Raw genomic sequence first — 248,382 nt, 5'->3', positions numbered from 1 at the left:
AAAGGTACATACAGGTTTTGGAACAACATATGCTGCCATCTGAGCGCCGTTTTTTTCATGGACGCCCCTGCTTATTTAAGCAAGACAATGCCAAGCCACATTCAGCACATGTTACAACAGGGTGGCTTCGTAAAAAAAAGAGTGCGGGTACTTTCCTGGCCCGCCTGCAGTCCAGACCTGTCTCCCATCGAAAACGTGTGGCGCATTATGAAGCGTAAAATACGACAGCGGAGACCCCCGGACTGTTGAAAGACTGAAGCTCTACATAAAACAAGAATGGGAAAGAATTCCACTTTCAAAGCTTCAACAATTAGTTTCCTCAGTTACCAATCGTTAATTGAGTGTAGTTAAAAGGAAAGGCCATGTAACACAGTGGTGAACATGCCCTTTCCCAACTACTTTGGCACGTGTTGCAGCCATGAAATTCTAAGTTAATTATTATTTGCACAAAAAAAAAAAAAGTTTATGAGTTTGAACATCAAATATGTTGTCTTTGTAGTGCATTCAACTGAATATGGGTTGAAAAGGATTTGCAAATCATTGTATTCCGTTTATATTTACATCTAACACAATTTCCCAACTCATATGGAAACGGGGTTTGTATATAGTGTGACTGTGAGTGTGAATGTTGTCTGTCTGTCTGTGTTGGCCCTGTGATGAGGTGGCGACTTGTCCAGGGTGTACCCGGCCTTCCACCCGAATGCAGCTGAGATAGGCTCCAGCACCCCCCGTGACCCCCAAAAAGGGACAAGCTGTAGAAAATGCATGGATGGATGATTAGTTTGACACCTGTGCTGTAGAGCAGTGGTCCCCAACACCTGGGTCACGGCCGGTACCGGACTGTGGATCGATTGGTACCGGGCCGCGCAAGAAAGAATTAGTTATTTTTGTTTTATTTATTACCTGAGCCCGAACGATGTTTTATTTTGAAAAATGACTGGATTCTCTCGGTTATATCTTGATCACTTGAGCGGCAAAATTTAACCCAGCTAGCAAAATGAGTAAAAAACAGACGTCTTTGGAAAGTTTCTTTGTGAAGGGGAAACGGCACATCGAAGAGAGAGAAGAACAGCCTACGGCTTCTAACAAAAAGAAAGCTTTTAATAGACAATACCAGGAGCCATACTTGAAATATGGATTTATCGCAACAAGTGATTCCCATGCACTAAGCCCGCTCAGCATAATATGCGGCGACTGGCTCTCAAACATTAGCGGGGATTTTGTGTGAGACTGAGCCTGCGCCTTCGTTTACCAAGCAGCCTTAAAAGTGTGTTTGAGACAACAATATTCTGGATTAGAATCATGGCAGAATACCCCGAGATCGCCACCACAGCACTGAAAAACCCTGTTGCCATTTCCGACATCCTATCTGTGTGAAGCGGGATTTTCTGCAGTGACTGCCACCAAAACAAAACAACTGAGCAGACTGGACATAAGCAACACACTCGGGGTGTCTTTGTCTCCCATCACCCCCAGTTGGGACCGTCTTGTTGCAGAGAAACAAGCTGGGCTCCAGGGGCATCACTAGCTTTTAAGGACAGGGGGGGCTTAGCCCCCTGGAGATGCACAGGATCCTAGCGAACGTAGCGCACGAGCACAAAACTTCACAAACGGCTAACAAAGACTTGGAAAATATTCATTGTTATTATTATTATTTCAGTCGGTTTCTTTTCAATCTGTGTTCAGTACAACAACAAACATGGGTTTGCACAGTGACATTTTGTTTACAGCATCAACAAGAAACAATGACTTGCATGATCCTTCAAGATACACTGAAACACAATGAAAGTCATGGCATTAGCCTCTATTATTCATTCACAACATAGAGGCTAATGCCACCACTTTAGGTCACAATACAATAATTGTTTGTTCCCAAATATTTTGAAGTTGCACAGATTACATTTTGGGCACATATGTGACTAAAATGGTTGTAAATTCAAGCCCTGGAAATATTACTTAATACTTGAATTAAAGTAATATCTGGACCGGGATAATTTGGCTTTTATATAATATATATATATATATATATATATATATATATATATATATATATATATATATATATATATATATATATATATATATATATATATATATATATATATATATATATATATATATATTATGGCAAGCCGTTAAGGAAATTAAATATATATGGAAGTCTGAATAGAAATGAGAAACTTTTATATATACTGTAAATAAGAAAGACTGCTGATTTGAAAAAGAGCCAAAACTGTCAAAGAGCTGAGGGACCATCTTCAAAGTGCAATGCTGAAACAAATAATGCAAACAATAAAATGTAACTTCCAGGGTTTGAGATTAACGTAGTCCCGTCGTCCCGGGGATGGTAAAAAAAAATGCACGGGACGAAATTAAATGCTCCCCGGGACGATGGCTTTTAACCATTTTTTTTCTTTTTCTTTTTATGTATTTATTCATTTTCCATTTTATATTAAATATCTTGGTTTTTCCACCCTCTGAAAATCCTATGAAATGTTTAACAAGCCATCCTATAATAATACAACAGCTATTAATGTAACAATACAATAAAAAATATATACTTAATGATGTTTTTTTCATTATTTTAACAATAGGCTAATGTATATTACTTTATATAGATTCTACAAGAAACACAAAACTTAAAAACTAAATTATTTACAATTGCAGACACAAGGTTCTTGTTCTGCAGTGCTGTGTGCTAATGTGCTTCGTACACCTGCAGGACCGCAAGCAAGGTCGCAGAGAAAATGCGGACTGGATTTTGAGTGATGTGGGCATTTTCTATATGAACAAGTGGAATGGATTGGATACCGACGCACTAAAGGGGCTCACTAACTTACGCTATGAAGTGAGGGGAAACTGAGTGAATAATGACAGGTTATATGATTATTTATTTAAACTCATATTCGGGCTACTTTATAATGAATATGTCGGCATGTATTTGTAAAAAAAAAAAGAAATAAAAAATTATTAACACCAAATTATTTAGGGGGGCTTAAGAACATTTTAGGGGGGCTTGAGCCCCCCTAAAATAGGCCTAACAACGCCAATACTGGGCTCCCATTGATTTAGCGTTATGGTGAGTTAAACTTCTCATGCACTTTATATTAGTTTTTAATGTTGTATCTGTATCTTATTTTGAAGGCATGTAAACGTTACCATAGCAACCAAAATTAGAGAGCGTTACAGTGGTCGCCAACAGAGGGAGGTGAGGGAGGTGAGGGAGAGGAGAGCTTGAGAGTCTGGGGCACACCTACATGCAGGAGGTTTATCTGACCATTCAAACGGGCAACTTTATTTCAGCTGTTGTAAAATAACATTCATAAAGAAAGTAGTGTGGAATTGCTGGTTCTTGTCATTTAAATATTTTTCCACGTGATTTTTTATGTATGTAATGGGCTGAGTACACAGTGGATTCACGTTTATTATTATTTCATAACAATCAACGACCGCCTCGCCGTGGCCCATCACCGCCCCCCGGTCCGTGGTAAAATTGTCAGGAGTTGACCGGTCCGCAGTTACAAAAAGGTTGGGGACCACTGCTGTAGAGGAATTAAAAATAAATGTTTTACTTTAAAAAAAAAAAAACTTTTACTACTTCTATTAGTATAACCATTTACTATTTTTATTAGCTTAATCCCTTCGGGGTTGCGGGGGGCGCTGGAGCCTATCTTAGCTACAATCGGGCGGAAGGCGGGGTACACCCTGGACAAGTCGCCACCTCATCACAGGGCCAACACAGATAGACAGACAACATTCACACTCACATTCACACACGTTAAATGAAAATACAAAAAAGTATGACATCCGGCCATTTTAAACATAGCATATTATAGTATCTGTAGTAGTGTATATATATATATATATATATATATATATATATATATATATATATATATATATATATATATATATATATATATATATATTGGTTTACATGACATGACTCTGGATATGTAAATATGGAATTTTTCGAGTAGACATAACAGTTTGACAGCATTCTCCAATGGAACATTCTGGAGAAACATCCTGGATGAATTTGGATAGAAGTGAGTTACAAAGGTAAACTTTTTGAATGATTTCACTTCATTTGTGATGATTTATCTCTTATGCTCAGTCCAGTATTTTCCTAATTAATTTGAGGGAAGTTGTCACAGCCTGTTTCCACCTTGTGGTTTGTATTGTCAGTTTTCCTCTTTTGGTGCAGTTGACATTGTTCTTACATTTCTCCTTCCTCCTAGAGTTCCTATGTTGCCCTTGTGGGCGGAGTTGTGGGACGTGCACAGCTGCTTCCAATTGACCCTGGTGCTACTTAAGCAGCACCTTGACAGCTGGATGGCACTCGGCGATTCCACTCCACGCCAGTTGATTCTATGCTTCGAGTATTTTGCTACCTTGGCCATTCCAAGTGCAATCCATCTTGGTGTTGTTTTGTAGTGTGCACGTCTTGTAATTCCAAACCAAGTTGAGTTTATTTTTGTATATAAGTAGCTTTTGTTCTTTTTTCCACGATGCACATTTTGTCTTCTCTTTTTCGCACCGTCGCTTTTTGTTACCTCCTGTTTGGATTGTTTTTGTGAGTATATTTCCACAGTAAAATAAGTGTTTTACTCAGCGTCCTGCGCATCCTTGGGTTCCTCTACTGTGTTGAACAGCACTCTGATAGAAGGAGTTTCTACAAAACGCAACACCCTTTGGCGGACAAGTTTGTGATTAAAGGCTATACATACATATAAAATAAAAGGGACAAGTGGAAGAAAAAATGGATGGATGTACAATAAAGCTCTGTGGGATGATGTACATTATTGACTTGTCCCTAACATTCCAAACTTTCTCATGTTTTCTGAAATTGTTATTGTTTGAGGGATTCTAAGAAAGGGTCAAACAAATCATGTACAACTTTAAAAAACAATTTTCATGTGTAGTTATTTAATTAGAAATGTAGATTAAAAACAAAACTATCCTTCATAACTTTCCACATTTAATGTTGCCATTTTCTCTAACCTACATATTGCATAAAGGGGACATACATATAAACCCATATTCATATTACAAAAGAGAGTAATAAAGATAATTAATAGAATGGATTATTGAGACCCAACCAATAATTCATAAAGTCACACATTTTAAAAGTAAATGATCTCGTATAAAACACAACTGCTCAAATGATGTATGAAGTAAATAATAATATGCTTCCAGAAGTGGTCCAGAAGATGTTTCAGATGTGAACCAGTAAATATGAAATAAGAGGGATTTATGTGTATTCAAAAGCAAAAGTATAAACAAATGTAAAACACATATGTACATAATATAAAGGAGTTCATCTATAACATCATTAAAAATTAAAAATTATTTCTGAATATCTCTATACACATAAAAAAGTATTTGTATCATGTTTTGTCCTGTTTATTCTCACCTTTACAGTCAAAGTGTTGTGTTAATTTGTAAATAAAAGTACACAATAGTGTATATTAAAACATGTACTTGACTGAAAAAAAACAATAATCTAAACTATCTAATCTATAAATGTTAGAATCTATGTGAAGGTCAAAGTTAAAGTTTTGACAGTTTATTTCAAATCCTGCATCTTCATTTGCTGCTGCTGTTCTCACCAGCACACTTGTGTTTCTTACACTGGTACTTAGAAGAGAATCTTTCACCACACACACTGCAACTCAACACTTTCTCTCTTGTGTGTGTTATCATGTGTCTTTTGAAATGCGGACTTTGTATAAAACTTTTACAACATACTGAACATATTTAAGGTTTTTCTCCAGTGTGTGTTTTCATGTGTGCTTTGAAATGGTGCTTTTGAGTAAAATCTTTACTGCAGATTGAACATGAATAAGGTTTTTCTCCTGTGTGTGTTATCATGTGTCTTTTCAAATGCTGTCTTTGTATAAAACTTTTACAACATACTGAACATGAAAAAGGTTTTTCTCCAGTGTGTGTACTCATGTGTTTTTTGAAATGGTCCCTTCGAGTAAAATCTTTACCGCAGATTGAACATGAAAAAGGTTGTTCTCCAGTGTGTGTTCTCATGTGTTTTTTGAAATGGTCCCTTCTAGTAAAATCTTTACCGCAGATTGAACATGAAAAGGGTTGTTCTCCAGTGTGTATTCTCATGTGTGCTTTGAAATGGTGCTTTTGAGTAAAATCTTTACTGCAGGTTGAACACGAAAAAGGTTTTTCTCCAGTGTGTGTTCTCATGTGTCTTTTCAAATGTTGACTATGAGTAAAATCTTTACCGCAGATTGAACATAAAAAAGGTTTTTCTCCAGTGTGTGTTCTCATGTGTTCTTTTAAACTTAGATTTCTTACAAAACTTTTACCACATTCTGAGCAGGAAAAAGGGTTTTCTCCAGTGTGTATTCTCATGTGTATTTTCAAATGTTGCCTATGAGTAAAATCTTTACCGCATTCAGAACATAAAAAAGGTTTTTCTCCAGTGTGTGTTCTTATGTGTGCTTTTAAACTTTGATTTCTTACAAAACTTTTACCACATTCTGTGCAGGAAAAAGGTTTTTCTCCAGTGTGTATTCTCATGTGTATTTTCAAATCGTGCCTATGAGTAAAATCTTTACCGCAGATTGAACATGAAAAAGGTTTTTCTCCAGTGTGTGTTCTCATGTGTCTTTTCAAATTACTAGATTTAAAAGTTTTGTCACAGTGAGAACATGTGAAGTGTGTGTTGTCAGTGTGACATGTCTTATCATCTTTAGAGTCTTCATCATCAGTGTCAGGAGAGTGTGACGTTGTGTCCTCACTATCTGATAGTGGAGCTAAGAGCTTGTCTGCTTGTGATCCTCCACAGTGGTCTCCATCAGCTTCTGTTGTCATGTGTTGAGTTGAGCTGCTGCATGGAAGCTCCGCCTCTTTATTCTCCTCACTCTCACCTTTGACCTCATCACCTTCACTCTTCACAGGGACACCAGTCACTGGCATCTTGGTGACATCAACCTCCTCCAGTCCTTCAAGATGCTCTCCCTGCTGACTGATGCTGTGTTCTTCCTCTTCCTCTTTAATGTGAGGGGTCAGTGGGTCCTCCTCTTCATCCTTAATGTGAGGGCTCAGTGGATCCACAGCTTCCTCTTTAAAATGGGGTGTCAGTGGGTCCTCCTCTTCCTCTTTAAAATGGGGGATCAGTGGGTATACCTCTTCCTTCTTAATGTGGGAGGGCTGTGGCTCCTCCGTCCGCATCCTGAAGCTCCACTTCTGTTGCTCAGGGTGAAGATGTTCTTCACAGACCTCTGCAAGACAAACACACCATCTCTGCTCAGTCACACAATGCATTCAGTACTTTTACATGCACTTAGGAAAAACAAGTTATCGTATGAACTGTCTTGAAATCTCAGTGACGCACAAACACGCTGCTCTTTACAACATTATTCACAGGAAAATAAAAACAAACCCTCCTCTCTGAGCTGCCACTTTATCGTGGTAGAGGAGTTTGCGTGTCCCAATGATCATAGGAGCTATGTTTTCCGGGGGCTTTATGCCCCCTGGTAGGGTCTCCTAAGACAAACTGGTCCTAAGTTAGGGATCAGACAAAGAGTAGCTCGAAGACCTCCATGAAAAATAAAAACGAAGGACCCAGATTTCCCTCGCCCGACACGGGTCACCTGGGCCCCCCTCTGGAGCCAGGCCTGGAGGTGGGGCACAATGGCGAACGCCTGGTGGCCGGGCCTGTCCCCATGGGGCCCGGCCGGGCACAGCCCGAAGAGGCAACGTGGGTCCCCCCTCCAATGGGCTCACCACCCATAGCAGGGGCCTTAGAGGTCGGGTGCAATGTGAGCTGGGCGCAAGCCGAAGGCAGGGCACTTGGCGCTCCGATCCTCGGCTACAGAAGCTAGCTCTTGGGACGGGGAACGTCACCTCGCTGGGGGGGGGAGGAGCCTGAGCTAGTGCGCGAGGTGGAGAAGTTCCGGCTAGATACAGTCGGACTCACTTCGACGCACAGCAAGGGCTCTGGAAACAGTTCTCTCGAGAGGGGCTGGACTCTCTTCCACTATGCTGCCAGCAGTGAGAGGCGACGAGCTGGGGTGGAAATTCTTGTTGCCCCCCGGCTCAGATAATGCACGTTGGAGTTCAACCCAGTGGACGAGAGGGTAGCTTCCCTCCACCTTCGGGAGGAGGGAAGGGTCCTGACTGTTGTTTGCGGTTACGCGCCAAACGGCAGCTCAGAGTACCCACCCTTTTTGGATTAACTCGAGGGAGTACTTGAGAGTGCTCCCCCGGGTGATTCCCTCATTCTACTGGGGGACTTCAACGCTCATATTGGCAATGACAGTGAAACCTGGAGAGATGTGATTGGGAAGAATGGCCGCCGAGATCTGAACCCGAGTGGTGTTTTGTTATTGGACGTTTGTGCCCGTCACAGATTGTCCATAAGGAATACCATGTTCAAACATAATGGTGTCCATATGTGCACTTGGCACCAGGACACCCTAGGTCGCAGTTCCATGATCGACTTTGTAGTTGTGTGATCGGATTTGCAGCATCATGTTTTGGACACTCGGGTGAAGAGAGGGGCGGAGCTTTCTTCTGCGATGGTGGGGGAGGATGCCGGACACACCTGGCAGGCCCAAACGCATTGTGAAGGTTTGCTGGGAACGTCTGGCAGAGACTCCTGTCAGAGAGAGTTTCAATTCCCACCTCCGAAAGAACTTTGAAAATGTCACGAGGGAGGTGCTGGACATTGAGTCCGAGTGGACCATGTTCCGCACCTCTATTGTTGAGGCGGCTGATTGGAGCTGTGGCCGCAAGGTATTTGGTGCCTGTCGTGGCGTAATTCCTACAACCCGTTGGTGGACACCGGCGGTGAGGGATGCCGTCAAGCTGAAAAAGGAGTCCTATCGGGTTCTTTTGGCTTATAGGACTCCTGAGGCAGCGGACAGGTACCGACAGGCCAAGCGGTGTGCGGCTTCAGCGGTCGCAGAGGCAAAAACTCGGACATGGGAGGAGTTCGGGGAAGCCATGGAAAACGATTCCGGACGGCTTCGAAGCGATTCTGGACCACCATCCGCCGCCTCAGAAAGGAGTAGCAGTGCACTATCAACACCGTGTATGGTGAGGATGGTGTTCTGCTGACCTCGACTGCGGATGTTGTGGATCGATGGAGGGAATACTTCGAAGACCTCCTCAATCCCACGAACACGTCTTCCTATGAGAAAGCAGTGCCTGGGGAGTCTGTGGTGGGCTCTCCTATTTCTGGGGCTGAGGTTGCTGAGATAGTTAAAAAGCTCCTTGGTGGCAAGGCCCCGGGGGTAGATGAGATCCGCCCGGAGTTCCTTAAGGCTCTGGATGCTGTGGGGCTGTCTTGGTTTACAAGACTCTGCAGCATCGCGTGGACATCGGTGGCGGTACCTCTGGATTGGCAGACCGGGGTGGTGGTTCCTCTCTTTAAGAAGGGGAACTGGAGGGTGTGTTCTAACTATCGTGGGATCACACTCCTCAGCCTTCCCGGTAAGGTCTATTCAGGTGTACTGGAGAGGAGGCTATGCCGGATAGTCGAACCTCGGATTCAGGAGGTACAGTGTGGTTTTCGTCCTGGTCGTGGAACTGTGGACCAGCTCTATACTCTCGACAGGGTCCTTGAGGGTGCATGGGAGTATGCCCAACCAGTCTACATGTGCTTTGTGGACTTGAAGAAGGCATTCGACCGTGTTCCTCGGGAAGTCCTGAGGGGAGTGCTCAGAGAGTATGGGGTATCAGACTGTCTGATTGTGGCGGTCTGCTCCCTGTATGATCAGTGTCAGAACTCGGTCCGCATTGCCGGCAGTAAGTCGGACACGTTTCCAGTGAGGCGGCAGTAAGTCGGACACGTTTCCAGTGAGGCTTGAACTCCGCCAAGGCTGCCATTTTCACAGATTCTGTTCATAACTTTTATGGACAGAATTTCTAGGCGCAGTCAATGCGTTGAGGGGATCCGGTTTGGTGGCTGCAGGATTAGGTCTCTGCTTTTTGCAGATGATGTGGTCCTGATGGCTTCATCTGGCCAGGATCTTCAGCTCTCACTGGATCAGTTCGCAGCGGAGTATGAAGCGACTGGGATGAGAATCAGCACCTCCAAGTACGAGTCCATGGTTCTCGCCCGGAAAATGGTGGAGTGCCATCTTCGGGTTGGGGAGGAGACCCTGCCCCAAGTGGAGGAGTTCAAGTACCTCTGAGTCTTGTTCATGAATGAGGGAAGAGTGGATCGTGAGATCGACAGGCGGATCGGTGCGGCGTCTTCAATGCGGACGCTGTATCGATCCGTTGTGGTGAAGAAGGAGCTGAGCCGGAAGGCAAAGCTCTCAATTTACCGGTCGATCTACGTTCCCATCCTCACCTATGGCCATGAGCTTTGGGTTATGACCGAAAGGACAAGATCACGGGTACAAGCGGCCGAAATGAGTTTCTTCCGCCGGGTGGCGGGGCTCTCCCTTAGAGATAGGGTGAGAAGCTCTGACATCCGGGGGGAGCTCAAAGTAAAACTGCTGCTTCTCCACATCGAGAGGAGCCAGTTGAGGTGGTTCGGGCATCTGGTCAGGATGCCACCCGAACGCCTCTATAGGGAGGTGTTTAGGGCACATCAGACCGGTAGGAGGCCACAGGGAAGATCCAGGACACGTTGGGAAGACTATGTCTCCCGGCTGGCCTGGGAAAGCCTCAGGATCCCCCGGGAAGAGCTGGATGAAGTGGCTGGGGAGAGGGAAGTCTGGGCTTCCCTGCTTAGGCTGCTGCCCCGGCAACCCGACCTCGGATAAGCGGAAGAAGATGGATGGATAAAAACAAACCAGGACGACAGGACATTTTACTATGGATAGACGATATGGTTTAAAATTGATTTTGCGATATATTATTTCATATAGAATTACTAATAGAACCATTTTAAAACAGGCTACACAGGCTCCTAATTTAGTTGCTGAAATATGCAGTAACATATTACATCATTTCCAGTATTATTTTCTCAAATAAAGTAACTAGATATTAACAGTAAATAAACAAGTACATTAATAATAATAGCTTCGACAAAATAATACAATTAGAAATGACACAATATGTTACTGCATATGTCAGCTGCCAAATTAGGAGCTTTTGTAATTCGCTTTGAAATTCTTCTATTATCAACCATATACCAAATGATAAATTGTGACATATATTGTTATTAGGATATAGATTTTAGGTCATATCGCCCATACTAAATATTGGTTCGCTGAGTCATTTTGTTTGGCCCACCAAATATATATTTTTTTATATTCTTCAGATGTGTGTGTACGTTTAAAATGTACTCCTGTTCTACATCACGTGGAAGTGTCATGTCATGGGGTTGGTGTGCTTTCAACTAGGGGTGTGACGATACGGTCAGCTCACCAAAGGATACTCGATATTGGCTTTAGGAGAACGAGACGATATTTTGGTGGTTAACATGATTCTTACACATGTGTGTACTTCATGTGTATATGAATGTACTTCCCTTGTGTGCTTAGTTTTACTGTAACTTCATTGTGGATAATATCTATAAACAACCTCAATTGTTTTTCATCTTGAATTTTAAGGACTGTTTACTTATCTGACAAATTCAAAGGAAACTACACTTTTTTTAAAAAATGTCGCCTATCATTCACAATCCGTATGTAAGACATATGTTTTAAATGTTTATGAATTCTAATTAGTAAATAAACGTGAGCAAAAATCAACTAACATTGGAGTTAATGGGAGCTTCTCTATTAGACCCACAAAGTCCTCCAAATAACCATCCAAAAACTGCCAACAATACTCCATTTACATTTTGTGACCTGAATATTAACCAAGTATTAGCGATATTGTTATTATAAGCGCTAACGTTAAGGACCTACTTTTAGCGGCGCATTGATCACAAAAGTAACCAATTTATGCTGCTATATTGACATACTGAGCTGATTTCTCGCCTCTAAGATGGTGTAAGCTAATTATAGATTATAAATCATGCTTCTCACTTATATGGTGAAGGTTGTGGACATAAACCGAGAACTTGGTCAACTTTGACATCCAATTTAGACTCCAGACGGCAAGAAAGACACGAAAATACGCTCTTTTGCACCCACCCTTTTTTAACCCTTTGTGAGGATTAATTCTTCATCTAAACGGGAAGATATGAACATCCCATCAGTCGGCATCCCAGTGAGAGCAGACATTGTATGCTTCAAATGAGCAAGATATGTAAATATGACATGTTATTAAGAATGTTACTACATTACATATAATAATACCTGAGATTTATATAGCACTTTTCTAAGTACCCAAAGTCGCTTTACATGTTAAAAATATAACAAACATAAACATATATACTTACCGTGTGTATTTAAAATGTTGAAGGAGTTTTAGGATGTTATTTAGAGCACTTACTAAGGCAGAATAGAGCGGTTACCAATGACTCAATTGTTAGCTAACTTTTGCTAAGGTTTATTTTCTATTTAGGATAGATTAACCATTGACCTGCTCAGTGGCCTTGTGGTTAGAGTGTCTGCCCTGAGACTGGAAAGTCGTGAGTTCAAATCCCAGCTGAGTCATACCAAAGACTATAAAAATGGGACCCATTGCCTCCTTGCTTGGCATCAAGGGTTGGGGGTTAAATCACTAAATGATTCCCAAGCGCGGCCACCGAGGAGCTTTTTAACTACCTCTGCAACCTCAGCCCCAGAAATAGGAGAGCCCACTACAGATTCCCCAGGCACTGCTTCCTCATAGGAAGATGTGTTGGTGGGATTGAGGAGGTCTTCGAAGTATTCCCTCCACTGATCCACAACAGCCGCAGTAGAGGTCAGCAGCACACCATCCTCACCATACACGATGTTGACAGTGCACTGCTTCCCCCCTGAGGCGGCGGATAGTGGACCAGAATTGCTTCGAAGCCGCCTGGAAGTAGTTTTCCATGGCTTCCCCAAACTCCTCCCATGTCCGAGTTTTTGCCTCCGCGACCGCTGAAGCCGCACTTTGCTTGGCCTGTCGGTACCTGTCCGCTGCCTCTGGAGTCCCATGAGCCAAAAGAACCCGATAGGACTCTTTATTTAGCTTGACGGCATCCCTCACTGCTGGTGTACACCAGCGGGTTCTAGAATTACCGCCACGACAGGCACCAACCACCTTGCGGCCACAGCTCCAATCAGCCGCCTCGACAATAGAGGCACGGACCATGGTCCACTTGGACTCAATATCCAGTGCCTCCCTCGTGACATGTTCAAAGTTCTTCCGGAGGTGGGAATTGAAACTCTCTCTGACAGCAGACTCAGCTAGGCGTTCCCAGCAGACCCTCACAATGCGTTTGGGCCTGCCAGGTCTGTCCGGCATCCTCCCCCACCATCGTACCCAGCTCACCACCAGGTGGTGATTGGTAGAAAGCTCTGCCCCTCACTTCACCCGAGTGTCCAAAACATGAGGCCGCAAATCCGATGACACAACTACAAAGTCAATCATGGAACTGCGGCCGAGGATGTCCTGGTGCCAAGTGCACATATGGACACCCTTATGTTTGAACATGGTGTTTGTTATGGACAATCCGTGACGAGCACAAAAGTCCAATAACAAAGCACCACTTGGGTTCAGAACCGGGCAGCCATTCTTCCCAAGCACGCCTCTCCAGGTTTCACTGTCGTTGCCAACATGACTCTTCAATACTCCCTCAAGGGAATCCAAAAAGAGTGGGTACTCTGAGGTGCTGTTTGGTGCGTAAGCACAAACAACAGTCAGGACCCGTCCCCCCCCCAAAACCATGATGTTGTGTGCCAGGCTCATACTTGCCAACCCTCCCGAAATTCAGCGCCTCTCCCGAAAACCTCCCGGGACAAATATTCTCCCGAAAATCTCCGGAGCTGGAGGCCACGCCCCCTCCAGCTCCATCCGTGAGGACAGCCTGTTTTCACGTCCGCTTTCCCACAATATAAACAGCATGCCTGCCCAATCACGTTATTCCATACGAGGCGTCCGGCATACCGCCGATGAGCATGGTGCAGATGGAGAAGATCTTCTCAGAGTCCGTGTTGGCGCACACGTTGCCAAAGCCGACGCTAGTCAGGCTGCTGAGGGTGAAGTAGAGGGCGGCGATGTACGAGCTGCGCACCGACGGGCTGCCGACCGTGTTGTTGACGTAGGGCATCTCCAGGCGTTTGCCCAGCTCATGGAGCCATCCTCGGGGAAGAGACGGGAGGACAACAGGTTGTCTTGTCTTATGTCTTAGGCCTTAGTAATCCCTGAGGAACATAGGCCGCCGACGAAAGCCTTCCATCCATTCCGGTCTTGTGCCCTTCGGTCGAGTTGTTGCCATGACAGCCCCTCAGCCCTCATCTCCTGTTCCGTGCTTCTTCTCCAGGTTGTTCTTGGTCTCCCTCTGTTTCTTTTTCCCTGTGGGTTCCATGTTAGTGCCTGTTTGGTGATTTATTTATTTGACAAGGTTGACAAGAACTAAATCATCCAGACTAGAGATAAATTGTATTATTATGTTTATCTTACCTAAAAATAAATATATTTATTAATTTAAAAAAAAAAAACTAAATACATTTTTACTATATTTTGCTAAAAACATCTAAATTAATTGTATTTTTATTTGTATTTTTTCTGACTCCTTATTACATCCAGCCATAGAATTTTACATTAAAATAAATGTAGCTGAGATAGGCCCCAGCGCCCCCCGCAACCCCGAAGGGAATAAGCGGTAGAAAATGGATGGATGGATGGATATTTGAAATAATTAATTTTAAATGATCATAATAATTCATTTAAAATGACCATATTTAATTATTAAAATAATTGCTTGTTTATCAACAACTTTAGCATTTTATTCATTACATTCTGAAGCTCTCAGAAGCCAAGTTATGTTATATTCCTTAAGATTTATTTATGCAAGTTTGAAGTATCAATTATCTAAACACAGTTTTGTTTGCATATTTTCAGGATGTAGATATATTTATCTATATATATATATATATATATAGATATAATGTATATATAGGTATATATATACAGTATATATAAATATATGAAATACTTGACTTGGTGAATTCTAGCTGTAAATATACTCCTCCCCTCTTAACCACGCCCCCGACCACGCCCACCACCTCCCGAAATCGGAGGTCTCAAGGTTGGCAAGTATGGCCAGGCTTCACTAATATAAGAATAGCTATCAGCTGGCAACAACCCTTGACTAGATAAGGTGAGTGCATTATCATCACAAAACTGTATTAGGTGTCTTGCAAATAAAGAGCTGCCATCAGAAATATCAGCATTCCAGTCACCGACCACATAAATACACATAGTGATTATCCTGTATAAAAAAATAAAAATAAAAGCAAGTCTAAACATGTAGTCATCCTCATTGTCTTTACATTTATACGGAGTGTACACATTAAGAACAATAAACTCCCTATTGTTGGACTTATACTGAACAGCAATACACAATCAACTTCGAGCCTAATAACACTAATAACTGCATCATGCTTTTTGTGCCAGAGCACAGCAACACCTCCCGCTGTCCTCCCTCTTACAATTCCCGTGGACAGGTCAGTCGTTGACTCACCAGCTCCATGAAAGTTATCATTAAAACATACTTGCCAACCTTGAGACCGCCAATATCGGGAGGTGGGGGGGTTGGGGGCGGGGGCGTGGTTATTTACAGCTAGAATTCACCAATCGATTAATCTGTCCATTATTACTTCGATTAATCGATTAATAATCGGATAAAAGAGACAAACTACGTTTCTATCCTATCCAGTATTTTATTGAAAAAAAACAGCATACTGGCACCATACTTATTTTGATTATTGTTTCTCAGCTGTTTGTAAATGTTGCGGTTTATAAATAAAGGTTTATTTAAAAAAAAAAATAAAAATAAACTCTGTGCATGCGCATAGCATAGATCCAACGAATCGATGACTAAATTAATCGGCAACTATTTTTATAATCGATTAGTTGTTGCAGCCCTAACATATATATATATATATATATAAATATATATATACATATATATATATATAAATATATATATATATATATATATATATATATATATATATATATATATATATATATATATATATATACATAGTGTATGTATATGTGTGTGTGTGTGTGTGTGTAAATATATACAGTATATATATACCTGTATATATACACACACACCTATTATGTATATGTGTATATTTGTATTAATAAATCATAAAAGATGTTCTTAGGTCATCTCCATACAGCCAGAATAATCTTTGCTAACCTCTAACCTGTTATGACAAAGTCATACATTTCAAAAATGGATTTAATATTTTTTAACCTAAAAATAATAATAATGGTATTTTTTTAAATATATTTTTTATTTTTACAAAGACGTTCAGGCCATCTCCATAAATTTCATATATATACATATAATATATATGTATGAAATACTTGACTTTCAGTGAATTCTAGCTATATATATATATATATTTATTTATTTTACTTACATAAAAGAAATACTTGAATTTCAGTGTTCCGGTGGCTATCCATTAGATGGCAGTATTGTCCTGTTTAACTTCTCCGTTCATGATGAGTATATCATTTCGGCCACCGTGTTCAATGGAGAAGTCTGTTCTACATATTTACAGGCAACATACACCTTCCCCTTCGAACTGTCCTGGATGAACTGAAATTCTTGTTTCCATTCGTTTGAATTCGTTAGGCAAGCTGTTTATATTGTGGGAAAGCGGACGTGAGAACAGGCTGTCCCCACTCAGTCTCAGGTCCGCATTGAGCTGGAGGGGGCGTGGCCTCCAGCTCCGGCTGAATACCGGGAGTTTGTTGAGAGAAAATCTCTGCCGGGAGGTTGTCGGGAGAGGCGTTGAATACCGGGATTCTCCCGCTAAAAACGGGAGGGTTGGCAAGTATACATTAAAATAATTCAAGAGTCCCAGGTCTTTTTTTGGGAGGAATGTCTCTTGTAAGCATAAAATGTCACAGTTGAGCAGCAGGTTGTCAACAGCTACACACCGAGCCTGGTTCCCCGGCGCTGCAGCCAAGACGCAGTCCACGACAGTTAAAAGATCCCACACGCATTGTTACATGGTACGAGCGGGCAAGGCCCCTTCAACCGCACTTACACCAGCACGAGAGGAGGCTAGAGGTACGTTGGCCCCCACTACAACTGCCTTTCGTGGCTCATAAAAACGCCTGACCACAGAGCCTTCTGGCCAGAGATCAGGGACATCCATCTCTGCAACATCTTTACACTCTGTGCAGACTTTAAAAGAGCTATATCGATTGCCCACAGTGACTATGATTTCACAGGTTACTTTGCGTGCAAGTTTATCAGACAGGTAGCTCGCCAGTACCTCTGGATCGAGGTACGGAGAGAACTTGGTAGCAAAAACACTGACCAGTTTAGTCTGAACGACTCCGATATTACCTTGTGTGCCAGTCCCAACAATAACTGGCTTAGAGTGGACACGTTGTTTACCGCCAGCAGCCCTCACCACTGGAGGGTACCTTCTCCCCCGACGGTGCTTTACAACAGAGGACCATTTTGGTGAGGTGATGGTTGGCTCCTCTGATCGAGAAGTCAGGCTCGGGCCCCCAAGTTCCCCTTCCGTGTCTCGCCTGCTGCAGATGTCCCCTCGCTCTGTATCCCCGCAGATCCTCCTGGGCTTGTATCCTCGGCAGGCCCCAGAACGGCAGAGTTGTTGTCCTCATCAGCAGAGTCGGCCGGACCCGGCTCACCGAACGGAGCTGATCCTCCACCTATAATAACCCTCGCCACAGGCTGGCTTCTTCCATGACTGGGTTCCTCCTGCTGCTCCAATGACTAAGATTACGTTGATATTTTTTGGCATCACAACATCTTCTTTTGTTTTTTTAAAATGTATATTATGTTTATAAACTCAGGAAATATGTCCCTGGACACATGAGGACTTTGAATATGACCAATGTATGATGCTGTAACTACTTGGTATCGGATTGATACCCAAATTTGTGGTATCATTCAAAACTAATACCTAGTACCTAGTCGATACTACTATGATCACGTCAATATTTTTTGGCATCACAACATCATCTTTCGGTTTTTATTATGTATATTATGTTTATAAACTCAGGAAATATGTCCCTGGACACATGAGGACTTTGAATATGACCAATGTATGATCCTGTAACTACTAATTTGTGGTATCATCCAAAAACTAATGTAAAGTATCAAACAACAGAAAAATAAGTGATTATTACATTTTAACAGAAGTGTAGACAGAACATGTTAAAAGAGAAAGTAAGCAGATATTAACAGTAAATCAACAAGTAGATTATTAATTCAATTTCTACCACTTGTCCTTAATAATGTTGACAAAATAATAGGTGTATAAATGACACAATATGTTACTGCATATGTCAGCAGACTAATTATGAGTCTTTGTTTGTTTACTTACAACTAAAAGACAAGTTGTCTAGTATGCTCACTATTTTATTTAAGGACTTAACTGCAATAATAAACATATGTTTAATGTACCCTAAAAATTTTTGTTAAAATAAAGCCAATAATGCAATTTTTTGTGGTCCCCTTTATTTAGAAAAGTACCGAATTAATTTTAGTACCGGTACCAAAATATTGGTATCGTTACAACACTACCACCTATATTTGAATATTGTCTAATGGCACAGGGGTTAGTGCATGTGCCTCACAATACGAAGGTCCTGAGTAGTCCTGAGTTCAATCCCGGGCTCGGGATCTTTCTGTGTGGAGTTTGCATGTTCTCCCCGTGACTACGTGGGTTCCCTCCGGGTACTCCGGCTTCCTCCCACCTCCAAAGACATGCACCTGGGGATAGGTTGATTGGCAACACTAAATTGGCCCTAGTGTGTGAATGTGAGTGTGAATGTTGTCTGTCTATCTGTGTTGGCCCTGTGATGAGGTGGTGACTTGTCCAGGGTGTACCCCGCCTACCGCCCGAATGCAGCTGAGATAGGCTACAGCACCCCCCGCGACCCCGAAAGGGACAAGCGGTAGAAAATGGATGGATGGATGGAAATAACTGCTGTCTGATAATCACATTAATGACCAGTGTTGGCGTTAACGCACTTTTTACGCATTGAAATAAAAAAGGATGTGCATTTCCGTAAGTCCACGCGTCCCTGGGATGCAGAGTTTTAGTTTTTGTAACCGACCTGCCTTCTCCGGGTCAAAACTCCAGTTTGCTTGTTTGTTTTTTTAATCGATTATCGCTTTCCGTCGGTGTTTTGTTTTGTTTATTGTGACGGTGTGCTCTTATCACGCCGTCACTTGAGGACCGGCACGTCAGCGGGAGCAAGCGCGCTGTCACAAAGACAATGTCAGTGTCGCCACTTGGAGAAGATAACCGGGTCAAATTTCCGTCCACGGTTTTTTTTCTCCCCAAGATGGCGCCGCTGTAGTGGCTGCTGTTGGCAGGAGCTCTGTGCTCTTGTGTCATTCTTTTGTGTTCCGGATGTTTCCTTCTTGATTTCATGTGGTTTTTTTTGCCTTTTGGTTGGGGACCCTTTGGGACTGTGTGACAAGGGGTGGCACTTTGGTGACTTCTGCTTTGCTTTTTTTGTGGACTTCTGGATCTGCCTCCCGGGAGCCTTTTGGCCATGGAGACCAGCTGCTGGGTCTCTGCCATACCAGAGTCAGTTTGGAGAGACAGGAGGAGATGCGGATGAAGAGACAGGGCTGCGGAGCTGGCGCTGAGAGCCGGGACGGACAAGCTTCACAGTGTCTTGGCTGAATGAGCAGGTATCGGACACCTCGGTCTCCTTGGACGTATCCTCGCTCATCCATGCGGACTGGACACTGGCCGAGAGTTGTTGGGCGGCCGAGGGTGGAGTTGGCTCTCTTGGTTGCTTTGTTGGGTCTGCTCCTGTCTCTGGCCATGTTCTCCCCACCCCAGCAAACAATGGCGTGGAACACCGTAGAGGCCACCACAGTGTATATGTTATTTTTAGTATTTTTGTTGTTTTACTTTTGTGGCTGGGTGTAGAAGTAGCTGGTTGCATCCCTAATCTTCACCACTAAACCTTTGAAATATGCTGACATATGTGCTGCTAAAGGTAAATAAACAGTAGCCATATTGAATGTTTGCCTTCATTTGACCACGTGAGGTAAGGAGGACGGCCTCTAGGTCACATGGTTACACCCCAGCAATTACATTGTTGATGATTTGATCGGGGCGGTATAGCTCGGTTGGTAGAGGGGCCGTGCCAGCAACTTGAGGGTTCCAGGTTCCATCCCAGCTTCCGCCATCCTAGTCACTGCCGTTGTGTCCTTGGGCAAGACATTTTACCCACCTGCTCCCAGTGCCACCCACACTGGTTTAAATGTAACTTAGATATTGGGTTTCACTATGTAAAAGCGCTTTGAGTCACTAGAGGGAAGCGCTATATAAATATAATTCACTTCACTAATTCACACGATTGATGAGCATTCATTTTTAAATGGACGTGTTAAAAAGCAAGTATATCTCCATCTTTAGTCATAAATGTGGCCCCCGGATGAACATGTGTCACAAACATTGTATTAGATGATATGTGGATGTTGTGCTTACTTGGACTGTGATGAAGCTGTGAGGACTCAGGTGGTTTGTCTTCATGCTCTTCAGTCTTCACAGAGACAACAGTCAGTGGAAACTTGGTGAGATCAGCCTCCTCCTGCCCTACAGGACACTCTCCCTCCTCTTCCTCTTTAAAATAGGGGGGCTGTGGATCCCCCTCGTCCCCTTTAAAATGTGAGGGCTGTGGATACTCTGAAGTGAAACTGTCCCCCTGCAGATGAGGGAGACATTCTTCTTGGATGTCTACAGGACACAAACAAAACACATTTTAACTCCTGCATGCTAAATATTAAATTGTACATGAAATATAGGGCTGTAGCTATTGAAAATGTTATTAATCAAGTGTTCTACTGGAAATGTTTTTGACTAATCAAGTAACTGGATAAAACATAGTGTTGCTTGTTTAAAGACACATTTAAGCGACTATAAGACATTTCACTTAATAATGAACGGCCAATTGGTTTGAGATGGTATGAGATCAAGATGTCATCTTTAGATCAGGCTTTTTTTTTTCGACAATCACTGCCACATTAAAAAGTTAAAGTACCAATGATTGTCACACACACACTAGGTGTGGCGAGATTATTCTCTGCATTTGATCCATCACCCTTGATCACCCCCTGGGAGGTGAGGGGAGCAGTGAGCAGCAGCGGTGGCCACGCCCGGGAATAATTATTATGGTGATTTAACCCCCAATTCCAACCCTTGATGCTGAGTGCCAAGAAGGGAGGTAACGGATCCCATTTTTATAGTCTTTGGTATGACTCGGCCGGGGTTTGAACTCACAACCTACCGATCTCAGGGCGGACACTCTAACCACTAGGCCACTGAGTAGGTGGATGTAGTAGGTGTTGTAGTAGGTTAATGGCTGCACCAATATGAAGGAAATAACCGGTCAGTGTAGCTTTTACACACATAAATAACTTGTCAAACCTGCCAGCTAGCAGGCTAGGTTTACATGATAGTATATATTTGTACCATGAATCGATTTAAGTGGACCCCGACTTAAACACGTTGAAAAACTTATTCGGGTGTTACCATTTAGTGGTCAATTGTACGGAATATGTACTGTACTGTGCAATCTACTAATAAAAGTCTCAATCAATCAATCAACCATCGTCAGTTATCATGGTAACTGACTCTGACTTTGTCTTACCTCTCTATTTTTGGAGGTAAAACTCTCAAGCTTTACATACTCAGGAGTTTGCACTTAACCTGCTCTCTGGAATATTCCCCCGGTGACTGTGTGAGTTTTGTGTAAACATGTTGATACACATTGTTACAAACTGAGAGGAACATCAACCTCTCATAAATATTGTGTGTCTGAAACTGTCTCGTTTTATGAACAACATAAAACAATCAGTGCATCATCCTCACATGACAATTCATCTTCCTATAGACAATTTATTTAAGAATAGTGTTAATAATAAATATAAAGTTAGTAAACATGTGAGAGTAAGAAGTAAACAAACCTGTTCTGTGTAACACAACTTGATGTTTTTGATGTTGTCGCTCCTTCTCCTCTTTTGTTGGACAAAGTTCCTCCTCGTACTCTGCTATCGTTCTTTCGCACATTTTCACACAATCACAACACTTTACACTCACACTTGATCTCTGCTTAGCGATGTGTTTTGATCACTTCCGCCTCTCTTTGTTAGCAGCTAACAAGCTAAGCTAACTAGCAAGCTAAGCTAGCTCGAGAAGCATCAAAGTGCGCTCAGACTAATATAACCGGATGCAAACAGTTATTAACGATGTTTACTCTATTTAATAGAGTTTAATAAAGGACATATATGTGTACATGGACGCACAGATTAATAACACTGAACTGTGACGACTGCAATAACGTCTTCACCGTCAGACGCCATCTTGCTTTATCCTCGCCGTGTTTGGTTCGCGCGCAGTGTTGTCAGATCTCGCGAGAGAAACAAGTACACGTCCCACCCCCGGTACAACTATTTCAACATTCTGAAAATAAAAGTAAACTTGTCCATTTTACATTTTCAAAACAGAGACATACAACTAATTTTCGTAAACATATTCAAATTTTTAACAATGTATTGAAACAACAGTAGCATAAGGAAAGAAAAATAAATAAATAAAAAAAATAATACACTCATTTTTGTCTTTGATGCTAATCGTTTTTATAATGTATATTAGAATGTGGGAGGTTTTCATGTTCTTTTTAAATTTCGTTTGCCATTATATATATTATATCTATATATATCCATGCAAATATATATGTGTAAACATTGCACATATATATATATATATATATATATATATATATATATATATATATATATATATATATATATATATATATATACATATATATATCCATCCATCCATCCATCCATCCATTTCTACCGCTTAATCCCTTCGGGGTCGCGGGGGGCGCTGGAGCCTATCTCAGCTACAATCAGGCGGAAGGCGGGGTACACCCTGGACAAGTCGCCATCTCATCACAGGGCCAACACAGATAGACAGACAACATTCACACTCACATTCACACACTAGGGCCCATTTATTGTTGCCAATCAACCTATCCCCAGGTGCATGTCTTTGGAGGTGGGAGGAAGCCGGAGTACCCGGAGGGAACCCTCGCAGTCACGGGGAGAACATGCAAACTCCACACAGAAAGATCCCGAGCCCGGGATTGAACCCGGGACTGCTCAGGACCTTCGTATTGTGAGGCAGACGCGGGGTGTGGTAAAAAATCGATTCGAATTCAAATCGCGATTCTCATGTTGTGCGATTAAGAATCGATTCTCTTTTTTTTTTAAATTGGTTAATTTTTTTATTTTTTATTATTTAATTTTTTATTTAATTTTTATTTTTTTAATTAATAAATCCAACAAAACAATACACAGCAATACCATAACAACGCAATCCAATTCCAAAACCGACCCAGCAACACCCACAACCACAATAAATTGAGAGGAGACACAAACACGACACAGAACAAACCAAACGTAGTGAAACAAAAATGAATATTATCAACAGCAGTATCAATATTAGTTACAATTTCAACATAGCAGTGATTAAAAATCCCTCATTGACATCATCATTAGACATGTATTAAAAAAAAAGAAAAAAGAACAATAGTGTCACAGTGGCTTACACAAAGATACAATAAGTCATATTTTAGGTTCATTTAATAGTTAAAACAAATTTACATTATTGCAATCAGTTGATAAAACATTGTCCTTTACAATTATAAAAGCTTTTTACAAAAATCTACTACTCTGCTTGTATGTCAGCAGACTGGGGTAGATCCTGCTGAAATCTATGTATTGAATGAATAGAGAATGGTTTTGAATCGGGAAAAAAATCGTTTTTGAATCGAGAATCGTGTTGAATTGAAAAAAAAAAATTGTTTTATAATAATTATATATATTAGGGCCCTAATATATATATAAATATATATATAAATATATATATATTAGGGCTGTGAATCTTTGGGTGTCCCACGATTCGATTCAATATCGATTCTTGGGGTCACGATTCGATTCAAAATCAATTTTTTTTTTAATTCAACACGATTCTCGATTCAAAAACGATATTTTTCCGATTCAAAACAATTATAAATTGGAGAAATTTACTTCATACTGGGAAAATTGGGTCAACTCTGTCACGCCCCATAAACCTGACTTTAATTTTTCGAATTAGTGATTGTACTGCAAAAAAAAAAAAAAAAAAGGGATTACTCCCTATATGTGTATATGTATGTATATATATGTATATATATATTTGTATATATATATATATATATATATATATATATATATATATATATATATATATATATATATATATATATATATATATATATATATATATATATATATATATATATATATATGTGTGTGTGTATCTGTTTATATTTTATTTTATTCTTTCTTATTATTATTATTATTATTAATGTATTATTATTTCTTTTTTTTTTCTTTTTCTTTCTGTTTTTTTCTTCTTCTCTGTTTATTTAATCGATGTATTTGTATATATTTTTTATTTTTATTTTTGTTCTTTCTTTCTTTTTTTGGGTGTGGGTGGGTGGTATGGGTGGGATATAAACATAAATATTTTGACATTTAGGGCTGACAATAGATATATGATTTATGTTGATATGATGTAATTGATAGGAATGTCTGATGCTGGATGTCAATAATAAAATTTAAAAAATACAATAAAAAAAAAAAGCACAGCTAATTGGACCATGGCGGTCACGTGACTAGGAAGCGCGCACAGCGCTCAAAGAGTAATAGGAGGCAAGCGCATACCAGTCACTTCCTGCTACCGGAATGTAACCAAAGCTGATTGGACTGTGGCGGTCACGTGACTAAGAAGAGTGCAAAGAGTCAATAGAAAGCAAGATAACACCAGTCACTGCAAAAGGTATGGATTTGACACCTGCGTTACATATGACATCACAGTCATTTTAAAGGCCTACTGAAATGAATTTTTTTTATTTAAACGGGGATAGCAGATCTATTCTATGTGTCATACTTGATCATTTCGCGATATTGCCATATTTTTGCTGAAAGGATTTAGTATAGAACAACGACGATAAAGATCGCAACTTTTGGTATCTGATAAAAAAAGGCTTGCCCCTACCGGAAGTAGCGTGACGTAGTCAGTTGAACATATACGCAAAGTTCCCTATTGTTTACAATGATGGCCGCATGAAGTGAGAGAGATTCGGACCGAGAAAGCGACAATTTCCCCATTAATTTGAGCGAGGATGAAAGATTTGTGGATGAGTAAAGTGCAAGTGAAGGACTAGTGGGGAGTTGAAGCTATTCAGATAGGGAAGATGCTGTGAGAGCCGGGGGTGACCTGATATTCAGCTGGGAATGACTACAACAGTAAATAAACACAAGACATATATATACTCTATTAGCCACAACACAACCAGGCTTATATTTAATATGCCACAAATTAATCCTGCATAAAAACACCTGCATGTTTGTTACGCTAGCTCCTAGCTCCTCTGCTAGCTCCTAGCTCCATAAAACACGCCAATACAATTCAAACACCTGATCAACACACACAATCACTCAGCCCAAAAGACCGTTCACCTAACCCAATGTTCATAAAGCTTATATATTTTTAAAAAGTTACGTACGTGACGCGCACATACGGTCAAGCTATCAAATGTTTAGCAGCCAAGGCTGCATACTCACGGTACCTGATATTCAGCTGGGAATACCCCAGCCCAAAAGACCGTTCACCTAACCCAAGGTTCATAAAGCTTATATATTTTAAAAAAGTTACGTACATACGCAAAAAAAAGTTGCGCACATACGGTCAAGCGATCAAATGTTTAGAAGCCAAAGCTGCATACTCACGGTAGCACGTCTGCGTCTTTGTCATCCAAATCAAAGTAATCCTGGTAAGAGTCTGTGTTGTCCCAGTTCTCTACAGGCGTCTGTGTATCCAAGTCAAAAGTCCTCCTGGTTAGAGTCTCTGTTATCCGAGTTCTTCAATCTTGACTGCATCTTTCGGGAATGTAAACAAAGACGCGCCGGCTGTGTACTGTTGTTGCTGACTTCGTTCGAAAAATACGTCCGTTTCGCACCGACAACTTTCTTCTTTGCTTGCTCAGCTTCTTTCTCCATAATGCAATGAACATAATTGCAACAGATTCACGAACACAGATGTCCAGAATACTGTGGAATTATGAAATAATATAATAGAGCTTTTTTGTATTGTATTCAATGGGGAAGGCATACCTCTGTTCTCCGGGCTACGTCACGCGCATACGTCATCCTCAGAGGCGTTTCGAACCGGAAGTTTAGCGGCAAATTTAAAATGTCACTTTATAAGTTAACCCGGCCGTATTGGCATGTGTTATAATGTTAAGATTTCATCATTGATATATAAACTATCAGACTGCGTGGTCGGTAGTAGTGGGTTTCAGTAGGCCTTTAAACATAGCATATTATAGTACCTGTAGTAGCATATATATATATATATATATATATATATATATATATATATATATATATATATATATATGTGTGACTCTTCTCACCCTGGACACACACTATTCTCCCCTCTCCCCTCAGGCAGGAGACTACGCTCCATCCAGACCCACACCTCCCGCCACCTGAACAGTTTTTTCCCCTCGGCCATCAGGCAAATGAACAAGAACTCCTAACAGCAGCACCTTGAATTCCTTGAATCCCTTCTAAGTCTATCTGATAGCTCAGTCACAGCTCTTTTTATACCAAATATGTGTTATATGTGTTTTATGTCGCACGTTTGCACCAAGAAAAATTCCTAGTTTGTGAACCCGTTCTCAAACAATGGCAATAAAACTATTCTGATTCTGATTCTGATTCTGATTCTGATATATATATATATATATATATATATATATATATATATATATATATATATATATATATATATATATATATATATATATGGCACGGCGTAGTGGGTTGAGCAACCGTGCGTATATATATATATATATATATATATATATATATATATATATATGTATGGCATAGTGGGTAGAGCAAACGTGTCAGAAAACTGAGGGTTGCAGGTTCGCTCCTCGCCTCTTACCATCCAAAAATCGCTGCCGTTGTGTCCTTGGGCGGGACACTTCACCCTTTAACCCGGTGCCACTCACATTGGTGAATTGAATGATGAATGATAGGTGGTGGTCGGAGGGGCCGTTGGCGCAAATTGCAGCCACCTTTCCGTCAGTCTAACCCAGGGCAGCTGTGGCTATGAAAGTAGCTTACCACCACCTGGTGTGAATGAATAATGGGTTCTACATGTAAAGTGACTTTGGGTACTTAGAAAAGCGCTATATAAATCCCGGGTATTATTAGTATTATATATATATATATATATATATATATATATATATATATATATATATATATATATATATATATATATATATATATATATATCGGGTATTATTAGTATTATATATATATATATATATATATATATATATATATATATATATATATATATATATATATATATATATATATATATATATATATATATATATATATATATAATGACAGAATTTAACAAAATAATATTTGGTTTACATGACATGACTCTGTATATGTAAATATGGAATTTTCCTAGTAGACATAACAGTTTGACAGCATTCTCCAATGGAACATTCTGGAGGAATTTGGATAGAAGTGAGTTACAAAGGTAAAATTTTTGAATGATTTCACTTTATTTGTGGTGCTTTATCTCTTATGCTCAGTCCATTATTTTCCAAATTAATTTGAGAGAAGTTGTCACCGCCTGCTGCCACCTTGTGGTTTGTATTGTCAGTTTTCCTATTTTGGTGCAGTTGACCTTGTTCTTACATTTCTCCTTCCTCCTAGAGTTCCTGTGTTGCCCTTGTGGGCGGAGTTGTGGGACGTGCACAGCTGCTTCCAATTGACCCTGGTGCTACTTAAGCAGCACCTTGACAGCTGGATGCATACTTGCCAACCTTGAGACCTCCGAATTCGGGAGATGGGGGCGTGGTCGAGGGTGGGGCGGGGGCGTTGTCGGGGGCGTGGTTAGGAGGGGAGGAGTATATTTACAGGTAGAATTCACCAAAAGCGAAGTATTTCATATATATCATACTTGCCAACCCTCCTGGATTTTCCGGGAGACTCCCGGAATTCAGCGCCTCTCCCGAAAACCTCCCGGAAGAAATTTTCTCCCGGAATTCAGCCGGAGCTGGAGGCCACGCCCTCTCCAGCTCCATGCGGACCTGAGTGGGGACAGCGGCGACAGTCTGTTTTCACGTCCGCTTTCTCACAATATAAACAGCGTGCCTGCCCAATCACGTTATAACTGTAGAATGATCGAGGGCGAGTTCTTGGTTTCTTATGTGGGTTTATTGTTAGGCAGTTTCATTAACGTCCTCCCAGCGCGGTAACAACACACAACAACAGCAGTCACGTTTTCGTGTACCGTAAAGCAGTTCGTTAAACAGGACACTACTGCCATCTACTGGATAGCCTCCGGAACACTGAAATTCAAGTATTTATTTTATTTATATGTATAATAAAATAAAGAAATATATATATAGAGCTTCAAGTATTTCATATATATATATATATATATATATATATATATATATATATATATATATATATATATATATATATATATATATATATATATATATATATATATATATATATATATATATATATATATATATATATATAATATACTACCGTTCAAAAGTTTGGGGTCACCCAAACAATTTTGTGGAATAGCCTTCATTTCTAAGAACAACAATAGACTGTCGAGTTTCAGATGAAAGTTCTCTTTTTCTGGCCATTTTGAGCGTTTAATTGACTCCACAAATGTGATGCTCCATAAACTCAATCTGCTCAAAGGAAGGTCAGTTTTGTAGCTTCTGTAATGAGCTAAACTGTTCTTAGATGTGTGAACATGATTGCACAAGGGTTTTCTAATCATCAATTAGCCTTCTGAGCCAATGAGCAAACACATTGTACCATTAGAACACTGGAGTGATAGTTGCTGGAAATGGGCCTCTATACACCTATGTAGATATTGCACCAAAAAGCAGACATTTGCAGCTAGAATAGTCATTTACCACATTAGCAATGTATAGAGTGTATTTCTTTAAAGTTAAGACTAGTTTAAAGTTATCTTCATTGAAAAGTACAGTGCTTTTCCTTCAAAAATAAGGACATTTCAATGTGACCCCAAACTTTTGAACGGTAGTATGTATATATATATATATATATATATATATATATATATATATATATATATATATATATATATATATATATATATATATATATATATATATATATATATATATATATATGAAATACTCGAGTTGGTGAATTGTAGCTGTAAATATACTCCTCCCCTCTTAACCACGCCCCCAGTGCCATCCATCTTGGTGTTGTTTTGTAGTTTGCACGTCTTGTAACTTCAAACCAAGTTAAGTTTATTTTTGTGTATAAGTAGCTTTTGTTCTTTTTTCCACGATGCACATTTTGTCTTCTCTTTTTCGCAACGTCGCTTTTTGTTACCTCCTGTTTGGATTGTTTTTGTGAGTAGATTTCCGCAGTAAAAGAAGCGTTTTACTCAGCGTCCTGCGCATCCTTGGGTTTCTCTTTACTGTGTTAAACAGCACTCTGATAGAAGGAGTTTCTCCAAAACGCAACACCCTTTGGCGGACAAGTTTGTGATTAAAGGCTATACATATAAAATGAAAGGGACAAGTGGTAGGAAAAATGGATGGATGTACAGTAAAGCTCTGTGGGATGATGTACATTATTGACTTTTCCCTAACCTTCCAGACTTTCCCATGTTTTCTGAAATTTATCATGTTTGAGGGATTCTAAAAAAGGGGAAAAAAACAACTTTAAAAAACAATTGTCCTGTGTAGTTTTTTCATACGAAATGTAGATTATTAAAAACAAAACTATCCTTCATAACCGTCCACATTAAATGTTGCCATTTTCTCTAATCTACATATTGCATAAAGGGGACATACATATAAAACAATATTCATATTACACAAGAGAGTAATAAAGATAATTAAAATAATGGATTATTGAGACCCAACAAATGATTCATAAAGTCACACATTTAAAAAGTAGATGATCTTGTATAAAAGACAACTGCTCAAATGATGTATAAAGTAAATAATAATATGCTTCCAGAAGTGGTCCAGGAGATGTTTCAGGTGTTTTGATTGATTGATTGAGACTTTTATTAGTAGGTTGCACAGTGAAGTACATATTCCGTACAATTGACCACTAAATGGTAACACCCGAATAAGTTTTTCAACTTGTTTAAGTCGGGGTCCACTTAAATTGATGCATGATACAGATATATACTATCATATATACTATCATCATAATACAGTGAACAGTGTGAACCAGTAAATATGAACTAAGAGGGATTTATGTGTACTCAAAAGCAAAGGTATGAACACATGTAAAACAAATATGTATATCATATAAAGGAGTTCATCTATAACATCATTAATAATTAAAAATGATTTCTGAATATCTCTATACACATAAAAAGTATTTGTAACATGTTTTGTCCTGTTTATTCTCACCTTTACAGTCAAAGTGTTATGTTCATTTTTAAATACAAGTACACAATGATGTATATTAAAACATGTACTTGACTGAAAAAAGCAATAATCGAAAACATCTAATCTATAAATGTTAGAATCTATGTGCTGATGTTGTTAGAAGGTCAAAGTGAAAGTTTTGACGGTTTATTTCAAATCCTGCATCTTCATTTGCTGCTGCTGTTCTCACCAGCACACTTGTGTTTCTTACACTGCTTCTTATAAGAGAATCTTTCACCACACACACTGCAACTGAACACTTTCTCTCCTGTGTGTGTTATCATGTGTACTTTCAAATGCGGACTTTGTATAAAACTTTTACAACATACTGAACATGTATAAGGTTTTTCACCAGTGTGCGTTCTCATGTGCCTTTTCAACTCACCACGTTGTATAAAACCTTTATGACAGACTGAACATGACAAAGGCTTTTCTCCAGTGTGTTTGCTCATGTGTGCTTTCAAATAGACATTTTGCGAAAACCCTTTACCACATTCTGAACAGATAAAAGGTTTTTCACCAGTGTGTATTCTTGTGTGTCTTACCAAATATTTTTGTTCGGTGTATCTTTTACCGCAAATTGAGCACATAAATGTTTTTTCTCCAGTGTGTATTCTCATGTGTGCTTTGAAATGGTGCCTTCGAACAAAATCTTTACCACAGATTGAACATGAAAAAGGTTTTTCTCCAGTGTGTGTTCTCATGTGTACTTTCAGACGACAATGGTATTTAAAGGTTTTGTCGCAGTGAGAACATTTAAAGCGTGTATTGTCAGTGTGACATGTCTTATCTTTTTTAAGTTTTTCTCCAGTGTGTGTTCTCATGTGTCCTTTCAACACGCCCTTTTTACAAAAGCTTTTACCACATTCTGAGCAGGAAAAAGGTTTATCTCCAGTGTGTGTTCTCATGTGTTCTTTCAACATGTCATTTCGTTGAAAGCTTTTACCACATTCTATGCAGGAAAAAGGTTTTTCTCCAGTGTGCGTTCTCATGTGGTCTTTCAGACGACAATGGTATTTAAAGGTTTTGTCACAGTGAGAACATGTGAAGTGTGTGTTGTCAGTGTGACATGTCTTATCATCTTTAGAGTCTTCATCATCAGTGTCAGGAGAGTGTGACGTTGTGTCCTCACTATCTGATAGTGGAGCTAAGAGCTTGTCTGCTTGTGATCCTCCACAGTGGTCTCCATCAGCTTCTGTTGTCATGTGTTGAGTTGAGCTGCTGCTTGGAGGCTCCGCCTCTCTCTTCTCCTCACTCTCACCTTTGACCTCATCACCTTCACTCTTCACAGGGACACCAGTCACTGGCATCTTGGTGACATCAACCTCCTCCAGTCCTTCAAGATGCTCTCCCTGCTGACTGATGCTGTGTTCCTCCTCTTCCTCCTTAATGTGAGGGGTCAGGGGGTCCTCCTCTTCGTCCTTAATGTCAGGGCTCTGTGGATCCACCACTTCCTCTTTAAAATGGGGTGTCAGTGGGTCTTCCTCTTCCTCTTTAAAATGGGGTGTCAGTGGGTCCTCCTCTTCCTTTTTAAAATGGGGGATCAGTGGGTATTCCTCTTCCTTCTTAATGTGGGAAGGCTGTGGCTCCCCCGTCCGCATCCTGAAGCTCCACTGCTGTTGCTCAGGGTGAAGATGTTCTTCACAGACGTCTGCAAGACAAACACACCATTTCTCATCAGTCACACCATGCATTCAGTACTTTTACATGCACATAGGAAAAACAAGTTATCGTATGAACTGTCTTGAAATCTCAGTGACCCACAAACACGCTGCTCTTTACAACATTATTCACAGGAAAAGAAAAACAAACCAGGACGACAGGACTTTTTAATATGGATATATATCATGTATGTCATGTAGTAACTAGGGATGATGTTTAATAAGAAATTATTGAGTTTGAGCCTATTATCGAATCCTCTTATCGAACCGATTCCTTATCGATTCTCTTATCGAGTCCAGCTAGGTTGTTGTATATGGAAAAAAACACACAATATTTGGTTTAACAAAAGCTCACTTTTATTATATAACAAAAAAATAAAATCTAATAAATAAATAAATATTGACTGTTACCCCCCTAAAAAAATAAAACAAAATAAATAAATATTGACTGTTGTTACCCAAAGTATATTAAGTGGGATTTTTCAGAAAAACAAATATATACAGTAACACAAAAACAACCTGTCTCTGTGATCACTATAGGTGTATAAATAATAATATAGTGTTAAATAAAATCAGTCCCTTGGGCACAAAACTGAAAATAATACAGCTCTCCAAAAAGTGCACTTCTGCTGCTAGACTTAGACTTAGACTTAGACAAACTTTAATGATCCACAGGGGAAATTGTTCAACACAGTAGCTCAGTTACAATGATGGAAAGTGTAAGGATGGAAAGGACAATGCAGGTATAAATAGACTAAAAAAGCTATTTGATATAACTGTTTGTTATGATGCTTTGACATTTTTGCACTTTAATGAATGATCTTTATTGAAAGAAAATTCTATGAAGAGAAAAGTTGTTTGCAAATCTGGTTACAGTGCTAAAAAATGAAAAGTTAAAGCTAAAAAAGAAATACACTTTATTGAGTTAACATTATTTCTTTTTAGGGTAGATAGATAGATAGATAGATGTGATGTTATGTTATGAGCTAGGGAATATAACAACTACACTACCCAGCATGCAACGGGAGTGACGAGCATGCGCGGTAGCCCCGAAAAGTGTTGTTGCATGTCGTCACCCGGCAGCTAAGAATGAGGTTATGAGCACCCTGTGAAAGTAAACGTCAAGAACTCAGCCAACACGCCTCGTCTGCATTATTTATAGTTAGACAGACAACACATATACAGTGTGATTTTGTTTTGTTTACAAGGACAGAAAAACAAAAGTTAAAAAAGGGAGATGTCATATATGTTGTGTATATATATATGTATTTGCTGCGGTTGCTTTAAGAACGTTGTGACAGCTGCCGTAAAGGAGGTGCGTTGCTAGCCTGGTTGCTATGTTTCCGGTGGGTCGTAAAAGTGTTGGTCATGTGTTTGTACCCTGCTCAAATCTCTCAGTAAAGTTATTCATTGAATTATACCTTTTGTTTTGAACTTTATTACACCTTGGGGCACTTTTTCCGGTCCATTGTTTTCCTGCTTTCGCTATCTGCGCCTAATGACTGAGCTACGTGACGTCATTTCTTGTGATGTCACACGGGGCATTTCTGGTCGGGACGGGATTCGTTCCCAGCGATTCAAATAAAGAACCAACTCTTTTTCTTTACTATAGTGGTCTCGATAACGGGTACCGGTTCTCAAAAAGGGATTCCAGTCCGAGGGCTCGGTTCTTTTCTTATCGAACAACCGGGAAAACCGGTTTCGAGTATCATCCCTAGTAGTAACATTCTTATAACATGTAATATATACATCATGTATATATCACATATTGCAAGAATGTTACCACATTACGTATATACTTACATCATGTATATATTACATGTTATTATGAATGTTACTACATTACATACAGTATATACTTACAAACCCCGTTTCCATATGAGTTGGGAAATTGTGTTAGATGTAAATATAAACGGAATACAATGATTTGCAAATCATTTTCAACCCATATTCAGTTGAATATGCTACAAAGACAACATATTTGATGTTCAAACTGATAAACATTTTTTTTTTTTTGTAAATAATCATTAACTTTAGAATTTGATGCCAGCAACACGTGACAAAGAAGTTGGGAAAGGTGGCAATAAATACTGATAAAGTTGAGGAATGCTCATCAAACACTTATTTGGAACATCCCACAGGTGAACAGGCAAATTGGGAACAGGTGGGTGCCATGATTGGGTATAAAAGTAGATTCCATGAAATGCTCAGTCATTCACAAACAAGGATGTGGCGAGGGTCACCACTTTGTCAACAAATGCGTGAGCAAATTGTTGAACAGTTTAAGAAAAACCTTTCTCAAGCAGCTATTGCAAGGAATTTAGGGATTTCACCATCTACGCTCCGTAATATCATCAAAGGGTTCAGAGAATCTGGAGAAATCACTGCACGTAAGCAGCTAAGCCCGTGACCTTCCATCCATCAGGCTGTACTGCATCAACAAGCGACATCAGTGTGTAAAGGATATCACCACATGGGCTCAGGAACACTTCAGAAACCCACTGTCAGTAACTACAGTTGGTCGCTACATCTGTAAGTGCAAGTTAAAACTCTCCTATGTAAGGTGAAAACCGTTTATCAACAACACCCAGAAACGCCGTCGGCTTCGCTGGGCCTGAGCTCATCTAAGATGGACTGATACAAAGTGGAAAAGTGTTCTGTGGTCTGACGAGTCCATATTTCAAATTGTTTTTGGAAACTGTGGACGTCGTGTCCTCCGGACCAAAGAGGAAAAGAACCATCCGGATTGTTATAGGCGCAAAGTGTAAAAGCCAGCATGTGTGATGGTATGGGGGTGTATTAGTGCCCAAGACATGGGTAACTTACACATCTGTGAAGGCGACATTAATGCTGAAAGGTACATACAGGTTTTGGAGCAACATATGTTGCCATCCAAGCAACGTTACCATGGACGCCCCTGCTTATTTCAGTAAGACAATGCCAAGCCACGTGTTACATCAACGTGGCTTCATAGTAAAAGAGTGCGGGTACTAGACTGGCCTGCCTGTAGTCCAGACCTGTCTCCCATTGAAAATGTAAGGCGCATTATGAAGCCTAAAATACCACAAGGGAGACCCCCGGACTGTTGAACAACTTAAGCTGTACATCAAGCAAGAATGGGAAAGAATTCCACATGAGAAGCTTCAAAAATGTGTCTCCTCAGTTCCCAAACCTTTACTGAGTGTTGTTAAAAGGAAAGGCCATGTAACACAGTGGTGAACATGCCCTTTCCCAACTACTTTGGCACGTGTTGCAGCCATGAAATTCTAAGTTAATTATTATTTGCAAAAAAAAATAAAGTTTATGTGTTTGAACATCAAATATGTTGTCTTTGTAGCATATTCAATTGAATATGGGTTGAATAGGATTTGCAAATCATTGTATTCTATTTATATTTACATCTAACACAATTTCCCAACTCATATGGAAACGGGGTTTGTACATCATGTATTTAAAATGTTAATGAGGGTTTTAGGGTGTTATTTAGAGCACTTTATAGGCAGAATTGAGCAGCTACGAATGACTCAAATGTTAGCTAACTTTTGCTAAGGTTTATTTTCTATCTAGAATACATAAAAAAAATAAAAACGTGTTATTGTCTTCGACTTGCTCAGTGGCCTCGTGGTTAGAGTGGAAGGTCGTGAGTTCAAACCCCGGCCGAGTCATACCAAAGACTATAAAAATGGGACCCATTGCACTCAGCATCACCGCTCTCCCTCACCTCCCAGGGGGTGAACTTGGGGATGGGTCAAATGCAGAGGATAATTTCACCACACTTAGTGTGTGACTACCGTTGGGACCTTAACTTTAACTTACATAGGGACTGTGAATGATTCCAAAAGGTGCAGTTCCCCTTGAAATTACAAAATGGAACAACAAGATTTCATGTGACAAGAACAGAATATTTAATAATAAAATGCCTCATAGCAAATGTGATGAATTCATCTTAATAGTGTCCTTTTTCAACCTCTCCCTTTTAAAGTCCTCGCAGGGTCTTTTGTCCTAATGACTGCCTGGTTAAAGTGAGGAGACTATAATTTAGGAAAACTATTTATTTACAAATGGACTAAGATAAGTACGTCTCTGCGCTGCTGACCTTTCTCCACTCAAGATGATCTCCTGCTGACCCCACTATGGACTGGACTCTCACACTATTATGTTAGATCCACTATGGACTGGACTCTCACACTATTATGTTAGATCCACAATGGACTGGCCTCTCACACTATTATGTTAGATCCACTATGGACTGGACTCTCACACTATTATGTTAGATCCACTATGGACTGGACTCTCACTATTATGCTAGATCCACTATGGACTGGACTCTCACACTATTATGTTAGATCCACTATGGACTGGACTCTCACACTATTATGTTAGATCCACTATGGATTGGACTCTCACACTATTATGTTAGATCCACTATGACTAGACTCTCACACTATTATGCTAGATCCACTATGGACTGGACTCTCACACTATTATGTTAGATCCACAATGGACTGGCCTCTCACACTATTATGTTAGATCCACTATGGACTGGACTCTCACATTATTATGCTCGATCCACTATGGACTGGACTTTCACACTATTATGTTAGATCCACTATGGACTGGACTCTCACACTATTATGTTAGATCCACTATGGACTGGACTTTCACATTATTATGTTAGATCTACTATGGACTGGACTCTCACACTATTATGTTAGATCCACTATGGACTGGACTCTCACAATATTATGTTAGATCCACTATGGACTGGACTCTCACACTATTATGCCAGATCCACTATGGACTGGACTCTCACACTATTATGTTAGATCCACTATGGACTGGACTCTCACACTATTATGTTAGATCCACTATGGACTGGACTCTCACACTATTATGTTAGATCCACTATGGACTGGACTCTCACACTATTATGTTAGATCCACTATGGACTGGACTCTCACACTATTATGCTAGATCCACTATGGACTGGACTCTCACACTATTATGCTAGATCCACTATGGACTGGACTCTCACACTATTATGTTAGATCCACTATGGACTGGACTCTCACACTATTATGTTAGATCCACTATGGACTGGACTCTCACACTATTATGTTAGATCCACTATGGACTGGACTCTCACACTATTATGTTAGATCCACTATGGACTGGACTCTCACACGATTATGCTAGATCCACTATGGACTGGACATATGCGGTCCCCTCAAGGGTTTCTCATTGTCATCCCACTGGGTTGAGTTTTTCCTTGCCCTGATGTGGGATCTGAGCCGAGGATGTCGTTGTGGCTTGTGCAGCCCTTTGAGACACTCGTGATTTAGGGCTATATAAGTAAACACTGATTGACTGATTTATTGATAAGTAACTCATTTTTACAGGTAGCTAAGCAACCAGGTGGTTGCAAGTACCAGACTTACGTGCATCAACAACACCCATATCCTTACATACAACATATTTAAGAATTGCAGTAATAAATAAATATAAAGTTAGTAAACATGTGAGAGTAAGAAGTAAACAAACCTGTTCTGTGTAACACAACTTGATGTTTTTGATGTTGTCGCTCCTTCTCCTCTTTTGTTGGACAAAGTTCCTCCTCGTACTCTGCTATCGTTCTTTCGCACATTTTCACACAATCACAACACTTTACACTCACACTTGATCTCTGCTTAGCGATGTGTTTTGATCACTAATTTTGTCTTCTTAATCCGCGCGTAGTTGTACGAATGTGTCGCGTCTTTGTTAGCAGCTAACAGGCTAAGCTAGCTAACAAGCGAAGAAGCGTCAACATGCGCTCAGACTAATGTATCCGGATACAAACAATTATTGACGATGTTTACTCTATTAAACGACATATATGTGCACATGTATGCACTGATTAAAAATACAGAACTATAATGCCCACGTTTAGACTTTCTCCCCCAAACGCCATCTTGCTTTTTCCTCCTTCTTCTTCTTCTTTCTATTTTCAGCAGACTAGTAGAACATCTTAGGTGTATTGCTGCCCTCCACAGGTTCTTAACGGGATTTCCTCCTTCTGTCCTATGGCCCACACTACATTCTACAGTCCAGTAGGTGGCAGTATGAACCTTTCAAGTCATGGCTGCAAACTGCCAGTAAGAAGAAGAAGTAATAGAGCTGGTTGCTTGTTTCTCTCGCGAGATCTGACAACATGTTTAAATAGAACAATTGACAGGTTGACAACATCCAAACAAACCAAGTCATCTCCAATACATCTCAACATTACACACATCCTCCAGGCTGAACATACCCACAAATATTAACTACATTTATTATTGGACCCAACTTTAGTTGAAGCATACATTGTTTATTGCATAAAGGTCTGGGGACATACATATAAAACAATCACACAACAATATTCATAATACAAAAGAGAGTAATAAAGACAATTAACAGAATGGATTATAGAGACCCAACAAAGGATTCATAAAGTCACACATTTTAAAATTGTATAAAAGACAACTGTTCAAATGATGTATAAAGTAAATATTATGCTTCCAGAAGTGGTCCAGAAGATGTTTCAGATGTGAACCAGTAAATATGAACTAAGAGGGATTTATGTGTACTCAAAAGCAAAGGTATGAACACATGTAAAAAAAAAAAGTACAGTATATCATATAAAGGAGTTCATCTATGGAATCATCTACAATTAGAAAATACAAAATGTAACACTTCATTATTTCAAAAAACATATATAAGACACTATTATGAATAAGTATAAAAGTGAATTATGAATATCTACACTTAAAATGTTTATTGTATGTAACATATTTTATGTAGTGTGGCTAGCGCGTCTGCTATACATCTCAAAGTTCTCCTGCTTGTGTCGCTGCAGCCAGCCGCTAATACACTGATCCCACCTACAACTTTCTTCTTTGCAGTCTTCATTGTTCATTAAACAAATTGCAAAAGATTCCCCAACACAGATGTCCAGAATACTGTGGAATTTTGAGATGAAAACAGAGGTTTTTTGTATTGGATTCAACGGTGTACCAATACTTCCGGTTCATCGATTGACGTCACGCGCATACGTCATCATACATAGACGTTTTCAACCGGAAGTTTAGCGGGAAATTTAAAATTGCATTTTATAAGTTAACCCGGCCGTATTGGCATGTGTTGCAATGTTAAGATTTCATCATTGATATATAAACTATCAGACTGCGTGGTCGGTAGTAGTGGCTTTCAGTAGGCCTTTAAATTGTCCTGTTCATTTTAAAGTACACAAATGTGTATATTAACTCATGTACTTGACTGAAATAAAAGCACTAATCTGAAGTATCTAATCTATAAATGTTACAATCATGTTAACAAGATTGTGTTACACACACACACAACAATGATGTCACACATGTTATATGTGCTGATGTTGTTAGAAAGTCAAAGTTAAAGTTTTGAAAGTTTATTTTAAATCCTGCATCTTCATTTGCTGCTGCTGTTCTCACCAGCACACTTGTGTTTCTCACACTGCTTCTCATAAGAGAATCTTTCACCACACACACTGCAACTCCACACTTTCTCTCCTGTGTGTGTTCTCATGTGTAATATATAATATTTTCGGCAACTAAAGCTTTTGTTGCAGCTTGAACAGGAGTATGGTTTTTCACCAGAGTGCGTTCTCATGTGTAATTTTAATGGCGTGTGATCTATAAAACTTTTACCACATACTGAACATATAAAAGGTTTTTCTCCAGTGTGTATTCTCATGTGTACTTTTAAACTTCGACTTACTACAAAACTTTTACCACATTTTGAGCAGGAAAAAGGTTTTTCACCAGTGTGTATTCTCATGTGTGGTTTTAAGTCATGTTTTCGTGCAAATCTTTTACCGCATTCTGAGCAGGTAAAAGGTTTTTCTCCAGCGTGTGTCGTCATGTGCCTTTTCAACTGTTGATTAAGAGTAAAATCTTTACCACAGATTGAACATGAAAAAGGTTTTTCTAAAGTGTGCATTCTCATGTGAAATTTTAATGGCTTGTGATCTATAAAACTTCTACCACATACTGAACATATAAAAGGTTTTTCTCCAGTGTGTATTCTCATGTGTACTTTTAAACTTTGACTTAATACAAAACTTTTACCACATTTTGAGCAGGAAAAAGGTTTTTCACCAGTGTGTTTTCTCATGTGTGGTTTTAAGTCATATTTTCGTGCAAATCTTTTACCGCATTCTGAGCAGGTAAAAGGTTTTTCTCCAGCGTGTGTCGTCATGTGACTTTTCAACTGTCGACTAAGAGTAAAATCTTTACCACAGATTGAACATGAAAAAGGTTTTTCTAAAGTGTGTGTTCTCATGTGTATTTTCAAATGAGCACCTTGTTTAAAACGTTTACCACATTCTGAGCAGAAAAAAGGTTTTTCTCCAGTGTGTGTTCTTATGTGTATTTTCAAATTGCTCCTTTCATTAAAATCTTTACCGCAGATTGAACATGAAAAAGGTTTTTCTCCTGTGTGTGTTCTTATGTGTCTTTCCAAATGGCCCTTTTGATTAAAATCTTTACCGCAGATTGAACATGAAAAAGGTTTTTCTCCAGTGTGTGTTCTCATGTGTATTTTCAAATTACTAGGAGATTTAAAGGTTTTGTCACAGTGAGAACATGTGAAGCGTTTGTTGTCAGTGTGACATGTCTTATCATCTTTAGAGTGTTCATCATCAGTGTCAGGAGAGTGTGACGTTGTGTCCTCACTATCTGATAGTGGAGCTAAGAGCTTGTCTGCTTGTGATCCTCCACAGTGGTCTCCATCAGCTTCTGTTGTCATGTGTTGAGTTGAGCTGCTGCTTGGAGGCTCCGCCTCTCTCTTCTCCTCACTCTCACCTTTGACCTCATCATCTTCACTCTTCACAATCACATGGAACTCCTCCAACCATTCTTGACTAATGCTGTGTTCCTCCTCTTCCTCTTTAAAATGGGAGGTCAGTGGGCTATTTTCTTCCCTTTGCATTTGTAATGTATGTGGCGCCTCTTCTTCTTCCTTAATGTGGAAGGGCTGTGGCTCCTCCTTGTCCATCCTGAAGCTCCACTTGTGTTGCTCAGAGAGAAGATGTTCTTCACAGACGTCTGCAGGACACAAGAAGACAAACATGCTCGAGTGGAGTCCATCTTTGTTCAGTCACATGTTAGGAGCGATACTGATAAGATTTTACCAATTCAGATTTCATTTTCAATTCTGCTTTACGATTCGGTTATTTGTGGACTCACTTTTGCTTTCACATTCAGTAAAAAGGAGAAGAAACAGGTCGATTAGCATCAACTTTGACTAGTTGAGAAGTAACATGAGTGTACAAAGCCAACATCCATCCATCCATCTTCTTCCGCTTATCTGAGGTCGGGTCGCGGGGGCAGCAGCCTAAGCAGGGAAGCCCAGACTTTCCTCTCCCCAGCCACTTCGTCCAGCTCCTCCCGGGGGATCCCGAGGCGTTCCCAAAGCCAACAGTGAGGTCTTAAGAGGCACAGATTTTACGGGTCCCCCATGAGGTGCCAGAGGGCCCTAAGGACAATATTCTGCTTTGAAAATATCTTTCAAATAAAAATATTTTTGCCAAGAAATTAACAAAATACTACACGTTATTTTGGGGCAATTACAAAAGAATGTCCAGTAAAATTCTCAGGGCATTCGATCAATCACAACTGGACTGTTAAACTGAACATATATACTAGGGCTGCAACTAACGATTAATTTGATAATCGATTAATCTGTCGATTATTACTTCGATTAATAATCGGATAACATAGACAAACTACATTTCTATCCTTTCCAGTATTTTATTGAAAAAAACAGCATACTGGCACCATACTTATTTTGATTATTGTTTCTCAGCTGTTTGTACATGTTGCAGTTTATAAATAAAGGTTTATTAAAAAAAATGAAAAAAATAAAAATATATATTATTATTATTTTTTTTTTAAAAAGCCTCTGCGCATGCGCATAGCATAGATCCAACGAATCGATGGCTAAATTAATCGGCAACTATTTTTATAATCGATTTTAATCAATTTAATCGATTAGTTGTTGCAGCCCTAATATATACATAAATATACAGTATATATTAGGGGTGTAACGGTACACAAACATTTCGGTTCGGTACGTACCTCGGTTTAGAGGTCACGGTTCGGTTCATTTTCGGTACAGTAAGAAAACAACAAAATATACGTTTTTTGGTTATTTATTTACCAAATTTGCAAAATATTCCACCAAAAATATTTGTCTTAGTGGAATATTTGATGTGAAGTAATGGGAACCTTGGATAGGTCAATAATTCATAATAACATTGATTTTGATTCAATATTATGTTTTGAGCAATGACAGTTTGAAAGAAAAAAAAAAACAGCTTTGTTTTATTAGTCAACATTGCAACTTTTTCTAAATGACATTTAACCTTTAAGCTTTTTTATTTCACTTTTGTTATGTTTTTGTTTATTTTAATAGTATTTTTAGAATGTGCCGTGGGCCTTTAAAACATTAGCTGTGGGCTGCAAATGGCCTCCGGGGCACACTTTTGACACCCCTGCTATAGATAGTAAAAAAATGTAATCTGATAATTCTATGGATAAAAAGCATGCACGTTTATCATAACTCTCTCACTCGCCCTCTTTCTGTCTCTCCCTCACCAATGCTGCTGCGCGCACAATTTGTTTTGTTTTTAACCTTCTTAACTCTGAACGTACATTGTTAATACACGCAACCATAGCTCGGGGTGCCGGACATTTGGGGCATTTGGGGGGCCCCGCGGGGGAGGGCATGTCCAGTGGGGGGAGGACGTGTGGTCAGGACCTGGCCCGGTTTCGCCGGACATGGCCTCTTTTGCTAACGGGCTGGGATAGACTGGCCGTGTGTCCTCTTTTCGCCGGGCGTGTCCTCTTTTGCGGAGCTGTCGGGGCGGAGTTTCTTGGATGCCTCAGGTGTCCGGCATTTTGAGTATTGTTTACACAATGTGCAGTACGCTACTTAATATGTCCGTGTGGAAACTCGTTCGGTACACCGCCGCACCGAACCGGAACCCCCGTACCGGAACCCCCGTACCGAAACGGTTCGATAAAATACCTGTACCATTACACCCCTAGTATTTATATATATACATATCCCGCCTTCCACCCGATTGTAGCTGAGATAGGCTCCAGCACCATCCGCGACTCCGAAAAAGATACGCAGTAGAAAATGGATGAATGGATATATATACATATACACATGCATATATACAGTTGCGATCAAAAGTTTACATACACTTGTAAAGAACATCATGTCATGGCTGTCTTGAGTTTCCAATCATTTCTACAACTCTTATTTTTTTTGTGATAGAGTGATTTGAGCACATACTTGTTGGTCACTAAAAACATTCATGAAGTTTGCTTCTTTTATGAATTTATTATGGGTCTACTGAAAATGTGACCAAATCTGCAGGGGTCAAAAGTATACATACAGCAATGTTAAAGGCCTACTGAAAGCCACTACTACCGACCACGCAGTCTGATAGTTTATATATCAATGATGAAATCTTAACATTGCAACACATGCCAATACGGCCGGGTTAATTTATAAAGTGCAATTTTAAATTTCCCGCTAAACTTCCGGTTGAAAACGTCTTTGTATGATGACGTATGCGCGTGACGTCACTAGATAAACGGAAGTATTGGTACACCTTTGAATCCAATACAAAAAAGCTCTGTTTTCATCTCAAAATTCCACAGTATTCTGGACATCTGTGTTGGTGAATCTTTTGCAATTTGTTTAATGAACAATGGAGACTGCAAAGAAGAAAGCTGTAGGTGGGATCGGTGTATTAGCGGCGGACTACAGCAACACAACCAGGAGGACTTTGACTTGGATAGCAGACACGCTAGCCGACGCTAGCCGCCGACCGCACGGATGATCGGGTGAAGTCCTTCGTCCTTCCGTCGATCGCTGGAACGCAGGTGAGCACGGGTGTTGATGAGCAGATGAGGGCTGGCTGGCGTAGGTGGAGCGCTAATGTTTTTATTATAGCTCTATGAGGTCCCGTTGCTAAGTTAGCTTCAATGGCGTCGTTAGCAACAGCATTGTTAATCTTCGCCAAGCTGGAAAGCATTAACCGTGTATTTACATGTCCAGGGTTTAATAGTATTGTTGATTTTCTGTCTATCCTTCCAGTCAGGGGTTTATTTATTTTGTTTATATCTGCATTTGAGCCCGATGCTATCACGTTAGCTCCGTAGCTAAAGTGTTTCGCCGATGTATTGTCATGGAGATAAAAGTCACTGTGAATGTCCATTTCGCGTTCTCGACTCTCATTTTCAAGAGGATATAGTATCCCAGGTGGTTTAAAATACAAATCCGTGATCCACAATAGAAAAATGAGAGAGTGTGGAATCCAATGAACCCTTGTACCTAAGTTACGGTCGGAGCGAAAAAAGATACGTCCTGCACTGCACTATAGTCCTTCACTCTCACTTTCCTCATCCACGAATCTTTCATCCTTGCTCAAATTAATGGGGTAATCGTCGCTTTCTCTGTCCGAATCTCTCTCGCTGCTGGTGTAAACAATAAGGAAATGTGAGCAGCACTCCAGCTTGTGACGTCACGCTACTTCCGGTAGGGGCAAGGCTTTTTTTTATCAGCGACCAAAAGTTGCAAACTTTATCGTCGTTGTTCTATACTAAATCCTTTCAGCAAAAATATGGCAATATCGCGAAATGATCAAGTATGACACATAGAATGGATCTGCTATCCCCGTTTAAATGTAAAAAAATCATTTCAGTAGGCCTTTAATATTTGCTTACATGTCCTTTGGCAAGTTTCACTGCAATAAGGCGCTTTTGGTTGCCATCCACAAGCTTCTGCTTGAATTTTTGACCACTCCTCTTGACTAAATTGGTGCAGTTCAGCTAAATGTGTTGGTTTTCTGACATAAGACTTGTTTCTTCAGCATTGTCCACACGACTTTGGGAAGGCCATTCTAAAACCTTAATTCTAGCCTGATTTAGACATTCCTTGACCACTTTTGACGTGTGTTTGGGGTCATTGTCCTGTTGGAACACCCAACTGTGCCCAAGACCCAACCTCCGGGCTGATGATTTTAGGTTGTCCTGAAGAATTTGGAGGTAAACCTCCTTTTTTATTGTCCCATTTAAAGCACCAGTTCCATTGGCAGCAAAACAGGCCCAGAGCATAATACGACCACCACCATGCTTGACGGCAGGGATGGTGTTCCTGGGATTAAAGGCCTCACCTTTTCTCCTCCAAACATATTGCTGGGTATTGTGGCCAAACAGCTCCATTTTTATCTTATCTGACCACAGAACTTTCCTCCAGAAGGTCTTATCTTAGTCCATGTGAGGTCAGATGAAACAAAAATTGAGCTGTTTGGCCACAATACATTACATTATATACATTACAATCAATTGAAATCGGTACGATACCACCTTTGAAAAGCACCGCTTCCGCTCTTTCATCTGAGTGACTACAGGGTCGAGGCGCACACACAAAGTGCATACAAGCAATAACATCTTGAAGAGGAAGAAAGGCAAAAAACTACAATTCTACTGGTTAATAATGAGGGTGTGAAGTACAATATGGAGGTATTTGGGCTTCAAAACTAACAATAAAGGTGACGCTTTAAACAAGGAGGCACCGCGTTGCAAGTACTGTTTTACACCTTTCCTCCTGGGATGTTCACTTCTCCTTTATTTAACTGCAAACTGTATCAGTGTTCAATTACCGTATTTTCCGCACTCTAAGGCCACTGCTAGGCCACAACATTAGGTACACCTGCAGACTGCAGCACGGATTTCATATTTCATTCATTCACAACTCCTCCAACACGAACATTACTGTTTTTGCACTTTTGTCTTCTTTTTAAGTAACTTTTTTTAAATAGATTCAATCTTGCACGTGGAAACTTTAAGTGTGGGCTTTAGTTGATACAACACTCCCGTCAGGGGGTGCATTCTACGCCGGGGGTGCATTATCCGGCGCAACACCTGAGACTTTGACTGTTTTTCGCTGGCTTTGGATGAGAGCTGCGATGTACGTGACACCGCCCAGCTGCTCATCTTCTTACGTGGGATAACTACAGACTTTCAAATCACGCAGGAGCTGGCAGCCATGCAGTCAATTAAAGAGACAACCACAGGTAATGACTTGTTCACACAGGTAAATGCGTGTTTGGACATGTTAGGACTGCAACTGGACAAGCTGGCAGGTGTGACAATCCAACCCAATCCACTTTATTTATACAGCACATTTAAACAACAAAATGTTTCCAAAGTGCTGCACAACAATATTAAAAACAATATTCAAATATTATCCATAGCTCCACCAATGACTGAATAAAAACAAATAATTACATATAAAACCAATATAAAAACCAATATAAAATAAATATGATTAAAAACGATTTTTAACAACAGATGGTTGTCCAAATCTGACGGGGAAAAATGTTGGATAATGCAGGATAAAGTGACATAAATGAACCATGTGCAGAAACGGACATTTTTGCATTGTATTATACATCAGGAAGTGTTGTGTAAGACAGTGTTAAAAATAAAACCATCGAAAGCAATCTGCTTTTGTATAAAGTTAAGTTAGGTTAAATGAAATTATTAATATTATTATTATTATTATTTATCTTACGGTATATCAAAAATAATATTGAGCAAAATTTAATTGAAATATTGTCGGTGTGGCCCTCCTGCAGTGCTCGGTTGCTTATGCGGCCCCCGGTAAAAATTAATTGCCCACCCCTGTCCTATAATCATGTTTATTGTATGTATGTCCTATAATAATGTTTATTGTGTGTATGTCCTATAATCATGTTTATTGTGTGTATGTCCTTTAATAATGTATATTGTGTTTATGTCCTATAATCATGTTTATTGTGTGTATGTCCTATGAAAATGTTTGTGTGTATGTCCTATAATCATGTTTATTGTGTGTATGTCCTATAAAAATGTTTGTGTGTGTATGTCCTATAATCATGTTTATTGTGTGTATGTCCTTTAATAATGTATATTATGTTTATGTCCTATAATCATGTTTATTGTGTGTATGTCCTATACAAATGTTTGTGTGTGTATGTCCTATAATCATGTTTATTGTGTGTATGTCCTTTAATAATGTATATTATGTTTATGTCCTATAATCATGTTTATTGTGTGTATGTCCTTTAATAATGTATATTATGTTTATGTCCTATAATCATGTTTGTGTGTATGTCCTATAAAAATGTTTGTGTGTATGTCCTATAATCATGTTTATTGTGTGTATGTCCTATAATAATGCTTGTTGTGTGTATGTCCTACAATAATGTTTATTGTGTGTATGTCCTATGAAAATGTTTGTGTGTATGTCCTATAATCATGTTTATTGTGTGTATGTCCACCATTGTTGAAGGTCAGTTATTTTCATGTTGCTGCTGACATTTAAAGGCCTACTGAAATGAATGTTTTTTATTTAAACGGGAATAGCAGATCCATTCTATGTGTCATACTTGATCATTTTGCGATATTGCCATATTTTTGCTGAAAGGATTTAGTATAGAACAACGTCGATAAAATTTGCAACTTTTGGTCTCTGATAAAAAAAAACCTTGCCCCTACCGGAAGTAGCGTGACGTAGTCAGTTGTTCACTCACTCATATTTTCCTATTGTTTTCAACGCAGCTAGAGCTATTCGGACCATTACCCCATTAATTTGAGCGAGGATGAAAGATTTGTGGACGAGGAACGTTAGAGTGACGGACTAGAATGCAGTGAAATACATATTTTTTTTCGCTCTGACCGTAACTTAGGTACAAGCTGACTCATTGGATTCCACACTCTCCTTTTTCTATTGTGGATCACGGATTTGTATTTTAAACCACCTGGGATACTATATCCTCTTGAAAATGAGAGTCGAGAACGCGAAATGGACATTCAGTGCCTTTTATCTCCACGACAATACATCGGCGAAACACTTTAGCTACGAGCTAACGTGATAGCATCGTGCTTTAACTGCATATAGAAACAAAAAAAATAAACCCCTGACTGGAAGGATAGATAGAAAATCAACAATACTATTAAACCGTGGACATGTAACTACACGGTTAATGCTTTCCAGGCTGGCGAAGGTTAACAATGCTGTGCTAACGACGCCATTGAAACCTACTTAGCAACCGGACCTCACAGAGCTATGCTAAAAACATTAGCTCTCCACCTACGCCAGCCAGCCTTCATCTGCTCATCAACACCCGTGCTCACCTGCGTTCCAGCGATCGACGGAAGGACGAAGGACTTCACCCGATGCGTTTGGCGGCCCGGAAACATAGGAAGTCAAGGTGAGGTCGCCGGCTAGCGCGTCTGCTCTCCAACAAAGTCCTCCTGGTTGTGTTGCTGTAGTCCGCTGCTAATACACCGATCCCACCTACAACTGTCTTCTTTGCAGCCTTCATTGTTCATTAAACAAATTGCAAAAGATGTCCAGAATACTGTGGAATTATGAAATGAAAACAGAGCTTTTTGTATAGGATTCTACGGGGTACCATAACTTCCGTTTAACTGACTAAGTCACGCGCATACGTCATCATACCGCAACGTTTCAGCCGGATATTTCCCGGGAGATTTAAAATGTCACTTTATAAGTTAACCCGGCCGTATTGGCATGTGTTGCAATGTTAAGATTTCATCATTAATATATAAACTATCAGACTGGTCGGTAGTAGTGGCTTTCAGTAGGCCTTTAAATAAGTCCTCTTAAACCAGGGCACTTAATTTCAATGTTTTTTAAAGAACATTGGAGATTTAATTGGACTTTTCTTATATTAATTTCAAGGCTTTTATTTTTTTTCTTCAATCCAATCCAATTTATTTATATAGCACATTTAAACAAACAAAACGTTTCCAAAGTGCTGCACAACAATATTAAAAACAATATTAGAATATTATCCTTAGCTCCACCAATGACCAGTGTTTCCCACACATTCATTTATTTGTTGCGGCCCGCCATGAAAGAATTAAGGCCGCCACAAGAAACATTTTTAAATTTTTTATTTTTTTTGTCCTGTCCAGCTTCTCAGGCAAATCATATAGTTGATGTAGATGCCATATAGGCTGTTCAGATTTACTTTACAAAAGAGAAGTGTAGGATCAAGATTTTTGGAGCTCTTTGTTGAGTGGATCAGATGTTTGATGAAGCTTTGTGTCTATCTACCAGAGGTGTGGACTCGAGTCACATGACTTGGACTCGAGTCAGACTCGAGTCATGAATTTGATGACTTTAGACTCGACTTGACAAAATGTAAAGAGACTTGCAACTCGACTGAGACTTTAACATCAATGACTCGTGACTTCACTTGGACTTGAGCCTTTTGACTTGACATGACTTGCTACTTTCCCCAAAACCCAAACCTTAAAAAGTTATTTGGGAGCGCTCCGTATCTTTCATTTTATACGTCTGTGTCTATCAGCGTGTGTGCTGCTTGTCAGCGTGTGTGCTGTCAGTACAACAGCCAATCAAATTAAATATACGTTGTTTTCATCCCACAGCTCTCATCCAATCCAATTGCAGGACAACCACCGAACATGAGTTGTCAAACAATGCGGCAGTGAGAAACAATTATGCCAAAGTTGGTTTCGTTCGGGTATAAAAACTACGACTTTGTCAACAAAAAACGAATTGCCGTATGCAAATCACGCAGTTCGAATATTACAGACGGAGACGCAACAACTTCCAACTTCGTTCGACATTTGAAGTTGCACAAAGAAGGGTAAGTTTTGAATGTAAGATAACGTTTATTGGCTAAGTAACATGACTTTTATTTGCTGTGTAGTTAAATCAGTGAGGCTGTAAACTCACTGCTAACGTTATAACCATAGACATCTTATAAGGGTACGCAGCATTGAGCGCTACTGCCTACTGGCGCAGACGAGACGCGGAGCCGCCATCTTGGAGTGGTGATCCGCTCCACTCAGTGCAATTCATTTGTCAGGAGCAATGAACTGTCAGCGCATTTAATTCATCTTACCTCACTGAATACCACTGATTTTCACGCATTTTTTTGGTCATACGTGTAGCTATGATAACGGACACATGTTTTGGCGTTTTTATTATTCATAGTTTGCTTAACAGTAATATAATATTCTTATACGCTATAAGTGACCAGACGTCCGAGATCAAAACTGGGAATATAATCCCAGAGAAAGGGGAAAAAAACGGTCAGCTATTTTTAAATTGAAGAAACAATATGATTAGATTATATATACATGCGTATATCCTACATAAACAATATATGAATACATTAGATATCTATATATTTTAGGGACCTATAGACTGTATCTCTGTTGCTGCAGCAGCAGAGAGTTTATTCTGTCTTGACACTTTGTATTGATATTTTGTATTACATTCTTCCCTTAAATGATCATGTTTACAGTGATTGTTTTATATCTATTTTTTATGTATGTCGCTTTGGATAAAAGCGTCTGCCAAATACTTAAACATATATAAACACCTGAAAGTCTTTATATCAGCTAAAACCACCAATCTGTTTCACTGGATTCAGAATAAAACCAAATGATGTCTTACCCAACAATGTTAGTATTTGAATATTGTTACTTGAAGACTTATTCCTGGTTACAATTATACTGTTAAGAAAGTATTGTCTTATACTTTGCCTAAAATGAGAATGCATCATAATCAGTGGCGGCTGGTGAATTTTGTTTTAGGTGGGGCTGAAAGTTTGTAAACCAAACCCCTGTAGGGGCGTCATCCTCCCCCAGAAGATTTATTTGTGATTCTCACATACAAATATTGAAGATCTTTGCTCCTTCTCAACTTTGTGGTAGTGTTATTTTCATAAAATACAACCAATAGTATGTTAATGTTTGTTTTTGCAAATGTGTTTATTCTGTAAAGGAATGAGTTAAATGTTTAAAATTGTTTAAACTATTAAAATGACTGGTTAATAGTGCTATTATGAATTGCAATGTCAGCACCATTTTTTTCCCTGCAATTTCAAATGCACTTGTTTTAATAAATAAATACAGCGTTTTAAAAGCATACACAATCTGTGTAAAAATATTAGTCTGTGGTTAAAAGGACTTGAAAGAACTCGAAACTCAAAATGCAGGACTTGGGACTTGACTTGAGACTTTCTAGTCTTGACTTTGGACTTGACTCGGGACTTGCCTGTCTTGACTCGGGACTTGACTCGAGACTTGAGGGCAAAGACTTGAGACTTACTTGTGACTTGCAAAGCAATGACTTGGTCCCACCTCTGCTATCTACCACCACTACTGTTTTATGTTTATTTGTTACTGACTGTGGCAGGACACCTCTGCCTCTGTTTCACTTTATGTTGCTGGTAAATAATATGGTTGTAGTAGTAGGCTAAAGTTAAATTATTTAGTATGCACTAATTAAAGGGGCAGAGCTTTAAGAGACATTTTAGCTTTTATATTTTTATAAGATATATTTTTTGTAAGAACCACAATTAATAAATATATTTCAGTGATAAACTTATTGTTTAAATCTGTATATAAATATGTACATAAAGTGTTGTAATTATATTGTAAAATGGATGGATGGATGGACGTTTAAAACATAACTGTTATTATTAATTAGTAAGTATACATTTTTTGAGCCTTTTCAGAGAAAATCTTATCATTGTAGTCAAATATGGAAATTACTCGATGATGTCATGGTGACCACGCCCATAGCCATGCCAATAGCCATGCCCCCACCGCCACAGGTATCTTGGCAGTTTATGGGAAACACTGATGACTGAATAAAAACAAAAAATAAATACATATAAAACCAATATATATTTAAAAAAAAAATATATATATATATATATATATATATATATATATATATATATATATATATATATATATATATATATATATATATATATATATATATATATATATATATATATATATATAAAATACATATGATTAAAAATGATATTAAAGGGTAAAACCAATTAAAACAGTAAATAAAAATCAAAATTTTAAAAACACAGAGGACAACAGAGAACCACACAACTCACGTAGTGTTAAAAGCCAAAGAATAAAAGTGGGTCTTAAGACGAGACTTAAAACACTCCACTGTGGGAGCAGTTCGAGCATGGAGGGGCAGAATGTTCCAGAGCTTAGGGCCGACCACAGAGAAGGCCCTGTCTCCCCTGGTTTTAAGTCTGATCTTGGGCACCACGAGCTGGAGCTGGCTCTCGGACCTCAGAGCGCGCACAGGATTGTAAATTTTGGCCATAATACTTTTTTCTTGTCTCAAAACCCCTCTTAGGTTGGGATCCTATAATACAAAACCTACTTTTCTTTCTTGTTGGTACTTGGTTTATTTGGATTCAGGAATTATCTTTTTTTAGAATGCTTTTTGATCCGAAACGATACAGTTAGTTGAAAATTCAGTGCATAAAAACGCAGTTAAAAAAAATGCAGTGCTGAAAAATGTGCTACTTCAAAAAGCAAGACTCACTTCCGTTACAAGACTGAAACCATGGAGCCTGTCTCAGAAGCAGCCAATGAGGTGTCAAGTTTGAAGTCACGTGACTGGGGTCTTGCAAAACAGCACAAAAAAGGCAATTAACTTTGCTACCTGGGGATAATACAACATAATTAACATTTAAATGCTGCCTGCTGGATGTTTTCAAACTATAGAAATGATTCCAATGGTTAAAATCTGCACTTTTGAGTGACATACGAGTTAGTAGGTGTCATGACATGCAGTTCAAGTGACTGTGGTACACAATGTGACCAGCAGATGGTGCTGGATAATGATGTTCAAGTAAACGTAAGGAAGAAGACACACAGACGTGATCCCATGTACAAATATCGCGACATGCTAATTTAGCCGCTATCAAAACAACTAGCCCGTCACTGCTGATTTCATTTCAACAATTAAAAATAGGAACTTGATAGTAAATAAAGCCACGTTTCCACTGCTGGATGCTGTGTTCAATCGTGTCCATGATGTTTTAACGTTTAGGGGACGTGCTGTCATGAAATAAATAAAACATATTCCGGTGGTGGTGGTCAATGTCACTTACAATTGTTTTTACAAAGGTGCTTTTGAAACGTCACATTCTGTGATATTTGAATATTTTATTAATGTTTTGTATAAAAACTAGCTTACATAGGAGTAAAAGGGAACAAGAATATAAACATGAACAAGGGGTAGATTTAAAAAATCAGAGAGTATTATGGCCACTATTTCAATCACTTTCACTCTTCTGTCATTGCAATGAATGACGTAAGGGGGCGCCACTGACTCACATCATGTGATTTATTTTTTAAATGTTGATTTTTTTTTTTAAACAAGCGACTTACTTATTTTTCACGGAGCCACTAAAGGGACATGGGGACAATTTTATTTTGTATATATATCTCGTGTGCACCAGATAGTTTCTGGTGCGCACGAGAAAGCATTGGATGCGTGCGCATGGTTTGAGGTCTGTGTGAAAATGCCAGTTCAGGAGTTAATTGGGCTGTATTTCCAACTAGGACTTTCCCCCATGTCCCTTTAGGTGTGTTGTGGCAAAATGTGAATGCTTGCCAAAAATGTATTTCCTTCGCTGAACCTGCATTTTTGGCTTGGTGTGTCCGCAGCGGATTACTAGGTGTAAGACAAACACTTTATCTTCCTGGTTATTGTATTGCTACGTTTTTGACATTATTTAAGACTTTATCGTGCCTGGAAAAGGACAGTTTGCCTCTGGTATTGATGAGATTTAAAGGAGTGTTGTTAGTCCCATGTTGATGTGATAAAACCTCTTTCTTGTTTGGAAGATACACACAATTGTAACTGTTATTTCTTCCTGCACATAATAAATATGTACAACGTGTTTGGATGTATTCATTTATGTAAAATTGTCATTAAATGTAATATTGCCTGACAAAAAGTGATTTGACGTAATATTTTTGTTATTTACACATCACATATTTACACACGGGTATTTTACTAGAATACCGTTATGAGCATTACATATATCAAAATCAAGTACCTACTGTACTGTTTACTTGTTGAAATACCCTTTTTAGAGCAAATAGCAACCCAAATAGCCACTTTGTTGCTGCCAAAAATGTATTTTAAGTAATATTTTAATATTGACACATCTTATCCAAGGCTGAAACGACGCGTCGACATAGTCGACGTCATCTGTTACGTAAATACGTCGACGCCGTTTTTGTGCGTCGACGCGTCGCATATTTACGTCACACTACCGTCATGGCGAAGCGCAAAGCAGACGATCAAAGCAGACAATGCGAGCGGTGCGAGCGAGGGGGAAAAAGCATGCCAAAAGTGGTCAAAAGTGTGGGAGTATTTCAATAAACGGCCTAATAATGTTGTTGTATGCACACTGTGTCGAGCGTAAATGGCCTATCATAGCAGCACAACGGCTATGAATGAACATTTGAAAAGAAAACCATCAACTAGTCAATCGTCCGCGTTAGCATACGTTGTCCTCATTACACAAAAACATGAATGTGACATTTGTATCTGCTAGGAGTGTAACGGTACGTGTTTTGTATTGAGCCGTTTCGGTACGGGGCTTTCAGTTCGGTACGGGGGTGTACCGAACGAGTTTCTAAGCTAAAGCTAAAGTGTTAACAAGCTGCTTTGCTCCGTCTGCCTCTGTTTAAGCATGCAGCATTGTCCCACCCACACAACCATCTGATTGGTACACACGAAGCATTATCAGCCAATCAGCAGTGCGTATTCAGAGCGCATGTAGTCAGCGCTTCAGCGTGGAGCAGATAGGTGTTTAGCAGGTGAGCATCAGGCAGCGGACTCTCCCCAAATGATAATAAACACCTCCCAGTCAACTACTAGTAACATCACTATGAGCCCGTTGACCTTCTAGAAATATAAACTGCAGCTGAGCTCACTCGCAGTCCTGGCTTGAGGTGAAGGCTAATTACCTCTCAGTTCCAGCCACATCGACGACCCCTTCTGAGCGCCTATTTTCAGCTGCTGGGAATATTGTAAACAAGAAAAGAACCAGAGCATGTGCACATGCTAACCTTTCTTCATTACAACTGTTAGTCACTCACTGGAATGAGTAGAATTGGTTATTGTGTACTGTGTTGGACTGGATGTTTATTTTGCACATTTTAAAAGCAATACTTAATGTTTACAGTGCTCCAGAATATTTAGATTGGCACTTTTTTGTATTGGATGTTTATCTTTATTTTTGCACATTTTAGCAAATAAGCAATACTTTCACTTTTGTTGAAATGTTTACACTGTTGTTACAGAATATTTATTTTTGCACTTTTTTGTATTGGATGTTTATCTTCATTTTTGCACATTTTAAAGCAAAATAAGCAATACTTTTACTTTTGAAATGCTTATACTATTGCAGAATATTAAGATTTGCACTGGATGTTGACTTTTATATTTGCACATTAAAAAGCAAATAAGCTACTTTTAATTTTGTTAAATGTTAAAAGTTTTAATTGTTACAGAATATTTAGTCATGTTGTTGTCAATGTTGACTGAGTGGCGATACTTATTTTTTTTTGTAAATAAAAGTCATGCCTTTTGAAAAAACGGGCCTACATTTATTTTTTCATCTTCATTTTGAATAAAAAAAATAATCGGTAAAAGGAAAAATAATCTATAGATGAATCGAAAAAAGTAATCTATAGATTAACCGATTAATCGAAAAAATAATCTATAGATTAATCGATACAAAAATAATCATTAGCTGCAGCCTTAATCTTATCTCTGCATATTCTACTGGAATACCCGTATGGGCATTACATATATATAAATCAAGTACCAACTGTACTGTTTACTTGTTGAAATACCCTTTACAAAGCTAAAAACTACCAAAACGACCACTTTGCTGCTGCCAAAAATTGATTTCAAGTAACATTTTGATATTGACACAACTCATCTCTGCATATTTTACTAGAATACCCTTATGAGCATTACATATATCAAAATCAAGTACCTACTGTACTGTTTACTTGTTGAAATACCCTTTTTTAGAGCTAAAACCTACCCAAAAGGCCACTTTGCTGCTGCCAAAAAATTGATTCCAGATAATATTAACAATAATAACAAAATGTCAAAGCATTTCTCTAAAACACAATATTATACATTCTGAAAATGTAAACGATAGCAAGAATATACCTACAAATTTCAGAAAATTTCACGAGCAAACACTGATTTTAAAAGGTTTTTACTGTACCAATCTTCATGGTGCTTTTGTTGACCAGAGAGGTGATTCTATAGAGAAATCTCAACCAACCAACGAGATTTCTCTATAGAATCTCCTCTCTGGTCAAAAAAAGCACCATGAAGATTCTAGCGGGAACTCTCATTCAACACTTTTTCGATTACGCATGCACCTCCTGGTACCTTAGCACATCCAAAACCCTCAAATCTAGACTCCAAACATCCCAGAACAAGCTAGTCAGATTACTTCTAGACCTCCACCCCAGATCACACCTCACTCCTACTCACTTCTCCAAAGTGGGCTGGCTCAGGGTGGAGGACAGAGTAAAACAACTTGCACTGAGCCTAGTCTATAAAATCCGCTACACCTCCCTGATACCGAAGTACATGTCAAACTACTTCCTTAACGTAAATGACCGCCATAACCACAACACCAGGAGGAGCTCCACTAACCACGTTAAACCCAGATTCCGAACTAACAAAGGTCTTAACTCATTCTCCTTCTATGCCACATCAATATGGAATGCACTCCCAACAGGTGTAAAAGAAAGGGCATCTCTATCCTCCTTCAAAACCGCACTAAAAGAACACCTCCAGGCAGCTACAACCCTAAACTAACACCCTCCCTTCTACATTCTACCTCTCCGGATTGTAAATAATCAAATGTAAATAATCAAATGTAGATACTTATTCTTATACTTTCTGATCTCTCTCTCTATGTCCACTACTTGCTGTACATATCCTACCAAGTCAGACCTACACTGTTTCAATGTCCATTTCTCTGATGATGCATTTGTTGATGACTGAAGTGTTGATATCAACCAAACCTAACCCCCCCCCCCCCTCCACATCCCACACCCCGGATTGTAAATAATGTAAATAATTCAATGTATATACTCTGATGATGATTATCTTGTGTGATGACTGTATTATGATGATAGTATATATCTGTATCATGAATCAATTTAAGTGGACCCCGACTTAAACAAGTTGAAAAACTTATTCGGGTGTTACCATTTAGTGGTCAATTGTACGGAATATAATGGTCTGACTCACTGTCTTACGGATTACCTCAACTTCTGCGTAGACGTGACCTGCCCTGCTAAGACTGTTCGGTGCTACCCTAATAACAAACCCTGGGTAACACAGGAGGTTAAAGCTGTCCTCAACAAGAAGAAAGCTGCCTTCAGGAGTGGAGACAGGGAGGCAATGAGAGCAGCACAGCGGGAGGTGAGGAAGGCTAAGGACAGCTACAGGAAGAAGCTGCAGCAGAACAACATGAGGGAGGTCTGGGAAGGTGTGAAAACCATCACAGGCCACAAGACAAAGACCAGAGCAGTAGGGGGGACAATAGAGAGGGCCAATGAGTTGAATAACTTCTTCAACCGGTTCAACCAGCTCGTGTCCTCCCCACCCCCCACTCCTCATCGCAGCCACCCCCTCTTCTTCTCCCCTCAACACACCTCCCCCCCAGCAATGGCTGCACCCTCCTCCTCCTCCTCCACCACCTCTAGCAGACATTAGTCATCTCTGTGGACCAGGTCAGAGGTCAACTGAGGAAGCTGGATCCTAGAAACTAACTGGTGCGCACCCGAATCTATCTGGTGTGCACCAGATACATATCTAACAAAAATTGTACCCATGGCCCTTGAGGGGCTCCGTAATTTTTAAATGATCAGCATGTCATCTTTTATGTGACATTGTTATTCAAATAAAGATGACAAAATAGAAAACTATGGTAGTGACAACATGCAGGAACATAACTGACGTAAAACAAGTAAAAAGGAAGTGACGTTGTCTTTGCGCACGCATGCATTGATCATGTCTTCCTGAACCGATCGTGCAGAGATGCTAAAACTGTGGTACGTGTACCACTAGTGGTACGCGGGCATCACCTAGTGGTACGCAAAATATTATTAATTATTTAAGTACAGTGTTTTATTTTCCTACATGCAAACACAGTGTTACTGTTAAAACTGTCTGTAATGTTACAGTAACTAAAAATATTAAATATACTTGTTACATAACGTGTCTTCATTGTTTTTTATGAACAATTAAGGATGCTACTGTATTTTAATGTTGTTCATGATGGTGGTACTTGGTGAAAAAAGTTTGACAACTACTGACGTAGTGACATTGTAAACTACATTGGCAGACACCATTTTGTTATACCCAATACATTGCGCTTCCAACGAGATCCCGTTGTACACGTTATTTCCAAAGCAGGGGCCCCATCCACATATACAATACTAGTACATACCTGATGAAAAACAACATTATTTTTGTTATTTTAATTATAAGTGTGCCAAATCACCTTTATTTGAACATTATCTAATGGAAATGACTGCTGTCTGATTATCACATTATTAACACAATAACAATCATGTGTCTGAGTACACCTATTAATCAAGATTAATCTAACACGTCATGTTCATGTTAATGATGAAATATAAAGTTAGTAAACATGTGAGAGTAAGAAGTAAACAAACCTGTTCTGTGTAACACAACTTGAGCTTTCTTGAAAACAGCCTCCAGTAGTTGACGTAGTCTTTTGTTCTCTTCTTTGTCGAGAAAGTTCCTCTTTGAACTCTGCTATCGTTCTTACGCACAATCACAACACTTTACACTCACTCTTGATCTTCACTAAGCGATGTGTTGATCAAATCCGCGTCTCTTTGTTAGCAGCTAACAAGCTAAGCTAACTAGCGCGCTAAGCTAACTAGCATGCTAAGCCAACTAGCGCGCTAAAACAACTAGCAAGCTAAGCGGGCCTAATAATGTCCAAAGTTGACTGAGACGAGTGGAGTCTATCCTGACACGGAGGATGAATAAAGTGTAGTTAGTAGCGATGTGAGGAGATGTGCCGAGGCTTAGAAGCGTGTGTGGAGTAAAGGAGGACTTTGCTGCAAAGCGCATATCCTCCACGCATGCGTCACTTAGGGGCGGGGCCAATGAGTCATAGTGATGGGCAAGACATGAACGATTCATTCTAAATGTATGTTTTCATGGTGTCTACACAAAAAAGCATGGATTAATTGATTGAGACTTTTATTAGTAGGTTGCACTGTGAAGTACATATTCCGTACAATTGACCACTAAATGGTAACACCCGAATAAGTTTTTCAACTTGTTTAAGTCGGGGTCCACTTAAATTGATTCATGATACAGATATATACTATCATCATAATACAGTCATCACACAAGATAATCACATTGAATTATTTACATTATTTACAATCCGGGGTGTGGAGGGGGGGGGGGGGTTAGGTTTGGTTGTTATCATCAGTCATCAACAATTGAGAACAGAGAAATGGATATTGGAACAGTGTAGGTCTGACTTTGTAGGATATGTACAGCAAGTAGTGTACATAGAGAGAGAGAGAGAGAGAGAGAGAGAGAGAGAGAGAGAGAGAGAGAGAGAGAGAGAGAGAGAGAGGGAGAGAGAGAGAGAGGGGGAGAGAGAGAGAGAGATAAGAAGTATAAAAAGTATCTGCATTTGATTGTTTACATTTGATTATTAACAATCCGGGGAGGGTGTTAGTTTAGGGTTGTAGCTGCCTGGAGGTGAACTTTTATTGCGGTTTTGAAGGAGGATAGAGATGCCCTTTCTTTTATACCTGTTGGGAGCACATTCCACATTTTTGAGTTGAGTTGAGTTTGAGTTTATTTCGAACATGCAAGCATACAACATGATACATCACAATTTCCAGTTTCTCTTTTCAACATGTTCGAAAAGGAGTAGGAAGAAGCAGAGCTTATTTAATCCTACCCCTTTTCTGTACATAACAGTTGCTAAAACTTTTTGTTCACTTCCTGTTCACAATTTATTCACAATAAAGTCCATAATTAATCACAATAAAAATAAATAAATAAATAATAGTAAGAATTTAATAATAATAATTGGTGAAGTAAGTCATATTTCATATGATGAGATAAGTAAGATTACTTTAAGAATGAATGAATGGATGGATGAAATAAATTGAGAATGTTTGTCATGGTTCTTCTTCTTTGTACTTTGTAAACACTTTAAGTTTGAAGAGTTTCTTGAAGTGGATCATATTAGTACATTGTTTGATTGCTTTGCTTAATCCATTCCAGCATTTAATTCCACATATTGATATACTGAAGGTCTTAAGTGTTGTACGTGCAAACAAATGTTTTAAATTACGTTTTTCTCTAATATTATATTTCTCCTCTTTTTTTGAGAAGAATTGTTGTATATTCTTGGGTAGCAGGTTATAGTTTGCTTTGTGCATAATTTTAGCTGTTTGCAAATTCACTATGTCGTGGAATTTCAGTATTTTTGATTCAATAAATAAAGGGTTTGTATGTTCTCTATATCCAACATTATGTATTATTCTAACTGATCTTTTTTGTAACACCGTTAATGAATGAAGTGTACTTTTGTAATTATTTCCCCATATTTTCTACACATTGATGTGGCATAGAAAGAGAATGAATTAAGACCTTTGTTAGATCGGAATCTGGGTTTAACGTGGTTAGTGGCAACGGCAACAAATGATCGGTCGTCTGTTTACAGGAGAGTGTGGGTGAGCCACACACCTTTTATCTTAGCTCAGGAATGCATGGGGGAAGGGTTGGAGACAAGCGGGAAACTCTTATTTAGGAAAAGTGTAGCTGCTGACAGAAGTACATTGTATATATGTTATATAATTCATAGTTGGTTAGAGTAAATAAATACAATGTATAAATATAAATTCATATTTACATATAATTTCCCACCTCCAAAGACATGCACCTGGGGATAAGTTGATTGGCAACACTAAGTTGGCCCTGAATGTGAGTGTGAATGTTGTCTGTCTATCTGTGTTTGTCCTGCGATGAGGTGGCGACTTGTCCATAGTGTACCCCGCCTTCCGCCCGATTGTAGCTGAGATAGGCTCCAGCGCTCTCCGTGAACCCGAAGGGAATGAGCTGTAGAAAATGGATGGATGGATGGATTAAAAATGTGTTTCCTTTGGTTAATTCATGCAAGTACAAACCCAGTTTCCATATGAGTGGGGAAATTGTGTTAGATGTAAATATAAATGGAATACAATTATTTGCAAATCATTTTCAACCCATATTCAGTTGAATATGCTACAAAGACAACATTATTTTGCAAATAATCATTAACTTTAGAATTTGATGCCAGCAACACGTGACAAAGAAGTTGGGAAAGGTGGCAATAAATACTGATAAAGTTGAGGAATGCTCATCAAATACTTATTTGGAACATCCCACAGGTGAACAGGCAAATTGGGAACAGGTGGGTGCCATGATTGGGTATAAAAGTAGATTACATGAAATGCTCAGTCATTCACAAACAAGGATGGGGCGAGGGTCACCACTTTGTCAACAAATGCCTGAGCAAATTGTTGAACAGTTTAAGAAAAACCTTTCTCAACCAGCTATTGCAAGGAATTTAGGGATTTCCCCATCTACGCTCCGTAATATCATCAAAGGGTTCAGAGAATCTGGAGAAATCACTGCACGTAAGCAGCTAAGCCCGTGACCTTCCATCCCTCAGGCTGTACTGCATCAACAAGCGTCATCAGTGTGTAAAGGATATCACCACATGGGCTCAGGAACACTTCAGAAACCCACTGTCAGTAACTACAGTTGGTCGCTACATCTGTAAGTGCAAGATAAAACTCTCCCATGCAAGGCGAAAACCGTTTATCAACAACACCCAGAAACGCCGTCGGCTTCGCTGGGCCTGAGCTCATCTAAGATGGACTGATACAAAGTGGAAAAGTGTTCTGTGGTCTGACGAGTCCACATTTCAAATTGTTTTTGGAAACTGTGGACGTCGTGTCCTCCGGACCAATCCGGATTGTTATAGGCTCAAAGTTGAAAAGCCAGCATGTGTGATGGTATGGGGGTGTATTAGTGCCCAAGACATGGGTAACTTACACATCTGTGAAGGCGCCATTAATGCTGAAAGGTACATACAGGTTTTGGAGCAACATATGTTGCCATCCAAGCAACGTTACCATGGACGCCCCTGCTTATTTCAGTAAGACAATGCCAAGCCACGTGTTACATCAACGTGGCTTCATAGTAAAAGAGTGTAGGTACTAGACTGGCCTGCCTGTAGTCCAGACCTGTCTCCCATTGAAAATGTGTGGCGCATTATGAAGCCTAAAATAGCACAAGGGAGACACCCGGACTGTTGAACAACTTAAGCTGTACATCAAGCAAGAATGGGAAAGAATTCCACCTGAGAAGCTTCAAAAATGTGTCTCCTCAGTTCCCAAACGTTTACTGAGTGTTGTTAAAAGGAAAGGCCATGTAACACAGTGGTGAACATGCCCTTTCCCAACTACTTTGGCACGTGTTGCAGCCATGAAATTCTAAGTTAATTATTATTTGCAAAAAAATATTTTGTCTTTGTAGTGCATTCAATTGAATATGGGTTGAAAATGATTTGCAAATCATTGTATTCCGTTTATATTTACATCCAACACAATTTCCCAACTCATATGGAAACAGGGTTTGTACATCATGTATTTAAAATGTTAATGAGGGTTTTAGGGTGTTATTTAGAGCACTTTATAGGCAGAATTGAGCAGCTACGAATGACTCAAATGTTAGCTAACTTTTGCTAAGGTTTATTTTCTATCTAGAATACATAAAAAAAATAAAAACATGTGTTCTTGTCTTCGACTTGCTCAGTGGCCTCGTGGTTAGAGTGGAAGGTCGTGAGTTCAAACCCCGGCCAAGTCATACCAAAGACTATAAAAATGGGACCCATTGCACTCAGCATCACCGCTCTCCCTCACCTCCCAGGGGGTGAACTTGGGGATGGGTCAAATGCAGAGGATAATTTCACCACATCTAGTGTGTGACTACCATTGGGACCTTAACTTGAACTTACATAGGGACTGTGAATGATTCCAAAAAGTGCAGTTCCCCTTGAAATTAGAAAATGGAACAACAAGATATCATGTGACAAGAACAAAATATTTAATAATAAAATGCCTCATAGCAAATGTGATGAATTCATCTTAATAGTGTCCTTTTTCAACCTCTCCCTTTTAAAGTCCTCGCAAGTCCTAATGACTGCCTGGTTAAAGTGAGGAGACTATAATTTAGGAAAACTATTTATTTACAAATGGACTAAGATAAGTACGTCTCTGCGCTGCTGACCTTTCTCCACTCAAGATGATCTCCTGCTGACCCCACTATGGACTGGACTCTCACACTATTATGTTAGATCCACTATGGACTGGACTCTCACACTATTATGCTAGATCCACCATGGACTGGACTCTCACACTATTATGTTAGATCCACTATGGACTGGACTCTCACACTATTATGCTAGATCCACTATGGACTGGACTCTCACACTATTATGTTAGATCCACTATGGACTGGACTCTCACACTATTATGCTAGATCCACTATGGACTGGACTCTCACACTATTATGCTAGATCCACTATGGACTGGACTCTCACACTATTATGCTAGATCCACTATGGACTGGACTCTCACACTATTATGCTTGTTCCACTATGGACTGGACTATCACACTATTATGTTAGATCCACTATGGACTGGACTCTCACACGATTATGTTAGATCCACTATGGACTGGACTCTCACTATTATGCTAGATCCACCATGGACTGGACTCTCACTATTATGCTAGATCCACTATGGACTGGACTCTCACACGATTATGTTAGATCCACTATGGACTGGACTCTCACACGATTATGTTAGATCCACTATGGACTGGACTCTCACTATTATGCTAGATCCACCATGGACTGGACTCTCACTATTATGCTAGATCCACTATGGACTGGACTCTCACTATTATGCTAGATCCACTATGGACTGGACTCTCACACTATTATGCTAGATCCACCATGGACTGGACATATGCGGTCCCCTCAAGGGTTTCTCATTGTCATCCCACTGGGTTGAGTTTTTCCTTGCCCTGATGTGGGATCTGAGCCGAGGATGTCGTTGTGGCTTGTGCAGCCCTTTGAGACACTCGTGATTTAGGGCTATATAAGTAAACACTGATTGACTGATTGATTGATAAGTAACTCATTTTTACAGGTAGCTAAGCAACCAGGTCGTTGCAAGTACCAGACTTACGTGCATCAACAACACCCATATCCTTACATACAACATATTTAAGAATTGCAGTAATAAATAAATATAAAGTTAGTAAACATGTGAGAGTAAGAAGTAAACAAACCTGTTCTGTGTAACACAACTTGATGTTTTTGATGTTGTCGCTCCTCCTCCTCTTTTGTTGGACAAAGTTCCTCCTCGTACTCTGCTATCGTTCTTTCGCACATTTTCACACAATCACAACACTTTACACTCACACTTGATCTCTGCTTAGCGATGTGTTTTGATCACTAATTTTGTCTTCTTAATCCGCGCGTAGTTGTAAGAATGTGTCGCGTCTTTGTTAGCAGCTAACAAGCTAAGCTAGCTAACAAGCGAAGAAGCGTCAACATGCGCTCAGACTAATGTATCCGGATACAAACAATTATTGACGATGTTTACTCTATTAAACGACATATATGTGCACATGTATGCACTGATTAAAAATACAGAACTATAATGCCCACGTTTAGACTTTCTCCCCCAAACGCCATCTTGCTTTTTCCTCCTTCTTCTTCTTTCTATTTCCAGCAGACTAGTAGAACATCTTAGGTGTATTGCTGCCCTCCACAGGTTCTTAACGGGATTTCCTCCTTCTGTCCTATGGCCCACACTACATTCTACAGTCCAGTAGGTGGCAGTATGAACCTTTCAAGTCATGGCTGCAAACTGCCAGTAAGAAGAAGAAGTAATAGAGCTGGTTGCTCGTTTCTCTCGCGAGATCTGACAACATGTTTAAATAGAACAATTGACAGGTTGACAACATCCAAACAAACTAAGTCATCTCCAATACATCTCAACATTACACACATCCTCCAGGTACCGAACATACCCACAAATATTAACTACATTTATTATTGGACCCAACTTTAGTTGAAGCATACATTGTTTATTGCATAAAGGTCTGGGGACATACATATAAAACAATCACACAACAATATTCATAATACAAAAGAGAGTAATAAAGACAATTCATAGAATGGATTATAGAGACCCAACAAATGATTCATAAAGTCACACATTTTTAAATTGTATAAAAGACAACTGTTCAAATGATGTATAAAGTAAATAATAATATGCTTCCAGAAGTGGTCCAGAAGATGTTTCAGATGTGAACCAGTAAATATGAACTAAGAGGGATTTATGTGTACTCAAAAGCAAAGGTATGAACACATGTAAAAAAAAAAATGTATATCATATAAAGGAGTTCATCTATGGAATCATCTACAATTAGAAAATACAAAATGTAACACTTCATTATTTCAAAAAACATATATAAGACACTATTATGAATAAGTATAAAAGTGAATTATGAATATCTACACTTAAAATGTTTATTGTATGTAACATATTTTATGTAGTGTGGCTAGCGCGTCTGCTATACATCTCAAAGTTCTCCTGCTTGTGTCGCTGCAGCCAGCCGCTAATACACCGATCCCACCTACAACTTTCTTCTTTGCAGTCTTCATTGTTCATTAAACAAATTGCAAAAGATTCCCCAACACAGATGTCCAGAATACTGTGGAATTTTGAGATGAAAACAGAGGTTTTTTGTATTGGATTCAACGGTGTACCAATACTTCCGGTTCATCGATTGACGTCACGCGCATACGTCATCATACATAGACGTTTTCAACCGGAAGTTTAGCGGGAAATTTAAAATTGCATTTTATAAGTTAACCCGGCCGTATTGGCATGTGTTGCAATGTTAAGATTTCATCATTGATATATAAACTATCAGACTGCGTGGTCGGTAGTAGTGGCTTTCAGTAGGCCTTTAAATTGTCCTGTTCATTTTAAAGTACACAAATGTGTATATTAACTCATGTACTTGACTGAAATAAAAGCACTAATCTGAAGTATCTAATCTATAAATGTTACAATCATGTTAACAAGATTGTGTTACACACACACACAACAATGATGTCACACATGTTATATGTGCTGATGTTGTTAGAAAGTCAAAGTTAAAGTTTTGAAAGTTTATTTTAAATCCTGCATCTTCATTTGCTGCTGCTGTTCTCACCAGCACACTTGTGTTTCTTACACTGCTTCTCATAAGAGAATCTTTCACCACACACACTGCAACTCCACACTTTCTCTCCTGTGTGTGTTCTCATGTGTAATATATAATATTTTCGGCAACTAAAGCTTTTGTTGCAGCTTGAACAGGAGTATGGTTTTTCACCAGAGTGCGTTCTCATGTGTAATTTTAATGGCTTGTGATCTATAAAACTTTTACCACATACTGAACATAAAAAAGGTTTTTCTCCAGTGTGTATTCTCATGTGTACTTTTAAACTTCGACTTAATACAAAACTTTTACCACATTTTGAGCAGGAAAAAGGTTTTTCACCAGTGTGTTTTCTCATGTGTGGTTTTAAGTCATATTTTCGTGCAAATCTTTTACCGCATTCTGAGCAGGTAAAAGGTTTTTCTCCAGCGTGTGTCGTCATGTGACTTTTTAACTGTCGACTAAGAGTAAAATCTTTACCACAGATTGAACATGAAAAAGGTTTTTCTAAAGTGTGTGTTCTCATGTGTATTTTCAATTGAGCACCTTGTTTAAAACGTTTACCACATTCTGAGCAGAAAAAAGGTTTTTCTCCAGTGTGTGTTCTTATGTGTATTTTCAAATTGCTCCTTTCATTAAAATCTTTACCGCAGATTGAACATGAAAAAGGTTTTTCTCCTGTGTGTGTTCTTATGTGTCTTTCCAAATGGCCCTTTTGATTAAAATCTTTACCGCAGATTGAACATGAAAAAGGTTTTTCTCCAGTGTGTGTTCTCATGTGTATTTTCAAATTACTAGGAGATTTAAAGGTTTTGTCACAGTGAGAACATGTGAAGCGTTTGTTGTCAGTGTGACATGTCTTATCATCTTTAGAGTGTTCATCATCAGTGTCAGGAGAGTGTGACGTTGTGTCCTCACTATCTGATAGTGGAGCTAAGAGCTTGTCTGCTTGTGATCCTCCACAGTGGTCTCCATCAGCTTCTGTTGTCATGTGTTGAGTTGAGCTGCTGCTTGGAGGCTCCGCCTCTCTCTTCTCCTCACTCTCACCTTTGACCTCATCATCTTCACTCTTCACAATCACATGGAACTCCTCCAACCATTCTTGACTGATGCTGTGTTCCTCCTCTTCCTCTTTAAAATGGGAGGTCAGTGGGTTATTTTCTTCCCTTTGCATTTGTAATGTATGTGGCGCCTCTTCTTCCTCCTTAATGTGGAAGGGCTGTGGCTCCTCCTTGTCCATCCTGAAGCTCCACTTGTGTTGCTCAGAGAGAAGATGTTCTTCACAGACGTCTGCAGGACACAAGAAGACAAACATGCTCGAGTGGAGTCCATCTTTGTTCAGTCACATGTTAGGAGCGATACTGATAAGATTTTACCAATTCAGATTTCATTTTCAATTCTGCTTTACGATTCGGTTATTTGTGGACTCACTTTTGCTTTCACATTCAGTAAAAAGGAGAAGAAACAGGTCGATTAGCATCAACTTTGACTAGTTGAGAAGTAACATGAGTGTACAAAGCCAACATCCATCCATCCATCTTCTTCCGCTTATCTGAGGTCGGGTCGCGGGGGCAGCAGCCTAAGCAGGGAAGCCCAGACTTTCCTCTCCCCAGCCACTTCGTCCAGCTCCTCCCGGGGGATCCCGAGGCGTTCCCAAAGCCAACAGTGAGGTCTTAAGAGGCACAGATTTTACGGGTCCCCCATGAGGTGCCAGAGGGCCCTAAGGACAATATTCTGCTTTGAAAATATCTTTCAAATAAAAATATTTTTGCCAAGAAATTAACAAAATACTAGGGCTGCAACTAACGATTAATTTGATAATCGATTAATCTGTCGATTATTACTTCGATTAATAATCGGATAACATAGACAAACTACATTTCTATCCTTTCCAGTATTTTATTGAAAAAAACAGCATACTGGCACCATACTTATTTTGATTATTGTTTCTCAGCTGTTTGTACATGTTGCAGTTTATAAATAAAGGTTTATTAAAAAAAATGAAAAAAATAAAAATATATATATATATTTTTTTTTTTTTAAAAAGCCTCTGCGCATGCGCATAGCATAGATCCAACGAATCGATGACTAAATTAATCGGCAACTATTTTTATAATCGATTTTAATCAATTTAATCGATTAGTTGTTGCAGCCCTAATATATACATAAATATACAGTATATATTAGGGGTGTAATGGTACACAAACATTTCGGTTCGGTACGTACCTCGGTTTAGAGGTCACGGTTCGGTTCATTTTCGGTACAGTAAGAAAACAACAAAATATACGTTTTTTGGTTATTTATTTACCAAATTTGCAAAATCTTCCACCAAAAATATTTGTCTTAGTGGAATATTTGATGTGAAGTAATGGGAACCTTGGATAGGTCAATAATTCATAATAACATTGATTTTGATTCAATATTATGTTTTGAGCAATGACAGTTTGAAAGAAAAAAAAAACCAGCTTTGTTTTATTAGTCAACATTGCAACTTTTTCTAAATGACATTTAACCTTTAAGCTTTTTTATTTCACTTTTGCTATGTTTTTGTTTATTTTAATAGTATTTTTAGAATGTGCCGTGGGCCTTTAAAACATTAGCTGTGGGCTGCAAATGGCCTCCGGGGCACACTTTTGACACCCCTGCTATAGATAGTAAAAAAATGTAATCTGATAATTCTATGGATAAAAAGCATGCGCGTTTATCATAACTCTCTCACTCGCCCTCTTTCTGTCTCTCCCTCACCAATGCTGCTGCGCGCACAATTTGTTTTGTTTTTAACCTTCTTAACTCTGAACGTACATTGTTAATACACGCAACCATAGCTCGGGGTGCCGGACATTTGGGGCATTTGGGGGGCACCGCCCGGGCGGCCCCGCGGGGGAGGGCATGTCCAGTGGGGGGAGGACGTGTGGTCAGGACCGGGCCCGGTTTCGCCGGACATGGCCTCTTTTGCTAACGGGCTGGGATACACTGGCCGTGTGTCCTCTTTTCGCCGGGCGTGTCCTCTTTTGCGGAGCTGTCGGGGCGGAGTTTCTTGGATGCCTCAGGTGTCCGGCATTTTGAGTATTGTTTACACAATGTGCAGTACGCTACTTAATATGTCCGTGTGGAAACTCGTTCGGTACACCTCCGCACCGAACCGGAACCCCCGTACCGAAACGGATCGATAAAATACCTGTACCGTTACACCCCTAGTATTTATATATATACATATCCCGCCTTCCACCCGATTGTAGCTGAGATAGGCTCCAGCACCATCCGCGACTCCAAAAAAGATACGCAGTAGAAAATGGATGAATGGATATATATACATATACACATGCATATATACAGTTGCGATCAAAAGTTTACATACACTTGTAAAGAACATCATGTCATGGCTGTCTTGAGTTTCCAATCATTTCTACAACTCTTATTTTTTTTGTGATAGAGTGATTGGAGCACATACTTGTTGGTCACTAAAAACATTCATGAAGTTTGCTTCTTTTATGAATTTATTATGGGTCTACTGAAAATGTGACCAAATCTGCTGGGTCAAAAGTATACATACAGCAATGTTAAAGGCCTACTGAAAGCCACTACTACCGACCACGCAGTCTGATAGTTTATATATCAATGATGAAATCTTAACATTGCAACACATGCCAATACGGCCGGGTTAATTTATAAAGTGCAATTTTAAATTTCCCGCTAAACTTCCGGTTGAAAACGTCTATGTATGATGACGTATGCGCGTGACGTCACTAGATAAATGGAAGTATTGGTACACCTTTGAATCCAACACAAAAAAGCTCTGTTTTCATCTCAAAATTCCACAGTATTCTGGACATCTGTGTTGGTGAATCTTTTGCAATTTCTTTAATGAACAATGGAGACTGCAAAGAAGAAAGTTGTAGGTGGGATCGGTGTATTAGCGGCGGACTACAGCAACACAACCAGGAGGGCTTTGACTTGGATAGCAGACGCGCTAGCCGCCGACCGCACGGATGATCGGGTGAAGTCCTTAGTCCTTCCGTCGATCGCTGGAACGCAGGTGAGCACGGGTGTTGATGAGCAGATGAGGGCTGGCTGGCGTAGGTGGAGCGCTAATGTTTTTATTATAGCTCTATGAGGTCCCGTTGCTAAGTTAGCTTCAATGGCGTCGTTAGCAACAGCATTGTTAATCTTCGCCAAGCTGGAAAGCATTAACCGTGTATTTACATGTCCATGGTTGAATAGTATTGTTGATTTTCTGTCTATCCTTCCAGTCAGGGGTTTATTTATTTTGTTTATATCTGCATTTGAGCCCGATGCTATCACATTAGCTCCGTAACTAAAGTGTTTCGCCGATGTATTGTCGTGGAGATAAAAGTCACTGTGAATGTCCATTTCGCGTTCTCGACTCTCATTTTCAAGAGGATATAGTATCCGAGGTGGTTTAAAATACAAATCCGTGATCCACAATAGAAAAAGGAGAAAGTGTGGAATCCAATGAACCCTTGTACCTAAGTTACGGTCAGAGCGAAAAAAGATACGTCCTGCACTGCACTGTAGTCCTTCACTCTCACTTTCCTCATCCACAAATCTTTCATCCTTGCTCAAATTAATGGGGTAATCGTCACTTTCTCGGTCCGAATCTCTCTCGCTGCTGGTGTAAACAATAAGGAAATGTGAGCAGCACTCCAGCTTGTGACGTCACGCTACTTCCGGTAGGGGCAAGGCTTTTTTTTTATCAGCGACCAAAAGTTGCAAACTTTATCGTCGTTGTTCTCTACTAAATCCTTTCAGCAAAAATATGGCAATATCGCGAAATGATCAAGTATGACACATAGAATGGATCTGCTATCCCCGTTTAAATTAAAAAAAATAATTTCAGTAGGCCTTTAATATTTGCTTACATGTCCCTTGGCAAGTTTCACTGCAATAAGGCGCTTTTGGTTGCCATCCACAAGCTTCTGCTTGAATTTTTGACCACTCCTCTTGACAGAATTTGTGCAGTTCAGCTAAATGTGTTGGTTTTCTGACATAGACTTGTTTCTTCAGCATTGTCCACACGACTTTGGGAAGGCCATTCTAAAACCTTCATTCTAGCCTGATTTAGACATTCCTTGACCACTTTTGACGTGTGTTTGGGGTCATTGTCCTGTTGGAACACCTAACTGCACCCAAGACCCAACCTCCGGGCTGATGATTTTAGGTTGTCCTGAAGAATTTGGAGGTAAACCTCCTTTTTTATTGTCCCATTTAAAGCACCAGTTCCATTGGTAGCAAAACAGGCCCAGAGCATAATACGACCACCACCATGCTTGACGGCAGGCCTGGGATTAAAGGCCTCACCTTTTCTCCTCCGAACATATTGCTGGGTATTGTGGCCAAACAGCTCCATTTTTATTTTATCTGACCACAGAACTTTCCTCCAGAAGGTCTTATCTTTGTCCATGTGATGTCAGATGAAACAAAAATGGAGCTGTTTGGCCACAATACATTACATTATATACATTACAATCAATTGAAATCGGTACGATACCACCTTTGAAAAGCACCACTTCCGCTCTTTCATCTGAGTGACTACAGGGTCGAGGCGCACACACAAAGTGCATACAAGCAATGACATGTAGAAGAGGAAAAAAGGCAAAAAACTACAATTCTACTGGTTAATACTGAGGGTGTGAAGTACAATATGGAGGTATTTGGGCTTCAAAACTAACAATAAAGGTGACGCTTTAAACAAGGAGGCACCGCGTTGCAAGTACTGTTTTACACCTTTCCTCCTGGGATGTTCACTTCTCCTTTATTTAACTGCAAACTGTATCAGTGTTCAATTACCGTATTTTCCGCACTCTAAGGCCGCTGCTAGGCCACAAGATTAGGTACACCTGCAGACTGCAGCACGGATTTCATATTTCATTCATTCACAACTCCTCCAACACGAACATTACTGTTTTTGCACTTTTGGCTTCTTTTTAAGTAACTTTTTTAAATAGATTCAATCTTGCACGTGGAAACTTTAAGTGTGGGCTTTAGTTGATATAACACTCCCGTCAGGGGGTGCATTCTACGCCGGGGGTGCATTATCCGGCACAACACCTGAGACTTTGACTGTTTTTCGCTGGCTTTGGATGAGAGCTGCGATGTACGTGACACCGCCCAGCTGCTCATCTTCTTACGTGGGATAACTACAGACTTTCAAATCACGCAGGAGCTGGCAGCCATGCAGTCAATTAAAAAGACAACCACAGGTAATGACTTGTTCACACAGGTAAATGCGTGTTTGGACATGTTAGGACTGCAACTGGACAAGCTGGCAGGTGTGACAATCCAACCCAATCCACTTTATTTATATAGCACATTTAAACAACAAAATGTTTCCAAAGTGCTGCACAACAATATTAAAAACAGTATTCAAATATTATCCTTAGCTCCACCAATGACTGAATAAAAACAAAAAATAATTACATATAAAACCAATATAAAAAACAATATAAAATAAATATGATTAAAAACGATTTTTAACAACAGATGGTTGTCCAAATCTGACGGGGAAAAATGTTGAATAACGCAGGATAAAGTGACAGAAATGAACCATGTGCAGAAACGGACATTTTTGCATTGTATTATACATCAGGAAGTGTTGTGTAAGACAGTGTTAAAAATAAAGCCCCCGGTAAAAATTAATTGCCCACCCCTGTCCTATAATCATGTTTATTGTATGTATGTCCTATAATAATGTTTATTGTGTGTATGTCCTATAATCATGTTTATTGTGTGTATGTCCTTTAATAATGTATATTGTGTTTATGTCCTATAATCATGTTTATTGTGTGTATGTCCTATGAAAATGTTTGTGTGTATGTCCTATAATCATGTTTATTGTGTGTATGTCCTATAAAAATGTTTGTGTGTGTATGTCCTATAATCATGTTTATTGTGTGTATGTCCTTTAATAATGTATATTATGTTTATGTCCTATAATCATGTTTATTGTGTGTATGTCCTATAAAAATGTTTGTGTGTATGTCCTATAATCATGTTTATTGTGTGTATGTCCTTTAATAATGTATATTATGTTTATGTCCTATAAAAATGTTTGTGTGTATGTCCTATAATCATGTTTATTGTGTGTATGTCCTATAATCATGTTTATTGTGTGTATGTCCTATAATAATGCTTGTCGTGTGTATGTCCTATAATAATGTTTATTGTGTGTATGTCCTATAATAATGTTCACCTATAAAAACACCATTGTTGAAGGTCAGTTATTTTCATGTTGCTGCTGACATTTAAAGGCCTACTGAAATGAATTTTTTTTATTTAAACGGGGATAGCAGATCTATTCTATGTGTCATACTTGATCATTTCGCGATATTGCCATATTTTTGCTGAAAGGATTTAGTATAGAACAACGACGATAAAGATTGCAACTTTTGGTATCTGATAAAAAAAAGGCTTGCACCTACCGGAAGTAGCGTGACGTAGTCAGTTGAACATATACGCAAAGTTCCCTATTGTTTACAATGATGGCCGCATGAAGTGAGAGAGATTCGGACCGAGAAAGCGACAATTTCCCCATTAATTTGAGCGAGGATGAAAGATTTGTGGATGAGTAAAGTGCAAGTGAAGGACTAGTGGGGAGTTGAAGCTATTCAGATAGGGAAGATGCTGTGAGAGGTGGGGGTGACCTGATATTCAGCTGGGAATGACTACAACAGTAAATAAACACAAGACATATATATACTCTATTAGCCACAACACAACCAGGCTTATATTTAATATGCCACAAATTAATCCTGCATAAAAACACCTGCGTGTTTGTTATGCTAGCTCCTAGCTCCTCTGCTAGCTCCTAGCTCCATAGAACACGCCAATACAATTCAAACACCTGATCAACACACACAATCACTCAGCCCAAAAGACCGTTTACCTAACCCAAGGTTCATAAAGCTTATATATTTTTAAAAAGTTACGTACGTGACGCGCACATACGGTCAAGTTATCGAATGTTTAGCAGCCAAGGCTGCATACTCACGGTACCTGATATTCAGCTGGGAATGACTACAACAGTAAATAAACACAAGACATATATTTACTCTATTAGCCACAACACAACCAGGCTTATATTTAATATGCCACAAATTAATCCTGCATAATAACACCTGCGTGTTTGTTATGCTAGCTCCTAGCTCCTCTGCTAGCTCCTAGCTCCATAGAACACGCCAATACAATTCAAACACCTGATCAACACACACAATCACTCAGCCCAAAAGACAGTTCACCTAACCCAAGGTTCATAAAGCTTATATATTTTTAAAAAGTTACGTACGTGACGCGCACGTACGGTACGGTACGTGTTATGCTAGCTCCTAGCTCCTCTGCTAGCTCCTAGCTCCATAGAACACGCCAATACAATTCAAACACATGATCAACACACACAATCACTCAGCCCAAAAGACCGTTCACCTAACCCAAGGTTCATAAAGCTTATATATTTTAAAAAAGTTACGTACATACGCAAAAAAAAGCCAAAGCTGCATACTCACAGTAGCACGTCTGCGTCTTTGTCATCCAAATCAAAGTAATCCTGGTAAGAGTCTGTGTTGTCCCAGTTCTCTACAGGCGTCTGTGTATCCAAATCAAAAGTCCTCCTGGTTAGAGTCTCTGTTATCCGAGTTCTTCCATCTTGACTGCATCTTTCGGGAATGTAAACAAAGAAGCGCCGGCTGTGTACTGTTGTGGCTGACTACGTTCGAAAAATACGTCCATTTCGCACCGACAACTTTCTTCTTTGCTTGCTCGGCTTCCTTCTCCATAATGCAATGAACATGATTGAAACAGATTCACGAACACAGATGTCCAGAATACTGTGGAATTATGAAATGAAAACAGAGCTTTTTCGCATCGGCTTCAATGTGGAAGGCATACCCGTGTTCGCCGGGCCACGTCACACGCATACGTCATCCTTAGAGGCGTTTCGAACCGGAAGTTTAGCGGCAAATTTAAAACGTCACTTTATAAGTTAACCCGGCCGTATTGGCATGTGTTATAATGTTAAGATTTCATCATTGATATATAAACTATCAGACTGCGTGGTCGGTAGTAGTGGGTTTCAGTAGGCCTTTAAAGGCCTACTGAAATATTTTTTTTTTATTTAAATGGGGATAGCAGATCCATTCTATGTGTCATACTTGATCATTTTGCGATATTGCCATATTTTTGCTGAAAGGATTTAGTATAGAACAACGTCGATAAAGTTTGCAACTTTTGGTCTCTGATAAAAAAAAACCTTGCCCCTACCGGAAGTAGCGTGACGTTGTCAGTTGTTCACTCCCTCATATTTTCCTATTGTTTTCAACGCAGCGAGAGCTATTCGGACCATTACCCCATTAATTTGAGCGATGATGAAAGATTCGTGGACGAGGAACGTTAGAGTGACGGACTAGAATGCAGTGAAATACATATTTTTTTTCGTTCTGACCGTAACTTAGGTACAAGCTGGCTCATTGGATTCCACACTCTCCTTTTTCTATTGTGGATCACGGATTTGTATTTTAAACCACCTCGGATACTATATCCTCTTGAAAATGAGAGTCGAGAACGCGAAATGGACATTCACAGTGACTTTTATCTCCACGACAATACATCGGCGAAACGCTTTAGCTACGAGCTAACGTGATAGCATCGTGCTTTAACTGCATATAGAAACAAAAGAAATAAACCCCTGACTGGAAGGATAGATAGAAAATCAACAATACTATTAAACCGTGGACATGTAACTACACGGTTAATGCTTTCCAGGCTGGCGAAGGTTAACAATGCTGTGCTAACGACGCCATTGAAACCTACTTAGCAACCGGACCTCACAGAGCTATGCTAAAAACAATAGCTCTCCACCTACGCCAGCCAGCCTTCATCTGCTCATCAACACCCGTGCTCACCTGCGTTCCAGCGATCGACGGAAGGACGAAGGACTTCACCCGATGCGTTTGGCGGCCCGGAAACATAGGAAGTCAAGGTGAGGTCGCCGGCTAGCGCGTCTGCTCTCCAACAAAGTCCTCCTGGTTGTGTTGCTGTAGTCCGCTGCTAATACACCGATCCCACCTACAACTGTCTTCTTTGCAGCCTTCATTGTTCATTAAACAAATTGCAAAAGATGTCCAGAATACTGTGGAATTATGAAATGAAAACCGAGCTTTTTGTATAGGATTCTACGGGGTACCATAACTTCCGTTTAACTGACTAAGTCACGCGCATACGTCATCATACCGCAACGTTTCAGCCGGATATTTCCCGGGAGATTTAAAATGTCACTTTATAAGTTAACCCGGCCGTATTGGCATGCGTTGCAATGTTAAGATTTCATCATTAATATATAAACTATCAGACTGGTCGGTAGTAGTGGCTTTCAGTAGGCCTTTAAATAAGTCCTCTTAAACCAGGGCACTTAATTTCAATGTTTTTTTAAAGAACATTGGAGATTTAATTGGACTTTTCTTATATTAATTTCAAGGCTTTTATTTTTTTTCTTCAATCCAATCCAATTTATTTATATAGCACATTTAAACAAACAAAACGTTTCCAAAGTGCTGCACAACAATATTAAAAACAATATTAAAATATTATCCTTAGCTCCACCAATGACCAGTGTTTCCCACACATTCATTTATTTGTTGCGGCCCGCCACGAAAGAATTAAGGCCGCCACAAGAAACATTTTTAAATTTTTTATTTTTTTTGTCCTGTCCAGCTTCTCAGGCAAATCATATAGTTGATGTAGATGCCATATAGGCTGTTCAGATTTACTTTACAAAAGATAAGTGTAGGATCAAGATTTTTGGAGCTCTTTGTTGAGTGGATCAGATGTTTGATGAAGCTTTGTGTCTATCTACCAGAGGTGTGGACTCGAGTCACATGACTTGGACTCGAGTCAGACTCGAGTCATGAATTTGATGACTTTAGACTCAACTTGACAAAATGTAAAGAGACTTGCAACTCGACTTAGACTTTAACATCAATGACTTGTGACTTCACTTGGACTTGAGGCTTTTGACTTGACATGACTTGCTACTTTCCCCAAAACCCAAACCTTAAAAAGTTATTTGGGAGCGCTCCGTATCTTTGATTTTATACGTCTGTGTCTGTAAGCGTGTGTGCTGCTTGTCAGCGTGTGTGCTGTCAGTACAACAGCCAATCAAATTAAATATACGTTGTTTTCATCCCACAGCTCTTATCCAATCCAATTGCAGGACAACCACCGAACATGAGTTGTCAAACAATGCGGCAGTGAGAAACAATTATGCCAAAGTTGGTTTCGTTCGGGTATAAAAACTACGACTTGGTCAACAAAAAACGAATTGCCGTATGCAAATCACGCAGTTCGAATATTACAGACGGAGACGCAACAACTTCCAACTTCGTTCGACATTTGAAGTTGCACAAAGAAGGGTAAGTTTTGAATGTAAGATAACGTTTATTGGCTAAGTAACATGACTTTTATTTGCTGTGTAGTTAAATCAGTGAGGCTGTAAACTCACTGCTAACGTTATAACCATAGACATCTTATAAGGGTACGCAGCATTGAGCGCTACTGCCTACTGGCGCAGACGAGACGCGGAGCCGCCATCTTGGAGTGGTGATCCGCTCCACTCAGTGCAATTCATTTGTCAGGAGCAATGAACTGTCAGCGCATTTAATTCATCTTACCTCACTGAATACCACTGATTTTCACGCATTTTTTTGGTCATACGTGTAGCTATGATAACGGACACATGTTTTGGCGTTTTTATTATTCATAGTTTGCTTAACAGTAATATAATATTCTTATACGCTATAAGTGACCAGACGTCCGAGATCAAAACTGGGAATATAATCCCAGAGAAAGGGGAAAAAAACGGTCAGCTATTTTTAAATTGAAGAAACAATATGATTAGATTATATATACATGCGTATATCCTACATAAACAATATATGAATACATTAGATATCTATATATTTTAGGGACCTATAGACTGTATCTCTGTTGCTGCAGCAGCAGAGAGTTTATTCTGTCTTGACACTTTGTATTGATATTTTGTATTACATTCTTCCCTTAAATGATAATGTTTACAGTGATTGTTTTATGTCTATTTTTTATGTATGTCGCTTTGGATAAAAGCGTCTGCCAAATACTTAAACATATATAAACACCTGAAAGTCTTTATATCAGCTAAAACCACCAATCTGTTTCACTGGATTCAGAATAAAACCAAATGATGTCTTACCCAACAATGTTAGTATTTGAATATTGTTACTTGAAGACTTATTCCTGGTTACAATTATACTGTTAAGAAAGTATTGTCTTATACTTTGCCTAAAATGAGAATGCATCATAATCAGTGGCGGCTGGTGAATTTTGTTTTAGGTGGGGCTGAAAGTTTGTAAACCAAACCCCTGTAGGGGCGTCATCCTCCCCCAGAAGATTTATTTGTGATTCTCACATACAAATATTGAAGATCTTTGCTCCTTCTCAACTTTGTGGTAGTGTTATTTTCATAAAATACAACCAATAGTATGTTAATGTTTGTTTTTGCAAATGTGTTTATTCTGTAAAGGAATGAGTTAAATGTTTAAAATTGTTTAAACTATTAAAATGACTGGTTAATAGTGCTATTATGAATTGCGATGTCAGCACCATTTTTTTCCCTGCAATTTCAAATGCACTTGTTTTAATAAATAAATACAGCGTTTTAAAAGCATATACAATCTGTGTAAAAATATTAGTCTGTGGTTAAAAGGACTTGAAAGGACTCAAAACTCAAAATGCAGGACTTGGGACTTGACTTGAGACTTTCTAGTCTTGACTTTGGACTTGACTCGGGACTTGCCTGTCTTGACTCGGGACTTGACTCGAGACTTGAGGGCAAAGACTTGAGACTTACTTGTGACTTGCAAAGCAATGACTTGGTCCCACCTCTGCTATCTACCACCACTACTGTTTTATGTTTATTTGTTACTGACTGTGGCAGGACACCTCTGCCTCTGTTTCACTTTATGTTGCTGGTAAATAATATGGTTGTAGTAGTAGGCTAAAGTTAAATTATTTAGTATGCACTAATTAAAGGGGCAGAGCTTTAAGAGACATTTTAGCTTTTATATTTTTATAAGATATATTTTTTGTAAGAACCACAATTAAACTTAAAATTAAAAAGGTGCTTTTGAAACGTCACATTCTGTGATATTTGAATATTTTATTAATGTTTTGTATAAAAACTAGCTTACATTGGAGTAAAAGGGAATAAGAATATAAACATGAACAAGGGATAGATCTAAAAAAATCAGGGAGTATTATGGCCACAATTTCAATCACTTTCACTCTTCTGTCATTGCAATGAATGACGTAAGGGGGCGCCACTGACTCCCATCATGTGATTTATTTTTTAACACTAGAAGTCCCAGCATTTTTCTGTCTACCTAGAAGACCCAGAGAGGGGTCATTTGGCCCGACGCTTTTCCCGAATACACTAATCACTCATTTTGTTATGGTAATGAGGCTGTTAGGGGCAGTTTGTCTAGGTAGACAGAAAAATTATACATGTGGGAAATGCCGAAAGGAGCAATGGCAGTGCCAGGATTGTGAGTGACTGCTCAAATGTATGTCAGTCACGTTTACATGGACATGGTTTTTCATTCTTTGTAAATATGCTTTTTTCTTTGTAAATTTTTTTTTTTAAACTATTTTTGGCACACAAAAATAACAATTGCTTCTGCAACAACCCTCCACACCAAAACTGGGAAAACAGTTGCTTTTTCATTCTTTGTAAATATGTTTTGTTTTGTATTTTTTTTAACAATAAATGTCAGAGTGTTGATCCCTTCATTCTGTTGATCCTTGCAAAAACACACACAACCTACCTCAGAACTAAAGCTTGAGCTGTAAGGTCCCCTCCCCCACACAGGCTCAAGTGGCCCCCTGCCGTGTGCCACTAACAGCCACATTTTCATAACAAAAGGAGTGTCCACAGGGGGGACTAGGGGTCAAATGACCCTCTTGTGTGTTTTCTAGGTAAAAATGTCAATTGACCCTTCTCTGGGACTTCGCGTGTTAAATGTTGATTTTTTTTTTTTTTAAACAAGCGACTTACTTATTTTTCACGGAGCCACTAAAGGGACATGGGGACCATTTTATCGAGAAAGCATTGGATGCGTGTGCATGGTTTGAGGTCTGTGTGAAAATGCCAGTTCAGGAGTTAATTGGGCTGTATTTCCAACTAGGACTTTCCCCCATGTCCCTTTAGGGGTGTGTGGCAAAATGTGAATGCTTGCCAAAAATGTATTTCCTTCGCTGAACCTGCATTTTTGGCTTGGTTTGTCCACAGCGGATTACTAGGTGTAAGACAAACACTTTATCTTCCTGGTTATTGTATCGCTAGACTTTATCGTGCCTGGAAAAGGACAGTTTGCCTCTGGTATTGATGAGATTTAAAGGAGTGTTGTTAGTCCCATGTTGATGTGATAAAACCTCTTTCTTGTTTGGAAGATACACACAATTGTAACTGTTATTTCTTCCTGCACATAATAAATATGTACAACGTGTTTGGATGTATTCATTTATGTAAAATTGTCATTAAATGTAATATTGCCTGACAAAAAGTGATTTGACGTAATATTTTTGTTATTTACACATCACATATTTACACACGAGTATTTTACTAGAATACCGTTATGAGCATTACATATATCAAAATCAAGTACCTACTGTACTGTTTACTTGTTGAAATACCCTTTTTAGAGCAAATAGCAACCCAAATAGCCACTTTGTTGCTGCCAAAAATGTATTTTAAGTAATATTTTAATATTGACACATCTTATCCAAGGCTGAAACGACGCGTCGACATAGTCGACGTCATCGGTTACGTAAATACGTCGACGCCGTTTTTGTGCGTCGACGCGTCGCATATTTACGTCACACTACCGTCATGGCGAAGCGCAAAGCAGACGATCAAAGCAGACGATGCGAGCGAGGGGGAAAAAGCATGCCAAAAGTGGTCAAAAGTGTGGGAGTATTTCAATAAACGGCCTAATAATGTTGTATGCACACTGTGTCGAGCGTAAATGGCCTATCATAGCAGCACAACGGCTATGAATGAACATTTGAAAAGAAAACCATCAACTAGTCAATCGTCCGCGTTAGCATACGTTGTCCTCATTACACAAAAACATGAATGTGTCATTTGTATCTGCTAGGAGTGTAACGGTACGTGTTTTGTATTGAGCCGTTTCGGTACGGGGCTTTCAGTTCGGTACGGGGGTGTACCGAACGAGTTTCTAAGCTAAAGCTAAAGTGTTAACAAGCTGCTTTGCTCCGTCTGCCTCTGTTTAAGCATGCAGCATTGTCCCACCCACACAACCATCTGATTGGTACACACGAAGCATTATCAGCCAATCAGCAGTGCGTATTCAGAGCGTTACCAGCCAATCAGCAGTGCATATTCAGAGCGCATGTAGTCAGCGCTTCAGCGTGGAGCAGATACGTGTTTAGCAGGTGAGCATCAGGCAGCGGACTCTCCCCAAATGATAATAAACACCTCCCAGTCAACTACTAGTAACATCACTATGAGCCCGTTGACCTTCTAGAAATATAAACTGCAGCTGAGCTCACTCGCAGTCCTGGCTTGAGGTGAAGGCTAATTACCTCTCAGTTCCAGCCACATCGACGACCCCTTCTGAGCGCCTATTTTCAGCTGCTGGGAATATTGTAAACAAGAAAAGAACCAGAGCATGTACACATGCTAACCTTTCTTCATTACAACTGTTAGTCACTCACTGGAATGAGTAGAATTGGTTATTGTGTACTGTGTTGGACTGGATGTTTATTTTGCACATTTTAAAAGCAATACTTAATGTTTACAGTGCTCCAGAATATTTAGATTGGCACTTTTTTGTATTGGATGTTTATCTTTATTTTTGCACATTTTAGCAAATAAGCAATACTTTCACTTTTGTTGAAATGTTTACACTGTTGTTACAGAATATTTCGTTTTGCACTTTTTTGTATTGGATGTTTATCTTCATTTTTGCACATTTTAAAGCAAAATAAGCAATACTTATACTATTGCAGAATATTAAGATTTGCACTGGATGTTGACTTTTATATTTGCACATTAAAAAGCAAATAAGCTACTTTTAATTTTGTTAAATGTTAAAAGTTTTAATTGTTACAGAATATTTAGTCATGTTGTTGTCAATGTTGACTGAGTGGCCATACTTCTTTTTTTTTTGTAAATAAAAGCCATGCCTTTTGAAAAAACGGGCCTACATTTATTTTTTCATCTTCATTTTGAATAAAAAAAATAATCGGTAAAAGGAAAAATAATCTATAGATGAATCGAAAAAAGTAATCTATAGATTAACCGATTAATCGAAAAAATAATCTATAGATTAATCGATAGAAAAATAATCGTTAGCTGCAGCCTTAATATTATCTCTGCATATTCTACTAGAATACCCGTATGGGCATTACATATATATAAATCAAGTACCAACTGTACTGTTTACTTGTTGAAATACCCTTTACAAAGCTAAAAACTACCAAAACGACCACTTTGCTGCTGCCAAAAATTGATTTCAAGTAACATTTTGATATTGATACAACTCATCTCTGCATATTTTACTAGAATACCCTTATGAGCATTACATATATCAAAATCAAGTACCTACTGTACTGTTTACTTGTTGAAATACCCTTTTTTAGAGCTAAAACCTACCCAAATGGCCACTTTGCTGCTGCCAAAAAATTTATTCCAGATAATATTAACAATAATAACAAAATGTCAAAGCATTTCTCTAAAACACAATATTATACATTCTGAAAATGTAAACGATAGCAAGAATATACCTACAAATTTCAGAAAATTTCACGAGCAAACACTGATTTTAAAAGGTTTTTACTGTACCAATCTTCATGGTGCTTTTGTTGACCAGAGAGGTGATTCTATAGAGAAATCTCAACCAACCAACGAGATTTCTCTATAGAATCTCCTCTCTGGTCAACAAAAGCACCATGAAGATTCTAGCGGGAACTCTCATTCAACACTTTTTCGATTACGCATGCACCTCCTGGTACCTTAGCACATCCAAAACCCTCAAATCTAGACTCCAAACATCCCAGAACAAGCTAGTCAGATTACTTCTAGACCTCCACCCCAGATCACACCTCACTCCTACTCACTTCTCCAAAGTGGGCTGGCTCAGGGTGGAGGACAGAGTAAAACAACTTGCACTGAGCCTAGTCTATAAAATCCGCTACACCTCCCTGATACCGAAGTACATGTCAAACTACTTCCTTAACGTAAATGACCGCCATAACCACAACACCAGGGGGAGCTCCACTAACCACGTTAAACCCAGATTCCGATCTAACAAAGGTCTTAACTCATTCTCCTTCTATGCCACATCAATATGGAATGCACTCCCAACAGATGTAAAAGAAAGGGCATCTCTATCCTCCTTCAAAACCGCACTAAAAGAACACCTCCAGGCAACTTCAACCCTAAACTAACACCCTCCCTTCCACATCCTACCTCCCCGGATTGTAAATAATCAAATGTAAATAATCAAATGTAGATACTTATTCTTATACTTTCTGATCTCTCTCTCTATGTCCACTACTTGCTGTACATATCCTACCAAGTCAGTCCTACACTGTTTCAATGTCCATTTCTCTGATGATGCAATTGTTGATGACTGAAGTGTTGATATAAACCAAACCTAACCCCCCCCCCCCCCCCTCCACATCCCACACCCCGGATTGTAAATAATGTAAATAATTCAATGTATATACTCTGATGATTATCTTGTGTGATGACTGTATTATGATGATAGTATATATCTGTATCATGAATCAATTTAAGTGGACCCCGACTTAAACAAGTTCAAAAACTTATTCGGGTGTTACCATTTAGTGGTCAATTGTACGGAATATAATGGTCTGACTCACTGTCTTACGGATTACCTCAACTTCTGCGTAGACGTGACCTGCCCTGCTAAGACTGTATGGTGCTACTCTAATAACAAACCCTGGGTAACACAGGAGGTTAAAGCTGTCCTCAACAAGAAGAAAGCTGCCTTCAGGAGTGGAGACAGGGAGGCAATGAGAGCAGCACAGCGGGAGGTGAGGAAGGCTAAGGACAGCTACAGGAAGAAGCTGCAGCAGAACAACATGAGGGAGGTCTGGGAAGGTGTGAAAACCATCACGGGCCACAAGACAAAGACCAGAGCAGTAGGGGGGACAATAGAGAGGGCCAAAGAGATGAATAACTTCTTCAACCGGTTCAACCAGCTCGTGTCCTCCCCACCCCCCCACTCCTCATCGCAGCCACCCCCTCTTCTTCTCCCCTCAACACACCTCCCCCCCAGCAATGGCTGCACCCTCCTCCTCCTCCACCACCTCTAGCAGACATTAGTCATCTCTGTGGACCAGGTCAGAGGTCAACTGAGGAAGCTGGATCCTAGAAACTAACTGGTGCACACCCAAATCTATCTGGTGTGCACCAGATACATATCTAAAAAAAATTGTACCCATGGCCCTTGAGGGGCCCCGTAATTTTTAAATGATCAGCATGTCATCTTTTATGTGACATTGTTATTCAAATGAAGATGACAAAAAAGAAAACTATGGTAGTGACAACATGCAGGAACATAACTGACGTAAAACAAGTAACAAGGAAGTGACGTTGTCTTTGCGCACGCGTGCATTGATCATGTCTTCCTGAACCAATCGTGCAGGGATGCTAAAACTGTGGCATCACCTAGTGCAGGGGTCGGCAACCCGCGGCTCTAGAGCCGCATGTGGCTCTTTAGCGCCGCCCTAGTGGCTCTCTGAAGCTTTTTCAAAAATGTATGAAAAATGGAAAAAGATGAGGGGGAAAAAAACTTTTTTGTTTGTTTTAGTATGGTTTCTGTGGGAGGACAAACATGACACAAACCTCCCTAATTGTTATAAAGCACACTGTTTGTATTAAACATGCTTCACTGATTCGAGTATTTGGCGAGCACCGTTTTGTCCTACTAATTTTGGCGGTCCTTGAACTCACCTTTAGTTTGTTTCCATGTATAACTTTCTCCGACTTCCTAGGACGTGTTTCATGCCACTTCTTTTTCTGTCTCATTTTGTCCACCAAACTGTTAACGTTGTGCGTGAATACACAAAGGTGAGTTTTGTTGATGTTATTGACTTGTGTGGAGTGCTAATCAGACATATTTGGTCACTGCATGACTGCAAGCTAATCGATGCTAACATGCTATTTAGCCTAGCTATATGTACATATTGCATCATTATGCCTCATTTGTAGCTATATTTGAGCTCATTTAGTTTCCTTTAAGTCATCTCAATTCAATGTATATCTCATGACACACTATCTGTATGTAATATGGCTTCTAATTTGTTGCGGCTCCAGACAGATTTGTTTTTGTATTTTTGCTCCAATATGGCTCTTTCAACATTTTGGGTTGCCGACCCCTGACCTAGTGGTACACCAAATATCATTTCATTATTTAAGTGCTGTGTTTTATTTTTCTACATGCAAACACAGTGTTACTGTTCAAACTGTGTGTAATGTTACAGTAATTAAAAATATTAAATATACTTGTTACATAACGTGTCTTCCTTGTTTTTTATGAATAATTAAGGATGTTACTGTATTTTAATGTTGTTCATGATGGTGGTACTTGGAAATCCAAGTATTTTCTAAGGTGGTACTTGGTGAAAAAAAGTTTGACAACTACTGACGTAGTGACATTGTAAACTACATTGGCAGACACCATTTTGTTATACCCAATACATTGCGCTTCTGACGAGATCCCGTTGTACATGTTATTTCCAAAGCAGGGCCCCCATCCAAATATACAATACTAGTACATACCTGATGAAAAACAACATTATTTTTGTTATTTTAATTATAAGTGTGCCAAATCACCTATATTTGAACATTATCTAATGGAAATGACTGCTGTCTGATAATCACATTATTAACACAATAACAATCATGTGTCTGAGTACACCTATTAATCAAAATTAATCTAACACGTCATGTTCATGTTAATGATGAAATATAAAGTTAGTAAACATGTGAGAGTAAGAAGCAAACAAACCTGTTCTGTGTAACACAACTTGAGCTTTCTTGAAAACAGCCTCCAGTAGTTGACGTAGTCTTTTGTTCTCTTCTTTTGTCGAGAAAGTTCCTCTTTGAACTCTGCTATCGTTCTTACGCACAATCACAACACTTTACACTCACTCTTGATCTTCACTAAGCGATGTGTTGATCAAATCCGCGTCTCTTTGTTAGCAGCTAACAAGCTAAGCTAACTAGCGCGCTAAGCTAACTAGCATGCTAAGCCAACTAGCGCGCTAAAACAACTAGCAAGCTAAGCGGGCCTAATAATGTCCAAAGTTGACTGAGACGAGTGGAGTTTATCCTGACACGGAGGATGAATAAAGTGTAGTTAGTAGCGATGTGAGGAGATGTGCCGAGACTTAGAAGCGTGTGTGGAGTAAAGGAGGACTTTGCTGCAAAGCGCATATCCTCCACGCATGCGTCACTTAGGGGCGGGCCAAAGAGTCATAGTGATGGGCAAGACATGAACGATTCATTCTAAATGTATGTTTTCATGCTGTCTACACAAAAAAGCATTGATTGATTGATTGAGACTTTTATTAGTAGGTTGCACAGTGAAGTACATATTCCGTACAATTGACCACTAAATGGTAACACCCGAATAAGTTTTTCAACTTGTTTAAGTCGGGGTCACTTAAATTGATTCATGATACAGATATATACTATCATCATAATACAGTCATCACACAAGATAATCACATTGAATTATTTACATTATTTACAATCCGGGGTGTGGAGGGGGGGGGGGGGGGGTTAGGTTTGGTTGTTATCATCAGTCATCAACAATTGAGAACAGAGAAATGGATATTGGAACAGTGTAGGTCTGACTTGGTAGGATATGTACAGCAAGTAGTGTACATAGAGAGAGAGAGGGAGAGAGAGAGAGAGAGAGAGAGAGAGAGAGAGAGAGAGAGAGAGAGAGAGAGAGAGAGAGAGAGAGAGAGAGGGAGAGAGAGAGAGAGAGAGAGAGAGAGAGAGAGAGAGAGAGAGAGAGAGAGAGAGAGAGAGAGAGAGGGAGAGAGAGAGAGAGATCAGAAGGCATAAGAAAAAGTATCTGCATTTGATTGTTTACATTTGATTATTAACAATCCGGGGATGGTGTTAGTTTAGAGTTGTAGCTGCCTGGAGGTGAACTTTTATTGCGGTTTTGAAGGAGGATAGAGATGCCCTTTCTTTTATACCTGTTGGGAGCACATTCCACATTTTTGAGTTGAGTTTGAGTTTATTTCCAACATGCAAGCATACAACATGATACATCACAATTTCCAGTTTCTCTTTTCAACATGTTCGAAAAGGAGTAGGAAGAAGCAGAGCTTATTTAATCCTACCCCTTTTCTTTACATAACAGTTGCTAAAACTTTTTGTTCACTTCCTGTTCACAATTTATTCACAATAAACTCCATAAGTAATCACAATAAAAATAAATAAATAAATAATAGTAAGAATTTAATAATAATAATTGGTGAAGTAAGTCATATTTCATATGATGAGATAAGTAAGATTACTTTAAGAATGAATGAATGGATGGATGAAATAAATTGAGAATGTTTATCAGGGTTCTTCTTCTTTGTACTTTGTAAACACTTTAAGTTTGAGGAGTTTCTTGAAGTGGATCATATTAGTACATTGTTTGATTGCTTTGCTTAATCCATTCCATCATTTAATTCCACATACTGATATACTGAAGGTCTTAAGTGTTGTACGTGCAAACAAATGTTTTAAATTACGTTTTTCTCTAAGATTATATTTCTCCTCTTTTTTTGAGAAGAATTGTTGTATATTCTTGGGTAGCAGGTTATAGTTTGCTTTGTGCATAATTTAGCTGTTTGCAAATTCACTATGTCGTGGAATTTCAGTATTTTTGATTCAATAAATAAAGGGTTTGTATGTTCTCTATATCCAACATTATGTATTATTCTAACTGATCTTTTTTGTAGCACCGTTAATGAATGAAGTGCACTTTTGTAATTACACTACCGTTCAAAAGTTTGGGGTGACATTGAAATGTCCTTATTTTTGAAGGAAAAGTACTGTACTTTTCAATGAAGATAACTTTAAACTAGTCTTAACTTTAAAGAAATACACTCTATACATTGCTAATGTGGTAAATGACTATTCTAGCTGCAAATGTCTGGTTTTTGGTGCAATATCTACATAGGTGTATAGAGGCCCATTTCCAGCAACTATCACTCCAGTGTTCTAATGGTACAATGTGTTTGCTCATTGGCTCAGAAGGCTAATTGAGGATTAGAAAAACCCTTGTGCAATCATGTTCACACATCTGAAAACACTTTAGCTCGTTACAAGAAGCTACAAAACTGACCTTTCTTTGAGCAGATTGAGTTTCTGGAGCATCACATTTGTGGGGTCAATTAAACGCTCAAAATGGCCAGAAAAAGAGAACTTTCATCTGAAACTCGACAGTCTATTCTTGTTCTTAGAAATGAAGGCTATTCCACAAAATTGTTTGGGTGACCCCAACTTTTGAACGGTAGTGTATATCCCCATATTTTCTACACATTGATGTGGCATAGAAAGAGAATGAGTTAAGACTTTTGTTAGATCGGAATCTGGGTTTAACGTGGTTAGTGGCAACGGCAACAAATGATCCATCCATCTATTTATCTACCGCGTGTCCCTTCCGGGGTCGCAGGGGTGCTGGAGCCTATCTCAGCTGCATTCGGGCGGAAGGCGGTGTACACCCTGGACAAGTCGCCACCTCATCACAGGGCCAACACAGATAGACAGACAAGTATATCAACTGTATTTGACTTTAAATCAGATAAATATCATTCACAACAACACAATTTGCAGACTATAATTACTGCTTTGCTGGTTTGCTGGTTTTACTGGTGTAAAATTCTGCATCCGAGAGATCACAACCATTGCAGCCATGCGTCCAAAACGTAACATCATCTTGCAGGGACATAAGGACAAGCAAAAGTAAAGTGTCTGTTGTTTTACAATGTAATAATCTATTTAATAAAAAATGTTCAGAGAATACCTTTTTTTTGGAGTATTTATTGAAGCCTCAAAAGATAAAGGTCGTCTGTTTACAGGAGAGTGTCGGTGAGGCACACACCTTTTGTCTTAGCTCAGGAATGCATGGGGGAAGGTTGGAGACAAGCGGGAAACTCTTAGTTAGGAAAAGTGTAGCTGCTGACAGAAGCTCATTGTATATATGTTATATAATTTCATAGTTGGTTAGAGTAAATAAATACAATGTATAAATATAAGTTCATATTTACATATAATTTCCCACCTCCAAAGACATGCACCTGGGATAGGTTGATTGGCAACACTAAGTTGGCCCTGAATGTGAGTGTGAATGTTGTCTGTCTATCTGTGTTTGTCCTGCGATGAGGTGGCGACTTGTCCAGGGTGTACCCCGCCTTCCGCCCGATTGTAGCTGAGATAGGCTCCAGCGCTCTCCGCGAACCCGAAGGGAATGAGCTGTAGAAAATGGATGGATGGAGGATGGATTAAAAATGTGTTTCCTTTGGTTAATTCATGCAAGTACAAACCCAGTTTCCATATGAGTTGGGAAATTGTGTTAGATGTAAATAATAAACGGAATACAATTATTTGCAAATAATTTTCAACCCATATTCAGTTGAATATGCTACAAAGACAACATATTTTGATGTTCAAACTCATAAACTTTTTTTTTTTGCAAATAATCATTAACTTTAGAATTTGATGGCAGCAACACGTGACAAAGAAGTTGGGAAAGGTGGCAATAAACACTGATAAAGTTGAGGAATGCTCATCAAACACTTATTTGGAACATCCCACAGGTGAACAGGCAAATTGGGACAGGTGGGTGCCATGATTGGGTATAAAAGTAGATTCCATGAAATGCTCAGTCATTCACAAACAAGGATGGGGCGAGGGTCACCACTTTGTCAACAAATGCGTGAGCAAATTGTTGAACAGTTTAAGAAAAACCTTTCTCAACCAGCTATTGCAAGGAATTAGGGATTTCACCATCTACGCTCCGTAATATCATCAAAGGGTTCAGAGAATCTGGAGAAATCACTGCACGTAAGCAGCTAAGCCCGTGACCTTCCATCCCTCAGGCTGTACTGCATCAACAAGCGACATCAGTGTGTAAAGGATATCACCACATGGGCTCAGGAACACTTCAGAAACCCACTGTCAGTAACTACAGTTGGTCGCTACATCTGTAAGTGCAAGTTAAAACTCTCCTATGCAAGGCGAAAACCGTTTATCAACAACACCCAGAAACGCTGTCGGCTTCTCTGGGCCTGAGCTCATCTAAGCTGGACTGATACAAAGTGGAAAAGTGTTCTGTGGTCTGACGAGTCCACATTTCCAAATGTTGATATTTACCTCAGAAGGCTGCAAATAGAAAAGAGGCATTCAATTTTTATTTAAATTGTATTTGATATGCCATTGATATTTTTTAATTATTATTATTATTATTATTTGAAACTCGATTTTGCATGTCACTATAAAGTTATATAAGCCTTGCTTGTTCAATATTCAATGCAAAACTTGTTTGGGTCCCTATTAAAAGGTTAATTTGTTCAACCTTGGCCCGCGGCTTTGTTCAGTTTTAAATTTTGGTCCACTCTGTATTTGAGTCTGACACCCCTGTTGTACAGGATTGCTTATTGTTTTTATTGGATAGTAGTCTGTTTATTTCAATTCTTATATTTTATCTTTATTACTTCTTATGTGATTCATTTTTAATCCATATTTGTTTCCACTACCGCACTTTAAATTGGAGTCCTTAATCTCGTTATATGCAAATATAATGACAATAAAGTCTATTCTATTCTATTCTATTTTCTATTGTTATGCTACTGTTTTTTCGATACATTGTTAAAATTTGAATATTTTTACGAAAATAAGTTGTAAGTCTTTGTTTTGAAAATGTAAAATGGACAAGTTTACTTTTATTTTCAGAATGTTGAAATAGTTGTACCGGGGGTGGGACGTGTACTTGTTTCTCTCGCGAGATCTGACAACACTGCGCGCGAACCGAACACGGCGAGGATAAAGCAAGATGGCGTCTGACGGTGGAGACGTTATTGCAGTCGTCACAGTTCAGTGTTCTTAATCTGTGCGTCCATGTACACATATATGTCCTTTATTACACTCTATTAAATAGAGTAAACATCGTTAATAACTGTTTGCATCCGGTTATATTAGTCTGAGCGCACTTTGATGCTTCTCGAGCTAGCTTAGCTTGCTAGTTAGCTTAGCTTGCTAGCTGCTAACAAAGAGAGGCGGAAGTGATCAAAACACATCGCTAAGCAGAGATCAAGTGTGAGTGTAAAGTGTTGTGATTGTGTGAAAATGTGCGAAAGAACGATAGCAGAGTACGAGGAGGAACTTTGTCCAACAAAAGAGGAGAAGGAGCGACAACATCAAAAACATCAAGTTGTGTTACACAGAACAGGTTTGTTTACTTCTTACTTTCACATGTTTACTAACTTTATATTTATTATTAACACTATTCTTAAATAAATTGTCTATAGGAAGATGACTTGTCATGTGAGGATGATGCACTGATTGTTTTACGTTGTTCATAAAAACGAGACAGTTTCAGACACACAATATTTATGAGAGGTTGATGTTCCTCTCAGTTTGTAACAATGTGTATCAACATGTTTACACAAAACTCACACAGTCACCGGGGGAATATTCCAGAGAGCAGGTTAAGTGCAAACTCCTGAGTACCGTATTTCCTTGAATTGGCGCAGGGAATATAGTATTCGCACGTCTAGAATTATCGCTCTCTGGAGTGGGAGGATAAAGGAGTTGATATCAACGGAGACAAATTTAATCATCTGAGATTTGCAGATGACATTGTTGTCTTGGGAGAGCAAATCAGTGAAGTGGAAGATATGCTTAAAGACCTTGCAAATGCCAGCAAATGTTGTGGATTGAAAATGAATATGAAAAAAACAAAAGTTATGGCAAATTCCATGGTACCTCATGGACCTGTGACTGTTAATGGAAATGAAATTGATGAAGTTAATGAATATATCTATCTGGGGCAGAGATTTAGCCTGAAAGAAAAGAGTCAAGAACAGGAGATAGGGAGGAGAATCAGATTGGGCTGGTGCCAATATGGAAAACTGAGCAGCATCATGAGAGGAGAAATACCGTTAAGCCTAAAAAGAAAGGTCTTTAATCAATGCGTGTTACCAACCATGACATATGGAGCTGAAACCTGGGCATTGTCAAATAAAATGGAAAAGAAAATAGCAGCAGCACAACACAACATGGAAAGAAATATGCTCGGAATCACATATAAAGACAGAAAAACAAATGAATGGGTGAGAAAACAAACGCAAGTCCAAGACATTATGAGAACTATCAAATTCAGTAAGTGGAAGTGGGCTGGACATATCAGTAGAACAGATAATAGATGGACTTCCCTAATGACATCATGGAGACCCATGGATGGGAGCAGAAATAGAGGAAGACCAAGAGTGAGATGGCGAGATGAGATAGACAAATATTGGGGAACAGTGCAGTGGCAGGGAGCAGCTAGAGATCGTTCACTATGGCAGAAACATGCTGAGGCTTTCGTCCAGCAGTGGACTGACAATGGCTGATGATGATGACGTCTAGAATTACTGCCGGGTCAAACTCGTTTCTCAAAATAATTAACGCATGCTTGGCCTTATCGCCGGTTTATTATTGAAGCTGGATCAAATTCGTTTCGCAAAATATTAATTTTATTATCGCATGTCTATAATTTTCGCCGGGTCAAACTCGTTTCGCAAAATATTTAGCATATGGCTAGAACTTCCACCGGGTCAAATTCGTTACGTCACGAGTGACGCATCTGTCCTCCTTTTCAAAATGGAGGAAGCTGATTTCAGTAGTTTACAATCGCACAAAGGAAAAAAGATAAAGAGCTTTTCAGTAGGATTTAAGGTCCAAGCTATTGAATACCGGTACAGTATGCTAAAGAGAACAGTAAGCAGCTATGTTTTATTAATATACCGTAGCTGCGTGTGTGAAATACTGTATAAGTCATTAAATCACTCCCGCCTCCTGGTGGTAGAGGGCGCTGCCGCGCTAGTGATCCTTCTTGCGACTTCCTGTACTGCAGAAGAAGTGAACACACGCAGCAAGAGATTTATTTTTTCCCTCTGCCTGAACTTCTAACATGGAGGATCACATACAGGTATCTAAAATAAAACAGTTTTCTAAACTGGACTTTCAATCGAAGCAGGAGGTAATAATTAAAGGAATATCTCCATCGAAACAGAGACTTTTAAAACTGAAGAAAGAAAATAAGGAAGACTTCTATAAACAAGTTATCGATGCTTTTGGTCAGAAGGAGCTGCAAATGGACTCCATTTCTAAGTACAGGTAAGACCATAATAACGTTTTTTTTAATTAAATGTGCTTTTCATGATGGTATGCTTACATGACACTCAAAGCGCACGCCTAAATTTTATGGATTCCTTTTGGTAAACGGCGGAGTGAGAAGAGGTTTTAAAATAATTACCGCATGCACGGCCATCCCGCCGGTTTCCGGTAAACGCAGGTGTGGCAGGAGGTTTTAAATTAATTAACGCCCCTGCGGCTATTCAAGGAAATACGGTATGTAAAGCTAAAACGTTTTATCTCCAAAAATAAATCAAATCAAATCAACTTTATTCATAAAGCACATTTAAAATTTACCACAGGGGTAGCCAAAGTGCTGTACATTGGGCAGGTTAAAAGATAATACGAGAACCGAGCAAACACAACAACACAAACAGAACACGATAAAAAATAAATAAATAAAATATAAAAACAGGTTCACAGCAGGTGTATTATGGGGTGCCATTGCAGGATGGATATCACTCAGTTTTAAAAGCCATGGAACAAAAGTATGTTTTTAAGAGAGATTTAAAAACAGGACGAGAGGAGGCTTGTCTAACACTCAGAGGTAGGTCGTTCCAGATCTTGGGAGCAGCAGCAGCGAAAGCTCTGTCACCTCTAAGCTTCAGCCTTGTGTCCGGGACCGTCAGTAGCAGCTGATCGGCTGATTTTAGGGATCGGGTGGGGCAGTAAGGCTGAAGGAGGTCGGAGAGATATGTTGGCGCGAGGTTGTTTAGACATTTAAAAACAAATAAAATGAGTTTAAAATTGATTCTGTAACGCACAGGGAGCCAGTGAAGGGACGCTAATATAGGGGTGATGTGCTAGCAGACGAGCAGCAGAGTTCTGCACGAGCTGCAGGCGGGCGAGGGAGGCCTGGCTAATGCCTACATACAGGGCATTGCAGTAGTCTAAAGAGTCGAGATAAAGGCGTGGATTAAAGGCCTACTGAAATGAATTTTTTTTATTTAAACGGGGATAGCAGATCTATTCTATGTGTCATACTTGATCATTTCGCGATATTGCCATATTTTTGCTGAAAGGATTTAGTATAGAACAACGACGATAAAGATTGCAACTTTTGGTATCTGATAAAAAAAAGGCTTGCACCTACCGGAAGTAGCGTGACGTAGTCAGTTGAACATATACGCAAAGTTCCCTATTGTTTACAATGATGGCCGCATGAAGTGAGAGAGATTCGGACCGAGAAAGCGACAATTTCCCCATTAATTTGAGCGAGGATGAAAGATTTGTGGATGAGTAAAGTGCAAGTGAAGGACTAGTGGGGAGTTGAAGCTATTCAGATAGGGAAGATGCTGTGAGAGCCGGGGGTGACCTGATATTCAGCTGGGAATGACTACAACAGTAAATAAACACAAGACATATATATACTCTATTAGCCACAACACAACCAGGCTTATATTTAATATGCCACAAATTAATCCTGCATAAAAACACCTGCGTGTTTGTTATGCTAGCTCCTAGCTCCTCTGCTAGCTCCTAGCTCCATAGAACACGCCAATACAATTCAAACACCTGATCAACACACACAATCACTCAGCCCAAAAGACCGTTTACCTAACCCAAGGTTCATAAAGCTTATATATTTTTAAAAAGTTACGTACGTGACGCGCACATACGGTCAAGTTATCGAATGTTTAGCAGCCAAGGCTGCATACTCACGGTACCTGATATTCAGCTGGGAATGACTACAACAGTAAATAAACACAAGACATATATATACTCTATTAGCCACAACACAACCAGGCTTATATTTAATATGCCACAAATTAATCCTGCATAATAACACCTGCGTGTTTGTTATGCTAGCTCCTAGCTCCTCTGCTAGCTCCTAGCTCCATAGAACACGCCAATACAATTCAAACACCCGATCAACACACACAATCACTCAGCCCAAAAGACCGTTCACCTAACCCAAGGTTCATAAAGCTTATATATTTTTAAAAAGTTACGTACGTGACGCGCACTTACGGTACGGTACGTGTTATGCTAGCTCCTAGCTCCTCTGCTAGCTCCTAGCTCCATAGAACACGCCAATACAATTCAAACACATGATCAACACACACAATCACTCAGCCCAAAAGACCGTTCACCTAACCCAAGGTTCATAAAGCTTATATATTTTAAAAAAGTTACGTACATACGCAAAAAAAAGCCAAAGCTGCATACTCACAGTAGCACGTCTGCGTCTTTGTCATCCAAATCAAAGTAATCCTGGTAAGAGTCTGTGTTGTCCCAGTTCTCTACAGGCGTCTGTGTATCCAAATCAAAAGTCCTCCTGGTTAGAGTCTCTGTTATCCGAGTTCTTCCATCTTGACTGCATCTTTCGGGAATGTAAACAAAGAAGCGCCGGCTGTGTACTGTTGTGGCTGACTACGTTCGAAAAATACGTCCATTTCGCACCGACAACTTTCTTCTTTGCTTGCTTGGCTTCCTTCTCCATAATGCAATGAACATGATTGAAACAGATTCACGAACACAGATGTCCAGAATACTGTGGAATTATGAAATGAAAACAGAGCTTTTTCGTACCGGCTTCAATGTGGAAGGCATACCCGTGTTCGTCGGGCTACGTCACGCGCATACGTCATCCTCAGAGGCGTTTCGAACCGGAAGTTTAGCGGCAAATTTAAAATGTCACTTTATAAGTTAACCCGGCCGTATTGGCATGTGTTATAATGTTAAGATTTCATCATTGATATATAAACTATCAGACTGCGTGGTCGGTAGTAGTGGGTTTCAGTAGGCCTTTAATTTCTCGAGATCATGTCCTGATAGAAGCGGTTTCACTTTCGCTATTTGGCGTAATTGATACAAGCTTTTTTGAACGACGCTGCTGATTTGTCTTTCGAATTTAAAATCTGAGTAATTTAAATAGTAAAAAAGTAAAATAAGAGAGGTAAGACAAAGTCGGAGTCAGTTACCATGGTAACTGACGCTGTAAACCTAGCCTGCTAGCTGGCAGGTTTGACAAGTTATTTATGTGTGTAAAAGCTGTACTGACCTGTTATTTCCTTCATATTGGTGCAGCCATTAACCTACTACAACACCTACTACATCCACCTACTCAGTGGCCTAGTGGTTAGAGTGTCCGCCCTGAGATCGATAGGTTGTGAGTTCAAACCCCGACCAAGTCATACCAAAGACTATAAAAATGGGACCCATTACTTCCCTGCTTGGCACTCAGCATCAAGGGTTGGAATTGGGGGTTAAATCACCATAAAAATGATTCCCGGGCGCGGCCACTGCTGCTGCTCACTGCTCCCCTCACCTCCCAGGGGGGATCAAGGGTGATGGGTCAAATGCAGAGAATAATCTTGCCACACCTAGTGTGTGTGTGACAATCATTGGTACTTTAACTTTTTAATGTGGCAGTGATTGTCGAAAAAACAAAGCCTGATCTAAAGATGACATCTTGATCTCATACCATCTCAAACCAATTGGTCGTTCATTATTAAGTGAAATGTCTTAAAGTCGCTTAAATTCGTCTTCAACCAAGCAACACTACGTTTTATCCAGTTACTCGATTAATCGAAAACATTTCCAGTAGAACACTTGATTAATAAACTTTTCAATAACCACAGCCTTATATTTCATGTACGATTTAATATTTAGCATGTAGGAGTTAAAATGTGTTTTGTTTGTGTCCTGTAGACATCCATCAGCTGATTGGACACCAAGAAGAATGTCTCCCTCATCTGCAGGGGGACAGTTTCACTTTAGAGGATCCACAGCCCCCTTATTTTAAAGAGGAAGAGGAGGGAGAGTGTCCTGTAGGACAGGAAGAGGCTGATCTCACCAAGTTTCCACTGACTGTTGTCTCTGTGAAGACTGAAGAGCATGAAGACAAACCACCTGAGTCCTCACAGCTTCATCACAGTCCAAGTAAGCACAACATCCACATATCATCTAATACAATGTTTGTGACACATGTTCATCCGGGGGCCACATTTATGACTAAAGATGGAGATATACTTGCTTTTTAACACCACCATTTAAAAATGAATGCTCATCAATCGTGTGAATTAGTGAAGTGAATTATATTTATATAGCGCTTTTCTGTATTGACTCAAAGTGCTTTTACATAGTGAAACCCAATATCTAAGTTACATTTAAACCAGTGTGGGTGGCACTGGGAGCAGGTGGGTAAAATGTCTTGCCCAGGGACACAACGGCAGTGACTAGGATGCGGAGGCGGGGATCAAACCTGGAACCCTCAAATTGCTGGCACGGCCACTCTACCAACCGAGCTATACCGCCCCGGTCAAATCATCAACCATGTAATTGCTGGGGTGTAACCATGTGACCTAGAGGCCGTCCTCCTTACCTCACGTGGTCAAATGAAGGCAAACATTCAATATGGCTACTGTTTATTTACCTTTAGCAGCACATATGTCAGCATATTTCAAAGGTTTAGTGGTGAAGATTAGGGATGTATACCCAAGTACCATTTTATTTTAGTACTGGTCGTCCATGAGGACCGTGAAGATTCTGGACTAACGACACAACTATGACACGTTGTCACATTGAGTTCAGCTGCCGCTGCTACACATTAAAATCAGCTTTGAATAATGACAAATAAGGAAGCAACAACACGCAAAAGTTTGATGTGTGTGTTATTGACAAGAATCAGAATCAGAATAGTTTCATTGCCATTGTTTGAGAACGGGTTCACAAACTAGAAATTTTTCTTGGTGCAAACGTGCGACATCAATCAATCAATCAATGTTTATTTATATAGCCCTAAATCACAAGTGTCTCAAAGGGCTGTACAAGCCACAACGACATCCTCTGTACAGAGCCCACATAAAACACATATAACACATATTTGGTATAAAAAGAGCTGTGACTGAGCTATCAGATAGACTTAGAAGGGATTCAAGGAATTCAAGGAGCTGCTGTTAGGAGTTATTGTTCATTTGCCTGATGGCCGAGGGGAAAAAACTGTTCAGGTGGCGGGAGGTGTGGGTCTGGATGGAGCGTAGTCTCCTGCCTGAGGGGAGAGGGGAGAATAGTTTGTGTCCAGGGTGAGAAGAGTCAGCTGTGATCCGACCCACACGCCTCCTGGTCCTGGAGGAGAACAAGTCCTGGAGGGATGGGAGCTTGCAGCCAATCACCTTCTCAGCAGCACGTACGATGCGCTGCAGTCTATTCTTATCCTGGACTGTGGCGCCGGGGAACCACACTGTGATGGAGGAGGTCAGGATGGACTCTATGATGGCTGAGTAAAACTGCACCAGCATCTCAGTCGGCACCTTAAGTTTCCTCAGCTGCCGCAGGAAGTAAATCCTCTGCTGGGCCTTCTTGATGAGTGAGCTGATGGTCAGCTCCCACTTGAGGTCCTGGGTGATGGTGGTGCCCAAGAAATGGAAGGAGTCCACAATGGGGACGGGGGTGGGAGAGTCAATCAGGGTGAGGGGGGATGGTGGGGCTGTGACTTTCCTGAAGTCCATGATCATCTCCACTGTTTTCTGGGCGTTCAGCTCCAGGTTGTTGAGGCTGCACCAGGACGTCAGCCGGTCCACCTCTCTCCTGTAGGCGGACTCATCGCCATTCGAGATGAGCCCGATGAGGGTGGTGTCATCCGCAAACTTGAGCAGTTTTACGGATTGGTGACTGGAGGTGCAGCAGTTTGTATACAGGGAGAAGAGCCAGGGGGAGAGTACACAGCCCTGAGGAGTACCAGTGTTTGTGGTTCGACTGTCCGAGACAATCTTCCCCAGCCGTACGTGCTGTCTTCGGTCTGACATGAAGATGACATAACTGCATTTCACCTTGCACTGCACACATAGTTGACTTCTTTAAGACTTCAAATAAACAGCTGTTGATAAAAGACTTCCCTGCTCTGAGATGTTACAGAACATCATGTTGGAGGTGTTCCACCTCTTGTGCTAATAGGAATGATATTTAAAATGCCTTTTTTCCACTTTTTTATTTCCACAAATGACATGTAGTACCGATAAGAATACCGATAAATACTGATATCGATAACCAGTATCGATTAGCGTATCATATCGATACATTCTTAACGATTTATATCCCTACTGAAGATACAAGCCAGATATATTTAAAACATATATTCAATGTATATTTGGATTTTTTGGATTTAGTTACTTCTCTGCTGTCCAGCAATGTCTTAATCAATCTAGTTTATTACAAACCCCGTTTCCATATGAGTTGGGAAATTGTGTTAGATGTAAATATAAACGGAATACAATGATTTGCAAATCCTTTTCAACCCATATTCAGTTGAATATGCTACAAAGACAAGACATTTGATGTTCAAACTCATAAACTTTTTTTTTTTTTGCAAATAATAATTAACTTAGAATTTCATGGCTGCAACACGTGCCAAAGTAGTTGGGAAAGGGCATGTTCACCACTGTGTTACATGGCCTTTCCTTTTAACAACACTCAGTAAAGGTTTGGGAACTGAGGAGACACATTTTTGAAGCTTCTCAGGTGGAATTCTTTCCCATTCTTGCTTGATGTACAGCTTAAGTTGTTCAACAGTCCGGGGGTCTCCCTTGTGCTATTTTAGGCTTCATAATGCGCCACACATTTTCAATGGGAGACAGGTCTGGACTACAGGCAGGCCAGTCTAGTACCCGCACTCTTTTACTATGAAGCCACGTTGATGTAACACGTGGCTTGGCATTGTCTTGCTGAAATAAGCAGGGGCGTCCATGGTAACGTTGCTTGGATGGCAACATATGTAGCTCCAAAACCTGTATGTACTTTTAAGCATTAATGGCGCCTTCACAGATGTGTAAGTTACCCATGTCTTGGGCACTAATACACCCCCATACCATCACAGATGCTGGCTTTTCAACTTAACGCCGATAACAATCCGAATGGTTCTTTTCCTCTTTGGTCCGGAGGACACGACGTCCACAGTTTCCAAAAACAATTTGAAATGTGGACTTGTCAGACCACAGAACACTTTTCCACTTTGTATCAGTCCATCTTAGATGAGCTCAGGCCCAGCGAAGCCGACGGCGTTTCTGGGTGTTGTTGATAAACGGTTTTCGCCTTGCATAGGAGAGTTTTAACTTGCACTTACAGATGTAGCGACCAACTGTAGTTACTGACAGTGGGTTTCTGAAGTGTTCCTGAGCCCATGTGGTGATATCCTTTACACACTGATGTTGCTTGTTGATGCAGTACAGCCTGAGGGATCGAAGGTCACGGGCTTAGCTGCTTACGTGCAGTGATTTCTCCAGATTCTCTGAACCCTTTGATGATATTACCGACCGTAGATGGTGAAATCCCTAAATTCCTTGCAATAGCTGGTTGAGAGAGGTTTTTCTTAAACTGTTCAACAATTTGCTCACGCATTTGTTGACAAAGTGGTGACCCTCGCCCCATCCTTGTCTGTGAATGACTGAGCATTTCATGGAATCTACTTTTATGCCCAATCATGGCACCCACCTGTTCCCAATTTGCCTGCACACCTGTGGGATGTTCCAAATAAGTGTTTGATGAGCATTCCTCAACTTTATCAGTATTTATTGCCACCTTTCCCAACTTCTTTGTCACGTGTTGCTGGCATCAAATTCTAAAGTTAATGATTATTTGCAAAAAAAAAATTGTTTATCAGTTTGAACATCAAATATGTTGTCTTTGTAGCATATTCAACTGAATATGGGTTGAAAATGATTTGCAAATCATTGTACTCCGTTTATATTTACATCTAACACAATTTCCCAACTCATATGGAAACGGGGTATGTATATATATATATATATATATACTGTATATTTATGTATATATGTTCAGTTTAACAGTCCAGTTGTGATTGATTGAATGCCCTGAGAATTATACTGGACATTCTTTTGTAATTGCCACAAAATAACGCGTAGTATTTTGTAAATTTTTTGCCAAAAATATTTTTATTTTATAGATATTTTCAAAGCAGAATATTGTCCTTAGGGCCCTCTGCCACCTCATGGGGGACCCGTAAAATCTGTGCCTCTTAAGACCTCACTGTTGGCTTTGTACGCTCATGTTACTTCTCAACTAGTCAAAGTTGATGCTAATCGACCTGTTTCTTCTCCTTTTTACAGAATGTGAAAGCAAAAGTGAGTCCACAAAAAACCGAATCGTAAAGCAGAATCGAAAATGAAATCTGAGTTGGTAAAATCTTATCTATTTCGATCCCAGCATGTGTTTGTCTCCTTGTGTCCTGCAGACGTCTGTGAAAAATATCGTCCACCTGAGCAGCAGGAGGGGTCCTCCAGTATGGAGCAGAAGAGGTCACAGCACCTCCACGTGAAAGAAGAGGAGCCACAGCCCCCCCACTTTAAAGATGAAGAAAAACAGCGGCTGTCCCCCCACTTCATAGAGGAAGACAAGAGACACCTCATCAGTGTGAAGAGTGAAGGTGATGAGGTCAAAGGTGAGAGTGATGAGAAGAGAGAGGCGGAGCCTCCAAGCAGCAGCTCAACTCAACACATGACAACAGAAGCTGATGGAGACCACTGTGGAGGATCACAAGCAGACAAGCTCTTAGCTCCACTATCAGATAGTGAGGACACAACGTCACACTCTCCTGACACTGATGATGAACACTCTAAAGATGATAAGACATGTCACACTGACAACACACACTTCACATGTTCTCACTGTGACAAAACTTTTAAATACCATTGTCTTCTGAAAGAACATATGAGAACACACACTGGAGAGAAACCTTTTTCCTGCTCAGAATGTGGTAAAGATTTTAGACTAAAACACATGCTGAAAGAACACATGAGAATACACACTGGAGAAAAACCTTTTGCATGTTCATTCTGCGGTAAAGATTTTACCCGAAGGCACCATTTGGAAACACACATGAGAATGCACACTGGAGAAAAACCTTTTTCATGTTCAATCTGCGGTAAAGATTTTACTCAAAGGCAATTTTTGAAAACACACATGAGTATACACACTGGAGAAAAACCTTTTCCCTGCTCAGAATGTGGTAAAAGTTTTGTAACAAATAGTAATTTAAAAGTACACATGAGAATACACACTGGTGAAAAACCTTTTATATGTTCAGTATGTGGTAAAAGTTATATAGAAAGACACCAATTAAAATTACACATGACAACGCACTCTGGTGAAAAACCATACTCCTGTTCAAGCTGCCACAAAAGCTTTCGTTGCCCAAAATCTTGTACAGTACACATGAGAACACACTCTGGTGAAAAACCATACTCCTGTTCATGCTGCAACAAAAGCTTTGGTCACCTAAACACTCTTACAGTACACATGAGAACACACACAGGAGAGAAAGTGTGGAGTTGCAGTGTGTGTGGTGAAAGATTCTCTTATAAGTACCAGTGTGAGAAACACAAGTGTGCTGGTGAGAACAGCAGCAGCAAATGAAGATGCAGGATTTGAAGTAAACGGTCAAAAGTTTGACTTTGACTTTCTAACAACATCAGCACATATAACATGTGTGACATCATTGTTGTGTGTGTAAGACAATCTTGTTAATATGATTCTAACATTTATAGATTAAACACTTCAGATTAGTGCTTTTATTTCAGTCAAGTACATGAGTTAATATACACATTTGTGTACTTTAAAATGAACAGAACAATTTGACTGAAAAGGTGAGAATAAACAGTACATAAAATATGTTACATACAAGAAACATTTTATGTGTAGATATTCATAATTCACTTTTATACTTATTCATAATAGTGTTTTATATATCTTTTTTGAAATAATGAAGTGTTACATATTTTATTTTCTAATTGTAGATGATTTCATAGATGAAGTCCTTTATATGATATACATATTTGTTTTACATGTGTTCATACCTTTGCTTTTGAGTACACATAAATCCCTCTTAGTTCATACTTACTGGTTCACATCTGAAACATCTTCTGGACCACTTCTGGAAGCATATTATTATTTACTTTATACATCATTTGAGCAGTTGTGTTTTATACAAGATCATTTACTTTTAAAATGTGTGACTTTATGAATCATTTGTTAGGTCTCTAGAATCCATTCTATTAGATATCTTTATTACTCTCTTTTGTATTATGAATATTGTTTTGTGATTGTTTTATATGTACGTCCCCAGACCTTTATGCAATAAACAATGTATGCTTCAGCTGAAGTTGGGTACAATAATTGTAGTTAATATTTGTAAGTATGTATTTTATTCTATTTATTATTGCATTACATTTTTTAAATGTTTTCTTTATATGATTTATATGTAGTGTCCAGATTACTTCATCATCTATATTAACTCCTAAACATGTGATTACTTTTATTCCTTCCATTTCAATATTATCCATCATAATTTGTGTTTTACATTTTTACAATATCCAAATATGATATATTTAGTTTTATTGAAGTTTAGTGACAGTTTATTGATGTGCAGCCATCTTTTTATGGTAAAGTTCTCTCTGGATAAAATAAGATGAGAGTTAAATCAAGCGGTAATGAAGGTGAAGAATGGAAGATTATTATATACATTAGACTTAGACTTAGACTTCCTTTTTATTGTCATTCAAATTTGAAGTTTACAGTACAGATAAGAACGAAATTTCGTAACATAAGCTCATGGTAGTGCAGGATAAAAAAGCAATAAGGTGCATATATAAATAAATATAAATAACACCAAAGAAGTTTTGAATGCTTTGTACTGCTCCATCAATGAACTGCAAACTACACATCCAGAGGAAGTTTTCATCGTGGCAGGGGATTTTAATCAAGCTAACATGAAAACAGTTTTCCCTCATTTCTATCAATATGTGAATTTTGCAACCAGGGGTGGAAGCAGATTGGACTTGGTGTATAGTAATATTAAACAGGCGTATCAAGCTGCACCACGCCCCCACCTCGGCTCCTCAGACCATCTATCTGTGATGCTAATTCCTGCATACAAGCCCCTGCTGATCAGGAAGCAAGCTACAGTGAAGCAGGAGAGGACCTGGCCAGAGGGAGCAATGTCAGCATTACAAGACTGCTTCGAAACCACAGACTGGGACATGTTCAAAGCAGCCACCACCGAAAATCACCACACATGTGTGGAGGAGTATGCAGAATCTGTGTCCGCATACATTCAGAAGTGCATGGAGGATGTCAGTGTGATCAAGAACATCCCCACACGGGCCAACGAGAAACCCTGGATGAACAGTGAGGTACGTGCATGCTGAAGGCTCGGAACAAGGCTTTCAAGACTGGCGACATGGTGGCATTAAAATCAGCCAGAGCTAACCTGAACCGTGCCATTAAGGTTGCAAAGCGTGCTCACAGTCAGAAAGTGCAGGACTTCTTCGAGAACCCTACAAACACTAGACGAATGTGGCAGGGTATACAGGTCATCACGGACTATAAAGCTGCCCCCTGTCCCTGTGACAACAGCATCAGCTTCCTAGATGACCTTAACAACTACTTTGCAAGGTTTGAGGCACTTAACACCACTCCGGCGAGAAAATCCATCCCTCGCCCTGATGAGCAGCCGCTCAACCTGGATATAGCGGATGTCCGGAAAACCCTGAGGAGAGTGAATCCCCGGAAAGCACCAGGACCTGATGACATTCAGGGTAAGGTGCTTAAGGGATGTGCAGACCAGCTGGCTGGGGTTCTCACAGACATCTTCAACATCTCGCTGACCCAGGCTGTGGTACTATCACGTTTTAAGACGGCCACAATCATTCCAGTGCCAAAAAAACCCACAATCTCCCCCCTCAAGGATTACCGCCCCGTTGCACTCACCCCCATCATAATGAAGTGCTTCGAGAGGCTGGTAAAGGAATATATTGTCTCCAGACTTCCCCCCACATTCGACCCATACCAGTTTGCTTATCGCCCTAACCGCTCAACAGAGGACGCCATCTCCTCTGCACTCCACCTGAGCTTAGAACATCTGGAAGGAAAGGACACACACGTGCGGATGTTGTTCCTGGACTTCAGCTCAGCATTCAACACCATCATCCCGCAGCACTTGGTGAGCAAACTGGCCCCCCTTGGATTCAGTACCCCCCTTTGCAACTGGCTGCTTGACTTCCTCACAGACAGACCCCAATCTGTGAGAGTGGGCAACAACACCTCCAGTGCCATTTCCCTGAGCACCGGCTCCCCCCAGGGCTGCGTCCTGAGTCCGCTGCTGTTCACGTTTATGACCCATGACTGCTGCGCCAGGTCCACTACCAACCACATTGTGAAGTATGCAGACGACACGACAGTAGTGGGCCTCATCCGTGACAACAACGACATGGACTACAGGGAGGAGGTGAAACATCTGGTTGACTGGTGCAGAACCAACAACCTGGTCCTGAATGTCAACAAGACCAAGGAGATCATCGTTGACTTCAGGAAGCACCAGTCCAGCCACGTTCCACTCTACATCAACGGCACAGCGGTGGAGATGGTAAGCAGCACCAAGTTCCTGGGGGTGCAGATAACTGACAATATAACCTGGTCCCTACACACCGGAGCTCTTGTAAAAAGAGCTCAGCAGCGCATGCACTTTTTGCGTGGGATGAAAAGAGCACAGCTCCCTCCCCCCATTCTCAGCACATTCTACAGAGGCACTATAGAGAGCCTGCTGACCAACAGCATCTCTGTCTGGACTGGAGCCTGCAGTGCCTCAGACTGGAAGTCTCTCCAGAGAGTGGTGAGGACAGCGGCAAAGATCATCAGGACTCCTCTTCCACCTATCCAGGAGATCGCAAAAAGCCACTGCCTGACCAGGGCTCAGAAAATTTGCAAAGACTCCTCCCACCCCCACCAAGGACTGTTTTCACTGCTGGACTCTAGAAAGAGGTCCGCAGCCTCCGAAGCAGAACCTCCAGGTTCTGTAACAGCTTCTTCCCTCAGGCCGTAAGACTCTTGAACGCATCATAATTAAATTATCCCCTCAACTCCCCCCAAAATGGATTAACTCGCTGGAATAAAAAAGACAATATAACATACATCCATAAACGTGGACGCATGTGAGAAAGTGCAATATACTTATCTGTACAGTAACCTATTTATTTATTTATATATATTTATATATGTATTTATTTTATATCTATATGTATATATTATTTATATATGTTTATTTATTTATACATGCACCTTATTGCTTTTTTTATCCTGCACTACCATGAGTTTATGTAACGAAATTTTGTTCTTATCTGTGCTGTAAAGTTCAAATTTGAATGGTAATAAAAAGGAAGTCTAAGTCTAGTCTAAGTCTAATGTATAAATATATATATAAAATAAATAAATATATATAAATATATATATATATAAATAAATAGATTACTGTACAGATAAATATATTGCACTTTTCCACATGCGTCCACGTTTATGGATGCATGTTATATTGTCTTTTTTTATTCCAGCGAGTTAATCCATTTTGGGGGGAGTTGAGGGGATAATTTAATTATGATGCGTTCAAGAGTCTTACGGCCTGAGGGAAGAAGCTGTTACAGAACCTGGAGGTTCTGCTTCGGAGGCTGGGGAACCTCTTTCTAGAATCCAGCAGTGAAAACAGTCCTTGGTGGGGGTAGGAAGAGTCTTTGCAGATTTTCTGAGCCCTGGTCAGGCAGCGGCTTTTTGCGGTCTCCTGGATAGGAGGAAGAGGAGTCCTGATTATTATTTCCGCCGTCCTCACCACTCTCTGGAGAGACTTCCAGTCTGAGGCACTGCAGGCTCCAGTCCAGACAGAGATGCAGTTGGTCAGTAGGCTCTCTATAGAATGTGGTGAGAATGGGGGGAGGGAGCTGTGCTCTTTTCATCCGACGCAAAAAGTGCATGTGCTGCTGAGCTCTTTTTACAAGAGCTCCGGTGGGTAGGGACCTGGTTTTAATGTCAGTTATCTGCACCCCCAGGAACTTGGTGCTGCTTACTATCTCCACCGCTGTGCCGTTGATGTAGATGTACTCAGTAGTGACAATTAAAGACACTTTTATCCTGTTAATTTGAGCAAAGAAAAAGAGTAAAGTGTAATATTCTAAATAGAAGAATATTAATATCAGCAGTCAATATTCCAACATTGTGAAGCTGAGCTATGGTAAACAACATATTCAGCTTTAAAGGCTTTATGAGAGTGATGTAATTATCATAATCAGAATCAGAAATACTTTATTAATCCCCGAGGGGAAATTAAAATGTTCAGCACTGTTATAAACATGTGAATATTCAATGTAATAATATATTATATTAATACCATAATAAAGTGGTACGTTTGGGGATGTGTAATATTGTTTGTATGAACATCCTGAATGTTTTTGTGCTAGAATTGTTTGTGAAAAAAGTGAAAATTAAAAAAAAAACGAGGCAGTAATGATAATAATGGTTTGTTTTAAGCCTGTTTATGAATAATTAAAGATAATTAAAATACCAAAATGGAGCTTCCATCCTCAGTGAGCTGAACTCCAGCAGTAAAGATGAGATAAATAATGTGGAAAGGTCAGAAGTCAAATGTTATTTCAGGTAATACATGGAGCCTCTGTTGCCACCCAGCGGCCGTTGAAAAGATTGCATACATTTTGTTTTGACGTCCTTAAAGCTGCTTTTTACTTCCTATCCTGTTTGTGTCCAAGTCTGTAGTGTGGGCCATAGGACAGAAGGAGGACATTCTGTTAATAGCCTGTGGAGGGCAGCAATACACCTAAGATGTTCTACTAGTCTGCTGGAAATAGAAAGAAGAAGAAGGAGGAAAAAGCAAGATGGCGTTTGATGGAGAAAGTCTAAACGTGGGCATTATAGTTCTGTATTTTTAATCAGTGCATACATGTGCACATATATGTCGTTTAATACAGTAAACATCTTCAATAGTAGGTTGTATCCGAATACACTTTGTATTTACTTATTACCGCCATTCTTAAATATTTTGTATGTAAGAATGTGGGTGTTGTTGAGAAGATGATGCAGGTGTTCTGTCGAATTTAGCTACCTGTAAAAATGTGTTACTTACTCTAGTCCATTTGTAAAATAAATTGTTTTCCTAAATTATAGTCTCCTCACTTTATCCAGACAGTCATTAGGACAAAAGACCCTGGGAGAAATTTGCCCTTTAAAAGGGAAACATATTCACTGTGGCAGGACAGTATCAAGATGAATTCATCACATTTGTATAATCGGCTATGAGGCATTTTATTATCATTGTACAGCCCTTACCTTTGGGCTGATACTGAGGGCGACTGTGTTGACCAGTTTGACGCGTGCAAATGATTGAATGTCCAGTTCTGTAGAAATGTGTTTGGATATGACAATCCGTTTATTCCAAGCTATCAAATCAAATGTAGGTTATAGAACATTATGTATGCTGACCTTGAATGGCACATTGTCACAGCAGCGAGACCTGACCACACACGGCACGACACGGTCGAAAACTGTTTGTCCTCCATGCAATCTGCCCCTGAGTGTTCCCAGCTGAACCCAATTAAAGGAGGCTACCATGGCAACCGCACCATAACAACAGTCCCATCCCTGTCCACACTTCCTGGTTCTCAACAGGAAGTAGGCGGAGCAATCTGCCGAAAGGGAAATTCTGCATGAACTGAGGCCAGCAATCAATTAGAGAAAACAAAATACAAATGTTTGTACAAACAATATAAACAAATAAGGAAATTTGGCTCCAACGCTGCGGCCCCTAATTGAGAAGGGCAGGATAAATGATAAATGATAAACGGGTTATACTTTTATAGCGCTTTTCTACCTTCAAGGTACTCAAAGCGCTTTGACAGTATTTCCACATTCACCCATTCACACACACATTCACACACTGATGGCGGGAGCTGCCATGCAAGGCGCTAACCAGCAGCCATCAGGAGCAAGGGTGAAGTGTCTTGCCCAAGGACACAACGGACGTGACTAGGATGGTAGAAGGTGGGGATTGAACCCCAGTAAGCCAGCAACCCTCCGATTGCTGGCACGGCCACTCTACCAACTTCGCCATGCCATGAACAATTCAAAATAATAACAATGGAGCCATATATATAAACAAATAATAATCATCTTTGAGTTTGGTGTTTCAGTGTAGCTTTAATGCGCATCATTTCCTGATCCACTTTGTCATCACTTAGTAGTTTCCTCTTTTGACTCATCTCAAGTAGAGTCCTTATTTTCAGGATCCAGGCAACTGACCTCTTCAACCGTTTCCAATCGGAGAAGTAAGTGATCAGTTAGTGAGTAGCACTTGGAATATCAATAACTGCATTGGTGCTGAGCTCCTTTTTTTTACCTCAGGGTCCTTCGCTGCAATCCCATACTCCAAGATGTCAGCTAACCACTCTTCTTCTGTTTCTTCAGAAACTCAGGGCTTTCTGTCCATCCTTTGTGAGTCAGTAACTCATCCACTTTAACTCCTCTTGAGGCTCTGTCTGCAGGATTTTGAATGTGCCATTGTGTGACATCAGATGTTTGAAATCTTTCATCTTTCCCAAAGCTCCTTTTCAGACCAAGTATGCGTTGCCTAGCAACGCACTGATTGTTGGGCAGAGACACAGCATCCTTCTTTTTAAAGGGAAGTTCCAAAGTGTAGTGTCCATCTTCAAGCTTGCACGAATCAGTCATGACCTTCATGAACTTCATGTCATCTCTAGACATTTCTTCTTTGTCTTCTGATGACCTGTCGTTAAAATCATGGTTATATTGATTGTGCAGCAGCTCCTCCAGCTTTGTTATGGAGATCCTGTTTAAAGTAGTAGTGGAGCAGCCAATCTTACTCCTCTTCTCACTGTAATCAGGAAGGCCATTAATGACCCACCCCAATAGGGTCTTAAAGGCCTACTGAAACCCACTACTACCGACCACGCAGTCTGATAGTTTATATATCAATGATGAAATCTTAACATTATAACACATGCCAATACGGCCGGGTTAACTTATAAAGTGACATTTTAAATTTGCCGCTAAACTTCCGGTTCGAAACGCCTCTGCGTGTGACGTATGCGTGTGACGTAGCCCGGCGAACACGGGTATGCCTTCCACATTGAAGCCGATACGAAAAAGCTCTGTTTTCATTTCATAATTCCACAGTATTCTGGACATCTGTGTTCGTGAATCTGTTTCAATCATGTTCATTGCATTATGGAGAAGGAAGCCGAGCAAGCAAAGAAGAAAGTTGTCGGTGCGAAATGGACGTATTTTTCGAACGTAGTCAGCCACAACAGTACACAGCCGGCGCTTCTTTGTTTACATTCCCGAAAGATGCAGTCAAGATGGAAGAACTCGGATAACAGAGACTCTAACCAGGAGGACTTTTGATTTGGATACACAGACGCCTGTAGAGAACTGGGACAACACAGACTCTTACCAGGATTACTTTGATTTGGATGACAAAGACGCAGACGTGCTACTGTGAGTATGCAGCTTTGGCTTTTTTTTGCGTATGTACGTAACTTTTTTTAAAATATATAAGCTTTATGAACCTTGGGTTAGGTGAACGGTCTTTTGGGCTGAGTGATTGTGTGTGTTGATCATGTGTTTGAATTGTATTGGCGTGTTCTATGGAGCTAGGAGCTAGCAGAGGAGCTAGGAGCTAGCATAACACGTACCGTACCGTACGTGCGCGTCACGTACGTAACTTTTTAAAAATATATAAGCTTTATGAACCTTGGGTTAGGTGAACGGTCTTTTGGGCTGAGTGATTGTGTGTGTTGATCGGGTGTTTGAATTGTATTGGCGTGTTCTATGGAGCTAGGAGCTAGCAGAGGAGCTAGGAGCTAGCATAACAAACACGCAGGTGTTATTATGCAGGATTAATTTGTGGCATATTAAATATAAGCCTGGTTGTGTTGTGGCTAATAGAGTATATATATGTCTTGTGTTTATTTACTGTTGTAGTCATTCCCAGCTGAATATCAGGTACCGTGAGTATGCAGCCTTGGCTGCTAAACATTCGATAACTTGACCGTATGTGCGCGTCACGTACGTAACTTTTTAAAAATATATAAGCTTTATGAACCTTGGGTTAGGTAAACGGTCTTTTGGGCTGAGTGATTGTGTGTGTTGATCAGGTGTTTGAATTGTATTGGCGTGTTCTATGGAGCTAGGAGCTAGCAGAGGAGCTAGGAGCTAGCATAACAAACACGCAGGTGTTTTTATGCAGGATTAATTTGTGGCATATTAAATATAAGCCTGGTTGTGTTGTGGCTAATAGAGTATATATACGTCTTGTGTTTATTTACTGTTGTAGTCATTCCCAGCTGAATATCAGGTCACCCCCGGCTCTCACAGCATCTTCCCTATCTGAATAGCTTCAACTCCCCACTAGTCCTTCACTTGCACTTTACTCATCCACAAATCTTTCATCCTCGCTCAAATTAATGGGGAAATTGTCGCTTTCTCGGTCCGAATCTCTCTCACTTCATGCGGCCATCATTGTAAACAATAGGGAACTTTGCGTATATGTTCAACTGACTACGTCACGCTACTTCCGGTAGGTGCAAGCCTTTTTTTTATCAGATACCAAAAGTTGCAATCTTTATCGTCGTTGTTCTATACTAAATCCTTTCAGCAAAAATATGGCAATATCGCGAAATGATCAAGTATGACACATAGAATAGATCTGCTATCCCCGTTTAAATAAAAAAAATTCATTTCAGTAGGCCTTTAAAGGCATACGGTCCATTTCCACGACTGTTGACCACTTCCCAGGGTTCAAGCAGTTTAGATGCATTGGTCCCAATCAATAGCTCTACATCGGCTTGAATACGAGGAAGAGTGACGCCATCCAAGTGTGGCCATTTAGCCAACTCCTCTTCATTGATGAGGTTTCTTGTTGTTACGGGCATCCTTTTTTGGGTGTAGATCTTGGGAAGGTCGTAGAACTGTTGCCTAGTGAGGCTGGAAATCTTTAAGTCCGTCAGCATGTAACTGGAAACTGATGTTTTTGGGCCCATGGTAAGGAGACTGATTTTAGCTTTTCTTTGTTTCAAGTTGAGCTTTGTCATCAAGCTTTCAGAACAAAATGTATCTGTGCTGCCCGGATCCAGGAATGCATAGGTTTTTATGACTGTGTCCTTTGCTGGACTTTATCTGTACAGGCAGAATTGACAGAATTCCATTTTTGTTACCATCCCCTGTTTGTCCACTTGTTTGCAGAGCTACTTTTCTCAATACATTGCACAAATGCTCTGACGAAGGTTCTGTACAGTAATGGATCACCGTCAAAATAGAGAATCTCCCTTGGTGGGAGTAGATGAGAAGTTTGCAACGACATTTGCAATGTTGCAATCTCATTTTGCCTGTGCAATAAATCACGTACAGTAGGGGTGCCATTGGTTGGAGGGGAAATGTTACTTTGCCTTGATTGCTGTACAGGGGGGTCCATGTGGGTTGTAGGGCTATGGTCCCGGATTGTATTCCAAGAGACCTGCTGCTGTTTTGGTAAAGAAGGTGGTGGTTGCAGTTGTACCTGAATGGGTTTAGGGTGTGAAAGCATGGACTGTTGCTCTTGCCAAAATGTGGGTGGTTGAATGGGAGGTGGTGTCCTATGTTGTAGTTGCCATGCTGTTATTTGTTGTTGCTCAGATGGATGGTGTATAGACTGTGGTGGAGGTGGTGGTGAAGCTTGGCTTGACTGCTGCTGTGTGGGGGGTTGATAGTCTTTAGCCTGGGGGTTGAGAGTGACTGGTGCTGTAGCCTGGGGATTTAGAGTGACTGGTGGTTCCTTGATTCTCTTTAAGTAGGAGTTCATGCCATCAGATGCTGTATGTGAGGGAGTATGAAGGCTGGGAGCTTTTAAAACTGCTAATTTCACATCAGCAGCTGCCAATGGAGCATCCAGGTCCATGATTTCCTTTTTGTTTCTTATTCTTTCTCTCTCCTCTTCCAATTTCTTTTTGATCTGGGACTCCTCCTCTTCCAATTTCCTTTTTATCCTTTCCTCCTCCTCTTCCAATGCATGTTTTTCTTTTAGAGCTGCAGAGCGGACAGCGAGGGCAGCCCTTTCGGCCTCTGCCTGTCTGCGAGCTGAGGAGGTGCTTGATCTACCATAATCTTTTTCCTCTTTTCTATTCCTTCATCATCTTCGTGTACTCTTTTTGAACTCGAGTTTCCTTCATGCCCTCCTCTCCCCTTCTTTCCTCTCTCCCCTCTAGTCCTATCCATGTCCATACCTTCCTCATACATCCCCTCACTATCCCCTTCCATCTCCATCCAGTCACAAATCAGTTTATGCTCAACCACCAAAAAGATTCAGACACTCTCACTGTCAGCCACCGCTCCTTGGTTCACTTCCGCTTCCGTTCCTCCTCTGTCCTTTCAGCTCTTGCTTTTTCCTCCTTCTTCTTCTTCTTTCTATTTCCAGCAGACTAGTAGAACATCTTAGGTGTATTGCTGCCCTTCACAGGCTATTAACAGATTTTCCTCCTTCTGTCCTATGGCCCACACTACAGACTTGGACACAAACAGGACAGAAAGTAAAAAGCAGCTTTAAGGACGTCAAAACAAAGTGTATGCATTCTTTCCAACCTGATAAAACATTTGACTTCTGCCCTTTCCACATTATTTATCTCATCTTTACTGCTGGAGTTCAGCTCACTGAGGATTTAAGCTCAATTTTGGTATTTTAGTATCTTTAATTATTCATAAACAGACTTAAAACAAACCATTATTATCATTACTGCCTCATTTTTTTCACTCTCTACTAATTCAAACAATTCTAGCACGAAAACATTCAGGATGTTCATACAAACAATATTACACATCCCCAAACGTACCACTTTATTATGGTATTAACATAGTATATTATTACATTGAATATTCACATGTTTATAACAGTGCTGAACATTTTAATTTCCCCTCAGGGATTAATAAAGTATTTCTGATTGTGATAATTACATCACTCTCATAAAGCCTTTAAAGCTGAATATGTTTTTTTACCATAGCTCAGCTTCACAATGTTGGAATATTGACTGCTGATATTAATATTCTTCTATTGTTTACAATATTACACGTTATTCTTTTTCTTTGTTCAAAAGAACAGGATGAAAGTGTCTTTAATTGTCACTACTGAGTGTAACTATATATAATTATGTATATAATAATCTTCCATTCTTCACCTTCATTACCGCTCGATTTAGCTCTCATCTTATTTTATCCAGAGAGAACTTGACCATAAAAAGATGGCTGCACATCAATAAAGTGTCACTAAACTTCGATAAAACTAAATATATCATATTTGGAGATTGTAAAAATGTAAAACACAAATTATGAAGGATAATATTGAAATGAAAGGAATAAAGGTTATCACATTTTTAGGAGTTAATGTAGATGATGAAGTAAGCTGGACACTACATATAAATCATATAAAGAAAACATTTAAGAAAATGGAGTGCAATACTAAATAGAATAAAATACATATTTACAATTATTAACTACAATTTTTGTACCCAACTTCAGTTTAAGCATACATTGTTTATTGCATAAAGGTCTGGGGACATACATATAAAACAATCACAAAACAATATTCATATTACAAAAGAGAGTAATAAATATAATTAATAGAATGGATTATTGAGACCCAACAAATGATTCATAAAGTCACACATTTTAAAAGTAAATGATCTTGTATAAAACACAACTGCTCAAATGATGTATAAAGTAAATAATAATATGCTTCCAGAAGTGGTCCAGAAGATGTTTCAGATGTGAACCAGTAAATATGAACTAAGAGGGATTTATGTGTACTCAAAAGCAAAGGTATGAACACATGTAAAACAAATATGTATATCATATAAAGGAGTTGATTGAGTGATTGAAACTTTTATTAGTAGGTTGCAGAGTGAAGTACATATTCCGTACAATTGACCACTAAATGGTAAAACCCGAATAAGTTTTTCAACTTGTTTAAGTCGGGGTCCACTTAAATTGATTCATCGATGGAATCATTTACAATTAGAACATAAAATATGTAACACTTCATTATTTAAAAAAAACATATATAAAACACTATTATGAATAAGTATAAAAGTGAATTATGAATATCTACACATAAAATGTTTACTTTAAGTAACTATTTATGTACTGTTTATTCTCACCTTTTCAGTCAAATTGTTCTGTTCATTTTAAAGTACACAAATGTGTATATTAACTCATGTACTTGACTGAAATAAAAGCACTAATCTGAAGTGTCTAATCTATAAATGTTAGAATTATATTAACAAGATTGTGTTACACACACAACAATGATGTCACACGTTATAAGTGCTGATGTTGTTAGAAAGTTTGTTTCAAATCCTGCATCTTCATTTGCTGCTGCTGTTCTCACCAGCACACTTGTGTTTCTTACACTGGTACTTATAAGAGAATCTTTCACCACACACACTGCAACTCAACACTTTCTCTCCTGTGTGTGTTCTCATGTGTACATTCAAATTATGTCTTTGTATAAAACTTTTACAACATACTGAACATATAAAAGGTTTTTCTCCAGTGTGTATTCTCATGTGTGCTTTGAAATGGTGCTTATGATTAAAATCTTTACCGCAGATTGAACATGAAAAAGGTTTTTCACCAGTGTGTGTTCGCATGTGTACTTTTAAACTTTGATTTATTACAAAACTTTTATCACATTCTGAGCAGGAAAAAGGTTTTTCTCCAGTGTGTATTCTCATGTGTGCATTGAAAAAGTCCCTTCGAGAAAAATCTTTACCGCAGATTGAACATAAAAAAGGTTTTTCTCCAGTGTGTATTCTCATGTGTCTCTTCAAATGTCGCCCTTGAGTAAAATGTTTACCACAGATTGAACATGAAAAAGGTTTTTCTCCAGTATGTATTCTCATGTGTTCTTTCAGCATGGGTTTTAGTCTAAACTCTCTGCCACATTCTGAGCAGGAAAACGGTTTCTCTCCAGTGTGTGTTCTCATGTGTCTTACCAGATGACAATGGTATTTAAAAGTTTTGTCACAGTGAGAACATGTGAAGTGTGTGTTGTCAGTGTGACATGTCTTATCATCTTTAGAGTGTTCATCATCAGTGTCAGGAGAGTGTGACGTTGTGTCCTCACTATCTGATAGTGGAGCTAAGAGCTTGTCTGCTTGTGATCCTCCACAGTGGTCTCCATCAGCTTCTGTTGTCATGTGTTGAGTTGAGCTGCTGCTTGGAGGCTCCGCCTCTCTCTTCTCTTCACTTTCACCTTTGACCTCATCACCTTCACTCTTCACAGGGACACCAGTCACTGGCATCTTGGTGACATCAACCTCCTCCAGTCCTTCAAGATGCTCTCCCTGCTGACTGATGCTGTGTTCCTCCTCTTCCTCTTTAATGTGAGGGGTCAGTGGATCCACCTCTTCCTCCTTAATGTGAGGGGTCAGTGGATCCACCACTTTCTCTTGAAAATGGTGTGTCAGTGGATCCACCTCTTCCTCCTTAATGTGAGGGCTCAGTGGATCCACCGCTTCCTCTTTAAAATGGGGTGTCAGTGGGTCCTCCTCTTCCTCTTTAAAACGGGGTGTCAGTGGATCCACCTCTTCCTCCTTAATGTGAGGGCTCAGTGGATCCACCTCTTCCTCCTTAATGTGAAGGCTCAGTGGATCCACCACTTCTTCTTTAGAATGGGGTGTCAGTGGGTCCTCCTCTTCCTTTTTAAAATGGGGGATCAGTGGGTATTCCTCTTCCTTCTTAATGTGGGAGGGCTGTGGCACCTTCGTCCGCATCCTGAAGCTCCACTTCTGTTGCTCAGGGTAAAGATGTTCTTCACAGACGTCTGCAAGACAAACACACCATCTCTGCTCAGTCACACAATGCATTCAGAACTTTTACATGCACTTAGGAAAAACAAGTTATCGTATGAACTGTCCTGAAATCTCAGTGACGCACAAACAAGCTGCTCTTTACAACATTATTCACAGGAAAAGAAAAACAAACCAGGACGACAGGACTTTACTATGGATAGACGATATGGTTTAAAATTGATTTTGCGATGCATTATTTCATATAGAATTACTAATAGAACCATTTTAAAACAGGCTACAAAGGCTCCTAATTTAGTTGCTGAAATATGCAGTAAAATATTACATAATTTCCAGTATTATTTTCTCAAATAAAGTACCGGTAACCAGATATCAACAGTAAATAAACAAGTACATTAATAATAATTTTTTCGACAAAATAATACAATTAGAAATGACACAATATGTTACTGCATATGTCAGCTGCCAAATTAGGAGCTTTTGTAACCCGCTTTGAAATTATTCTATTATCATTCATATACCAAATGATATATCGTGACATATATTGTTATTAGGATATAGATTTGAGGTCATATCGCCCATACCAAACATTGGTTCGCCGAGTCATTTTGTTTGGCCCACCAAATATATTCATTTTTTATATTCTTCAGATGTGTGTGTATGTTTAAAATGTTGTACTACTGTTCTACATCACGTGGAAGTGTCATGTCATGGGGTTGGTGTGCTTTCAACTAAGGGACGATATTTTGGTGGTTAACATGATTCTTACACATATGTGTACTTCATGTGTATATGAATGTACTTTCCCTTGTGTGCTTAGTTTTACTGTAACTTCATTGTGGATAATATCTATAAACAACCTCAATTGTTTTACATCTTGAATTTGAAGGACTGTTTACTTATCTGACAAATTCAAAGGAAACTGCACTTTTTTAAAATGTTGCCTATCGTTCACATTACTTATGTAAGACATATGTTTTACATTTTTATGAAATCTAATTAGTTAATAAACGTGAGCAAAAATCAGCTAACATTGGAGTCAATGGGAGCTCCTCTATTAGACCCACAAAGTCCTCCAAATAACCATCCAAAAACTGCCAACAATACTCCATTTACATTTTGTGACCTGAATATTAACCAAGTATTAACGATATTGTTATTATAAGCGCTAACGTTAAATACCTACTTTTAGCGGCGCATTGATCACAGAAGTAACTAGTCTATGCTGCTATATTGACATACTGAGCTGCTTTCTCACCTCTAAGATGGTGAAAGCTCATTCTAGATTATAAATCATGCTTCTCACTTATATGGTGAAGATTGTGGACATAAACCGAGAACTTGGTCAACTTTGACATCCAACTTAGACCTGTAGATGGCAAGAAAGACACAAAAAGACGCTCTTTTGCACCCACCCTTTTTAACCCTTTGTGAGGATTAATTCTTCATCTAAACGGGAAGATATAAACATCCCATCAGTCGGCATCCCAGTGAGAGCAGACATTGTATGCTTAAAATGAGCAAGATATGTAAATATGACATGTTTTTAAGAATGTTACTACATTACATATATACTTACAGTGTGTATTTATAGGCCTACTGAAATGAATTTTTTGTATTTAAACGGGGATAGCAGATCCATTCTATGTGTCATACTTGATCATTTCGCGATATTGCCATATTTTTGCTGAAAGGATTTAGTAGAGAAAATCGACGATAAAGTTCGCAACTTTTGCTCGCTGATAAAAAAAGCCTTGCCTGTACCGGAAGTAGCGTGACGTCACAGGAGGCAATATTCCTCACAATTTTTCTTTGTTTACAATGGAGCGAGAGAGATTCGGACCGAGAAAGCGACAATTACCCCGTTAATTTGAGCGAGGATGAAAGATTCGTAGGTGAGGAACGTTACAGTGAAGGATTAGAGAGGCAGTGATGGACGTATCTTTTTTCGCTCTGACCGTAACTTAGGTACAAGCTGGCTCATTGGATTCCACACTCTCTCCTTTTTCTATTGTGGATCACGGATTTGTATTTTAAACCACCTCGGATACTATATCCTCTTGAAAATGAGTCGAGCACGCGAAATGGACATTTAAAGTGACTTTTATCTCCACGACAATACATCGGTGACACACTTAGCTGCTGAGCTAACGTGATAGCATCGTTCTCAAATGAAGATAGAAACAAAATAAATAAACCCCTGACTGGAAGGATAGACAGAAGATCAACAATACTATTAAATCATGTACATGTAACTACACGGTTAAAAATTCTCAGCCTGGTAAGGCTTAACAATGCTGTTGCTAACGACGCTAAGGCTAATTTAGCAACTTAGCAACCGGTGTTGTGCCTGAAACCTCACAGAACTATGATAAAAACATTAGCGCTCCACCTACGCCAGCCAGCCCTCATCTTCCCATCAACAGCCGTGCTCACCTGCATTCCAGCGATCAACGGCGCGACGAAGGACTTCATCCGTGGGTTTGGCGGCAAGCATCTGCTAGGCGTAGTAAGTAGTCCTTGTTGTGTTGCTGTAAGTATTGTACTTAGCCGCTAATACACCGATCGATCCCACCTACAACATTCTTCTTTGCAGCCTCCATTGTTCATTAAACAAATTGCAAAAGATTCACCAACACAGATGTCCAGAATACTGTGGAATTTTGTCGAAGAAAACAAGAGGTTTCTGTATCGGTTTCGACGGGGTCCAACCATTTCCGTGGATTCTGTGACGTCACGCGCATAAATCATATCCAAAGGAGTTTTTCAACCGGAAGTGTGGCGGGAATTTTAAAATTGCACTTTATAAGTTAACCCGGCCGTATTGGCATGTGTTGCAATGTTAAGATTTCATCATTGATATATAAACTATCAGACTGCGTGGTCGGTAGTAGTGGCTTTCAGTAGGCCTTTAAAATGTTGAAGGGGGTTTTAGGATGTTATTTAGAGCACTTTATAGGCAGAATAGAGTGGCTACCAATGACTCAATTGTTAGTTAACTTTTGCTAAGGTTTATTTTCTATTGAGGATGCATTAACCATCGACCTGCTCAGTGGCCTTGTGGTTAGAGTGTCTGCCCTGAGACTGGAAAGTTGTGAGTTCAAATCCTGGCCGAGTCATACCAAAGACTATAAAAACGGGACCCATTGCCTCCTTGCTTGGCACTCGGCATCAAGGGTTGAGGGTTAAATCACCAAATGATTCCTGAGCGCGGCCTCCGCTGCCCTCACCTCCCAGGGGGTGAACTTGGGGATGGGGCAAATGTAGAGGATCATTTCACCACACCTAGTGTGTGACTACCGTTGGGACCTTAACTTTAACTTACATAGGGACGGTGAATGATTCCAAAAAGTGCAGTTCCTCTTGAAATTAGAAAATAGAACAACAAGATATCATGTGACGTGAATTATATTTATATAGCGCTTTTCTCTAGTGACTCAAAGCGCTTTACATAGTGAAACCCAATGCCTAAGTTACATTTAAACCAGTGTGAGTGGCACTGGGAGCAGGTGGGTAAAGTGTCTTGCCCAAGGACACAACGGCAGTGACAAGGATGGCAGAAGCTGGGATCGAACCTGGAAACCTCAAGTTGCTGGCACGGCCACTCTACCAACCGAACTATACCGCCCCAAGTAACAAGAATATAATATATTAATAATAAAAAGCCTCATAGCAAATGTGATGAATTCATCTTATTACTGTCCTTTTTCGGGCTTTCCCTTTTAAAGGGCAAAGTCCTCGCAGGGTCTTTTGTCCTAATGACTGTCTGGTTAAAGTGAGGAGACTATAATTTAGGAAAACTATTTATTTACAACTGGACTAGAATAAGTCACTCATTTTTACAGGTAGCTAAAGTTGGGATATAATTAAGATAATGAAGGATGAAGTGATTAAGAAATGTTTAATATAGATTAGAATAGGCCGTGCAACTAATCATATGTCCTGAGTTCCAGTTGAAACTGGGTGCAAGTTCATGCCCACGCACATACACTCTTATCGCCCACATTCTTGCCACTGTTTACGTGGCTTCTTAGCCGAGGTCTGAAGGACAACACCAGATATGAAGTCAGAGTCCAGGGAGAAAAAAAGCACCAGTCAATGTCGCACAGAAGGAACCTTCCTGGTGTTACCTGACGGCACGACCACCAAGCTGCGACACCACTACAAAGGCTGCTCCATGCTCGTGCTCGTACCACCTGGCTTGGTAGGCTCGCACCCGCCTACCAAGCCAAAGACTTAGGTCCAATGACGAAACAGGGCGTAGCTGCCGCTGATTGGACCGACACGCGAATACCACATTTTCAACACTCCCCGTTGTCGGTTAAAAACATAGCTATGGGCTGCACTTTGGACACACCTGCTGTAGGCTACGAGGAGCTAGCAGCTACCATACTTGCTAACCCTCCCGTTTTTAGCGGGAGATTCCCGGTATTAAGCGCCTCTCCCGACAACCTCCCGGCAGAGATTTTCTCCCGACAAACTCCCGGTATTCAGCCGGAGCTGGAGGCCACGCCCCCTCCAGCTCAATGCGGACCTGAGACTGAGTGGGGACAGCCTGTTCTCATGTCCGCTTTCCCACAATATAAACAGCTTGCCTAACGAATTCAAACGAATGGAAACAAGAATTTCAGTTCATCCAGGACAGTTCGAAGGGGAAGGTGTATGTTGCCTGTAAATATGTAGAACAGACTTCTCCATTGAACACGGTGGCCGAAATGATATACTCATCATGAACGGTGAAGTTAAACAGGACAATACTGCCATATAATGGATAGCCACCGGAACACTGAAATTCAAGTATTTCTTTTATGTAAATAAAATAAATAGATAAATATATATATATATATATATATATATATATATATATATATATATATATATATATATATATATATATATATATATATATATATATATATATATATATAGCTAGAATTCACTGAAAGTCAAGTATTTCATACATATATATATATATATATATATATATATATATATATATATATATATATATATATATATATATATATATATATATATATATATATATATATATATATATACTACCGTTCAAAAGTTTGGGGTCACATTGAAATGTCCTTATTTTTGAAGGAAAAGCACTGTACTTTTCAATGAAGATAACTTTAAACTAGTCTTAACTTTAAAGAAATACACTCTATACATTGCTAATGTGGTAAATGACTATTCTAGCTGCAAATGTCTGGTTTTTGGTGCAATATCTACATAGGTGTATAGAGGCCCATTTCCAGCAACTATCACTCCAGTGTTCTAATGGTACAATGTGTTTGCTCATTGGCTCAGAAGGTTAATTGATGATTAGAAAACCCTTGTGCAATCATGTTCAGACATCTGAAAACAGTTTAGCTCGTTACAGAAGCTACAAAACTGACCTTCCTTTGAGCAGATTGAGTTTCTGGAGCATCACATTTGTGGGGTCAATTAAACGCTCAAAATGGCCAGAAAAAGAGAACTTTCATCCGAAACTCGACAGTCTATTCTTGTTCTTAGAAATGAAGGCTATTCCACAAAATTGTTTGGGTGGCCCTAAACTTTTGAACGGTAGTGTGTATATATATATATATATATATATATATATATATATATATATATATATATATATATATATATATATATATATATATATATGAAATACTCAAGTTGGTGAATTCTAGCTGTAAATAACCACGCACCCAACCCCGCCCCCACCGCACCCCCTACGCCCCACCTCCCGAATATTGGAGGTCTCAAGGTTGGCAAGTATGGCAGCTACACAACAGCTAAGCTAACACAGCACATTTAAGCATATCAAATAATTATAGTTGCTTAATACGTACACAAAGTCCCCAAAACAGAAGTCTGATAGAAAGTATCCAGCAACAAACGTGTCCGCATTGTTCAACTCTCTGCGCCATGAGCTTGACTTAATGAATTATTGTGGCCACTAGGTGTTGTGAAAGATCAAATTAAACAATTGCAAAAGCATCCGTCATTTGTTTAGTGTTTTTATTATATTTCTGTCAATATGTGTAAGCATATTTTGTGGCTTTCACCAGTAGGGTCGCTATCGCTATAAGGGTCAGTCGATATCGCTTTGGGGTCCGCAACCCTAATGCCGCCCTCCAGTGGTCCACAGAGGCTGAAAAGGCTTTCATTGACCTCAAACATGACCTGTCCTCCACCTCCGCTTTTGCTGCCCTTTTACTTGGATGTTTTTGAAAGTGCCTTTTTTCAGAAACAAAAGGGGGAGGAGGTGTGGGGTGGAGTGCGTCGAGTTTTTGGTTTCATTGATTATGATCAATCCAGTACAAGGGAAAAGGTACTAACTGACTTGTGTTGACAAGTCCAGTGGTTGGCCGGAAGTAAACCCAACCTCTAAGGATGCAAAACCAGTTAATAAATGGCTTGTGAATGACCTCATACCACGACATGGTTTCCCTAAAAATATTAGATCAGACAACGGTAGCCATTTTAACAACACCCGCTTAGCCTTGGTCAAAAATGCTCTCGGATTCGAACACAGGTTCGGCTCGGTGTACCGTCCTCAGTCCCAAAGTAAGGTCGAAAGGATGAACCAGAACATCAAAATGAAATTGGCTGAAATCTGTGCACAGACCAAAAGGAATTGGGTTGACGCGTTTCCATTGGCTTTAATGATCATTCGAATGTCCGTGAACAAAACTGTTTTATGGCCCTATGAAGTGCATACAGGTCAGCCCTTCCCAGGACCAGCAGCTCCCTTGGAAGGCGGACTCAGCGTAAAACCAAAATGGTATTTTGACCAGATTCAGAATTTGTGTGCCAGTTCCTCTGTACAGATTCCAGGACGGCAGCCCGCCACTCCACATTCCCTTCCGCCCACTGAGTGGGTCAAGGTCAAGGTCATCAAGCGCAAGTGGACAGGCCCCTTCAAGGTCGTGTAGCGGATGTCCCACGCTCTTTGACCCCCAAGCAGTGCCTTTTGGGCCTCAGTTAGTTAGACAGAACGTTCCACAACTGTTCACGTTATCCCATCTCATCTCATTGTGGATCATGTGAATGTTTGAAGTGGAACTAAATGTGATCTCTGAAAGGGGTACACATTATTTCCAAAGCAGGGCCCCCATCCACATATACAATACTAGTACATCCATCCATTTTCTACTGCTTGTCCCTTTTGCATATCTGATGAAAAACCACATAATTTTGTTATTTTAATTATAAGTGAGCCAAATCACCTATATTTGAACATTATCTAATGGAAATGACTGCTGTCTGATAATCACATTAATAACACAATAACAATCATGTGTCTGAGTACACCTATTAATCACAATTGTTCTAACATGTCATTTTCACATTAATGATGGAATATAAAGTTAGTAAACATGTGAGAGTAAGAAGTAAACAAACCTGTTCTGTGTAACACAACTTGATGTTTCTTGAAAACAGCGTCCAGTAGTTGATGTTGTCGCTCCTTCTCCTCTTTTGTTGGACAAAGTTCCTCTTTGTACTCTGCTATCGTTCTTCCGCACATTTTCACACAATCACAACACTTTACACTCACACTTGATCTTAACTAAGCAATGTTTTGATCAAATCCGCGTCTCTTTGTTAGCAGCTAACAAGCTAAGCTAACTAGCAAGCTAAGCTAACTAGCGCGCTAAAAGAACTAGCAAGCTAAGCTAACTAGCGCGCTAAAACTAAGCTAAGCGGGCCTAATAATGTCCAAAGTTGACTGAGACGAGTGGAGTTTATCCTGACACGGAGGATGAATAAAGTGTAGTTAGTAGCGATGTGAGGAGATGTGCCGAGGCTTAGAAGCGTGTGTGGAGTAAAGGAGGACTTTGCTGCAAAGCGCATATCCTCCACGCATGCGTCACTTAGGGGCGGGGCTAAAGAATCATAGTGATGGGCAAGTCATGAACGAACCGTTCAAAATTTATGTTTTCATGGTGCCCACACAAAAAACATGGCAACAAATGATATTTCAAATATATCAACCGTATTTGATTTTTAATCAGGTATATATGAAAATATTGTTTTTAATGCACTTATTTTCGCTCTTTTTATCTGCCATATGTGTTTTATAGTGTTTTATGCTCATGATTTATTATCTAACCACAAAGATGGACCACTATTTATAAGAACTGGCTGTTGGCTTGCCTTACACAGTCCTACAGAACATGTGATTTCCTATTCCAGCAGATACTATACTTGAAATTACAAACAACCGAACATCTGACTGTAGAACATTTTTTCATCTAGTTATCAACAATTTTAGCAGCTTTGGTTCATTATCATCCATTATACAGATGTGCATACAAATGTGAGTTTTGTGGAATAAATGTAAGTAATATGAAGGAATAAAATAAGCTTGATCTCCTCTGTAAAATTATTTTATGTATAATCCCTCAAGTCTCCTGTTTATATTTTGAAGTTTACCCAAAGATGAAGATGAAAGTAAAAAGTGGGACGTGCTTTTGAAGAAGTAATAATTATTTGCAAATCATTTCCAAGTGTGGTGGCTTTGATAAGACAGAAAATGTTGTTTGACTCAGAAATGATTTCAGTCCTTCATGTTGACGTTACCAGTTCACCTCCAAGGACTAGATGTGTCATCACAAGTCCTTCAGCAATGATGAATGTAGATATTATCAATCACAGGGGAGGTATTTATTATTATTTTTAGGTACTATGCCTCTTCGTTTTAGCTGGAAAAGGGCAGGAATAGCCTACATCTTCCTCCAGAAGAGAACATGTCTGTGACCTCTCAGATGATCCACAAACTGGAACCTCCCACTAGGGGTGTTGCTAAGCATAAAGCTCGACTAGGACACATCCCCCACTATAATTACTTTGGACCCCTCCAAAAAACACACACACACACACACACACACACACACACACACACACACACACACACACACACACACACACACACACACACACATTTGTCTCTGCTTCAAGGGAAATAATTATGACATTTAATAGTGTGTGCTGAAATACTACTATTTACTTAAACTTGGTTCTTCGCTTTCTCCAAGGTGAATATAAACCTTCACCATAAGCAAAACATAATATGAGTTGATTAGTTCACTTCAGTATCTAATGGTGCATCAGAATTGGTGTTTTGTAGGAAGAATGTTGTTCCTGTTTTGCGTGGGCCTTGTGTGTCCTCACCCAGCCAGTCTCTGGTAAACAATGTCCCATCATGCTGACATCCACTGAATGTGAGGGCTCATAAAACACCACATAAACATACATAGGCCAGCCCCTGGGGTCGACTTCCCAAGGATGCTGAGTGTCTCCTATGTTGGGGAGTTGTGAAGAAGTTGTAACGGACAGGACACTGACGGCCAAGTGGGGGGTTTGATTGATTGATTGACAAGTTTATTGACATCTTAAAGAATTGAATCCATGTAATGCTTTAAAAAGGCAAATGGATGGCCCAAAAAGCCAAAAGGCTTGTTTCCATTGTGGTCCATTAAGTCAGTATTTTGGTGAGCAACAGGGCCCCCAAAATTGTAAACTGACTGACACTGTGTAAGAGAGACATGGCACCATCTGTGTCCTAATTCAGTGGTCCCCAACCACCAAAACACAATAAAAACAATTTAAAAAAAAAAATATATACATATTTTTTAAATTAAATCTACCAAAAAAATACAATATATACATTATATATCAATATAAATCAATACAGTCTGCAGGGATACAGTCCGTAAGCACACATGATTGTATTTTTTTTTGAGAATGAAAAAAACAACAACAATTTTTTATTTTTTTTTACTACCCCCCGGGGTTGGGAGAGTGGCCGTGCCAGCAATCTGAGGGTTCCTGGTTCGATCCCCACCTTCTACCAACCTCGTCACGTCCGTTGTGTCCTTGGGCAAGACACTTCACCCTTGCTCCTGATGAGTCGTGGTTATTGCCTTGCATGGCAGCTCCCGCCATCAGTGTGTGAATGTGTGTGTGAATGGGTGAATGTGGAAATAGTGTCAAAGCCCTTTGAGTACCTTAAAGGTAGAAAAGCGCTTTTCAAGTATAGCCCATTTACCATTGTTCCTATAACCCCTTTGTTCAAATGTTTGTTCCACTTGGCATCTTGTCTGACTCGCACCATGCACAGCCTTCCTTGTCACATATTGTTCCTTTTCCCGCTATCCATCCAGTAATTCAAACTGATCCAGCAGCGCGATTGAAGATTATTTTTATTAAGGTAGCCTATATAAAACGACATATATGCGCACATGTATGCACTGATTAAAAATACAGAACTATAATGCCCACGTTTAGACTTTTTCCCCCAAACGCCATCTTGCTTTTTCCTCCTTCTTCTTCTTCTGTCTATTTCCAGCAGACTAGTAGAACATCTTAGGTGTATTGCTGCCCTCCACAGGTTCTTAACGGGATTTCCTCCTTCTGTCCTATGGCCCACACTACATTCTACAGTCCAGTAGGTGGCAGTATGAACCTTTCAAGTCATGGCTGCAAACTGCCAGTAAGAAGAAGAAGTAATAGAGCTGGTTGTTTGTTTCTCTCGCGAGATCTGACAACATGTTTAAATAGAACAATTGACAGGTTGACAACATCCAAACAAACCAAGTCATCTCCAATACATCTCAACATTACACACATCCTCCAGGCTGAGTTAGTCTAGATGATGAAGTAAGCTGGAAACTACATGTAAGTCATATAAAGAAAGCATTGAAAAAATGTACTGCGATAATAAATAGAATAAAATACATACCCACAAATATTGACTACATTTATTGTACCCAACTTTAGTTGAAGCATACATTGTTTATTGCATAAAGGTCTGGGGACATACATATACAACAATCACACAACAATATTCATATTACACAAGAGAGTAATAAAGACAATTAATAGAATGGATTATAGAGACCCAAGAAATGATTCATAAAGTCACACATTTTAAAATGGTATAAAAGACAACTGCTCAAATGATGTATAAAGTAAATAATAATATGCTTCCAGAAGTGGTCCAGAAGATGTTTCAGATGTGAACCAGTAAATATGAACTAAGAGGGATTTATGTGTACTCAAAAGCAAAGGTATGAACACATGTAAAACAAATATGTATATCATATAAAGGAGTTCATCTATGGAATCATCTACAATTAGAAAATAAAATATGTAACACTCATTATTTCAAAAAACATATATAAGACACTATTATGAATAAGTATAAAAGTGAATTATGAATATCTACACTTAAAATGTTTATTCTATGTAACATATTTTATGTACTGTTTATTCTAATCTTTTCAGTCAAATTGTTCTGTTCATTTTAAAGTACACAAATGTGTATATTAACTCATGTACTTCAGTGAAATAAAAGCACTAATATGAAGTGTCTAATCTATAAATGTTATAAGCTTGATAACAATATTGTGTTACACACAACAATGATGTCACACATGTTATATGTGCTGATGTTAGAAAGTCAAAGTTAAAGTGTTGACAGTTTATTTCAAATCCTGCATCTTCATTTGCTGCTCCTGTTCTCACCAGCACACGTGTGTTTCTTACACTGGTACTTAGAAGATAATCTTTCACCACACACACTGCAACTCAACACTTTCTCTCCTGTGTGTGTTCTCATGTGTACTGTATAAGATTGTCGGCGACGATAGCTTTTGTTGCAGCTTGAACAGGAGTATGGTTTTTCACCAGAGTGCGTTCTCATGTGTAATTTTAATTGCTGGTTTTCTATATAACTTTTACCACATACTGAACATATAAAAGGTTTTTCACCAGTGTGTGTTCTCATGTGTACTTTTAAACGTTCATTTATTACAAAACTTTTACCACATTCTGAGCAGATAAAAGGTTTTTCTCCAGTGTGTATTCTCATGTGTTTTTTGAAATGGTCCCTTCGAGTAAAATCTTTACCGCAGATTGAACATGAAAAAGGTTTTTCTCCGGTGTGTATTTTCATGTGTGCTTTGAAATTGTACTTTTGAGTAAAATCTTTACCGCAGATTGAACATGAAAAAGGTTTTTCTCCAGTGTGTGTTCTCATGTGTGCTTCTAAACTTTGATTTATTACAAAACTTTTACCACATTCTGAGCAGGTAAAAGGTTTTTCTCCGGTGTGTTTTCTCATGTGTACTTTGAAATGGTGCTTTTGAGTAAAATCTTTACCGCAGATTGAACATGAAAAAGGTTTTTCTCCAGTGTGTATTCTCATGTGTACTTTTAAACTTAGATTTTTTACAAAACTTTTACCACATTCTGAGCAGGAAAAAGGTTTTTCTCCAGTGTGTATTCTCATGTGTACTTTCAGACGACAATGGTATTTAAAAGTTTTGTCGCAGTGAGAACATGTGAAGTGTGTGTTGTCAGTGTGACATGTCTTATCATCTTTAGAGTCTTCATCATCAGTGTCAGGAGAGTGTGACGTTGTGTCCTCACTATCTGATAGTGGAGCTAAGAGCTTGTCTGCTTGTGATCCTCCACAGTGGTCTCCATCAGCTTCTGTTGTCATGTGTTGAGTTGAGCTGCTGCTTGGAGGCTCCGCCTCTCTCTTCTCCTCACTTTCACCTTTGACCTCATCACCTTCACTCTTCACAGGGACACCAGTCACTGGCATCTTGGTGACATCAACCTCCTCCAGACCTTCAATATGCTCTCTCTGCTGACTGATGCTGTGTTCCTCCTCTTCGTCATTAATGTGAGGGGTCAGTGGATCCACCTCTTCCTCCTTAATGTGAGGGCTCTGTGGATCCACCGCTTCCTCTTTAAAACGGGGTGTCAGTGGGTCCTCCTCTTCCTCTTTAAAATGGGGGATCAGTGGGTATTTCTCTTCCTTCTTAATGTGGGAGGGCTGTGGCTCCTCCGTCCGCATCCTGAAGCTCCACTTCTGTTGCTCAGGGTAAACATGTTCTTCACAGACGTCTGCAAGACAAACACACCATCTCTGCTCAGTCACACAATGCATTCAGTACTTTTACATGCACTTAGGAAAAACAAGTTCTCGTATGAACTGTCTTGAAATCTCAGTGACGCACAAACACGCTGCTCTTTACTACATTATTCACAGGAAAAGAAAAACAAACCAGGACGACAGGACTATTTACTATTGATAGACGAAATGGTTTAAAATTGATTTTGCGATATATTATTTAATATAGAATTACTAATAGAACCATTTTAAAACAGGCTACACAGGCTCCTAATTTAGTTGCTGAAATATGCAGTAAAATGTTACATCATTTCCAGTATTATTTTCTCAAATAAAGTAACCAGATATTAACAGTAAATAAACAAGTACATTAATAATAATAGTTTCGACAAAATAATACAATTAGAAATGACACAATATGTTACTGCATATGTCAGCTGCCAAATTAGGAGCTTTTGTAACCCGCTTTGAAATTCTTATATTATCAATCATATACCAAATGATATATCGTGACATATATTGTTATTAGGATATAGATTTGAGGTCATATCGCCCATACCAAACATTTGTTGTTTTATTTTCCTATATTCAAACACAATGTTACTGTTCAAACTGTGTGTAATATTACAGTGGCTAAAATATTAAATATACTTGTTAAATAATTGTCCTCCTTGTTTTTAATGAATAATTAAGGCCTACTATGCTACTGTATTTTAATGCTGTTCATGATGGTGGTACTTGGAGTTCCAAGTATTTTCTGAGGTGGTACTTGGTGAAAAAAGTTTGACAACTACTGACGTAGTGACATTGTACACTACATTGGCAGCCACCATTTTGTTGTACCCAAACGGCGTCTGCACATACATCGCGCTTCCAACGAGATCCCGTTTTTTTCTTTCGAGTTATCATGAAAAAGAGAAAGCAATATCTGCGTCATTTCATTTTTCTCAAAATACTTTCCACTGTGTTCGTTAGAAAGTTCCACAACTGTTCACGTTATCCCACGCTTGTGCTACAGCACTCATCTCATTGTGCAACATGTCAATGTTTGAAGTGGAACTAAACGTGATCTCTGAAAGGCGTACACATTATTTCCAAAGCAGGGCCCCCATCCACATATACAATACTAGAACATATCTGATGAAAAACAACATTATTTTGTTATTTTAATTATAAGTGTGCCATACCACCTATTAGGGTTGCACGGTATACCGGTATTAGTATAGTACCGCGATATTAATGAATCATTTTCGGTACTATACCGTCTCTGAAACGTACCGATCCCGCACCCCCCCTCCTGCGTCGAAGTCACGTCGTGACATTGCTGGTTTACGAGCAGACGAGCATGTTCGGCGGCACACAATCACAGAGTACTTACAAGCAGACACAGTGTGTAGACAGAAAAGGGAGAACGGGCGTATTTTGGCTAAAAAACCAACAATAAAGGTGAAGTTATAACACTGAAACACCCTCAGGAAGAGATGCTTTAAGACATGGCTAGCTAGCTAGCGGCTAACGTCCATCCGCCGTCAGCAGTGTTTTAGTGACTCCTAAATCACTAATCCTCGCCTCCATGGCAACAAATATCATAAGTTTCTTACATGTACATTATCACTGGAAGACAAGGAATAGCTAAACATGCTTCACTACACACCGTAGCTCACCGGCATCAAAATGTAAACAAACGACACGCATCTTGTCAATACTACTATGATTACGTCGATATTTTTTGGCATCACAACATCATCTTTCGTTTTTTTAAAATGTATAATATGTTTATAAACTCAGGAAATATGTCCCTGGACACATGAGGACTTTGAATATGACCAATGTATGATCCTGTAACTACTTGGTATCGGATTGATACCCAAATTTGTGGTATGATCCAAAAACTAATGTAAAGTATCAAACAACAGAAGAATAAGTGATTATTACATTTTAACAGAAGTGTAGACAGAACATGTTTAAAGAGAAAGTAAGCAGATATTAACAGTAAATGAACAAGTAGATTAAGAATTCATTTTCTACCACTTGTCTTTAAAGGCCTACTGTAATGAATTTTTTTTATTTAAACGGGGAGAGCAGATCCATTCTATGTGTCATACTTGATCATTTTGCGATATTGCCATATTTTTGCTGAAAGGATTTAGTAGAGAACATCGACGATAAAGTCCGCAACTTTTGGTCGCTGATTAAAAAAAGCTATGCCCATACCGGAAGTAGCGTGATATCACAAGCTGGAGTGCTGCTCACATTTCCCTATTGTTTACACCAGCAGCGAGAGACATTCGGACCGAGAAAGCGACGATTACCCTATTAATTTGAGCGAGGATGAAAGATTTGTGGATGAGGAAAGTGAGAGTGAAGGACTAGAGGGCAGTGCAGGGCGTATCTTTTTTCGCTCTGACCGTAACTTAGGTACAAGCTGGCTCATTGGATTCCACACTCTCTCCTTTTTCTATTGTGGATCACGGATTTGTATTTCAAACCACCTCGGATACTATATCCTCTTGAAAATGAGAGTCGAGAACGCGAAATGGACATTCTCAGTGACTTTTATCTCCACAACAATACATCAGCGAAACACTTTAGCTACTGAGCTAACGTGATAGCATCTGGCTCAAATGCAGATAAAAACAAAATAAATAAACCCCTGACTGGAAGGATAGACAGAAAATCAACAACACTATTAAACCATGGACATGTAAATACACGGTTAATGCTTTCCAGCTTGGCGAAGCTTAACAATGCTGTTGCTAACGACGCCATTGAAGCTAACTTAGCAACTGGACCTCACAGAGCTATGCTAAAAACATTAGCTATCCACCTACGCCAGCCAGCCCTCATCAACACCCGTGCTCACCTGCATTCCAGCGATCGACGGAAGGACGAAGGACTTCACCTGATCATCTGTGCGGTCGGCGGCTAGCGTCGGCTAGCGCGTCTGCTATGCTAGTAAGTCCTCCTGGTTGTGTTGCTACAGCCAGCCGCTAATACACCGATCCCACCTACAACTTTCTTCTTTGCAGTCTCCATTGTTCATTAAACAAATTGCAAAAGATTCACCAACACAGATGTCCAGAATACTGTGGAATTTTGAGATGAAAACAGAGCTTTTTGTATTGGATTCAATGGGGTACCAAGACTTCTGTTTATCTAGTGACGTCACTCGCATACACTACCGTTCAAAAGTTTGGGGTCACATTGAAATGTCCTTATTTTTGAAGGAAAAGCACTGTACTTTTCAATGAAGATAACTTTAAACTAGTCTTAACTTTAAAGAAATACACTCTATACATTGCTAATGTGGTAAATGACTATTCTAGCTGCAAATGTCTGCTTTTTGGTGCAATATCTACATAGGTGTATAGTGGCCCATTTCCAGCAACTATCACTCCAGTGTTCTAATGGTACAATGTGTTTGCTCATTGGCTCAGAAGGCTAATTGATGATTAGAAAACCCTTGTGCAATCATGTTCACACATCTGAAAACAGTTTAGCTCGTTACAGAAGCTACAAAACTGACCTTCCTTTGAGCAGATTGAGTTTCTGGAGCATCACATTTGTGGGGTCGATTAAACGCTCAAAATGGCCAGAAAAAGAGAACTTTCATCTGAAACTCGACAGTCTATTCTTGTTCTTAGAAATGAAGGCTATTCCACAAAATTGTTTGGGTGACCCCAAACTTTTGAACGGTAGTGTACGTCCTCATACAAAGACGTTTTCAACCGGAAGTTTAGCTGGAAATTTAAAATTGCACTTTATAAGTTAACCCGGCCGTATTGGCATGTGTTGCAATGTTAAGATTTCATCATTAAAATATAAAAACTATCAGACTGCGTGGTCGGTAGTAGTGGCTTTCAGTAGGCTTTTAATGTTCTTCGTGTTCTTTGATGTTTCCCTCTTACACACATGTTTATGTGTGCTATGGCTATGAGGTTCTTGTTTTCTCTTTGGCCTCAGTCTGGACCCCCTCTCTAGACTGAATTTTTTTTCTCCCCCCTCCCCAGCATTTACCTGTTTCTCACCTTTTTTGTAAGGGGCGCCGGAAGTTGGCAGACCCGTCAGCGATCCTGTTCTGTCTCCCTGTAATGTTTGTCTGCTCTTGAATGGGATTGTGCTGAAAATCTTAATTTCCCCTCTGGGATTATTAAAGTATTTCTGATTCTGATTGCGTTTTTATTGGCCGTCTTCAAAGTAATGAACTTTCCGGTACAATTTCTTAAATTTTGATTCGCAGAAAGTTGTATCAGTCCCAAATACTGCCTCAGTTTGCACTCGGACAACTTTACCACGAGGGGGCTGGCAAAAGAAAGACTTTAGAAAGACAAGAACATTTTGCTAATTAGTACTAATAAACTAGATTGATTGAGACATTGCTGGACAGCAGAGAAGTAACTAAATCCAAATAAACGTTGAATATATTTTTTAAAAAGATATCTGGCTTGTATCTTCAGTAGGGATATAAATCGTAAAAAATGTATCGATATGATACCCTAATCGATATTCCTTATCGATACCAGTATTTATCAGTAGTCTTATCAGTACTACATGTAATTTGTGGAAATAAAAAAAGTGGAAAAGAGGCATTTTAAATATCATTCCTATTAGCACAAGAGGTTGAACACGTCCAACATGATGTTCTGTAACATCTCAGAGCAGGGAAGTCTTTTATCAACAGCTGTTTATTTGAAGTCTTAAAGAAGTCAACTATGTGTGCAGTGCAAGGTGAAATGCAGTTATGTCATCTTCTTGTCAATAACACACACATCAATCGTTTGCGTGTTGTTGCTTCCTTATTTGTCATTATTCAAAGCTGATTTTAATGTGTAGCAGCGGCAGCTGAACTCAATGTGACAACGTGTCATAGTTACGTCAGTCAGCTGGAATTAAAAATACAAATAGTTGTGTCGTTAGTCCAGAATCTTCACGGTCCTCATGGACGACCAGTACTAAAAAAAAAATGGTACTTGGTATACATCCCTAATCTTCACCACTAAACCTTTGAAATATGCTGACATATGTGCTGCTAAAGGTAAATAAACAGTAGCCATATTGAATGTTTGCCTTCATTTGACCACGTGAGGTAAGGAGGACGGCCTCTAGGTCACATGGTTACACCCCAGCAATTACATTGTTGATGATTGATGAGCATTCTTTTTTAAATGGACGTGTTAAAAAGCAAGTACATCTCCATCTTTAGTCATAAATGTGGCCCCCGGATGAACATGTGTCACAAACATTGTATTAGATGATATGTGGATGTTGTGCTTACTTGGACTGTGATGAAGCTGTGAGGACTCAGGTGGTTTGTCTTCATGCTCTTCAGTCTTCACAGAGACAACAGCCAGTGGAAACTTGGTGAGATCAGCCTCCTCCTGCCCTACAGGACACTCTCCCTCCTCTTCCTCTTTAAAATAAAGGGGCTGTGGATCCTCCTCGTCCCTTTTAAAATGTGAGTGCTGTGGATCCTCTAAAGTGAAACTGTCCCCCTGCAGATGAGGGAGACATTCTTCTTGGTGTCCAATCAGCTGATGGATGTCTACAGGACACAAACAAAATACATTTTAACTCCTACATGCTAAATATTAAATCGTACATGAAATATAGGGCTGTGGCTATTGAAAATGTTATTAATCAAGTGTTTTACTGGAAATGTTTTCGATTAATCGAGTAACTGGATAAAACATAGTGTTGCTTGGTTAAAGACAAATTTAAGAGACTTTAAGACATTTCACTTAATAATGAACGGCCAATTGGTTTGAGATGGTATGAGATCAAGATGTCATCTTTAGATCAGGCTTTGTTTTTTCGACAATCACTGCCACATTAAAAAGTTAAAGTACCAATGATTGTCACACACACACTAGGTGTGGCGAGATTATTCTCTGCATTTGATCCATCACCCTTGATCACCCCCTGGGAGGTGAGGGGAGCAGTGAGCAGGAGCAGTGAGCAGCAACGGTGGCCACGCCCGGGAATCATTTTTATGGTGATTTACCCCCAATTCCAACCCTTGATGCTGAGTGTCAAGAAGGGAGGTAATGGGTCCCACTTTTATAGTCTTTGGTTTAGACTGGGTCTGGGTTTGAACTCTCAAACTACCGATCTCAGGGCGGACACTCTAACCACTAGGCCACTGAGTAGGTGGATGTAGTAGGTGTTGTAGTAGGTTAATGGCTGCACCAATATGAAGGAAATAACAGGTCAGTATAGCTTTTACACACATAAATAACTTGTCAAACCTGCCAGCTAGCAGGCTAGGTTTACAGCGTCAGTTACCATGGTAACTGACTCTGACTTTGTCTTACCTCTTTTTGGAGGTAAAAACTCTCAAGGAGTTTGCACTTAACCTGCTCTCTGGAATATTCCCCCGGTGACTGTGTGAGTTTTGTGTAAACATGTTGATACACATTGTTACACACTGAGAGGAACATCAACCTCTCATAAATATTGTGTGTCTGAAACTGTCTCGTTTTTATGAACAACATAAAACAATCAGTGCATCATCCTCACATGAAAATGCATCTTCCGATAGACAATCTATTTAGGAATAGTGTTAATAATAAATATAAAGTTAGTAAACATGTGAGAGTAAGAAGTAAACAAACCTGTTCTGTGTAACACAACTTGATGTTTTTGATGTTGTCGCTCCTTCTCCTCTTTTGTTGGACAAAGTTCCTCCTCGTACTCTGCTATCGTTCTTTCGCACATTTTCACACAATCACAACACTTTACACTCACACTTGATCTCTGCTTAGCGATGTGTTTTGATCACTTCCGCCTCTCTTTGTTAGCAGCTAACAAGCTAAGCTAACTAGCAAGCTAAGCTAGCTCGAGAAGCGTCAAAGTGCGCTCAGACTAATATAACCGGATGCAAACAGTTATTAACGATGTTAACTCTATTTAATAGAGTGTAATAAAGGACATATATGTGTACATGGACGCACAGATTAAGAACACTGAACTGTGACGACTGCAATAACGTCTTCACCGTCAGACGCCATCTTGCTTTATCCTCGCCGTGTTTGGTTCGCGCGCAGTGTTGTCAGATCTCGCGAGAGAAACAAGTACACGTCCCACCCCCGGTCCAACTATTTCAACATTCTGAAAATAAAAGTAAACTTGTCTATTTTACATTTTCAAAACAAACACATACAACTTATTTTCGTAAAAATATTCAAATATTTAACAATGTATTGAAACAACAGTAGCATAAGGAAAGAGAAAAAGAAACAATATAAATATTACACTCATGATATTATTTTTGTCTTTGATAATAATAGTTTTTATAATGTATTTTAGAATGTGGGAGGTTTCCATGTTCTTTTTAAATTTCCTTTGGCATTATATATATATATAAAAGTTAAAAAAAATAAATAAATATATATATATATATATATATATATATATATATATATATATATATATATATATATATATATATATATATATATATATATATATATATATATATATATATATATAAATAGATAAATATATATATATATATATATATATATATATATATATATATATATATATATATGTATATATATATATATATATAAAATAAAAGGGACAAGCGGTAGAAAATGGATGGATGGATGGCTAATCAAAGAAAACATATAAATAAATAAAAAAGATTTAAAAATATATATATACATACATATACATATTTATCTATTTTATATATGTATATTTATCTATTTATATATATATATATATATAAAAATTTTTTAAATCTATTTTATTTATTTATTTATTTTCTTTGATTATTCATCCATCCATCCATTTTCTACCGCTTGTCCCTTTTGGGGTAGCAGGTTGATGTTCCTCTCAGTTTGTAACAATGTGTATCAACATGTTTACACAAAACTCACACAGTCACCGGGGGAATATTCCAGAGAGCAGGTTAAGTGCAAACTCCTGAGTACCTAAAATGAAGTGTATTAATTGACTCATATCATGTTCTACACTTGGTGAATGTTCATATTCATCTCGGAGAAAGCAAACCATCAGGTTGGAGTAAACAGTGGTATTTCAGTTTGAGCACATGATAAGATAAGGTCCCTTAGTTTGATATTCGCAGGTGGATTGGGTCACTTCTCGTAGGAAAAGAGGCCCTAATTGGGACTTCGGAATGCAAAAGTGACAACCATATCCTTGAAAGAAAAGAAGCGGCAGATCAACTGGTCTAGCGACGTCTCAGCGCTGCTGACCCGTCTCCGCTCGGGATGGTCTCCTGCTGGCCCCACTATGGACTGGACTTTCACTGTTATGTTAGATCCACTATGGACTGGACTTTCACAATACCATGTTAGACCCACTCGACGTCCATTGCATCCGGTCTCTCCTAGAGTGGGGGTGGGGGGGGGGGGGGGGGGGGGGTTACCCTCATTTGCGGTCCTCTCCAAGGTTTCTCTTAGTCATTCTCATCGACGTCCCACTGGGGTGAGTTTTTCCTTGCCGTTTTGTGGGCGCTGAACCGCGGATGTCGCTGTGGCTTGTGCAGCCCTTTGAGACACTTGTGATTTAGGGCTATATAAGTAAACACTGATTGATTGATTGATTGATCGATTGATTGCACCCGGAGTCCACTTCCTCCCGGTTGCAAGGGTCAGAAGCGATTTTAGCCACACAGGAGTCTCAGGATTTTGTCAGCAACATCTCCAGCCGGACTTTGGTACTCCTGAACTCCTCTGTGAGGCTGGACAGAGGAAGCTCCAGGATGCCTTTACCATACAAAGCTATGTTGGTAAGGCACCTGGGAAGACCCATTTCTTGGCAAAGGAGCTGATCAACCTCTCAAGTTTATCAACCTTCGCGATCGGCACCTCGTAGATGGTCAGAGGCCACATCAACCGAGGTATTAGACCAAACTGAAGACACCAAAGCTTCAACCTGCCAGAGAGCATGGTCTTGTCCATGCTCTGAAGACCGCTGGTAGCATCCTGTCTAAGCTGTTTCACTTGGGCCGTGGCTGTCAGCTGGGTTTTTTAATAATAATACCTTCGACATATGTGATTACATTTACTCATTTTATTTCAATATTATCCATCTTGATTTGTGTTTTACATTTTTACAATATCCAAATATGAGAAATGTAGTTACACTGAACATTGACAGTTTATTGCTGTCCAGACATCTTTTTATGTTCTCTCTGGATAAAATAAGATGAGAGTTAAATCAAGCAGCAATGAAGGTGAATAATGGAAGGTTATTATATACATAATTATATATAGTTACACTCAGTAGTGACAATTAAAGACACTTTCATCCTGTTCATTGGAGAAAAGAAAAAGAGTAAAGGGAAATATGCTAAACAATAGAAGAATATTAAAATCAGCAGCTATTGATGAAATATACTCTACAAATGATTATTTTGAAACAAAAAAGTAACATTATGGTTATTGGCTGTTATATGTGTGGAGATGTAGAGGATGTGACTCGTGTGTTTGTGGATTTGTGATACTGTGCATCTGTTTTGGGAGGAGACCAGAGACTGGCTGGAAGAGATTACATTTGCTATAATTATAAAAGATGGTAACTTGAATGAATGAATGAATGAATGAATGAATGAATGAATGATCTTTATTGTCATTGTGCATGTACAGGTACAGGTCCAACGAAATTTAGGTTGCTTCCCTAAGGTGCTATGCATTTTAAAAAAATTAAAAAAAAAAAAAAAAAAGAAGAAACCACACAATATACAAAAACAACACAATATACACAATATGCAATATGGCCTAGGACCACTCTGAGAGGCAATGTAAAAAAAAAACGAGACAGTAAAAAGTATAAAGGGACTAGTGAACTGACTAGAGAGGAGTAATGCTGGTTCCCAGTGTGCTGAGGGGGTGGGAGTCAGCATTTCCTATTTCCTCCTATGCTGTGCAGGCATTTTGTTTTGGATTAATATGTAAATAAATATGATAAATATTGTCCAGTTGGCGTGTAATTGCTGATTGCACAGTCCCGGATCGTGATTGACCGGTGGCTTCCTCATGTTGCATGTGAGGGAGTTTTTTTTTGTTTTTTACATTCCAGCTGCGTTTAGTGCAGTTATGGCCCGGGGGTAGAAACTGTTCTTGAGTCTATTTGTGCGAAATGCTTGTTAATATTATTATGGTGCAAGCTAAATGTTTTATACATAAATGTCAATTACCAAATCAAAATGTTCACATTGGCGCAATTACTTCAAATGATTAATTCAATCTTGGAAAATGGTAAACAATAGAGAATCCCTTCATTTTTTTTAACCTGTTTGTATTGTCTCTTCTCAGCCTGGAGGATGTGTGTAAAGTTGAGATGTATTGGACATGACTTGGTTTGTTTGGATGTTGTCAACCTGTCAATTGTTCTATTTAAACATGTTGTCAGATCTCGCGAGAGAAACAAGCAACCAGCTCTATTACTTCTTCTTCTTACTGGCAGTTTGCAGCCATGACTTGAAAGGTTCATACTGCCACCTACCGGACTGTAGAATGTAGTGTGGGCCATAGGACCGAAGGAGGAAATCCTGTTAAGAACCTGTGGAGGGCAGCAATACACCTAAGATGTTCTACTAGTCTGCTGGAAATAGAAAGAAGAAGAAGAAGAAGGAAAAAGCAAAATGGTTTTTGGGGGAGAAAGTCTAAACGTGGGCATTATAGTTCTGTATTTTTAATCAGTGCATACATGTGCACATATATGTCGTTTAATAGATCGTCAATTAGTGCACATTACATTACATTAGATACATTATTCTGAGCGCATTTTGACGCTCGGGCTTGCTAGTTAGCCTAAGCTAGCTTGTTAGCTAGCTTAGCCTGTTAGCTGCTAACAAAGACGCGACACATTCGTACAACTACGCGCGGATTAAGAAGACAAAATGAGTGATCAAAACACATCGCTAAGCAGAGATCAAGTGTGAGTGTAAAGTGTTGTGATTGTGTGAAAATGTGCGAAAGAACGATAGCAGAGTACGAGGAGGAACTTTGTCCAACAAAAGAGGAGAAGGAGCGACAACATCAAAAACATCAAGTTGTGTTACACAGAACAGGTTTGTTTACTTCTTACTCTCACATGTTTACTAACTTTATATTTATTTATTACCGCCGTCCTTAAATATGTTGTATGTAAGAATGTGGGTGTTGTTGATGCACGTAAGTCTGGTACTTGCAACCATGTGATTGCTTAGCTACCTGTAAAAATGAGTTACTTATCAATCATTCAATCAATCGGTGTTTACTTATATAGCCCTAAATCACGAGTGTCTCAAAGGGCTGCACAAGCCACAACGACATCATCGGCTCAGATCCCACATCAGGGCAAGAAAAAACTCAACCCAGTGGGATGACAATGAGAAACCTTGGAGGGGACCGCAGATGTCCAGTCCATTGTGGATCTAACATAATAGTGTGAGAGTCCAGCCCATAGTGGATCTAACATAATAGTGTGAGAGTCCAGTCCATAGTGGATCTAGCATAATAGTGTGAGAGTCCAGTCCATAGTGGATCTAACATAATATTGTGAGAGTCCAGTCCATAGTGGATCTAACATAATAGTGTGAGAGTCCAGTCCATAGTGGATCTAGCATAATAGTGTGAAAGTCCAGTCCATAGTGGATCTAGCATAATAGTGTGAGAGTCCAGTCCATAGTGGATCTAGCATAATAGTGTGAAAGTCCAGTCCATAGTGGATCTAGCATAATAGTGTGAGAGTCCAGTCCATCGTGGATCTAACATAATAGTGTAAAAGTCCAGTCCATAGTGGATCTAACATAATAGTGTGAGAGTCCAGTCCATAGTGGATCTAGCATAATAGTGTGAAAGTCCAGTCCATAGTGGATCTAGCATAATAGTGTGAGAGTCCAGTCCATCGTGGATCTAACATAATAGTGTAAAAGTCCAGTCCATAGTGGATCTAACATAATAGTGTGAGAGTCCAGTCCATAGTGGATCTAGCATAATAGTGTGAAAGTCCAGTCCATAGTGGATCTAGCATAATAGTGTGAGAGTCCAGTCCATCGTGGATCTAACATAATAGTGTAAAAGTCCAGTCCATAGTAGATCTAACATAATAGTGTGAGAGTCCAGTCCATAGTAGATCTAACATAATAATGTGAGAGTCCATCCAATAGTGGATCTAACATAATAGTACGAAAGTCCAGTCCATAGTGGATCTAGCATAATAGTGTGAGAGTCCAGTCCATAGTGGATCTAACATAATAGTGAGAGTCCAGTCCATAGTGGATCTAACATAATAGTGTGAGAGTCCAGTCCATAGTGGATCTAGCATAATAGTGTGAAAGTCCAGTCCATAGTGGATCTAGCATAATAGTGTGAGAGTCCAGTCCATAGTGGATCTAGCATAATAGTGTGAAAGTCCAGTCCATAGTGGATCTAGCATAATAGTGTGAGAGTCCAGTCCATCGTGGATCTAACATAATAGTGTAAAAGTCCAGTCCATAGTGGATCTAACATAATAGTGTGAGAGTCCAGTCCATAGTGGATCTAGCATAATAGTGTGAAAGTCCAGTCCATAGTGGATCTAGCATAATAGTGTGAGAGTCCAGTCCATCGTGGATCTAACATAATAGTGTAAAAGTCCAGTCCATAGTAGATCTAACATAATAGTGTGAGAGTCCAGTCCATAGTGGATCTAACATAATAGTGTAAACGTCCAGTCCATAGTGGATCTAGCATAATAGTGTAAACGCCCAGTCCATAGTGGATCTAACATAATAGTGTGAGAGTCCAGTCCATAGTGGATCTAGCATAATAGTGTGAAAGTCCAGTCCATAGTGGATCTAGCATAATAGTGTGAGAGTCCAGTCCATCGTGGATCTAACATAATAGTGTAAAAGTCCAGTCCATAGTAGATCTAACATAATCGTGTGAGAGTCCAGTCCATCGTGGATCTAACATAATAGTGTAAAAGTCCAGTCCATAGTGGATCTAACATAATAGTGTGAGAGTCCAGTCCATAGTGGATCTAGCATAATAGTGTGAAAGTCCAGTCCATAGTGGATCTAGCATAATAGTGTGAGAGTCCAGTCCATCGTGGATCTAACATAATAGTGTAAAAGTCCAGTCCATAGTAGATCTAACATAATAGTGTGAGAGTCCAGTCCATAGTGGATCTAACATAATAGTGTAAACGTCCAGTCCATAGTGGATCTAGCATAATAGTGTAAACGCCCAGTCCATAGTGGATCTAACATAATAGTGTGAGAGTCCAGTCCATAGTGGATCTAGCATAATAGTGTGAAAGTCCAGTCCATAGTGGATCTAGCATAATAGTGTGAGAGTCCAGTCCATCGTGGATCTAACATAATAGTGTAAAAGTCCAGTCCATAGTAGATCTAACATAATAGTGTGAGAGTCCAGTCCATAGTGGATCTAACATAATAATGTGAGAGTCCAGTCCATAGTGGATCTAACATAATAGTGTAAACGTCCAGTCCATAGTGGATCTAGCATAATAGTGTAAACGCCCAGTCCATAGTGGATCTAACATAGTAGTGTGAGAGTCCAGTCCATAGTGGATCTAACATAATAATGTGAGAGTCCAGTCCATAGTGGATCTAACATAATAATGTGAGAGTCCAGTCCATAGTGGATCTAGCATACTATTGTGATAGTCCAGTCCATAGTGGATCTAACATAATAATGTGATAGTCCAGTCCATACTGGATGTAGCATAATAGTGTGAGAGTCCAGTCCATAGTGGATCTAATAATAAATGATAAATGGGTTATACTTGTATAGCGCTTTTCTACCTTCAAGGTACTCAAAGCGCTTTGACAGTATTTCCACATTTACCCATTCACACACACATTCACACACTGATGGCGGGAGCTGCCATGCAAGGCGCTAACCAGCAGCCATCAGAGGCAAAGGGTGAAGTGTCTTGCCCAAGGACACAACGGACGTGACTAGGAAGGTAGAAGGTGGGAATTGAACCCCAGTAACCAGCAACACTCTGATTGCTGTCACTGCCACTCTACCAACTTCGCCACGCCGTCCCTTACATAATAATGTGATAGTCCAGTCCATAGTGGGGTCAGCAGGAGATAATCTTGAGTGGAGAAAGGTCAGCAGCGCAGAGACGTACTTATCTTAGTCCATTTGTAAATAAATGGTTTTCCTAAATTATAGTCTCCTCACTTTAACCAGGCAGTCATTAGGACAAAAGACCCTGCGAGGACTTTAAAAGGGAGAGGTTGAAAAAGGACAGCATTAAGATGAATTCATCACATTTGCTATGAGGCATTTTATTATTAAATATTCTGTTCTTGTCACATGAAATCTTGTTGTTCCATTTTGTAATTTCAAGGGGAACTGCACTTTTTGGAATCATTCACAGTCCCTATGTAAGTTCAAGTTAAGGTCCCAACGGTAGTCACACACTAGGTGTGGTGAAATTATCCTCTGCATTTTACCCATCCCCAAGTTCACCCCCTGGGAGGTGAGGGAGAGCGGTGATGCTGAGTGCAATGGGTCCCATTTTTATAGTCTTTGGTATGACTCGGCCGGGGTTTGAACTCACGACTTTCCAGTATCAGGGTGGACACTCTAACCACAAGGCCACTTAGTAGATCAAAGACAAGAACACACATGTTTTTATTTATTTTATGCATTGTAGATGGAAAATAAACCTTAGCAAAAGTTAGCTAGCATTTGAGTCATTGGTAGCTGCTCTATTCTGCCTATAAAGTGCTCTAAATAACAACCTAAAACCCCCTTCAACATTTTAAATACACTCTGTAAGTATATATGTAGTAACATTCTTAATAACATGTCATATTTACATATCTTGCTCAAAGAAAAACATGTGTTCTTGTCATTGTAAATGATAGGCGACATTTTAAAAAAAAGATTGCAGTTTCCTTTGAATTTTTCAGATAAGTAAACAGTCCTTCAAATTAAAGATGAAAAACAATTGAGGTTGTTTATAGATATTATCCACAATGAAGTTACAGTAAAACTAAGCACACAAGGGAAAGTACATTCATATACACATGAAGTACACACATGTGTAAGAATCATGTTAACCACCAAAATATCGTCTCGTTCTCCTAAAGCCAATATCGAGTATCCTTTGGTGAGCTGACCGTATCGTCACACCCCTAGTTGAAAGCACACCAACCCCATAGCATGACACTTCCATGTGATGTAGAACAGTAGTATAACATTTTAAACGTACACACACATCTGAAGAATCTACAAGATAAATATATTTGTTGGGCCAAACAAAATGACTCAGCGAACCAATGTTTGGGATGAGCGATATGACCTCAAATCTATATCATAATAACAATATATATCACACTATATAATTAGGTACCCATCCATCCATTTTCTACCGCTTGTCCCTTTCAGGGTTGCGGGGGGTGCTGGAGCCTATCTCAGCTGCATTCAGGTGGAAGGCGGAGTACACCCTGGACAAGTCGCCACCTCATCTTAGGGCCAACACAGATAGACAGACAACATTCACACACTAGGGACCATTTAGTGTTGCCAATCAACCTATCCCCAGGTGCATGTCTTTGGTGGTGGGAGGAAGCCGGAGTACCCGGAGGGAACCCACGCAGTCAAAGGGAGAGCATACAAACTCCACAAAGAAAGATCCAGAGCCCGGGATTGAACTCGGGACCTTCGTATTGTGAGGCACATGCACTAACCCCTGTTCCACCATGCTGCCCTTTGGTATATGAATGATAAAAGTAGAATTTCAAAACGGGTTACAAAGGATCCTAATTTGGCAGCTGACATATGCAGTAACATATTGTGTCATTTCTAATTGTGTTATTTTGTTGGAACAATTATTATTAATGTACTTGTTTATTTACTGTTAATATCTGATTACTTTATTTGAGGAAATAATACTGGAAATGATGTAATATTTTACTGCATATTTCAGCAACTAAATTAGGAGCCTGTGTAGCCTGTTTTAAAATGGTTCTATTAGTAATTTTATATGAAATAATTTATCGCAAAATCAATCTTAAACCATATCGTCTATTCATAGTAAAAAGTCCTGTCGTCCTGGTTTGTTTTTATTTTCCTGTGAATAATGTTGTAAAGAGCAGCGTTTTTGTACGTCACTGAGAATTCAAGAAAGTTCATACGAGAACTTGTTTTTCCTAAGTGCATGCAGACGTGACTGAGCAGAGCAGGATGTTTCTAAAACGTGTTTGTCTTCTTGTGTCCTGCAAACGTCTGTGAAGAACATCTTCTCCCTGAGCAACAGAAGTGGAGCTTCAGGATGGAGCCACAGCCCTCCAACATTAAAAAGGAAGAGGAACACCCACTGATCCCCCATTTTAAAGAGGAAGAGGATGACCCACTGACCACTCACATCAAAGAGGAAGAGAAGGACCCACTGATCCCCCATTTCAAAAAGGAAGAGGATTACCCACTGACACCCCATTTTAAAAAGGAAGAGGAGTACCCACTGACACCTCATTTTAAAGAAGAACTGAGCCCTCACATTAAGGAGGAAGAGGAGGACCCACTGACCCCTCACATTAAAGAGGAAGAGGAGGATCCACTGACCCCTCACATTAAAGAAGAACAGGTGGACCCACTGACCCCTCACATTAAAGAGGAAGAGGAGGAACACAGCATCAATCAGGAGGGAGAGCATCTTGCATGGTTGGAGGAGTTTCCAGTGACTGGTGTCCCTGTGAAGAGTGAAGGTGATGAGGTCAAAGGTGAAAGTGAGGAGAAGAGAGAGGCGGAGCCTCCAAGCAGCAGCTCAACTCAACACATGACAACAGAAGCTGATGGAGACCACTGTGGAGGATCACAAGCAGACAAGCTCTTAGCTCCACTATCAGATAGTGAGGACACAACGTCACACTCTCCTGACACTGATGATGAAGACTCTAAAGATGATAAGACATGTCACACTGACAACACACACTTCACATGTTCTCACTGTGACCAAACCTTTAGATACCATAGTGTTCTAATAACACACGTGCGAAAACACACTGGAGAAAAACCTTTTTCCTGTTCAGAATGTGGTAAAAGTTTTGTAAGAAATGGAAATTTGAAATCACACATGAGAATACACACCGGAGAAAAACCTTTTTCCTGCTCAGAATGTTGTAAAAGTTTTGTAACAAATACAAATTTAAAAGTACACATGAGAACACACACTGGAAAAACATATTTTTCCTGCTCGGAATGTGGTAAAACTTTTGTAATTAATCAAAATCTAAAAGTACACATGAGAATACACACTGGAGAAAAACCTTTTTCATGTTCAATCTGCGGTAAAGATTTTACTCAAAAGCAACATTTCAAAGCACACATGAGAACACACACTGGTGAAAAACATTTTATATGTTCAGTATGTGGCAAAAGTTATATAGAAAGACACCAATTAAAATTACACATGAGAACGCACTCTGGTGAAAAACCATACTCCTGTTCAAGCTGCAACAAAAGCTTATGTCACCTAAAATCTTTTAAAGCACACATGAGAAAACACACAGGTAAGAAAGTGTTGAGTTGCAGTGTGTGTGGTGAAAGATTCTCTTATAAGTACCAGTGTAAGAAAACACAAGTGTGCTGGTGAGACAGCAGCAGCAGCAATATTGTAAACACAATCTTGTTATAATTCTTATAGATTAGACACTTCATATTAGTGCATTTATTTCAGTCAAGTACATGAGTTAATATACACATTTGTGTACTTTAAAATGAACAGACATTTTGACTGAAAAGGTGAGAATAAACAGTACATAAAATATTTAACATACAAAAAACATTTTAAGTGTAAATATTCATAATTCACTTTTATACTTATTCATAATAGTGTCTTATATATGTTTTTTGAAATATGAAGTGTTACATATTTTATTTTCTAATTGTAGATGATTCCATAGATGAACTTTTTTCTGTCTTGCCTCTTGGTGAGGGTGGTCGCATTTTTCCCTGCTCCTCCTCCTTCCCGCTTGCTTTCTTGTGTCCTTGTCTTTGTCCGAACTTTTTGAAGCCTCTTTTCTTGAGCTGTCCTCAAATCTAAACATCAAAATGAATTTGATCAACTGGACTCTCGACGCAATTGACACAGTCTTTTTCGACAAGGAAAAGAGGTTCGGGGGAGCCTGGCTGCCCTGATGGAACCATTGCTGCGGGGTACGTGAGAGACTCCTGGAATACTTGGAGAATCATGTGCCTCTCAGTCCTTTCCATCGAGGACGTGGAAGACATCTACCTATTTGGAGCTGTGATCGCAGGGAATTTGCTGATTGGGCTGGGCATTGCTCTGGTGTATCGTCAAATTCGGAAGACGATGGCAGCCACTCAAGGGGCCAACAGGCTGTTCAACGCAATGTAAGGATTGGGTCGTGCTGTGGGATCACAGACTGGAGCGATTGCTGATTTGAATCGCAAGGTAGAGTCCATCTTGATGAAGTTAGAGAAAGAATAAATTGGAATTGTCAGAGCCAGCATACAGAGCAGGAATGTCATTGTTTTGACTGCTCGAAGAAAAAACAACATCTTAATCTACGATTTGACTCCCTCGAATGGCCTTGAGGAACAGGCTGTTTGAAAACACTCCCCTGAGGACTCCTCAAAGATGGACGCTTTTGACCTTTCCCTTTTTTCAAAAGCACCTGGGTCGGACTCTTGAACTCTTGAACTCTTGGGGCCGGCCTCGGCCCATAAAGACAATTCCAACATCTCACCCAAGTTAATTGGGCATACATGCACGCACACACCCCTCCCCAAATCAACGCCTTCACCACTGCTTAATTCCTCCGGGGTTGTGGGGGCTGAGTAGCGCTCAACAGCAGCTGCCGGCCTCCAAGGTCCTGTTGGATGACTCTGTTGCGAGTTGTTGTGATTACATGTACCATGTTTATGTGTGCCATGCTATGTGAGGTTTTTTCCTCGGACTCAGTCTGGACCATTCCTGAGGGTCCAGCCTCAGACTGATATTTTTTTTACTCTCCCCCCCTTCCCCAATGTCACCTTTTTCCCACCTTTTTAAGGAGCGCCCTAAGTGGCTGATCCGTTGGCGGTCCCGTCTTGTCTCCCTGTAACGTATGTCTGCTCTTAGCGGGATTGTGCCGAAAATGTAATTTCAGTTCTTATGTGTCTTGTACATGTTAAGAATGGACAAATAAAGCTCTGAATCTGAATCTGAATCTGAACTCTTTATATGATATTCATATTTGTTTTACATGTGTTAATACCTTTGCTTTTGAGTACACATAAATCCCTCTTAGTTCATATTTACTGCTTCACATCTGAAACATCTTCTGGGCCACTTCTGGAAGCATATTATTATTTACTTTATAACATCATTTGTCTTTTATACAGATCATTTACTTTTAAAATGTGTGACTTTATGAATCATTTGTTGGGTCTCTATAATCCATTCTATTAATTGTCTTTATTACTCTCTTGTGTAATATGAATATTGTTGTGTGATGGTTTTATATGTATGTCCCCAGACCTTTATGCAATAAACAATGTATGCTTCAACTAAAGTTCGGTACAATAAATGTAGTTATTGTTTGTGGTATGTATTTTTATTTATTTATTATTGCAGTACATTTTTTAAATGTTTTCTATATGGCTTACATGTAGTTTCCACTTACTTCATCATCTAGACTAACTCAGCCTGGAGGATGTGTGTAATGTTGAGATGTATTGGAGATGACTTGGTTGTGTTGGATGTTGTCAACCTGTCAATTGTTCTATTTAAACATGTTGTCAGATCTCGTGAGAGAAACAAGCAACCATCTCTATTACTTCTTCTTACTGGCAGTTTGCAGACATGACTTGAAAGGTTCATACTGCCACCTACTGGACTGTTAGAATGTAGTGTGGGCCATAGGACAGAAGGAGGAAATCCCGTTAAGAACCTGTGGAGGGCAGCAATACACCTAAATATTCTACTAGTCTGCTGGAAATAGAAAGACGAAGAAGAAGGAGGAAAAAGCAAGATGGCGTTTGATGGAGAAAGTCTAAACGTGGGCGTTTTAGTTCTGTATTTTTAATCAGTGCATACATGTGCACATATATGTCGTTTTGTATAGGCTACCTTTTATTTTGTTTCCCGAGTATCCTGGTTCCTTGATTTTTGTAAGGTAAAAATAATCTCAATCGCGCTGCTGGATCAGTTTGAATTACTGGATGGGATAGCGGGAAAAGGAACAATATGTGACAAGGAAGGCTGTGCATGGTGCGAGTCAGACAAGATGCCAAGTGGAACAAACATTTGAACAAAGGGGTTATAGGAACAATGGTAAATGGGTTATACTTGTATAGCGCTTTTCTACCTTCAAGGTACTCAAAAGGCTTTGACACTATTTCCACATTCACCCATTCACACACACATTCACACACTGATGGCGGGAGCTGCCATGCAAGGCAATAACCACGACTTATCAGGAGCAAGGGTGAAGTGTCTTGCCAAGGACACAACGGACGTGACAAGGTTGGTAGGAAGGTGGGGATCGAACCAGGAACCCTCAGGTTGCTGGCACAGCCACTCTACCAACCGCGCCAATCCCTTTCAGTGTTTTATGCAAGTGACTCTGACTTTGTCTTACCTCTCTATTTTTGGAGGTAAAACTCTGGAGCTTTTGAAGTGTATTTCTGGTCTTGTCATCGTCGTCCGGACAGAAGGGCGACACGGCAGTGCGGCTGGATCAAAAGAGACGTCGGAGACGCTTTACTGAAGCAAAAGTTGCTTTATTACCAGCGAGCGTCATTTACACAGGACTGCAGTTCCTGGAGGAGGTCAGGTCAAATATGGAGGACTCCTCTCCCGGAGAAGCTAAACCATCGTTTTATATATTCCTTCTTTCACTGTCTGGGTGTGCGCTAAAGCTAAACAGCACCACCTGACCACGAAAGGAGATGTTGGTGTGTAAGTGTCTGGAAAACAACTGCTTTAAGTCATAACTTAAAGGTTGGCGTTTGAGCTAGACAGGTAGTCTCCTTTCAAGGATATGGTTGTCACTTTTGCATTCCGAAGTCCAATTAGGGCCTCTTTTCCTACGAGAAGTGATCCAATCCACCTGCGAATATCAAACTAACGGACCTTATCTTATCATGTGCTCAAACTGAAATACCACTGTTTACTCAAACCTGATGGTTTGCTTTCTCCGAGATGAATATGAACATTCACCAAGTGTAGAACATGATATGAGTTCATTAATACACTTCCTTTTACATACTCAGGAGTTTGCACTTAACCTGCTCTCTGGAATATTCCCCCGTTGACTGTGTGAGTTTTGTGTAAACATGTTGATACACATTGTTACAAACTGAGAGGAACATCAACCTCTCATAAATATTTTGTGTCTGAAACTGTCTCGTTTTTATGAACAACATAAAACAATCAGTGCATCATCCTCACATGACAATTCATCTTCCTATAGACAATCTATTCAAGTATAGTGTTAATAATAAATATAAAGTTAGTAAACATGTGAGAGTAAGAAGTAAACAAACCTGTTCTGTGTAACACAACTTGATGTTTTTGATGTTGTCGCTCCTTCTCCTCTTTTGTTGGACAAAGTTCCTCCTCGTACTCTGCTATCGTTCTTTCGCACATTTTCACACAATCACAACACTTTACACTCACACTTGATCTCTGCTTAGCGATGTGTGTTTGATCACTTCCGCCCTCTCTTAGTTAGCAGCTAACAAGCTAAGCTAACTAGCAAGCTAAGCTAGCTCGATAAGTGCGCTCAGACTAATATAACCAGATGCGAACAGTTATTAACGATGTTTACTCTATTTAATAGAGTCTAATAAACGACACATATGTGTACATGGAGATTAAGAACACTGAACTGCAGGTTGGGACTAACGCATTACAAAGTAACGCGTTACTGTAACACCGTTATTTTTGGCGGTAACTAGTAGTCTAACGCGTTATTTTTTTTATATTCAGTAACTCAGTTACTGTTACTACATGATGCATTACTGCGTTATTTTATGTTATTTTACGTAATTGTTTATGTAGTATCGGCTAGAAATCAATCAATCAATCAATCAACTGAGACGATCAACACTGGGTGTCAAACTATATTATATATGTAATATATATATATATATATAGATATAATATATATATATATATATATATATATATATATATATTATATATATATATATACTATATATATATATACATATATATATATATATATATAAATATATATATATATATATATAGATAATATATATATATATATATATATATATATATATATATATATATATATATATATATATTATATATATATATATATATATATATATATATATATGTATGTGTGGGAAAAAAATCACAAGACTATTTCATCTCTACAGGCCTGTTTCATGAGGGGTTTTCCTCAATCCTCGGGAGGATTGAGGAAAACCCCTCATGAAACAGGGTTTTCCCAAACCTCAGGAGGATTGAGGAAAACCCCTCATGAAACAGGCCTGTAGAGATGAAATAGTCTTGTGATTTTTTTCCCACACATACATAGTACGCTCTACCACGGTATCGAGCCAAGACCACCCTGCTTTAATTACAATATATATATATATATATATATATAAATATATATACCCTATATTATATATATATATATGAATATATATACCTATATTATATATATATATATATATATATATATATATATATATGTATATATATATATATATATATATATATATATATATATATATATATATAATATATATATACGTATTTTCCCCCCGTAATAATATTGAAATATTTAACATTGTATTGAAATAACAGTAGCATAAGGAAAGACTAAAACCCCAAAAGAAACAAAATAAATATTACAAACATGATATTATTTTTTTCTTTGATGCTAATAGTTTTCAGAATGTGTTTTAGAAATGTGGGGTATATTATATATATATATATATATATATATATATATATATATATATATATATATATATATATATATATATATATATATATATATATATATACATATATATTATATATATATATATATATATCTATATATATATATATATATATATATATATATATATATATATATATAATATATATATATACTATATATATATGGAGAACATTTTTTTATATATATATATATATTTGCATGGATATATATAGATATAGATATATAGATATAATATATATAATGCCAAAGAAAATTTAAAAAGAACATGAAAACCTCCCACATTCTAAAATAATTAAAAACGATTAGCATCAAAGACAAAAAAATATCATAAGTGTAATATTTAGTTTGTTTCTTTTTTTTCTTTCCTTATGCTACTGTTGTTTCTTAAATATTTGAATATTTTGACGAAAATAAGTGGACACGTTTACTTTTATTTTCAGAATAAGTAAATAGTGTAGCCGAGAGTCCTGGGTTCGCATATTCGGTTGTACTTATATAATATAATATAATAATTATATTATATTATATAATATAATATAATGGGGATCGAGAAAGTTTACGTTCACGCCGTGATCCCTGCAAGTAACCGCGCTGCTCTACTCCATGGCAACGCGGCGAAACAAAAAACTTTCAAACTCGGGTACCCTCCCGTTCTGGCGCCAGGGGCAGTCTGGGCGGAGATCTGGTAGCAACACTGCTGCCGGTCTCCAACCAAGAATACTGCAACTGAACGTTGAAGGGCTCACAGATGCCAAAACATCCGTCATCGAGCACATGGCCCACACCACCCAAGCCATGGTCATCCTCCTTCAGGAAACCCACCGCCCAACAGCGGACAAGCTAGCGATCACCAACTTCACGCTAGCTGGGTCAATCCTGAGCAAGAAGCATGGCCTTGCCACGTTTTGTCCACAACGATCTGAGCTGGACCCTCGCCGATCGATCACCGGACAACTCCGAGATCGAGTGGCTGCGAGTGGACGTTGGCGACATCAAAATTGTCAACGTCTACAAACCACCACCCTCACAACTCACGCCAGTGTCACTGCCAGTGCTTGAACCACCGTGTGTATATGCTGGTGATTTCAACTGCCGGCATACACGGTGGGGATACAGTACCACCTCACCGAGGCGGGAGGAAACTCTTTCTGACTGGGCAGAGCGCAACTCGCTCAACCTTCTCTACAACCCGAAGGGCCCAGCCAGCTTTCACTCCGCTCGGCATAACACTGACACGAACCCTGACCTGGATTTCGTGAGTGTCGGTGTGGACACCCAGCTCCCCGACAGACGTGTTCTAGGAATGTTCCCCAGGTCGCAACACCGACCGTCGCTGATATCGGTGCCCGACCTCGTGACAACAGTTCCGAGCGGACCGATGAAGCGATGGAACTTCCGGAAGGCCAATTGGAAACTCTATCGCCTCCATACCAACAAGTCCACACGGTGTCTCCCACCACCAGACACACCCAACGTGGACGAAGCATACCAGGACTTCTGTAGGGCACTAACATCTGCGGCCAAAAAAGCCATCCCACGCGGCCGGCGTAAGAACTACAAACCATGCTGGGGATGGCGAGTGCGAGACCCTCTACAGCGCCTTCCTCCGGGCTCCTTATGGCCCGGAGGCTAACAATTCAGCCACTGCCCTTCTTTCACTCTTGGAAGGAAGAGGCACCAGCGCTGGAAAGAGGCAGTCCACTCCATCGACTTCTCGCACACTAGCCGTATCGCGTGGAGCACTTTGAAAAACTTGACTGGTAGGTCTGAGCGCGCACCCCGAACATGCCCCGTTACCGCAAATGCTATTGCAGCACAGGTTGTGAAAAACGGGGCATATACCGGGATAAATCGAGATTTTTCCCGGGCGGTGCGCCAGGAAACTGCAGACCTCTGGAGGACAACAACATCTAGCGAGTGTAACATCTCCGGTGAGTTTTCACCGGAGGAGTTCACAGCTGCCCTCCAGTATACCAAACCAGGCAAGTCTGCTGGGCCTGACAACATCTGCCCAGAACTCGTGCTCCACGCTGCCCCTGCAATGAAGTCCTGGCTGAGAGTTTTCCTGTCTTCTTGCCTGCGCCAACTCCGGATCCCCAGGATTTGGAGAAGTGCCACTGTTGTCGCTATCCCCAAGCCGAACAAGCAAAGGATGACGTAACGAGCTACAGACCAATCTCGTTGCTCTGCGTCCCCTTTAAAGTCCTCGAGCGCCTGATTCATGCCTGTGTCGAGCCCATCATAGACCCCCACCTCCCCCGGGAGCAGGCGGGTTTTCGACGTGGGAAGTCCACGGTGGATCAGGTCGCCCTCCTTACCCAGGACATCGAGGACTGCTTTGAGGCGAAAAAAGAAGGCCGGTGCCGTCTTCATAGACCTGACTGCTGCCTATGACACAGTCTGGCACCGCGGCCTCACTGCAAACTTCTCCGCCTGCTTCCAGACAGGCACATGGTCAAAATGATCATGGAGCTTGTCTGGAACCGCAGCTTTACTCTCACCACCAGTAACGGAGATAAAAGCAGGTTGCGGCGCCTGAAAAATGGCGTCCACCCAGGGATCTGTCCTGGCTCCCCCTCCTGTATAACATCTATACATACGACCTGCCTGCCACAGTCTCACGGAGGTTCGCATACGCAGACGATCTCGCGCTGCTGCACTCCGACAGGGACTGGCAGGCCTTGGAGGGAACTCTAAGCCAGGACATGGAGACTTTAGTGGCTTACCTCCATAACTGGAGATTGAAGCTCAGCGAATCCAAGACGGTGACACAAGCTTTCCACCTATACAATTGGGAAGCGGATCGTGAGATCAGGTTCGAGGTGCGGAAGCCGGATGGGGCTTCCTCTACCCTATGCCGGCCTCGTCCTACACCTGAAGACCCTCGCCCTGACCCTAAATACCTTGGGGTCACCTGGACAGGTCGCTCACTTTCCGTAAACACCTCTTGGCAACACGCAAGAAACTCAACACCCGCGTCTCACTGCTGAGACGGTTGGTCGGGTCCGGTTGGGGGTGCCGGGCAAGAACTATGCGAACAGCAGCACTTGCCCTGGTCTACTCAACTGCTGAGTACTGCGCACCTGTCTGGGCGCGCAGTGCTCACTCTAAACAACTTGATGTCCCGATCAACGAAGCCTTGCGTGTTATCACTGGATGCCTGCGCCCCACCCCTGTGGAGCTACTGCCCATCTTAGCAGGCATCCAACCCGCTGAGCTTCGTCGCCAAGGTGCTGTAGCAACTCTGGCGGGCGGGCAAACATGGATGAGAACCACCTGCTCCATGAAAGGCTCACACTCTCCTCAGAGCCAACGCCCCGCCTCCCCTCCAGAGACCCACTGGTACCAGCCGCCCTGAAGCTCCTGCAGCAATGCAGTGACAACAACATCAGGGCGGGCTCACTGGGCGAATCACAAATGGAGCACGGACCTGGAGCATACCATCTCCTCCAGACTCCCGTGACTTCATACCTGACACCGGCTCAATACCAGGCCTCTCACTACCACGAGTGGCCTGGGTGAGGCTTAACCGCCTCCGAACTGGTGTCGGTCGCTTTCGCTCAAACATGTTCCAGTGGGGGCTTAGCACCTAACGCGACGTGGTGAGTGTGGCGCGGAGGAGCAGACTGCCGACCACGTGATCCTGCGTTGCCCGATTTATCGTGCTCCTAATGGTTTGCGTGGCCTGGCGGACCTGGATGACTGCTCGGTGACCTGGCTCACTTCTGTGTGTCCTGACATATGAACGGGAGGGCCCCCCGGGCCTGGGGTGGTAAAAGGCATAGACCCTCGGCCTCAGGTCCGGGTGCCGGAAAACAGCTGCCCATACGATGAAGATATAATATAATAATAAAATAATAAACGGGAGTCGTGCGAGCAGGTCCAGTCTCCACCACTTATTTAATGTTAACCTCGCACACCTTCTTCAACAAACCACACTTAGACCTCTTACGTCACATCCCTACGCAACTCTGGAAGGACAAAACTCCTCCTCCTTACCAAACATTCTCTGGTAACTTGGGACACCCTGAACTGTTTGTTACATAAGTATATAATAACATAGTTTTACCGGGGGTGAAAGCTGGCTGTACTTATCTCTCTTGCGAGATCTGGAAGAGAGAACTGGTTACTTGTGTCTCTCGCGAGATCTGACAACACTGCGCGCGAACCAAACACGGCGAGGATAAAGCAAGATGGCGTCTGACGTGAAGACGTTATTGCAGTCGTCACAGTTCAGTGTTCTTATCTGTGCGTCCATGTACACATATATGTCCTTTATTACACTCTATTAAATAGAGTAAACATCGTTAATAACTGTTTGCATCCTGTTATATTAGTCTGAGCGCACTTTGATGCTTCTCGACCTAGCTTAGCTTGCTAATTAGCTTAGCTTGTTAGCTGCTAACAAAGAGAGGCGGAAGTGATCAAAACACATCGCTAAGCAGAGATCAAGTGTGAGTGTAAAGTGTTGTGATTGTGTGAAAATGTGCGAAAGAACCAATAGCAGAGTACGAGGAGGAACTTTGTCCAACAAAAGAGGAGAAGGAGCGACAACGTCAAAAACATCAAGTTGTGTTACACAGAACAGGTTTGTTTACTTCTTACTCTCACATGTTTACTAACTTTATATTTATTATTAACACTATTCTTGAATAGATTGTCTATAGGAAGATGAGTTGTCATGTGAGGATGATGCACTGATTGTTTTATGTTGTTCATAAAAACGAGACAGTTTCAGACACACAATATTTATGAGAGGTTGATGTTCCTCTCAGTTTGTAACAATGTGTATCAACATGTCTACACAAAACTCACACAGTCACCGGGGGAATATTCCAGAGAGCAGGTTAAGTGCAAACTCCTGAGTATGTAAAGCTCGAGAGTTTTACCTTCCAAAAATAGAGAGGTAAGACAAAATCAGAGTCAGTTACCATAGGTACTGACGCGGTAAACCTAGCCTCTGCTAGCTGGGCAGGTTTGACAAGTTATTTATGTGTGTAAACGTATACTGACCTGTTATTTCCTTCATGTCCGCGTTCGTTGGTGCAGCCTTTAATGTGGCAGTGATTGTCGAAAAAACAAAGCCTGATCTAAAGATGACATCTTGATCTCATACCATCTCAAACCAATTGGCCGTTCATTATTAAGTGAAATGTCTCATAGTCGCTTAAATTTGTCTTTAAACAAGCAACACTATGTTTTATCCAGTTACTCGATTAAACGAAAACATTTCAGTAGAACACTTGATTAATAACATTTTCAATAGCCACAGTCCTATGTTTCATGTACCATTTAATATTTAGCATGTAGGAGTTAAAATGTGTTTTGTTTGTGTCCTGTAGACATCCATCAGCTGATTGGACACCAAGAACAATGTCTCCCTCATCTGCAGGGGGACAGTTTCACTTCAGAGTATCCACAGCCCTCACATTTTAAAGGGGACGAGAAGCATCCACAGCCCCCTTATAATAAAGAAGAAGAGGAGGGAGAGTGTCCTGTAGGGCAGGAGGAGGCTGATCTCACCAAGTTTCCACTGACTGTTGTCTCTGTGAAGACTGAAGAGCATGAAGACAAACCACCTGAGTCCTCACAGCTTCATCACAGTCCAAGTAAGCACAACATCCACATATCATCTAATACAATGTTTGTGACACATGTTCATCCGGGGGCCACATTTATGACTAAAGATGGAGATATACTTGCTTTTTAACACGTCCATTTAAAAATGAATGCTCATCAATCGTGTGAATTAGTGAAGTGAATTATATTTATATAGCACTTTTCTCTAGTGACTCAATGCATTTTTACATAGTGAAACCCAATATCTAAGTTACATTTAAACCAGTGTGGGTGGCACTGGGAGCAGGTGGGTAAAGTGTCTTGTGTAAGGATACAACGGCAGTGACTAGTTTGGCGGAAGCGGGGATTGAACCTGGAACCCTCAAGTTGCTGGCAAGGCCACTCTACCAACCGAGCTATACCGCCCCGGTCAAATCATCAACAATGTAATTGCTGGGGTGTAACCATGTGACCTAGAGGCCGTCCTCCTTACCTCACGTGGTCAAATGAAGGCAAACATTCAATATGGCTACTGTTTATTTACCTTTAGCAGCACCTATGTCAGCATATTTCAAAGGTTTAGTGGTGAAGATTAGGGATGTATACCAAGTACCATTTTTTTTAGTACTGGTTCCTAATTATGTCGTCCATGAGGACTGTCAAGATTCTGGACTAACGACACAACTATTTGTATTTTGAATTCCAGCTGACTGACGTAACTATGACACGTTGTCACATTGAGTTCAGCTGCCGCTGCTACACATTAAAATCAGCTTTGAATAATGACAAATAAGGAAGCAACAACACGCAAAAGTTTGACGTGTGTGTTATTGACAAGAAGATGACATAACTGCATTTCACCTTGGACTGCACACATAGTTGACTTCTTTAAGACTTCAAATAGCGTCGTTAGCAACAGCATTGTTAAGCTTTGCCAGGCTGAGATCTATTAACCGTGTAGTTACATGTACATGGTTTAATAGTATTGTTGATCTTCTATCTATCCTTCCAGTCAGGGATTTATTTATTTTGTTTCTATCTGCATTTGAGACAGATGCTATCACGTTAGCTCATGCTAAAGAGCTTCGTCGATGTATTGTCGTGGAGATAAAAGTCACTGTGAATGTCCATTTCGCATTCTCGACTCTCATTTTCAAGAGGATATAGTATCCGAGGTGGTTTAAAATACAAATCCGTGATCCACAATAGAAAAAGGAGAGAGTGTGGAATCCAATGAGCCAGCTTGTACCTAAGTTACGGTCAGAGCGAAAAAAAATATGTATTTCACTGCATTCTAGTCCGTCACTCTAATGTTCCTCATCCACAAATCTTTCATCCTCGCTCAAATTAATGGGGTAATCGTCGCTTTCTCGGTCCGAATCGCTCTAGCTGCGTTGAAAACAATAGGAAAATATGAGGGAGTGAACAACTGACAACGTCACGCTACTTCCGGTTGGGGCAAGGTTTTTTTTTTATCAGAGACCAAAAGTTGCGAACTTTATCGACGTTGTTCTATACTAAATCCTTTCAGCAAAAATATGGCAATATCGCAAAATGATCAAGTATGACACATAGAATGGATCTGCTATTCCCGTTTAAATAAAAAAAAATCATTTCAGTAGGCCTTTAAACTGAGTGTTAAAAACAAATCCTAGCAGAAACACTGCAACTTGTTTTGTTTTTACAGGACTAACATTAGAGTTTGTGTGTCAGTCAGATGATTACAATAATAATCATCCTCTAATAAATATAACATATTCCTTATTTACAGAGTGGGCATGCAGAGGGCAAGTTGGATGCCACACTTACATTACATCATCATCTACCAACATCACACATACAATACCTGATGTCTTCCAGAAGCAGCTGCTTATGCTCCATCCTTAAAATGGCAAAAGACCTCACTGCAGTGCTGTCATATTTCATTGGCAAACTTTCAAATAGTTGAGAGGTGTTCTCTGATATGTGTAAGAGTAGACCTCTCATGTATCAACACTATTGTTGTACACTAGGACAAAAAGTGCACTTACATCTTATGGCCATCATGTGCCATCTTGCACATTTATTTGTATTTATTTATATTTTGGTTTCTGCCATATTACTTTGTTAATAATGCTTATATTGCTTTCATATGCACATTTCATTTCTACGGGAGGTACATGTGACGTTATCTACAATAATGTTTCTTCTACAAAGTACACACTTTTGAATGTTATTTTTAAATAAAACTTGTTAAAAAAAAAAGTACTTTTAGAAAAAAAAAATTTCAGTCGCGATCAAAAGTTTACATACACTTGTAAAGAACATCATGCCATGGCTGTCTTGAGTTTCCAATCATTTCTACAACTCTTATTTTATTGTGATAGAGTGATGAAAACATTCATGAAGTTTGCTTCTTTTATGAATTTATTATGGGTCTACTGAAAATGTGAGCAAATGTGCTGGGTCAAAAGTATACATACAGCAATGTTAATATTTGCTTACATGTCCCTTGGCAAGTTTCACTGCAATAAGGCGCTTTTGGTAGCCATCCACAAGCTTCTGCTTGAATTTTTGACCACTCCTTTTGACAAAATCGGTGCAGTTCCGCTAAATGTTTTGGTTTTCTGACATGGACTTGTTTCTTTAGCATTGTCCACACGTTTAAGTCGGAACTTTGGGAAGGCCATTCTAAAACCTTAATTCTAGCCTGATTTAGCCATTCCTTTACCACTTTTGATGTGTGTTTGGGGTCATTGTCCTGTTGGAACACCCAACTGTGCCCAAGACCCAACCTCTGGGCTGATGATTTTAGGTTGTCCTGAAGAATTTGGAGGTAATCCTCCTTTTTCATTGTCCCATTTAAAGCACCAGTTCCATTGGCAGCAAAACAGGCCCAGAGCATAATACTACGACCACCATGCTTGACGGTTGGCATGGTGTTCCTGGGATTAAAGGCCTCACCTTTTCTCCTCCAAACATATTACTGGGTATTGTGGCCAAACAGCTCAATTTTTGTTTCATCTGACATCACATGGACAAAGATAAGACCTTCTGGAGAAAAGTTCTGTGTACTACCACAATATAACGTGTAGTATCTTATGAATTTATAGCCAATAAGATTTTTTTTATAGATATTTTCAAAGCAGAATATTGTCCTTAGGGCCCCCTGCAACCCCATGGGGTAACCATAAGGTCTGGGCCTCTTAAGACCTCACTGTTGGTGCTAATCGACCTGTTCCTTCTCCTTTTTACCGAATTTGAAAGCAAACGTTTATCCACAAATAATTGAATCATAAAGCAGAATTGAAAATGATATCTGAATTGGTAAAATCTTATCAATATCGCTCCTAACATGTGACTGAACAAAGATGGACTCCTCTCGAGCATGTTTGTCTTCTTGTGTCCTGCAGACGTCTGTGAAGAACATCTTCTCTCTGAGCAACAGAAGTGGAGCTTCAGGATGGACAAGGAGGAGCCACAGCCCTTCCACATTAAGGAGGAAGAAATGCAAAGGGAAGAAAATAACCCACTGACCTCCCATTTTAAAGAGGAAGAGGAGGAACACAGCATCAGTCAGGAGGGAGAGCATCTTGAATGGTTGGAGGAGTTCCCAGTGACTGGTGTCCCTGTGAAGAGTGAAGATGATGAGGTCAAAGGTGAAAGTGAGGAGAAGAGAGAGGCGGAGCCTCCAAGCAGCAGCTCAACTCAACACATGACAACAGAAGCTGATGGAGACCACTGTGGAGGATCACAAGCAGACAAGCTCTTAGCTCCACTATCAGATAGTGAGGACACAACGTCACACTCTCCTGACACTGATGATGAAGACTCTAAAGATGATAAGACATGTCACACTGACAACACACGCTTCACATGTTCTTTCTGTGACAAACCTTTCAAATACCATTGTCGTCTAAAAACACACATGAGAATACACACTGGAGAAAAACCTATTTCATGTTCAATTTGTGGTAAAGATTTTACTCGAAGGGACCATTTCAAAACACACATGAGAATACACACTGGAGAAAAACCTTTTTCCTGCTCAGAATGTGGTAAAAGTTTTGTAATAAAACAAAGTTTAAAAGAACACATGACAACACACACTGGAGAAAAACCTTTTTCGTGTTTAATCTGCGGTAAAGATTTTACTCGAAGAGACCATTTCAAAGCACACATGAGAATACACACTGGAGAAAAACCTTTTTCCTGCTCAGAATGTGGTAAAAGTTTTGTAATAAATCGAACTTTAAAAGTACACATGAGAACACACACTGGAGAAAAACCTTTTTCCTGCTAAGAATGTTTTAAAAGTTTTGTAATAAATCAAAGTTTAGAGTACACATGAGAACACACACTGGTGAAAAACCTTTTATATGTTCAGTATGTGGTAAAAGTTATATAGAAAGACACCAATTAAAATCACACATGAGAATGCACCCTGGTAAAAAAAAAAACATACTCCTGTTCAAGCTCCAACAAAAGCTTCTGTCACCTAAAATCTTTTAAAGTACACATAAGAACACACACAGGTGAGAAAGTGTGGAGTTGCAGTGTGTGTGGTGAAAGATTCTCTTCTAAGTACCAGTGTAAGAAACACAAGTGTGCTGGTGAGAACAGCAGCAGCAAATGAAGATGCAGGATTTGAAATAAACTGTCTGTCTTGCCTCTTGGTTTTCTGTCTTGCCTCTTGGTGAGGGTGGTCGCATTTTTCCCTGCTCCTCCTCCTTCCCGCTTGCTTTCTTGTGTCCTTGTCTTTGTCTGAACTTTTTTGAAGCCTCTTTTCTTGAGCTGTCCTCAAATCTAAACATCAAAATGAATTTGATCAACTGGACTCTCGACGCAATTGACACAGTAGAGAAAGAATACATTGGAATTGTCGAAGCCAGCACACAAGAGCAGGAATGTCATTGTTTTGACTGCTCGAAGAAAAAACAACATCTTAATCTACGATTTGACTCCCTCGAATGGCCTTGAGGAACAGGCTGTTTGAAAACACTCCCCTGAGGACTCCTCAAAGATGGACGCTTTTGACCTTCGCTTTTTTTCAAAAGCACCTGGGTCGGACTGTTGAACTCTTGGGGCCGGCCTCGGCCCATAAAGACAATTCCAACATCTCACCCAAGTAAATTGGGCATACATGCACGCACACGCCCCTCCCCAAATCAACGCATTCACCACTGCTTAATTCCTCCGTTGTTTGTGGGGGCTGAGTAGCGCTCAACAGCGGCTGCCGGCCTCCAGGGTCCTGTTGGATGACTCTGTTGCGAGTTGTTGTGATTACATGTGCCATGTTTATGTGTGCCATGCTATGTGAGGTTTTTTTCCTCTGACTCAGTCTGGACCACTCCTGAGGGTCCAGCCTCAGACTGATATTTTTTTTACTCTTCCCCCTTTCCCAATGTCACCTTTTTCCCACCTTTTTAAGGAGCACAAAGTGGCTGATCCGTTGGCGGTCCCGTCTTGTCTCCCTGTAACGTATGTCTGCTCTTAGCGGGATTGTGCCGAAAATGTAATTTCAGTTCTTATGTGTCTTGTACATGTTAAGAATGGACAAAATAAAGCTGCTCTGCTCTCGGCCATTGGCAAACTTCAGACGGGCCTGGACATGGGCTGACTTAAGCAGGGGAACCTTCGAACCTTCAAAACTTTGTTAACTTTGACTTTCTAACAACATCAGCACATATAACATGTGTGACATCATTGTTGTGTGTGTAACACCATCTTGTTAATATGATTCTAACATTTATAGATTAGACACTTCAGATTAGTGCTTTTATTTCAGTCAAGTACATGAGTTAATATACACATTTGTGTAATTTAAAATGAACAGAACAATTTGACTGAAAAGGTGAGAATAAACAGCACATAAAATATTTTACATACAGTAAACATTTTATGTGTAGATATTCATATATCACTTTTATACTTATTCATAATAGTGTCTTATATATGTTTTTTGAAATAATGAAGTGTTACATATTTTATTTTCCAATTGTAGATGATTCCATAGATTAATTCCTTTATATGATATACATATTTGTGTTACATGTGTTCATACTTTTGCTTTTGAGTACTCATAAATCCCTCTTAGTTCATATTTACTGGTTCACATCTGAAACATCTTCTGGACCACTTCTGGAAGCATATTATTATTTACTTTATACATAACTTGAACAGTTGTCTTTTATACAATTTTAAAATGTGTGACTTTATGAATCATTTGTTGGGTCTCTATAATCCATTCTCTTAATTATCTTTATTACTCTCTTGTGTAATATGAATATTGTTGTGTGATTGTTTTATATGTATGTCCCCAGACCTTTATGCAATAAACAACGTATGCTTCAACTAAAGTTGGGTACAATAAATGTAGTTAATATTTGTGGGTATGTATTTAATTCTATTTATTATCACAGTCAATTTTTTACAGGTCACACTGAGGGTGCCGTATAAACAACTTTAACACTGTTACAAATATGCACCACACTGTGAACCCACACCAAACAAGAATGACAAACACATTTCGGGAGAACCTCCGCACCGTAACACAACATAAAAACAGAAGAACAAATACCCAGAATCCTTTGCAGCCCTAACTCTTCCGGGCTACAATTTACACCCCGCTACCACCAAACCCCGCCCCCCCCAACCCCGCCCACCTATGGGCACATAGCTAGTGTGTTTCATGCTAAAATGAGATGTGGAAGGTGTGGAGGGGAGCATGAATATGGACAACGTGGAGACAATGAACAGGTCAAGTGTTGTAACTGTGGCGGGAATCACACAGCAGCGTATGGGGGCTGTGTCATAAGGAAACAGGCAACAGAAGTACAGCAAATCAGAGTAGAAAGAAATATTACATACGCAGAGGCAGTTAAAGTAAGACATCAAGAAAGTGGGGAACAAGATAGAAGTGAGAATAGTTCAAGTAATAAAAAACAAGAGGCAGCAAATACAGGAATTTCCATGGACAAACTAGTTGTGTTCCTGGCATACGTAATAAACTGTACAGAACAGGCAAGAAATAAGACTGAAAAGATCAAAATGTATCGTCAAAGCAGCAGCAAAGTTTTTAAATGTAAAATAACTATCTTGGGAACAGGTGCAAGGTGAACTACAGACGGTAGATGAAATGGAGTCATGTGACCACAATCCAACGCCATGTTAATTGTTCAGTGGAATGTCAGAAGTTTAATAGCAAACAGACAGGAATTAAAGGGATATGTTGGGGGAAAAAAGGATCTGGAAAACAAAATCAATCCAAATGACAGCATTTCTAATGTTATAAGTCACAAATCACATGGGAGTCACACATGGCCTGGTTCTAGTAGATCAAGCACCGCCTCAGCTTGCAAAGAGGCAGGGGCCGAAAGGGCTGCCCTCGCTGTCCGCTCTGCAGCTCTAAAAGAAAAACATGCATTGGAAGAGGAGGAGGAAAGGATAAAAAGGAAATTGGAAGAGGAGGAGTCACAGATCAAAAATAAATTGGAAGAGGAGAGAGAAAGGATCAGAAAGAAAAGGGAAATGATGGACCTGGATGCTCAATTGGCAGCTGCTGATGCGAAATTAGAAGTTTTAAAAGCTCCCAGCCTTCATGCTTCCTCACATACAGCATCTGATGGCATGAACTCCTACTTAAAGAGAACCAAGGAACCACCAGTCACTCTAAATCCCCAGGCTACAGCACCAGTCACTACAATATAGGACACCACCTCCCATTCAACCACCCACATTTTGGCAAGAGCAATAGTCCATGCTTTCACACCCTAAACCCATTCAGGTACAACCGCAACCGCCACCCTCTTTACCAAAACAGCAGCAGGTCTCTTGGAATACAGTGCAGGACCATAGCCCTACAACCCACATGGACCCCCCCTGTACAGCAATCAAGGCAAAGTAACATTTCCCCTCCAACCAATGGCACCCCTACTGTACGTGATTTATTGCACGAGCAAAATGAGATTGCAACATTGCAAATGTCGTTGCAAACTTCTCATCTACTCCCACCAAGGGATATTCCCTATTTAGATGGTGATCCATTACTGTACAGAACCTTTGTCAGAGCATTTGTGCAATGTATTGAAAAAAACACAAGCAACAAAGGAGACTGTTTGTACTATCTGGAAATGTACACTAGGGGTCAACCTAAAGAACTGGTGCGTAGCTGTCAATACATGCCCCCAGATAGAGGCTATGAGATGGCAAAGTATTTGTTGGAAAAACACTTTGGTGACCAGTACCGGATTACAGCAGCTAACATGGAGAAAGTATTTAACTGGCCTCTGATGAAATCTGAAGATGTACGAGCTCTGCAAGCCTACTCACTTTACCTTCGAGAATGTTGCACTGCCATGGAAAACTTGCAGTATATGCAGGAACTTAATATTCCAGCGAACATGAAAACTGTGATCTTCAAGCTGCCGTACAAGCTGTGAGAAAGCTGGAGAGTCTCTGCATGGAACATACTGGAAAACCACCATCGCAGACCTCAGTTCTCAGACATTGTTGCATTCATTGAGCGACATGTGAATATTGTCTCTGACCCAGTCTTTGGAGACATTCAGAATGCACCAAAGCATACAGAAGGTAAACCTGTGAGAGGAATGAAATCACAAGGTAAACACAAAGTCCAAGGAAACAGTTTTGCAACGACCATTACTATCGAAACCCCTGAAGCGGAAGATCAAACCAGATTTAAACCTGCTCCAAAGCAAAGTGCATCTGCTCATATCACAAACGCCTGTGTTTGCTGCTCTAAAATCCACGCTCTTGACCAGTGTCCTCAGTTGGAGGAGAAGACCCACAGGGAGAAGATAACTTTCATAAGACAGAAAGGAATCTGTTTTGGGTGTCTTCATGTTGGACATCTTAGCAGGCATTGTGACAAGCGCTTGACCTGCAAGGTATGCAAGTAAAACCATCCAAGTCTGCTTCATATTGGTCAGAAGTAAAGAGCAAGCAACATAAATGCAAACCAAAATAAGGCAAGGGAACTATCTGTGAGTAATGCACAAGTAGCTCTGCAAACATGTGGACAACGGGAGCTGGTAACGGAAATGGAATTCTGTCAATTCTGCCTGTACAGATAAAGTCCAGTAAAGGACACACAGTCATACAAACCTATGCATTCCTGGATCCGGGCAGCACAGATACATTTTGTTCTGACAGCTTGATGACAAAGCTCAACTTGAAACAAAGAAAAGCTCAAATCAGTCTCCTAACCATGGACCCAAAAACATCAGTTTCCAGTTACATGCTGACGAACTTAAAGATTTCCAGCCTCACTAGGCAACAGTTCTACGACATTCCCAAGGTCTACACCAAAAAAAAGGATGCCCGTAACAACAAGAAACCTCATCAATGAAGAGGAGTTGGCTAAATGGCCATACTTGGATGGCGTCACTCTTCCTCGTATTCAAGCCGATGTAGAGCTATTGATTGGGACCAATGCATCTAAACTGCTTGAACCCTGGGAAGTGGTCAACAGTCGTGGAAATGGACCGTATGCCGTTAAGACCCTATTGGAGTGGGTCATTAATGGCCTTCCTGATTACAGTGAGAAGAGGAGTAAGATTGGCTGCTCCACTACTACTTTAAACAGGATCTCCATAACAAAGCTGGAGGAGCTGCTGCACAATCAATATAATCATGATTTTAACGACAGGTCATCAGAAGACAAAGAAGAAATGTCTAGAGATGACATGAAGTTCATGAAGGTCATGACTGATTCGTGCAAGCTTCAAGATGGACACTACACTTTGGAACTTCCCTTTAAAAAGAAGGATGATGTGTCTCTGCCCAACAGTCAGTGCGTTGCTAGGCAACGCATACTTGGTCTGAAAAGGAGCTTTGGGAAAGATGAAATATTTCAAACATCTGATGTCACACAATGGCACATTCAAAATCCTGCAGACAGAGCCTCAAGAGGAGTTAAAGTGGATGAGTTACTGACTCACAAAGGATGGATAGAAGGCCCTGAGTTTCTGAAGAAACAGAAGAAGAGTGGCTAGCTGATATCTTGGAGTATGGGATTGCAGCGGAGGACACTGAGATAAAAAAAAGGAGCTCAGCACCAATGCAGTTATTGATACTCCAAGTGCTACTCACCAACTGATCACTTACTTCTCCGATTGCAAACGGTTGAAGAGGTCAGCTGCCTGGATCCTGAAAATAAGGACTCTACTGGAGATGAGACAAAAGAGGAAACTACTATGATGCGCATTAAAGCTACACTGAAACACCAAACTCAAAGATGATTATTATTTGTTTATATTTAAGGCTCCGTTGTTATTATTTTGAATTGTTCATGAAATCCTGCCCTTCTCAGTTAGGGGCCGCAGTGTTGGAGCCGAATTTCCTTATTTGTTTATATTGTTTTTATTTAGTTTTCTCTAATTGATTGCTGGCCTCAGTTCATGCTGAATATCCCTTTCGGCAGATTGCTCCCCCCACTTCCTGTTGAGAACCAGGAAGTGTGGACAGGGACGGGACTGTTGCTATGGTGCGGTTGCCTTGGTAGCCTCCTTTAATTGGGTTCAGCTGGGAACACTCGGGGGGCGATTGCATGGAGGACAAACAGTTTTTGACCTTGCCGTGCGGGCCGTGTGTGGTCAGGTCTCGCTGCTGTGACAATGTGCCATTCAAGGTCAGCATACATAATGTTCTATAACCTACAGTTGATTTAATTTTGATAGCTTGGAATAAACGGATTGTCATATCCAAACACATTTCTACAGTACTGGACATTCAATCATTTGCACGCGTCAAACTGGTCAACACAGTCGCCCTCAGTACATGATAATAAAATGCCTCATAGCCGATTATACGAATGTGATGAATTCATCTTGATACTGTCCTGCCACAGTGAATATGTTTCCCTTTTAAAGGGCAAAGTCCTCCCAGGGTCTTTTGTCCTAATGACTGTCTGGATAAAGTGAGGAGACTATAATTCAGGAAAACAATTTATTTCACAAATGGACAACAATAAGTAACACATTTTTACAGGTAGCTAAATTCGACAGAACACCTGCATCATCTTCTCAACAACACCCACATTCTTACATACAACATATTTAAGAATGGCGGTAATAAATACATATAAAGTTAGTAAACATGTGAGAGTAGGAAGTAAACAAACCTGTTCTGTGTAAAACTGCAGAACTATAATGCCCACGTTTAGACTTTCTCCATCAAACGCCATCTTGCTTTTTCCTCCTTCTTTTTCTTCTTTCTATTTCCAGCAGACTAGTAGAACATCTTAGGTGTATTGCTGCCCTCTACAGGCTATTAACAGAATGTCCTCTTTCTGTCCTATTGCCCACACTACAGACTTGGACACAAACAGGACAAGAAGTAAAAATAATTTCCAACGGCCGCTGGGTGGCAGCAGAGGCTCCATGTATCACCTGAAGAAACATTTGACTTAAGCACTTTCCACATTATTTATCCCATCTTTACTGCTAGAGTTCAGCTCACTGAGGATGTAAGGTCAATTTTTGTATTTTAATTATTCATAAACAGGCTTAAAACAAATCATTATTGTCATTACTGCCTCATTTTTTTTCACTCTCTACTAATTCAAACAATTCTAGCACAAAAACATTCAGGATTTTCATACAAACAATATTACACATCCCCAAATGAACCACTTTATTATGGTATTAATATAATATATTATTACATTGAATATTCACATGTTTATAACAGTGCTGAACATTTTAATTTCCCCTCGGGGATTAATAAAGTATTTGTGATTGTGATAATTACATCACTCTCATAAAGCCTTTAAAGCTGAATATGTTTTTTACCATAGCTCAGCTTCACAATGTTGGAATATTGACTGCTGATATTAATATTCTTCTATTGTTTAGAATATTACACTTTACTCTTTTACTTTGCTCAAATGAACAGGATAGAAGTGTCTTTATTTGTCACTGAGTGTAACTATATATAATTATGTATATAATAATCTTCCATTCTTCACCTTCATTACCACTTGATTTAACTCTCATCTTATTTTATCCAGGGAGAACTTGACGATAAAAAAGATGGCTGCACATCAATAAACTGTCACTAAACTTCAATAAAACAAAATATATCATATTTGGAGATAGGAAACATGTAAAACAGAAATTATGATGGATAATATTGAAATTAAAGTAATAAAGGTAATCACATTTTTAGGAGTTAATATTGATGATGAAGTAAGCTGGACACTACATATAAAGAAAACATTAAAAACATGGAGTGCAATACTAAATAGAATAAAATACATACTTACAAATATTAACTACAATTATTGTACCCAACTTCAGTTGAAGCATACATTGTTTATTGCATAAAGGTATCATACATACATATAAAACAATCACAAAACAATATTTATATTACAAAAGAGAGTAGTACAGATAATTAAAAGAATAGATTATTGAGACCCAACAAATGATTCATAAAGTCACACATTTTAAAAGTAAATGATCTTGTATAAAAGACAACTGCTCAAATGATGTATAAAGTCAATAATAATATGCTTCCAGAAGTGGTCCAGAAGATGTTTCAGATGTGAACCAGTAAATATGAACTAAGAGGGATTTATGTGTACTCAAAAGCAAAGGTATGAACACATGTAAAACAAATATGTATATCATATAAAGGAGTTCATCTATGGAATCATCTACAATTAGAAATTAAAATATGTAACACTTCCTTATTTCAAAAACATATATAAAACACTGTTACGAATAATATATATTGTATGTAACATATTTTATGTACTGTTTATTCTCACGTCTTCAGTCAAATTGTTCTGTTCATTTTAAAGTACACAAATGTGTATATTAACTCATGTACTTGACAGAAATAAAAGCAGTAATCTGAAGTGTCTAATCTATAAATGTTAGAATCATATTAACAAGATGGTGTTACACACACAACAATGATGTCACACATGTTATATGTGCTGATGTTGTTAGAAAGTTTATTTCAAATCCTGCATCTTCATTTGCTGCTGCTGTTCTCACCAGCACACTTGTGTTTCTTACACTGGTACTTATAAGAGAATCTTTCACCACACACACTGCAACTGAACACTTTCTCTCCAGTGTGTATTCTCATGTGTGCTTCCAATTGCTGGCTTTGTATAAAACTTTTACTACATACTGAACATATAAAAGGTTTCTCTCCAGTGTGTGTTCTTATGTGTACTTCCAATTGCTGTCTTTTTATAAAACTTTTACAACATACTGAACATATAAAAGGTTTTTCTCCAGTGTGTGTTCTCATGTGGCTTTTCAAATGTTGACTATGAGTAAAATCTTTACCGCAGATTGAACATGAAAAAGGTTTTTCTCCAGTGTGTATTCTCATGTGTTCTTTTAAACTTTGATTTATTACAAAACTTTTACTACATTCTGAGCAGGAAAAAGGTTTTTCGCCAGTGTGTATTCTCATGTGTGTTTTGAAATGGTCCCTTTGAATAAAATCTTTACCGCAGATTGAACATGAAAAAGGTTTTTCTCCAGTATGTGTTCTCATGTGTACTTTTAAATTTTGATTCATCACAAAACTTTTACCACATTCTGAGCAGGAAAAAGGTTTTTCTCCAGTGTGTATTCTCATGTGTGTTTTGAAATGGTCCCTTCGAGTAAAATCTTTACCACAGATTGAACATGAAAAAGGTTTCTCTCCAGTGTGTGTTCTCATGTGTCTTTTCAAATTACTAGATTTAAAAGTTTTGTCACAGTGAGAACATGTGAAGTGTTTGTTGTCAGTGTGACATGTCTTATCATCTTTAGAGTCTTCATCATCAGTGTCAGGAGAGTGTGACGTTGTGTCCTCACTATCTGATAGTGGAGCTAAGAGCTTGTCTGCTTGTGATCCTCCACAGTGGTCTCCATCAGCTTCTGTTGTCATGTGTTGAGTTGAGCTGCTGCTTGGAGGCTCCGCCTCTCTCTTCTCCTCACTTTCACCTTTGACCTCATCATCTTCACTCTTCACAGGGACACCAGTCACTGGGAACTCCTCCAACCATTCAAGATGCTCTCCCTCCTGACTGATGCTGTGTTCCTCCTCTTCCTCTTTAATGTGAGGGGTCAGTGGGTCCCCCTCTTCCTCTTTAATCTGAGGGGTCAGTGGGTCCTCCCCTTCCTCCTTAATGTGAGGGCTCAGTGGATCCACCGCTTCCTCTTTAAAATGTGGTGTCAGTGGGTCCTCCGCTTCCTTTTTAAAATAGGGGATCAGTGGGTATTCCTCTTCTTTCTTAATGTGGAAGGGCTGTGGCTCCTCCATCCGCATCCTGAAGCTCCACTTCTCCTCACTCTCACCTTTGACCTCATCATCTTCACTCTTCATACTGATGAGGTGTCTCTTGTCTTCCTCTATGAAGTGGGGGGTCAGCCGCTGTTTTTCTTCATCTTTAAAGTAGGGGGGCTGTGGCTCCTCTTCTTTCACGTGGAGGTGCTCTGACCTCTTCTGCTCCATACTGGAGGACCCCTCCTGCTGCTCAGGTGGACAATGTTTTTCACAGACGTCTGCAGGACACAAAAAGACAAACACATGCTGGGATCGAAATATATAAGATTTTACCCATTCAGATTTCATTTTCGATTCGGTTATTTGTGGACTCACTTTTGCTTTCACATTCTGTAAAAAGGAGAAGAAACAGGTCGATTAGCATCAACTTTGACTAGTTGAGAAGTAACATGAGCGTACAAAGCCAACAGTGAGGTCTTAAGAGGCACAGATTTTACAGGTCCCCCATGAGGTGCCAGAGGGCCCTAAGGACAATATTCTGCTTTGAAAATAATCTATAAAATAAAAATATTTCTGGCAAGAAATTAACAAAATACCACATGTTATTTTGGGGCAATTACAAAAGAATGTCCACTGTAATACTCAGGGCATTCAATCAATCACAACTGGACCGTTAAACTGAACATACAGTATATACATAAATATACAGTATATATATATATATATATATATATATATATATATATATATATACACACATACCCCGCCTTCCACCCGATTGTAGCTGAGATAGTCTCCAGCACCCCCCGCGACTCCGAAAGGGATAAGCGGTAGAAAATGGATGGATGGATGGATGGATATATATACAAACCCCGTTTCCATATGAGTTGGGAAATTGTGTTAGATGTAAATATAAACGGAATACAATGATTTGCAAATAAATTTCAACCCTTATTCAGTTGAATATGCTACAAAGACAACATATTTGATGTTCAAACTGATAAACATTTTTTTTGGTGCAAATAATCATTAACTTTAGAATTTAAAGCCAGCAACACGTGACAAAGAAGTTGGGAAAGGTGGCAATAAATACTGATAAAGTTGAGGAATGCTCATCAAACACTTATTTGGAACATCCCACAGGTGTGCAGGCTAATTGGGAACAGGTGGGTGCCATGATTGGGTATAAAAACAGCTTCCCAAAAAATGCTCAGTCTTTCCCAAGAAAGGATGGGGCGAGGTACACCCCTTTGTCCACAACTGCGTGAGCAAATAGTCAAACAGTTTAAGAACAACGTTTCCCAAAGTGCAATTGCAAAAAATTTAGGGATTTCAACATCTACGGTCCATAATATCATCAAAAGGTTCAGAGAATCTGGAGAAATCACTCCACGTAAGCGGCATGGCCGGAAACTAACATTGAATGACCGTGACCTTCGATCCCTCAGACGGCACTGTATCAAAAACCGACATCAATCTCTAAAGGATATCACCACATGGGCTCAGGTTCACTTCAGAAAAACACTGTCACTAAATACAGTTGGTCACTACATCTGTAAGTGCAAGTTAAAGCTCTACTATGCAAAGCGAAAGCCATTTATCAACAACACCCAGAAACGCCGCCGGCTTCTCTGGGCCCGAGATCATCTAAGATGGACTGATGCAAAGTGGAAAAGTGTTCTGTGGTCTGACGAGTCCACATTTCAAATTGTTTCTGGAAATATTCGACATTGTGTCATCCGGACCAAAGGGGAAGCGAACCATCCAGACTGTTATTGACGCAAAGTTCAAAAGCCAGCATGTGTGATGGTATGGGGGTGCATTAGTGCCCAAGGCATGGGTAACTTACACATCTGTGAAGGCACCATTAATGCTGAACGGTACATACAGGTTTTGGAACAACATATGCTGCCATCTGAGCGCCGTTTTTTTCATGGACGCCCCTGCTTATTTCAGCAAGACAATGCCAAGCCACATTCAGCACGTGTTACAACAGCGTGGCTTCGTAAAAAAAGAGTGCGGGTACTTTCCTGGCCCGCCTGCAGTCCAGACCTGTCTCCCATCGAAAATGTGTGGCGCATTATGAAGCGTAAAATACCACAGCGGAGACCCCGGATTGTTGAAAGACTGAAGATCTACATAAAACAAGAATGGGAAAGAATTCCACTTTCAAAGCTTCAACAATCAGTTTCCTCAGTTCCCAATCGTTTACTGAGTGTTGTTAAAAGGAAAGGCCATGTAACACAGTGGTGAACATGCCCTTTCCCAACTACTTTGGCACGTGTTGCAGCCATGAAATTCTAAGTTGATTATTATTTGCAAAAAAAAAAAAAAAGTTTATGAGTTTGAACATCAAATATGTTGTCTTTGTAGTGCATTCAATTGAATATGGGTTGAAAAGGATTTGCAAATCACTGTATTCTGTTTATATTTACATCTAACACCATTTCCCAACTCATATGGAAACGGGGTTTGTACATATACACATGCATATATACAGTCGCGATCAAAAGTTTACATACACTTGTAAAGAACATAATGTCATGGCTGTCTTGAGTTTCCAATCTTTTCTACAATTCTTATTTTTTTGTGATAGAAACGATGTAAAAACATTCATGAAGTTTGCTTCTTTTATGAATTTATTATGGGTCTACTGAAATTGTGAACAAATGTGCTACATGTCCCTTGGCAAGTTTCACTGCAATAAGGCGCTTTTGGTAGCCATCCACAAGCTTCTGCTTGAATTTTTGACCACTCCTCTTGACAAAATTGGTGCAGTTCAGCTAAATGTGTTGGTTTTCTGACATAGACTTGTTTCTTCAGCATTGTCCACACGTTTAAGTCAGGACTTTGGGAAGGCCATTCTAAAACCTTAATTCTAGCCTGATTTAGCCATTCCTTTACCACTTTTGACGTGTGTTTGGGGTCATTATCCTGTTGGAACACCCAACTGCGCCCAAGACCCAACCTCCGGGCTGATGATTTTAGGTTGTCCTGAAGAATTTGGAGGTAAACCTCCTTTTTTATTATCCCATTTAAAGCACCAGTTCCATTGGCAGCAAAACAGACCCAGAGCATAATACGACCACCACCATGCTTGACGGTAGGAATGGTGTTCCTGGGATTAAAGGCCTCCTCTAAACATATTGCTGGGTATTGTGGCCAAACAGCTCCATTTTTATTTTATCTGACCACATAACTTTCCTCCAGAAGGTCTTATCTTAGTCCATGTGATGTCAGATGAAACAAAAATTGAGCTGTTTGGCCACAATACATTACATTATATACATTAGGGGCGGTATGGCGTAGTTGGTAGAGCGGCCGTGCCAGAAACCTGAGGGTTGAAGGTTCGCTCCCCGCCTCTTGACATCCAAAATCGCTGCCGTTGTGTCCTTGGGCAGGACACTTCACCCTTGCCCCTGTGCCGCTCACACTGGTGAATGAATGATGAATGAATGATGAATGAATGATAGGTGGTGGTCGGAGGGGCCGTAGGCGCAAACTGGCAGCCTCGCTTCCGTCAGTCTACCCCAGGGCAGCTTACCACCACCAGGTGTGAATGAATGATGGGTTCCCACTTCTCTGTGAGCGCTTTGAGTATCTAATAATAGAAAAGCGCGATATAAAATCTAATCCATTATTACGATCAATTGAAATCGGTACAATACCACCTTTGAAAAGCACCGCTTCCGCTCTTTCATCTGAGTGACTACAGGGTCGAGGCGCACACACAAAGTGCATACAAGCAATAACATGTTGAAGAGGAAGAAAGGCAAACAACTACAATTCTACTGGTTAATAATGAGGGTGTGAAGTACAATATGGAGGTATTTGGGCTTCAAAACTAACAATAAAGGTGACACTTTAAACAAGGAGGCACCGCGTTGCAAGTACTGTTTTACACCTTTCCTGCTTGTCGGCTCCCAGACCGTGGTCGAGGAGAGCAGGGGAGACCTTTCACTTTGGTCGGAATGACGAGGCCATCGATTAGTTACAACTAGGTCACTTTATTTGTAATTTCCACAGGGCACAAGCAGACATCCACCATGCTATTGACACTCCTGCACATGCTAGCGCTACCTCTCCTAGCTTGCCCACTCACTTACTCGTCTCGCACCCCACATACTGACATTCTTAAAGGAGCACACACACACATATGCTACTCTCACAACAGCTGCTTTAAAACACGCCTCGCCAAATGTGGCGATTAGTATTAGCACCTTTGCTTCAAACTGAGGTCAACATTTAAATAATGAACATTCAGATCTGCACAAGGAGTTATAAAGAGTGACAGGTAATCATGTCATTGTTACACCTGTCCTGCTGTTCGGTCCAGTGCAGACTGCTCTCATATGAAACGTATCTCAACTGCATTATGGCAGTTATTTGAAGTAACACACCAATTAATAAAATTTATTAAAAAGTAATTCCGCTAACAAGGCTCAAATTTAACCACGGCAACCGTGACAAAAGCCGCGACTGCCGTTGTGACTTGCCGCAATGCCCTAAAAAATTGACCAACATCGACGACAAGAACATGCCGTGACCGCCCTTGACTTTCAAGTTCAGGAGTTAATTGGGCTGTATTTCCAACTAGGACTTTCCCCCATGTCCCTTTAGGGGTGTTGTGGCAAAATGTGAATGCCTGCCAAAAATGTATTTCCTTCGCTGAACCTGCATTTTTGGCTTGGTGTGTCCACAGCGGATTACTAGGTGTAAGACAAACACTTTATCTTCCTGGTCATTGTATCGCTACGTGTTTGACATTATTTAAGACTTTATCGTGGGACAGTTTGCCTCTTCTGTGGTATTGATGAGATTTAAAGGAGTGTTGTTAGTCCCATCTTGATGTGATAAAACCTCTTTCTTGTTTGGAAGATACACACAATTGTAACTGTTATTTCTTCCTGCACACAATAAATATGTACAACGTGTGTGGATGTATTCATTTATGTAAAATTGTCATTAAATGTAATATTGCCTGAGAAAAAGTGATTCGACGTAATATTTTAATATTTACACATCGCATATTTACACACACGTATGTTACTAGAATACCCTTATGAGCATTACATATATCAAAATCAAGTACCTACTTTACTGTTTACTTGTTGAAATACCCTTTTAGAGCAAATATCTACCCAAATGGCCACTATGTTGCTGCCAAAAATTGATTTCAAGTAATATTTTGATATTGACACATCTTATCTCTGCATATTCTACTAGAATACCCTTATGAGCATTACATATATATAAATCTAGTACCTACTGTACTGTTTACTTGTTGAAATACCATTTTTAGAGCGAATAACTACCCAAATTGTCACTTTGCTGCTACCAAAAATTGATTCCAGATAATATTATTAATAATAACAAAATTGTCAGAATAATTGTATATAAGTTATAACACAACTGTGTGTTGCATTGAGTTCAGGTCCCCTGCGAGAAGACAAAAGCTGTCTTTCATCTTATCAAGCAAAAGGATTGTAAAACTCCACTCTGTGCGATGGGATGCGACATGGAGGTGTCGGTTTCTTTGATCTATTGACAGCCACAGGAACACCTTGTCCTGACCCGAGATCTACAAAGCGGAGAGGGAGCAGACCTGATGCAGCCCCAGGCACCTTTTCTTTGAATTGTTTATGACAGAGTGCAACAGCTGTTTACGACCCCCTTCCCTTTAGAAACAGCTGCAGCTATGTAATCAGAAAAGGCCCAAATAAAAGAGGATGCGTGGAACTCCCTCGTCAGAGCGTGGTGGGAAACTGTGCGAAGTTGCAGCCCAGACGTTTCTCCTCATGAGCTAAATTGAATCCTGTCTCTGTTTGATTTCTTTGCTTCTTGTCTTGTCTAATAGATGTCATCGGTGTTTGAACCTGACAAAAATGTCAAAGCATTTCTCTAAAACACAATATTATACATTCTGAAAATGTAAACGATAGCAAGAATATACCTAAAAATTTCAGAAAATTTCAGTAGCAAACACTTTGTTTAAAAGGTTTTTACTGTACCAAAATTCTAAATAACTAAAGCAAAATCACTGATAAACACTGGAAAACTGTCACTGAATGTCTTAGTGTGATGTCATTGTGTGACAGACAAATGGTACACAGTTTCCACATGGTGAGGACATTGATGGTCTGACTCACTGTCTTACGGATTACCTCAACTTCTGCGTAGACGTGATGCCCTGCTAAGACTGTTCTGTGCTACCCTAATAACAAACCCTGGGTAACACAGGAGGTTAAAGCTGTCCTCAACAAGAAGAAAGCTGCCTTCAGGAGTGGAGACAGGGAGGCAATGAGAGCAGCACAGCGGGAGGTGAGGAAGGCTAAGGACAGCTACAGGAAGAAGCTGCAGCAGAACAACATGAGGGAGGTCTGGGAAGGTGTGAAAACCATCACAGGCCACAAGACAAAGACCAGAGCAGTAGGGGGGACAATAGAGAGGGCCAATGAGTTGAATAACTTCTTCAACCAGCACGTGTCCTCCCCACCCCCCACTCCTCATCGCAGCCACCCCCTCTTCTTCTCCCCTCAACACGCCTCCCCCCCAGCCATGGCTGCACCCTCCTCCTCCTCCTCCACCACATCTACACAGACATTAGTCATCTCTGTGGACCAGGTCAGAGGTCAACTGAGGAAGCTGCATCCTAGAAACTATCTGGTGCGCACGAGATACATATCTAAAAAAAAATGGTACCCATGTCCCTTTAAGGGCTCCATGATTTTTAAATGATCAGCATGTCATCTTTTATGTGACATTGTTTTACAAATAAAGATTGCAAAAAAGAAAACTATGGTAGTGACAACATGCAGGAACATAACTGACGTAAAACAAGTAAAAAGGAAGTGACGTTGTCTTTGCGTACGGGTGCATTGATCATGTCTTCCTGAACCGATCTTGCAGGGATTCTAAAACTGTGGTACGTGTACCACTAGTGGTACGCGGGCATCACCTAGTGCAGGGGTCGGCAACCCGCGGCTCCGGAGCCGCATGCGGCTCTTTGACCACTCTGATGCGGCTCAGCTGCATACTTGCCGACCCCCCGATTTTCCCAGGAGACTTACGGATCTCAGTGCCTCTCCTAGATAACTCCCAGGGAAAATATGATCCTATTTTCACTCTAATTACTAAATTAAGGGCGTGCCCTAATTACACTGTAGTAATTGTTCTCTATAGCATTTACAACCAGCGTGCCAGCCTGGCCACATGTTGTATGTAGCTTTTACTTGCACACATAGAAGACAGCAAAGCATACTTAGTCATCAGCCACACAGCTTACACTGACGGTAGCCGTATCAAACAACTTTAACACTGTTACGTTACAAATATGCGCCACACTGTGAACCCACACCAAAAAAGAATGAAAAACACATTTCTGGAGAACATCCCACCGTAACACAACATAAACACAACACAACCAATACCCAGAATCACATGCAGCCCTAACTCTTCTGGTCTAGATTATACACCCCCGCTACCACCAAATCCCCCCACACATCAACCCCCCCCCCCCCCCTCCGTGCGTTGGTTGAGCGGAAGAGTTAGGGCTGCATGGGATTCTGGGTATTGGTTGTGTTGTGTTTATGTTGTGTTACAGTGCAGATGTTCTCCAGAAATGTGTTTGTCATTCTTTTTTGGTGTGGGTTCAAAGTGTGGCGCATATTTGTAACGTAACAGTGTTAAAGTTGTTTTATAAGGCTACCGTCAGTGTAAGATGTGTGGCTGCTGACCTAGTTCGCCTTGCTGTCACTTACGTGAGCAAGCTGAAACTGCATTCTACATGTGGTCGAGCAGGTACACTGTTTGGGCAGGCTGTAGAGGGCGCCAAAAGCAGTGCCATCACTCCCTGATATTCGGGAGTCTCCTGGAAAAAATGAGAGGGTTGGCAAGTATGACGCTATCAAGCGCCATTCATTCAAAACTCGCGGGCCGCACTAACATCAAATTTCCACATTAAAGTGTGTGCCGGTGCGTGTGTCTGAGACCCCTGGTTAACATAGCACAAAGCATTTAAGCTTTGTATGCAGTGTTTTTCATTTTAAATTTTAAAATGTATTTGTGGCTCCCATTATTTTCTTTAATTTGTGAAACTTGCCAAAATGGCTCTTTGAGTGGTAAAGGTTGCCGACCCCTGACCTAGTGGTACGCCAAATCTCATTTCATTATTTAAGTACAGTGTTTTATTTTCCTACATACAAACACAGTGTTACTGTTCAAACTGTGTGTAATGTTGGTGGCCCCCTGACACCCCTTCTCAAATGTCTATGCGACGTCAAGGCTTGGTTAGCCCAGAATTTTTTAATAATGAATGAGGGAAAAACTGAAATTTCCGTTTTTGGTGTGGCCCTCACTGACTTGGGACCATTGCAAAATGATGTGCGTCCCAAAGTCACCAGCCTTGGCGTCACTATAGACAGTGATTTTAAACTTCACAAACACGTCAATGGCGTTTTAAAATCGTGTTTTTATCATCTTCGTCTTTTAGTAAAGGTAAAACCCTTTTTATCTTTTAACCTTTTTGAACAAGTCGTGCATGCTTTTATTTCCAGTGGCCTGGACTACTGCAATGCACTTTATGCTGGCATTAGCCAAAAAGCTCTCTCCTGGTTGCAGTTAATCCAGAATGCGGCAGCACGACTTTTAACTGGGGCCAGGAAACGCGAGCATATAACCCCAATTCTTCAGAGTTTGCACTGGCTCCCTGTTCATTTTAGAATTGATTTTAAAACCTTGCTGTTTGTTTTTAAAGCTTTACATGGACTGGCACCTCAGTATATCTCGGACCTCATCCAAATTTACACTCCTGCGCGCGCTCTCAGGTCCGAGAGCCAGCTCCAGCTCGTGGTCCCCAAGACCAGACTTAAATCCAGGGGAGACAGGGCCTTCTCTGGAACACTCTGCACCTCCATGTTCAAACTGCTCCCACAGTGGAGTGTTTTAAGTCTCGTCTTAAGACCTACTTTTATTCTTTGGCTTTTAACACTACGTGAGTTGTGTGGTCCTCTGTCCTCTATTGTCCTCTGTGGGGTTTTTTTTTTTAAATAAATTTGGATTTCTATTTACTGTTTTAATTGTTTTTTCCCTTTAAAATCGTTTTTAATCATATTTATTTTATATATTGTTTTTATATTGTTTTTATATTTATTTATTTTTTGTTTTTATTCAGTCATTGGTGGAGCTAAGGAAAATACCTGAATATTGTTTTTAATATTGTTTTTAATATTGTTGTGCAGCACTTTGGAAACATTTTTGTTGTTTAAATGTGCTATATAAATAAAGTGGATTGGATAATGTTACAGTAACTAAAAATATTAAATATACTTGTTATATAATGTGCCTTCCTTGTTCTTTATGAATAATTAAGGCCTACTATGCTACTGTATTTTAATGATGTTCATGATGGTGGTACTTGGAAATCCAAGTATTTTCTGAGGTGGTACTTGGTGAAAAAAGTTTGACAACTACTGACGTAGTCACATTGTAAACTACATTGGCAGACACCATTTTGTTATACCCAATACATCGCGCTTCCAACGAGATCCCGTTTTTCCCCCCAAGTTAGAAAGTTCCAGAACTGTTCACGTTATACCATCTCATCTCATTGTGGATCATGTGAATGTTTGAAGTGGAACTAAATGTGATCTCTGAAAGGGGTACACATTATTTCCAAAGCAGGGCCCCCATCCACATATACAATACTAGTACATATCTGATGAAAAACAACATTATTTTTGTTATTTTAATTATAAGTGTGCCAAATCACCTATATTTGAACATTATCTAATGGAAATGACTGCTGTCTGATAATCACATTAATAACACAATAACAATCATGTGTCTGACTACACCTATTAATCAAAATTAATCTAACACGTCATGTTCATGTTAATGATGACATATAAAGTTAGTAAACATGTGAGAGTAAGAAGTAAACAAACCTGTTCTGTGTAACACAACTTGATGTTTCTTGAAAACAGCCTCCAGTAGTTGACGTAGTCTTTTGTTCTCTTCTTTTGTCAGAGAAAGTTCCTCTTTGTACTCTGCTATCTTCGCAAATGTTCACACAATCACAACACTTTACACTCACACTTGATCTTAACTAAGCGATGTGTTAAACAAATCCGCGTCTCTTTGTTAGCAGCTAACAAGCTAAGCTAACTAGCGCGCTAAGCTAACTAGCATGCTAAGCCAACTAGCGCGCTAAAACAACTAGCAAGCTAAGCGGGCCTAATAATCTACAAAGTTGACTGAGACGAGTGGAGTTTATCCTGACACGGAGGATGAATAAAGTGTAGTTAGTAGCGATGTGAGGAGATGTGCCGAGGCTTAGAAGCGTGTGTGGAGTAAAGGAGGACTTTGCTGCAAAGCGTATATCCTCCACGCATGCGTCACTTAGGGGCGGGGCCAAAGAGTCATAGTGATGGGCAAGTCATGAACGATTCATTCTAAATGTATGTTTTCATGGTGTCTACACAAAAAAGCACGGCAACAAATGATCCATCCATCCATTTATCTACCGCGTGTCCCTTCCGGGGTCGCAGGGAGTGCTGGAGCCAATCTCAGCTGCATTCGGGCGGAAGGCGGGGTACACCCTGGACAAGTCGCCACCTCATCACAAGGCCAACACAGATAGACAGACAAGTATATAAACTGTATTTGACTTTAAATCAGATAAATATAATTCGACAACAACAACATTATACTATAATTACTGGTTTGCTGGTTTTACTGGTGTAAAATTCTGCATCCGAGAGATCACAACCATTGCAGCCATGCGTCCAAAACGTAACATCATCTTGCAGGGACATAAGGACAAGCAAAAGTAAAGTGTCTGTTGTTTTACAATGTAATAATCTATTTAATAAGAAATGTTCAGAGAATACCTTTTTTTTCAGTATTTATTGGAAGCCTGAAAAGACAAAGGCCGTCTGTTTACAGGAGAGTGTCGGTGAGGCACACACCTTTTATCTTAGCTCAGGAATGCATGGGGGAAGGATTGGAGACAAGCGGGAAACTGTTAGTTAGGAAAAGTGTAGCTGCTGACAGAAGCACATTGTATATACAGTTGTGCTCATAAGTTTACATACCCTGGGAGAATTGATGATTTCTTGGCCATTCTTCAAAGAATATGAATGATAACAAAAAAACCTTTCTTCCACTCATGCTTAATGGTTGTGTGAAGCTATTTATTGGCAAACAACTGTGTTTACTCTTTTTAAATCAAAATGACAACAGAAAGTACCCAAATGACCCTGATCAAAAGTTTACATACCCCAGTGACTTTGATCTGATAACATGCACAAAAGTTGACACAAACAGGTTTGAATGGCTAATCAAGGTTCCAATCCTCACCTGTGACATGTTTGTTTGTAATTAATGTGTGTGTATAAAAGGTCAGTGAGTTTCTGGGCTTCTGACAGACCATTGCATCTTTCATCCAGTGCTGCACACATGTTTCTGGATTCTGAGTCATGGGGAAGGCAAAATAATTGTCAAAGGATTTGCGAGAAAAGGAAATTGAACTGCATAAAACAGGAAAAGGGTATACAAAGATATTCAAGAAATTGAGAATGCCAATCAACAGTGTTCAAACACTGATTAAGAGCACAACTGTATGTTGTATAATTTCATAGTTGGTTAGAGTAAATAAATACAATGTATAAATATAAGTTCATATTTACATATAATGTGATTAAAAATGTATCTCCTTAGGCTAATTCATGCAAGTATATGTTAACTTTATTTTTGTTACAAAACCCATGTCAATTGGAGGGGGACATATTTTTTGTTCCGGTTTGGTCACATTGTTGGGGGGACAAGTAATATGTGACGGAATAAGGGAAGCAGCATGAGACAGCAAGCATTCGATGTAAGAGGTTAATGGAGTCTCGGCTTGAAAATAAACTTTACTCCCTCGGAGTTTGTGAGGCCAATGAGGTATGATTCTTTCTGATAATGTATGTGAAATCAATGTGTTTTATTTTATGAGATGTCGGGCTAATTTTAAGTTCTGTTTTTCTTGTTTATTAGTTCTGACGGCATTATTTTGGCATTATTTTGGCATCGTTGTTAACGAGAAGAAGGCATGGCTGAAATAAAAGTTGGACCTTGAAAATTGTTGAATGTCATCGTATCAATTAGGACACAGATGGTGCCATGTCTCTCTTACACAGTGTCAGTCAGTTTACAATTTTGGGGCCCTGTTGCTCACCAAAATACTGACTTGATGGACCACAATGGAAACAAGCCTTTTGGCTTTTTGTGCCATCCATTTGCCTTTTTAAAGCATAACATGGATTAAATTCTTTAAGATGTCCATAAACTTCTCAATCAATCAATTAATCAATCAAACCCCCCACTTGGCCGTCAGTGTCCTGTCCGTTACAACTTCTTCACAACTCCCCAAGATAGGAGACACTCAGCATCCTTGGGAAGTGGACCCCAGGGGCTGGCCTATGTATGTTTATGTGGTGTTTTATGAGCCCTCACATTCAGTGGATGTCAGCATGATGGGACATTGTTTACCAGAGACTGGCTGGGTGAGGACACACAAGGCCCACGAAAAACAGGAACAACATTCTTTCTACAAAACACCAATTCTGATGCACCATTAGATACTGAAGTGAATTAATTAACTCATGTTTTGTTTTCCTCATGGTGAAGGTTTATATTCACCTTGGAGAAAGCGAACGACCAAGTTTAAGTAAATAGTACTATTTCAGTTTGAGCACATAATAAGATAAGGCCCCTTAGTTTGACATTAGCATGTGGGCTGGATCACTCCTCATAGGGAAGAGGCCCTAATTTGAACTTCGGAATACAAATTACTGTTAACAAAATGGCGGCGCGCACAGACGCAGCGGCTTACAACTCCCACTTTCGGTGCTTCCTTTTATGTTTTATAGTGTTTTGGTTATGTCTGTCTACCGTCGCGACACAACACAGTCGTCAAAACCTGCTGGACATTGGTTTTCTACACAGGATAGCTGTCTCGAGCGACTTCCACCGCTTGCACAACATACCCGACGAGATAGCGAGACCGCCAGAATCTCAGTGGATTGTTATCGGACCCGGCAGACGACGCAGGCGGCGGCGGGAGAGGAAACAAAAGCGGGGCTGCCGGTCTTGTCTCCTGGCGAGAATCAAAAAACGGCCCCACAAGCCTCCGCTGCTGAGCATATACCTCACCAACGCCAGATCTATGGTTCACCATGAATTGATAAACGCGGACCCCGACTTAAACAAGATGAAAACTTATTTGGGTGTTACCATTTAGTGGTCAATTGTCCGGAATATGTACTGTACTGTGCAATCTACTAATACAAATTTCAATCAATCAATCAATCACAAAATAGATGACCTAAAACTCGAGCTGGCTGGAAATAGCTACATCCAGGACTGCTGTTTTTTGGTAACTTCCGAAACCTGGCTTCACCCCCTAATCCCTGACGCTGCGGTGCAGCTAGCAGGCCGCACGCTGCTACGTCGGGACCGAAACGAGGACTCTGGTAGCAACAGTAGTAATCATCACGACAGTTTACATACCACCGGATGCTAATGTTAGCATGGCTCTCTCTCTACTGCTAAACACAATAAATGAACAACTACTTGCCCACCCCAATGGCGATCACATTATTGCTGGAGATTTTAATAAAGCCAATCTGAAAACAGTACTACCCAAATTTTACCAGTATGTTAAATGCCCAAGTAGAGGGGGGAACACTCTTGACCATGTTACTCCAACATCTAAGAGGCATATAGTGCCATCCCCCTCCCCCACCTAGGCCAGTCCGACCACCTCTACTTGCCGCTTCCCCCTTCCTACACCCCCCTCAGAGAAAGGACAAAAGCAGTGACAAAGACTGTTACAACTTGGCCTGAGGATGCACTCCCCCAGCTAAAGGACTGCTTTGCACACACTGCATGGGATATTTTTGAAGACCAAGACCTGCCCACACACACAGAGTCGGTACTATCCTACATAAAGTACTGTATCACCAATGTCACTGTGGAAAAAGCATCCGGGTTTACCCAAACCAGAAACCCTGGATAACAAGCCAGGTCCGCATGCTCCTCAATGCCCGTGACACCGCCTTCAGGTCAGGTGACAGTGCTCTGTACAGCGCTGCGCGAGCTGACCTGAAGGGAGGACTCAAGACGGACTACAAAGAGAGGATCCAAGACCATCTCTCAAGCAACAACCCACGGCAGATGTGGCAGGGCATAAAGCACATCACCAACTACAGAGGCTGTGACGCAACAACCGGGGACTGGGATGTATTGCTGGCAGAGGAGCTGAACTGCTTCTTTGCTCGCTTTGAGACATCACAACCAGTCACAGCCCTCTTCCCCCCCAGCCCCCAGCACTCCCACACTCACTCTTGAGGAGCACGAGGTCAGACGGGTGCTCAGAGCAGTGAACCCCAGGAAGGCGGCTGGTCCAGACGGAGTACCCGAGAAGGTGCTCAAAGCATGCTCTCAGCTCTCCTACATTGTCACTGTCCTCTTCAACCTCTCCTTGGCACAGGCACTCATCCCACCCTGCCTTAAATCCGCCACAATTATCCCGGCACCCAAGAAAGCTGCCACAAACAACCTCAACGGCTATCGCCCAGTAGCACTCACACCTGTCATCATATAGTGCTTCGAGAGGCTGGTCCTACACCGCATCCAAGCCTGCCTCCCCCCCATTCTAGACCCACAACAGTTTGCCTAACGGGCAAACAGATCCACGGACGAAGCCATAACCATAGCTCTCCACTCTGCACTGAGCCACCTGGAACACCGGGGGAGCTATGACAGGATGCTTTTCATCGACTATAGCTCCGCCTTCAATACAATCATACCAGACATCCTGATCACCAAACTGCTGGACTACCTGTTTTTGGATTAAGGACTTCCTGACCAACCGACCTCAGACAGTGAAACTCGGCCCCCATCTCTCCTCCTCCCGCACACTCAGCATCGGCTCTCCACAGGGCTGTATGCTGAGCCCTTTGCTGTAATCCCTCTACACCCATGACTGTAGTCCAGCCCACCAGGAGAACACCATCATCAAATTTGCCGATGACACAACGGAGGTTGGACCCATTACAGGGGGGGATGAGTCTGCATACAGAGATTAGGTCCTGAAACTATCAGCGTGGTGTTCAGTGAATAACCAGGCACTGAACACCACAAAAACCAAGGAACTCATCTTTGACTTCAGGAAAAACACTGCAGACCCCGTCGCCCTCTACATCAACGGCGAGGAGGTGGAGAGAGTCAGCTCTTTCAAGTTCCTCGGCACCCTCATATCTGCTGACCTCTCCTGGACCCCAAACACAACTGCGGTCATCTAGAAGGCCCAGCGGAGACTCCACTTCCTGAAGGTGCTGAGGAAGAACAGACTGGAGAAGCAGCTGATAGTGAGCTTCAATCGCTCGGGTGTCGAGAGCCTGCTGACGTACTGCATAACAGTGTGGTACGCCAGCTGCACTGAAGCAGATAAAAAGGTGATACAGAGGGTCATAAACTCTGCACAAAAAATCTTTGGCTTCCCCCTCCCCTCCCTGAAGGATTTACACAACTCCCGTTGCCTCAACAGAGCAAAAAACATTACCAAGGACAGCACACACCCTGGCTTCCACCTGTTCGACCTGCTACTACCGGGCAGGCGCTACAAGAGCATCAGAGCCAGAAAAACAGGCTCAGAGACAGCTTCTTTCCCAGAGCTGTCACCATCTTGAACTCAAACTTATAAGAAATTGTTCACCCCTATACAATATCCTACCCTAATACCCTACTGTGCAATATTACCCTTCGAGTGCAATACGTCCGACACTGATTGTCATTACTCTTGTTTTGTTCTGTATATTATACAGTATTTTGTATATTGTTTTGTATATTGTACAGGATTGCTTATTGTTTTTATTGGATAGTAGTCTGTTTATTTCAATTCTTATTTTTTTATCTTTATTACTTCTTATGTGATTCATTTTTAATCCATATTTGTTTCCACTACCACACCTTAAAATGGAGTCCTTAATCTCGTTTTATGCAAATATAATGACAATAAAGTCCATTCTATTCTATTCTATTCTATTCTCTATTCTTATGCTACTGTTGTTTCAATACATTGTTAAATATTTGAATATTTTTACGAAAATAAGTTGTATGTCTTTGTTTTGAAGATGTAAAATGGACAAGTTTACTTTTATTTTCAGAATGTTGAAATAGTTGTACCGGGGGTGGGACGTGTACTTGTTTCTCTCGCGAGATCTGACAACACTGCGCGCGAACCAAACACGGCGAGGATAAAGCAAGATGGCGTCTGACGGTGAAGACGTTATTGCAGTCGTCACAGTTCAGTGTTTTTAATCTGTGCGGCCATGTACACATATATGTCCTTTATTAGACTCTATTAAATAGAGTAAACATCGTTAATAACTGTTTGCATCCGGTTATATTAGTCTGAGCGCACTTTGATGCTTCTCGAGCTAGCCTAGCCTGCTAGTTAGCTTAGCTTGTTAGCTGCTAACAAAGAGAGGCGGAAGTGATCAAAACACATCGCTAAGCAGAGATCAAGTGTGAGTGTAAAGTGTTGTGATTGTGTGAAAATGTGCGAAAGAACGATAGCAGAGTACGAGGAGGAACTTTGTCCAACAAAAGAGGAGAAGGAGCGACAACATCAAAAACATCAAGTTGTGTTACACAGAACAGGTTTGTTTACTTCTTACTCTCACATGTTTACTAACTTTATATTTACTATTAATTAACACTATTCTTGAATAGATTGTTTTTAGGAAGATGAATTGTCATGTGAGGATGATGCACTGATTGTTTTATGTTGTTCATAAAAACGAGACAGTTTCAGACACACAATATTTATAAGAGGATGATGTTCCTCTCAGTTTGTAACAATGTGTATCAACATGTTTACACAAAACTCACACAGTCACCGGGGGAATATTCCAGAGAGCAGGTTAAGTGCAAAGTCCTGAGTAAGTAAAGCTCGAGAGTTTTACCTCCAAAAATAAGAGAGGTAAGACAAAGTCAGAGTCAGTTACCATGGTAACTGACGCTGTAAACCTAGCCTGCTAGCTGGCAGGTTTGACAAGTTATTTATGTGTGTAAAAGCTATACTGACCTGTTATTTCCTTCATATTGGTGCAGCCATTAACCTACTACAACACCTACTACATCCACCTACTCAGTGGCCTAGTGGTTAGAGTGTCCGCCCTGAGATCGGTAGTTTGAGAGTTCAAACCCCGACCGAGTCATACCAAAGACTATAAAAATGGGACCCATTATTTCCCTGCTTGGCACTCAGCATCAAGGGTTGGAATTGGGGGTTAAATCATCGTAAAAAGGATTCCCGGGCGCGGCCACCGCTGCTGCTCACTGCTCCGCTCACCTCCCAGGGGGTGATCAATGGTGATGGGTCAAATGCAGAGAATAATCTCGCCACACCTAGTGTGTGTGTGACAATCATTGGTACTTTAACTTTTTAATGTGGCAGTGATTGTCGAAAAAACAAAGCCTGATCTAAAGATGACATCTTGATCTCATACCATCTCAAACCAATTGGCCGTTCATTATTAAGTGAAATGTCTTAAAGTCGCTTAAATTCGTCTTTATCCAAGCAACACTATGTTTTATCCAGTTACTCGATTAATCGGAAACATTTCCAGTCGAACACTCGATTAATAACATTTTCAAAAGCCACAGCCCTATATTTAATGTACGATTTAATATTTAGCATGTAGGAGTTAAAATGTGTTTTGTTTGTGTCCTGTAGACATCCATCAGCTGATTGGACACCAAGAAGAATGTCTCCCTCATCTGCAGGGGGACAGTTTCACTTTAGAGGATCCACAGCCCTCACATTTTAAAGGGGACGAGGAGGATCCACAGCCCCCTAATTTTAAAGAAGAAGAGGAGGGAGAGTGTCCTGTAGAGCAGGAGGAGGCTGATCTCACCAAGTTTCCACTGACTGTTGTCTCTGTGAAGACTGAAGAGCATGAAGACAAACCACCTGAGTCCTCACAGCTTCATCACAGTCCAAGTAAGCACAACATCCACATATCATCTAATACAATGTTTGTGACACATGTTCATCCGGGGGCCACATTTATGACTAAAGATGGAGATATACTTGCTTTTTAACACGTCCATTTAAAAAAGAATGCTCATCCATCGTGTGAATTGTCCATCCATCCATTTTCTACCGCTTGTCCCTTTTTTGGAGTCGCGGGGGGTGCTGGAGCCTATCTCAGCTGCATTCGGGCGGAAGGCAGGGTACACCCAGGACAAGTCGCCACCTCATCGCAGTCGTGTGAATTAGTGAAGTGAATTATATTTATATAGCGCTTTTCTCTAGTGACTCAAAGCGCTTTTACATAGTGAAACACAATATCTAAGTTACATTTAAACCAGTGTGGGTGGCACTGGGAGCAGGTGGGTAAAATGTCTTGCCCAAGGACACAACGACAGTGACTAGGATGGCGGAAGCGGGGATCGAACCTGGAACCCTCAAGTTGCTGGCACAGCCACTCTACAAACCAAGCTATACCGCCCCGGTCAAATCATCAACAATGTAATTGCTGGGGTGTAACCATGTGACCTACTGAAGATACAAGCCAGATATCTTAAAAAAATATCAATGTTTATTTGGATTTAGTTACTTCTTTGCTGTCTAGCAATGTCTCAACACCTATGATAGATGAATTAATCTAGTTTACTGTTACTAATTAGCTATGTTTTGTTGATGTTAAACATTGCTGCATACAAGCTACAACAACACAAATCCATTGACGAGGACTATGGTGCAGTTTACTGCGTGGAATGTTTTCCCGAGATGCAAATGAACTGGACCGGACATGGCGTGAAGGTAAAGACATGATTTTATTTTTACTTTAAAAAGTGTACATACAAAAGGCGCTCGCAGCGGAGGCACAAAACTTAACGCTGGAAACAAAACTAGCACTGAGACGTAAACTATGGACATGAAACAAAAGACACTAACTGTGACATTAATAAACAAAAACGTACTTGCGGTGACGTGAGCTGGGCAGCATGGACTCTGAAACAAGCAGCGTGAACTAAGCATGAAACCGTAAACATGGCATGAAGCAGAGTGATGTCGCCAGGCCGATTCCCTGGCAACTACAGGCTTAAATAATAATGTCACATGATTAACAACAGGTGCGTGAGTCCAAAATGTGAAACAGGTGAAAACTAATGGGTTGACATGGTAACAAAACAAACACAAACAGGAACTAAAAAGAGTCCAAAACCCAAACAGAACATAGCCAAACAAAACATGATCAACAGACATGACATAAATAAGTAGAGTAAATAAATCATTAACAGGATTTTACAGTTTAAATGCAAATGTCGATGCTCCTCTTAGACACGCGTAAAAAAGGTGTTTGTGAAATCCCCTGATGTGTTTTTGGTGCTAAATTAACCAAAACATTAGCGCCGCATAAAACACCATGTTGCTATTGGTTCGACACTTCAGGAAAAAAAAGTAAGAAAAATACTTTAAAGCCTTATCCAGCTATTTACTGACGTAAACTAGTCATGTTTAGCCAAATTCTAAAAGAAAATGTGCAGTCTCCCTTTAAAATATCACAGAACTAATGCAAACAGGTGCTACTTCAGTGACGCCATTAATACAAACAGCTACAAAAGTAAAACACAAGTTTAACATGTAAATGTGGCCAATACAAACATTTGCTTGCAAACCACTATCACAAACATATTCGAGCCATGCCTCAGGTTTCTGAAAAGTAGGTTTTATTTTTTTTAGTCATGTTCTTTGTTCTCTTTCAGGTCTACAAGCAGCTGTCTTGTTTGTATGTAAGTGTTTTACTGCTGTGTTTATTTTTTGTCATGAGTTTTTGTATTGCTTCCCTGATGTATGGTATGGTTTTCACATCTTGAATGTCAACGTGGTGACTGATGAGATTCTCTGAGACATTATCAGAACATATACTGGTGCAGGACAATGTGTCATGTGACTGGATAAATCTGGACTTTTCTAAAGCATTTGTTCGTCTAACTTGTGTATTGAAGAACATCTCCCTGAGCAGCAAGAGCGGACCTCAAGAATGGAGCAGAATCAGTCACAACCCCCCTATATTAAAAAGGAAAATGAGGAGCTGCAGTACCCCCACATTAAAGAGGGAGAGGAGTCAAAACAACCCCACATTAAAGGGAAGGAGGAGCCACATACCTCTCACATTAAGGACATTAAGGAGAAAAATTAGTCACAGCCCTCCCTCACCTTACAGAGAAAGAGGAGTCACAGCTTCGCTCACAATAAAGAGGAAGAGGAGGACCCACTGACCCCCCATTTTAAAGAGGAAGCTCTACATTACCCTCACATCATAGAGGAAGAGGAGGAACACGGCATCAGTCAGGAGGGAGAGCATCCTGAATGGTTGGAGGAGTTCCCAGTGACTGGTGTCCCTGTGAAGATGATGAGGTCAAAGGTGAAAGTGAGGAGAAGGGAGAGGCGGAGACTTTAGTTTAGGCGGTGGGTAATGTGTTGGTGTTGTTAAGGCGGCCTGGCGGTATAGCTCGGTTGGTAGAGTGGCCGTGACAGCAACTTGAGGGTTCTAGGTTCGATCCCAGCTTCTGCCATCCTAGTCACTGCTGTTGTGTCCTTGGGCAAGACACTTTACCCACCTGCTCCCAGTGCCACTCACATTGGTTTAAATTAGGGCTGCAACTAACAACTAATTTGATAATCGATTAATCTGTCGATTATTACTTCGATTAATCGATTAATAATCGGATAAAAGAGACAAACTACATGTCTATCCTTTCCAGTATTTTATTGGAAAAAAAAACAGCATACTGGCACCATGTTCTTTCAACTTGCCAAATAAAACAAGGAAAATGTTACACATTTTTTATAAATCAAATCAAATCAAATCAAATCAACTTTATCATCGAAAATGTGTGGCGCATAATGAATCGTAAAATACGACAGCGGAGACCCCGGACTGTTGAACGACTGAAGCTCTACATAAAACAAGAATGGGAAAGAATTCCACTTTCAAAGCTTCAACAATTAGTTTCCTCAGTTCCCAATCGTTTATTGAGTGTTGTTAAAAGAAAAGGTGATGTAACACAGTGGTGAACATGCCCTTTCCCAACTACTTTGGCACGTGTTGCAGCCATGAAATTCTAAGTTAATTATTATTTGCAAAAAAAAATAAAGTTTATGAGTTTGAACATCAAATCTTTGTAGTGCATTCAATTGAATATGGGTTGAAAAGGATTTGCAAATCATTGTATTCCGTTTATATTTACATCTAACACAACTTCCCAACTCATATGGAAACGGGGTTTGTATATGTGGATGGGGGCCCTGCTTTGGAAATAATGTGTACGCCTTTCAGAGACCACGTTTAGTTCCACTTCAAACATTCACATGTTGCACAATGAGATGAGTGCTGTAGCACAAGCGTGGGATAACGTTAACAGTTGTGGAACTTTCTAACGAACACAGTGGAAAGTATTTTGAGAAAAATGAAATGACGCAGATATTGCTTTCTCTTTTTCCTGTTAACTCGAGAGAGAGAAAACGGGATCTCGTTGGAAGCGCGATGTATGAGCAGACGCCGTTTGGGTATAACAAAATGGTGGCTGCCAATGTAGTTTACAATGTCACTACGTCAGTAGTTGTCAAACTTTTTTCACCAAGTACCACCTCAGAAAATACTTGGATCTCCAAGTACCACCATCATGAACAGCATTCAAATACAGTAGCATAGTAGACCTTAATTATGCATTAAAAACAAGGAAGACACTTTATTTAACAAGTATATTTAATATTTTAGCCACTGTAACATTACACACAGTTTGAACAGTAACACGGTTTGAATATAGGAAAATAAAACACTGTACTTAAATAATTAAATAAAATCTGGCGTACCACTAGTGGTACACTTACCACAGTTTTATGTGTATATATATATATATATATATATATATATATATATATATATATATATATATATATATATATATATATATATATATATATATATATATATATATATATATATATATATATATATATATACACAAATACAGTCGCGATCAAAAGTTTACATACACTTGTAAAGAACATCATGTCATGGCTGTGTTGAGTTTCCAATCATTTTTACAACTCTAATTTTTTTGTGATGTAGTGATTGGAGCACATACTTGTTGGTCACTAAAAACATTCATGAAGTTTGCTTCTTTTATGAATTTATTATGGGTCTACTGAAAATGTGAGCAAATGTGCTGGGTCAAAAGTATACATACAGCAATGTTAATATTTGCTTACATGTCCCTTGGCAAGTTTCACTGCTATAAGGCGCTTTTGGTAGCCATCCACAAGCTTCTGCTTGAATTTTTGACCACTCCTCTTGACAAAATTGGTGCAGTTCAGCTAAATGTGTTGGTTTTCTGACGTGGATTTGTTTCTTCAGCATTGTCCACACATTTGTACAGGACTTTGGGAAGGCCATTCTAAAACCTTAATTCTAGCCTGATTTAGTCATTCCTTTACCACTTTTGACCTTTGTTTGGGGTCATTGTCCTGTTGGAACACCCAATTGCGCCCAAGACCCAACCTCCGGGCCGATGATTTTAGGTTGTCCTGAAGAATTTGGAGGTAATCCTCCTTTTTCATTGTCCCATTTAAAGTACAGTTCCATTGGCAGCAAAACAGGCCCAGAGCATAATACGACCACCACCATGCTTGACGGTGGGATGGTGTTCCTGGGATTAAAGGCCTCACCTTTTCTCCTCCAAACATATTGCTGGGTATTGTGGCCAAACAGCTCCATTTTTGTGTCATCTTACACCACATGGACAAAGATAAGACCTTCTGGAGGAAAGTTCTTTGTAATACCACAAAATAAAGTGTAGTGTTTTGTTAATTCATAGCCAAAAATATTTGTATTTTGGCACCTCGTGGAGTAACCGTAAGGTCTGGGCCTCTTAAGACCTCACTGTTGGTGCTAATCGACCTGTTTCTTCTCCTTTTTACCGAATTTGAAAGCAAAAGTGAGTCCACAAATAACCGAATCGTAAAGCCGAATTGAAAATTAAATCTGAATTGGTAAAATCATATCAATATCGCTCCTAACATGTGATTGAACAAAGATGGACTCCTCTCGACCGTGTTTGTCTTCTTGTGTCCTGCAGACGTCTGTGAAGAACATCTTCTCTCTGAGCAACACAAGTGGAGCTTCAGGATGGACAAGGAGGAGCCACAGCCCTTCCACATTAAGGAGGAAGAAGAGGCGCCACATACATTACAAATGCAAAGGGAAGAAAATAACCCACTGACCTCCCATTTTAAAGAGGAAGAGGAGGAACACAGCATCAGTCAAGAATGGTTGGAGGAGTTCCATGTGATTGTGAAGAGTGAAGATGATGAGGTCAAAGGTGAGAGTGAGGAGAAGGAAGAGGCGGAGCCTCCAAGCAGCAGCTCAACTCAACACATGACAACAGAAGCTGATGGAGACCACTGTGGAGGATCACAAGCAGACAAGCTCTTAGCTCCACTATCAGATAGTGAGGACACAACGTCACACTCTCCTGACACTGATGATGAAGACTCTAAAGATGATAAGACATGTCACACTGACAACACACACTTCACATGTTCTCACTGTGACAAAACTTTTAATGACCGTTGCAATATGAAAAGACACATGAGAATACACACTGCAGAAAAACGTTTTTCATGTTCAATCTGCGGTAAAGATTTTACTCAAAGGCAATATTTGAAAATACACGTGAGAATACACACTGGAGAAAAACCTTTTTCATGTTCAATCTGCGGTAAAGATTTTACTCAAAGGCAATATTTGAAAACACACATGAGAATACACACTGGAGAAAAACCTTTTTCCTGCTCAGAATGTGGTAAAAGTTTTGTAATGAATGAAAATTTAAAAGTACATATGAGAACACACACAGGAGAAAAACCGTTTTCATGTTCAATCTGCGGTAAAGATTTTACTCAACAGCCCCATTTCAAAGCACACATGAGAATACACACGGGAGAAAAACCTTTTTCCTGCTCAGAATGTGGTAAAAGTTTTGTAATAAATCGAAGTTTAAAAGTGCACATGAGAACACACACTGGAGAAAAACCTTTTATATGTTCAGTATGTGGTAAAAGTTATATAGAAAGACGGCAATTAAAATCACACATGAGAACGCACTCTGGTGAAAAACCATACTCCTGTTCAAGCTGCAACAAAAGCTTTGGTCACCTAAACACTCTTACAGTACACATGAGAACACACACAGGAGAGAAAGTGTTGAGTTGCAGTGTGTGTGGTGAAAGATTCTCCTATAAGTACCAGTGTAAGAAACACAAGTGTGCTGGTGAGAACAGCAGCAGCAAATGAAGATGCAGGATTTGAAATAAACTGTCAAAACTTTGTTAACTTTGACTTTCTAACAACATCAGCACATATAACATGTGTGACGTCATTGTTGTGTGTGTAACACAATCTTGTTAATATGATTCTAACATTTATAGATTAGACACTTCAGATTAGTGCTTTTATTTCAGTCAAGTACATGAGTTAATATACACATTTGTGTACTTTAAAATGAACAGAACAATTTGACTGAAAAGGTGAGAATAAACAGTACATAAAATATGTTACATACAGTAAACATTTTATGTGTAGATATTCATATATCACTTTTATACTTATTCATAATAGTGTTTTATACATGTTTTTTGAAATAATGAAGTGTTACATATTTTTATTTTCTAATTGTAGATGATTCCATAGATGAACTCCTTTATATGATGTACATATTTGTTTTACATGTGTTCATACCTTTGCTTTTGAGTACACATAAATCCCTCTTAGTTCATAGTTACTGGTTCACATCTGAAACATCTTCTGGACCACTTCTGGAAGCATATTATTATTTAGTTTATACATCATTTGAACAGTTGTGTTGTATACCATTTTAAAATGTGTGACTTTATGAATCATTTGTTGGGTCTCTATAATCCATTCTAATAATTGTTTTTATTACTCTCTTGTGTAATATGAATATTGTTGTGTATCTGCATGCATTACTCAACGCTTTTATCATCCAAGGCTTTTTATCCTTGTGTTTTTTACTTCTGCATGAAGTAGTGATTACCGGACAGTGCATGTCGTATGATTCAATTATTGTGTTAAGGAATATATCATATGCGATATTGGTATCCGATTCACTGAATACACTATTCCATTCTTTGTTATCATGTCACGTTCAAAAGCCTTGATTTCCCTTTCATTACAGAGCCTTCTAATGACTTAGACAAACTTTAGAACAACTTTAATGATCCACAAGGGAAATTCTTCCACACAGTAGCTCAGTTACAATGTGTGGAAATGGTAATGGTTTTTGTTTCTGGTTTTTGAAGTGTGCAATAATCCAAACTATAGACGGCGAATACCGGAAGGTAATCGGATATATCAGTTACCATAAGACCGCTAGTTATTTCAGTGTCTGGTATGTTGGTAAAAATATTGTCAATTAGAGTGGCGCTCTGCTTCGTGATTCTACTAGGGCGTGTGATAAGAGGTCGCAAGCCATAAGCATACATAGAGTTAACAAAGTCCTCATTCTGGTGGTTGTCATTGGGGTTTAACAGATCAATATTAAAGTCACCACATAGAAATACATTTCTTTGTTTCATTTCTGCGATTATTTTCCCTAGGCAATTTCCAAATATATCAATGTTTGAATTTGGAGCCCTGTAAACACAGCATACAGATGTTTTTTTTCTTCCTTTCAGCCCTGAGATTTGAATGGTTACACACTCCATCACATCATCAACCACTCTAGACATATTTTCCAGAATCTTTAAATTAATGTTTAGATCAATAAACAACACAACTCCACCCCCAGATTTGTTGATTCTATTTTTGCATACAAAGTTGTAACCTTCAAGATGGAAGTCCATACCTTTCTGCTCATTAATCCAGGTTTCCTACACTGCAATTATGTTGAAGGGCTTGTCAAATGATGAAAGGTAGTTCTTTATTTGATCAAAGTTAGCATATAGGCTCCTGGCGTTAAAATGAATTATTGAAAGATTTCCTTTGAGGTAAATGTTGTCGTTGAATTTACCCTCTGTGTAATATCCACAGTCGTTTACCTTGTTGTAACAGAAATAATAATCCGGGGCAACTTCTTCATTTGGGTCTTTATATCCTCAGCAATCAGAATGTCCAATTTCTTATTTATTTGTGAACAATCCGGTTGAACTGAGTTCATTGAGCTGTCTTATTCCATAGATATCTTTCTACCTATTCTAGTCATACTTTTCCAGCTCCTCCAGTGCCCTGATCAGCACCGGTCTGGAGGTATCAGATCCATTTGGTTTGATGTAGACTTTGCAGTTAGCCGTCCAGGTGTTTTGAATCCTCTTATTTTTCTTCAGCTAGGCGAGCCTTCCAAGCGATTGTTGCATTCTTCTTGGTGAGATGTTCGTTTACATACGCCCTGGAGCCTTTCAGTTTGGTGCATTGCCTCAGCAGAGCAATTTTGTATTTCTTGTTTGCGAAGGACAGCACCACGGCACGGGTGTCGTTGTCACCGTCTCCACTCCCTGCTTTTTTGGGAAGCAGATAGCAGGTATCCACATTTCCAGGATGCATCTTGATGCCTTGATTGTCTAGAATCCCTGTCAGCTGAGCTTCCACAGATTTGATCTCCTCATTTGGGATCACACTGAGCCTTGCTGTTGCACCGGCAGAGCTCCTGGAACTTATTTTCAGGCCACTCACTATGACATCTTTGAGTTTCCTAACTTGCTCGAGCTCATCAACTCTATTAGTCAGTGATTTTATTTCTTGGTCCTTTTTGATATTTTGATCCTTTAGGTAACGGATCTCTTTCATGAAGTTGTCCATCTGGACCTTGATGCCATCAAGGCTTTCCAGTTGGCCATTGATACCCTCAAGGGTGACCAAGAGTGTTCCATATTGATCCGAGATTGTTGACATGTCTGGTGGATTGGACTTGTCTTTTCTGCGGTCTGGCAGTTTTAATTCTCTTGATTTCCAAACAGATGTTCTGTCATCGGCTGTACTCTCTGTGCAGCACAAGCTGTTATGGTTGAGCTAGACCAGGGGTCGGCAACCCGCGGCTCCGGAGCCGCATGCGGCTCCTTGACCACTCTGATGCGGCTCAGCTACATACATGCCGCAGATGTGGGGACCCCCCACCCCCTAGGGCGACCGGTGCAATGGACGTCGAGTGGATCTAGCATAATATTGTGAGAGTTCAATCCACAGTGGATCTAACATACTGTAATAGTGAGAGTCCAGTCCATAGTGAGGCCAGCAGGAGACCATCCCAAATGGAGACAGGTCAGCAGCGCAGAGACGTCCCCAACCGATGCACAGACGAGCGGTCCAACCCGGGTCCCGACTTTGGACAGCCAGCGCTTCATCCGTGGCCACCGGACCTGTGCCCCCCCCCTCCCCCCCTCCACGAAGGAGAGGGGGCAGAGCAGAAAGGAAACGGCAGAATTAACTGGTCTAAAATGGGGGTCTATTTAAAGGCTAGAGTATCCAAATGAGTTTTAAGATGGGACTTAAATGCTTCTACTGAGGTAGCATCTCTAACTGTTACCGGGAGGGCATTCCATAGTACTGGAGCCCCAATAGAAAACGCTCTATAGCCCGCAGACTTTTTTCGGGGCTCTGGGAATCACTAATAAGCCGGAGTTCTTTGAACGCAGATTTCTTGCCGGGACATATGGTACAATACAATCAGCCTTTCTTGAACCATATTGTTCCTTTTCCCGCTATCCATCCAATAATTCAAACTGATCCAGCAGCGCGATTGAAGATTATTTTTTACTTACAAAAATCAAGGAACCAGGATACTCGGGAAACAAAATAAAAGGTAGCCTATATAAAACGACATATATGTGCACATGTATGCACTGATTAAAAATACAGAACTATAACGCCCACGTTTAGACTTTCTCCCCCAAACGCCATCTTGCTTTTTCCTTCTTCTTCTTCTTCTTTTTATTTCCAGCAGACTAGTAGAACATCTTAAGTGTATTGCTGCCCTCCACATGTTCTTAACGGGATTTCCTCCTTCTGTCCTATGGCCCACACTACATTCTACAGTCCAGTAGGTGGCAGTATAAACCTTTCAAGTCATGGCCGCAAACTGCCAGCAAGAAGAAGAAGTAATAGAGCTGGTTGCTTGTTTCTCTCGCGAGATCTGACAACATGTTTAAATAGAACAATTGACAGGTTGACAACATCCAAACAAACCAAGTCATCTCCAATACATCTCAACATTACACACATCCTCCAGGCTGAGTTAGTCTAGATGATGAAGTAAGCTGGAAACGACATGTAAGTCATATAAAGAAAACATTTATAAAATTGACTGCGATAATAAATAGAATAAAATACATACCCACAAATATTAACTACATTTATTGTACCCAACTTTAGTTGAAGCATACATTGTTTATTGCATAAAGGTCTGGGGACATACATATAAAACAATCACACAACAATATTCATATTTCACAACAGAGTAATAAAGACAATTAATAGAATGGATTATAGAGACCCAACAAATGATTCATAAAGTCACACATTTTTAAATTGTATAAAAGACAACTGTTCAAATGATGTATGAAGTAAATAATAATATGCTTCCAGAAGTGGTCCAGAAGATGTTTCAGATGTAAACCAGTAAATATGAACTAAGAGGAATTTATGAGTACTCAAAAGCAAAGGTATGAACACATGTAAAAAAAAAATATATATCATATAAAGAGTTCATCTATGGAATCATCTAGAATTAGAAAATAAAATATGTAACACTTCATTATTTCAAAAAACATATATAAAACACTATTATGAATAAGTATAAAAGTGAATTATGAATATCTACACTTAAAATGTTTATTGTATGTAACATATTTTATGTAGTGTTTATTCTCACCTTTTCAGTCAAATTGTTCTGTTCATTTTAAAGTACACAAATGTGTATATTAACTCATGTACTTGACTGAAATAAAAGCACTAATCTGAAGTGTCTAATCTATAAATGTTAGAATCATATTAACAAGATGGTGTTACACACACAACAATGATGTCACACATGTTATATGTGCTGATGTTGTTAGAAAGTCAAAGTTAAAGTTTTGACAGTTTATTTCAAATCCTGCATCTTCATTTGCTGCTGCTGTTCTCACCAGCACACTTGTGTTTCTTACACTGGTACTTAGAAGAGAATCTTTCACCACACACACTGCAACTCAACACTTTCTCTCCTGTGTGTGTTCTCATGTGTACTGTATAAGATTTTGGGTGAAGAAAGCTTTTGTTGCAGCTTGAACAGGAGTATGGTTTTTCACTAGAGTGCCTTCTCATGTGTAATTTTAATTGCTGTTTTTCTATATAACTTTTACCACATACTGAACATGTAAAAGGTTTTTCACCAGTGTGTGTTCTTGTGTGTACTTTTAAACTTTCCTTTATTGCAAAACTTTTACCACATTCTGAGCAGGTAAAGGGTTTTTCTCCAGTATGTATTCTCATGTGTGTTTTGAAATGGTCCCTTCGAGTAAAATCTTTACCGCAGATTGAACATAAAAAAGGTTTTTCTCCAGTGTGTATTTTCATGTGTGCTTTGCAATTGTGTTTTTGAGTAAAATCTTTACCGCAGATTGAACATGAAAAAGGTTTTTCTCCAGTGTGTGTTCTCATGTGTACTTTTAAACTTTGATTTATTACAAAACCTTTCCCACATTCTGAGCAGGAAAAAGGTTTTTCTCCAGTGTGTTTTCTCATGTGTACTTGGAATTGGTGCCTTTGAGTAAAGTCTTTACCGCAGATTGAACATAGAAAAGGTTTTTCTTCAGTGTGTATTCTCATGTGTACTTTTAAACACTGATCTATTACAAAACCTTTCCCGCAGATTGAACAAGTAAAAGGTTTTTCTCTAGTGTGTATTCTCATGTGTACTTTCAGATGACAACGGTATTTAAAAAAGTTGCCGCAGAGAGAACATGTGAAGTGTGTGTTGTCAGTGTGACATGTCTTATCATCTTTAGAGTCTTCATCATCAGTGTCAGGAGAGTGTGACGTTGTGTCCTCACTATCTGATAGTGGAGCTAAGAGCTTGTCTGCTTGTGATCCTCCACAGTGGTCTCCATCAGCTTCTGTTGTCATGTGTTGAGTTGAGCTGCTGCTTGGAGGCTCCGCCTCTCTCTTCTCCTCACTTTCACCTTTGACCTCATCACCTTCACTCTTCACAGGGACACCAGTCACTGGCATCTTGGTGACATCAACCTCCTCCAGTCCTTCAAGATGCTCTCCCTGCTGACTGATGCTGTGTTCCTCCTCTTCCTCTTTAATGTGAGGGGTCAGTGGGTCCTCCTCTTCATCATTAATGTGAGGGCTCAGTAGATCCACCGCTTCCTCTCTAAAATGGGGTGTCAGTGGGTCCTCCTCTTCCTCTTTAAAATGGGGGATCAGTGGGTATTCCTCTTCCTTCTTAATGTGGGAAGGCTGTGGCTCCTCCGTCCGCATCTTGAAGCTCCTCTTCTGTTGCTCAGGGTGAATATGTTCTTCACAGACGTCTGCAAGACAAACACAGGTTTGAGAAACATCCATCTCTGCTCAGTCACACAATGAACGGTCTTGAAATCTCAGTGACGCACAAACACGCTGCCCTTTACAACATTATTCACAGGAAAAGAAAAACAAACCAGGACGACAGGACTTTTTACTATGGATAGACAATCTGGTTTAAAATTGATTTTGCGATATATTATTTCATATATAATTACTAATAGAACCATTTTAAAACAGGCTACACAGCCTCCTAATTTAGTTGCTGAAATATGCAGTAAAATATTACATCATTTCCAGGATTATTTTCTCAAATAAAGTAACCAGATTTTAACAGTAAATAAACAAGTACATTAATAATAATTGTTTCGACAAAATAATACAATTAGAAATGACACAATATGTTACTGCATATGTCAGCTGCCAAATTAGGAGCTTTTGTAACCCGCTTTGAAATTATTCTATTATCAATCATTAACCAAATGGTATATCGTGACATATATTGTTATTAGGATATAGATTTGAGGTCATATCGCCCATACCAAACATTGGTTCGCCGAGTCATTTTGTTTGGCCCACCAAATATATTTATTTTTTATATTCTTCAGATGTGTGTGTATGTTTAAAATGTTGAACTACTGTTCTACATCACGTGGAAGTGTCATGTCATGGGGTTGGTGTGCTTTTAACTAGGGGTGTGACGATATGGTCAGCTCACCGAAGGTTACTCGATATTGGCTTTATGAGAACGAGACGATATTTTGGTGGTTAACATTATTCTTACTTATATGTGTACTTCATGTGTATATGAATGTAATTTCCCTTGTGTGCTTAGTTTTACTGTAACTTCATTGTGGATAATATCTATAAACAACCTCAATTGTTTTTCATCTTTAATTTGAAGGACTGTTTACTTATCTGACAAATTCAAAGGAAACTGCACTTTCTTTAAAAATGTCGCCTATCAATCACAATCCTCATGTATGACATATGTTTTTAATTTTTATGAATTCTAATTAGTAAATAAACGTGAGCAAAAATTAGCTAACATTGGAGTCAATGGGAGCTCCTCTATTAGACCCACAAAGTCCTCCAAATAACCATCTAAAAACTGCCAACAATACTCCATTTACATTTTGTGACCTGAATATTAACCAAGTATTAGCGATATTGTTATTATAAGCGCTAACGTTAAGGACCTGCTTTTAGCGGCGCATTGATCACAGAAGTAACTAGCTTATGTTGCTATATTGACATACTGAGCTGCTTTCTTGCCTCTAAGATGGTGAAAGCTTATTCTAGATCAGGGGTCGGGAACCTATGGCTCGCGAGCCAGGTGTGGCTCTTTTGATGATTGCATCTGGCTCGCGTATTTCGGCTTTTCAGATAAAACAAAATATTATCGCTTGTTTTAATCCATCCATCGATTTTCCACTGCTCATGTCTTGTTCAGGGCTGCAGTTGGCTGCAGGAGCAATTGTCCATTATTTTAATTGGATGATAATAGCCTACGTTGGGCGTTCCTGGGTAAACAGGTAAACGCCCCCTTTTGAATCAGTCTGCGCGGTCATTAGCTCAAAGTTAACCCTTCGACGAAGAAGATGGCAAAAAGAAAAAAAGATGAGGAGTATCGTACATTTCAGGACGAATGGACCGAATAATTCGCCTTTGTGGAGAGCGCAAGTTCTGCAGTGTGTCTAATTTGCAATGACAAAATTGCATCGATGAAACGGTCGAATGTAAAGCGGCACTTCGACACATGACATGCTACCTTTGCATCAAAATACCCTGCGGGAGACAGCAGGAAGAAAGCGTGCCAAGAGCTACTGAGCAGGGTGCAAGCTAGCCAGCATTAACTCCGCGTATGGACCCGGCAAGGTGACTAAAATTCCGCTAGTTTTGCTGGATCTTTAGCAATAGTGAGGAACGGAAAACCATTCACAGCGTTCATGCTGGATGTAGCCAATGAACTTTTTGATGATCTTCCGAACAAAGACAAGATAATCAAACGGATACAAGACATGCCTCTGTCGGCAAGAACTGTTCACAATTGTACCATCATGATGGCAAACCAAGTGGAGGAAACGCAAGTGAAGGACATAAATGCAGTGCCTTTCTTTTCCCTGGCTGCATGAAGCTTAAAGGCCTACTGAAAGCCACTACTACCGACCACGCAGTCTGATAGTTTATATATCAATGATGAAATCTTAACATTGCAACACATGCCAATACGGCCGGGTTAACTTATGAAGTGCAATTTTAAATTTCAAGCCACACTTCCGGTTGAAAACGTCTAGATATGATGATGTATGCGTGTGACGCTAACGGTTGATACGGAAGTATTCGGACCCATTGAATCCAATACAAAAAAGCTCTGTTTTCATTTCATAATTCCACAGTATTCTGGACATCTGTGTTGGTGAATCTTTTGCAATTTGTTTAATGAACAATGGAGACTGCAAAGAAGAAAGTTGTAGGTGGGATCGGTGTATTAGCGGCTGGCTGTAGCAACACAACAAGGAGGACTTACTTGGATAGCAGACGCGCTAGCCAACGCTAGCCGCCAACCGCATCCGTGATCGGGTGAAGTCCTTCATTGCGCCGTCAATCGCTGGAACGCAGGTGAGCACGGGTGTTGATGAGCAGAGCAGATGAGGGCTGGCTGGCGTAGGTGGAGCGCTAATGTTTTTATCATAGCTCTGTAAGGTCCAGTTGCTAAGTTGCTAAGTTAGCTTCAGCGTCGTTAGCAACAGCATTGTTAAGCTTTGCCAGGCTGAGAATTATTAACCGTGTAGTTACATGTACATGGTTTAATAGTATTGTTGATCTTCTGTCTATCCTTCCAGTCAGGGATTTATTTATTTAGTTTCTATCTGCATTTGAGCCAGATGCTATCACGTTAGTTCAGTAGCTAAAGAGCTTCGCCGATGTATTGTCGTGGAGATAAAAGTCACTGTGAATGTCCATTTCGCGTTCTTGACTCTCATTTTCAAGAGGATATAGCATCCGAGGTGGTTTAAAATACAAATCCGTGATCCACAATAGAAAAAGGAGAGAGTGTAGAATCCAATGAGCCCTTGTACCTAAGTTACGGTCAGAGCGAAAAAAGATATGTTTGCACTGCATTCTAGTCCGTCACTCTAACGTTCCTCATCCACGAATCTTTCATCCTCGCTCAAATTAATGGGGTAATCGTCGCTTTCTCGGTCCGAATCGCTCTAGCTGCGTTGAAAACAATAGGAAAATATGAGGAAGCGAACAACCGACTACGTCACGCTACTTCCGGTAGGGGCAAGGCTTTTTTTTATCAGAGACCATAAGTTGCGAACTTTATCTGCGTTGTTCTATACTAAATCCTTTCAGCAAAAATATGGCAATATCGCGAAATTATCAAGTATGACACATAGAATGGATCTGCTATCCCCGTTTGAATAAAAACATTTCATTTCAGTAGGCCTTTAACCTCACCAAGTACCAACCAGACTACAAAGCCATTAGCAAATCCGTGCAGCACCAGAAGTCGCATTAATGGTGAGTATTATAACAACATTATTTAAAAGAATAAATTTAGAGGCTTATTATACTCACATTTAGTTGAATTCAGTTTTAAAATATATTATATGGCTGTCACAGAAATACATTTCCAAATATTTTGTTTTCATGGCTTTCTGAGTCACAAAGGTTCCCGACCCCTGTTCTAGATTATAAATCATGCTTCTCACTTATATGGTGAAGGTTGTGGACATAAACCGAGAACTTGGTCAACTTTGACATCCAACTTAGACCTGGAGATGGCAAGAAAGACACGAAGATACGCTCTTTTGCACCCACCCTTTTTTAACCCTTTGTGAGGATTAATTCTTCATCTAAACGGGAAGATATGAACATCCCATCAGTCGGCATCCCAGTGAGAGCAGACATTGTATGCTTAAAATGAGCAAGATATGTAAATATGACATGTTATTAAGAATGTTACTACATTACATATATACTTACAGTGGGTATTTAAAATGTTGATGAAGGTTTTAGGATGTTATTTAGAGCACTTTATAGGCAGAATAGAGCGGTTACCAATGACTCAATTGTTAGCTAACTTTTGCTAAGGTTTATTTTTTATTGAGGATGCATTAACCATCGACCTGCTCAGTGGCCTTGTGGTTAGAGTGTCTGCCCTGAGACTGGAAAGTTGTGAGTTCAAATCCTGGCCGAGTCATACCAAAGACTATAAACATGGGACCCATTGCCTCCTTGCTTGGCACTCAGCATCAAGGGTTGGGGGTTAAATCACCAAATGATTCCCGAGCGCGGCCACCGCTGCCCTCACCTCCCAGGGGGTGAACTTGGGGATGGGTCAAATGCAGAGGATAATTTCACCACACCTAGTGTGTGACTACCGTTGGGACCTTAACTTTAACTTACATAGGGACTGTGAATGATTCCAAAAAGTGCAGTTCTTCTTGAAATGAGAAAATAGAACAAGATATCATGTGACGTGAAGTGGGCTGGACTTTCGCTGATGTGTTGGATCCACTATGGACTGGACTTTCACAATATTATGTCAGACCCACTCGACATCCATTGCTTTCGGTCTCCCCTAGTGTGGGGGCGGGGGGGGGGGTAGGTTACCCACATATGCGGTTCTCTCCAAGGATTCTCATAGTCATTCACATCGACGTCCCACTGGGGTGAGTTTTTCCTTGCCCTTATGTGGGCTCTGTACTGAGGGTGTCGTTGTGGCTTGTGCAGCCCTTTGAGACACTTGGGATTTAGGGCTATAAAAATAAACATTGATTGATTGAATTATATTTATATAGCGCTTTTCTCTAGTGACTCAAAGCGCTTTTGTAACACGGGTGTAGATTCCTAATCAAGCCTTAGATTGACGCTCCTTCACTTTCTCCTGCTCCGCTTGCTGCGGCGACAACAAACAAAACTCCAGACGCTCCTCTTCGTTTTGTATAGTTTACTTGTGAACTTAATACTTCAAAAACATAAAACAATAACGATGTGGGAACAAATGAATGGCAAAATGAAGCGAGTTTGTTACAGTAAAAAAGAGTTAGAAAAAGTAAGAGGTCAAAAAACTGTGTGGGTCAATTCCCCCGCACCTGACTGCCATTACCCATAATACCTTGTGTCCAAAAACCAACCTACCACACCGATCCGTCCGCCATATATGCAAATCAAACAGTTACGTCATCAAATTATTTAGACAAATATAATAATTACAAATAAAGTGTACCTTATAATTATTCTAAGCATGTAATATATACATTTTCGTATTATTTAAATGTAGTAAATAGTCCCATTTTGGCTGAATAAACATAAAGCACCTTCCATAAAATATGTAAATGAACTCAAACAGCATTTAGGCTCCTACAACGGGTGTCAAACACATACCTTTGCGGAGACTATTAGGCTCTTGCTCTGTACAGGCATGTGATTTGACCACAATGCAAAAGACTGAAACAATTTCCGGGGGTCTGGGGGACGAAGACCCCCAGCCAGGTCCAGGTGGGAGGACAAGGGGGGCAACGCCCCCCGAAGCTCCTGGTTTTTCACCAATTTAACATGCTAAAATTAACAAAGACAGCACCATTTGAAGAAAATATTTTAGTGTTTAAAGACATGAAAACATCATTAATAGAACATACATAACCCAATTATAATAATGAATCACTGTATATGGTTCAGTCCCAACAGTATTTAGTCACTAATATTTACATCTTGTGTTCATTTCACATCCACAGGTGTCACATTGATGAGTGATATTATCTACAGTTTACTTACAGTATTACCACATTACTTCAGTTCACTTCACACATTAGCTTTCTCGGAGAGCCCTAACATGAGCCTTCCTTGCAAATTTCTGAGCAGCCTGCATTTTCCTTTTTGTCTCTGCTTTTGTAGCTTCTTTTTTGGATTTTCGGATAAATATAACAAAATACCAAATGTAAACATTTCATTCTTTTCGCCTAAATAGGATATAAATTTATGAAAATAATTAAACATGTTTAGTATTGTTTACTCATATTTGAAAATAGGAAATAATAATAATGTGAGGACACTGACATATTGCATGAAACAAGTGTGAAAATATTTACCTTCAAGATTGTTACACCACTGACAATAGTTTCAAGAGACTACATAAGAACTTAATATTACAAAATAGTATTATATGCAAATTTATTTCAAATAAATTGTTAACTGGATCCAATAATGCGACTCTTTGAATTTCTGTAATTTCATAATATATTTTCACGTGGCTTTTTATTTTGAGAAAAACCCATTTTTATTTCGCAAAGCAATAATTGGTTAAAGTCGTAGATGAGGAACGTTACAGTGAATGACTTGAGAGGCAGCGATGGACGTATCTTTTTTCGCTCTGACCGTAACTTAGGTACAAGCTGGCTCATTGGATTCCACACTCTCTCCTTTTTCTATTGTAGATCACAGATTTGTATTTTAAACCACCTCGGATACTATATGCTCTTGAAAATGAGAGTCGAGAACGCGAAATGGACATTCAGTGCCTTTTATCTCCACGACAATACATCGGCGAAATGCTTTAGCTACGAGCTAACGTGATAGCATTTTGCATTAACTGCATATAGAAACAAAATAAATAAACCCCTGACTGAAAGTATAGATAGAAAATCAACAATACTATTAAACCGTGGACATGTAAATACACGGTTAATGCTTTCCAGGCTGGCGAAGGTTAACATTACTGTGCTAACGACGCCATTGAAGCTAACTTAGCAACCGGACCGCACAGAGCTATGCTAAAAACATTAGCTCTCCACCTACGCCAGCCAGCCCTCATTTGCTCATCAACACCCGTGCTCACCTGCGTTCCAGCGATCGGCAGAAGGACAAAGGACTTCACCCGATGCGTTTGGCGGCCCGGAGACGTAGGAAGTCAAGGTGAGGTCGGCGGCTAGCGCGGCTAGCGCTCCAACAAAGTCCTCCTGGTTGTGTTGCTGTAGTCCGCTACTAATACACTGATCCCACCTACAACTGTCTTTTTTGCAGCCTTCATTGTTCATTAAAAAAATTGCAAAAGATGTCCAGAATACTGTGGAATTATGAAATGAAAACAGAGCTTTTTGTATAGGATTCTACGGGGTACCATAACTTCCGTTACTCGGACTTCGTCACGCGCATACGTCATCATACCGCGATGTTTCAGCCGGATATTTCCCGGGAATTTTAAAATGTCACTTTATAAGTTAACCCGGCCGTATTGGCATGTGTTGCAATGTTAAGATTTCATCATTGATATATAAACTATCAGACTGCGTGGTCGGTAGTAGTGGCTTTCAGTAGGCCTTTAATATTTAAAACAAACATGCGTATTTCGCAAGCAAATATTTTTAAGCTTACCTCATTATTAACAACCCTGTCTGCAACTGAAGTGGGTTGTTTGGGTGGATCTTTCCTCTCGATGTCACTTTCGGTTGACATCCAAAAGTACCAGCTAGTGAAAAGTTGGTTTTCCTTGCTTCAAGTTGTTTCATATGTTTTTGGCGTTTCGCATGTACTTCCAAAGCCTTGAAACCTTGTGATCCATAGTCAATATTATAATGACACCACGTGCACAAAACCTTTCCGGGACGATCGATTTTCCGAATAAAATCACCGAACAAAGTCGTAACTTCCTTCTTCCCAACAGTATCAGTGATTTCCCTTTCCATCCAGTCCCATCGAAACTTATTTTTGACATGTTTATCAATTTCTTTTACTCGTAAAGCGTCCTTTCTCTCGAGAACCGACATCGTTTACATATGGAAAATGGCGGTAATAACCATTATGAATGATGACGTTGTTAACGTCATCATTCATAACAGATGTCCTGATTGGTCACAAGGAACATATCGACCAATCAACTACGGCGTAATATAAACTACGTCTCGAATCTTGATTTAGGGTCGGGAAAAAAACCCAGAAAAACGGGAGATAACTTTTTCCCCCCCCGAGATTAAAAAAGACGGAATTCCGACTTTAGACGGAAAAATCACATGCCTGTCTGTATTACTCTTTGAGCGCTGCGCGCTCTCCCTGGTCACATGACCGCCGCAGTCCAATCAGCTTTGGTTACATGCCGGTAGCAGGAAGTGACTGGTATGCTTTTGTTGTCTATTGATCGTGAGGGGAGACACATTGTCTTTCTGCTCGAGGTAGGTTTTTATTCATGTTTTCACCCGAAATATTGTGCTGACAGGATTCTAAACTAAATGCCTATTTGTTAACTTTATAGAGCCGACTACCAGCGCTGGATTTTTTTTGTCAGTGAGCTGTGTGTGACTGTAGAAGCGGAGTTGGTGAGTCCATGTTTATGAAAATATATTAGTCTTTCTTCCATTGTAACAGTCTTTGTGGCATATTTCTCAATCGTCCATATACAAGGTTTATGACTTCAACCAATGATAACTATTAGGGATGTCCCGATCCGATATTTGGATCGGATCGGCCGCCGATATTCGCCAAAAAATGCGTATCGGCAAGGCATGGGAAAATGCCGATCCAGATCCAGTTTAAAAAAAGATTCTGGTCCGTGTTTTCCAACGCACCGATTTAAATAATACATTCCACTTTTCTGCTGCTCCCTAATTTCCGTTCCGCATTTTCCAGCACACCTTCAACACAGTCGAGTATACGTTCTCACGCAGTTGCTTTTAGCTGCTGGCATTACACGACAGGCTCTTCCCACTCCTTCTTGTGTCTGCTTCTCACAGACAGCAAGCGCACCTTCTTACACACGTCACATGCTGTCACGTCATACGTCACATACGTACACGCCCTCTCCCAGCAGAGAGGTAGCAGCATAGCTAACGTTAGCTGTGATGCTAGCGTAGCCGTGTGAGCGGTAATAATGAAGGAAGAATTAATTAATTCCCAAGAAAAACAGCAGGGGGTCCATCGTCTGGCGGTGGTTTGGCTTCAAGTGGGAATATGTCGAACAGACAACCGTCATTTGTCAAGTGTGGGGCAAAAGCGTTGCTATAAAAAGTAGCATTACTGCTAATTTGTAGCATCATTTGAAAAGTCCCCTGCTAGAAAATGAAGAGTGTTTGAACAACATCTCCATTGTGTATTATTCAAACTCACCTAATTCAGCTGGCTAGTTGTTATCAAGAGTACTAAAACCCTTTTCAACATGAATCTGACAACTAAGTAGGCTAAATAACTTTAAACTTTAATACATGCTCGGATAAGGCCAGTATCGGCCAGTATCGGTATCGGATCGGAAGTGCAAAAACAACATCGGTATCGGATCGGAAGTGCAAAAACCTGGATCGGGACATCCCTAATAACTATTGTGTATTGAATGTACTTTTTAATGTATTTTGATAAAAAGCACGTTTAGTGCACTGACCAAATTTTATAGGTCATATTTATGCTGCTAATGGTTATTTTAGCACTTTATTGCATATTGTGATTCTGACATGTATGTTGATTTATATTCTACAATATTGAGGAAAAAACTACAACCTGGTCTGAATACCGGTACTTTATAATGCAATTAGTTGGGATGTCCGATAATGGCATTTTGCCGATATCCGATATTCCGATATTGTCCAACTCTTTATTTACCGATACCGATATCAACCGATATATGCAGTCGTGGAATTAACACATTATTATGCCTAATTTGGACAACCAGGTATGGTGAAGATAAGGTACTTTTTTTAAAAAATTTGTAAAATAAGATAAATAAATTAAAAACATTTTCTTGAATAAAAAAGAAAGTACAACAATATAAAAACAGTTACATAGAAACTAATAATGAATGAAAATTAGTAAAATTAACTGTTAAAGGTTAGTACTATTAGTGGACCAGCAGCACGCACAATCATGTGTGCTTACGGACTGTATCCCTTGCAGACTGTATTGATATATATTGATATATAATGTAGGAACCAGAATATTAATAACAGAAAGAAACAACCCTTTTGTGTGAATGAGTGTAAATGGGGGATGGAGGTTTTTTGTGTTGGTGCACTAATTGTAAGTGTGTCTTGTGTTTTTTATGTTGATTTAATTAAAAAAAACAAATAAAAATAAATAAATAAATAAAAAAACGATACCGATAATAAAAAAACAGATACCGATAATTTCCGATATTACATTTTAACGCATATATCGGCCGATAATATCGGCAGGCCGATATTATCGGACATCTCTAGCAATTAGTGTTATTTAATGAAGATATTTGATTTGTGTTGTGTACACATTGATTTCTAAGGATGGTCCTGGTTCTTATACAGGCCAGGCTTCTCTTTATGATGGCGAGCTAAGGAAAAAAAAGCATCTACTCCAAGGATCGTTCTTGGGAGATTCCAGCCAGGAACCCCACCACCTGTTCTGTGTGGGCTGGTAGGAGGCTCTCCAGCCAACCATCTACACATTTTCACCCTTAACCGCAGCACATGGACTGTACTGCTTTACTCTCTCCAAAACCTTTTTCCAAGAACTTTCTCCGAGATTTAAACAAGATCCAGAGACACTGAATAATTGAATTGAAATTGTATATATGTATATAGTAATTGTGTTTTTCTTCAAATTGCTCTCACGTTGAATGGCCATTCAACTCATTGTTGTGTATATATCTGCTGTCCATCACTAATTATTTAATACACGGTGCCAACCAAACTGCAATTCAAGCTCTGCCTTCTCTCTCCGAGTCGAAACTCTAGTCTTCTGTTCCTAGCCCATAACACCCCATACATATTGCATTGATTTGTAGCACGTATAGGTTACACAATTATAATCCAGAAGATTATATTTTTGAAGGATGAGCTACACGTTTTAGAAGCTGATTGCTAAACAGATGCAGCTTTAGTGAAACACTAAGCATCATTTTAATTTTCCTGAAGGAATCAATAAAGTACTATCTATCTATCCATGTAGCAGTATTGTTAAATGCTAAACAAGATAATACAAACTATCAACATAAAAAAATATATATATCACTTACTGTACAATGTCTGCTCTCACGGGATGCCGACTGATGGGATGTTTATATCTTTCAGCACGAGACATGTTCTCTCCGTTTAGTTGATATATTGAGCATAATCCTCACTCCTTGGGTCAAGACTGCTGGGAAGAAATGAGCATCTTGCCGTGTCTTCCTAGCGACGTCTTTGGGTTTGAAACTAATTTGACCAACTTCTCGGTCTATGGCCACGACCTTCGCCGGTACAAGCGTGAGGCATGATTTATAATCTAGAACAAACTGTTACCAACTCAGCGGCGATGCAGCAGCAGCTCAGTAGCTAGTCTTACCTCTCTGCGAGCAAGGAGCCGTTTGACTAAAAGTAGTTCCTCGAAGTTAGTTCTTACAATTACAATGCTGCTAATACTTGGTTAATATACAGGTCACTCCAAGTAAATGGAGTAATGTTGGGGATTTTAAAAGCACAATAGAGGACTACCATTACCTGTAATGTTAGCCGCCTTGTACTAGAAGTTTTTTACTATTTAGCATACATATTGGATGACATCTGGATGTTGTGCTTACTTGGACTGTGATGAAGCTGTGAGGACTCAGGTGGTTTGTCTTCACGGTCTTCAGTCTTCACAGAGACAACAGTCAGTGGAAACTCCTCCTGCCCTGGAAGACACTCTTCCTCCTGAGTAACCCAGAGATTCTCCTCTTCCTCTTTAATGTGGGGGGGCTGTGGATCCTCCTGCTGCTGAAGGGGACGTTCTTCTTGACGAGCGTTCATCTGTTGGACGTCTGCAAGACAACACAAACAAACTTCAGCTCAGATGTGTCCAATATGTTTTAGTCTCTCAAATACAATATTTTCCAAGTGGACTGAGAGACTTGGCGGTGATGTTCTTCTACACATGGAATAATCATCATTAATTGATTGTTATGAGTTGTGTAAATGATCTTGACTGCATTAAGTCAGGCTGCACGTATAAAAGTTTCATTGTGCTGCAGCATCAAGTGACGCCAACTCGCTCCTCCCACTACCAACCTACCAGCCAACCTTGACGTGCACCTCCAAAATAGTCCGACCTCACGTCAACAGTGACCAGGACTGCAGAGCTGTGGTCGGTTGGCTTTACTTTTACGCGCAATATCCTCTCCTCGTTCTTCCTTCTGCGAAAGCAACATTTTTAACCCAACAGAAAACAAACAGAAGTGCAGTGAAGCACGTGTAACAAGTGCCAGCGAGTGTGGCCGTGCGATAGTAAGCTGGTTGAACCTCACTCACACCTTAAGAAATGTACTGGCATGAGAATATATATATGTACAAATATATATATATATATATATATATATATATATATATATATATATATATTTTTTTTTTTTTAGAATATTTGGGTACCTCATGATTCGATTTCAAACAAAATATTGATGCATATTCAATATGTGTACAATATATTAAAGCCCTTTTTAATATTTAACATTTGTTTCATTAAATATTTATTTTAGTCTGACTAAATAAGCATTAATCGCTTACAATTGTGCAAATAGTGTATTCATAATAACAAATATCAGTACATTTAATTTCCATATGTCCGCCCGAATGCAGCTGAGATAGGCTCCAGCACCCCCCCCCCCCCCCCCCACACCTCCCCAAAAAGGGACAAGCGGTAGAAAAATGGATGGATGTCACCAAGGTAATACAAGTGCGTGCAAACAACATAATTTGTATTTATTGCTAATAAAGTTAGCACCGACACAAAGCAGACCACTGCAATGTATGTGTAATACATTATATTACACTGTCATAATAATAATTTTATTTTTTATCCTGTAATAAAGCGTCTTTGAGTACACTGAAAAGCGCTATACCAAATAAAATGTATTATTATTATTATTATACCATGTGACTTATTCCAGACTTAAATTACAAGACGTTCGTTCCTTTCTAGGAACAAATATTTAATGATGTTAAACGTGACTGTAATATACAGCAAAAAAACTGTTAAAGTATTAAATAAGTCAATATAATTCTCATAGAGAACATATAACACTCCTCAAAAAAAACGCTCGCATTTGCTACAAAGGCCTGCTAGCGGGCTAACGCTAGCACGTTAGCTTCGAACAACATATCAGGTAAATAACAGAAATAATATACAAATATATAACTTATATTACCTCATAAGCCGCATGTACAAGAGATGAGTGGAATATATTCTTCCTATTGTTACACCAGCAACTCTTAAATGGGACTTTTTTTTGTTCTGTGGCTGGGCGAAGGAAGTGTGCACCACTCACTATTGTCCCAGTGAAACACGTGTTTGGCCAACATTTGTTCCGCGGTTGAGAACACCTCGATGACGTCACACAGGAGGAAGAACAAAACAAGATGGCGTCTGACGGAGAATACGTCGTTTTGGTTATTATGGTTTCTTGGTCTTAATTACAACGTACATGTGCACATGTATGTCGTTTAACAGAGTAAACGTCGTTATTTTATTTATTTTTTTCATTTTATTTTTATTGACATCCAGCATCAGACATTCCTATCCATTACATCATATTCACATACATCTTATATCTGTTGTCTGCCCTAAATGTCCAAATGTTTTTTGTTTATATCCCAACCATATCACCCCCCCCCCCCAAAAGAAAGTAACAGCAAAAAAACAACAACAAAGTAATATCTACAAATACATCAATTAAATAAACAAAACAATAAATGATAATACATTAATAATAATAATAATAATAATCAGAAATAAAATAATAATAATAAAAAAATTATAAACATATATATATATATATATATATATATATATATATATATATATATATATATATATATATATATATATATATATATATATATATATATATATATATATATATATGTTCTGTCTTGTTTGTTGAATTTATTAACAATATATGTAAAACCAGTAGTTCAGTGACAATCGCAAACGTTTTCATCTGCTCAAATCTCATGCCAAACAAAGTCTCATCGTTTTACTGTGCCGCCCTCGATATGTAGAAATATGTTGGCTTTACCCTAACACCTTTTTACGGTCAATAAACCTGTGGACAAGAAGACTTTTTTCAGAGTGTTTGATCAAGAAAAGGTGTTAGGGTAAAGCCAAGATATTTCTACATATCGAGGGCGGCACAATATATATATATATATATATATATATATATATATATATATATATATATATATATATATATATATATATATATATATATATATATATATATATATATATATATACACTACCGTTCAAAAGTTTGGGGTCACCCAAACAATTTTGTGGAATAGCCTTCATTTCTAAGAACAAGAATAGACTGTCGAGTTTCAGATGAAAGTTTTCTTTTTCTGGCCATTTTGAGCGTTTAATTGACCCCACAAATGTGATGCTCCAGAAACTCAATCTGCTCAAAGGAAGGTCAGTTTTGTAGCTTCTGTAACGAGCTAAACTGTTTTCAGATGTGTGAACATGATTGCACAAGGGTTTTCTAATCATCAATTAGCCTTCTGAGCCAATGAGCAAACACATTGTACCATTAGAACACTGGAGTGATAGTTGCTGGAAATGGGCCTCTATACACCTATGTAGATATTGCACCAAAAACCAGACATTTGCAGCTAGAATAGTCATTTACCACATTAGCAATGTATAGAGTGTATTTCTTTAAAGTTAAGACTAGTTTAAAGTTATCTTCATTGAAAAGTACAGTGCTTTTCCTTCAAAAATAAGGAAATTTCAATGTGACCCCAAACTTTTGAACGGAAGTGTGTATGTATATATATATATACACACACACACATACACACATACATACATACCTGTACACATATAGGGAGTAATCCTTTTTTTTGTTTGTTTTGAGCAGTACAATCACTAATTCGAAAAATTAAAATCAGGTTTATGGGGCGTGACATAGTTGACCCAGTTTTCCCAGTATGAAGTAAATTTCTCCAATTTATAATTAATAAAGGCAGTTATCTTCTCCATTTTATATACAGTATGTCCATTGTGATTTCCATCCATTGCTTCAAAGTGGGCTCTCCTGGGATATCCATTTCCTAGTAATGCTCTTTTTACAGGCCACCAGTAGGATATTCATTAATTGTTTATCTTTCTTCAGCCAGTCCTGAGGTACATGTCCAAAAAACAAAGTTTTACTTTCAAGGGGTATTTCACGTTTGAAAATATCCTGTAGAGCTTGGTGTATCTCTTTCCAGTAGTCCTTTATGATGGAGCAGTCCCAGAAAACATGGTGGTGGTTTGCATTTGAATTCCCACAATTTCTCCAACAGGCAGGGGAGTTATTATCATAGTGAGACTTCTGAGAAGGTGTAATAAAAAATCTGATCAAACTTTTCCAGCCAAACTCCCTCCACTTGGGTGAGCTGGTACAAGTCCATTGGTATTTCCATATTATTGTCCATTCTTCCTCAGATATAGTTATCCCTCCTTCCTTCTCCCATTTTGTTTTAATATATGAAGTTGAATATGATTTCATATTCAACAGACCCTTATACAAGCATGAAACACTTCTATCAATAGTTTCTGAATTGTAGGCTTTTGTAAACAGTTCAATCAAACATATACTCGTCTAGACTTCTATCGATATTTGCAGTTGCGACATTTTGTTAATATGAAGGTGAAAAGTAAACGTCGTTATTAATTGTTTGTATGCGGATACATTAGTCTGAGGGCACTTTGACGTGCTAGCCTAGCCTGCTGGTTAGCTTAGCTTGTTAGCTGCTAACAAAGAGAGGCGGAAGTGATCGACACATCAAAGCAGAGATCCAATGTAAGTGTAAAGTGTTATTATTGTGTGAACATGTCTACATTACAAATGATGTTGGTGAATCAGCGACTAACTGCTGCCGTTGAAGAAATATTTGTGATGTTAGAAAAAAAAACAACGATAGCAGAGTACGAGGAGGAACTTTGTCCAACAAAAGAGGAGAAGGAGCGACAAAATCAACAACTGGACGCTTTTTTCAAGAAACATCAAGTTGTGTTACACATCCATCCATCCATCCATCTTCTTCTGCTTATCTGAGGTCGGGTCGCGGGGGAAGCAGCTTAAGCAGAGAAGCCCAGACTTTCCTCTCCCCAGCCTCTTCGTCCAGCTCTTCCCGGGGGATCCCGAGGCGTTCCCAGGCCAGCCGGGAGACATAGTCTACCCAACGTGTCCTGGGTCTTCCCCGTGGCCTCCTACCGGTCGGACGTGCCCATAACACCTCCCTAGGGAGGCGTTCTGGTGGCATCCTGACCGGATGACAGAGCTTCTCACCCTATCTCTAAGGGAGAGCCCCGAAACTCATTTCGGCCGCTTGTACCCGTGATCTTGTCCTTTCGGTCATAACCCAAAGCTCATGACTATAGGTGACAATGGGAACGTAGATCGATACAGCGTCCGCATTACTGAAGACGCCGCACCGATCCACCTGTCGATCTCACGATCCACTCTTCCCTCACTCGTGAACAAGACGCCGAGGTACTTGAACTCCACCCGGAGATGGCACTCCACCCTTTTCCGGGCGAGAACCTTGGACTCGGACTTGGAGGTGCTGATTCTCATCCCAGTCGCTTCACACTCGGCTGCGAACCGATCCAGTGAGAGCTGAAGATCCTGGCCAGATGAAGCCATCAGGACCACATCATCTGCAAAAAGCAGAAACCTAATCCTGCAGCCACCAAACCGGATCCCCTCAACGCCTTGACTGTGCCTAGAAATTCTGTCCATAAAAGTTATGAACAGAATCGGTGCCTTGGCGGAGTCCAACCCTCACTGGAAACGTGTCCGGCTTACTGCCGGCAATGCGGACCAAGTTCTGACACTGATCGTACAGGGAGCGGACCGCCACAATCAGACAGTCCGATACCCCATACTCTCTGAGCACTCCCCACAGGACTTCCCGAGGGACACGGTCGGATGCCTTCTCCAAGTCCACAAAGCACATGTAGACTGGTTGGGCAAACTCCCATGCACCCTCAAGGACCCTGCCGAGAGTATAGAGCTGGTCCACAGTTCCACGACCAGGATGAAAACCACACTGTTTCTCCTGAATCCGAGGTTCGACTATCCGGCGTAGCCTCCTCTCCAGCACACCTAAATAGACCTTACCGGGAAGGCTGAGGATGCTTACACATATTGACACAAATATAATAAAAACGCCAACCTTATGATGGATGCTTTTGCAATTGTTCGATTTGATCTTGCACAACACCTAGTGGCCACAATAATTCATTAAGTCAAGCTCAAGGCGCAGAAAGTTGAATGATGCGGACACCTTTGTTACTGGATACTTTCTATCCGACTTCTGTTTTGGAGACTTTGTGTGCGTATTAAGCAACTATAATTATTTGATATGCTTAAATGTGCTGTTTTAGCTTAGCTGTTGTGTAGCTGCTAGCTCCTCGTAGCCTACAGCAGGTGTGTCCAAAGTGCAGCCCTTAAGCATAAGAGTTGTGTGATAAATTATACATAATTATTCTAACACCTACGGCCCAAACTACATTCTAGAGTCCGGTGGGTGGCAGTATGAACCTTTCAAGTCATGGCTGCAAACTGCCAGTAAGAAGAAGAAGTAATAGAGCTGGTTGCTTGTTTCTCTCGCGAGATCTGACAACATGTTTAAATAGAACAATTGACAGATTGACAACATCCAAACAAACCAAGTCATCTCCAATACATCTCAACATTACACACATCCTCCAGGCTGAGTTAGTCTAGATGATGAAGTAAGATGGAAACTACATGTAAGTCATATAAAGACAAATTTAAAAAATTACCGTGATAATACATAGAATAAAAAAGAAAACCACAATTATGAACTACATTTATTGTACCCAATTTTAGTTGAAGCATACATTGTTTATTGCATAAAGGTCTGGGGACATACATATAAAACAATCACATAACAATATTCATATTACACAGGAGAGTAATAAAGACAATTAATAGAATGGATTATAGAGATCCAACTAATTATTCAAAAAGTCACACATTTTAAAATTGTATAAAAGACAAATGTTCAAATGATGTATAAAGTAAATAATAATATGCTTCCAGAAGTGGTCCAGAAGATGTTTCAGATGTGAACCAGTAAATATGAACTGAGAGGGATTAGAGTGTCCGCCCTGAGATCGGTAGGTTGGAGTTCAAATCCCAGCCGAGTCATACCAAAGACTATAAAAATGGGACCCATAACCTCCCTGCTTGGCACTCAGCAACAAGGGTTGGAGTTGGGGGTCAAATCACCAAAATGATTCCCGGGCGTGGCGCCGCTGCTGCCCACTGCTCCCCAAGGGGATGGGTCAAATGCAGAGGACAAATTTCACCACATCTAGTGTGTGTGTGACAATCATTGGTACTTTAATTAATTTAATTAATTTATGTGTACTCAAAAGCAAAGGTATGAACACATGTAAAACAAATATGTATATCATATAAAGGAGTTCATCTATGGAATCATCTACAATTAGAAAATAAAATATGTAACACTTCATTATTCAAAAAACATATATAAAACACTATTATGAATAAATATAAAAGTGAATTATGAATATCTACACTTAAAATGTTTATTGTATGTAACATATTTTATGTACTGTTTATTCTCATCTTTTCAGTCAAATTGTTCTGTTCATTTTAAAGTACACAAACGTGTATATTAACTCATGTACTTGACTGAAATAATAGCACTAATCGGAAGTGTCTAATCTATAAATGTTAGAATTATAACAAGATTGTGTTACACACACAACAATGTTGTCACACATGTTATATGTGCTGATGTTGTTAGAAAGTCAAAGTTAACAAAGTTTTGACAGTTTATTTCAAATCCTGCATCTTCATTTGCTGCTGCTGTTCTCACCAGCACACTTGTGTTTCTTACACTGGTACTTATAGGAGAATCTTTCACCACACACACTGCAACTCAACACTTTCTCTCCTGTGTGTGTTCTCATGTGTACTGTAAGAGTGTCTAGGTGACGAAAGCTTCTGTTGCAGCTTGAACAGGAGTATGGTTTTTCACCAGAGTGCGTTCTCATGTGTGATTTTAATTGCTGTCTTTCTTTATAACTTTTACCACATACTGAACATATAAAAGGTTTTTCTCCAGTGTGTGTTCTCATGTGCACTTTTAAACTTTGATTTATTACAAAACTTTTACCACATTCTGAGCAGGAAAAAGGTTTTTCTCCAGTGTGTATTCTCATGTGTGCCTTTAAACTTTGATTTATCACAAAACTTTTACCACATTCTGAGCAGGAAAAAGGTTTTTCTCCAGTGTGTAATCTCATGTGTGCTTTGAAATGGTCTCTTCGAGTAAGGTCTTTACCGCAGATTGAACATGAAAAAGGTTTTTCTCCAGTGTGTATTCTCATGTGTGCTTTGAAATGGGGTCTTTGAGTAAAATCTTTACCACAGATTGAACATAGAAAAGGTTTTTCTCCAGTGTGTATTCTCATGTGTGCTTTCAAATAACCACTTTGTATAAAACCTTTACCACAGATTGAGCATAAAAAGGGTTTTTCTCCAGTGTGTGTTCTCATGTGTCTTTTCAAATTACTAGGAGATTTAAAATTTTTGTCACAGTGAGAACATGTGAAGTGTGTGTTGTCAGTGTGACATGTCTTATCATCTTTAGAGTCTTCATCATCAGTGTCAGGAGAGTGTGACGTTGTGTCCTCACTATCTGATAGTGGAGCTAAGAGCTTGTCTGCTTGTGATCCTCCACAGTGGTCTCCATCAGCTTCTGTTGTCATGTGTTGAGTTGAGCTGCTGCTTGGAGGCTCCGCCTCTCTCTCCTCCTCACTTTCACCTTTGACCTCATCATCTTCACTCTTCACAGGGACACCAGTCACTGGGAACTCCTCCAACCATTCAGGATGCTCTCCCTCCTGACTGATGCCGTGTTCCTCCTCTTCCTCTTTAATGTGAGGGCTCAGTGGATCCACCGCTTTCTCTTTCAAATGGGGTGTCAGTGGGTCCTCCTCTTCCTCTTTAAAATGGGGGGTCAGTGGGTTCTCTTCTTCCTCTTTAAGATGGGGTGTCTGTGGATCCACCTCTTCCTCCTTAATGTGAGTTCTCAGTGGATCCACCGCTTCCTCTTTAAAATGGGGTGTCAGTGGGTCCTCCTCTTCCTCTTTAAAATGGGGGATCAGTGGGTATTCCTCTTCCTTCTTAAAGTGGGTGGAATGTGGCTCCTCCGTCCGCATCCTGAAGCTCCACTTCTGTTGCTCAGGCTGAAGATGTTCTTCACAGACGTCTGCAAGACAAACACACCATCTCTGCTCAGTCACACAATGCATTCAGTACTTTTACATGCACTTAGGAAAAACACGTTATCGTATGAACTGTCTTGAAATCTCAGTGACGCACAAACACGCTGCTCTTTACAACATTATTCACAGGAAAATAAACACAAACCAGGACGACAGGACTTTTTACTATGGATAGGCGATATGGTTTAAAATTGATTTTGAGACATATTATTTCATATAGAATTACTAATAGAACCATTTTAAAACAGGCTACAGAGGCTCCTAATTTAGTTGCTGAAATATGCAGTAAAATATTATATAATTTCCTGTATTATTTTCTCAAATAAAGTAACCAGATATTAATAGTAAATAAACAAGTACATTATTAATAATAGCTTCGACAAAATAAATGACACAATATGTTACTGCATATGTCAGCTGCCAAATTAGGAGCTTTTGTAACCCGCTTTCAAATTCTTCTATTATCAATCATATACTAAATGATATATCGTGACATATATTGTTATGAGGATATAGATTTGAGGTCATATCGCACATACCAAACATTGGTTCGCCGAGTCATTTTGTTTGGCCCCCCAAATATATTTATTTTTTATATTCTTCAGATGTGTGTGTATGTTTAAAATGTTGTACTACTGTTCTACATCACGTGCAAGTGTCATGTCATGGGGTTGGTGTGCTTTCAACTAAGGGTGTGACGATACGGTCAGCTCACCAAAGGTTACTCGACATTGGCTTTAGGAGAACGTGACAATATTTTGGTGGTTAACATGATTTTTACACAAACGTGTACCTAATGTGTATATGAATTTACTTTCCCTTGTGTGCTTAGTTTTACTGAAGAAAGATGCGGGAGCTGAAAGCTCTACGGAGCTGTCCGGGTGTATGGAGAACCAGAATGATTGGAGACTCAGATGGAAGCTCTTCAGAGGACGACTGAGAGAGAACTTTATTGTGGATAATATCTATAAACAACCTCAATTGTTTTTCATCTTTAATTTGAAGGACTGTTTACTTATCTGACAAATTCAAAGGAAACTGCACTTTTTTAAAATGTCGCCTATCATTCACAATCCTTATGTAAGACATATGTTTTAATTTTTTATGAATTCTAATGAGTAAATAAACATGATCAAAAATCAGCTTACATCGGAGTCAATGGGAGCTCCTCTATTAGACCCACAAAGTCCTCCAAATAACCATCCAAAAACTGCCAACAATACTCCATTTACATTTTGTATTAGCGATATATACACTACCGTTCAAAAGTTTGGGGTCACCCAAACAATTTTGTGGAATAGCCTTCATTTCTAAGAACAAGAATAGACTGTCGAGTTTCAGATGAAAGTTCTCTTTTTCTGGCCATTTTGAGTGTTTAATTGACCCCACAAATGTGATGCTCCAGAAACTCAATCTGCTCAAAGGAAGGTCAGTTTTGTAGCTTCTGTAACGAGCTAAACTGTTTTCAGATGTGTGAACATGATTGCACAAGGGTTTTCTAATCATCAATTAGCCTTCTGAGCCAATGAGCAAACACATTGTACCATTAGAACACTGGAGTGATAGTTGCTGGAAATGGGCCTCTATACACCTATGTAGATATTGCACCAAAAACCAGACATTTGCAGCTAGAATAGTCATTTACCACATTAGCAATGTATAGAGTGTATTTATTTAAAGTTAAGACTAGTTTAAAGTTATCTTCATTGAAAAGTACAGTACTTTTCCTTCAAAAATAAGGACATTTCAATGTGACCCCAAACTTTTGAACGGTAGTATATATATGTATATATGTATATATATATATATATATATATATATATATATATATATATATATATATATATATATATATATATATATATATATATATATATATACATACATATATATATATATATATATATATATATATATATATATATATATATATATATATTGACATACTGAGCTGCTTTCTCACCTCTAAGATGGTGAAAGCTAATTCTAGATTATAAATCATGCTTCTCTTATATGGTGAAGGTTGTGGACATAAACCAGACAACTTGGTCAACTTTTGACATCCAACTCAAACCTGAAGATGGCAAGAAAGACATGAAAATACGCTCTTTTGCACCCACCCTTTTTTATCCCTTTGCAAGGACTAATTCTTCATCTAAACGGGAAGATATGAACATCCCATCAGTCGGCGTCCCAGTTAGAGCAGACATTGTATTAGGGGTGTGGGAAAAAAATCGATTCGAATTTGAATCGTGATTCTCACGTTGTGCGATTCAGAATCGATTCTCATTTTAAAAAAATCGATTATTATTATTATTTTTATTTTTTTTTAAATTAATCAATCCAACAAAACAATACACAGCAATACCATAACAATGCAATCCAATTCCAAAACCAAACCCGACCCAGCAACACTCAGAACTGCAATAAACAGAGTAATTGAGAGGAGACACAAACAACACACAGAACAAACCAAAAGTAGTGAAACAAAAATGAATATTATCAACAACAGTATCAATATTAGTTACAATTTCAACATAGCAGTGATTAAAAATCCCTCATTGACATTATCATTAGACATTTATAAAAACAATTAAAAAAAGAACAATAGTGTCACAGTGGCTTACACTTGCATCGCATCTCATAAGCTTGACAACACACTGTGTCCAATATTTTCACAAAGATAAAATAAGTCATATTATTGGTTCATTTAATAGTTAAAACAAATTTACATTATTGCAATCAGTTGATCAAACATTGTCCTTTACAATTATAAAAGCTTTTTACAGAAATCTACTACTCTGCTTGCATGTCAGCTAGGGATGTGGGAAAAAATCGATTCAAATTCAAATTGCCATTCTCACGTTGTATGATTCAGTATCAATTCTCATTTTTCAAAAATCAATTTTCTTCCCCCGCTCCCGGCAATGTGTATGTGCCTTCTGGGCTACCGTAGGTATTGCGCTATAAGCAGCGTTGCTACCTGGTGGCTAGCTAGTACTAAGGGGAGTGTACAGTGTAGTGTTGTTGTGTTGCCGCTAAAATGCAGGTCAAAGAAAAAGACACAGAGCAGCCAAAAGAAATACAGCCGCCTCCGCGGGCTTTGAAAGCAAACGTTTGGAGACACTTTGGATTTTACCGTGGCAAGAAAGGGCTTGACATGACTCATGCAATTTGCAGACTTTGCAACGCTAAAGTTAAGCATTTTGGGAATACTTCAAATCCCCGCGCTCACTTGGACATACACCACCCACAGTTATCAGAGGAAAAGGATCATCCACTAACACCACCGGCAGCAAAATTGGGTTTGGTTTTGAAATTGTATTGCATTATTATGTTATTGTTGTGTATTGTTTTCATTAAAAAATAAAAAAAATAAAAAATCGTTTTTGAATCGAGAATCGTGTTGAATTGAAAAAAAAAATCGATTTTGAATCGAATCGTGACCCCAACAATAGATTCTGAATCGAATCGTGGGACACCCAAAGATTCACAGCCCTACATTGTATGCTTAAAATGAGCAATAAGACATGTTATTAAGAATGTTACTAAATTACATATATACTTACAGTGTGTATTTAAAATGTTGAACAGGGTTTTAGGATGTCAGCGTAAAACCAAAATGGTATTTTGACCAGATACAGAATTTGTGTGCCAGTTCCTCTGTACAGATTCCAGGACGGCAGCCCGCCACTCCACATTCCCTTCCGCCCACTGAGTGGGTCAAGGTCATCAAGCGCAAGTGGACAGGCCCCTTCAAGGTCGTGGAGCGAATGTCCCACGCTCTTTGACCCCCAAGCAGTGCCGTTTGGGCCTCAGTTAGTTAGACAGAAAGTTCCAGAACTGTTCACGTTATACCATCTCATCTCATTGTGGATCATGTGAATGTTTGAAGTGGAACTAAATGTGATCTCTGAAAGGGGTACACATTATTTCCAAAGCAGGGCCCCCATCCACATATACAATACTAGTACATATCTGATGAAAAACAACATTATTTTGTTATTTTAATTATAAGTGTGCCAAATCACCTATATTTGAACATTATCTAATGGAAATGACTGCTGTCTGATAATCACATTAATAACACAATAACAATCATGTGTCTGAGTACACCTATTAATCACAATTAGTCTAACACGTCATGTTCATGTTAATGATGGAATATAAAGTTAGTAAACATGTGAGAGTAAGAAGTAAACAAACCTGTTCTGTGTAACACAACTTGATGTTTCTTGAAAACAGCCTCCAATAGTTGATGTTGTCGCTCCTTCTCCTCTTTTGTTGGACAAAGTTCCTCCTCGTTCTCTGCTATCGTTCTTTCGCAAATTTTCACACAATCACAACACTTTACACTCACACTTGATCTTAACTAAGCGATGTTTTGATCAAATCCGCGTCTCTTTGTTAGCAGCTAACAAGCAGGCTAAGCTAACTAGCATGCTAAGCTAACTAGCGCGCTAAAACAACAGCAAGCTAAGCGGGCCTAATAATCTCCAAAATTGAGTGAGACGAGTGGAGTTTATCCTGACACGGAGGATGAATAAAGTGTAGTTAGTAGCGATGTGAGGAGATGTGCCGAGGCTTAGAAGCGTGTGTGGAGTAAAGGAGGACTTTGCTGCAAAGCGCATATCCTCCACGCATGCGTCACTTAGGGGCGGCGCCAATGAGTCATAGTGATGGGCAAGTCATGAACGAACCGTTCAAAATGTATGTTTTCATGGTGCCCACACAAAAAACATGGCAACAAATGATATTTCAAATATATCAACCGTATTTGACTTTTAATCAGGTATATATGAAAATAATGGAAAAAGTATTGTTTTTAATGCACTTATTTTCGCTCTTTTTATCTGCCACACGTGTGTTACAGTGTTTTATGCTCATGATTTATTATCTAACCACAAAGATGGACCACTATTTATAAGAACTGGCTGTTGGCTTGCCTTACACAGTCCTACAGAACATGTGATTTCCCATTCCAGCAGATACTATCCTTGAAATTACAAACAACCGAATGTCTGACTGTAGAACATTTAGTCATCTATTTATCAACAATTTTAGCAGCGTTGGTTCATTATCATCCATTATACAGATGTGCATACACATTTTGAGTTTTGTGGAAGAAATGTAAGTAATATGAAGGAAGAAAATAAGCTTGATCTCCTCTGTAAAATGATTTTGTGTATAATCCCTCAAGTCTCCTGTTTTCATTTTGAAGTTTACACAAATATGAAGATGAAAGTAAGAAGTGGGACATGCTTTTGAAAAAGTAATAATTGTTTTCAAGTCATTTCTCAGTGTGGTGGTTTCGATAAGACAGTAAATATTGTTTGACTCAGAAATGATTTCAGTCCTTCATGTTGACGTTACCAGTTCACCTCCAAGGACTAGATGTGTCATCACAAGTCCTTCAGCAATGATGAATGTAGATATTATCAATCACAGGGAAGGTATTTATTATCATTTTTAGGTACTATGCCTCTTCGTTTTAGCTGGAAAAGGGCAGGAATAGCCTACATCTTCCTCCAGAAGAGAACATGTCTGTGACCTCTCAGATGATCCAGAAACTGGAACCTCCCACTAGGGGTGTTGCTAAGCATAAAGCTCGACTAGGACACAGCCCCCACTATAATTACTTTGGACCCCTCCAAAACACACACACACACACACACACACACACACACACACACACACACACACACACACACACACACACACACACACACACACACACACACACATTTGTCTCTGCTTCAAGGGAAAGAATTATGACATTTAGTCTTTTCTCAAGGTTAGGGCTTCAAGGATAGGGCTATCACTTCTGCATTCCGATGTCCAAATTAGGGCCTCTTCCCTATGAGGAGTGATCCAGCCCACCTGTGAATGTCAAACTAAGGGGCCTTATCTTATTATGTGCTCAAACTGAAATACTACTATTTACTTAAACTTGGTTCTTCGCTTTCTCCAAGGTGAATATAAACCTTCACCATAAGCAAAACATAATATGGCTTAATTAATTCACTTCAGTATCTAATGGTGCATCAGAATTGGTGTTTTGTAGAAAGAATGTTATTTCTCTTTTGCATCGGCCTTGTGTGTCCTCACCCAGCCAGTCTCTGGTAAACAATGTCCCATCATGCTGACATCCACTGAATGTGAGGGCTCATAAAACACCACATAAACATACATACGCCAGCCCCTGGGGTCGACTTCCCAAGGATGCTGAGTGTCTCCTATCTTGGGGAGTTGTGAAGAAGTTGTAACGGACAGGACACTGACAGCCAAGTGGGGGGTTTGATTGATTGATTGATTGATTGAGAAGTTTATTGACATCTTGAAGAATTGAATCCATGTAATGCTTTAAAAAGGCAAATGGATGGCACAAAAAGCCAAAAGGCTTGTTTCCATTGTGGTCCATCAAGTCAGTATTTTGGTGAGCAACAGGGCCCCAAAATTGTAAACTGACTGACACTGTGTAAGAGAGACATGGCACCATCTGTGTCCTATTTGATACGATGACATTCAGCAATTTTCAAGGTCCAACTTTCAGACAAGGGTCGATGACATCAAATGGGAGTATACATCTGACCTGGCTCCTCACAGGAACTGCAGTCTCGTTCTAATACTTTGAATAAAGTTCCCCTAGGACTGTCGATTAGTCCGCCCCTGATACTGGGGCACATCCAGTGATGCTGGTAACGTGTTACTTAGTAACGCAATGCTCTGATATGACCTCCTTTTTTCAGTAACAAGTAAAGCGTTACTATTTTCAAACCACTAATCCAAGTTAAAATCTTTGTGTTTGTCCTAAATGAAAACATGCAATATTTACTTTATTTCTGCCTGATGAGTGATGTCATGCATGAATGTCACGTTGTAGCACGAGGGTGTGTCACGTGTAATACATACTAAGCATGTGAGCAGCAATCATGAACATTACAACACAAACCAGAACAAGGTCATGACAGTTATTTGGTTCTAGCTTTGATTTATGGTACTATGTGTTATTGTGCCACGTGTAAGTGTGTGTGTGTGTGTGTGTGTGTGTGTGTGTGTGTGTGTGTGTGTGTGTGTGTGTGTGTGTGTGTGTGTGTGTGTGTGTGTGTGTGTGCGTGTGTTTTGGTGCAAACATGGTGCTTGTATTGTGAATCTATATCCTGTGATTCCTGGGGCAAAGGTTGGCTTACTGATGATGTAAAAGCAAAAATCAACATTTTCGTAGTACTTGTTTTGGTCAAAGATTCATCTTCAAATATTTTTTCTGACGTGTTTATGCTGTATTGCTTTGTTTCTTCTGCCTGTCTCACTTTGCTAGATGCATCATATTCAGGCTAATGTCTCGCCTTACTTAAAGTGTGTTTACTTTTCCTAACTAAGAGTTTCCCGCTTATCTCCAACCCTTCCCCCATGCATTCCTGAGCTAAGATAAAATGTGTGTGCCTCACCGACACACTCCTGTAAACAGACAACTTTTGTCTTTTGAAGCCTCAAATAAATACTCAAAAAAAAAAGTATTCTCTGAACATTTCTTATTAAATAGATTATTAAACTGTAAAACAACAGACACTTTGCTTGTCCTCAAGATGATGTTACATTTTGGATGCATGGCCGACCGTGTTCCCCGGGAAGTCCTGTGGGGAGTGCTCAGAGAGTATGGGGTATCGGACTGTCTGATTCTGGGGCTCCGCTCCCTGTATGATCAGTGTCAGAGCTTGGTCCACATTGCCGGCAGTAAGTCGGACCTGTATCTAGTGAGGGTTGGACTCTGCCAAGGCTGCCCTTTGTCACCGATTCTGTTCATAACTTTTATGGACAGAATTTCTTGGCGCAGTCAAGGCGTTGAGGGGATCCGGTTTGGTGGCTGCAGGATTCGGTTTTTGCTTTCTGCAGAGGATGTGATCTTGATGGCTTCATCTGGCCAGGATCTTCAGCTCTCACTGGATCGGTTCACAGCCGAGTGTGAAGCGACTGGGATGAGAATAAGCACCTCCAAGATCGAGTCCATGGTTCTCGCCCGGGAAAGGGTGGAGTGAGATCTTCAAGTTGGGGAGGAGATCTTGCCCCATTTGGAGAAGTTCAAGTACCTCTGAGTCTTGTTCACAAGTGAGAGAAGAGTGTATCGGGAGATCAACATGCGGATTGGTGTGGCATCTTCAGTAATGCGGACGCTGTATCGATCCGTTGTGGTGAAGAAGGCAAAGATCTCAATTTACCGGTCTATCTTCGTTTCCATCCTCACCTATGGTCATGAGCTTCGGGTTATGACCAAAAGGACAAGATTACGGGTACAAGCGGCCAAAATGAGTGGGGCTCTCCCTTAGAGATAGGGTGAGAAGCTCTGTCATCCGGGAGGAGCTCAAAGTAAAGCCGCTGCTCCTCCACATCAAGGAGACAGATGAGGTGGTTCGGGCATCTAGTCAGGATGCCACCTGAACGCCTCCCTAGGGAGGTTTTTTGGGCACGTCCGACCGGCAGGAGGCCACGGGGAAGACCCAGGACACTTTGGGAAGACTATGTCTCCCGGCTGGCCTGGGAACGCCTCTGGATCCCCTGGGAGAAGCTGGATGAGGTGGCTGGGAGAGGGAAGTCTGGGCTTCTCTGCTTAGGCTGCTGCCCCCGCGAACCGACATCGGATAAGCAGAAGAAAATGGATGAATGGATGGATGGGCTGCAATGGTTGTGTTCTCTCGGATGCAGAATTGTACACCTTTCCTGATTGTCAGCTCCCAGACAGTGGTCGAGGAGCGCAGGGGAGACATTCCCTCCAGGGCCGATGTATCGTCGGGGGTAACACCCTCCACTTTACCCGGCAGTGGGTCCTACAGTTCCGTTGTTGGGTCGGAATGACGACCCAACAGTTGTCGATTCGTTGCAACTCTGTCACTTTATTTATGTTTTCCACAAAGCCAACCGGACATCCACTAAGCTACTAACGCTCCTGCACATTAACTGCTTCCACTCCCTCACCTCACTTGCCCACTCACTTACTCAGTCACTCACCTCACATACTGCCATTCTTAAAAAGCACAAACAATCTGGATGACAATTAAAACATAATTACACTCCAGCATAGTAATAAACATTAACATTTCCATCCAGACATACAGTTCCATATACATTCAATATAACTGAAAGGATGCAGCATGACTAGTAGGAGTCAATATAAGGGGAATGCAATAATGTAGCTTGTAGTGCAAATGCAAGAATGTATCAGTCCATGTGTTTAGTGCACACATTACAGTCGAGCCAAACAGCCCTGAAAAAATATTAGAATATCCAACACTCAGGCTACAATTTATGAGGAGAAGCAATTAAGCACTTCAAAGTATAATGGTAGCTGAGTTCCCTGTAATAACTCCAAACACTCACAGAAAAATACACCCATTGCATTTTACGCCAAAATGCATACAATAACTATTGTCAAGTTGTTGTTTTTTAAGTAAAGAACAATGCTATTAGCTTGAACAGCTTATACAGTAAATTCAGTAAGTGCATTAAAAACAGTACTAGTTAATTATTTTCATATATACCTGATTTAAAGTCAAATACGGTTTACATATTTGAAATATCATTTGTTGTCATGGCGCAGCACGGTGTTACAGGGGTTAGTGCATGTGCCTCACAATACGAAGGTCCTTAGTAGTCCTGAGTTCAATCCCGGGCTCGGGATCTTTCTGTGTGGAGTTTGCATGTTCTCCCCGTGACTGCGTGGGTTCCCTCCGGGTACTCCGGCTTCCTCCCACCTCCAAAGACATGCACCTGGGGATAGGTTGATTGGCAACAATAAATTGGCCCTAGTGTGTGAATGTGAGTGTGAATGTTGTCTGTCTATCTGTGTTGGCCCTGTGATGAGGTGGCGACTTGTCCAGGGTGTACCCCGCCTTGCGCCTGAATGCAGCTGAGATAGGCTCCAGCACCCCCCGCTATTTGATTAATAGGTGTACTCAGACACATGATTGTTATTGTGTTATTAATGTGATTATCAGACAGCAGTCATTTCCATTAGATAATGTTCAAATATAGGTGATTTGGCACACTTATGATTAAAAAAACAAAATAATGTTGTTTTTCATCAGATATGTACTAGTATTGTATATGTGGATGGGGGCCCTGCTTTGGAAATAATGTGTACCCCTTTCAGAGATCACATTTAGTTCCACTTCAAACATTCACATGATCCACAATGAGATGAGATGGTATAACGTGAACAGTTCTGGAACTTTCTAACTCGGGGGGGGCGAGGGGGGGGGGATCTCGTTGGAAGTGCGATGTATGAGCAGACGCCGTTTGGGTATAACAAAATGGTGTCTGCCAATGTAGTTTACAATGTCACTACGTCAGTAGTTGTCAAACTTTCTTCACCAAGTACCACCTCAGAAAATACTTGGATTTCCAAGTACCACCATCATGAACAGCATTAAAATACAGTAGCATAGTAGGCCTTAATTATTCATTAAAACAAGGAAGACACGTTATTTAACAAGTATATTTAATATTTTTAGTTACTGTAACATTACACACAGTTTGAACAGTAACACTGTGTTTGCATGTAGGAAAATAAAACACTGTACTTAAATAATGAAATGATATTTGGCGTACCACTAGGTGATGCCCGCGTACCACTAGTGGTACACGTACCACAGTTTTAGAATCCCTGCACGGTCGGTTCAGGAAGACATGATCAATGCACGTGTGCGCAAAGACAACGTCACTTCCTTTTTACTTGTTTTACGTCAGTTATGTTCCTGCATGTTGTCACTACCATAGTTTTCTTTTTTGCAATCTTTATTTGAATAACGATGTCATATAAAAGATGACATCGTAAGTGGCTTGTTTAAAAAAAAAAATCAACATTTAAAAAATAAATCACATGATGTGAGTCAGTGGCGCCCCCTTACGTCATTCATTGCAATGACAGAAGAGTGAAAGTGATTGAAATTGTGGCCATAATACTCCCTGATTTTTTACATCTACCCCTTGTTCATGTTTATATTCTTGTACCCTTTTACTCCAATGTAAGCTAGTTTTTATACAAAACATAAATAAAATATTCAAATATCACAGAATGTGACGTTTCAAAAGCACCTTTGTAAAAACAATTGTAAGTCCAGGAAGTGACGTAGTCTTCCGGTACCTATGGAGTAGTGACATTGACCACCACCACCGGAATATGTTTTATTTATTTCATGACAGCACATCCCCTAAACGTTAAAACTTCATCGACACGATTGAACACAACATCCAGCAGTGGAAACGTGGCTTTATTTACTATCAAGTTCCTATTTTTAATTGTTGAAATGAAATCAGCAGTGACGGGCTAGTTGTTTTGATAGCGGCTAAATTAGCATGTCGCGATATTTGTACATGGGATCACGTCTGCGCCGAGTGGATGCGCAGAGGGTTGAAACAGCGCTTGTGTCTTCTTCCTTACGTTTACTTGAACATCATTATCCAGCACCATCTGCTGGTCACATTGTGTACCACAGTCACTTGAACTGCATGTCATGACACCTACTAACTCGTATGTCACTCAAAAGTGCAGATTTTAACCATTGGAATCATTTCTATAATTTGAAAACATCCAGCGGGCAGCATTTAAATGTTAATTATGTTGTATTATCCCCAGGTAGCAAAGTTAATTGCCTTTTTTTGTGCTGTTTTGCAAGATCCGTGTCACGTGACTTCAAACTTGACACCTCATTGGCTGTATCTGAGACAGACTCAATGGTTTGTGGTTGGGGGCGTGGTTAAGAGGGGAGGAGTATATTTACAGCTAGAATTCACCAAGAGTCAAGTATTTCATATATATATATATATATATATATATATATATATATATATATATATATATATATATATATATATATATATATATATATATATATATATATATATATATATATATATATATATATATATATATATATATATATATATATATATATATATATATATATATATATATATATATATATATATATATATATATATATATATATATATATATATATATATATATATATATATATATATATATATATATATATATATATATGAAATACTTGACTTTCAGTGAATTCTAGCTATATACATATATTTACCTATCAAATACACAGTAATGAAAACACAGTTGTTCTACTAACTGTACTGTGCTTGCTGCTTACTAAAAAAACCAAAACACTTACCTTTCACTATTTGAGTAGCCTTTGTTCTGCCATTTGCGTACTGGCGAGCGATCTCTGAATCCGGGAACATATTCTTCACGGATTTGTTGTAGACACCCGCAAATTAGAACGGGATGTTGCTTCCAGCTATCAGCATAGCCATCTTTGTCTGGGCATATGTTACACCATCGGGTCTCCATTTAGCGAGGTGGCCCATAATACTGGGCTGGGACCGGTGCTGCGCTGCCGCCGCTTTGTGCTTCGCTGACCGTTCATGACTGAGTATATCCGTTCGGCCATCGTGTTCAATGGAGAAGTCTGTTCTACAAAATTTACAGGCAGCATACCCCTTCCCCTTCGAACTGCCCTGGATAAACTGAAATTCTTGTTTCCATTCGTTTTGGAACTTACAAGCGTATTTCTTCATCTTACTCGTCGTTGGCGTCGCCATGTCTGTATGTTTCTCGTTCTTCTGCTTCGTCTCCTTGTTGTGTGCGCAGTTGTGCACTCTCTAAAAGCCGTAGATGTTATAACGTGATTTGGCCGGCACGCTGTTTATATCGTGGGAAAGCGGACGTGAAAAGAGGATGTCCTCACTCAGGTCCGCATGGAGCTGGATGGGGTGCACGTTTAAGCCACGCCCCCTCCAGCTCCGGCTGGAAATCGGGAGAAAATCGGGAGAATTTTTGTCCCGGGAGGTTTTCGGGAGAGGCGCTGAAATTCGGGAGTCTCCCGGAAATTTCGGGAGGGTTGGCAAGTATGCCTTCAACTATGGTGTTTTTATAGGTGAACATGATTATAGCACATACACACAATAAAAGTGATAATAAGACATACACACAATAAACATGATAATAGGACATACACAATAAACATTATTATAGATTATACACACAATAAACATTATTATAGAACATACACACAATAAACATGATTATAGGACATACACACAATAAACATTATTATAGCACATACACACAATAAACATGATAATAGGACATACACACAATACACGTTATTATAGGACATACACACAATACATATTATTATAGGACATACACACTATAAACATGATTATAGGACATACACACAATAAACATTATTATAGGACATACACACTATAAACATGATTATAGGACATACACACAATAAACATTATTATAGGACATACACACTATAAACATTATCATAGGACATACACAAAATAAACATGATTATAGCACATACACACAATAAACATGATAATAGGACATACACACAATAAACATGATAATAGGACATACACAATAAACATTATTATAGATTATACACACAATAAACATTATTATAGAACATACACACAATAAACATGATTATAGGACATACACACAATAAACATTATTATAGCACATACACACAATAAACATGATAATAGGACATACACACAATACACGTTATTATAGGACATACACACAATACATATTATTATAGGACATACACACTATAAACATGATTATAGGACATACACACAATAAACATTATTATAGGACATACACACTATAAACATGATTATAGGACATACACACAATAAACATTATTATAGGACATACACACTATAAACATTATCATAGGACATACACAAAATAAACATGATTATAGCACATACACACAATAAACATGATAATAGGACATACACACAATAAACATGATTATAGGACATACACAAAATAAACATGATTATAGGACATGCACACAAACATTATTGTAGGACATACACAAAATAAACATGATAATAGGCTATACAAACAATAAACATTATTATAAACAAACATCATTTTATTTTGAGGCAGGGACTCCAAAGCATATATATATATATATATATATATATATATACACATATGGATGCTGTATCGGGATTGATCCATTAAGAGTCTCTCCTCGACCACGGTTTGGGAGCCGACAAGCAGGAAAGGTGTAAAACAGTACTTGCAACGCGGTGCCTCCCTGTTTAAAGCGTCACCTTTATTGTTAGTTTTGAAGCCCAAATACCTCCATATTGTACTTCACACCCTCATTATTAACCAGTAGAATTGTAGTTTTTTGCCTTTCTTCCTCTTCAAGATGTTATTGCTTGTATGCACTTTGTGTGTGCGCCTCGACCCTGTAGTCACTCAGATGAAAGAGCGGAAGTGGTGCTTTTCAAAGGTGGTGTCGTACCGATTTCAATTGATTGTAATGTATATAATGTAATGTATTGTGGCCAAACAGCTAAATTTTTGTTTCATCTGACATCACATGGACTAAGATAAGACCTTCTGGAGGAAAGTTCTGTGGTCGGATAAAATAAAAATGGAGCTGTTTGGCCACAATACCCAGCATTATGTTTGGAGGAGAAATCCCTGGAACACCATTCCTACCGTCAAGCATGGTGGTGGTCGTATTATGCTCTGGGCCTGTTTTGCTGCCAAGGGAACTGCTGCTTTAAATGGGACAATGAAAAAGGAGGATTACCTCCAAATTCTTCAGGACAACCTAAAATCATCAGCCCGGAGGTTGGGTCTGGGGCGCAGTTGGGTGTTCCAACAGGACAATGACCCCAAACACATGTCAAAAGTGGTCAGGGAATGTCTAAATCAGGCTACAATTAAGGTTTTAGAATGGCCTTCCCAAAGCCGTGTGGACAATGCTGAAGAAACAAGTCTATGTCAGAAAACCAACACATTTAGCTGAACTGCACCAATTTTGTCAAGAGGAGTGGTCAAAAATTCAAGCAGAAGCTTGTGGATGGCAACCAAAAGCGCCTTATTGCAGTGAAACTTGCCAAGGGACATGTAAGCAAATATTAACATTGCTGTATGTATACTTTTGACCCAGCACATTTGCTCACATTTTCAGTAGACCCATAATAAATTCATAAAAGAAGCAAACTTCTTGAATGTTTTTAGTGACCGACAAGTATGTGCTCCAATCACTCTATCACAAAAAAAATAAGAGTTGTAGAAATGATTGGAAACTCAAGACAGCCATGACATGTTCTTTACAAGTGTATGTAAACTTTTGATCGTGACTGTATATGCATGTGTATATGTATATATATCCATCCATCCATCCATCCATTTCCTAGCGCTTATCCCTTTCGGAGTCGCGGGGGGTGCTGGAGCCTATCTCAGCTACAATGGGGTGGAAGGCGGGGTATGGACCTGTTTCTTCTCCTTTTTACTGAATGTGAAAGCAAAAGTGAGTCCACAAATAACCGAATCGTAAAAGCAGAATCGAAAATGAAATCTGAATTGGTAAAAGCTGATCTATTTCGATCCCAGCATGTGTTTGTCTTCTTGTGTCCTGCAGACGTCTGTGAAAAATATCGTCCAGCTGAGCAGCAGTATGGAGCAGAAGAGGTCCCCCCCCCCCCCCCCACACACACACACACACACACACACTTTAAGGATATAGAAAACAGCTGCTGTCCCCGCACTTCATAGAGGAAGACAAGAGACACCTCATCAGTGTGAAGAGTGAAGATGATGAGGTCAAAGGTGAGAGTGAGGATAAGAGAAAGGCGGTTGTACTTGTTTCTCTCGCGAGATCTGACAACACTGCGCGCGAACCAAACACGGCGAGGATAAAGCAAGATGGCGTCTGACGGTGAAGACGTTATTGCAGTCGTCACAGTTCAGTGTTCTTAATCTGTGCGTCCATGTACACATATATGTCATTTATTAGACTCTATTAAATAGAGTAAACATCGTTAATAACTGTTTGCATCCGGTTATATTAGTCTGAGCGCACTTTGATGCGTCTCGAGCTAGCTTAGCTTGCTAGTTAGCTTAGCTTGTTAGCTGCTAACAAAGAGAGGCGGAAATGATCAAAACACATCGCTAAGCAGAGATCAAGTGTGAGTGTAAAGTGTTGTGATTGTGTGAAAATGTGCGAAAGAACGATAGCAGAGTACGAGGAGGAACTTTGTCCAACAAAAGAGGAGAAGGAGCGACAACATCAAGTTGTGTTACACAGAACAGGTTTGTTTACTTCTTACTCTCACATGTTTACTAACTTTATATTTATTATTAACACTATTCCTAAATAGATAGTCTATAGCAGGGGTCGGGAACCTTTTTGGCTGAGAGAGCCATGAAAGCCAAATATTTTAAAATATATATCCCTGAGAGCTGTATAATATTTTTTTTAACAATGAATACAACTAAATGCGTGCATTTTTAAGTAAGACCAACATTTTTAGAGTATAATAAGTCTATTATTATTTTTAATAGCATTGTTATTCTGAAGCTAACCAATAATAAATAAAATACTTCTTACCTTTAATGCGACTTCTTGAACAGGTGCGGTAGAAAATGGATTAGAATGCATGAGAATGTTTGATATTTTGAACTTTATTTTTAACACTTTGATTACCAGCGGAATTATTCATCACTTATCGTGTTAAGCAATGTCAGCTAAGGTTTATCTGAGAGCCAGATGCAGTCATCAAAAGAGCCACAGGTTCCTTACCCCTGGTCTATAGGAAGATGAATTGTCATGTGACGATGATGCACTGATTGTTTTACGTTGTTCATAAAAACGAGACAGTTTCAGACACACAATATTTATGAGAGGTTGATGTTCCTCTCAGTTTGTAACAATGTGTATCAACATGTTTACACAAAACTCACACAGTCACTGGGGGAATATTCCAGAGAGCAGGTTAAGTGCAAACTCCTGAGTATGTAAAGCTCGAGAGATGTACCTCCAAAAATAAGAGAGGTAAGACAAAGTCAGAGTCAGTTACCATGGTAACTGTAGCTGTAAACCTAGCCTGCTAGCTGGCAGGTTTGACAAGTTATTTATGTGTGTAAAAGCTATACTGACCTGTTATTTCCTTCATATTGGTGCAGCCATTAACCTACTACAACACCTACTACATCCACCTACTCAGTGGCCTAGTGGTTAGAGTGTCCGCCCTGAGATCGGTAGGTTGTGAGTTCAAACCCCGACCAAGTCATACCAAAGACTATAAAAGTGGGACCCATTACTTCCCTGCTTGGCACTCAGCATCAAGGGTTGGAATTGGGGGTTAAATCATCGTAAAAATTATTTCAGGGCGCGGCCACCGCTGCTGCTCACTGCTCCCCTCACCTCCCAGGGGGTGATCAAGGGTGATGGGTCAAATGCAGATAAAAATCTCGCCACACCTAGTGTGTGTGTGATTGTCGAAAAATTAAAGCCTAATCTAAAGATGACATCTTGATCTCATACCATGTCAAACAAATTGGCCGTTCATTATTAAGTGAAATGTCTTAAAGTCGCTTAAATTTGTCTTTAAACAAGCAACACTATGTTTTATCCAGTTACTCGATTAATCGAAAACATTTCCAGTAGAACACTTGATTAATTACATTTTCAATAGCCACAACCCTATATTTCCTGTACGATTTAGTATTTAGCATATAGGAGCTAAAATGTGTTTTGTTTGTATCCTGTAGACATCCATCAGCTGATTGGACACCAAGAAGAATGTCTCCCTCATCTGCAGGGGGACAGTTTCACTTTAGAGGATCCACAGCCCTCACATTTTAAAGGGGACGAGGATGATCCACACTCCCCCTATATTAAAGAGGAAGAGGAGGGAGAGTGTCCTGTAGGGCAGGAGGAGGCTGATCTCACCAAGTTTCCACTGACTGTTGTCTCTGTGAAGACTGAAGAGCATGAAGACAAACCACCTGAGTCCTCACAGCTTCATCACAGTCCAAGTAAGCACAACATCCACATATCATCTAATACAATGTTTGTGACACATGTTCATCCGGGGGCCACATTTATGACTAAAGATGGAGATATACTTGCTTTTTAACACGTCCATTTAAAAAAGAATGCATATCCATCGTGTGAATTAGTGAAGTGAATTATATTTATATAGCGCTTTTCTCTAGTGACTCAAAGCACTTTTACATAGTGAAACCCAATATCTAAGTTACATTTAAACCAGTGTGGGTGGTACTGGGAGCAGGTGGGTAAAATGTCTTGCCCAAGGACACAACAACAGTGACTAGAAGCGGGGATCGAACCTGGAACCCTCAAGTTGCTGGCACGGCCACTCTACAAACCGAGCTATATAATCAACAATGTAATTGCTGGGGTGTAACCATGTGACCTAGAGGCTGTCTTCCTTACCTCACGTGGTCAAATGAAGGCAAACATTCAATATGGCTACTGTTTATTTACCTTTAGCAGCACATATGTCAGCATATTTCAAAGGTTTAGTGGTGAAGATTAGGGATGTATACCAAGTACCATTTTTTTTTTAGTACTGGTTCCTGATTATGTCATCCATGAGGACCGTGAAGATTCTGGACTAACGACACAACTATTTGTATTTTTAATTGCAGCTGACTGACGTAACTATGACACGTTGTCACATTGAGTTCAGCTGCCGCTGCTACACATTAAAATCAGCTTTGAATAATGACAAATAAGGAAGCAACAACACGCAAACGTTTGATGTGCGTGTTATTGACAAGAAGATGACATAACTGCATTTCACCTTGCACTGCACACATATGCTCAACTCATCATGCTTAATTTATTACAGCATTTGGGAAGCCTGTAGTTGATTTTTATTATGTAAATGTTATATTTTTATCAACATGTGATAGCAGGGACCCTGCCATTCAAAACTAGGCTGCTCCATTACTAATGATTAATGTAACTATAGCTGAAAAAATAGTACAATAGCAATAATTCATGTAGGCTTTATGATGCACTTACATTATTCTATCAACTATGAGAGACAGAAACTCTTCATTTAACATAATGTCCTTTTTTGCTGCTTCAACACAGAAAAAGGTCAAGTGAAATAACTTAGTTGTTAACTGTAGGTCAATAATGCTTGTCTTTCTCTCAGACAGACAGGGCTTTCCTGTCCGTAACACACACACGGACGCACGCATGCACACATTGCAAAATGAGCTAACGTTACGCTAAAAGCGAATTAGCCTTCACCTCAAGGACTGCGAGCGAGCTGAGCTGCCGCTTATATTTCTAGAACGTCAACGGGCTCATAGTGATGTTGACTGGGAGGTGTTTATTGTAATTTGGGGAGAGTCCGCTGCATTATGCTCACCTGCTAAACACCTTTCTGCTAACCCGCACCGTCTCTCCTCTCTGCCTGCCTCTGCCGTGAGCACTGACTCCATGCGCTCTGAATACGCACTGCTGATTGGCTGTTACATGCGCTCTGAATACGCACTGCTGATTGGCTGTTACCGCTCTGCGTGTAACCAATCAGATGGTTATGTGGGTGGGACAATGCTGGGTGCTGCAGAGACGTACTGACAGAGGTAGAGGCAGTACGAAGCGTAGCAGCTTGTTAAGACTTTAGTTTAGCACCAAATGATAATATAAATACATTTAATAAAGTCAAATACAAATAAGGCAACAAGAGAATTATCCTACACTTCTCTTTTGTAAAGTAAATCTGAACAGCCGATATGGGCATCTACATCTACTATATGATTTGCCTGAGAAGCTGGACAGGACAAAAAAAAAAATATATATATATATTTTATATTTTTTTAAGACTTTAGTTTAGGCGGTGGGTAATGTGTTGGTGCTGTTAAGGCGGCCTGGCGGTAGAGCTCGGTTGGTAGAGGGGCCGTGCCAGCAACTTGAGGGTTCTAGGTTCGATCCCAGCTTCTGCCATCCTAGTCACTGCCGTTGTGTCCTTGGGCAAGACACTTTACCCACCTGCTCCCAGTGCCACTCACATTGGTTTAAAATAGGGCTGCAACTAACAACTAATTTGATAATCGATTAATCTGTCGATTATTACTTCGATTAATCGATTAATAATCGGATAAAGAAACAAACTACATTTCTATCCTTTCCAGTATTTTATTGGGAAAAAAACCAGCATACTGGCACCATGTTCTTTCAACTTGCCAAATAAAACTAGGAAAATGTTACAAAAATATTTTTTGTTTATAAATCAAATCAAATCAACTTTATTTATAAAGCACATTTAGAAATGTACCACGGGGGTAGCCAAAGTGCTGTACAATGGGCAGGTTAAAAGATAACACAAGAGAAACGAGCAAGCACAACACAACACAACACAAACAGAGCACGATAATAGGAGAGATATGTTGGAGCCAGGTTGTTTAGACATTTAAAAACAAATAGTAGGAGTTTAAAATTGATTCGGTAACGCACAGGGAGCCAGTGAAGGGACGCGAGTATAGGGGTAATGTGCTCACGCCGGCGGGTCTGTGTTAGCAGACCCGCATATATATATATTGGGGCTGCAACAACTAATTGATTAAAACCGATTATAAAAATAGTTGCCGATTAATTTAGTCATCGATTCGTTGGATCTATGCTATGCGCATGCGCAGAGGCTTTTAAAAATAAATAAATAATAATAAAATAAAATTATTATTATTATTTTATTTTTTTAAGTAAACCTTTATTTATAAACTGCAACATGTACAAACAGCTGAGAAACAATAATCAAAATAAGTATGGTGCCAGTATGCTGTTTTTTTTCAATAAAATACTGGAAAGGATAGAAATGTAGTTTGTCTCTTTTATCCGATTATTAATCAAAGTAATAATCGACAGATTAATCGATTATCAAATTAATCGTTAGTTGCAGCCCTAATATATATACACATATATACATATATATACACATTCATACATATATATATATATATATATATATATATATATATATACATATATATATATATATATATATATATATATATATATATATATATATATATATATATATATATATATATATATATATATATATATATATATATATATATATATATACACACACTACCGTTCAAAAGTTTGGGGTCACATTGAAATGTCCTTATTTTTGAAGGAAAAGCACTGTACTTTTCAATGAAGATAACTTTAAACTAGTCTTAACTTTAAAGAAATACACTCTATACATTGCTAATGTGGTAAATGACTATTCTAGCTGCAAATGTCTGGTTTTTGGTGCAATATCTACATAGGTGTATAGAGGCCCATTTCCAGCAACTATCACTCCAGTGTTCTAATGGTACAATGTGTTTGCTCATTGGCTCAGAAGGCTAATTGATGATTAGAAAACCCTTGTGCAATCATGTTCACACATCTGAAAACAGTTTAGCTCCTTACAGAAGCTACAAAACTGACCTTCCTTTGAGCAGATTGAGTTTCTGGAGCATCACATTTGTGGGGTCAATTAAACGCTCCAAATGGCCAGAAAAAGAGAACTTTCATCTGAAACTCGACAGTCTATCCTTGTTCTTAGAAATGAAGGCTATTCCACAAAATTGTTTGGGTGAGCCCAAACTTTTGAACGGTAGTGTATATATATATATATATATATATATATATATATATATATATATATATATATATATATATATATAATAGGGATGTCCCGATCCGGTATTGATATCGGAAATCAGTCCGATATTAGCCAAAAAAGTGAATATCGGATTTTATCGGACTGAATCTAAAAACTCCGATATAAGCGCTCCGATATAAGCTGTCCATTTTACGCTGCAGCATGTCTATAATAGGTGACTCTGGTTTGATCACACTCCAACACAGTAGGTAGCAGCAATGCCCCTTAATTAACGTTGGTGCCGGCGGAAGAAGAGCGTCTCTGATCCAACATGCACAGCCCACGTGATCACAACAACGACAACGCGTGTGCATGCAGCATGATGTCGGCTGTGTGGAAGTATTTTAACGTGAACTCGGACAAAGACGTTGCCGCTAAATGCAACATTTGTCAGGCGCAAGTGTCCCGTGGAGGGACAGAACCGGGAAGGTTCAATACAAGCAACCTCATCGCACATTTGAAAAAACACCACAAAAAAGAACATGAGGATTTTCGCGAGAGCAGCAAGGCGAAGCAACAAACCTCTGGCTCGCTTCAGCAACCCACGCTGGCCGAAAGCTTTGCAAGACGTGACAAACTACCACGGGACAGCAAAAAGGCAATGGCCATAACAGAAAAGATAGCCCAGTTTATTGTGCTTGATGACCAGCCCCTGTCGGTGGTGAGTAATGTCGGGTTCAAACGCTTAATGGAGCACCTCCAACCTCGCTACATTATTCCTAGCCGCCACTACATTGTAGACAAAACTATACCCCAGATGCACGAAGAAGTTAAAAAGTGTATTCCCGCACAACATGCCGAAATGCTTATCTTCTTAAAAAAAATCTCCACATTATGGTCGGACTGCAGATAGTGGAGGAGGAGGAGGAGTAGTAAGGGTAGTCAGCACTGACTGATTATTATTTGTTTTATGCTCTTGTTATTACAGTGATATTTTTATTGTGTTTACACTATTCTTCAGTGATGACTAAGAGTAATTACTACATTGTTTTGGGCACAGTCAGTCAGTGAAACTGGAGCTGGGAACTCTTAACTTAGAGCAGTTGGACAGTGGACAATATTGTGTTGTTTTTGTCCCTGCCCACAGTTGTTTCCAACATATGCTGACAGTAAAAAAATAACTGAAGTGAACTTGAATTGTTTGCACTTTAAAACGTTTTTGTTTTTTTTTAATTGGATTTATTTAGGTTATTTTTCAGGGTCTTCTAATTTATTTTTAATTTATTCTATTCAATTGTATAATTATGTTGGTATTAGTGATTATTTTGCACTTTAAATATAACATTTTGTTTTTATTGGATTTGTTGAGGTAATACTCTTATGTTGAAGGTTAAAGTTTATGTAACCAATTGGTTAATAAAAAATGGGTCAGTTTTTCCTATACCTACTCTTGCTGACTATTGTTTTCTGTTTTAACACTACAACATCAGTAACAGTAACATCACTTTATCAAGCCTTTTCCAACATTCCACACAACAAAATAAGGAATAAATATATGTATGATTCGTGCCTATATCATATCGTATTGATATCGGTATCGGCCAATACTCAAGGCTACAATATCGGTATCGTATCAGAAGTGAAAAAGTTGTATCGAGACATCCCTAATATATATACCGGTGTGTATATATATATATATATATATATATATAGATATATATATATATATATATATATACACATATATATATATATATATATATATATATATATATATATATATATATATATATATATATATATATATATATATATAGATATATATATATATGTATATATACACATATATATATATATATATATATATATATATATATATATATATATATATATATATATATATATATATGTATATATATATATATATATATATATGTATATATATATATATATATATATATATATATATATATATATATATATATATATATATATATATATATATATATATATTAGGGCTGTGAATCTTTGGGTGTCCCACGATTCGATTCAATATCGATTCTTGGGGTCACGATTTGATTCAAAATCTTTTTTTTTTTTCAATTGAACACGATTCTCGATTCAAAAACGATTTTTTCCCTGATTCAAAACCATCCTCTATTCATTCAATACATAGATTTCAGCAGGATCTACCCCAGTCTGCTGACATGCAAGCAGAGTAGTAGATTTTGGTAAAAAGCTTTTATAATTGGAAAGGACAATGTTTTATCAACTGATTGCAATAATGTAAATTTGTTTTAACTATTAAATGAACCAAAAATATGACTTATTTTATATATATATATATATATATATATATATATATATATATATATATATATATATATATATATATATATATATATATATATATATATATATATATATATATATATATATATATATATATATATATATATATATACATACATATACACACATATGCATATATACACATTTACCCTTATGGCAGTCCATCGATGTCGATGATGACGTTGCTCCAAACGAAGTATTGGATTGGTT

The 248,382-nt window shown here is 39.6% G+C and overlaps 12 protein-coding genes across 16 annotated transcripts in view; 4 read left to right on the top strand and 8 right to left on the bottom strand.

The window, feature by feature from the left end:
- Positions 1–4,978: 4,978 nt before the first annotated feature.
- Positions 4,979–22,376, bottom strand: LOC133640610 (gastrula zinc finger protein XlCGF57.1-like). Its single transcript, XM_062034127.1, has 3 exons — positions 22,004–22,376; positions 20,526–20,774; positions 4,979–7,250 (listed from the first exon to the last, which is right to left on the bottom strand). The coding sequence occupies exons 1-3, from the start codon at positions 22,104–22,106 to the stop codon at positions 5,761–5,763; spliced, it is 1,842 nt and encodes a 613-aa protein (XP_061890111.1). The 5' UTR covers positions 22,107–22,376; the 3' UTR covers positions 4,979–5,760.
- An 8,037-nt stretch (positions 22,377–30,413) lies between these two features.
- Positions 30,414–87,135, bottom strand: LOC133640646 (zinc finger protein OZF-like). 4 transcript variants are annotated; one of them, XM_062034188.1, is made up of 2 exons: positions 86,753–87,135; positions 30,414–32,299 (listed from the first exon to the last, which is right to left on the bottom strand). In XM_062034188.1, the coding sequence occupies exon 2, from the start codon at positions 32,247–32,249 to the stop codon at positions 30,816–30,818; it is 1,434 nt and encodes a 477-aa protein (XP_061890172.1). In that variant the 5' UTR covers positions 32,250–32,299; positions 86,753–87,135; the 3' UTR covers positions 30,414–30,815. The 4 variants fall into 4 exon arrangements, with proteins under 4 accessions (XP_061890172.1, XP_061890170.1, XP_061890169.1 ...); XM_062034186.1 differs by lacking the exon at positions 86,753–87,135 and adding an exon at positions 64,722–65,139; XM_062034185.1 differs by lacking the exon at positions 86,753–87,135 and adding an exon at positions 37,851–38,275.
- On the bottom strand, positions 38,652–59,398 carry LOC133640649 (gastrula zinc finger protein XlCGF57.1-like). Of its 2 annotated transcripts, none has more exons than XM_062034190.1 (2): positions 58,991–59,398; positions 38,652–41,407 (listed from the first exon to the last, which is right to left on the bottom strand). In XM_062034190.1, the coding sequence occupies exon 2, from the start codon at positions 41,355–41,357 to the stop codon at positions 39,771–39,773; it is 1,587 nt and encodes a 528-aa protein (XP_061890174.1). In that variant the 5' UTR covers positions 41,358–41,407; positions 58,991–59,398; the 3' UTR covers positions 38,652–39,770. The 2 variants fall into 2 exon arrangements, with proteins under 2 accessions (XP_061890174.1, XP_061890175.1); XM_062034191.1 differs by lacking the exon at positions 58,991–59,398 and adding an exon at positions 52,794–52,870.
- LOC133640864 (zinc finger protein 260-like) lies at positions 65,548–113,000 on the bottom strand. The gene is made up of 5 exons (XM_062034546.1): positions 112,723–113,000; positions 110,582–110,725; positions 109,426–109,527; positions 109,273–109,340; positions 65,548–67,940 (listed from the first exon to the last, which is right to left on the bottom strand). The coding sequence occupies exons 1-5, from the start codon at positions 112,998–113,000 to the stop codon at positions 66,640–66,642; spliced, it is 1,893 nt and encodes a 630-aa protein (XP_061890530.1). The 3' UTR covers positions 65,548–66,639.
- On the top strand, positions 91,819–104,252 carry LOC133640658 (zinc finger protein 391-like). Its single transcript, XM_062034202.1, has 3 exons — positions 91,819–92,203; positions 97,807–98,037; positions 102,344–104,252. The coding sequence occupies exons 1-3, from the start codon at positions 92,101–92,103 to the stop codon at positions 103,522–103,524; spliced, it is 1,515 nt and encodes a 504-aa protein (XP_061890186.1). The 5' UTR covers positions 91,819–92,100; the 3' UTR covers positions 103,525–104,252.
- A 2,634-nt stretch (positions 113,001–115,634) lies between the features above and the next one.
- On the bottom strand, positions 115,635–137,747 carry LOC133640863 (gastrula zinc finger protein xFG20-1-like). Its single transcript, XM_062034545.1, has 5 exons — positions 137,334–137,747; positions 135,998–136,264; positions 129,331–130,715; positions 125,202–125,367; positions 115,635–117,808 (listed from the first exon to the last, which is right to left on the bottom strand). The coding sequence occupies exons 1-5, from the start codon at positions 137,434–137,436 to the stop codon at positions 116,349–116,351; spliced, it is 3,381 nt and encodes a 1,126-aa protein (XP_061890529.1). The 5' UTR covers positions 137,437–137,747; the 3' UTR covers positions 115,635–116,348.
- A 3,550-nt stretch (positions 137,748–141,297) lies between these two features.
- On the top strand, positions 141,298–164,356 carry LOC133640697 (zinc finger protein 180-like). Its single transcript, XM_062034260.1, has 3 exons — positions 141,298–141,766; positions 158,983–159,249; positions 162,592–164,356. The coding sequence occupies exons 1-3, from the start codon at positions 141,664–141,666 to the stop codon at positions 163,479–163,481; spliced, it is 1,260 nt and encodes a 419-aa protein (XP_061890244.1). The 5' UTR covers positions 141,298–141,663; the 3' UTR covers positions 163,482–164,356.
- Positions 164,357–171,541: 7,185 nt separating this feature from the next.
- On the bottom strand, positions 171,542–183,746 carry LOC133640666 (gastrula zinc finger protein XlCGF28.1-like). Its single transcript, XM_062034219.1, has 2 exons — positions 183,379–183,746; positions 171,542–173,712 (listed from the first exon to the last, which is right to left on the bottom strand). Exon 2 carries the CDS (start codon positions 173,660–173,662, stop codon positions 172,181–172,183), a length of 1,482 nt encoding a protein of 493 aa, XP_061890203.1. The 5' UTR covers positions 173,663–173,712; positions 183,379–183,746; the 3' UTR covers positions 171,542–172,180.
- Positions 183,747–189,725: 5,979 nt separating this feature from the next.
- Positions 189,726–199,133, top strand: LOC133640644 (zinc finger protein 260-like). Its single transcript, XM_062034181.1, has 3 exons — positions 189,726–190,141; positions 191,220–191,486; positions 196,637–199,133. The coding sequence occupies exons 1-3, from the start codon at positions 190,039–190,041 to the stop codon at positions 197,851–197,853; spliced, it is 1,587 nt and encodes a 528-aa protein (XP_061890165.1). The 5' UTR covers positions 189,726–190,038; the 3' UTR covers positions 197,854–199,133.
- Positions 199,134–201,918: 2,785 nt separating this feature from the next.
- LOC133640638 (zinc finger protein OZF-like) lies at positions 201,919–217,323 on the bottom strand. Its single transcript, XM_062034172.1, has 4 exons — positions 217,199–217,323; positions 216,070–216,190; positions 215,600–215,818; positions 201,919–204,083 (listed from the first exon to the last, which is right to left on the bottom strand). Exons 3-4 carry the CDS (start codon positions 215,805–215,807, stop codon positions 202,672–202,674), a joined length of 1,620 nt encoding a protein of 539 aa, XP_061890156.1. The 5' UTR covers positions 215,808–215,818; positions 216,070–216,190; positions 217,199–217,323; the 3' UTR covers positions 201,919–202,671.
- A 4,608-nt stretch (positions 217,324–221,931) lies between these two features.
- LOC133640684 (zinc finger protein 501-like) lies at positions 221,932–228,908 on the bottom strand. Its single transcript, XM_062034244.1, has 2 exons — positions 228,535–228,908; positions 221,932–224,312 (listed from the first exon to the last, which is right to left on the bottom strand). Exon 2 carries the CDS (start codon positions 224,260–224,262, stop codon positions 222,892–222,894), a length of 1,371 nt encoding a protein of 456 aa, XP_061890228.1. The 5' UTR covers positions 224,263–224,312; positions 228,535–228,908; the 3' UTR covers positions 221,932–222,891.
- Positions 228,909–240,139: 11,231 nt separating this feature from the next.
- LOC133640862 (zinc finger protein 91-like) overlaps positions 240,140–248,382 on the top strand; it is a 44,761-nt gene continuing 36,518 nt past the window's right edge. Inside the window, exons 1-2 of the mRNA XM_062034544.1 lie at positions 240,140–240,493; positions 241,955–242,221. Of these exons, the coding sequence (XP_061890528.1) occupies positions 240,400–240,493; positions 241,955–242,221 (361 nt within the window). The 5' untranslated portion in view covers positions 240,140–240,399. The remainder of the gene's footprint in view (positions 240,494–241,954; positions 242,222–248,382) is intronic.

Source organism: Entelurus aequoreus, linkage group LG23 (genome assembly GCF_033978785.1).
Source record: "Entelurus aequoreus isolate RoL-2023_Sb linkage group LG23, RoL_Eaeq_v1.1, whole genome shotgun sequence".
NCBI classification, from domain to species: domain Eukaryota; kingdom Metazoa; phylum Chordata; class Actinopteri; order Syngnathiformes; family Syngnathidae; genus Entelurus; species Entelurus aequoreus.
Note: the sequence above shows the minus strand (reverse complement) of the source record. Positions and strands in the feature narration are given on the sequence as shown.

Coding starts and splice junctions, on each gene's coding strand:
- LOC133640646 (XM_062034186.1), bottom strand. CDS start 64,824: ATGTGCGAAAGAACGATAGCAGAGTACGAGGAGGAACTTTGTCCAACA. Junction 32,300..64,721: donor AGTTGTGTTACACAGAACAG/GTTTGTTTACTT, acceptor TTTGTCTTGCAG/ACGTCTGTGAAGAACATCTT.
- LOC133640864 (XM_062034546.1), bottom strand. CDS start 113,000: ATGGGCCCAAAAACATCAGTTTCCAGTTACATGCTGACGGACTTAAAG. Junction 110,726..112,722: donor AACAGTCGTGGAAATGGACC/GTATGCCTTTAA, acceptor TTTTAACGACAG/GTCATCAGAAGACAAAGAAG. Junction 109,341..109,425: donor GTGACAATGTGCCATTCAAG/GTCAGCATACAT, acceptor ACATTTCTACAG/AACTGGACATTCAATCATTT.
- LOC133640644 (XM_062034181.1), top strand. CDS start 190,039: ATGTGCGAAAGAACGATAGCAGAGTACGAGGAGGAACTTTGTCCAACA. Junction 190,142..191,219: donor AGTTGTGTTACACAGAACAG/GTTTGTTTACTT, acceptor TGTGTCCTGTAG/ACATCCATCAGCTGATTGGA. Junction 191,487..196,636: donor ACAGCTTCATCACAGTCCAA/GTAAGCACAACA, acceptor TGTGTCCTGCAG/ACGTCTGTGAAGAACATCTT.
- LOC133640610 (XM_062034127.1), bottom strand. CDS start 22,106: ATGTGCGAAAGAACGATAGCAGAGTACGAGGAGGAACTTTGTCCAACA. Junction 20,775..22,003: donor AGTTGTGTTACACAGAACAG/GTTTGTTTACTT, acceptor TGTGTCCTGTAG/ACATCCAAGAAGAATGTCTC. Junction 7,251..20,525: donor ACAGCTTCATCACAGTCCAA/GTAAGCACAACA, acceptor TTTGTCTTGCAG/AGGTCTGTGAAGAACATCTT.
- LOC133640863 (XM_062034545.1), bottom strand. CDS start 137,436: ATGTGCGAAAGAACGATAGCAGAGTACGAGGAGGAACTTTGTCCAACA. Junction 136,265..137,333: donor AGTTGTGTTACACAGAACAG/GTTTGTTTACTT, acceptor TGTGTCCTGTAG/ACATCCATCAGCTGATTGGA. Junction 125,368..129,330: donor AGTGTAAGAAACACACGTGT/GCTGGTGAGAAC, acceptor AACATTGCTTAG/TTAAGATCAAGTGTGAGTGT.
- LOC133640684 (XM_062034244.1), bottom strand. CDS start 224,262: ATGCGGACGGAGGAGCCACATTCCACCCACTTTAAGAAGGAAGAGGAA.
- LOC133640697 (XM_062034260.1), top strand. CDS start 141,664: ATGTGCGAAAGAACGATAGCAGAGTACGAGGAGGAACTTTGTCCAACA. Junction 141,767..158,982: donor AGTTGTGTTACACAGAACAG/GTTTGTTTACTT, acceptor TGTGTCCTGTAG/ACATCCATCAGCTGATTGGA. Junction 159,250..162,591: donor ACAGCTTCATCACAGTCCAA/GTAAGCACAACA, acceptor TGTGTCCTGCAG/ACGTCTGTGAAGAACATCTT.
- LOC133640649 (XM_062034190.1), bottom strand. CDS start 41,357: ATGGACAAGGAGGAGCCACAGCCCTTCCACATTAAGGAAGAAGAAGAG.
- LOC133640638 (XM_062034172.1), bottom strand. CDS start 215,807: ATGAACGCTCGTCAAGAAGAACGTCCCCTTCAGCAGCAGGAGGATCCA. Junction 204,084..215,599: donor ACAGCTTCATCACAGTCCAA/GTAAGCACAACA, acceptor TTTGTCTTGCAG/ACGTCTGTGAAGAACATATT.
- LOC133640658 (XM_062034202.1), top strand. CDS start 92,101: ATGTGCGAAAGAACGATAGCAGAGTACGAGGAGGAACTTTGTCCAACA. Junction 92,204..97,806: donor AGTTGTGTTACACAGAACAG/GTTTGTTTACTT, acceptor TGTGTCCTGTAG/ACATCCATCAGCTGATTGGA. Junction 98,038..102,343: donor ACAGCTTCATCACAGTCCAA/GTAAGCACAACA, acceptor TGTGTCCTGCAG/ACGTCTGTGAAAAATATCGT.
- LOC133640666 (XM_062034219.1), bottom strand. CDS start 173,662: ATGGAGCAGAAGAGGTCAGAGCACCTCCACGTGAAAGAAGAGGAGCCA.